This window comes from Oncorhynchus keta, chromosome 35 (genome assembly GCF_023373465.1).
Source record: "Oncorhynchus keta strain PuntledgeMale-10-30-2019 chromosome 35, Oket_V2, whole genome shotgun sequence".
Taxonomy (NCBI): Eukaryota; Metazoa; Chordata; class Actinopteri; order Salmoniformes; family Salmonidae; genus Oncorhynchus; species Oncorhynchus keta.
This window is the reverse complement of record NC_068455.1, coordinates 32,678,982-32,967,339: the sequence shown is the minus strand read 5'-3', so window position 1 is coordinate 32,967,339 and position 288,358 is coordinate 32,678,982. Positions and strand designations below refer to the sequence as shown.

The 288,358-nt window shown below is 42.7% G+C and overlaps 10 protein-coding genes and 4 long non-coding RNA genes across 32 annotated transcripts in view; 5 read left to right on the top strand and 9 right to left on the bottom strand.

Annotated features, from left to right (window-relative positions):
* The window catches only part of LOC118368373 (serine/threonine-protein kinase PAK 6-like), a 21,479-nt gene extending 10,185 nt beyond the window's left edge, over positions 1-11,294 (bottom strand). For both annotated transcript variants that reach the window (XM_052496903.1, XM_052496904.1), the window contains exons 1-2: positions 10,779-11,294; positions 1,760-2,007 (exon numbers count right to left, since the gene is read on the bottom strand). In XM_052496903.1, coding sequence (XP_052352863.1) covers positions 1,760-1,963 — 204 coding nt within the window. In that variant the 5' untranslated portion in view covers positions 1,964-2,007; positions 10,779-11,294. The remainder of the gene's footprint in view (positions 1-1,759; positions 2,008-10,778) is intronic.
* A 6,866-nt stretch (positions 11,295-18,160) lies between these two features.
* Positions 18,161-25,839, bottom strand: LOC118368370 (uncharacterized). 3 transcript variants are annotated; one of them, XR_004822313.2, is made up of 5 exons: positions 25,240-25,839; positions 20,997-21,166; positions 20,528-20,710; positions 20,336-20,426; positions 18,161-20,069 (listed from the first exon to the last, which is right to left on the bottom strand). It is a non-coding gene; the product is annotated as an uncharacterized LOC118368370 (long non-coding RNA). The 3 variants fall into 3 exon arrangements; XR_004822314.2 differs by having other exon boundaries at positions 25,529-25,754; XR_008093084.1 differs by having other exon boundaries at positions 20,997-25,839.
* Positions 25,840-25,969: 130 nt separating this feature from the next.
* Positions 25,970-28,458, top strand: LOC118368372 (uncharacterized). 2 transcript variants are annotated; one of them, XR_004822315.2, is made up of 4 exons: positions 25,970-26,097; positions 26,845-26,946; positions 27,523-27,690; positions 27,892-28,458. It is a non-coding gene; the product is annotated as an uncharacterized LOC118368372 (long non-coding RNA). The 2 variants fall into 2 exon arrangements; XR_004822316.2 differs by having other exon boundaries at positions 25,991-26,097; positions 26,639-26,946.
* Positions 28,459-35,724: 7,266 nt separating this feature from the next.
* On the bottom strand, positions 35,725-52,761 carry LOC127915948 (protein phosphatase 1 regulatory subunit 14B-like). The gene is made up of 4 exons (XM_052496902.1): positions 52,389-52,761; positions 41,442-41,522; positions 36,378-36,410; positions 35,725-36,178 (listed from the first exon to the last, which is right to left on the bottom strand). The coding sequence occupies exons 1-4, from the start codon at positions 52,575-52,577 to the stop codon at positions 36,110-36,112; spliced, it is 372 nt and encodes a 123-aa protein (XP_052352862.1). The 5' UTR covers positions 52,578-52,761; the 3' UTR covers positions 35,725-36,109.
* Positions 52,762-67,072: 14,311 nt separating this feature from the next.
* On the bottom strand, positions 67,073-69,687 carry LOC118368369 (uncharacterized). 2 transcript variants are annotated; one of them, XR_004822311.2, is made up of 4 exons: positions 69,251-69,687; positions 67,869-68,074; positions 67,646-67,754; positions 67,073-67,546 (listed from the first exon to the last, which is right to left on the bottom strand). It is a non-coding gene; the product is annotated as an uncharacterized LOC118368369 (long non-coding RNA). The 2 variants fall into 2 exon arrangements; XR_004822312.2 differs by lacking the exon at positions 69,251-69,687 and adding an exon at positions 68,785-69,240.
* LOC118368368 (kunitz-type protease inhibitor 1-like) lies at positions 68,242-82,028 on the top strand. 4 transcript variants are annotated; one of them, XM_035752418.2, is made up of 12 exons: positions 70,120-70,236; positions 70,350-70,429; positions 70,579-71,038; positions 72,023-72,180; positions 72,357-72,498; positions 74,991-75,161; positions 75,239-75,289; positions 76,432-76,560; positions 77,916-77,966; positions 78,095-78,265; positions 80,043-80,102; positions 80,495-82,028. In XM_035752418.2, exons 3-12 carry the CDS (start codon positions 70,621-70,623, stop codon positions 80,680-80,682), a joined length of 1,539 nt encoding a protein of 512 aa, XP_035608311.1. In that variant the 5' UTR covers positions 70,120-70,236; positions 70,350-70,429; positions 70,579-70,620; the 3' UTR covers positions 80,683-82,028. The 4 variants fall into 4 exon arrangements, with proteins under 4 accessions (XP_035608312.1, XP_035608309.1, XP_035608311.1 ...); XM_035752417.2 differs by having other exon boundaries at positions 70,136-70,236; positions 70,343-70,429; XM_035752419.2 differs by lacking the exons at positions 70,120-70,236; positions 70,350-70,429 and adding an exon at positions 68,242-68,492.
* On the bottom strand, positions 76,570-77,933 carry LOC127915947 (uncharacterized). Of its 2 annotated transcripts, none has more exons than XR_008093082.1 (3): positions 77,797-77,933; positions 77,542-77,728; positions 76,570-76,862 (listed from the first exon to the last, which is right to left on the bottom strand). It is a non-coding gene; the product is annotated as an uncharacterized LOC127915947 (long non-coding RNA). The 2 variants fall into 2 exon arrangements; XR_008093083.1 differs by having other exon boundaries at positions 77,542-77,609; positions 77,695-77,891.
* A 1,730-nt stretch (positions 82,029-83,758) lies between the features above and the next one.
* On the top strand, positions 83,759-130,961 carry LOC118368367 (pleckstrin homology domain-containing family G member 3-like). Of its 5 annotated transcripts, XM_035752411.1 has the most exons (20): positions 83,759-84,375; positions 87,006-87,170; positions 96,465-96,532; positions 113,705-114,207; positions 117,598-117,698; positions 120,025-120,094; positions 120,207-120,253; positions 120,368-120,518; positions 120,780-120,911; positions 121,659-121,841; positions 121,933-122,025; positions 122,117-122,203; positions 122,316-122,349; positions 122,596-122,718; positions 122,974-123,006; positions 124,028-124,038; positions 124,464-124,790; positions 125,685-125,795; positions 127,633-129,094; positions 129,214-130,961. In XM_035752411.1, exons 3-20 carry the CDS (start codon positions 96,484-96,486, stop codon positions 130,023-130,025), a joined length of 4,329 nt encoding a protein of 1,442 aa, XP_035608304.1. In that variant the 5' UTR covers positions 83,759-84,375; positions 87,006-87,170; positions 96,465-96,483; the 3' UTR covers positions 130,026-130,961. The 5 variants fall into 5 exon arrangements, with proteins under 5 accessions (XP_035608304.1, XP_035608307.1, XP_035608302.1 ...); XM_035752414.1 differs by lacking the exon at positions 87,006-87,170; XM_035752409.1 differs by lacking the exons at positions 83,759-84,375; positions 87,006-87,170; positions 96,465-96,532 and adding an exon at positions 101,790-102,015 and having other exon boundaries at positions 122,611-122,718.
* Positions 130,962-146,229: 15,268 nt separating this feature from the next.
* LOC118369248 (neuroglobin-like) lies at positions 146,230-159,817 on the top strand. The gene is made up of 5 exons (XM_035753705.2): positions 146,230-146,515; positions 150,102-150,209; positions 151,038-151,158; positions 151,260-151,340; positions 155,469-159,817. Exons 1-5 carry the CDS (start codon positions 146,355-146,357, stop codon positions 155,586-155,588), a joined length of 591 nt encoding a protein of 196 aa, XP_035609598.1. The 5' UTR covers positions 146,230-146,354; the 3' UTR covers positions 155,589-159,817.
* A 524-nt stretch (positions 159,818-160,341) lies between these two features.
* LOC118368364 (signal recognition particle 14 kDa protein-like) lies at positions 160,342-171,851 on the bottom strand. Its single transcript, XM_035752406.2, has 5 exons — positions 171,702-171,851; positions 171,204-171,276; positions 162,867-162,979; positions 161,263-161,295; positions 160,342-161,103 (listed from the first exon to the last, which is right to left on the bottom strand). Exons 1-5 carry the CDS (start codon positions 171,723-171,725, stop codon positions 161,014-161,016), a joined length of 333 nt encoding a protein of 110 aa, XP_035608299.1. The 5' UTR covers positions 171,726-171,851; the 3' UTR covers positions 160,342-161,013.
* A 54-nt stretch (positions 171,852-171,905) lies between these two features.
* Positions 171,906-178,170, bottom strand: LOC118368363 (5'-3' exonuclease PLD4-like). 2 transcript variants are annotated; one of them, XM_035752404.1, is made up of 11 exons: positions 178,047-178,170; positions 177,881-177,956; positions 177,545-177,717; positions 177,209-177,392; positions 177,008-177,128; positions 173,728-173,855; positions 173,428-173,628; positions 173,066-173,205; positions 172,779-172,944; positions 172,589-172,685; positions 171,906-172,447 (listed from the first exon to the last, which is right to left on the bottom strand). In XM_035752404.1, the coding sequence occupies exons 1-11, from the start codon at positions 178,130-178,132 to the stop codon at positions 172,242-172,244; spliced, it is 1,578 nt and encodes a 525-aa protein (XP_035608297.1). In that variant the 5' UTR covers positions 178,133-178,170; the 3' UTR covers positions 171,906-172,241. The 2 variants fall into 2 exon arrangements, with proteins under 2 accessions (XP_035608297.1, XP_035608298.1); XM_035752405.2 differs by having other exon boundaries at positions 177,881-177,972; positions 178,047-178,139.
* A 144-nt stretch (positions 178,171-178,314) lies between these two features.
* Positions 178,315-223,749, bottom strand: LOC118368362 (centrosomal protein of 170 kDa protein B-like). Of its 2 annotated transcripts, XM_035752402.2 has the most exons (19): positions 223,483-223,749; positions 218,835-218,972; positions 207,486-207,575; positions 206,478-206,556; positions 205,839-205,897; positions 204,467-204,617; positions 191,643-191,756; positions 190,058-190,543; positions 188,978-189,972; positions 188,600-188,749; positions 187,957-188,074; positions 186,068-187,855; positions 184,646-184,874; positions 183,831-183,966; positions 183,156-183,293; positions 182,905-182,993; positions 182,506-182,599; positions 182,351-182,402; positions 178,315-182,204 (listed from the first exon to the last, which is right to left on the bottom strand). In XM_035752402.2, the coding sequence occupies exons 2-19, from the start codon at positions 218,937-218,939 to the stop codon at positions 181,978-181,980; spliced, it is 5,100 nt and encodes a 1,699-aa protein (XP_035608295.1). In that variant the 5' UTR covers positions 218,940-218,972; positions 223,483-223,749; the 3' UTR covers positions 178,315-181,977. The 2 variants fall into 2 exon arrangements, with proteins under 2 accessions (XP_035608295.1, XP_035608296.1); XM_035752403.2 differs by lacking the exon at positions 188,600-188,749.
* A 10,151-nt stretch (positions 223,750-233,900) lies between these two features.
* LOC118368360 (RAC-alpha serine/threonine-protein kinase-like) lies at positions 233,901-277,612 on the bottom strand. 3 transcript variants are annotated; one of them, XM_052496900.1, is made up of 15 exons: positions 264,776-264,922; positions 257,867-258,059; positions 254,509-256,168; positions 245,485-245,613; positions 244,115-244,226; positions 243,876-244,002; positions 242,594-242,725; positions 242,402-242,467; positions 241,900-241,968; positions 241,615-241,740; positions 240,690-240,818; positions 237,387-237,601; positions 237,217-237,304; positions 236,984-237,086; positions 233,901-235,842 (listed from the first exon to the last, which is right to left on the bottom strand). In XM_052496900.1, exons 5-15 carry the CDS (start codon positions 244,213-244,215, stop codon positions 235,763-235,765), a joined length of 1,236 nt encoding a protein of 411 aa, XP_052352860.1. In that variant the 5' UTR covers positions 244,216-244,226; positions 245,485-245,613; positions 254,509-256,168; positions 257,867-258,059; positions 264,776-264,922; the 3' UTR covers positions 233,901-235,762. The 3 variants fall into 3 exon arrangements, with proteins under 3 accessions (XP_052352860.1, XP_035608292.1, XP_052352861.1); XM_035752399.2 differs by lacking the exons at positions 254,509-256,168; positions 257,867-258,059 and adding an exon at positions 277,400-277,612 and having other exon boundaries at positions 264,776-264,943; XM_052496901.1 differs by lacking the exon at positions 257,867-258,059.
* Positions 277,613-280,935: 3,323 nt separating this feature from the next.
* Positions 280,936-287,975, top strand: LOC118368359 (zinc finger and BTB domain-containing protein 18.2-like). Of its 2 annotated transcripts, none has more exons than XM_035752398.2 (2): positions 280,936-281,133; positions 282,484-287,975. In XM_035752398.2, the coding sequence occupies exon 2, from the start codon at positions 282,498-282,500 to the stop codon at positions 284,070-284,072; it is 1,575 nt and encodes a 524-aa protein (XP_035608291.1). In that variant the 5' UTR covers positions 280,936-281,133; positions 282,484-282,497; the 3' UTR covers positions 284,073-287,975. The 2 variants fall into 2 exon arrangements, with proteins under 2 accessions (XP_035608291.1, XP_035608290.1); XM_035752397.2 differs by lacking the exon at positions 280,936-281,133 and adding an exon at positions 281,447-282,065.
* Positions 287,976-288,358: the final 383 nt, after the last annotated feature.

The window sequence follows — 288,358 nt, the reverse complement described above, 5'->3', positions numbered from 1 at the left end:
AGAAGAAGATGACACAGACTTAAAAATGCATTGGCAGAAGGCCCTTTCAGTTTAACATATCAGAGAATAGGCCCATTGGCTGATTACTCAATCTCTGGGTAAAGAAAAGTAATGTTCACTGTTATGAGAGTCTTCCATGTGTCTGTCTTTGGTATGGTGCTCTAGTCTGCTCTCACAGCTGCACAGGTGGCTATTTATACCCTATGAAGACAGACCCCGTGTCACAATGTCGTTTTCTTTTGTCACAAAAGGGGTGGCTCCTTGTAGTGCATTCCGACATTCTACGTACTCCCGTGCCACACCACATGAACATTGTAAAGCGCTGTATAGCCATGGGGGCAGCGTTGAAGCTCGCATGGTTTGTTGGTCTGATCTGTAGGCTATGTATCAAAGTAACCTATTTTGCATTGATAAGTAACATATAATCTCAGCGACTATTCAAACAATAAACCAAACAACATTAAAGCCTTATTAGAATCCCGCACAAAAAGGTATTTTGTTTAGAAGTGATAACTTTATTCTAGGCTATTTGAAAATGTAAAAGCAGTGCTTGTTTCTTCTTCTCTGTGACAAAAAAAGTTTGACGTTATATTTTTTAGATGATATGGGAGTGAATACATTGAAGCAGCATAGCAAATTGGGATATTGTTGTAGGTTACACTGGGAACTATAAGAATATTTCACAGGGCATATTATTTAATTATACATCAGATTATTTCACATGAGATGTGGGAAGCTAAAAGGCTAGCTAGCTCGCAGTGTTTAGCCAACTTGCCAGCAGGGGAAGACAAGACAAGCCAGACTCTTCTTTTGCTTTCACAAGAAATGAGAAGACAACAAGAAAACCTCTGTCACCCCTTGATGAATGTTGCTATTTGGGATGGGTGAGGGATCAGGTTACCCAAAGGTGCACGTGTTGCTCTAAAATGTCTGACTCCACCCAGCGCACTCATGCGTGTAGATCTACACACCTGAAGACTAATTCACATCCCACTGCATACCCTTTACAAAGGACAGAATGCATCATTATTGTTCAAATGTAGCAAATGTGATCATGTTTCATGTAACCTCTCCAACCTTTGCCTCTGCCATGCAGGCTACATAATTTACAGAACACAAGACTCCTCTGTACTACCAATCCAATCCCGATGATCCCATTAAAACCATGACTCTGCTTCATAAGCTGACGAGGAGATTCTGAAATGCAAAGCTCAAACTTATCCACTGGTGGTAATAAAAATGTGTTATGTTTTTCTAAGGGGCATATCGGCACGAGCATTCAGTCTAGCGCAGAAATCCTTCGATTTGAAGGCTTTATCGCTCACTGGCATTTCCATTGCTGTACCTGCACTTTCTATTCCTCAGCGTGACATCTATGGGAAGGCACCATGGATCGTTATTAATTGCCTGCATTGAGTAATAAATCTTGGAGCCCTCCGAGGATTCATGTTGTACAGTCAGTGTACACAGCAGGGTCATTAGCTGAGCCCTGTGATAGATAAGAAAGCAATATGACAGGGAGAACAGCAAAGTGTTGACCACCACAGTGCTCTGCTGCAGTAAAGGACTCTGTACTGTAGTAAGAAAGCCTCTGCTATAAACGCTTTAGATGGAGGGCTTTGAGGCTCACTAATACTGGAATATTCTCAGAAATAAAATCCTATACATTTTCAACTCTTTTTAATCTGTTGGAAAATACATCAAGAGAAAAAGACACCCAGTGCATACAGCCAGTTGGGCTGAGAATAAGGCCCAGTACCTTCTTTGGATTGAGCTCAACTGGGGTGATCCGGGAGGGGTCCACCATAGGCTTGGGCCTGCGGAGGTTCTCTATCAAACTGTGCCATTGGGTTGGCAGGCCCACGAAGCAGCCTCGTTTAGCATCAAAAGAGGTGTGCACCCGGTGCTCAAAGTTCTTTGGTGCTGAGATCTCTGGCCTCTTCTTTTTCTTCTTACGAAACATTGTCAGGTCCAGAAAAGTGACAGCTTGACAAATTCAAGATGGCCCTGCATAGACAAGAAATATATATAACATGTTCCTAAATCTGCAGCACACTTAACATCTACTGTACTGTTCATACCATTGATACAGTCACGTACAGCTCCTTTAATCTATGAACAGCTTATTATCCATCAATGTGTACCCCGAAGTGACTAAGCCATCATCAGATGCAGTACGTTCCCAGAAATCAAAATACAAGTGAATAAACTCAAATCTATCTGTCTAAAAAACATTTTCCATCTTCCAGACTGGCTTTCTGTCTGTCACTGGCCTTTGTGCTTCAGAACTTGTCTTAGGGGAACAGAGTGCATTGGGTTTGTAAGCCTGTGTGTAATGAAGGATATCTGGTCAATTAAGGCTTTTTCATTCTCTGTGCCCTTTTACTTACGAGCACACAGCCGGCCTCGCCAGAGCCCACAGGCTTTCAGAGCATTAGAGGGAAGAAAACACACTAAAAGTCTACCCACTATGCTACAGTTTGCCCACTATAACCCCATCCCCATTCCAATGCTAATGAAGGAGCATGAATTTTTCTGGCTTGTAGGGAAAGTAACCACTCAAGCTTTAGATATAAAGCCCTCTGCACTGACAGTGGAGTGGTATAGTGTAAGCCAAGGACACTGCTGTCATGTCTCTCATGTGTACCTACCACAAAGACAGTTATCAATTACATTACATCTAATGTCCTTAGCGGTACTAGGATAGAATTCACCCACATTTATGCGTGCGTATATTCTTGAAAATATAATAGTGCATTCGAGCTGCTCGTTGATAGAGTGCTGTTGGAGAACATGTTTTGTTGAAAGCTGGTGGATGTTTGCGAGATCATCAAATGGGAACATGGCCGGTGGCCCACTGTAACAAGCTGGCATGACACGCTAATGACGTTGTCATATGTAACACAACAAATGTGCCTTCAGTTGAACATGGCTCATCTCCCATGATGCATTGTGACACAGTGGGAGTTTAGGAAATCACTACTACGGCATTCTATAACTCAGCAGGCCATCACACTGGCAGCCTCCCCTCCCCTCCCACACTCTACAATCCCAATCTCCCCCTCCAAGGATAATTCAAACAGAAGGTTAATATGCTAAGTGTTGCATAAGTGTATCATTCTGTGCTCTCCCTATGTACGTAATGTGGAGCTGGGAAGGAATTTAATTCTGACAGGGACACTATAGCGTGAGGGAGACTGGCAGGAGGTGGGGTGGGTGGGCTTGAGGATAGAGCGGGGACCACAGAGCAGGGTAGACCTGACTGTGGTTGTAGACGGGGACCTTGTTTTTCACTCTAAAACACGAAAAGGCTTTTAAGGAGTGTTTGTCTTTTGAGTTCGATTAAAAAGAAAGGTTTGAAATAACGAGAAAGTACATTACTGTTTTTTCGCTCCATTTGCCTGGTTCTCTAGTTCTGTGTCTGTTCAGAACTGTGCATTTGCAGATGTTGGCACTACTGAGCCAAATATTTACACACGGCTCTTGTGTTTCCTGTACAATCAGATCTATCAATATTTACTCATGAGTGAAATGTAAGCTACTACCGTCATCCGGTGCCAGTGATAATGGGATGATACCATCACAAACAGAATGGCTGCTCTCAGTGCTCTGTGCTGTGTGCTGTGTGCTGCTACTCTATCAGGCATCCTCGCTTTGCAGAACTGCAGATTACAAACACAACATTACACATCCCTATATCCCTTCTATGCGGCCCCTTTCAGAATAAATGGGAGTTACAAAGTAAAGAACCAAGTAATTGGACACAAATAAAAACACAGCATCTTGATTCATTCTCAACAAAATGAATTGAAAAGTAGATGATTTACAAGTTGTGATCACAGGCTTCTGCCCTTACATCGACATATCAGAATCCACTAAGCTAATGACTGTTCAGATAACAATATCTTTCATTTCAGCCCATAGGAAAATACTTTATATACAGTATATGCACGCAGAGTTGAACTTGCAGCTGCTATAATAACGGTTTCTGGTCACATACTTCTGACCTACAGGGACTTGACCCCATGCCTCAGCAGCTTGCCTTGAATCTATCTATCTATCTATCTAAGTGCTGAAGCAAAACTTGGCCACATGCTGTCAAGGATATCAGAAGCCATAGAGGATGAGGTCATTCTAAATTGTGCTACACTTGTTGATTTATTTCCAACTCCATGAACACACGTGCAAACATAGCATAGATCCAAATACCTGCCATGAACACAGAACCAATCATGCGTCCCTTTCACAACTGATTTTTAAAGATGGATGGTTCAGAGCCATCAATTGTTCAAAATCACTTTTCAAAGGGACACATGCTAAAATCTTTACCAGGCATACTGGCCTACTTAACGTTAGAAAACATACTTACTCTTGTAGTACAGTCTGATCAATAATCACTCCTCTAAGTTGTATGAATTACAACCCTGGTTTTTAAAAACAGACAGCCTATAATTCCAGAATGTGTCAGTGTCCCTGTAAACAACATACCTTAGAGCGCAAACATGCCTTCACACCCAATGCCCATCTCTAGATCTAAAAACAGCCATACCACCCTGTGAGCAGCTTTAACAGGCAGACAAGACTCTCAGTTATCCCATCAATCCAAACCCATAGAGGACAGGACTAGTGATGGGGGGCGTATGCTCCCCTTAACATATTCTTAGAAGGGGATATAGAGATAGCGAGATATAGAGAGATACGAGAGGTATTGGATTTGCTGGATGTGAGTCCACCAAGCTTAAGTGAATTTCATCCTGATTGACTTTCCATCCTTTTTGGCAGGCTTGCACTGATGTAGGGAGGATGAAGGTTACTATGCTTGTAAGATCAGTAGCGTGTTCAGCCCTCCTGTGATCCAATTTTAGGACACAGTTTCTCCCACGAGTGCTGACGCACGTTTGTTGTTCACAAAATATGTGTCAAATTGTGAGGTGTGGGTGGGAGATGGGACAGAAGGTTATCCTCTTTTTGTGTTTGTCAATGCATTAATAATCCAGGGCTGAATTACACAGCTAGACCTGTGCCGTGGCATAGATACCATCAAGGTCTTAACTGCTGTTTTGGACTCTGCAGTGCGGTGGTGTGGGCTCAGAGATTTCTATTCTATGAGCTTCATTATGATGCCCGTTTTGCCCTTTGAGTGTAATGAGACTGCATTGCCTCTCAAGGGGGGTGGAGGTGGAGGGGTATGTTTTTTCAGTACACACACACACACACACACACACACACACACACACACACACACACACACACACACACACACACACACACACACACACACACACACACACACTGAGAGAAGGATAAAGGTACACAAGAACTGGACGTGACTGGACGGCACAATTGCAGTGTTTATGATTGTGGTTGATGCTGCCCTTTCCTTCAGTAGCCATGCCTGTCTAAAGAGTCACTTCTAGTGGCAATAACAGAGCTGAGTCAACACGCAATAGGGTGATGATTATTGTTTTAATTTAAACGTTTAAAAGGTGTAATCAGACTGGATTCTTATGACACATAAAGACATACTCCCTCCATGTATATTTCATTAGTAAGTGGTCTGGTATATCATGCAAGTGGTGTGCAAGCAAATGAAAGGGGAGACACACTATAGAACCTGCACTAAGTTACTCGTTGCCGGAGTGTGACTGTAGAGTCACTGGGGGCAGACCTTCCTCATAGAGGGAAATGGGGTTTCTTTGCTGATGGCCTCAATCATCATGTTACCGTTACTCAGTATAACATGAGCTGTTACAGGAGAGGGTACAGCACTCTACACCACAGTGCATCATATAATAGGAGATAAATTATATACATCCAAAAGTGGTTTAGGATCTAGACAGTGGTACAACAACAGCATATAACAAACAAGAAGAAACATATTGTTATATCGCCAAGCTCAAATAAAGACCACACTTGGGAGAAGCTAGCTATGTACCCTGGGGCTAGACCATGAACCACATTCATTAGACACTGTAGTTTATTAAAGTAAAGCTCTAAAACAGAAGAATATTCTGGAAAAGTGAGTATGCAAAACTCACTGAACTAGGTCATCTGCCCTTGCAGGCTCCAAACTTCTGTTAAGTATGCAAGTCAGAACTGCATCAAATCACTGAAATTCTGTTTTTTTAAAGGAAACTGAAAGCTTTTCCATCATGTTCTTAGTTTTCTTTTCCTTGAGTGACTAAGAAATTCGTTTCAGAAATTAAGAAATGTCCTTATCCTACAACTTTGCGCTGTTTTAACTTCTAGGGTAGAAACAGTGCATGACTGCACATAACTTTTGGCTGAATATTGACAGTATGGAGTGGAGGAATAGTCCAAAGAGAGAGAAAGGTGTGTGTGTGTGGGGGGGTCTTTTGATGTCTTAGTTTATCTCTCTTTGAGTTGGAACCTCGCCACGTGTTGTCCTCCTTCCTCATCACCAAGAGACTCAATGTCTTTTATATGTCAACGTTGACTGGCTTCAATGGCTGTAAAAAAAAAAAAGCCATAATAGGAGGGATTTGAGAAGGGGACAGGGAGCTTGACAGAGAATATACATCATTCTGCCTGAATTAGATTGGCACAGATTCTCCAGGCCCAGTAAGTGTGAGAGAAAATGGCTTAGTTCTCCACTAGGCCAGAGTCGATGAAACACTAACAGAGTGATGTAAAGTAAAAGCTAGCTCTTATCTACCCCAAGCACCTTGACATAATGACACTGTAAACAGCACATCTCAAGTCGTAAGCCCTGGTGTGCTATTCTCCCTGTATGCCTCCAGTGCCTCCGCTAATCCTCAACACTGGAGCTCCCCAGGGATGCGTGCTCAGTTCCCTCCTGTACTCCCTGTTCACCCACGACTGCATGGCCAGGCACGACTCCAATACCATCATTAAGTTTGCTGACGACACAACAGTGGTAGGCCTGATCACCGACAATGACGAGACAGCCTATAGGGAGGAGGTCAGAGACCTGGCTGGGTGGTACCAGAATAAGAACCTATCCCTCAACGTAACCAAGACTAAGGAGATGATTGTGGACTACAGGAAAAGGAGCACCGAGCACGTCCCCATTCTCATCGACGGGGCTGCAGTGGAGCAGGTTGAGAGCTTCAAATTCCTTGGTGTCCACATCAACAACAAACTAGATTGGTACAAACACACCAAGACAGTCGTGAAGAGGGCACGACAAAGCCTATTCCCCCTCAGGAAACTAAAGAGATTTGGCATGGGTCCTGAGATCCTCAAAAGGTTTTACAGCTGCAACATCGAGAGCATCCTGACCGGTTGCATCACTGCCTGGTAGGGCAATTGCTCGGCCTCCGACAGCAAGGCACTTCAGAGGGTAGTGTGTACGGCGCAGTACATCACTGGGGCAAAGCTGCCTGCCATCCAGGACATCTACACCAGGCGGTGTCAGAGGAAGGCCCTAAAAATTGTCAAAGACCCCAGCCACCCCAGTCATAGACTGTTCTCTCTACTACCGCATGGCAAGCGGTACCGGAGTGCCAAGTCTAGGACAAAAAGGCTTCTCAACAGTTTTTACCCCCAAGCCATAAGACTCCTGAACAGTTAACCGAATGGTTACCCAGACTTTTTGCATTGTGTGCCGTCCCCCCCAACCCTTCTTTTACGCTGCTGCTACTCTCTACTATCTTATATGCATAGTCACTTTAACTATACATTCATGTACATACTAACTAAATTGGCCCGACCAACCAGTGCTCCCGCACATTGGCTAACCGGGCTATCTGCATTGTGTCCCACCACCCGCCAACCCCTCTTTTTACTCTTCTGCTACTCTCTGTTCATCATATATGCATAGTCAACTTAACGATACCTACATGTAAATACTACCTCAATAAGCCTTACTAACAGGTGTCTGTATATAGCCTTGCTACTCTTTTTTTTCAAATATCTTTTTACTGTTGTTTTATTTCTTTACTTACCTACAGACACACACACATACCTTCTTTTTTCCCGCACCATTGGCTAGAGCCTGTAAGTAAGCATTTCACTGTAAGGTCTACCTACACCTGTTGTATTCGGCGCACATGACAAATAAACTTTGACTTGATTTGATTTGATGCTACTGACACATGCCTGTACCAAATGAGTGCTCTAAAAAGTCCTAGCTCCCAAATCGCCCGGCCATAGGGTGATATCTAGTCAGTTGAACCAGAGAGGTGTGGGGGGCTGCCTTGTCAGCTCGGGGATTCGAAACAGCAACCTTTCGGTTACTGGCCCAACGCTTCTACCAGCCCCGTATAGAGTACTTATAACTGTTCCACTGAGGCCTATAGGCAGTAGGGAAGTGAAGTACAGTACTGACCTGCACTCTGTTTGATTAAAGATGCTACTTACTGGCTTCCACCAGTCCTTTAAACAATCTGACTCTCAGCAGATAAATACATATAATCTGGTTAGTCCAATGAGACAGGCCAAATGGCCTCTCAGGGGTGTAATTTATTGATGCAGAATTCCGCCCTAGCAATCTTTACTGTACACCCTTCTTCCTATGAAAGGGACAAAATTACAAAATATATGTTTTCCCTCCATGTTATCAATTTGCGGCAGCTCAGTTCCTCTTCCGTCACCCAGTATGGGCGCTGTCTCATCACACAGTGTGACTGCAGGGCATCCTGTCCTAATTTTACTCGGTCGCGTTCTAATCCTCAGTGTTTGACATCTCATGGCCAGTGGCCACAGAAAACTCTTAATGCCTCCTCTCCTCTCCTCTCCTCTCCTCTCCTCTCCTCTCCTCCTCTCCTCTCCTCTCCTCTCCTCTCCCTCTCCTCCTCTCCTCTCTTGGCAGACACGACTGTGAGTCGAGCATTCCTCTTGCCTCCAGCAGGCCCACATGTGCACAGTGCTGGGCTGTATGCTAAGGGTCCAGTATGGGAACTCTGTCTCGGCAGCACCTGTGTGCTTCTCAATGGGGTCCGTCTGTCACCATCCCAGCTGTACCTGAGACAGGCCAGCTCGTTTGTCATCGCCTTGACAGCAATGTGAGGCAGCGCTAGACTGTGAACTTTTAGAAAAACGAGGGACAGAAAAAAAAGGGTTCCAAACAAGTAATGACGTGAGAAGAGGAGTCACGAGTGTGTATGACATGTCACTCACCCTCAGCTAGCATATGTCCACCTGGCTCTGTGCGCTCCATAAAACTCTCCTCTCACATACTCTTTCTCTCCCTCCCTACCTGGCCTTCTTGAATATCAATGAGAAACCTGAGAAACAAACACATGGCGTGTCCGTTACCTCTGGCTGTGGTATAAAGAGTGTCCAAAGTGTAGTGTTAACTAGAATCTGTAGAACCCCCCCCCACCACCACCACCAACTAATTAAACACACTTACAAAAAATAGAACAGGGTTAATTAATGACCGATCAGGTTATCTGAGTGCTGATTATTGATTAACCTCAATTAATCCTCCAGCACCTAGGAGTGGAGCCTCTGCCACTCCTAACCATCCCTGGTCTGGGGAAGCTGAGCTCTATAGATATGTTGATCCAGGATGTCCCAGAGCAGCGCTTCTCTGTCTGATGGTTCTAACTGGCCATTAGCCTGCTAGTTAACAGAGGCAACCCTGTGCTGTGCAGCAGGTGCAGAGGGGCCTTTCAGCTGAGTCAAACGGGGTCAACTACTCACAACTAATTTACTGGTGTGAGAGGTAAGTGGTGCATGTCATACTGCTGCAGTCAAACATGTATGATTAAGGCATAATTGGCAGTATAACTTCAGGGCATGTGGTTAGAGTTTCAACCTACGGCAGTTATAAACCAGAGCAGAGATTAGTCAAGTTGTTGATCGTACCAGCAATCCCATGAAAACTATATCCCATTATATTATCTCCTTGGTGTAAGTACTTAAAACAAGACTAGTATGATGTAGACTATTAATGTAATATAATCTACAGTATAAAACCTTGTAAAATGGCATGAGTGGTTAATTGTCAGTCTGCCACTTGGTCTCTGCTATTCGCTGAGCAATTCTTCTCTGTATCCTCACTTCCACAGATTACAAACACGTAGCAGTACATTACAACCATCCTGGCACACTAAAGGAACACATTTTGTGCATGATGTCACAGAGCAGAAGAAGAAAGCTCATGTTTATCTAACAAATCCCACACTCGTCAGTTTGTTACCCTCCCTCGGCATCCACATAAGCATAACTATACATACAGCAGCTGGATCCCTCAGTCAGCTTACAGTCAGCTTACAGTCCCAGATAAGGACAGATGCATAGGGACAACAATGAGTACCTTTATTCTGCATGCATGCAATGAGCATGGAATACTATAGCTTTGTCTGTCTCAACATGATTCATTCTCAGTCAAAACACATAAGTATCTGCTTGCTCACCAGACACTCTGGGAGATCATTTCAACAGAAGCTGAGGAGAGAGAGAGAGAGAGAGAGAGAGAGAGAGAGAGAGAGAGAGAGAGAGAGAGAGAGAGAGAGGACGAGCAGGTGAAAGCAGCCTTTCAGTCAGTCTTTTCTTCTCTCCCTTATTACCACCTGGGCTTACTGCATCCTGTTCTCTCTCTCTCTCTCTCTCTCTCTCTCTCTCTCTCTCTCTCTCTCTCTCTCTCTCTCTCTCTCTGATCTCCTCCACCACCGCTGTTGCCTTCCGACACCGCACACACACACATAGATACACACTACCTTGTTCATTATCAATGGAGCTAAGCCTCTTTTTCTGCCTCATGCCCCCATCCCCACTTCCCAGATGGAATACACAGGGTGTGCGTAGGGATTCATTAGTGGAAAAAAAAAACCCATCAGTCTCCTTACCTTGCCGATCGCTGAAGAGGAGAGCCTCTCCTCCAGGAAGGGAAGAGTGCAAGAGTGAGCACACACATATACACACACTTGTTATACACACTCCCTCACACAAACCCCCACACTCTTGCACACACACACACACACACACACACACACACACACACACACACACACACACACACACACACACACACACACACACACACACACACACACACACACACACACACACACACACACACCGTCGAGGAGGGCTGGCTCTCAAGCAGACGCACACTGCAGGCTGCTGCTTGCTTGAGAAAGCCTGATGCATTCCTCCCTCCAGGCAGAAACACACTCTGCCATCTCGAAAGCTCTTTGTTGGGGATGATTCATCCCCAGCTCCCTCCGTGGCTAACAACTCGTCCGTGCACCGCTATACCGCTGCCTGCTCCTGGGGACACAGGGTGGCCAGTGACAGGGGCAAAACCAAAGGAAAAGCCCCATCCAAGATGCGAGAATATCACAGCCATGCAGAGTTCCTTCCCTCCCTCCCCCTCTCTCTCTCTCTCTCTCTCTCTCTCTCTCTCTCTCTCTCTCTCTCTCTCTCGCTCTCTCACACACACACACATCCCCTCCTACTCTCTCTCTCGCTCTCTTTATCACCTCCCACCCTCTCATTGGGTTGTCTTTGCAGTGGCCCTAAGTTGATAGCAGCGTGCTGTGTGTGTGTCTCTTTAGGCTTGTTTCCAATGACTGAAAGGGAGGTAGAGCTGCTGTACACACAACCTGGGATACCTTTCATCCATCTGGTCCCCCTTTCCTTCTGGGGTGGGGAGGGGGGTGATATTAGAACAGTAACCCAAGGTGCCTTTTCTCCCTGCCTGGTTAACAGATGCAGGGTCGGGGATAACAGAGTGTTTTTTCTCTAACAAAAGATATCTGGAATTAAGGAGAATGATTATAGCAACAACAAAAAACACAACAATAAGAAAATGAAATACATAGCAGAAATAGCCTGCAAGACTAATAAGATTTAGGACACTAATACATGGTCTTTTGATTAAAAAATACTTGTGCATGAGCTCTACAACAACCAAATATAAAGTTATTTTACCCCACATCAAATAAACCCAAGTAAAAGGCTTGACTCAGCAAATTTGCATAACAATTATACAGATTTGAACACTAGGGGGCTTGGCAGATGTGTTCCCCCTCCCTCTGTTGTCTTTGTTATCATCACTGTTATTGCTGATATTGATTGGTCAGCCTACTGGGTCTGTCCTGTTAGTACTGTCTGCAATGCAGTGCTATTGGGTGGGCAGCCTTATCCAGAACACAGGTCTCATAGCTCACAATAACAAATAAAAATGCCTCTGTTTGCTCAGACTATCTGATGGTGTCTGGTCCTTTTGCTGCTTGTTTACAGACAACCATTTGTTTGTTTGCACCTCATATCCTTCTGTGCTACAAGTTTGCATGTGGTTGGAGAGACATATATGGCTTAAGTGGGTTAAAAAAAGTCCTGTTCCTCCAGTTATTTAAATCCTCCCTTTATTTATGACAATATGCATTCTGTCTATGGCCTCTGTTATTTATCTGTCTAGGATCGTAATATCATTCACATTTAACACGAGGCAATACAAACCTCAAAATGTTACTTATGTCCAAGAAACTGACACATTGCGCATAAGAAATAGTGATACTAAACTGCACCCACCTATTGTTGTTTGTCAAGCATTGCCACGCTTGATGAGGCTCCTACTGCTTCTGATGAAAACATTGAGTCACCAGATACACTGGGGGTAATGGCACGCATTGCAAAGTAGGCCTACATTGACAATGCCTTTTTAGCCTTTTGCAGCTATTGTTATTAAATTAAGCCCTTTCTCTTCGCGAGAGACAACCTAAATTGCTTGCATTTCAATTTCAATGCCATTTAGTGGGGCTTCTCAGGATTATGCCTGGGCAACATTCAGGCAGGGGTTGGAGTGCCTCCAGGCTTTAATGTTGACTGTGGTTGTGGGTGGTCAGTGAGTGGTCATCAGTGAGTGGTCAAAGCCCACGTCATTCCATGACCTGAGGATCTCAGAGTGGGCTGCAGCCTCTGAGCCCACATCCTAACATGTCAAGCATGACATGACATTATTTTCAATTGATTAGCTGTTATACACCTGTCCCTTCCCTATGACTAGTTCAGTATAACCCTGCAGTTAACTAAGCCATGTCTTGCAAAGACTTCTGCTAAGTAAGGTATTGGCCTGGGAAGGAATCGTGCTGTTAACTGGTGAATGTACTGTAAATAAAAAAGGACATAGCACAAAAGCACCAGTTGTGAACAAAGCTAATAGTGCCTGGATTTGCTTGTCAATCGAAATATCCTTCTCTCAAGGCCTTGCAAAACTCCAATTAGGCATAGGTACTTGTAGTCTCTCAGAATCGAGCTCCAAGTAGAGAGAGAGGTGTAGATCAGTAGATAGCAGCAAGTCCTGCAGCAAAGATGCTAGTGAGAATACAAAATATTTCAGAATTTCAACAGCACTAATACTCTATAGTGCCTTCATAAAGTATTCACAACCCCTTGACTTTTTCCACATTTTGTTGGGTTACAAAGTGGGATTAAAATGGATCTACACAAAATACTGTGTAATGTCAAAGTGGAAGAATGTTTTTTACTTTTGTAAAATAATTATGAAAAATAAAGCACCAATATATCTTAATTAAATAAGTATTCAACCCTAACACCCCAACACCTTTCCCAGTGATAACAGCTGTGCGTCTTTCTGGGTAAAATCTCTAAGAGCTTTCCAAACCTGGATTGTGCAACAACATTTGCCCACTACTCTTTTCAAAATTCTTCAAGCTCTGTCAAGTTGGTTGTTGATCATTGCTAGACAACAATTTCCAGGTCTTGCCATAGATTTTCAAGCAGATTTCAAGCAGACTGTAAGTCAACCAATCAGGAACATTTACTGTCTTGTTGGAGCAACTCCAGTGTAGATTTGGCCTTGTGTTTTGTTATTAAACTGTTGAAAGGTGAATTAATCTCACAGTGTTTGGTGGAAAGCAGACTGAACCAAAAAACATGTATTGATTTTTTTGTTTTGTTGCCAGTTTTGCATGTTATTTTGGCATTAATACGTGTTACAATTCAGTTTGCAAACAAATTTATACATTTTTTTAAATAATTGAGTTAAATAAAGCCGAATACAATCATGGTTCCAAATACAGGTGTTTCAGCTTAGCTCATAACTTTCTGTGGTGGTGGGGCAGCCAGAAGAGAATACGGAGCGTAGGCGTTGGTAATGTTCTGTAGTTTTACCGTGATTAGCTCAGTGTTCTGTCATTCATGGGGACACTACGTCATCGGAAAATCTACGGGTAGAGCTCAAAAATTCAGGCCCCTTGGGAGCTGCCATAGAGTTACATTAGAAGTGTTGTGTTGTATTGTGTAATGGCTTTGCTGGCATGATTCTAAACGTTTTGGGGGGGAGTTTGCCCACCAACATTTACAAGCAAAAATCGGCACTAGACGTTACAGATAATTGTATGTGTGGGGTAGTCATTCAAAAATCATGACAAACTCTGTTATTGCACAGAGTCGATGCAACTTATGTGACACGTTAAGCACATTTTACTCCTTAACTTATTTATGCTAGCCATAACAAAGGGGTTGTATACTTATTGACATAAGACATTTCAGCTTTTCATTTTATAATCATTTGTAAAATGGGACTCACCATTTGAGAGGCACTCAAATCCAGTCAAAAATGGTGGGTGAGGTCAAAATAGTAGTTTGAGGGTGGGTTTCTACGTGATATCCTCCAGCAGTCAAAGTGAATGTGATTTATGCTGTCCTTCTCTCCAGCTCCTTGGTGCAGCAGCAGCATTTTGGTGGTAGGGGTCTCAGGGGAGTCACTAGGCCAGCTATGCTGCTCACACAACCCATGTAAGGAGGCTGGATTTAACGTGCTAATGAGTCACCTATCTACCCTCAGTGTATCACATCACAGTGGATTACTCATTAACTTGGTAGTTTGGCTCCTGGATGCTGATTGGATGAAAGCAGTCGTAGATCAGACAATACACCACAGGTATAATGCAAAACTAAATGTTTACTGTTCTAATTATGTTGGTAACCTCTATATACAGTGCATTTGGAAAGTATTCAGACGCCTTGACTTTTTCCACATTTTGTTATGTTACAGCCTAATTCTAAAATAGATTTTTTTTAAACAATCTACACACAATACCCCATAATCAAAAAGCAAAAACAGGTTTGTATATTTTAGAACATTTATTACAAATAAAAAACAAAAATCACATTTACATAAGCATTCAGACCCTTTACTCAGTACTTTGTTGAAGCACCTTTGGTTAGCGATTACAGCCTCGAGTATGACGCTATAAGCTTGGCACACCTGTATTTTGGTAGTTTCTCCTATTCTTCTTTGCAGATCCTCTCAAGCTCTGTCAAGTTGGAAGGGGAGCGTTTCTACACAGCTATTTTCAGGTCTCTCCAGAGATGTTCGATCTGGATCAAGTCCAGGCTCTGGCTGGGCCACTCAAGGACATTCAGAGACTTGTCCCAAAAACACTCCTGCGTTGTCTTGGCTGTGTGTTTAGTGTCAGTGTCCTGTTGGAAGGTGAACCTTCTCCACAGTTTGAGTTCCTGAGCAGGTTTTCAACAAGGATCTCTCTGTACTTTGCACCGTTCATAATAACTTCTACCTCATGGCTTGGTTTAGTTCTGAGATGCACTGTCAACTGTGGGGCCTTAGATATACAGGTGTGTGCCTTTCCAAATAATGTCCAATCAATTGAATTTACCACAGGTGGACTCCAATCAAGTTGTAGAAACATCTCAAGGATGATCAATGGAAACAGGATGCACCTGAGCTCAATTTCTAGTCTCATTGCAAAGGGTCTGAATCCATAATTAAATAAGGTATTTCTGTTTTATATTTTTTATACATTTCCCAAAATTTCTGAAAGCCTGTTTTTTCGCTTGTCATTATTGGGTATTGTGTGTAGATTTTTTTTTAAATCCATGGGAAGTTAAGCCCTGGAATTTGGGGATTTTGCTTAAATTCATCAAAAAAGTCAGCATAACAGTGAACCTTTTTTTGTGGGATAATTATATGTCTTGTGGCATATTTTGGTTAAACCCACTGCATGCACAGTGCATTCTTCCATCACATGTACAGCCGATTCTCAAGATCTTGCACACTAATAAGATGCTATTGAGCCAACACTACTACACAGTCTTAGCCAACGACTACATGCTTTCTGGTTTTGATTACAATACTGGGTGGGGTGAATATATTTTACATTACATACATTATTTTTTGTTAACTAGGAAATAGTAGCCAACAGCAAAGTGTGTTTAAATAATTTCTAACATGTTAACCATTTCTGCTAGTTAGTTTTTGCTACCTTGTGGGTTTTAGCTTGCTTGAGCCAGCTAACTGAGGAATGTTAATTCATCTGTAACCATACATGTTTCATTTGAAAACTTTTATCTCACAAAGGAGTTGTTTAATCTAACTGCTTAGCTATTTTTCTGTACATGGAATTGTATTTATTCTAATCTTTACAGGAAAATGCCTCAGGCACTATCTGATGTGTGGAGACATTTCACTGCAGATAATGTAGAAGGAAAAGTTGTGTACATTTGCTAATACTGAGCCAAATCATATGTGAAGAATGCAACAAAGATGAAGAATCATCTGGCCAAGTGCATAAAGTTCCCTCAGTGCTCACAACAAGCAACCTCTGACAAAAGTCCATCTACTTCTATTCAAGGTGAAAAGGATGAATCAGGCACCTTATCGATAGCAACAGCTCATGGTCCTCCTGGAATCAGAAGTTTTTTTGACTCAATGGTGGAACATAATCAGAGAAATGCTGATGAATGTCTTGCTCGAGGTGTGTATGCAACTCGTTCACCTTTGATGTTCACAGGCAATGTGTATTGGAAGAGATTTCTGAATGTTCTTCGCCCAGCATACACCCGTCCAACCAGACATGCTTTATCTACTCATTTGCTGGATGCAGAGTTCAAGTGAAGGTCAAGCAAATAATAGAGAAAGCAGACTGTATTGCAATAATCTCTGATGGATGGTCGAATGTTCGTGGGCAAGGAATAATTAACTACATCATCTCCACCCCTCAACCAGTATTCTACAAGAGCACAGACACAAGGGACAACAGACACACCGGTTTCTACATTGCAGATGAGCTGAAAGCAGTCATCAATGACCTTGGACCACAGAAGGTATTTGCACTGGTGACAGGCAATGCTAAGAAAATGAAGGCTGCTTGGTCTAAAGTGGAGGAGTCCTACCTACACATCACACCCAATGGATGTGCTGCTCATGGATTGAATCTGCTCCTCATGGACATCATGGCACTGAAAACAATTAATACTCTACAAGAGAGCCAAGCAAATGGTTAGGTATGTGAAGGGTCATCAAGTTATAGCAGCAATCTACCTCACCAAGCAAAGCGAGAAGAATAATATCACCACATTGCTGCCCAGCAACACCCATTGGGGTGGTGTTGTCATAATGTTTGACAGTCTCCTGGAGGGGAAGGAGTCTCTCCAAGAAATGGCCATATCACATTTTGCTGATATGGACAGCTCCATCAAGAGGATCCTCCTGGATGATGTATTTCTGGAGAGAGTGGTAAGCAGCCTGAAACTCCTGAAACCTTAAACAGTAGCCATTGCACGGATTAAGAGAGACAATGCCATCCTGTCTGATGTTCAGACTCTGCTTGCAAATCCATACTGCCCTGCCCACTTCACTGTTGCTCCAAGCTGAAGAAACTGCAGTTCTGAAATACATCAAAAAGCGTGAAGACTTCTGCCTGAAGCCCATACACGCCACAGCGTACATTTTGGACTCCAAGTATGCTGGCAAGAGCATCCTGTCTGGTGCAGAGATCAACAAGGCCTATGTTGTCATCACTACCGTGTCTCCGCCACCTTTGCATGGATGAGGGCAAGGTTCTTGGCAGTCTGGTCGAAGTACACTTCCAAGCAAGGGCTTTGGGATGGAGATGCAATATGGCAGTCGTGCCAACATATCTCATCAGCCACCTGGTGTAAGAGACTTGTTTGGGAACACACACACCATAGCTAGCAACAGGCTGACCAATACATGGGATGAAAAATTGGTAGCCATCCTGGCAAATTTGAGGGTTTTTGAGCCTGACAACGAGCCATCCTTAACAAGGTTGGAAAGTTACAGTGAAGATAAGGCCTCAGAGTCTGATATTCAAGAGGTGGACATTGAGGAGATCCAGAGAGAAGAGAGGAAGACAATCAAAGCTTAAGTTTCTAGACTATCATTTCACATGTTATCATATTCCCTTTATTTTGTTGTTCAGTGAAATCATCCCATGTGAAGAGTCAACTCATTTAATTAATTCGTAACTAAATAATTTCTATTGATACAATTTAATCATTTGCAAATATGTCTACTTATGATAAGGCAAAGGGTTTATGTGTCTGTCTCCATATGAAATGGTAAATATATCCAATGCAAAAAAACATCTACATTTAAATTGTATTAATATTAATTTGCATATATTTCCATTTATTCCCACGGAAAGTTACCACCTCTGAATATTCCCCAAAATGTGAAACCCTAGTGGTACATGGCCATAATACCACGACTAAGTGCTGTATCCAGGCACTCCACGTTGCGTCATATATCAACCACACCCCCTCGGGCCTTATTGTTTAACTATACCAGTGGGGACCAACTGAACCTCATTGGACAACAATTAAGAAAATCTAGTCCCGGTTTCCCAGAGGCATGAGCTCCGTTAGAAACATTGTTCGAACCATTTAGCTTAATGGTTCTAACGATGAACTTAAGATGCTTTTGGGAAACCGGGCCCAGCACAGTTAATGATAAAGATTCTGGATGTAATACAATACGTCAAGTAGCTATATCATTGTGGGCAGTTTTCATAACAGAAAAATACAACATAACACTCTCTCATTAGAGAATGGAATAATTACATTTGAATAATTAAGATATCCAAGTGGCTGCATTAAACTATCTCAGTTCACCATATTTATGGTGCAGCTCGTTTCTTGTTGTGACAAGCTGCCAGTGTTTACGACTTTAGCTTTCAGCAAGAACATGTGTAGAGCAGTATACCCTTTGCTCTCATATTCAATGAGGTTCAAATAACATTATCAGATGAAAAACATGCAAAGTAACCCATATTTGAACTTTGTGGTCTGCAGTGCCTCTCCCATCCAGAGCTCCTCTTGCATGCCCTCTACTGATAGTGACTTATACGACAAGCTCCAGTTAATCAGGCAATGATTCTCACAAGAGTCATCACCATTATTTCACATTTATTTAACACTATCACCACATGGCCTTGGGGGGACATTTTTACCAATATATACAGCAGTGACATCTATAATGTGAATTGAGCCTTGTCATAGACTCCTCTGGATTTCTCTCTGTCATTCTCATACACTACCTTCACCACATGGGGTACTGAAAGTTTAATTCCTAAGAGGTAACGTGAAGAAGGCAAAGAAATAATGGAGAGAGGAACCAGACGGAACATGGCATGTTATCTAAAGCCCTTTTCCAAACATAATAGATGAGTGGAATGAATGTAAAATGTAGAATACCGTTTTGTAGTGAATTGCCATGAAAGAAAATATATTACAGAACAGTCTCAACAGCCAATTATTGCAGAATATCCAAGGATATGCAGTAACAACAACCACCAGTATTTCAGTTCTCAAATCATAGCACCATTTTCTCCAATTACATTAGATGATTTTTCCCTCTGGGATACTGTGTGGCCCAGAGCCTAGATAGTGATCTATGGCTATGACTGGTGTGACCTATGCCATTCCAACTGCAGTTTATATATACACATCACAAACAGTAAAATACATGCATGACGAAAGACAACAAAGACATAACAGATGATACTGACAGTCTGCTACCTAAATACAAAACAATCTGAACATGGAAATGTCATGTCAATGTTCAGGTGGAAAGGTGTCAGTTTGGAAGACCAGAGCCCCCTTGCTCTTCCTTGACACTGCCCCTGACTCCAAGGCCTTCTTCTGGTGGTAGCTTTCTGCCCTCAGTTCCTAAAAGCAGAACTCAGAGGCGACACTGAGCAACAGGTCCTTGCAATACATGCTCTGCTTCTGAGCTTTCCCCTCTTCCTGCTGCTGATGTTGCTGCAGTCTCTTCAGAGGAGTCTCATCCCCGCAGGGCTTTCATGCAGACAACACCAAATTCACCGCTGGGTTGATCTTACAGTGTCCTGGAGGAAGGTGCCAGAACAAATAACTAAAACCTTAAGAACACAACTGGAGTAGACACAAACGATGCCACATGAATACACCTTGGGGTTACTGCTGGGTTTTAGTCATCCCGTTTTAAAGTAATTTATTGCTAGATAGACATTTCTTTAAATAGAAAAAGAGATATTTGCTTTGGGAAAAGCCACAGGCATTCATTCATTCAGTTATGAGAGAAAAGTGAAATGAATGAGGGCAGCAAAATAAGATGATCTCAGTGAACACTTACATGGTCGGAGGCTGATCCGACTCTTCCACAAAGGGCTGGAAGTTTGGCTTGCTGGACGGAGCCAAAAAACACTGTGACCAAACCTGGACATCTACAATTGAGCACACACAAATGATGTCAAATAATTTAGCTTACAAATCGTCAAGTCACCGGGTCATCACATAAAAAGTCCCATTACTGCGTGTCTCATACCTTTATGTCGCTCCATTTCTCATTCTCCTTAGATCTCAATGGGGGTGGGGCCATCCAAGATTCCAAATTTGGATCAGACGGTCCAGCACTGGCAGCCTTGTAGATCACAGATCACAAGGCGACTGTTTAGACCACTGTTGGCAGGGGCTGGTGGGCCTTGTAACTGTATCCTTAGTGAATTACCTGTGAACAAACAGGAAATATAAGGTAAAACATCATAACAGATTGAAATCTGTTGAACGTCAAAACCTCCATGACATTACACAACTCAACATGACATCTGGTGTTTTAAGATGGCGCTGAAGAGGATGGCTGACGTTTTACATGCCCATAACCAATTGTGCTATTTTTTGTAAAAATGTTTGCATTGTTTGTAACTTATTATTTTACTTATTTTGTACATAATGTTGCTGCTACCGTCTCTTATGACCGAAAATAATTTCTGGGCATCAGAACTGGGATTACTCACCACGAACTGGAAGAAGCTTTTTCCTTTAACGAGTCCAACGAGAAGGGTATACTGCTCTTCCGGGAACAGGCACAGATCCCCATCATTTGCGTGAAGAGGACGCAGATCGGGCTTCCATTTGAGAATCAGTAGGGGAGCGAGTAAACTCCCACGGCCATCAATTATATTTGCTAATAAGCAATCATTGGAAATTAAAATTGATGACCTACGATTATCCTACCAACATGACATTAAGAACTGTAATATCTTGTGTTTCACCGAGTCGTGGCTGAACGACGACACGGATAACATAGAGCTGGAGGGATTCTCAATGCACCGGCAGAACAGAGAAGCTATGTCTGGTAAGACGAGGGGTGGGGGTGTGTGTCTTTTTGTCAATAACAGCTGGTGCGCAATGTCTAATATTTAAGAAGGGTAGAGTTATTGCTTGTCTGAGGTAGAGTACCTTATGATAAGCTGTAGACCACACTATCTATATTATTTGTAGCTGTCTATTTACCATCACAGATGCTGGCACTAAGACCGCACTCAACCAACTCTATAAGGCCATAAGCAAACAAGAAAATGCTCACCCAGAAGCGGCGCTCCTAGTAGCCGGGGACTTTAATGCAGGCAAACTTAAATCAGTTATTCCTCGTATTTACCAGCATGTCACATGTGTAACCAGACAAAAAAAATCCTAGACAACCTTTACTCCACACACAGAGATGCATACAAAGCTCTCCCCTGCCTATTTGGCAAATCTGACCATAATTCTATCCTCCTGATTCCGGCTTACAAGCTAAAACTAAAGCAGGAAGTACCAGTGACTCGCTCAATATGGAAGTGGTTAGATGTCGCGGATGCTACGCTACAGGACGGTTTTGCTAGCACAGACTGGAATATGTTCCGGGATTCATCCCATGGCATTGAGGAGTATACCACCTCAGTCATCGGCTTCATGAATAAGTGCATCGATGACGTCGTCCTCACATTGACCGTACAAACATATCCCAACCAGAAGCCATGGATTACAGGCAACATCCCCATCGAGCTAAAGCTGCCGCTTTCAAGGAGCGGGACACTAATCTGGACGCCTATATGAAAATCCGCTACTGTAAGGGGTAAAATAGAACAATCAATAAATGGGTACATAACCCGACGCACATCAGACGTGCACAAGCACTTACAATAAAGAATTCTGGACAAGGACATGGGGGGGTTAAATACACCATATGTAATTGATGTAATTGAAACCAGGTGTGAGGGAAGACAAGACAAAACCAATGGAAAATGAAAGGTGGATCGGCGATGGCTAGAAGGCCGGTGACGTCAACCGCCGAACACCGCCCGAACTAGGAGAGGGACCGACTTCCGCAGAAGTCTTGACAGCTACGCCCTCAGACGAACCATCAAACAAGCAAAGCGTCAATACAGGATTAAGATTAAATCCTACTACACCGGCTCTGACGCTCGTCGGATGTGGCAGGGCTTGAAAACTATTACGGACTACAAAGGGAAACCCAGACGCGAGCTGCCCAGTGATGCGAACCTACCAGACGAGCTAAATGCCTTTTATGCTCACTTCGAGGCAAGCAACACTGAAGCATGCACAAGAGCACCAGCTGTACCGGATGACTGTGTGATAACACTCTCGGTAGCCGATGTGAGCAAGACCTTTAAACAGGTCAACATTCACAAAGCCAGATGGATTACCAGGACGTGTACTCAAAGCATACGCAGACCAACTGGCAAGTGTCTTCACTGACATTTTCAACCTCTCCCTGATTGAGTCTGTAATACCTACATGCTTCAAGCAGACCACCATAATTGTTGTGCCCAAGGCAGCGAAGTTAACCTGCGTAAACGATTACCGCCCCGTAGCACTCACGTCGGAAGCCATGAAGTGCTTTGAAAGGCTGGTCATGGCTGACATCAACAGCATCCTCCCAGATACCCTAGACCCACTCCAATTCGCATACCGCCCCAACAGATCCACAGATGACGCTATCTCAATCGACCTCCACACTGCTCTTTCCCACCTGGACAAAAGGAACACCTATGTGAGAATGCTGTTCATTGACTATAGCTCAGTGTTCAACACCATAGTGCCCACGAAGCTCATCACTAAGCTAAGGACCCTGGGACCAAACACCTCCCTCTGCAACTGGATCCTGGTAAGGGTAGGCAACAACTAGTCTGCCACGCTGATCCTCAGCACGGGGGCCCCTCAAGGGTGTGTACTTAATCCCCTCCTGTACTCCCTGTTCACCCACGACTGCGCGGCCAAACACGACTCAAACACCATCATTAAGTTTGCTGACGACACAACAGCTTCTACCCCCAAGCCTGCTGAACAATTAATCAAATGGCCACCGGACTATTACATTGACCCCCCCCTCCATTTGTTTTGTACACTGCTGCTACTCACTGTTGATTATCTATGCATAGTCACTTCACCCCTACCTACATGTATTTTACAATGGGTGGTTTACTTCTGGATGCTGATTGGTTAAAGCTGCATTCAAGTCAGTGTCTATTCCACAAGTTACCACCAGCTAAGGCTATGACACAGACAGAAAAGGTAACCCAGACAAGTCACATGGGCTATAAAGCTGAAGCATCCCTTGGAACATTTTCTCGCCACCAAATATGGTAGTGAGAGGAAGTCCATTTGAGGGTAGTGGGAAAGGATGGAACTAGAGCTGTGTTCGAATACCCATAGTAATACTGTATACTACATACTTAATGAGTATATACACTCCATACTATAAATTCATTTTAGTATACTGTAAATGAACATTATCCTTTCAGTTGAGTGTACTAGCGCTTCACCTGTCTGCCGGAAGTTGATGCTGTTGCTATGCAACCTGTCTTGCTATAAAAAAATGTTTTACTTCGGGTGTGTTCGTAAATTCAATCGGGAGGAGGCTGAACAATAGAACGAGTCAAAATTCACCCAAGGCTGAAAAACAGCAAAAGGACGTTGGCTAAGCTGGAACACTAGCACGAGGCCATAGCAAATGAATGGAATCAAATGTTCGCAGAGCCTGTTTTGACTAGAGTGATGCTTAGACTTCCATTTCGCCTAAATGGCACCAAAAAATGTATCCCTTTTTATTTTACCACTACAATCTGTTCACCAGACGAAACTGGAAAAAAAAAACTTCTGTAGAAGTAAACATCCGCACCTCGATGGTGTCAATCTATAAACAATGTGAGCGGGTCTCATTGCCAACAATAGCGAAGCAGGCAGTGTGACGTATAACAATAAACTGGGAATAGAATGTTCGGAAGGCGAGTTGGTGCCACAATGCTCAATAGAACTAATAGGAGCTGGCAGGGTGAAAATTGCCCTAAAATAAGCAGTTTTTTTCGTGATTACTTCAAAACAACAGCAAGCAGCTGGGAAATATGTTCATATTATGAAACTGGGCTCCACGGCAGATGCAATGAACTATTTATCAGAAAAAAAGTGTTTCATGTTTCCAGCGTATCTGGAGTGCCCTCTGGCGTTCGTAAATTCAGAGCGTTCATGACGCACTGGCCGAGGAGTAGGGTTAATCCGACTCACAATGGCAGTCAAGCACCCTTGCTAACTGGTTAACGTCGTTGGATAGCTTGCTAGCTACTTCCAGACACAAATGACACCTCACTCTGACCATTTTGCTCGCCCTAGCAGAGCTGATTAGGCTGTTTATATGTTGTCCAAAAAGTTGGAGACTGTGCTGCTGGAAACAATTTAATGACACCGGCCATATTCAACGTTGATGTATTTTGGCGAATTTAGTACGACATCCTGGAACTTTTGGCATACTAACTATATCCATACTATGACCAATAAGAACACTACATACTCAATTTAGTCACAAATAGTACAGTTAGTATGAGTATTCGAACACAATTTGGGTGAATCTGGCCAGACATTCTGATAATTTTCTCATTGATGTAACATATGATCAATACATTTATGTTCCAAAATCTAGCATCTGATAGGAAGTGCAATACGTTTTATAGACTTTAAATTGAGTTGTTTAGGAGTGCAAGGTCGAATTGATTTATGCACACCGCACACACGTCACAGTAAATTTATGCAAATACTTGCTACATGCCAATAGGATCTCGCTTGCTAGTGCGTTCACTTTACCCACCTACTTGCTTCATTTGTTCCCATTGTAAACGACACCAATTAACTATATTGGGTTAGTTACATATAGATCTTTATAATACATTCATTCGCCTATGACGTTGAAATGATTATTACCTTCTCATCAAATCAATCGGGCAATTTGTCCACAGTAAAAAAAAAAAAAAGCAAGACATTCTCCCCTTCATTTTAGACTTGCATTTGGTTTTCGACAACCTTGCGGTCTCTCCGACATTGTAACATTTTGTCAAAAGCACTTAACTAGCTAACTTCAGTAGCAAGTCAGCTAGACAAAAAAAAACAGCTAGCTAACGTTAGCATTATTAGCCATAGTAGCTAGTTAACGTTACTACAAAGTTGGGTTTCCAAATTGTATTAGGCTAACGTTATATAAAAGAGATCTTACCCTGTTTAGTAAATAGCTATATATTTAATTTTTGTTTTGTCAATTTCAATAACACTAAGTCTTGTCAATTTTCCTGCTGGTTGCTCATGTCGCGTTCAAATCAACTGGAAACTCTGAATTCTCCGACTTCCTGGGAACTCGGAGGGAAAAAAATTGCTCTGACTGGGGAAAACATCGATTTGAATGGTCATGCATTTCGGGAAGTCAGGTCTCTCCCTAGAGCTCAGACTTTCCGACCTAAAGATCACTGATGCCATGATTTAACATCGTGTTTTTTTTCGACTTCCCAGTTGTTTTAAACGCAGCATCATTTCACTTCCTCTGTATATTTTGAACTTTGAACGGAACCTTGAGAAAATTTGGACGACGTTGATTGGATGGTCAAGCCCAATGACGTGTTCAAACGTGTAGCCCTAAACAAGAAACGAGTTTGAAAAAAAGTTGTTGTATCAACAACTTCCGGTACATTCAGTGTGCGATGTCTTAGAAACATAAACATAATTACTAAATTCGGTAAAATGGACAACCGTTGTTATTGTTGTTCATCAAAGTTCACTCTCTTCAGGAAGGTTTGTTTGTGCCTCCTACCCTACTCCCTTTACGTTTTTGTAGTTGGATATTTTTATTCCATGTGTAACTGTGTTCTCGTATGTGTCGAACTGCTTTGCTTTATCTTGGCCAGGTCCCAGTTGTAAATGAGAACTTGTTCTCAACTAGCCTACCTGGTTAAATAAAGGTGTAATATATATATTTTAAATGCTACATACTTTATGTCCCAACCAGCCTATGGTGAATTTCTTTGTAGGCTGTAGCCTTGAAATAATATATCCTAAATAATTCATTTTCATTATATATCAGGCTCCCTGTCTGGCTCCTGACCTATTTAGAGTGTTTATATGCTGTTTAATATGACATGTAGCCTATTTGAAATTATGTTTGCTTCATACGTTCACCTTTTCATGTTTATTCAACTACTTTTCATTCAAATCCATATGGTTTGGTTTCAATACTTCAAAATCAATTGGTAGGTCCAGGTAGTCACAAAAATAGATGGGTGTTGGTTAAATTGTGATTTCAATGAATGAATGGAGTTTTTTTCCCCCCTGTGAGCCTGGAGTGTTTTTTAGTGGAGCAGTAGGAAAGGACATAGATTGCCGGAGCCGTGAACAAGCACCATTCCATGAGCTATGTATGAGCAGGACTTTCAACCACTCAACTCCGCTCACATACTCTTGGTGGGGATGCATCCCAACCTAATTTTAGATAGTGCTACTTTTCATAACCACAAGAGGCTGCTGTTTTTAACTCATTCCCAGCTCACGGAATAAGCTGCATTGGATGAGGCCAGTGGCTACAACATACCTCCTGAGCACAGTGGTGCAAAAAACACAGAAATGACAGCTGCCCACAAGTAACAGGTAATAAATATGCAGTCCTTTTTGAACACACACTTCAAAGGCTGCGTTTACACAGGAAGCTCAATTCACATCTTTAGACAATTATTTACATGTCTGATACCTATCATATTTTTCCCCTATTATGTAAATGAAAAAAAAACACATGGAATCGGATATTTGAACTTCATACCACCTCCATATGTGGACCTCAATCGTGATACAAACCCGATCCTCCATATGTGACCTTTGTCTGGATGCTCAGATCAGATATTGTTTTGCTCCTATGTGTTTTCTGTGTGTGTTATTTTTCACATAACCAGATGTTACTATAAAAACCACTTCCAATAACAACAGTGCCAGTAAATGTGCATTGCATCTGTGCTACTTCAAAGGCTACATCAGTGTGAATGGGCAAATTGAATATGGGTCACATGTAAAAATCTTACTGAGGACAATCAGAAAAAAACATCAGATATAGAAAGAAAATCAGATTTGAGTTCTTAGGGTGGCGGTGTAAACACAGCCAAAGAATCCAACAAATAAAACAGACAGTAAAAGCACAAAATGAAGTATATATTTGTTTGATCTATGTTTAAGACACCAGTTCTATCGTGTTCATCATCGAGGACCCCAGAAGCTGCCCTGGCCAGTCAGGCTTTAGACAGTGATGAGGATGAGCTTCCCTGGTGCTGCATCTGTAATCAGGAGACCTCCATCCGCTGTCACACCTGTGATGGGGATCTTTTACTGCAACCGCTGCTTCAGGTACTGCACAATACTAATACTACTACTACTAGTATGGCCACATATCTATGCAATGATTTACAAGAAAGTGAAGTTCGTCCCTGTGCTTGTCATTGTTTTTTTGAAACATGACCTAGATAAATCTTGTATAAACTTCTGCCATTCTGCAGAGCAACACATGTATGAAGTATTTAGTATGTCGAATTATCAATCTGCTCTCAGTTTCCCCAGGGAGTGCCATGATATGTATGACAGGAAAGAGCACCACACAACTACAGTAGTTACACCTAAGAAAAACAAGAGGACGACGACGTGAGACTGCAGGGGCTGGCATCAGTGTTTCTTGGAGTCACTCCAAAAGATGTGTACTATACCTTTTAAGAGGCTGGACAGTATTCTTGGAATTCTGCAGGATCACAAAGAGAAGGCTTATCCAAACACTACTACCTGTCTTTAGGGTTGAAAAATTCCAGTAACTTTCCCAATGTGCCCTGGTTTTCCAGAAATCCTGGTTGGGAGATTGCTGGAATTATGAGGGAATAAGCAGGGGTGTAAAGTCCTTAAGTTAAAAAAAAATAGTTGAAAAGTACTACTTAAGTAGTTTTTTGGGGTATCTGTACTGTAATTTACTATTTATATTTTTGACAACTTTTACTTCACTACATTCCTAAAGAAAATAATGTACTTTTTACTCCATACATTTTCCCTGACACCCAAAAGTACTTTTTATTTTACTGGATGACATTCACTTGTACTTGAGACATTTTCTATTAAAGTATCTTTACTAGGGATGCACTGATATGACATCTTTGGCCAATATCAGATATTTCCTTGCCAAAAAAAAACAATACCGATAACCAATGTTTAACATTTTAGTGGCCATTTAAGCATTATAGTGCAGTTAAATAGTTGAAACACTCACACACACTGACCAAAAAGTTATTTTGTTGGCATTTACGTATGTCCCCATTACCTGTAAAACCTCATCAAAACCTATTTATTTCACTTACTTGCTGTGCTGTTTCCTTGTCCATTTGTTCAGTCTGAACCAGGATTTCATCATACATGTCAAGCAGTGAAGTTTCAGCTCTGTCTGTCTGTGGCCTCTCTTCCTCGGTGTGCACTGTCACTGAGTCCGTTTCCATCTTGTCCAGCTGTGTCTTTAACATTTCACGTAAACCCTGTTTCTTGTCTGCATCGAAGTAGCGGTCCTTGTACCTATCATCTAGCATGGTGGCAACACAGTAGAGGCTCAGAGAGAATGTCACCGAATCGCTTGTTCACAGCCTCTAGTAGAGTACTTTTCCAAGTTAACCCAACGGTCTGTGTTGGCATTTTTGTTGAGCAGGTGTTTCAATGCCTTGACAGGGTATCACGTCTGCTGCAGACGCAGTTGAGCTTATTTCTCGATTCAGTTGTTTGAATGGAGTTAAGAGTGTTCATGTTTCCAAGTGTCAAACATGTTCTCAAATGCCATTGAAATGGCAGCAGTGGTATGAGAACCAGCACATTCTTGAGCATGCAATACGGCTTTCCTCAATACGAAATCCTCGTCGACCCACTGTGCTGTCAGACTCCTAATGCTAATGGGGCCGACATCGCTGGTCCAAATGTCAGTCGTGAAGCTAATAGCAGTGACGCCCATAGATGTGAGTTTCAACAATACTGTTTAACTCCGGTAGTGCAACATCTGAAAAATAGCAGCTACTTGGTAGTGTGTATCGGTGCTCGACCAGTCGGCAAAAGCCAACATCATCAACGACAGAACGGTTGATTGTCAAGGGCAATGAATTCCATTATCTTGGCGTTAATGGATTTCGCCTTTGAGGTGTCTCGCTGAAATTTTCTTACTCTTTCAAATGACTGTTCGACTTGATGACTGCTCGATACACACAGCAGACATTGTGGGCTAGGTTAGGAATGCTGTGTGGCGCTATATTTTTTTGTGGCGGCATTACGTCATCTACCTGAGTTACATAGGTATGCATGTGAGCTTTGACATCGGTTTTGCACATCGGCGTTAAACTAGACATCGAGCCGATGTTGTAATTTATAGCTAATATCGGTCGATTCCAATATGCTTACCGATATATCGTGCATCCCTAATCTTTACTTTTACTTAAGTATGACAATTGGGTACGTTTACCGCCACTGGTAATAAGAATTAAATCCGGTAATCCTCGTAAAACCAGGGAACTTTTGGAAAGTTGCAAGAATTTTGCAACCCTGCAGTGCATTCGGAAAGTATTCAGACCCCTTCCATTTTCCCAAGTTTTGTTACAGCCTTATTCTAAAATGGATTAATAAAAAAATGTCCTCATCAATCTACACACAATAGCCCATAATGATAAAACAGGTTTGTAGAAATGTTACCTAATTTATTCACTAAATTCAGTAAATTAGGTAACTAAAAAACAGAAATACCATATTTACATAATTATTCAGGTGCTTTGCCTATGAGACTTGAAATTGAGCTCAGGTGCATCCTGTTTCCATTGATCATCCTTGAGATGTTTCTACAATTTCATTAGAGTTCACTTGTGGTATATTCAATTGATTGGAGATTATTTGGAAAGGCACATATAAGGTCCCACAGTTGACAGTGCATGTTAGAGCAAAAACCACGCATTGAGGTCTAAGGAATTGTCCGTAGAGCTCCGAGACAGAATTGTGTCGAGGCACAGATCTGGGGAAGAGTACCAAAACATTTCTGCAGCATTGAAGGTCCCCATGAACACAGTGGCTTCTATCATTCTTAAATGGAAGAAGTTTGGAACAACCAACTCTTCCTAGAGCTGTCTGCCCAGCCAAACTGTCATTATGGGGTATTGTGTGTAGATTGATGAGGGGCAAAAATACAATTAATTTTAGAATAAGGCTGTAACGTGAAACAAAATTTGGAAAATTCGAGGGGTCTGAATACTTTACAAATGCATTGTACCTGTCTTAGAAAGAGACTAAGAACAAACCCTGATTATGTTGCTAATCTAGTGTAATACATAGTAATCTGTCAAGTGTAGTTATAGATTTCTTCTAAATGGCTATACTATGAGTAACATTATGGGGTTGCATTAGCATAATTTAATGCTTGCGATTAGCTACATAACTGTTGTAGATTCACTTGACATTCACAGATCAGTAATCCAATCAATTTCAGTCAATTACTTGTATTGCCTGTATTGATTTACATTTAATTTGTGAGGTTAGTCTAATTTACTCTCACAAAATGTTTAACATTATTGTATTTTAGCATTACCCATCCTAACCCTTTTGGATTTTGGTCCAATGAAATAAAGTAGTCTGGGCAATTTGATGTGCTACCTCAATTGTATCGCTCTTGAAATGGCTTGCAGATGTATTATTATATTGTCATGCTACTGAGATAGATGTTGAGTTGGTAACAACACAGACTCATGCACGTTGCACAAACACAATTTGCTTATTTGGGAGGATGTACGGTCCCAGACAAGTCAGCTTCTCACTAGAGGCTCACAGAGGAGCCAGTATAAAAGGATTAGTGAAGGCTTTGTTTTAGTTTGTCAGGCTGCATAGTCTGTGTTATGATCCGTCTTTGGCTGGGACTCATGACATGATTGTTGTTTTTCCTGTAGCTGTGTGTAATGTAGATCTAAGGGATGTAAACAATGTGTTTATGATAAGTTTTTTTAAATTATGTCCTGATAGCTTTTTTGCTATGTTCCCTACTTCTCACACCACTAATATCATAACTATATAACACTGTCACTCTTTTGTCATACCCCGCTAGGGGTTCTCCACTCATACATTAGGACAGCCACAGTTTCAGAAAGGTTGGAGAGTGGATTTTTTTGAGGAGAGATTCTGTAGTGAAAACCTTTACCAGATTACTGTCCGTATATGACAGAGAGAGCGGGGCAGAATGCAGTTTCATCAGGGTGCATTACTGTCTGGGTCATCTGGAGAGCCATAATGAATCTCACCTCAAGGGATTTAGTCCATTAAGACCCAGATAGAGGCCCCTCTGTGTTTGCCTAACTTTTCTATCCCACACAATGACCACAGACAGGAAATGGACAGGCATAATGGATGCAGATACAGATAATGGACCACCTTTTTGCAACATTTGTTATCTGTGATTCTGATATGCTGTCATTTGCATCAAGTCCCTTGTTTCAATTAGACAATACCTCACAAAGAATACATTTAGAGTAACAAGTGAGAATGACAATTTTGAGTAAAATGTTATTGGTCGCATACACATAAAGCAGAGGTTTTTGCAGTTGTAGCGAAATGCTTTTAAAGTGAAATGTACAGTGCATATATATATATAAGATCAGTTGAAGTCGGAAGTTTACATACACTTTGGTTGGCTTAATTTAAACTAGTTTTTCAACCACTCCACAAATTTCTTGCTAACAAACTATAGTTTTTTGCAGGTTTGTTAGGACATCTACTTTGTGCATGACACAATTTTTCCAAAAATCGTTTAAAAACAGATTATTTCACATATAATTCACTGTATCACAATTCCAGTGGGTCAGAAGTTTACATACACTAAGTTGACTGTGCCTTTAAACAGCTTGGGAAATTCCAGAAAATGTGTTCATGCCTTTAGAAGCTTCTGATAGGCTAATTGACATCATTTGAGTCAATTGGAGGGGTACCTGTGGACGTATTTCAAGGCCTACCTTCAAACTCAGTGCCTATTTGCTTGACATCATGGGAAAATCAAAAGAAATCAGCCAAGACATCAGGAAACAATTGTTGACCTCCGCAAGTCTGGTTCATCCTTGGGAGCAATTTCCAAACGCCTGAAGGTACCACGTTCATCTGTACAAACAATAATTTGCAAGTATAAATACCATGGGACCACGGAGCCATCATACCGCTCAGGAAGGAGACGCGTTCTGTCTCCTAGAGATGAACGTACTTTGGTGCGAAAAGTGCAAATCAATCCCAGAACAACTGCAAAAGACCTTGTGAATATGCTTGAGGAAACAGGTACAAAAGTACATATCCGGGGTAAAACAAGTCCTATATCGACATAACCTGAAAGGCTGCTCAGCAAGGAAGAAGTCACTGCCAAAAAACACCATAAAAAAGCCAGACTACGGTTTGCAACTGCACACGGGGACAAAGATCGTACTTTTTGGAGAAATGTCCTTTGGTCTGATGAAACAAATACATATAACAGTTTGGCCATAATGACCAGGGTTGCAAAGAAAAATCCATATCTCAGACTGGCCTATGAAAAGAAAAGATTAAGATTGGCAAAAGAACACAGACACTGGACAGAGGAACTCTGCCTAGAAGGCCTCTTCACTGTTGATGTTGAGACTGGTGTTTTGTGGGTACTATTTAATGAAGCTGCCAGTTGAGGACTTGTCAGGCATCTCAAACTAGACAATCTAATGTACCTGTCCTCTTGCTCAATTATGTACCCACTCCTCTTTCTATTCTGTTTAGAGCCCGTTTGCGCTGTTCTGTGAAGGGAGTAGTACACAGCGTTGTACGAGATCTTCAGTTTCTTGGCAATTTCTCACATGGAATAGCCTTCATTTCTCAGAACAACAATAGACTGATGAGTTTCAGAAGAAAGTGCTTTGTTTTTGGTCCTTTTGAGCCTGTAATCGAATCCACATGCTGACACTCCAGAAACTCAACGAGTCTGAAGAAGGCCAGTTCTATTGCTTCTTTAATCAGGACAACCGTTTTCAGCTGTGCTAACATAATTGTAAAAGGGTTTTCTAATGATCAATTAGCCTTTTAAAATTCTTAACATGGATTAGCTAACACAACGTGCCATTGGAACACAGGAGTGATGGTTGCTGATAATGGGCCTCTGTACGCCTATGTAGATATTCCATAAAAAATCTGCCGTTTCTAGCTACAATAGTAATTTACAACATGAACGATGTCTACACTGCATTTCTGATCAACTTGATGTTATTTTAATGGACAACAATTTGCTTTTCTTTCAAAACAAGGACATTTCTAAGTCAAATTATATTTTAGATTCCTCAAAGTAGCCACCCTTTGCCTTGATGACAGCTTTGCACACTCTTGGCATTCTCTCAACCAGCTTCATGAGGAATCCTTTTCCAACTATCTTGAAGCAGTTCCCACATATGCTGAGCACTTGTTGGCTGCTTTTACTTCACTCTGTAGTCCAACTCATCCCAAACTATCTCAATTGGGTTGAGGTCGCGTGATTGTGGAGGCCAGGTCATCTGATGCAGCACTCCGTCACTCTCCTTGGTCAAATAGCCCTTACACAGCCCGGAGGTGTGTTATGGGTTATTGTCCTGTTGAAAAATAAATGATAGTCCCACTAAGCGCAAACCAGATGGGATGGCGTATCACTGCAGAATGCTGTGGTAGCCATGCTGGGTAAGTGTGCCTTGAATTCTAATTAAATGACAGTGTCACCAGCAAAGCACCTCCACACCATTACACCTCCTCCTCCATGCTTCAATGTGGGATCCACACATGCAGAGATCATCCATTCACCTTCTCTGCATCTCACAAAGATACAGCAGTTGGAACTAAAAATCTCAACTTTGGACACATCAGACCGAAGGACAGATTTCCACCGGACTAATGTTCATTGCTCGTGTTTTTTCCCCCTAAGCAAGTCTCTTTTTATTGTTGTCCTTTAGTATAGGTTTATTTGCTTCAATTCAACCATGAAGGTTCACGCAGTCTTCTCCGAACAGTTGATGTTGAGATGTGTCTGTTACTTTAATACTGTGAAGAATTTATTTGGGCTGCAATCTGAGGTGAAGTTAACTCTTATGAACTTATCCTCTGCAGCAGAGGTAACTCTTGAGTCTTCCTTTCCTGTGGCGGCCCTCATGAGAGCCAGTTCCATCATAACGCTTGATGGTTTTTGCGACTGCACTTGAAGAAACTTTCAAAGTTCTTTAACTTTTCCGTATTGACTGACCTTCATGTCTTAAAGTAATGATGGACTGTAATTTCTCTCTGCTTATTTGAACTATTCTTGCCATAATATGGACTTGGTGTTTTACCAAATAGGGCTATCTTCTGTATACCACCCCTACCTTGTCACAACACAACTGATTGGCTAAAATTCATTAAGAAGGAAAGAAATTCCACAAATGTACTTTTAACAAGGCACACCTGTTAATTGAAATGCATTCCAGGTGACTACCTCATGAAGCAGGTTGAGAGAATTCCAAGAGTGTGCAAAGCTGTCATCAAGGCAAAGGGTAGCTACTTTGAAGAATCTCAAATATAAAATATATTTGATTTGTTTAACACTTTTTTTGGTTACTACATGATTCCATGTGTGTTATTTCATAGATTTGATTCTTCATTATTATTGTACAATGTAGAAAATAGTGTTTTAAAAAAAAATGTATCCTTGAATGAGTAGGTGTGTCCAAACTGTTGACTGGTACTGTATATAAAAACACAGGGGAATCTAGTTTTTGACTGTACTGGGTCTTTAACAAAAAACATGACTTTGTGTAATTTGCGTCGGAGCAATGGTGTGTTAAAGTGCAAACATGCAGAAAATTGAGAGCAATATTTAAATAATTAAAGCGTAACATTTCCCCTCAATGATGCTGATTTATCCACTGTTGCTGATTGGAATTACATATTGATGGGTGAAGACAAGCATTGGGAGGGTTGGCAGTGCCACGGTAGCATAGCCTAACAACTGCCTTGGGGCTGCCATTCTCTCTGCCCTACTTCTGCTGGCATCACATTTTCAATCTCTTCCTCTCTTCTTGTACAGTGTCTCCAGTGTGAAGCATGTAGCTTTTAGAATAGTACTGTTTTTTGTGAATATTAAAACATACAATCTACCTTCAGTGAAGCCGGTCAACATTTACATTACATTGTCATCTAACAGACTCCAATCCAGAACGACCCACCGGAACAACCATGGTCAAGCACCCCGACCAAGGACACGTTGACAGATCCGCCACCAAGTAAAAACAGGGACCCGAACCAGCGATCTATCGGCCACTATTTTGATGTTTATATACACTGACTGGCTTTATCCTTCTATGAAATGACATATCATCCATACACAGTGGGTATACATCCAGAGCCTTGTCTCAAAAAATGTTGCTTTTATTGACAAACACTATATCAGAACAAAAATATATGTACATAAGTAGGCAAGCAAAAATGTACAGTCTGACACAAAAACATTCCATGTGAGTAATAGACAATACATTTTACTACTGGTGCATTATTTTAATTGAGGGGAATCTAAATGTTTAAACTGTCCATAAATAATGTTCTATAAAACACCAATCAAAACCCACTGTTCTCTTTACAGACCAACATTGACCCATGTGTGCAGAGAGAAGGTCCCATTAACATGCAACTGCACAGAGAGACATCCAAAATACCAGGTAATGACGGGGTGGGTCGCGGAGTCTGGGGCGCTTCACATTGTCTCGATTCTTGATTTGACCGATTATTATTTCTTCAGGGGCCCTGACATTTTGCGTAGGCCCTTCATCCGATAAAGCAGCCCATTGATAAAGTCCTGAAAGGGAGGAAGAGAATGATTTAACACTACCCGTACCAGCAGTTGACGGTTAAACTTGTTCTGAGACTGTTTGAGCAGTGGACCATTGAATTGCAAGTATTTCTTTGTAGAGAGTAAATGTACAATAAGTGTAATTTGATGATTTGTTTTTTTCGGTACACGACTAAGGTTATAATAGTTCATGGTTGTGTCTCACCTCTTTTGGCTTCTCACATTCCTGCAGTAACTCCTGTAAATGTACAGAAACAAACATAGCCTCAGTAACTGAAGTGGACATTGCTCTTTCACGTCTAACATTGCGAAAGGACACCAACTGGGATCAAGCGCTTGTAAAGCAATTACCCTACTTTGTTAAATATGCCCTGGTGTATGTGTGAAGTATAAACAAGGGCATAGCTGAAGTGTAAGTATTGCCTCGTACTGTGACCCACAAAATGGCTTCTGAAGAGATGTCAATTTTCCATGGCTTACTGTCTGTTAGACAAGGCTTAGCATTTGTGAAGGTATAGCTTACAGTGAAACCTTGGCAGGAAAATATCTATGTTCTCCCTGTTTGTGTCTCTTAATGAGCTTCTTTTAAATGGCTCAAAAGTTACTGTGATAACTCTCGTCTTTTATAACTATACTGTAAAACGTTATTGTTGTTTTCTTTGTTGACCAAATGTGTATTTGTTGGGGGTACATTATACACTTCAAATGATACATTTATGAAACATGTACCTGTAGGCTGCCACTCAAAAGAAAGTCAACAGCAAGAAATACATACAGTTGAAGTGATAATACATTCAGTATAAACAGGAAACCAAAACAAAAAAATAAGTGGGCTTCCAACCTCCCATCCCATTACCCCAAACCCACCAAGCCAACAAGTCTCCAACCAACATCCCCCACCCCCAACTCATGGAAACCATGCCCCCCCCCTAGCAACTAGGGTTGCACATTATATATATATTTATTATCTGTATGTGTTGGGATTTATGGATTGTTTATTTGTATGTTTTGGGCTTTAGCTGCGATTATTCTTACAGAGTCAAGTATATTTGTCCAGGCTTCAATTGTTCCTTGACCAGCATCATTCATTCTCACTGTTGATAATTATGTTATGTAACTTCTAATAGTAACTGTATTCACTGGCACATTGGGAAAGAGTGAGGTGATGCCATCTAAGAGCCAACATGTATTTTTTGCAGCAGTGCTGCCTGCCAGCATTAATTGTCTTTGATTGATTGAGAGATTCAAGGAGCTATCATCGTTAAGTAACATAATATATGTAAAGCATTGAATATTTACATTCATGCACTTCTAAACACATTTTCCATATTTGCCCCAGAAGCATTTAACTGCAGGAAACTCCCATATCATATGGAGAAATATGCCTATTGGGGCCAATTTCATCATAAAATGTTTCCTTGATGTTAAATACAGTCTGTGAGCAAACTTAAAATGTATAAATTGATGGTTCAAATTAAGGGATTCCAAGGTTATATTTTTCCATAATCTGTTCCAGTTAATGGTTTGTTCAGATTCAATTAGATCTGTGGGTCATACTTTTTTAATGGCTAGCTCAGAATATGAGCTTTCCAAAAGTTGTTCATACAGTGCATTCGGAAAGTATTCAGACCACTTGACGGTTTCCACATTTTGTTACGTTATAGACTTATTCTAAAACTGATGAAATAGTTTTTTCCCCCTCATCAATCTACACACAATACCCCATAATGACAAAACAAAAATAGTTTTTGCAAATATCACATTTACATATCACATTTACATAAGTATTCAAACCCTTTACATTGTTGAAGCACCTTTGGCTGCGATTACAGCCTCGGGTCTTCTTGGGTATGACGCTACAGCTTTACACACCTGTATATGAGGAGTTTCTCCCATTCATCTCAGCAGATCCTCTCAGGCTCTGTCAGGTTGGATGGGGAGCGTTGCTGCACAGCTATTTTCATGTCTCTCCAGAGATGTTCGATTGGGTTCAAGTCTGGGCTCTGGCTGGGCCACTCAAGGACATTGAGACTTGTCCCGAAGCTACTCCTGCATTGTCTTGGTTGTGTGCTTAGGGTAGTTATCTTGTTGTAAGGTGAACCTCCGTCCCAGTCTGAGGTCCTGAGTGCTCTGGAGCAGGTTTTCATCAAGGATCTCTCTGTACTTGCTATGTTCAGCTTTCCCTCGATCCTGACTAGTCGCCCAGTCACTGCTGCTGAAAAACATCCCCAACACATGATGCTGCCACCACCATACTTCACTGTAGGAATGGTGCCAGGTTTCCTCCAGATGTGACACTTGGCATTCAGGCCAAAGAGTTCAATCTTCTCTTGGTCTGAGAGTCCTTTAGCTGCCTCTTAGCAAACTCCAAACGGGCTGTCATGTGCCTTTTACTGAGTTTTAATCTGGCCACTCTACCATAAAGGTCCTGATTGGTGGAGTGCTGCAGAGATGGCTGTCCTTCTGGAAGGTTCTCCCATCTCCACAGAGGAACTCTGGAGCTCTGTCAGAGTGACCACTGGGATTTTGGTCACCTCTCAGACCAAGGCCCTTCTCCCCTGATTACTCAGTTTGGCCCAGGCGGCCAGCTCTAGGAAGAGTCTTGGTGGTTCCAAACTTCTTCCATTTAGGATTGATGGAGGTTACTGTGTTCTTGGGGACCTTCAATGCTGCAGAAATGTTTTGGTACCCTTCCCTAGAGCTGTGCCTCGGTCGGAGCTCTACGGACAATTCCTTCAACCTCATGGCTTGGTTTTTGCTCTGACATGCACTGTCAACTGTGGGACCTTAATATAGACAGGTGTGTGCTTTTCCAAATCATGTCCAATCAATTGAACTTACCACAGGTGGACTCCAATCAAGTCCTAGAATAGTTATGTAAATAAGGTATTTGTTTTTTTATTTTTAATACATTTGCAAAAAATTCTAAATACCTGTTTTTCCTTTGTCAGTAAGTATTGTGTGTAGATTAATGAGGATTTTTTTTATTTAATCCATTTCAAATTAAGGCAGTAGTGTAACAAAATGTGGAAAAGTCATGGGGTCGGAATACTTTCCGAAGGCACTGTGTATTATAGAGATCAGTCCTTTTGGGAGCCCAGATCATTTATTTTTCAAATCCCATCATTGGATGTTTCGGTAGTTTGGTTTTCCAAGAGACTCCATAGGCTAGCATAGAATGATTTGTCTGGTAATGTGTATGTATCTTTCAAATCTTGGAATGTTCTCAAACCATTACTGTCCATGATATCGGCAAGGGTACAGATTCCACTTTTGGACTATTTGGGGGGACGCAAAAGGCCGCACTCCAGATCGTTCTTGTGAAATATGGAGTATGCGCATGCTATTTTGTTTGTACATTTTGTGGCAAATACAAATTGAGTGAGCAATAATAGGACCACAGTGTAGTTTCAATTGTTTCAGGGATATATCAGTTTAGACCATCTCTTCCAGGGCAACAACTCCATACTAAGCCAGGGGGCATAATGTCTAAACCAATTTAGGTTTGAGCAAAATACTAGTGCCTGAAAATACAATTGAAAAGTTTGGTATGGATAGTCCTCCTACGTCTTTCCCTCTTTGTATGTTTGTTCATTTGATCCGGGATCGTTTACCTTGCCATATACATTTTGAAAACACACAATTCATTTTATCCCAATAGCCAGAAGGGGGAGCCATGTGAAGTATTGAACTACAGAAATTCAGCCGTGGCAATATGGTATTCATTTTAGAAATAGATATTCTGCCGGTTAAGGCAACTGGGATATTATTCCACCTACTGAGGTCAGATTGAGGTCAGATTGAATTGATTTTAAGCGTTCTGTTAAAGTTTATGGCAAAGGTTTTATCTAAGGAAGGAAAAATATCCACTCCCAAATATTTAAAATGGTAAACGCTTGGGATTCCATAAGTAGAGAAACTCATCCATCGGGGTCTAGAGAGGCAGTAGGGTTGATTTGGTTAGATTCATTTTATATCTTGAGATTAAGCTGAATTTATCTTTGATCTTCAATACATTTGGGAGTGATTGAGATATATTATCTAGGTATAGTAAAAAAAAAATAGATGTAGTGATCAGTAGATTTCAGGGAAATTGGTATTATTTGCTCGATTGAAGAATTGTCTGGCAAATGGGTTCCATGCAAAGGTGAAATTGGATCACTTTGTCTGCTCCTTTTAGTGATTCTGAACGGAGCAGAGCAGGTATTGCCTGTTATAACATTGTTTTGACAGTATTATACAATACAACTAACAGTATAGTACCTTATTAATTATTTACAGTAATGGCAATTCACTCTGGGTGATTTTATGCGTAAACAGTAAATGATACCGTTTATTCCAAAGAAACTTTGATTTAACAGTACATTACTGTAACCGCACATCATTGTGGGATTGGCAAGCTTCCAACCTAACTCACTTCACTGTTAAAAGAAAATATGAGACACCAAACCCATTCCAGACGGATTTACCTAGATTGGTATATACTAGTGGAACCTTGAAAGTTAACCATTTAACTCTTGAGGTTCCATTAGGACATACCGATCTAGGTAGATCCACCTTCAGTTTTAGTGCCTCCCATTTTTGGAATAGCCTACAAAACATCTTGACTCTCTGGTGTCTCTAGGGCAGTTTAGGACTTTAATGTTGAGTATATTAATAATAATAATAATATATTAATAATAATTGTTTTAATAATAATCGTGGTGATTGATTCTATTGTGTTGATTCTGTAAGTTCATTTTAATTTTAATTTTTTTATTTATTGTATTGTTATCCTTGGGCCACCATTGTAAATGAGACCCTGGTCTCAAAGGGTTCCGCTGAATAAAAAAAGAAAACAAAGTAAGATATAAAATACCAAAATGTTGTATTTTTCCACTTGCACTTCTAGAGGTTTTAACAAAAGCTTCTTCTACACTGTAATTCACTGAGATGCTGTAATATGTGAGCAAATTACCTAGCCAACATGCTTGCACCAATCCTTGCAGTAAAATACAAACCTCATCTACACTGAATGAATTTCATTAATGAATTAATCCAATTATTAATTCATTAATTTGTTACAATTCCCATAATATTATTACACTAATGCACTGTACTATTGTTTTTACCGTAACTTACAAACCTGAAAGTTACCGTAATAACACAGGTAAAAAAGATTACAGTAACTGTATTGGATACCGTAAAATATGGTATGGTAACATACTGTACTTAGATTTTTTTACACCTTTAACCTGACCTCCTCTCAGGACATCCTGCCAGTAATCACCTGCAGTCTGGATCTTTGCTCCGTGTCAGATAGCTCCAGCAGCTCATCTATGTCAATCTCTAACTCTGTGATCTCCTCCTCCTGGACAGAGAGAGAGAAGGAGAGAAAGAAAGTGGTCAGAGACACAGGGACGTTGTTCTTTTGCCCACCATGCAAACATAGATGAACTGTGAATGCGGCTCCCTGCCACCTTAAATAGGCCTTTTTAAATATGTTTGAACATAGTTCACTTAACCGTACCAAAGAAAATGAGTCTTAAGAGTATCAAGTCTTAAAGGCATTGCTAATGCATCAAGCATGTTGTACCACTAGAACAATAATGTATGTCTAACCTCAAATATAAACGCACAATGTAAAGTGTTGGTCCCATGTTTCATGAGCTGAAATAAATACACTCAAAAAGCGTATTTCTCTCAAATTTTGTGCACAAATTCATTTACATCCCTGTTAGTGAGCATTTCTCCATGTCCAAGATAATCCATCCACTTGACAGGTGTGGCATATCAAGAAGCTGATTAAACTCCATGATCATTGCACAGGTACAACTTGTGCTGGGAACAATAAAGAGCCACTCTAAAATGTTTTGTCACACAACACAATGCCACAGATGTCTGAAGTGTTGAGGGAGCATGTAATTGGCATGCTGACTGCAGGAATGTCCAACAGAGCTGTTGCCAGATAATTGAATGTTAATTTCTCTAGCATAAGCCGCCTCCAACTTCGTTTTAGAGAATTTGGCAGTACGTCCAAACGGCTTCAGAACTGCAGACCACGTGTAACCACGCAAGCCCAGGGCCTTCACATCCGGCATTTTATCTGCGGGATCATCTGAGACCAAACTGTGGGGTTGCACAACCAAATAATTTCTGCACAAACTGTCAGAAACCATCTGCAGTTCAGCAAATGCTCACCTTTGATGGCCTCTGGCAATCTGGAGAAGTGTGCTCTTCACGGATAAATCTCGGTTTCAACTATACCTGGCTGTAATGAATCTCTTCGTCGTCTGAGGCGTACTAGCAAATATTGGACCAATATGCAATGTGGTAAGTGTTCGTCATATTTATTACACTGAACACAGGAAACAAACGAACAAGCGAAAAAAAAAAAATAACGAAACAGTCCCGAATGGTGAAAAACACTGAAACGGGAAATAACCACCCACCAACAAGAGTGGGAAAACAGGCTACCTAAGTATGGTTCTCAATCAGAGACAACGATTGACAGCTGCCTCTGATTGGGAACCATACCAGGCCAAACACATAGAAATATAAACACAATAAAAAAACATAGAATGCCCACCCCAACTCACGCCCCAACCAACCTAAAATAGAAACATACAAAGGAACTAAGGTCAGGACATGACACTGGCAGATGGCGTTGTGTGAGCGAATGGATTGCTTATGTCAACGTTGTGAACAGAGTGCCCCATGGTGGCAGTGGGGTAATGTTATGGGCAGGCATAAGCTACGGACAACAAACACAATGCATTTTATCGATGGAAATTTGAACGAGATGCTGAGGCCCATTGTCGTGCCATTCATCCACCGCCATCACCTCATGTTTCAGCATGATAATGCACGGCCCCATGTAGCAAGGATCTGTGCACAATTCCTGGAAACTGAAAATGTCCCAGTTCTTTCATGGCCTGCATACTCACCAGACATATCACCCGTTGAACATGTTTGGGATGCTCTGGATCGACGTGTACGACAGCGTGTTCTATTTCCCGACAATAACCCGCATTGATGAGGAGTGGGACAACATTCCACAGGCCACAATCAACAGCCTGATCAACTCTATGCGAAGGAGACGTGTCGCGCTGCATGAGGCAAATGGTGGCCAGACCAGATGCTGACTGGTTTTCTGATCCACGCCCCTACCTTTTTTTAAAGGTATATCTGTATTCCCAGTCAAGTGAAACCCATAGATTATGGACTAATGAATTTACATATCTTGACCAGGGGCAGGAGGAAAGGCAACTTCCATCTGATTTCACGGATGATTTACCCAGCTGGCATTTTGCTCAACCATTAGAGTGAGAATTCCTCTGTTTAATTTTTTAAAATATGAAATTAGCAGTGTTTCTGCTTCTTTATCCTGGGCTAATTTCTTTATATGGCAAATATCCTGTGCAGATTAATCTAGACCTGGGGTAAATATTCTGGGTGTGTTTAAGAATAACCCCTTACTGTGTGATATGTGGTCATTTGTTGTAAACTGACACTTACCTGGAAATGTATCTAATGAATTTAGTAGACGGTGTTAACAGATTTCAAATGAATCCAATTAACTTCTACCAATGTCAGTTACAGCCCCTAGATATAGATGAGTGTCTGCCATCTTTGAGAAACATTGCAAAACCACATTCACACCAAAATGACTCCGCTAATCAAAAACAAATACTAAGGTAATAGTAATCAATCTATATACTGGCTGATATTGCCATTTGAATACCATTTACTGACAGGATACGATGATGGCTCACTTCTGGCCTTGGAAGACTGAGCTGGGAAATATCTGGAGTCAGCAGGTGTAGTTTTAGATTTGAAAAGCCCTTAAAAAGAGAATTTTCCAGTTGGGGGTTTAATGGCAGGTCTGTTGAAGATGGCAGATCTCTGGATGAGGAGAGCGCTAATCAATGAGTCTAGTGCTGAGTGGCGGAACGGAAGAGATCAACAGCCCAGTCCAGAGTCCCCTGTGTGTCCCTCTAATTGATAAATGATGCCAGGTCTGACTGTTTGGGATTCTGCATATTGGCATTATTCCACGGGTGCAGGGCCCTGCTGGGCTGTGCTGGGCCAGCGAACCACTGATCCAGTGATCCTCTCTCTGTCTGACTCTGGCTTAAGACTGCAGGGCAATGCACAGCACCACAGAATATCAATGAAAGTTTCGATAATTCAGTGGGAGAAAAAGTGTATGCATTTGTTATTGTCATGAGAAAGCCTTTGTAACCTTTTGTAGTAGCTCTTCCATGTTTATATTGTGTGGGGTTGAATGCTTTTCATTTGTGTGATTTTATTTCATTTAAAAAAAAATGTATCTGGGACTGAAAATGTCTCGCCAGCACTTTTGAAGTTAGAGAAACTAGTCCGACATTAAAATGAATATTGGCATTCATTTTTTTAACACATGAATATGAAAGTGGTTCTTTAGAGGAGCATCATTTTTTAACTGCAACATGGATTAGAACTGCAATCTTAATTAACCATTTTATGTTGAGGGATTTTGTTCAGATAAGATGCTCCTGTATCCAAGGGACCAGTTGTATCCATGCCAGCAGAGCCTAAAACTACATTGCCTTTAGGTAGAGTTCAATTGAAATTTGATTGGAATTTGGGGTTCATGACCATTTATATTCAACATTGACATGACAGAAATATCATAGCAGCCAACTGCTGAGGTATTGTAGATTGATGCATTTACAATAAGTACATGGTGATTGTGCAGTATGATAGAGAAGCTACATTCTCCACTTTGCTTGGATCCCTAAAACACTCTGACCACATAACAAACCGATGTTCCTAAACCAATCAGTCTTATTATACTGAACAAAAATATAAACGTTAGAAATGTTTCAAGAGATTAAATAAACGTTTCCAGTAATTTACATCCCTGTTAGTGAGCATTTCTCCTTCACCAAGATAATCCATCCACCTGACATGTGTGGCATATCAAGAAGCTGATTAAACAGCATGATCATTGCACTGGTGCACCTTGTGATGTGGACGATTAAAAGGCCACTCTAAAATGTGCAGTTTTGTCACACAACACAATGCCACAGATGTCTGAAGTTTTGAGGGAGCGTGCAATTGGCATGGGGATTGCAGAAATTTCCACCAGAGCTTTTGCCAGAGAATGAAATATTAATTTCTATACCATAACTCCAACGTCGTTTTAGAGAATTTGGCAGTACATCCAACCGGCCAAACGACCACAGACCACATGCAACCACGCCAGCCTAGGACCTCCACAGCTGGCTTCTTCACCTGCGAGATCGTCTGAGACCACCACCCAGGCAGCTGATGAAACTGTGGGTTTGCACAACCGTCTCGGGGAAGCTCATCTCGTTGTCCTCACCAGGGTCTTGACCTGACTGCAGATTCGCATCGTAACCGACTTCAGTGGGTAAATGCTTACCTTCAATGGCCACTGGCACGCTGGTGAAGTGTGCTCCTCACGGATGAATCCTGGTTTCAATTATACCTGGCAGATGGCAGGCAGCATGCATGGCGTCGTGTGGTTTACTGATGTCAATGTTATGAATAAATGGTGGTCACACCAAATACTGACTAGTTTTCTGATCAATTCCCCTACTTTTTTTTATGTATCTGTGACCAACAGATGCATATCTGTATTCCCAGTCTTCAAAATCCATAGATTAGGGCGTATTGAATTTATTTAAATTGACTGATTTCCTTATATGAACTGTAACTCAGTCAAATCTTTGAAATTGTTGCGTGCTGCGTTTATATTCTTGTTCAGTGTAGTTGATACTAATCAGAGACGTAAAGGAAACCTTTCTCACAAAACCATGTTGTTTTGAAAAGAGGCTGACGTGAAAGTCAGACAAGACTGATTGTCATCTAAATTCATTACTCATGACATTTTTTTCCTGTAAGAGGCTCGAGCTGTCGACCAATCAAAACATACCATAACAGAGGGGTCACAGGTCATGCGCATGACATTTATCTGAGATCATCTGCATTGTGAGGAGGCTAATGGCTGTAACAAGTTAGAGGCATCACGCATTTAGTACTAAATCCATTGAAACGAGAGCCATATTGCTTTACATGTGTAAATTAATAATTGCATTTACATTTGAGTAATTTAGCAGATGCTCTTATCCCTTTACAGGAACTATTAGGCTTAAGTGCCTTGCTCAAGGGCACATCAACAGATAATGACATAACTGCAGTCTGAAGTATATTTCTATTGAGTAAGGATATTTTCTGTTAATTTTGAAGTTTTTCCTACTCTTTGGGTTTTTTCACACCTCTACGATTTGAGACTATTTTCCTAAAAGGTGTGAAGTCATCAACGTGGTCCAGTGCCACTGCCACTCAATACCCAACCAATAAGCTACTTGAATAAATTAGAGATGTCACTAAATAATTCAGCTCTTGACACAGGGGGCTGACCACTAAATACTTCCACACGGAAGAGTCAGAGTATCCAACCACAGCCTAACCTGCATTCCCCTGAGTTCATGCAAAATTCATCCCATTAGTCAACGCACATGGACCAACCATGTCTCCTCCTGCCACACCAATGGGTGGTGTCTACCGAACAACTTATCCTTCTCAGATAGACTGGAGTTTGTCTAGTCACCACTGAAATATGACATTAAGACATGAGCACCTCCATTCCTATAAAGAGATAGGCCATACTTAGGGCAGGAGTTTTGTCTTGACTGTGTGACCTGTCCAGGAAACCCTGCTTGCCCAGTCATACTGTTTTATCCATACAGGAGTACAAACCCACAAAGACTGTACCTACCAGACAACAGGCCTGTGTCATATGGCAGGCCCCATAACCACAATGACAAAGGAGTTGCTACTACTGCTACTGTATCTGTTATCATTCCATCAATCATGCAGGGATCCCATTACGTGCAACATCCTTCAGTCATAAAGGGCCTTCTCTCTCAGGGATTCCCGCAGACAAATTAGTACAGTCAAGAACTCAAACACAATAACATTAGTGTACTGTCTACTAGTCTACTATTAGTGTACTGATGACATGTCCTGAGTAGCTTAGTTGCTCTTGCTACGCTGGGGTTGTGGGTTTGATTCCCACGGGAGACTAGAAAGAAAATCTATGCACTCACTACTGTAAGTGAGTGTCTGCTAAATGACTAAAATGTAAAATATCTACATAATTATCATGATAATAGTATGACAATAATATCAAACCCTATGCAAATTATAAATAGTTCTGGAACCATATTCTAACTGGGTTCTGCTCGCCTGAGTTAGAATATCCACCCTACCTCGATGCCTGATAAGCGGAACAAGAGGAGGGTGTTCCTGGAGCAGCTGGGAAAGGCACTTGTAACCCCACACATTCAAAGAAGGGAGCGCCTCCCCCGCATAGCAGCCTCTGCAGCGCGTGTGAAAGCTGTTCAGGGGCCCAAATCTTGTCCTGATCCACCTGAGGCTGCAGCTTGGGCAGGCAAGAGGAGGAGATGCCAATAGTCCTACATGTGCTAATTAGAGTTGATTGATTCATGTTGTTCACGTTTTTGTTTTGTATCTATTATCTTATTATGTTGTTATTTATTGTTGTTGTTTATACACCTTGTGGGTGGGGGCAGTTGAATTCCTCATTCTACAGTGTATAAGAATATATCACTGTTGCCAAAAAAGTAAGACGGTTATTGTTTCCCTTCAATAAAATGCATTCAAAACGACTTTCTGCACATTTCTGCTACTTTCTTAGGCTATACAAGTGCTATCTCTTGCTAAAAAATGTATGTTTACACCTATGCAGTACCTTTAGCAATAATAATAATAATAATAATAATAATAGACCTCTACTTTAGTAAAGAAAACAAGTATGACAGGTGTGTTCAAATAAAAACGAGTGGGGTCCACAGATTTAAATGCAGTCTTTCTGCATTGTGAAGAGGGAAAACCCAGATATTCACAAAGTTTGTGATGAATGACAGGTTGTTTCTTCATGCATAATATTTTTGGGGTTTAAAATTGAATTAAGCTGCTTTATTTCATGGGTTTAGTGAAGGAGGGTCACTTTTTACCCTTAGGACAAGGGGAGTATACAGAATGTTAAGACTACACAAGGCTTCAAGTAATGATGGACGGTCATTTCTCTTTGCTTATTTGAGCTGTTCTTGCCATAACATGGACTTGGTCTTGTACCAAATAGGGCTATCTTCTGTATACCACACCTACCTTGTCACAACACAACTGATTGGCTCAAACGCATTAAGAGGGAAATCATTTCTTCAAATTGACTTTTAAGAAGGCACACTTGTTAATTGAAATGCATTCCAGGTGACTACCTCATGAAGTTGGTTGAGAGAATGCCAAGAGTATGCAAAGCTGTCATCGAGGCAAAGGGTGGCTATTTTAATCATCTCAAATATAAAATATATTTTGATTTGTTAAACACTTTTTTGGTTACTACATGATTCCATATCTGTTATTTTATAGTTTTGATGTCTTCACTATTCTACAATGTGGAAAATAGTAAAAATAAAGAAAAACCTTTGAATGAGTAGGTGTTCTAAAGCTTTTGACTGGTACTGTACATATCCCAAGAAGCCATGGATTACGGGCAACATCCGCACTAAGCTAAAGGTTAGAGCTGCCGCTTTCAAGGAGCGGGACGTTATACAGTGCTGATTTTAGCATGTAAATCTTGGTGGGGAAAACTCCCCCAAATTTCTGCATGTCAGCAAGACCGATACACAACGCAACACAATAAACAATACATTAATTGCACTATAATGGTGCCTACAAACTGTTAGAACCTACATAAAGCCATCCCAGAATTTTCCATTTTCTTTTCAGCACCATGGAGTGAATCCTTACCACTAATATACCTAGCTATCAGAGAAGCCTTGTCTGGCAGCGAAACAGTTCATTCAGCCTCATTTACTGCCTTTAAAAAAATAGCTGATATGGCTGACTTGCTTAAACAAATGTTGTTTCTACTGACAATTGAGATGTACAAACTATGGCATAAGGGAATGATGAGCGGATAAGAGGCAATCCATAATTTCGATTAAGACAATGAGTGAGATAAGACGGATGTAGTCAATATAACTATGTATTCAGCACTTTTGAAATGTACAGCGACAGAATTCAGAACATGGACCATTCTTACAGTATTCTCCCTGTACACCAAGTTAGAACCGTAGGATAAATAAAGGGATTATATACGCAGACAATGAAAGCTCTTACAATATTTGATAGTGACATTTCTCTAAAACAGGCTATAGGCTACATGTGCACCACCAAGTCAGAACAGTATGCTAAATTATGAGGGGGAAAGGGACCAAACTATTAGGTCGAGGCACATGGGCTACTAATAGCTTACTACACAACATACACTTAATATTACTTTCTTAACTACAGTATACATATCTCGCTGGAATAATACATAATTTATGCAGCAGCATATAATACATTTTTGGACTCACCTTGTTGTGCTGTGCTCATTTGAACAAGAAGGTGGTGCTGTGGTCCTTTTTGTGGGCAAATTTTGTTATCAAACTTTGTCATCAAAGTGTGGCATTCTCTGGATTTATGGTGCTTTCAAGACAACTGGAAACTGGAAAATAAAACGGTTGAATCATGCCGTCAGTGATCTTCAGGTCGGAGCTTTAGAAAGAGGCCTGAGTTCTCAACTTGGAATTCTGAGTTGGATGACTGTTCAAAACATATTTTCCCAGTCGAAGCTCGTTTTTTTCTGAGTTCCCAGTTATCTTGAACTCACAAGTCTGAGATTTTCCAGTTGTATTGAATGCGGCAGAAGTCATGCTGGATTGACATTATGGCCAAGGTATTCAACCTTTTCTGGCCCATGGTGTTGCATGCGAGTGTTTATCCTTTTAAGCTTGGAAAAGAGACCCTTAAACCCAGACTTGGACCACACACCCTCTCCACTGAATAGCAGGCTAGTGATTGCTTTGTTAAATTTGCAATTTCCAACTTGTTGTCTAATGTTTATGTCCAATGGTCGAAGAGCACTGAAACGTTTTATGTATAATTTTCTCTTTATGACAAGGATTGGCCAGTAAATTGTCAACTTAATTTATGATGATGTAATGTGATTTGATGTAATTTTATCTGTGGCCAAGGACCTTGGGCCTTCTTGGATGGGATGGGCACTTCTAATGTAAATCTACAATAAGGCAGCACCCAAGGGGCTTCAATTTTTTAGCTCTCCCTGTAGATTTTGCGGTAACGTAGTGTCCCCATGAATGACAGAAAACTGAGCCAATCACAGCGCAACTAGAGAACATTACCAACCTTTACGCCCTGTATTTTCCACTGGTTGCCCCACCACCACAGAAAGCACTGAGCTAAACTGAAACACCTGCATTTTGGAGCTGCCTTACTCAAGAAGGAAAAAAGATCCTATGTTTGTATGCTGCATTATTACAAAAAAAACATTTTTTTTTTTTACATTGTTTGCAAACTAATATATGTATTAGTTTGCTAAAATAACATGCAAAACAGGCAACAGGTGGAGTTCTGCCCTGAAATCCCGCAATGACCTCCGACGAACCATAAAACAGGCAATGTGTAAATACAGGACTAAGATCAAACCCTACCTGTTGTTTAAGAAGCATGTGACGAATAAAATTTGATTTGATTTAAACATATTTATTTGTTTTGATTTTGAAGCAGCAGGCAAGACTGACCTAGCATCATTTGTAAAGCAGCATAGAGATTATTCTTTAACCATAATCCTCTATTCTTATTTCTGAGATTCAGGCATAATTTCAACCCACCGCCTTTCAGGGATCTTTGCATATATTACCAGAGAAATAAGCAGTTAATGGGATCGCTAAAAATGTGCACTGCTGAGTGGAATATATTTAGGAGACAGGTGTAATGCAATCCTTACAAAACGCCAACCATTGTTGTGTGTCCAATCTGACAGTAGAGTGGTTTTATTAAAATCACCCAGGCTTACAGTAGCTCACACGGGCTGTCCACTGGCCTGTTCTGAGGGAAATGTGGAGTCTGAGCCGAGAGGAGAATCCTGCAGCAACAGGAAATGTTGAATTATTATGTTTATTATAATTAATTGACTTTTTTTGTAGGTGTTGATACATTTTTTGGTAGGACAAATCAAATCTAACGTTTTAAAGTGAACATTACAAACTTTATAAGCCTTTTTAAACCTGGAATACACTACAAGTTTGCATTTCCTGCTGTGCAGGAACATTATCAGCAACAAAAGAGTGATCAAATTAAGATCCTACATCTGTAGCTATTTTCAGGAACTTTAATGAGGACACCCCTCACACGTGATGCTCTCTCATGCCCTGCAGCATCAGTATGCCATATGCAGTGTTTCTTGGCAGTAGAGAATAATTTTTTGGTTGGAGGCATTCAAGTCACTCACTGCCCCAACTCAACTCCCTCCTCAGTCAGGAAAGTAAATGAAGAACATCATCCTCATCCACCCCGTCCTTCCCCAATCCAGCTTCAAACATATGATCTCCATTCTCACGCGGATGCCCATGCTCCTGAAGACATCCCTCTGACTCCTCTGTGCCTTTCCTCTTCACGAGGGAGCCAGTCTTCTGTTGCCATGGCATCCCCAGAGACTTCCCAGCAAATCGATGCAGCCTCTGATTATAATTGGATTTACCCCCACCAAATTGCAGTGCAGTGATGACACGGGGGGGGTCCTACGATCTCCACACAGGGGTCCCACTCCCTAATCTTTGGAATCAATTATGCTAATGCCCAGTCCCTCCGTTTGTGGTGTGCAATCCTGGCCATAAGCAGTTCTGCAGACAACCTCCCTGCCGAGATCTAAGCAGTAAACCTCTCAAGTTCTTAGATGTCTCAGACTGCAAACTGACCAGAGACAACAGGGATTTGCTGCCCTGTCTGAACCAGTGTTACAGAGGGGAGTAGATTCTCATCTTTTGAGGACAGATGCTGCATGCCACTATAGTACTGTCTGTGTATAAGTATTTATAATAAGGAAAGGGGTGATTGTATTAGCCAATTAATATGTTTATGTTAGATAGATAGTGTTGTGTTACTCTGGAATGCTGTATGTATGTCCATTCAGTGATAGATGTTCAGAAAGGATATAAATAATGTAATATGATGTATAGTCATCCTGATATGAGGGTCAGATAATGTGTATCAACAAGGCTGATAATGCAGTAATAAATCTACCCACACAGCCCCTGGGACCTAGCTGTGCCAGCAGCAGCCGTGCACGACCTACCTCATAGTCGAAGAGCAGGTGCAGCTGATTGTCGATCCACTCCTCAATATCCAGCCTCCTCTGCAGGTCCTTGCGGTTGTATTTGACGGTCAGCTTGCCCAGTTTGCGATGCGTATGCTCCTCTTTTTTATCTGCGGACTGGAACATCACCCTGGACTGGGTGACTGGCTCCGACGCCATGCCTGCCATGGCCTCGGGTAAAACAGCTGAGGAAACACACAGCCGTCTCTCTCTCTTTCTATCTCTCCCTCTGTCTCTGGTGCTCTCACTCCCGCTCTCTCTCTTGCTGTCTTTCTTGTGTGCTCGATCTTTTTCTTCTTCTCTTGCTCTAGCTCTCCTACATATCTATCTTGCTTGCTCCGTCTGTCTATGTGCACTCGTCTCCCCCCCCCTCCCTCCCTCGCTGCCTGTGGAGGATGGTAATGAAATATGCCTCTGTGTGTGTGTGTGTGTGTGTGTGTGTGTGTGTGTGTGTGTGTGTGTGTGTGTGTGTGTGTGTGTGTGTGTGTGTGTGTGTGTGTGTGTGTGTGTGTGTGTGTGTGTGTGTGTGTGTGTGTGTGTGTGTGTGTCTAGGTGTGCTATCCTTCTCTCTCAGGTAGGAGTGCATAGGTCAATTACAGAGTGATAAAAGCTGAGAAAAGGATGAGAAGGCAACCAAAGATCGGAGTGGTTATAAATACATTTATTTAACCATTTTGTTATCCAGAAAAATATCCATGTCCCAAATTCTAACACATGTGGGTTTCCAATTTTCCAATGTGCCCTAATCAGGAGTTTACTCAGTGCTTGACTGAGTAAAGAGCTTACCGGAGCTGAGTACCGGCACCTAAAATGTTATACTGCTTGAGGTCCTGCACCTCTTATAGAATACTATATAAGCTCAAAAGTATTGTGGAGCTCCTGCACCTAAATATAAAAGGTACCGGCACCCAAAATGAGTACCAGAACCTATTGTATTTCAGTCCAAGTCAAGCACTGAGTTTACTGTATTACTCAGTGGCTTATCATCTCTACATCACAGCATGTGGAAACTCTTGGCCATCTCTGTTCATCCACACTTATCAGAATACCTGCGTTTCCCTGACAGGTGATCCAGACTTCCTCCAGTGTTCATTAGATCCCCCCACGTCATTTATAACAGCTATTATCAGGTGTACGTTTAATAAGCCTTGAAGTCAAATTGGCATCCTCAGTTACACCTCCATCAATAATGGATAAAAGAGAGAGCAGATAAATGCTGTGAACAATCCCTCAGAGGGTAAAACCATTGATAAAGACTCTGAACTAACCCATTTCATTTGAGAAGGTCAAATATCACCGGGAACTAAATTAGTCAAGGTTAAAACTACTTAGTGTTTCTTTCTGTGCCAAACTAGTACAGTTGAGACTAAAGGGATAACAAGGGTACGCTGTAGTTTCCACAGATCCTTTTACAATAATAACAATGAGACCCTGCTTTATGTTTCGGCAGTGTGTATCAGTCAGCCGTGGTGTTGCGTGTTCCCCTGCTGAGGCAACGTCTGTTACAAACACCGAATTATTGAGCACCTCTGGCAGCTCACCTTTCCAGGCAAACAAATTAATTCATACAATTGACTGATACCCGGTTCTGCCCCATCAGGCTGACTGAAAGGGGACTGGGTCTGGAACTGGGCAATTAGGAGCCCTGGACTGGCCATCTCATTCTAGAATGGGAGGAATGAGACACCTCACATAAGTGCTGGATCTCACAACAACTTGACTCTTATCCCTTGATTGGTTATTTTTATACTGCAGAGGCTGTGTTAAATATGATGCTCTTCTGTTTTTACTGGGGGTATAATAGTGTGTTATTCATAACACTGCCAACAACACACATATAGTGTGTGTGTTTTACAAGGTTATTGATTTTCACAAGGGACCCTTATTACTTGTTTCAGGCAGTAGCCATGACTCAGTACAGGAGTCACGATGCAGCATCAGCTTCAGGTAAAGAGGACATGAAGATGAGATAAATATGAAAGGGGCCCATGAGACTGACATTCTGACAACTATTTCAGAATACACGAAAGAAACGGATTGTTCAGATGATCTGGATCATTTTCTGTCTGACACTGCCATCTAGAGGATATAGAAAGGTTCCATTTGGTAAAAGTGAGAAAGAAAACATTGACGCTCAATATAAAAGAAGAGAAGCCAGGTTAGTCCTAGCCCCAGAGAGAAATAGAGATATGCTGGCGACATGCTATAACAGTAACATGCATTTCTTTATTCTTGTCAGATGGGCTACTGCGTTTGCTATACATATATCGGGGGACAGAAGGAGACTAATAAGTTATTTTTCGATCAGAATTTTAAAAAATATATACAAAGATAAGCATTTTATTGGACTCTGGTAGGCCTAAAATGTTCTTCCTCGCCTTAAATTCAACTGTCAGAGTCAGTTGGAGCACTAGTGCGTGCTGCCTTCATATCATAGGCCTGCAGTATAGACAAATATCCACACCACGGCTAACTTTTACAAAAGGCTTCATAACTGCTCTATTTCTGTATTTTTAAAGTTATATATCTTGAAAACTTGATTTTGGGACAAAATCAACAATGGACTAATGAAACAAATACCAAAATATAGTTTTTGGGTGGAGTTTTCCTTTAAACTAAATACTGAGCACACAATTAAAAATACCTAATTTACCCAATGGAAATTACTCAACAGAATGAAATTTAAAGAACTGGTTTAGATTCATAAATAGGCTTACAATAATAACAATGATATAAAATAATAATAATAATAATTATGAAACAAATTATTATAAATATAACAACAAAAAAGTTTTAAAAATGGCTTCCTACCTGAATTGCAAGTTGCACAGTAGCCTGCATTTGGCCATTTGTATGGTTTTAAACATATTCTGCTCATGTCTTCCATCATGTAAAAAAAAATGTCTGCACTGAAGATGTCTATATCAACACCATTATCCCAGAAATCCTAGACCCACACCAATTTGCATACCGCCCCACAGATGATGCAATCTCTATTGCACTCCACCTGCCCTTTCACACCTGAACAAAAGGAGAATGATATTCACTGACTGCAGCTCAGCGATCAACACCATTGTGCTCATCACTAAGCTAAGGACCCTGGGACTAAACACCTCCCTCTGCAACTGCCCCCAGGTGGTAAGGGAAGGTAACAACACATACACCACGCTGATCCTCAACACGGGGGCCCCTCAGGGGTGCGTGCTCAGTCCCCTCCTGTACTCCCTGTTCACTCATGACTGCATAGCCAGGCACGACTCCAACACCATCATTAAGTTTGCCGATGACACAATAGTGATCACCGACAACAATGAGCCTATTGTGAGTAGTTCACCGACAACAATAGTTCACCGACAACAATGGTATCCAATTGTGAGTAGTTACTATCTTGTCTCATCCCTACAACTCCCGTACAGGCTCGGGAGAGACGAAATGCATCCTCCGAAACACAACCCAAGCGCAAGCCCGGAAGCCAGCCGCACTAATGTGACGGAGGAAACACTGTGCACCTAGCGACCTGGTCAGTGTGCACTGCGCCCAGCCAGCCACGGGAGTTGCTAGTGCACGATGAGACAAGGATATCCCTACTGGCCAAACGCTCCCTAACCTGGATGACACTAGGCCAATTGTGCATCGGACCTCCCGTTATCGGCCGGCTGCGACAGAGCCTGGGCTCGAACCCAGAGACTCTGGTGGCACAGCTAGCACTGCGATGCAGTGCCTTAGACCACTGTGCCACCCGGGAGGCCCCACTGTTGTTATTTTTGTAAGTAAGCATTTCACTGTAAGGTTGTATTACGTGTTGTATTCGGCGCATGTGACAAATACAATTTGATTTGATTTATTGGTCTGCTAATACAGGACTAGTAAATGTCAAGTGCTATACTTTTGTGATTTTAATTTTTTAACTAAATGTATTTCAGTGTTTATCAGCACTTGTAACTTCAGTCTGATAATTATCTGTACAAAAAAGTTAACCTGATAATACTTGTGGAATATAAAATTCCTCGCTTGATATAGATTTTCCAGTTCCTTGAAATACAACTAACAACTAATTTCTATGTGAAAACTGAAATAGTCTATTCATTCCTTTTTAGTAGACGCTCTTATCCAGAGGAACTTAAAGTCGTGAGTGGATATATTTTTATACTTTTTCGTACTGGTCCCCCATGGGAATCGAACCCACAACCATTGCAAGCTCCATGTTCTATCAACTGAGTCACATCACATCTGTCACACCCTGATCTGTTTCACCTGTCTTTTGCTTCTCTCCACTTCCCCCCAGGTGTCACCCATCTTCCCATTATTCCCTGTCTATTTATACCTGTGTTCCCTGTTTGGTGGCTGAGAGTGCCTGGAACCCGGAAACCCGGAAGCCCTGGGTTGTCAGAGGTGATTAAAGATGAGCTCGCAGCCCGGGAGCTGCCCCTGGACCTCAACTCCCTCATAGCCTTGACCATCTGGATCGAGTCTATTCACTGTCGCCGACGCTCGTCCTCGATTTCCACCTCGCCTCCAAGGAATCCGGGAAATCACCGAAGCCCACATTTCCGAGTGTAACCAAAGTTTCTGGGAAGTCACCGAGGGCTGTCAAGTCGTCTCCTCCGGAGCCCATGCAACTGTGCAGGGCTAGATTGTCTCCTGCTGAGCGCTTTCTCAGACTTAACACCCAGAGCTGTCTGTATTATGGAACTACGGGACATTTTGTTCTTCCTGCGGGCTTGGGAAAAGTCATGGACCTTTCCTTCGAACGGCGGAGTACCATGACCTCCGGGAGGTTTTCAGCAAGGCCCGTGCCACCACACTTCCTCCGCATTGGCCCTATGACTGTGCCATCGACCTTCTCCCGGGCACTACACCGCCTCGGGGCGACTGTATTCCCTGTCAGGTCCGGAGACATTTACATTACATTTAAGTCATTTAGCAGACACTCTTATCCAGAGCGACTTACAAATTGGTGCATTCACCTTATGACATCCAGTGGAACAGCCACTTTACAATAGTGCATCTAAATCTTTTAAGGGGGGGGGGGGGTGAGAAGGATTACTTTATCCTATCCTAGGTATTCCTTAAAGAGGTGGGGTTTCAGGTGTCTCCGGAAGGTGGTGATTGACTCCGCTGTCCTGGCGTCGTGAGGGAGTGTGTTCCACCATTGGGGAGCCAGAGCAGCGAACAGTTTTGACTGGGCTGAGCGGGAACTGTACTTCCTCAGTGGTAGGGAGGCGAGCAGGCCAGAGGTGGATGAACGCAGTGCCCTTGTTTGGGTGTAGGGACTGATCAGAGCCTGGAGGTACTGAGGTGCCGTTCCCCTCACAGCTCCGTAGGCAAGCACCATGGTCTTGTAGCGGATGCGAGCTTCAACTGGAAGCCAGTGGAGAGAGCGGAGGAGCGGGGTGACGTGAGAGAACTTGGGAAGGTTGAACACCAGACGGGCTGCGGCGTTCTGGATGAGTTGTAGGGGTTTAATGGCACAGGCAGGGAGCCCAGCCAACAGCGAGTTGCAGTAATCCAGACGGGAGATGACAAATGCCTGGATTAGGACCTGCGCCGCTTCCTGTGTGAGGCAGGGTCGTACTCTGCGGATGTTGTAGAGCATGAACCTACAGGAACGGGCTACCGCCTTGATGTTAGTTGAGAACGACAGGGTGTTGTCCAGGATCACGCCAAGGTTCTTAGCGCTCTGGGAGGAGGACACAATGGAGTTGTCAACCGTGATGGCGAGATCATGGAATGGGCAGTCCTTCCCCGGGAGGAAGAGCAGCTCCGTCTTGCCGAGGTTCAGCTTGAGGTGGTGATCCGTCATCCACACTGATATGTCTGCCAGACATGCAGAGATGCAATTCACCACCTGGTCATCAGAAGGAGGAAAGGAGAAGATTAATTGTGTGTCGTCTGCATAGCAATGATAGGAGAGACCATGTGAGGTTATGACAGAGCCAAGTGACTTGGTGTATAGCGAGAATAGGAGAGGGCCTAGAACAGAGCCCTGGGGGACACCAGTGGTGAGAGCGCGTGGTGAGGAGACAGATTCTCGCCACGCCACCTGGTAGGAGCGACCTGTCAGGTAGGACGCAATCCAAGCGTGGGCCGCGCCAGAGATGCCCAACTCGGAGAGGGTGGAGAGGAGGATCTGATGGTTCACAGTATCGAAGGCAGCCGATAGGTCTAGAAGGATAAGAGCAGAGGAGAGAGAGTTAGCTTTAGCGGTGCGGAGCGCCTCCGTGATACAGAGAAGAGCAGTCTCAGTTGAATGACTAGTCTTGAAACCTGACTGATTTGGAGACCAAGGTGATGGAGATGTACTGTATATTGAGGACTCCCTGGCTGCAGGGGCTATCCATCCTTGTGCTCCCCCACCAGAGCAGGGTTCTTCTTTGTGGAGAAGGACAAAACCTTGCGTCCATGTATCAACTACCGGGGCCTGAATGACATCGCGGTTAAAAAACGTTACCTGCTTCCCCTCGTTTCCTCGGCTTTCGAGCCTCTCCAGGGGGCTACCATCTTCTCCGGGATGCTGGCCTTCTAGGCAGAGGTCCTCTGTTCAGTGTCCGTGTTCTTTTGCCCATCTTAATCTTTTATTTTTATTGGCCAGTCTGAGATATGGCTTTTTTTTGCAACTCTGCCTAGAAGGCCAGCATCCCGGAGTTGCCTCTTCACTGTTGACGTTGAGACTGGTGTTTTGTGGGTACTATTTAATGAAGCTGCCAGTTGAGAACTTGTGAGGGCTGTGTTTCTCAAACTAGACACTCTAATGTACTTGTCCTCTTGCTCGGTTATGCACCGGAGCCTCCCACTCCTCTTTCTATTCTGTTTAGAGACAGTTTGCGCTGTTCTGTGAAAGGAGTAGTACACAGCGTTGTACGAGATCTTCAGTTTCTTGGAAATTTCTCGCATGGAATAGCCTTCATTTCTCAGACCAAAAATAGACTGTTTCAGAATAAAGTTATTTGTTTATGGCCATTTTGAGCCAGTAATCGAACTCACAAATGCTGATGCTCCAGATACTCAACTAGTCTAAAGATGGCCAGTTTTATTGCATATTTAATCAGAACAACAGTTTTCAGCTGTGCTAACATAATTGAAAAAGGGTTTTCTAATGATCAATTATAATTTTTAAATTATAAACTTGGATTAGCTAACACAATGTGCCATTGGAACACAGGAGTGATGATTGCTGATAATGGGCCTCTGTAAGCCTCTGTATATATTCCATTAACAATCAGCCGTTTCCAGCTACAATAGTAATTTACAACATTAGCAATGTATTTCTGATCAATTTGATGTTATTTTAATGGACAAAAAAATTGATTTTCTTTCAAAAACAAGGATATTTCTAAGTGACCCCACATTTTGGAACGGAAATGTACATTTACATTAAGTGGTTTGTAAGGATGATAAATTAATACTGCACAAAAAAAATGTTGTTTTCCATGTTATTTGATCAAAAATATGTAATTTGTTGCGTATGTTTTGTGTCTTTGCCCATACATTTGCACCTTTTGATGTCAAATGTTTGAAGACAGGGTTTTGTTCTTTGTGGATTCCATTAGAATGGTGATCACAGAGAAAGGGACAGGGCAACAACTCTTACAATTCCAACTATTGAATCCTGCATGATACTGTTCTTAATTACACAACTAACATATGTTTTGTGTGCCTGCACTTCAGATGTCTATATCAGTCCACTAATACTAGTACAGTCCCAGTGCACTACTTTTGTGAAAAAATATTTTGTTCACCACAAAAAAATATATATATTTACAGTACCAGTCAACATTTTGGACACACCTACTCATTCAAGGGTTTTCTTATTTTTTAAAACTATTTTCTACATTGTAGAATAATAGTGAAGACATCAAAACTATGAAACAACGCATATGTAATCATGTAGTAACCAAAAAAGTGTTAAACAAATCAAAATATATTTTACATTTGAGATTCTTCAAAGTAGCCTTGATGACAGCTTTGCACACTCTTGGCCTTCTCTCAACCAGTTTCATGAGGTAGTCACCTGTAATGCATTTCAATTAACAGGTGTGCTTTGTTAAAAGTTCATTTGTGGAATTTCTTTCCTTCTTAATGAGTTTGAGCAAATCAGTTTGGTTGTGACAAGGTATGAGTGTACAGAAGATAGCCCTATTTGGTAAAAGACCTAAGCAGTGTTCGAATACTCATACTAACCGGACTAACTGTACTATTTGTGATGTAAATTGAGTATGTAGTATTATTATTGTTGTTCATAGTATGGATATAGTTAGTATGCTAAAAGTTCCAGGATGTCATACTAAATTCACCAAAATATGAAGTACACAAGCAGTGGACACTATTTCCGTGATTTTAGGGCTCATAATACAATTCATCAGAAAATGGGCGTGGCTTCACAACTTTTTCAGATTTCAAGAAAATAGCAGAAAATATGGAGCAGCAGCCCGACGAGAGTGGATACAATTTAATTGCTAATTATGACAAATTTTAAGAAAATGTTGAGCAAAGTAATAAAGTCATTACTTTTCAAATAAGTTACACGTAATGTTGGCTGACAATTTGTTGGCTACGCTATCTTTATGAACCACAGCAGTATGTACCGGTATGTTAGCTAGCTAGCTAACGTTAGTTGGCTACTAATACATTGAACTTGCTAGTATATTAACTATATGTCATTCTTAGCTTAGCTAAGTGGTATAGTCGTTGTGTGTTCTCAATGGTCATTGTTAATTCACTCTGGCTATCTACTCAGATGAATTTACAAACACTCAACACCCGGCATTTAATATGGCCGGTATCAGTAAACATCAGCAAAAAAAACGTAATTAAATTGTTGCCAGCAACACAGTTACAGTCACCAACGCTCTGGATAACATGAAAACAAGCAGCTCTGCTAGGGCGAGTAAAATGATCAGAGGGAGGTGTTCTCTCATTTGTGTCTGGAAGTAGCTAGACAGTTAGCTTGGGTGCTTGACTGCCGTTGTGAGGTCAGAACGTTTGGAATAACCCTACTCCTCGGCCAGAGCGTCCAATGTGCCCTCTGAATTTACAAACGCCCAGAGAGCACTCCAGATTGAATTTACGAACACACTCAGTCATAAAATGTCTAGCTAGTAATTTGGTATGCTAACAAGCTAGCAAGAGGTTGCATAGCAACAGAATCAACTTCTGGCAGACAGGCGAAGAGCTAGTGCACTCAACTGAACGGATATAATTTGTTTACAGAATACTCAAATGAATTAATAGTATATACTATATAGTATATACTCATTAAGTATGTTGTATACAGTATTGTAACGACCCTGGGTTTATAAGCGCGGAAATTGACTCTCGACGATAGCACGCCGGACCTCGGGCTCGAAGGTCGAGGGTTCGAGACCTGCTCTCTGCTGTTTCATTACATTGGTGTCGGAAGTGATCGGACCTTGCATCCACCACAGTGTGTGTGCTTGACCGGTGAGCGCGTTCCTGTAAGACGTAGAGCCACAAGCTAGCGCGAGGACGTGCTCTTTGAAAGGAAGGAGTAGTGCAACGATCCTGGGTTTATAAGCGTGGAAATCGACTCTGCCGTTCGAGCATGCTAGCGTGCCGAACCTCGGGCTCGAAGGTCGAGGGTTCGAGACCTGCTCCCTGCCGTTTCATTACAGTATGTTAGTGTGGGTATTCAAACACAGCACACAGCTCAAATAAGCAAAGAGAAACGACATTCCATCATTACTTTAAGACATGAAGATCAGTCAATTCTGAAAATTTCAAGACTTCTAGTGCAGTAGCAAAAACTATCAAGCGCTATGATGAAACTGGCTCTCATGAGGACTGCCCAGAGGAACCTTTCGGTTACTGGCCCAACGCTCCTGCCGCCCCTAAAGGACCTCTACTAAAGGACATCAATAATAAGAAAATACTTGCTTGGGCCAAGAAACACGAGCAATGGACATTAGACCGGTGGAAATTTGTCCTTTGGTCTGATTATTCCAAATTTGATGATCTCTGCATGTGTGGTTCCCACCGTGAAGCATGGAGGAGGATGTGTGATTGTGTGGGGGTGCTTAGCTGGTGACACCATTTAGAATTGAAGGCACACTTAACCAGCATGGCTACCACAGCATTCTGCAGCGATACGCCATCCCATCTGGTTTGCTCTTAGTTAGTTTGCGCTATCATTTTTTTTTTCAACAGAACAATAACGCAACACACCTCCAGGCTGTGTAAGGGAAAAGCAGTCAACAAGTGCTCAGCATATGTAGGAACTTGTTTGTTCGAGACTGTTGGAAAAGCATTCCAGGTGATTCTGGTTGAGAGAATGCCAAGACTGCAAATCTGTCATCAAGGCAAAGCGTGGCTACTTTGAAGAATCTCAAATATAAAACATATTTTGATTTGTTTAACCCTTTTTTGGCTACTACATGATTCCATATGTGTTATTTCATAGTTTATGTTTTCACTATTATTTTACAATGTAGAAAATAGTACAAATTAAGAAAAAACCTTGAATGAGTACGTGCCCAAACTTTTGACTGGTACTGTATTTATTTATTTTCGGATTTTTCAGGGTGTGCTGCAGTATTGTCAACACCCCTACTTCTAGCAGCTCATCCAAAATGGACCTGGGGCTTTTCCCACCCGGACCGATATGCATGAATATTTTTTTAATATAGAGGCCGGTTCCGAACGGACCCAAGAACAACTAGACCCATTCCGTATAGACCAAGTACGAGCCCATCCGAGTGAGAGAAGCAGCAATTTTTTTTTTTAAACGACTTTATTAACCAGAGCTGATAAAGCCTGAGAGGAGGGAGAGGTGTTGCTCTAGAAGGTGGGGGAGGGGCCATACTGTGAGCTAGTGACACGGGAGAGACAAGAGACAATCAAGCCGACTCGCGCTATAGTAGACTAATAAAGTCAGCAAAAAAAAGAAACGTCCTTTCACTGTCAACTGTGTTTATTTTCAGCAAACTTAACATGTGTAAATATGGAACAATGTGTCCCTAAACATAGGGAAGGTCAAAATCAAAAGTACCAGTCAGTATCTGGTGTGGCCACCAGCTGCATTAAGTATGGCAGTGCATCTCCTCCTCATGGACTGCACCAGATTTGCCAGTTCTTGCTGTGAGATATTACCCCACTCTTCCACCAAGGCACCTGCAAGTTCCCGGACATTTCTGGGGGGAATGGCCCTAGCCATGGCCCTCAGATCCAACAGGTCCCAGACGTTCTCAAGGGGATTGAGATCCGGGCTCTTCGCTGGCCATGGCAGAACAGTGACATTCCTGACTTGCAGGAAATCACACACAGAACAATCAGTATGGCTGGTGGCATTGTCATGCTGGAGGGTCATGTCAGGATGAGCCTGCAGGAAGGGTACCACATGAGGGAGGAGGATGTCTTCCCTGTAACGCACAGCGTCGAGATTGCCTGCAATGACAACAAGCTCAGTCCGATGATGCTGTGACACACCGACCCAGACTATGACGGACACTCAACCTCCAAATCGATCCCGCTCCAGAGTAAAGGCCTCGGTGTAGCGCTCATTCCTTCGAAAATAAACGCGACTCTGACCATCACCCCTGTTGAGACGAAACCGCGACTCGTCAGTGATGAGCACTTTTTGCCAGTCCTGTCTGGTCCCGTGACGGTGGGTTTGTGCCCATAGGCGACATTGTTGCTGGTGATGTCTGGTGAGGATCTGCCTAACAACAGGCCTATAAGCCCTCAGTCCAGCCTCTCTCAGCTTATTGCGGACAGTTTGAGCACTGATGGAGGGATTGTGCATTCCTAGTGTAACTCGGGCAGTTGTTGTTGCCATCCTGTACCTGTCCCGCAGGTCCTGTCTCGCTGTAACGCTGTCTTAGACACCTCACAGTACAGACATGGCAATTTATTTCCCTGCCCACATCTGCAGTCCTCATGCCCCCTTGCAGCATGCCCAAGGCACATTCATGGAGATGAGCTGGTACCATGGGCATCTTTCTTTTGGTGTTTTTCAGAGTCAGTAGAAAGGCCTCTTTAGTGCCCTAAATTTTCAAAACTGTGACCTTAATTGCCTACACTGTTAGTGTCTTAACGACTGTTCCACGGGTGCATGTTCATTAATTGTTTATGGTTCATTGAACAAGCATGGGAAACAGTGTTTAAACCCTTTACAATGAAGATCTGTGAGGTTGTTAGGATTTTTATGAATTATCTTTGAAAGACAGGGTCCTAAAAAAGGGACGTTTCTTTTTTTGCTGAGTTTAGCTAGAGTATTATCATGAAATATGATTATGTAGTAGTCTTAGACTGCATCAAACTGGGAGAAGCCAGTAGACTAATAGCTAGAATAATATCATTAAATATGATTATGTATTACTTGTCTTGGACTGCATCAAACTGGGAGAAGCCAGTAGACTAATAGCTAGAATAATATCATTAAATATGATTATGTAGTACTTGTCTTGGACTGCATCAAACTGGGAGAAGCCAGTAGACTAATAGCTAGAGTATTATCATTAAATGATTATCTAGTACTTGTCTTGGACTGCATCAAACCGGGAGAAGCTAGTTAAGCTAGCTAGTTAGGGTAACGCCTCAATCACACAGACAGCATCATTGCGTTTTGGTACACCAGAAGTACATTAATTTCTAACGGAACACTGTGTTTGCCTTGCAGTATTGAGTTGCAGTGCATATGTTGGATTTATCGAACGTATGCATCAAATTGTATGTGGAAACGACTTGACAGAAATGGTAGCAGGTGTATGTTGAACTTTTGTTTGCACACATACCATTTTGCACAATGATGCTGTTGGTGTGACAAAGGTAACTGAGGTTGCAGTGCATGCGCTTTCTCATCCAAAAGTTACAAATAACAACTCCTTTCAGAATATTAAGTAGCAGCCCAGTTAGCTCTTGGTCAGTATAGCCGATCCTTCAACTTTAACTGTAAATTCCATCATTTTAATTCCATTTTCCATTAATAAGATAACTCCTAACTTTTGCCACACATGGAGCGAGGTTCCAGCAGTCAAACAGTCTGGCCGTGTGGAGAAGTGCCACTATATTGAGGGGCAACTTACCGGTTTGGTCAGGGCCAGCATGAGGGTTCAAGTTCATCCTCTGTCGGTGAGTGTAATTAAGTTCAGTTTGAGCATCTTAGCAATGCAATGTGTTCTATACTGCTGTCAGCATTCTATAAGGAAAGAGCCACTTAATCAGTTATATAATCATTAACCATATTAACCCGGATACCAGACTTAGATGAGTGATATCTCAGTTCTAGAATGTTGTCATTGCTGAGAATGAATCAAAACATCTATTGCCATTCAACTGACTTTGTTTAGACATCCAGCCTGTATTGTAGTTTCATAACCGGAGGCAAATCTTCAAAAGCACAGTATTTATTTATTCGGAGTGGTACATGCGTTCATACAGTCTAGATTTATAGGATCCTTCCCACTATATGATTGATGTCAAATGATAAAATCCCAAGTTATCAATTAAAGGTTTATGGAAAACCTGCACTGCAATTACAGTTTATTAAATATTTTACAGCTGTAATGTCATTAATCAAATCAAACTATTTACATATCACATTTCTTACAACGAATGCATTTCAAGGTGTTTAAAGTCATGTATTGAACGGTGTGTGGCACTTAACATCCTTCATCTTGGCAGGTCTCTCTCTATAAGTGACCAGGGCACTCTCTCTACCACATGCAAACGCCTCCGTGGAGCTCGTAAGTGTAGCGATGCAGCCAATTTTGGCGGTTCACAATATCGGCCGTACGGACGTGGAATGTGAGTGGAGGAAGACAGCCGTGCCCAACCAGGTACAGTCAGTGGAGGACCTGTACCCAGTCGAAGACTACAACCTTCTGTCCCGAGAGCCCACCGAGGAGGATCTTCAATGGCTAAGGAACCATCTTCGTGGTAGGTTCAGTGGAATAGCATGTCTCCTTGAACCTGAGCCAGAACAACCGCTACCCTCCCTGTGATCCCTGTCCATACCGGACATTGTTTAAAAAAAAACAAGGGCATGCTGTCTGGCATGGCGCTGTCAGTGTAGCAGCAGGAGGCTATACGGCAGGCAACAGTTGGACAGTGCACCAACCCCAACTGACACACCATGAGGAGGGAAGTTGACAGCCAGCAATTATGGAACAGTGGTTAGGCCAAGCGCGTTACTACATCGCTGCTACAAAGGGTTCTCAGATCAGTCATTGGATGGGGTACTGTCTCTAAAGTGGGGCAGATAATGAAGAGGAGGGCATCAAGGTATTCAAAATGACTACAGGGATGGATGTGCAGGAGTCAGGGCTTTGGTCGGGGGCTCTTGGGCGCCTACTGGTGTACCACAGCAGTGGTGTAGATCAAGTGTCCCTATGGTGCAAGGGACCTTACCATTGAAGAGGCAGTGAAGTCTGAGGATTTTTAAATCAAGGAGGGAAGACCTCCCTCACTGGCACCAGGTCAAAGGTCAGCTCCACATCACAGGAAGGAACACCTGCTTCTTCGTTGTGTGGACCACCAAAGCCTCCATCACCATCCAGCACGACAACCTCACTCACATTGCTCCTCCTGCCAGTACGTGTTTTCAGAGAAGCCAAAAGGTCCAGAAATATTCCATATAGTTCACACACACACACCTCCCAGAATAGGTTATATTACATACAAGTTTTGCTCAAAGCAGACAACTAAAGTAATGTAGTTAACTTTATTATGGGCACAGTGGGAATTTCTATCTGTGATGTTGAAATTATTTCTTATCCCGTGTCTTACTTGCTGAAGGCCCCAGTCATCCCTGCCCGTACTTGATATTGTTGAAAAACAAGTGAACAATGAATAAAGATCATACACAAACAATAGGCTCCTAGAATAGGCTATATTACATTTAAGTTTTGCTCAAAGCAGCCAACTAAAGTAATGAGGTTAACATACGTTCAATCACAAAGGCTGGTCTGAGTGCATCTCCTCACAGTTTCATTCAGAAGTACGACACAATTCACATTGCATTTTATCATGGGCTCAGTGGGAATTTATATTTGTGATGTTAAAATTATGAGTGAGAGTGAGAGAGCACATCACTTCCAGCAGATCTCCTTGCTGAGAGTGGTGTTGATCATGCATTCCTTGTCGTGGGGTGTGCCTGATGTTCCACATGTCACACCTCATGTCTAAAACATGGGGAAAAGGGGACATAAAGTTAAAATGTTGATGCATCTACAAATGCAATGTTTTACACAATATTGTATTATATTTGATGTATTATTGACCTGTCCGTCCACAGGCTCGATGTGCTGTACAAATGGATACTCCTGCTCGGATCAGACTGGTACAGGATGTCCATGCCCCAGATGGTCTGAGAGATGCATTCCTGTTGGACTGGAAAACAGAGACATTTGGTCATTGGTAGGTCTTTTTCAATGCTGTATCACCATCTTTATCTGGACAGAAAATGCATTGTTTATCTTCTTTTTCTTTTCTTTTTTTAAACACCTTGGACAATGTGACAAGCAGTCCCTCAACAACCAATCCTCATGCCTCATTGTTTGTTCTTGTTTCCCAATCAACCATCTGGATCTTCCTCTTCTGCCATGGTGGATGAGCTACCTTTTCTGGTAAATACAGGGCCATTTCTCTTTCCCACCGGAAAATGGCAGCTACAGACCTGAGTGTTGTCACTGGGCTTCCGGTCTGCCCATCTGAAAGATAAAAATTTAAAAAACTTGCTAGCTAAGTTGATTACTAAAATGGTAACATCTATATTAAAATACCATAACCCACAGACTTGACTATAGTAACAGTAAAATAGACTGGGCTTTTCTGCACATCAAAAATCCTACTATGTGGATGATACATTTCTTCTGGGATAGAGGAATTATCTGGAATGTTCAACTACGTGATCAGGACAGTGAAGTTTACTATTTGCCCGAAGAGGTGAAGTATTGCAATGAGCTATTATACTGTACTTTAGATTATAATGCTCAAGAGGAAAATTAAAACCCTCAGCCGTGAGGTCACTGAGGAGGACCAACAGTGAGTGATAAGGGACCGACATGCATGGATGGAATGTAAGGATTTTGGGCACTGGCCAGCAGACCACGATTTGTACTAGCCCAGGTAATATGCAGGTCCTAAATCTGTGGCATGTTTGAAAAGGCTAAATGTCACTGCTGTCAGGCTAGTTTGGCACATTTCCTACTACTGTATCGGGTTAGTTTGGCACATTATTTACTAGCCCAGTCTGAAAAGTACTAGCCTCGGGCTCGCTTAATTTACATCTCTGCTGGTGACTTTACAGGTCATTTGATTAGTTATGTACAACAGATGTACTCGTGGAACAAACCATGTGTTTTCTATGGGCAAACATTGCGACAACAAATCATTTGTGAGCCAGTTAACGTTAGCTCACCGTTCGTGTAAATTAGTCACTTTTCCACGCGGTGACGTACTTGGCAATGTTAGTCCATCAGGGCATGGATATTTATCTAACGTTTAGCTCGCTAGTTAAACGTTAGCTCATCGTTCGTGTAGTCAGACGATAACCGCCGACGTTAAATTATCTTCCCTTGACCCCTACCGAAAAATGAATGGTGGAAAATTGATTGGAACCATTTCCGTGGTTTACGGGTATTATGACTCAAACTGTGGTATTCCTGCTTTGATGACTTATGACCAACAACAAGTTACATGCGCCATGTTCCACTCTCCTGAAAAGCAAGAGCAGCAGCATAAATGATCACATTTCTCAATCTCTCTCAACTGCAGCAGTCACGTTCGGATCTGTACCGCCCTACAGACAAGTCAGTTAAAATTATACTCGTGAAAATCAGATTCGACCCAGACCCGTGACATTATTTATAATTCTGTATTCGGACCTGTCTCGGGTATTTGGGTGTAGGTGGATCCTTGAAGCCATCAACCACCTATTGTGTTCACATCTTGGGTCATATGAATAAGACCGGTCTCCATTATGAAAGCCATCGATTACCATAGGACTATTGTGAATAAAATATTTAAAGAACAATATTTAATCAATCTCTTCATTTCTTTAAAAGGTTCCACTCTTCCCTTGACACAACTCGAAATAGGAGTGGCATCGTGAATGTCTTTGGTCCCCTCGGTGGAAAATCTGTCTCCCTCCAGCAGGTGGCGTTTTTTCGTTGTTTCACCAACCAAGCAATACGTTTTTGTATGGAGGTCATGAGAGTGTCGAATTTGGTCAACAAATAAACTATTCATTTTTTCTACGTGAGGTTTATTTGATCGAACATACGTTTCGTAACGCTAAAGTTGTTAGGAGTGTACTTGTATAAGTCTGACACGTGACATCCTGGCAACTTTGAGAAAAAACATATCTAAATTGTCTCGAGATGGCTATGCATATTCATGAAATGAGGCTAGTAAGCATACAGGCGGGTGACGTCAACAACCCTCATCGAGTATGTACAATAATGAGATATATCCACCAATCCAAATAAAGATTACGCGGGATCTAGACAGCCCGCTGTGCCGCTTTGTGGACAACGATTCCCATTGTTATGGCGGAGAGACATATATCTTGTCATTATATCAATAATATTCGGTGTGGTCAAGATGGGAGTAGAATTTCACTTCCTGTATGTAACAGGGGTGTATTCACAACATAATCAAACGGAACGAAGTGGGCAGCGACCTAATTGAATTTGTCCAATAGAAACTCATTTTCTTTGCTAAATGTTTTCCGTTTTGAGTAAATGGTTTCCGTTGCAAAACGTTTTGGGCTAATGATTACACCCCTGGTACCCGACAGAAACACACCTGTGAAATGGAAATATTTTGATAGTTTGTATAGAATAATCTACGACAGATACAGAATTTACAGGTGACACATTTTTGTTAATTCTAAGTGTTGTTTTTGAAGAAATATGGACCTATAAAGTTACAGAAGAGATAGATATTGGAGTATTAATTTGCTATTCTTGACGTAGTTCTCAGGCTCCCTTTGAAATCAGGAAGAGAGAGAGAGAGAGAGACTGCCGCTGACAAAAGTCCTACATTTGCCTATAAATGATTGTGTATGTGTGGAAATGTTATCTTATTTTATTTAGATCATGTTACGACTACTTAACGAAACTATTTTCATTTTAATAATTTATATTTAATCACATGGCATTCCATGCTATATGTTACGTATTTTAAATTGCTTATATCACTCTGTTTTCAGATCATCCGCTGGATTGTATTTGTGATTAATAGTTTTCCTGGAATGTCTTGTAGAATGACCTCTCTCCAAATTGGATTGTTATTGGGCGCTTCGGTGTGTTGTATTATTTTCCTGGGGCACGCGGAGGCTCAGGCATTCGGGGAACAATGTTTGGACAAGTTCAAGAAGGGCAGAGACGATTTCGTTCTCGACACCAATGAGTCGGTCAAAGACGGTGCGACATTCATCTCTTCAGTGAAAGTTGAGCGCTCCAATGACTGTATACGCTCCTGCTGCAAAGACCCCAGATGTAATGTCGCTTTCATGGAGGTTTCAGATGAGGGCATGATCAAGTCATGCTTTCTCTTTGACTGTCTATACAAGCAGAGCTATGTCTGCCGATTTGTCAGGAAGAAGGGATTCCAGAACTACATCATAGACTCTGTGTATGCAAGTGATCTGGCAACAAATGGGTTCCCAGGTAAGATGGGTATCACTCTCACCCATCACAACATAGACACTCATCAAATTAACTACATTTACATTACATTTAAGTCATTTAGCAGACGCTCTTATCCAGAGCGACTTACAAATTGGTGCATTCACCTTATGACATCCAGTGGAACAGCCACTTTACAATAGTGCATCTAAATATTTTAAGGGGAGGGGGGGGTGAGAAGGATTACTTTATCCTATCCTAGGTATTCCTTAAAGAGGTGGGGTTTCAGGTGTCTCCGGAAGGTGGTGATTGACTCCCCTGTCCTGGCGTCGTGAGGGAGTTTGTTCCACCATTGGGGGGCCAGAGCAGCGAACAGTTTTGACTGTTAATTAATTGAGTCTACTCATATATTTAGGGTTGGGCATGTCCATAATGAACTTCATGTTGACATTGAACTACCTACTAAAGTAACCTGAACACGCAGACCATTTGGCTACTGTATATTATTATGAGCAGAGAAAGCAACCCAATGGGCTTTTGACTCAAACCACAAAGACAGTCCCAACAGCCAAGCCTCTTATCTCCAGAGGAGGTGAAACCACTGGCTTAGAGAAGAGCATTACCCAGCATGTCCACACATGCCATGGCTCATTATATGGCCCGTTGTCATAGGTTTCTGTTTTTTTGCTGCTGAGAAAGCTTTTTACAGGGGAGATTGGTATTGTGCTGTGAGTCAAGTAATGGATTGCACTCAGACTTGACTCCGAGTGAATATTGTATGTCAACAGGATGTAGTTGTTCATTGTGCATGAGCACCACCAAACTGATTGATCTGCTTATGTTGTGTTGACATTCAAAACCATTCAAATGCCATTAAAGTTCAGCCTCGTCAAACTTAAACCAGCCATGATGTGTTTACTCTTTGCACAACAGTTTCTGACATAACAGATTGTCTTAAAGCTGCATGTATTTTCAGTATGACTATGTTGTATTGAATATGTGATGAGGGCTGTATTCAACTTTCAGATGAAGAGGACCACCCTCCAGTGGCCAATGGAGGTCCGGACAGAGTGGCCCAGCCCCAGGAAAGTTTGACTCTGAATGGCATCGAGAGCAAAGATGACCACGAGATTGTCACGTACCAGTGGCACCTAGTGTCAGGCAACTCCTCCGCTGTCATAGAGGTGAGTGATCAGTCATCATTGGGGTGTTTATCTGATCATAGATTTCTCTCTGACTGTAAGAGTACATGAGATGGACAGGTCACTCTCAGAACACCAGAGGATCACAATTTACTCCATTTCCAAAGTTCTGCCATACTAGACAACAAATTTACACATTTTCTTTCCTCGTCTCCTAGAAAACTCAATTCGATGACCAAGTGATCGTGTCCAAACTGACGTCTGGGGTGTACAAGTTCCAGCTGACCGTCACAGACTCCAGCGGGCAGTCCGACCAAACCCAGATCACCATCCTGGTGCTCACCCCTGAGCAGTCTGAGGGTGAGTATGCTATAGTCTATGTGAAACACCTGCAGAAGTCACCTAGCTACACAGTTTCACACAGCTGTGTTGGGGGTGAAGGGAAATTCATGCTGTATATTGAATTTCAATTTACTTCTACACAGTAAGTTGCCTGTGTAGGAAATCAAACTAAAGTGAGAATGATTTCTCATAGCAGAGAAACGGTTGTTTCTTATGTGGTGAGACATTCCTCTTTTAAGTTATATGTGGGATTGCATGTCCGTGTCAGCATGACATGAAAACCACGTAGATCCCTGTTTAAGTTAACTAGAAGTTTCCCTTATGCAAAGTCAGATGTCATCTATTTGACTGCCTGGCTGTGCTCCTCCATTCTGTCATGTCTTCTTTTATTAGTCACAGTTGGTTTAGGACATTATTGTTTTTATCATATCACTTCTAACAGTCAATAATCTGCTTCTGCATTTCACTCTGCTGAAGATACTCAACATTAAGGTTAAGTTTGAATGTGTGTGTGCGAGTTTTAAAGATGAATAGGTATGCAGTTTCTGAGTACTCATGTTTTGTTCCTGACTCACATTGTGTCATACCAGACATGACTCATGTCTCCTCTATTTGTTTGTCTTTAAAGTGGCCTACATCAGTGATCTGTCATGTGTTAAGAGTATGTACACTGTGATAAACTATGTCCTTGAGGTGAGAAGGACTGATGCCCTTCTGACTTTATTTGACACTGAACACACAAAGTGAATGCGATATAAGGAATTACTTTGAAATACTATTTTTTTTCTTCAAATCGAGGAAACTGTCTTTGCAGTTTGCATTTTGCTGTGAAGAAGAAATACCCCATTTCAAGTATAGGTGGCATGTTAAGTTCATAAATCATTTGTATGGCTTTCAAATGCTTGTTGATTACTTTTACCGGTTGTACTGGTTTAAGTTGGGTTTATAACAACAAGACTTTATCATAATGATCACCTTTTCATGCCAACGTGACAGGAAGTATGCATATTAAAATGACAAAAATACATTTCCAGGTAAGCTCCTCTGATTTCCGTAGAACAAAATCTAGATTTACAGATTTAAAAAGGCACCATTTCACAAGTAGATTTGACCCGGCTTAGACATCTATATGTGGGCTCAAGCTCTACTTACAACAGCTTAGCGTTGTTGTTTTCCTAGTACCCGTTTCCTCATTGGTTGTGAGTTTGAGAGAAAAACGGATATGTCTTCCATGAATGGACTGTATGAAGTCATAACAAGATGACAACTCATTATCACACTGGCTTATACTTGGTAGATAAATAGCGTTGCCCTGCTGCTCATTATAGATTAACAGGGAATACTTAGGAATTAGACAATGGAGGGGCTGTCTCTGCACTACCCAGTAACGTGAGTGTGTGTATTTGGAATGGATAGACACTTCCTGGAAGTTCAGGAGAAACAGGAAGTGAGGATAGCTGTGGTTGGAATGTTTTTACATCACCCCCCCCTTTATAGCCCGTCTGTCTGGTTTGAGCTTGGGTTTCACAAACACAAGCAAACTCTTTTATTGTCTTGACAAAGGCAGACTCTTGATACTCAAACACTTTGATGTTATTTCTAATGAGTCAGTCATACATTTTTGGAGCATGGTTGGTCTCGCTCACAGTCTTAGCAGACTAAGCAGAGACTATTAACCATTCATTGATTCAGTTACCCATTAACAAGTCTCTACTCGGAATGGTGGGAGGAATGTTCCTCTGAGGAAAAGACCAAGGTATAGCAGTGATCCCTGACGTGAGCCACCACAATACATTTCTACCGAAATGGCTGCCTTTCTCAATGCTGGACGAATCACAATTAGAAATGCTAGAATAATCATAATTAAGGATACTCTCCCCTCTCAGCAAAACGATATGTATACTGTGAATCATTCTCTACCTATAATGTTATTCTTAATGCATCAATTCACTTTCATATTGTAATGATGGAATGGCAGTGCAATGTGATGGAATGACAAAATAGTTTAAGTAAACAGGTTGGTTCTAAAGCATCAACCAGCTTGTCGTGAGATGTATTGCTTGGCATTGCACAAGAGGAACCACTTCCTCTGTCTGTGTTATATCAGTCATGTCTGCTTTCTTCCAAGATGCATCCAAATGTATCTCCAGTGGTTGAAGTAGGCCTAATTTGAAGGAAAATTACCTACACCCTCCCCCAATCCCCTCTCTCTGATGCTTTAGTTGGGGTGGCAGGTAGCCTATTGATTAGAGTGTTGGGCCAGTAACCGAAAGGTTGCTGGATTGAATCCCTGAGCTGACAAGGTAAAAATATGTTGTTCTGCCCCTGAGCAAGGCAGTTAACCCACTGTTCCCCGGGCGCCGAAGACATGGATGTTGATTAAGGCAGCCCCCCTCCCCCCCGCACCTCTCTGATTCAGAGGGGTTGGGTTAAATGCGGAAAACACATTTCAGTTGAAGGCATTCAGTTGTACAACTGACTAGGTATCTCCCTTTCCCTTTATTCTCCAGATCACTGCCTGGTCCCCAAGAAGGTGGGTCCCTGTCGTGGGTCCTTTCCCCGCTGGCACTACAATGCAGCCTCAGAAAAGTGTGAGGAGTTCCTGTTTGGGGGCTGCAGAGAGAACCTCAACAACTACCTGTCCCTCCAGGAGTGTACCAATGCCTGTGATGGTGTTTCAGGTACTGTGTAGATCCCTCTTGCCTCTCTAAGAACAGTTGGTTGATTGGTTAATTGATTGGCATTTCCTTTCATGTAGTTATGTCCAGCATTGGCAGTGGCAGAAGTGGGCCACTTCCAGCCCCTAGAGGTAAGACTAACCTGCATTTCCTTGAATATCTTCAGCTGTAGACCTTTTGGCTATGCATCCCACACTCATTGATACATGCTGGCAGATATACAGTGCCTAGTTAAAGTCTACACACCCCTAACCTTCAAATTTAGCTGCCTTAAAATAATAATAAATGCTATTTTCATACAGATCGACACAACGTACTCCACATTTTCAAAGTTATAGTAAAACGTTTTTAAAAAAAAGTTAATTAAAAAATGTCTCGATTGCCTATGTCTTCACACCCCAGAGTTAATTCTTGGTGTAAGCACCTTTGGCAGCCATTACAGCTATAAATCATTTGGAATAATATTCTATGAACTTTGCAGAGGTCTTAGGGCAACATATGTCCATTGTTTCAAGCTCAGTAAAGTTGGTTGGGGATCATTGATGGACAGCAATATTCAAACCATGTCTCTACTTTTAAAGTACATTTAAGTCAGGAATGAGACTAGACCACTCATGAACACTCAACACCTTTTGGAAAGCCATTCTGGTGTGTCTTTGGCATAAAAATGTGTGTAATTATCTCGCTGAAAATAAAACTCTGAGGTAGGTTTTCCTTTGACTTTTTACCTGGGCTTTGCTCCTTTCATATCCTGAAAAAACATCTTATATTCTTACTTACAATAGAAGTGACTCCAAAATGGCACAATACATTATTCACCATTCAGTTCCTATTGGGCAAAACATAATTGAAAACACAACCAAACACACTGCAGATGCAATCAACAAGTTTGTAAAGTCACAAGCTTAATGTAGTCATTGCATGCACTTTGATATACTAAAAATGACATCTTCAAATGGGGGTACTAGATACATGAAGTGCATTCATTTCTAAATGGCAAAACAGACATGTATGAAAATACCCTTGAAAAAAAGTTGACATTATGTACTGTCGCCTGATATGAAACATTCTATGTCAAATCTAAAATGCTGGAGTATAGACACACAATTAAAATGTTTAGCTTTACTGTCCAAATACATATGGAGGGGAATGTACCTGTTCATTGAGACTTATAGGATGCATGGGTTAGCTGTGCACTGCATCATGTTTCTCTGTATTGAGTAAAGTTTACTCTCAACCTACCTGTTCTGTTCAACCGTGTTGTTGTGTTTAGAGGTGTGTGGGATCCCCTGTAGGTCTGGCCAGTTCACCTGTGCCAACAGCTGCTGCCTTGACCAAGGCCTGGAATGTGACAAGGAGCAGCAGTGCAGCGACGGCTCAGACGAGGAGAACTGCGAGTACTGTGAGTGCAGGCTATGGCTATGCAAACCAACCCTCATTTACATACAAGACTTCACTGGCCTTACCTTACCACTGGCCTTACCTTACCACTGGCCTTACCTTACCACTGGCCTTACCTTACCACTGGCCTTACCTTACCACTGGCCTTACCTTACCACTGGCCTTACCTTACCACTGGCCTTACCTTACCACTGGCCTTACCTTACCACTGGCCTTACCTTACCACTGGCCTTACATTACCACTGGCCTTACCTTACCACTGGCCTTACCTTACCACTGGCCTTACCTTACCACTGGCCTTACCTTACCACTGGCCTTACATTACCACTGGCCTTACCTTACCACTGGCCTTACCACTGGCCTTACATTACCACTGGCCTTACATTACCACTGGCCTTACATTACCACTGGCCTTACATTACCACTGGCCTTACATTACCACTGGCCTTACCTTACCACTGGCCTTACATTACCACTGGCCTTACATTACCACTGGCCTTACATTACCACTGGCCTTACCTTACCACTGGCCTTACATTACCACTGGCCTTACCTTACCACTGGCCTTACCCTACCACTGGCCTTACCACTTTACCACCACTGGCCTTACCTTACCACTGGCCTTACCTTACCACTGGCCTTACCACCACTGGCCTTACCTTACCACTGGCCTTACATTACCACTGGCCTTACATTACCACTGGCCTTACATTACCACTGGCCTTACATTACCACTGGCCTTACATTACCACTGGCCTTACATTACCACTGGCCTTACATTACCACTGGCCTTACATTACCACTGGCCTTACCTTACCACTGGCCTTACCTTACCACTGGCCTTACATTACCACTGGCCTTACCTTACCACTGGCCTTACATTACCACTGGCCTTACATTACCACTGGCCTTACATTACCACTGGCCTTACATTACCACTGGCCTTACATTACCACTGGCCTTACATTACCACTGGCCTTACCTTACCACTGGCCTTACCTTACCACTGGCCTTACCTTACCACTGGCCTTACCTTACCACTGGCCTTACCTTACCACTGGCCTTACATTACCACTGGCCTTACATTACCACTGGCCTTACATTACCACTGGCCTTACATTACCACTGGCCTTACCTTACCACTGGCCTTACCTTACCACTGGCCTTACCTTACCACTGGCCTTACATTACCACTGGCCTTACATTACCACTGGCCTTACATTACCACTGGCCTTACATTACCACTGGCCTTACATTACCACTGGCCTTACATTACCACTGGCCTTACATTACCACTGACATCATTGTTTGTTGACATGTGAAGTTGCTAAACTCTTGTTTTATTCCTTTCACCAGTGAACGACAAGTTCCGGATTCTACTGCAAATTCCTGTGGATGAACAGAAAGGTTATTTGAGTTTTACTGTTTTGAGACAGTAATAGGATCAATCTAGGATATTGTTTTTGAGTTAACTGGTCACCTATTGTGCTTCTTACAAACACTGATTGGTCTCACACACATTCTTTCAACCATAGTTCGCTGCACAGTTCACCCCAAAACGGGACACTGTCGTGACAGTTTTACCAAGTGGTACTACAACCCTCTCTACGAGAAGTGTTTCCGTTTCAACTATGGCGGCTGCGACGGGAATGACAACAGATTTGACACTGAAGATACTTGTATGACGACCTGCAAACTGGTAACAGGTGGGTTTGTGTTCTGTGGCCATTACAACACATTCAACTGATTTTAAAAATGGTTGTACTGTTATATTACCCTTTGAGACCATAATGATGAAAACTGAAGGGAATGTTTGAGATCCATGCTCCCATGTCAGCACCCCTACATTGTGTACGGTTGAAGTCGGATGTTTAAATGCAACTTAGCCAAATACATTTAAACTAATTATTTCACAATTCCTGACATTTAATCCTAGTGAAGATTCCCTGTCTTAGATCAGTTAGGATCACCACTTTGTTTTAATAATGTGAAATGTCAGAATAATAGTAGGGGAAATTATTTATTTCATCACATTCCCAGTGGGTCAAAAGATTACATACACTCAATTAGTATGTTATCATTGCCTTTAAGTTGTTTAACTTGTGTCAAATGTTTCGGGTAGCCTTTCACAAGCTTCCCACAATAGGTTGGGTGAATTTTGTCCCATTCCTCCTGACAGAGCTGGTGTAACTGAGTCAGGTTTGTAGGCCTCCTTGCTCGCACACCCTTTTTCAGTTCTGCCCACAAATTTTCTATAGGGTTGAACGTCAGGGTTTTCTGATGGACACTCCAATACCTTGACTTTGTTGTCCTTAAGCCATTTTGCCACAACTTTGGAAGTGTGCTTGGGGTCATTGTCCATTTGGAAGACCCATTTGTGACCAAGCTTTAACTCCCTGACTGATGTCTTGAGATGTTGCTTCAATATATCCACATAATCTTCCTCCCTCATGATGCCATCTATTTTGTGTAGTGCACCAGTCCCTCCTGCAGCAAAGCACCCCCACAACATGATGCTGCCACCCTCGTGCTTCACGGTTGGGATGGGGTTCTTTGGCTTGCAAGCCTCCCCCTTTTTCCTTCAAACATAACAATGGTCTTTATGGACATTTTTGCTTCATCAGACCAGAGGACCTTTCTCCAAAAGGTACTATCTTTGTCCCCATGTGCAGTTGCACACCGTGGTCTTCCTTGCTGAGCGGCCTTTCAGGTTATGTTGATATAGGACTCGTTTTACTGTGGATATAGATAGCTTTGTACCTGGTTCCTCCGGCATCTTCACAAGGTCCTTTGCTGTTGTTCTGGGATTGATTTGCACGTTTCGCACCAAAGTATGTTCATCTCTCGGAGACAGAACGCGTCTCCTTCCTGAGCGGTATAAAGACTGCATGGTCCCATGGTTTTTATACTTGCGTACTATTGTTTGTACATATGAACGTGGTACCTTCAGGCGTTTGGAAATGGCTCCCAAGGATGAACCAGACTTGTAGAAAAAAGATTGTAGACCTCTGAGGTCTTGGATTTTTCCCATGATGTCAAGCAAAGAGGCACTGGGTTTGAAGGTAGGCATTGAAATACATCCACAGGTACACCTCCAATTGACTCAAATTATGTCAATTAGCCTATCGGAAGCTTCTAACGCTATGACATAATTTTCTTGAATTTTCCAAGCTGTTTAACAGCACAGTCAACTTAGTGTATGTTAACTTCTGACCCACTGGAATTGTGATACAGTGAATTATAAGTGAAATACTCTCTGTAAACGATTGTTGGGAAAATGACTTGTGTCATGCACAAAGAAGATGTCTTAACAAACTTGAAAAACCTACATTTTGTTAACAAGAAATTTGTGGAGTGGTTGAAAAACGAGTTTTAATGACTCCAACCTAAGTGTATGTAAACTTCCGACTTCAACTGTATATCAAGAATACTGTAGCAGTGTATACTAACTCGTATTGTCTTTTATCCTTACTATGTGTTCAGAAAAGGACATCTTTGAGAGAAAGGAGTCATTTGAATACCAGGACACTCAAGGCCATACAGGTAATTATTTCTTTATTCAGCATTTCTTCTGTAGTTACCTCGTGAAGATGGGGCTTTTGTCCCTGAGAATGAATTGTGCTCCTTTACAATCACTCAAGTCCATGGAAAAGAGACCCTGACAATACTCCTTTTTAAATCCAATTCTTCCACCCCATCAATTTTAAGGGACCTGGGGGTCAAAGCTGGTCACAAATATCTTGAGGTGATGATGAAGCTGCCTGCTTCCCTGCCCATTCTCTTCACTTAATTCAGACACCATGAATGTTCCACATGATTGATCGTGTCTGTTGTCTAGCTTTTGCTGCCCTGCACATGCAGGCTTCTTTTTATATCGTTATTGACTTACTGGTGTGTGTGTGTGTGTGTGTGTCTTCATGCCCATCCTCTCTCAGGCAGCATAGCAATAGCCGCACTGCTTGGCCTGGCCATCATCATACTGCTGGTTGTTCTAAGTTACTGCTTCATGAAGGGCAGGAAGAAGCAGCCTCAGCGCCAGCGGGTACCCATCAACGGCACCCAGGTCCACACCAAGGAGGACACAGAGCGCCTTGTCTACAACAGCACCACCAAGCCAATCTGACCTCTAACCTTTGACCCCACAGGCCAGCCATTAGTGTTACCTTGCAAAGGTATTCAGACCCCTTTGATTTCTTCATTTATTGTTATTTTTTTAATTCTTCAAGCTCTGTCAAGTGTTGCCATTTAGTATTTCAAGCAGATTTAAGTCAAAACTGGAACATTCACTGTCTTCTTGGTAAGCAATTCCAGTGTAGATTTGGCCTTGTTTTGTAGGTTATTGTCCTGCTGAAAGGTGAATTGCTCTCTTAGTCTCTGGTGTAAAGCAGACTGAAGCAGGTTTTGCTCAGGATTTTGCCTGTGCTTAGCTGTATCCTGCTTATTTTTATCCTGAAAAACATGCCGGTATTTGCTGATGTCAAGTATGCCCATGCAGCACCACCATGCTTGAAAATAAGGATGCAGTTAGTTACTCAGTGATATGTTTTGTTGGATTTGCCAAAACATATGGCTTTACATTTAGGCCAAAAAGTGTGTTCCTTTGCCATGTTTTTTTTTGCATTATTACTTTAGTGCCTTTTTGCATACAAGATGCATGTTTTGGAGTATATTTAATTTGCTATATTGATGTTATTTTCACTGTCATTTACGATGTTGTTGAACCATCCTCAGTTCTCTCCCATCACAGCCATTGAACTATTTAGCTGTTTTAAAATCACCTGTCCTGCAGCTCAGTTCAGAAGGATGACTATCTTTGAGGTGTCTGGGTAGTTTAATACATAATGCCCAGCATAATTATTAAGTAGACAATGCTTAAAGATATATTTAATGTCTGATTTGTTATTGTTACCCATCTACTAATCACTGCACTTTATTATGAGGCTTTCGAAAAGCTCCCTGGTCTTTGTAGTTTAATCTGTGCTCACAGGTGTTGTATGTATGGGGGAAAGCCATAAAAAAATCATGTCAACCCCTATTACATGGACAGAGTCCATGTAACTTCTTGTGATTTGTTAAGCCTAATTTTTCTCCTGAACTAGTTTAGGCTTTTTAAACAAAGGGGCTGAATACTTATGCAACGACTATTTTAGTTATATTTTATACTTCCACTTTGATATTAGAGTATTTTGTATATACTGTTGACATTTTTTTTTTTTATTAAATCTTTGAATCCCATTGTAACACAAAATGTGAAGAAATCCAAGGGGTCTGAATACTTTTGCAAGGCACTGTATGTGAACCTTGGAGGGTTTTTGTGTCGGAGTATAGTTTGTTTTATTTTCCACAAATACAGGCCTCTATTTGATTCAAGCTTTTCCTTGTTGATGTTGTAATGTAGACCTATGAGATTTTATTGGCGCTTGACACCACTCCGGAAAGATAAAGTTGCAGAAATTCTTCAAAATGTGACACTTGTGTTTTGTCTTTTTTTTTTTTTTTTTTTTTTTTTTTTTTTTTTTTTTTTTGCATTAGCCTTTCATGATTCAGATGGTTGGTCGCTAATTCTGCACTCAGGGTATAATGGTTCAATGATTAAATCAACCAATCTAACTATTATTAATGTAAATTGTTGACATAATAATACCTGCCGCTATTGTTTACTAAATATGGATTTGTTATTCTTCTTATTCTGGTTTATTGTATTTTAGGCTTTTTTTGTTTGTTGCTGGAAATATTGTACATGGTTAACACCTTTGTCTTAACTGTTAAAGTTAGAGCAAGTTATTTTACTTATTTTCGGATGATGAAAACAGGTATTTCTGAAGGAAACAGGAGAGGGGAAACTAAAGCCAGTTTGTGCCTCATAATGGTAGTAACATGAAAAAATATACTCCTTTCAACATTTAAATTTTTTTTTGTTAACACCTTTTTTTATATATAGTTTTATCAATTTTACCATTAGGTCTCAAATCCTAAATAAAATTATACTAAGGTTACCAGTATGTGTTTATTCTGAAGATGAGGCATGCTAGTCTGAATTTGTTGCTTTTTCAGCACATTGTGATTAGTATCACATAATGTAACTACTTCGTTGAACCCTTTTACTGTCATTTCACATTCCATCATCTGAGGTTAAATGGGAAGTGCCCTTTTGTCTATAATAATCTAATTTTATAGGGCACGCTATACCTGCGAGCTGTTGGCAAGAGTGCACGAGCCAATTGTGAGAGAAACAGTAGAGTTAAATGCGATAGAAACCCATGACATCATCACGCACAGCCTTTTATCCGCAACAAATATATTTGATTGGTATTTAGCTCTGTGCATATAGTTTTTATGCAGATTTGTTTTATTTTCGCATGAAAGTCTTTCACCAATTGGATGGAAACTTCCGAGGTCGAAATAACTGTTCAGGTGGGATGGGACTTGTGTGATGTGATTATAATAGACCAATGACTGTTCATCTGGGTAAGGAGGTAGGTTATAGAGCACCATCCTATCAGCCAATCAGTGTGTATGTAAATATCTTCAAATTTGTTTCATAAAGCCCACACAATCAGACGGAGCATTTCAAGGGCCAAAGGAGGTGCAGGGAATTAAATGATAAAAAATATTTGGATTAAATAATCACAGTGATTTATTAGACATACAGTGATAATTTAAAAAATACAATTAAAGACTGCATGAGGGCTTTAACATGAAATTAATACTTTTTCTCCACACTCGCACATTTGGTAAATGTTTGCAATGACCTTTAATAACCCAGCAAACATTCCTGAATCAGAAACAGTTTAATTAGTTTTGTGTCATAAACAGTAATATATGATGGTCTCTTACCTATTTACCCAACCATTACCAGCATTGACTTTAATGCACAGCCCCCCTGTAGGCCTTTATGTAGTCAGTTGTAATTTCATCAACTACCAGAGTGAGGTGCACCATTTATACAGTCCCTGCTGACGAGATGTCCATTTTAGGACAGGACATCCTTAGTCAATGTTATGTAGATTAGCTCAGAGGTTACATTTCTCAATAGAAGCAAGTCTGACAGGGAATTCTGAGGGGAATACAGAGAAAAGTGCATCCCTTTACTAATAGCCACAAGTGAGGAGTTCCTTCAATTGATTCACTCCAGTTTATCTGTCTGCCATTCTTTGTAGGGATCTTTTACAGTATAGGGAGGGACTGGATACCCTCATCAAAAGATCATAAGACTTAGTGATGGTGTGTGAAAGTGGTTTATTAACTTGTCATGTTGCCTGCCTGGGCCCTCAGGAGTAATCCACACAATTGACTGAGAGGAAGAGGTTGAACATGCTCTAAAGTGTGTCCGATTTTAGGCCTAAATATTAGCTTGTGTTAATTTGAATAAGGGGATTGGTAGAAACTTTAATTTGTGACATTTTCCAGATGCCCATAAACAGTGATGACGTTAAAATAAAACACATTTATTTCAATACAGAAACAATCTGGAATAATATTCACTCACTATTTGAGGCAAATAACACAAAGACTAATCCTAAATTGGACAATTTGAGACGACAAATTCTACCACTCTCCCGTTTAAGCGTGCTCTGGAAGTAGGCGGTCTTTGACCATCGCTCGCTGTACTTCGCTATGTGTTCTGCTCAGCTGTGAATAATCAGTAGAGGACAACTGGGGATGTGCGGAGTATTTCTGTGTTTGACTATGTTAGTTGATCTATGGAAAACAAGGACTTGGAAAAGTAAAACCAAATTCATAATATAGTCTACTGAAAAACTACAGCGAAACTTTCAGAAGTTCACAGGGAGACGACTACACACACAAACAATTGGTAAGTGTTTTTAACGCTAATAACCTTTCTGATCCTGAATGAGAAACAGTTCGAAAGAAAAAAGTCGGACCTCGAATTTCCCTGATGAACTACAGCATAGAAGTGAATGGCCGATACCTCGATTTTAGGGCGCGTGTTTTTCTTTTGTTTTTTTCATGCCCATCAAATTATTCAATCGAAGCCGCAATTATTTTGGTAAATTCCAGCATCTCAAGACCGTCCTTGTATTTCTTAAATTCCATAACTATGCAGACGGGGTCTTCGTGACACACATCTGCCAACGTGTTTTGACAGGATGAAAGGTGGAAGAGTAGAGTTTTAAGCTTTTGGCTATAAAAACCCAACCTTAATAGTCCACTTTACATGAGAAAATTTGAAATTAAGGCTCCTATCCAGTGTCATGCCAGTCGTCACCCCTCCAACAGGGGATTGGTAGTTGTACCCTGTGGAACTTGACAAGATTTAGGCAAATTGAGGAAATTACCTATTCTGAAACATATGTCTTAAACTCAACTGCGAAGGGTAAGAGTTTCAGAACTGATAAGTTATGTTCTAAACACTTTCTTTTTTTTGACTGAATGTTGACCAGCTGCAGAGATCTGTAGGCTTTCTAAAAGGCACCTTTTCTGGCTGGAGACATCTGAGACCAATATAGTGTATCAACGCGATTTATATTTTGCACTTGATGAGTCTTAAACATTTCTACTATTTTCCTAGTTTATTAGTTGTATTGAAATCGCTTCTTCCCAAGTTACTCATTATTGACAATCCTTGACCCAGTGAACCCAATTGCTTCAGCTGATGGGCGTTACAATAGAACAAAGAGGTCCTGACTGCAGGCTGTTTTTATAATCAAAGGAAATTTCCCAGCAGCAGTTGCACTGGAATTAAACAAAATTAAGGTTCATGAAAAGTCCATTTGACTTGTTTGGGCAAAAAAAAAATTCTAGAGGCAAGCTGAAGTCTACACACCTTCCTCAGTGATTGGTTAACAGTAGGGATTCTTCAATCAAGTCTTTGTCATTCAACAAACTCATTTTAATGCACATTTTTCATTGAGAAATACTGCACCAAACATCTTAATTAATGTAAAATTGCATAAATAAGGTATCCTTGGCAAAAACTCATGTCATTAATTGATGTTATCTTAAATTAATTGACTATTTTGAGCAAGTGTTTACTGGCTACGCTGTCTCAAAATGGATAAACAGAACTATTGCTCTTTTTTCCTCGTTTGCAAGCGCACTCGTTCGGTTCGCCTGGTTGAATTTGGCTAGCCGCCAGCTAAACTGAAGCATGCTGACGCCTTTAGTGGGCATTTCTGTTTTGCCAAGATAATCCATCCAGCTGACAGGTGTGGCATATCAAGAAGCTGATTTAACAGTATGATCATTATACAGGTGCACCTTGTGCGGGGTACAAAAGACCACTCTTAACTGTGCAGTTTTGTCACAACACAATGCCACAGATGTCTCAAGTTTTGAGGGAGTGTACAATTGGCATGCTGACTGCAGGAATACCCACCAGAGCTCTTGACAGAGAATTTAATGATAATTTCTCTACCATAAGCTGTCTCCAACATTGTTTTAGAGAATTTGGCAGTACGTCCAACCGGCCTCACAACCGCAAACCACGTGTAATTGTGCCAGGCCTGGATGCACATCCAGCTTCTTCACCTGCGGGATCGTCCAGCCACCTGGACAGCGGATGAAACTGTGGGTTTGGACAACTGAAGAATTTCTGCCAAACTGTCTGAAACAGTCTCAGGGAAGCTCATCTGCGCGCTCATCGTCCTCGGCAGGGTCTTGATCTGTCTGCAGTTCGGCGTCATAACCGACTTCAGTGGACAAATGCTCAACTTCGAAGGCCCCTGACGCACTGGAGAAGTGTGCACTTCACGGATTAATCCTGATTTCAACTGTACCGGGCATATGGTAGGCGGTGTGTATGGCGTTGTGTGGGCGAGTGGTTTGTTGATGTGAACTGAGTGCCCCATGGTGGCGGTGGGGGTATGGACAGGCACAAGGTACGGACAACAAACCCAATTTGCATTTTCTCTATGGCAATTTGAATGCACAGAGATACCGTGACTTGCTCCTAAGGCCCATTGTCGTGCCATTTATCCGCCACCATCACCTCATGTTTCAGGATAATGCACGTCTCCATGTCGCAAGGATCTGTACACAATTCCTTTAATCTGAAAATATCCCAGTTCTTCCATGGCCTGCACGCTCACCAGACATGTCACCCATCGAGCATGGTTGGGATGCTCTGGATCGGCGTGTACGACAGCGTGTTCCAATTCCCGCCAATATCCAGCAACTTCGCACAGCCATTGAAGAGGAGTGGGACAACATTCCACAGGCCACAATCAACAGTCTGATCAACTCAATGTGACAGAGATGTTGCGCTGCATGAAGCAAATGGTGGTCACACCAGATACTGTATAGTTTTCTGCACCATCCCCTTACTTTTTTTTTTTTTTAAAGGTATCTGTATTCCCAGTCATGTGAAATCCATAGATTAGGGCCTAATGAATTCATTTCAATTGACTCATTTCCTTATTTGAACTGTGTGTAACTCAGTCAAATCTTTGAAATTGTTGTTTTTTATATTTTTGTTCAACATAGATAAAAGATCACTCTATGGACCCCCATGAAGAGTGTTGTCCATTCCAAGTAGAAAGCACTTAACCTACTTCCATTGAATATCTTCAGTACTGGGCAACACTGGGTGAAGTGTCTTATGGTTCTTCTGGGATGAGATGCACTGTTCCTTGTCGGTGGCACAGACAGGTACGTCTTGTTCTCTACTAGCCTGTTGTACGGATGCAACTTGTTGTATGTACACATTACACAGAACACTGGGTTGCTCTAGCTCTCTCTCTGCTTCCTGATAGTCGCACTGATAAGGGCTGAGCTGCAGAGAGAGAGGGTGACTTTCACACGTCTCTCAACTCATGCCCCTTATCTCACTCGCAAAATGACTCAAGCATTTACGTCTATAGATATCTTAGTAAACCACCAAGAGCCTTGCATAAGTCTGTTCCTGGACAAACAAACCTTGCATGTTATTTGGTGGTCAACAGTAGCTTAGTTTGGTGTTGCATGAAAAAGTACAAAGATGTGCTTAGCCTTGTCCATGGGTTAGGGTTAATGTTGGATAATAGATTTTGGTCATGTCTGACTCTGAACACCTTATTCAATATATTTCAGGACTACACAAGACTGCGTTGGTTCTGAATACACTTAATTGAAAATGAGAACTATCACATGCAATGTCAAAGTGGAAAACATTGAGGGTTTTCCCCTCCTGGGCTCCAAAGTTTGAGTTAGGATTCCGCACAGAGTTAGAGGTCAACTTAGAAGATAAACATTAGCCTGCTTTGAAAGTGGAGTGTGATTTAGGACTGTAGATCTGAGGTCAGAGGGAGTGTTTGTGCCATCATAACGTTGACAGTGCTATAAAACTTCACTTAAATCAGACTATCTCAGTTTAAGGACTTGCCCTTTAAGTTTGACCGGCAGGCTTCCCCTCTCCTCTCAAAACATGGTAAAGCTCAGACAGAGGTAGGATTGTTAAATGTTTGCCTGCCAACAATACTTAGCACCTCTGACTGCCGACACTGTTAAATCTCTTTTGTGTTCAAACAGCAAAGACCTTGAAAGTTGTCAGCCACTCAGCCTTGTAAAAATACTCCAAACCAGAAGGTGGCAGTGGTGGTGTTGGACAATGCATATCCATGACTATTGCTTATGGTCTAAATTCAAAACTATCTGTGATAATGTTGCTATTTTGTAGAAAGGCCTTGTAGATAATAGCCAGATGGCCACATCCTGTACTGCCAGTGCCAGCACATAGCCAAATGCTTAGGTAGCTAGTGTTAGCATATGCATACACCAGCTAGCACAACATAGCTAGCTAGCCAAGGACACTGCACTAACTTGGCAGCTGTTTCATGAAAATTGAATCATAATGGATTAGCTAGTTATGTCAATACTAGCTTAATCAAATGTATTTATATAGCCCTTTGTACATCAGCTGATATCTCAAAGTGCTGTACAGAAACCCAGCCTAAAACGGCAAGCGATGCAGGTGTAGAAGTACGGTGGCTAGGAAAAACTTGGAGAGGAACCAGGCTATGTGGGGAGGCCAGTCCTCTTCTGGCTGTGCCGGGTGGAGATTATAACAGAACATGGCCAAGATGTTCAAATGTTCATAAATGACCAGCATGGTCAGCTACAGTGGTTAGCTAGCTTGGAGGAAGTATTTCGTGTTGTGTGCGTTGTCTGTGCACTTAGCTACCATCCCATAGCCTACATTGTATATGAAGTGTGACTGGCTCGTCTGTTGTGTACTGAGATTATTATTTTATTTTTTTATGGCTCAATGTCGTGGGGGTTTGTGCTCTCTGATTGGCTCAAAGTCAAGTTGTTGGCCACAAGCATTGCGATTCCACAAGTAGAATCGATAGGTTTGTTGCTACTGGGTCGGTACGTAGCAGGTACCACTTTTGTTCTAGCAAGAGAAGGAATGGCCTTCCACTGTGAGATTTTACTATTGGCAGTCATATTCTTGGTAAGTTTCATGCTGCAGAACATTATGGGGGACCACTTCCCTCTGTGGCATCAGACAGTGAAGCATACAACCATTAAAAATATTGCGTACGTAAGTCCAGTTCTTCACCAGTAACGTCCTAACTTGCCAATGACTAAGACAGCGTTACCCACTCATTAGGTATGTTCATTTACCTATCTAAACCATAAATGATTTGAACCCCTGTTTCTAAGGTGGATGGATTATCTTGGCAAAGGATAAATGCACACTAACAGGGATGTAAACAAATCTGAACAATTTGAGAGTTATAAGCTTTTTGTGTGCAACTGGAACATTTCTGGTCTCTTGTTTCAGCTCATGAAACATGGGACCAACACTTTACATATTGCATTTATATTTTTCTTCAGTGTACAAAGCTGCCCAAAGTAAAGAGTTCGTATGGGTCGTGCCATGTCATTTCAGCAAGCCATGATGCCCACAATCTCAGATTGTTCACTTTTTTCACATAATAGCAGGAACAGAGCTTGGTAGTATCAGAATGTATGAGTAGACATAACCCTAATAACTTCAATCACTAATTTCTCTGAACAGGGGGTAAAAAAAATCATCAACAAATTGACTGGGAAATTACATATTTTTGAATTACATAGTATGAAGAAACAATACTCTGATCCGCAGCCTCATAGTACTTGTCAGAAACAGAGAACTGATACTGATGGTTTTGGTGGGCTTGGCATGGGATGTGGGGGGCATACATTTTTGGGGGGATGCATTCCTCATGTCATTGTTAGGAAGAAGATGCATGGGTGAAAGTTGATTTTGTTTCTAACCAGTACGGGACCAACCCCCCTTAACTTTTTACATGTATTACCATTTTAATCTGGCATTAGCACAACCAGTCATGTTTTCATCACTTTAAAAAAGCAATCCTTTTAGGCCACCCGTGCAAAATAATTCCAGCATCCAAACAGTGCAGTGTGCATCTTCAATTTGATTAATGGAAAGAGACAGGAAAGAGACATCTTTTACAAAACACCTAAATGTAATGTTTGTTCTGCGATTTTGTTATTAGGCCTACACTTGTAGCTTCAATTCACGTGTCCAATGCTGTCCGTATGTGTGTCTCCGTATCGTCTTTTTTTTTTCTCCCCAATTTCATGGTATCCAATTGTTCTATCGCTGCAATTCCTGTATGGACTCAGCAGAGGAGAAGGTCAAGAGCCATGCGTCCTCCCCCGAAACCTAGCCAAGCCACACTGCTTCTTGACACAATGCCCGCTTAACCCGGAAGACAGCCACACCAATGTGTGCACCTATTGTGCCCTGCCCGCCACAGGAATTGCTAGTGCTCGATGGGACAAGAATGCAGCCAGCCAAACACTCCCCTAACCCTGACAGCACTAGGCCAATTGTGCGCCGCCCCATGGGTCTCCCAGTCACGGCCGGCTGCGAAACAGTCACGGCCGGGACTCGAACCAGGATCTCTTGTGGCACAGTTAGCACTGAAATCCAGTGCGCCACTCTGGAGGCCCTACAGCCACTCATCTCTGCCTTGGCAAAATGTATGTGTTCTCATCAAACCACAATGCAATTTGGAGCATATACCACCCGGTTAAGTCAATTCGCAAATGTTTAATGTGGCTGACATGGTCATGTAAAATAATGGTGTAATAGCCTATAGTTTTCTTGGCATTCTGTGTTAATTATTGAGATAGGCTTATGTTTTACCGGGACGCAATACCGGACCTTACCAGTTTACTTTCACCCCTGATTATAAAAATCTGTTAAATGGCCAATTTGTGTGCAATCAATAGGATTAATATTGCGGAAATGCTAATCTTATCTGTTTTTAACTTCAGAAATGATTTCATAACAATCTGAGATGGTGGGTGTTGAGATCATTTTGCAGTTTAAGGTGGAATGGGGGATACTTCACAATTTGTTCACAGACTCGCAGGAATGGCACCATCTAGTAGTCAGGATGTATGACGGGACTTAAACCTAACAACTTCAATGACTAATTCCTCTGAATGGTGGAAAAAAACATGGTATGACGAAACAACACTCTGAGCTGCAGCTCCATACTACTTGTCAGACATAGAGAACTGATACTGTATACTGGTTGTTTAGGTGGGATTGGTGTGGGGGGTCCTTGAGGGGCATTTTAATTTTGGGGGGATTCCTAATGTCTTACTCATTTTTAGGAGGAAGTTTGGTCTAAATCGGATGTTAGGTACTATATTTATTGAAAATTATATTAATCTTATTTCAATAGACCATATTTAAATAAATCTACTTGCTTTATTTCTTAGATCAAAATAATATAAGGATCTGAACCTATTTTCTAGTGCTTTTTGAGGTGGAACGACCCATATGTTAAATGTCTGGGAGAAGTCGAAGGTTACGAAGATGCTATTCTAGAAGGAGCTGGTTTGATTGAAATCGAGTGCGAGTATGTGTCTGGTTTATTGTGTTCTCCTGTGAATGAAAGGCTGTTGGTCTCTTGTGGGCTGTGTCAAGGACATAGTGCAGGAGTAATGTGGGAAAGAGGGTAATTCTCTGACACAGAGAATTGTGTTTTTTTTTTCCCCCTCTGTGGGTGTAGACAGGGGTAAGTGAGAGGTCAAGCAAGATAAACACGGCCCTACCACTGAAATAATAAAGGCTCTGTCTCAGTCAGCTCGGTTAGCTTTTTATTTTTCACTTTCTGAATATAAACATCCTGACAGTGTTCTGTCTGAATGAGGACATCCCCAGGGACTTGTGTAGTATTCCCAGAATCCCTTGAGACTTGTTGGAGAGGGAATGTGATGTAGTCTGACTGTGAGAAAGGTGGAGCAGCCTACATTCTACTGCAGTATTCTCAGCCTGCCCCCTCCTATTATGTTTTATTGATTCATGTCGCATGCAGAAACTGTTAATTTGCCAAGTGAATTGTCCCCCACGATGAGTTCTGGGAGGGGACTGTGGATCTGTCCCCGGCCATTAGTATGTTCGTACATTAGTCACACGTGATATCTCAGGCTGAACTGGCACGATTTTTGACTAAACTTTGGTGAATGATGCGTCTTGCCATAGAGATCTGGCATTTACAGAATTACACTGATTGGCCCAAGGTGGGAGCTACAGTAATTAACTGAAATTTGTTAGTCACACGCGATCGCTCAATTGGCCTGGGGGGCTGCTGCTGCATCATTCATGGGGGAAGACATGTTTACAGTTGCATGTAATAGGGAGCAGGTTCTCTCTACATGATTGAGCAAATGAGTCACTGAGATGTCTTCTAGCCATGGAGGCCAAAATAATGGGGAACTGGGCATTGTTATACATGACCTGAAGCATGATGGGATGTTCATTGCTTAATTAACTCAGGAACCACACCTGTGTGGAATCATCTGCTTTCAATATACTTTATAGCCCTCATTTACTCAAGCATTTTCTTTTCTTTTGTCAGTTACTTGTATATGCAACAAGGAAATTGCTCTCTGACACAGCAGCCAAAAGTGAAGTAATTTCTCCCTCACTCGGCTATTATTCACATAAAGAGGAAAGATTCACACCTTTCGATAAAGATTAACAACATTTCAAATGTTGAGCTATATTGTATGCAAAAAGAAAAGGGGGGAATTATTTTATACTAAGATGTTTTTTTCTCTCAAAGGTAGGGATCACAGTTATTTGCACCCCTGTTTTCAATACCTCACCTTGCGAGGATAATGGCACTGAGCCTTTTTTGAAGGTGGCGGGATTATCTTGGCAAAGGATAAATGCTCACTAACAGGGATGTAAACAAGCTTGTGTGAAACTTGAGCGAAATAAGCTTTTTGTGCATATGGAATTTATTTTATTTTACCCCCTTTTCTCCCCAATTTTGTGGTATCCAATTGTTAGTAACTACTATCTTGTCTCATCGCTACAACTCCCGTACGTGCTCGGGAGAGACGAAGGTCGAAAGCCATGCGTCCCCCGAAACACAACCCAACCAAGCCGCACTGCTTCTTAACACAGCGTGCATCCAACCCGGAAGCCAGCCGCACCAATGTGTTGGAGGAAACACCATGCACCTGGCGACCTTGGTTAGCGTGCACTGCGCCTAGCCCGCCACATGAGTCGCTGGTGCGCGATGAGACAGAGTCTCTGGTGGCACAGCTAGCGCTGCGATGCCACTGCGATACCCGGGGGGGGTGTATTTTTTTTTTTCAGCTCATGAGACATGGCACCAACCCTGCATTTATTTTTAAATATCTTTGTTCAGTATAATATAATTTCCTACTTTTTGAGTACACCATAGCTTATTTGAATTGTTTAATATAGTAATTTACGCTCATCTTTATTAGGGTTGTCAATAATTTCCAACCCCACTGTATTTCATTGCCTCTGACAGATACCTCCCCCAGGCACTATGGAGTCAGGAAGTGATATGAAATTATTCCCTATGGTTCATAAATTAATATTATTGATGTTATCCTTGGTGCTCAATAGGAAATTCCCAGGTTGGTTAAATGTTGCTTCCTTTTTGCTCAGTCTGTGCCCTCTGTCTGTAAACCTCTCTGGAGAGACATCGAGTGGCATGTCTACCCAGAGGAGATGCCTGGGCTTCTCTTCCCCTCCATAATCTGCCCTCTGTTATTAGTTCAAGGTTTTACTTCCCTCCCAACACTGGGAGCGGTCAGTGGTGAATGATATTCCCCAGATAGTAATCACTCCCCAAGAATGCCAGGCGTTGGTTCTCGAGTACAGGGAAGACTGTGTCGGCCGCTAGTTATGGTTATCCGTTTGTGGTGGGGCATTGGACACAGTTAATACAGTGACCTAATTAGAATTTTCATTCTCTCCCTTTCTCCAACTGAGCACAGTCTATCTCAGGGCAACATGTGCCTGTCACAACTGTCGTTTGTTAGGAAAAAGTTTCCAGTTGGAATTCAAGCTCAGAAACCTTAAGATCACAGGAAGAAGGGACATTATCTACTCTGCTGAAAGGGATATTACAGACCAAGTGATCCATTGTAGCGCTCTAACTTAACAACCATTAGATTATTTGTGGTGGCATCTGGGTCCACTTAGAGAACAAGCTCCAGATCTCCAGAAGGGAGGTTCAGGTTGCGGCTAACACACTTATCAGCTGTGGGAACAAATGCTATCCATTTGTGTGTAATGAAGGCTGGCTCCAGCACAAGGGGCCCCCTTCACATGACTGTGTCAGCCTGGCTAGTGTTTTCCTAAGGATTTGAAGGAAGCTGTGCTTCCCACCTTTTATGAAAATAGTGATTTACAGTTTTCATAGCTCAGCAAACCTGAGATGATGGATAATAGAAGTTTAAAACGCAGTACAACTATGTTGGGGTGTGATAAATTGCTCGGCTGACCTTGTTCTTGCTAGAAGACCACTTCATTAATATTACATTTTTCCGTCCAAGTTTGTTTTCTCTGGTTTCTGTACATGGGGAATTTCACGCTAATGAAATGACGCTGTGAATTTATAGTTTAGGTTGTAGTTAGTCTAAGGTTTTCTAATGATCAATTAGCCTTTTAAAATGCTAAACATGGATTAGCTAACACAACATGCTATTGGAACACAGGAGTGATGGTTGCTGATAATGAGCCTCTGTACGCGTGTGTAGATATTCAATTAAAAATCAGCCGTTTCCAGCTACAATAGTAATTATAGTAACAACATTAAAAATGTCTACACTGTATTTCTGATCAATTTGATGTTATTTTAATGGACATGTTCTTTTCTTTCAAAGACGAGGACATTTCTACGTGACCCCAAACTTTTGAACGTGTGTCTTAATAGAGGTCTACCTTCAACATTTTTTTTTCTTGTCTATCCACTCATTTACCAGGTGAGGGTTCAGAGATGAGTGTAGTCATGATTATTCAGCTGAGGTCAGAGTTCCAGACCGGTCGACAGTGAATTTGTTCAGTAACTCAATGCATTAGGCGCTGCAGGCACACTTCTCACTGTTAAACAAGTGAATATAATGTGTTGAGCAGGGGTCTTGTTTTCTCCCAGCGTTCCTGTGCAACATAGTTGACCAACTCCCGTGGCAGTGGGCTTGGCCTCAGCGAGTCAGCTTGATCAGGGCAATGGCCACAGATTGCCCTCGGAACAGTGCACGATACTAATCCCTGACAAATTCCTGCCTCTCCAATCTAGCTGCGGTGAAATATGTGATTGTTTGAAAGATGGAAGCTTACTAGGAATCACAGGAGATGAGTTCTCAGGCCCAGTATTTTGTATTCATTTGATTTAAGGAGGGAAAGAAGCAGTGATGTGGGAAACTGGCAGGGTGGCTGGGCCTGGCGGTGACACTCCTCATCAGTAAGACCAAAGTACTTTGGCACGATGAGGGCAAATTTAACTGCAGGCCACTGTCTTTGAAGTTCCCAACCATAGGCGGTTGGTGGCACCGTAATTGGGGAGAATGGGCTCTTGCTAATGGCTTCAGCGGAATAGGTGGAATGGTATCAAACACATGGTTTCCATTTGCTCCATTCTGGCCATTATTATGAGCCGTTCTCACCTCAACAGCCTCCTGTGTAGCCTGAACAATTATGCCTGAAAAAGAGCTTTAGATGCATTTAAATCCTTGCCCTTACTAATTCAAAGGGCAATTTATGGAAGAGGGTTGCTAGCTATTGGAAATGGTTTTTGTGGTTTGGTTACTGTAAGGCTTTAATTTGACTGAATTTCACCATTCCCGTCAACCTTTTCTTCAGGTGGCTGCAGCATTTGGATGTCTCATCCCAGCTAAGACCCTCCAGCTCTGTCTCATGTCACTCCCCCAGACTTCCAGTCACTGGTCTGGTATGAGCTCATGTTGTAATCTTAGGAATATACAAAGCCCTCTGGAGCCCCATACGTCAGAGCTTGTGCCAGCCACTCAAACACAGTCTAACCATGCAGTAATCAGTGGAATGTGAGGAATTTCTCTATTAAATGCTGATAAGAATCCAGCTAGTTTTCCCCACACCTGTGCAAGCGTAGAAGAGTGGGGAATGAGTTTGTCTAGCATGGTATAGATTGTATAAGCACACAATATGATGGTGTAACAAGCACATAACTGGGGCAGCTGAGCAATGGGAAAGGTATACACCTCTGATTCTGGTGATCATCTTCTGGGAGATGGACATGCTGTGATCAATACTATGGAATGTAGAATCTAGATTGAGGCGACTGACAACAGGGCATCACAACATTGGCCATACATCAGAGGAACAAAATGTGTTCTGTTGCTGCCGGGGAGGCAGGGTAGCCGAGTGGTTAGTGTTGGACTAGTAGCCAGAAGGTTGCAAGTTCAAACCCCCGAGCTGACAAGGTACAAATCTGTCATTCTGCCCCTGAACAGGCAGTTAACCCACTGTTCCTTGGCCGCCATTGAAAATAAGAATTTGTTCTTAACTGCCTTGCCTAGTTAAAAAATAAAACAAAGTTGCATTATTATGTGAAAGCTTAAGTTTCATGTTCATTTTACTACAATGAGTCCACTTGTGCTGACTTGAGACCTGACTCTGTTCTGTCTTGGCAGGTCCTGAGGCCTGAGTGCCATGCCAGAGGAGTCCCACAGTACTCTCCATAAGGGCCCAATGGGGGAAGGTAAGACCAGCCTTTTTAACATCTTATTGACCTTTTTATAGTTAGTCATATAGTATGTGACATCTCAGATGCACTGGCAAACAATGATCACTTGGCAGTCTACAGCTCAAAGTCCATTACTAACCTCCTTTAACTTAATGTAATGTTTGTTTTGCGTCCCGGCATTGGAGAGCTAATGTAACATTGATAGAAGGGCATTCTAATCCAAAATTGCAGATTATTTGCCGTCAGCCAAAGTACTGCATGGGTAGGTGGAAAGGGCTAGAAATCTGCAGAATAAAGGACATCTGAAGGATTGGAGAGCAGAGCTCAGAGACCCATGAATTCCCTGCCCACAGTCTGTCAGGGCTGACTTGGCAGAGCGGTGCTTTGTGTGATTCCGGAGCTGGACTGCCCCTTCTGCATAGCTCAGACCAAAACAAGGATCAGGATGTGTCTGACTCTAAAACAATGATTATTCTTTGGCCAGCATATGTAGCTGACATGCATGGTGGGGGGTGCTTCCTTAAATTCCATGGTATTTCAATTGCTAATTATCTTCAGTAAAAGAACTTGCCTGTGTCCACAATGCCCCCCCCCCTTCTCCACTGAATACATTTTGGCACTGAGCTTTCACTCTGGCTGAAGAATGCCAATGTGTCAATGGCTCTGTTTTTCCTCCCCACCCGCCCCTTGCCACCACCACGGCCAAAAGAGGCCAGTGGCTGGGAGGGGGAGGGGACGTGTGCCGCCCTCATGAAGAGTTGTCCCGTTCCATCAGACTGCCTATAGCTCAGACTGCATTCAGACTACCTTCACAATTGAAGCCTCTAAAACAAATCTCAACTTTTTATTTAGCCCACCCTCATATTGTAGTTTAAAAAAAAAACATCTTGCTGCTCATTTGGACTAGTGTGTGGAGTTGTCGATTTGTCTCCTGCTTTGGATGGATAACTGTTAACAGGCAGCTTGGAATGCTGTCTCTCTCTTTTGAGGTAATGATTGGTCGAAGTGAAGAGGCAAGATGAATGTGTGTTGAAAGGTAAACAATGAAGTCTGTCATTGTCGTGACTATCCCGCTCAAATTCACCTCTAGGGTCAAAAGAGCCCAAAGGTTTATAACATGACCACTCAGCTGAAAGAACATCTGGGGGATTGGTTTTACTGGTTACAGCTTTACAATTACTGTACACCTGACATGGCTAGCATGGGACAAACCCTGGGTTCAATAGTCTGCTTCTGCTCCAAGATGGCTTTATTTCATTTGATATATCAGCTGAAATGTTTTAATATACACAGTCAGGCTGTGGTGGATTAGTACACCTCCCCCCAGAGTCATTTAATACATTTTGAATTGACTGTTGGCTGAATGGAGGACGTAAAACAACATTTTAGCAGCATTGTTTAAGCTTTCTTTGTTTGGTGTTTATCTGTGTTTTTAGATCACTTGTTAGTGCATTATCCTCCCAAGCAAACTCTGACTTCTTCTAAGCAAGCGAACAAACCAAATGGGTATGAGTCAATATCTCCATGCTGTATGAAAGCTAAAGCACCGCTGTGTGAAGCTGCTGATGGAACAACATGTCTGAACCCAGTACCAACAAACCTCAGGACCAGGGTGCCAAAGATGAGAGCTACCCCTGACCTACTTAGTAATGAGGACTGGAATTGGAATGTAGCTGTGTTTACAGAATGTATGGAGCTTTAAAGGGGTAGGAGACTGAGGAATTTGATGGGAACCAGTCCAAGCAGCAGCTTTTCCAGCCCGGTGGGCCTGGGGCTACAGACTGTGGTGACCTGGCCAGGCAGGGATGACTGCTCCTCTCTGAGTGCTGCTTGTTAATGGGGCCTCCAGAGCTTAACTCTTTTACCCCTCATTCTGCTCCTCTATCAGTCAGCCATAGGTTAGCTGGCTGCACCAGATCCGGTGACATGCATACTGGTCCCACGTGGAGACTGCTTAGAAAGGGTTTTAATGCTAGTCTCATTCAATGGCACTGACAGTGACTTTTAGTCTGACCCAGTCCAGATCTGTATGTGCTTCAGCCAACTCTTCTATTACTGTCATGCCATGACCTATAGACTGCACATACAGATCTGGGACCAAGCTATGCAACACAAACTGTAAGATGGACACTGGACTTATCTTTCTACAGAGACAACCTCCTATTCATCAATGTTTTTGGGCAGATGGTGAAAAGGATCAGGTCTGAGCTCTTTTGTTGCCAAGGCATTTATATAGCACTACATTCAATGTCTTCCACTGCATTGTTCAGGACCCTGCCTCCCACTCCCCACAATCAGTCACATTGATTCATTTCAATGTGAATGATTTTACTGCCCCTTACAATTACATTCCACCCAGAACTCTTCCAGTAGATTACGCAAGTTGGTCATAGACTCTGAGTCTCATTCCAAGGTCTGGGGAAGTTCGCCTTGTTATTGTGCTGTCTGTTAAAAAAGCTCTCCAGAATCTTGTTCCGTTTAGAAAACCCCACATTAGTTTCCTCTGTGATATGTTGCTGCTTGTATTTGGAGTTGTTTCCTTTTCCTGTGTGATATCTGTCAGTTAACCTCAGTTGAGAACATATGCTGCATGTCCTGGAATGGCTCAAGGGAACTCCCAGGACATCCCTCCCTGACCACCCTCAACTTCTCCTCTCTGCCCAGCTGTCCCCCAGAGTGTTGCCCTCCCTCAGTGGGGCTCACTCTGCAGGGAAGTGCTAATGGGCCATGGGCCTGTCTGTGGACACACAGCCTGGTGGTAAAGTTTACAATGTGCTCACACCTCGGACCTCCATCAGACCCAGATGGCGTGTGTTGTCCAGAGGAAATGGGACTTTAAATAAACCCCAGCTGAAGTGGCTCTTTGGGGGTCATGTTGAATGGAGTCTTATAAGTGGATCATCACATGCCTGTACACTGAGGTCAATTTGGCACTGCTGGATCCTTCACCCCTCAAACGTTGCTTTGCAAGTAAACTAACAGGATTAAATCAGGGTCTTTTGAACAGAAGTGTCTTTTAAAACTTTGAATCTCTTTCAACCACTTTCTCCTTCACTTATTGGTATTGGAATGAGGGTGCAGTGCAGAGAAATGTTTCCCTTGTCCCCCAATTCAGTCTTATCACTGTAAATTACAAGGTTTGTTTTTGAGTTCTCAGGTATCTACTCCAGAATGAGTTGGTGGGAAATTATAGTGTGAATGTATATAATTGACAGTTGCGATTTACCTGTTTCCTTGTCAGGAACCAGGTAACTGAAATGGAAGAATGCACATTAAACAAGTTTACAGTGAACTTTCAAATATTTAAGAACAGGTCTGAAGGATAAGCGGTGTCTTAGGAAAAAATGTCAACCACAAACAGTTTCACTTGTAAGCACGAGTTCTCCAAACTTACCAACAACTAGCTAGATCTCTGACTTTGACATTTCGTGTGGAATGCAGGTTCAGGTTATGTGTGCTCAGCCTCAGTCACTGCTGCTATTCGGGTTTATTTACTGACCTCCAAGCTAATCATTAACATCCCCTTTAATGTCCTTTTAGAGGTAAAAGTAAAGTGTAAATAAAACCAAGTCTAGAAGCAAGAAAGAGATTGCATACTGGTTAACTCTCCTCAACAATGTAGTATGATATTCAATTCTTAATTACAAAAGCCCAACTACAAAATGTAAAAAATAACAAGTTGTAATACAAATTTAAGAAGGAAATCAGAATCATTGTCTTGTCGCTAGTGATGATTCATGGCTATGGTATTGAGTTTTTCCTGTCCTTTAGTTGCAATGTGCACGATGATGATGATGTAGACTTATGACTAATCCTCAGCTTCAATCTCTGTGCATATGCTGCTTCCTGGGGAGGAGTCTTTCACCACAGCCAAGTGGGGAGGAGTCTTTCCCAAGGGGATAAACCCCAGACACCCCATGTTCCTTTTGTCTGATCTCTGTGGAGGAACTGATAACCCCGGCCAGGGTTGTATGGGTGTGTGTTAAAGGATGGAGGAATATTGGGGCATTGAAGCGGTCATTGAGATGTAGAGAGAAATGCCATTCTTGGCTTTATCCTATAGCAAAACAGGGTGAAACCAAGCCCTTGACTCTGAAAGGATCAGATAACCGATATAAGGGGCACCTTCGGATCCACAGGAGATTTTTCCTGTGAGTGAATGACAACATACAAAAAGTAGTCATCGTTCAATTAGAGGGTTGGATTTTCCAGTTTGGCTTGAGGAGGTCCCCTTTATGCTAGAAGGGATTCTCCGCTAGATATTCAGATTATGAATGCACAGTCAAGAGAAACCGATGTGAAGAAATCAAGACTGCCTTGCAGCAGTTATTCAGGAACGTAAATATCGTGCTCATGGACATGTGAACTGTAAATTCCTCAAGTATTTCTACAACTTGTTTTGACAGGGTTTAACATGATCTTGGATTATAACTATTCTTATGAATCAAAGCATAACAAAGGGAACAAAATGTTCAAGTTCTTGGGATTTTACAACAAAAAGGTTGTATAATAAGCTGTCTGGCATGGCAGTTTGCCATTTTGTGAGCCCTTGCCTCAACGGTGTGAATAAGATCCGATATTTATTCTGTGTCCAGCAGAGTGCTCTGTAGTTTCAGTCAATGCCTGGTACAAAATCACAAGGCCTTGTTGGACATGATTCACCTTCTTCAATAATCACGCAGCTTCATTTGATACATGAGTCAGGATGATTTAGAAGAACAACTATATGAATTAGTACTAACAGAATAGGTGGGGCCACATTGGTGCCTGCTTAGGAGGAAGGACACACACAATGAAGGGACTTTTATATATGGTTAATTTTCATCCTGGCGAACACCATGCCACTTGCATGCAAATATCAGACCGCAACAGGAAATGAGTCCAGGGATCAGGAGAACTGTATAACACTATGGTGTTGGAGACCGAGTGCCTCCTCATGCTCTCAACCTCTTTAGAGCGCGAAGAGGACATATTCCTCTGTTTTCAAAGGTGCCCATGCAACTAGAGGAGGGAGAGGGATTTGCATTCTGGATGTTGGAGACGGACACTCATGTTCCTCTGTCCTAGCTCCTGATTTGGTTAGAAACATTCAAGGATGATTATGGGTCACTTGTAATGGAGAGGGTTTCCTATCAAACAACATAAGGATTATGATGACTACCAAGTATCCATTATGCGTTCCACTTTTGTTCATAAGTAAACATCTGACTGGATGTGAGGGGTGCTAGCTGCAGATGTAGAGTCATAGGGGTGTGTCTGGCACAGAGGGAAGGTGCTCACTCATCAGATGAAAGTTTCCCCGACTCTACTGCGGTTCAGTAGATTGGAGGTGAGCAGAAGGGAGTTTATACTTACATGCCTAATAAGGGTGGGATGTCTCAGACTTAGGACAACATTGGAATTTCTCACCTTCGTCATCGTGAGGACCTGGGTGGTGAGGACCTGGGTGGTGAGGACCTGGGTGGTGAGGACCAAGTCACTGCACTCTTTTGTTAAAGGTATGTCCAGAGATTCTACAAAGTACGTTTCATTTGAATATTTGTTCTGAGGTGTATTTTTCAATTTCTAAGATATTATTAGAAACTCTATCAAAAGTATAATTGTCATGGTTTAATCCCAGTTTTAGTTTAGTTTCAACATCACTATGGCTCGATTTAGGCCCTTCTGTTATCTTGTGGTTTTTTTTATACCCTTTAGTTATTTATTATCTGACATCTTTGCATTGAGTCCTTTTAACCTATGTAATCAGTTCCTCCTATGGAAGGCGGGACATGTTGTGTAATGTGTCTTAGATAGAACTGTCTAAGAGCTCTGAGTCTCTCCATAGCAACTGCTTTGACTGGGCTGTAAATATAGCCCATGAGGAAAAACAACCCGTTGTCCAATGTAGAATTTACATATGAACATGGAAGCCAGAGCAGGTTGGTTTGCAAACGTCCACATGTCAATCTCGCAATGTTTTGAAACCGACAGGTAATGCAGTCTTCTCAGTGATGTGAACAAAAGTTGTTGTTGGAAAAAGAAAAAAGCTTCCTGATGGGAATTAATCCTATTGTATCACAGGGACCATGTGAGAAAATTAGGGATTATTTCTCATATTTGATTTATAGTGCTCTTTGACAAGACAGACAAATGTCATGCTGTCAGTGAAATGTCCCATTGAGGGATGTCTTTACTGAGAGACAATGTGCATGCTCAGTGTGAAGGTGAACAACAAGGTGTTGTCAGAACAACATCCTTGTCAGAACTACAGTACATGTCTACTTTATTTGGTACTGTATGTCGTTGACATCAATCTTGTCATCACAAACAGACAGGGTCATATGAGTTTTATGGTGTCAACCTGACGAATGAAAGCTGAAATGGAAACATCTGTAGATTACACCTGTTCTAGACTGTCTGATTACTCAGTGACCCTTCAGAACGTCTCGCCTTCATCTCAGTCTGTGGAAATACCATACTAGTGTTCAAAGCCAGGGGCTGCTGTACTCGCCATAAATTACCAGGGCCAAAAGTATCTTAAGGATAACTTCATCATTAGAACCATTTTTTCTAACAATGAATTTAGCATTAAGATGCTTTCAGGAAAACGGGCCCAGAGCTCTTCTTCCAACTAGACCTGGTTTGGCTCAAAGAGAAATCTCATGGACCTGTAATTCTCATTTGTTAAGATGCCTGACATTGTTCAGTAGTCAAAAACATGCAGGCCCCATTCCCATAGATGATACTGTTGAACAGTGTTCTAATAAGTTGAACTATAGCTTCCCTGGGGCCGGGCTGTGGACTCCAAGAAGTAACAGAGGTCATGCTTGTGGCATTTACATTCAGTAGTCTGTGAAGTTTAATTTTGGTTTAATAGGCTGAAGCAACCAGGAATTCAAATAATTACAGTTAGGGGTTCAGAATGAATACAGCAGGCATGTCAGCTATTTTACCTCAACAGGGTGAAACAGCCCATAATACTCCGTTCAGACAGAAGCAGTTGATCAGATGTAAATCCCTTGTGTGTTACAATGTGACTTATTTTTTACTCATTCCTCAATAGCCACCATCGAAGCAGTGTTACCCATGCAGAGGAAAGGAAACAACTACTCCAAGGCTCAGAGCGAGTGCCATTTGAAACGCTATTAGCGCGCGCCAACTAGCTAGCCATTTCACTTCGGTTACACCAGCCTCATCTCGGGAGGCTTGAAGTCATAAACAGCGCAATGCTTGACGCACAACGAAGAGGTGCTGGCAAAACGCACGAAAGTGCTGTTTGAATGAATGTTTACTTGTCTGCTTCTGCCTACCACCGCTCAGTCAGATACTTGTATACTCAGTCAGATTATATGCAATGCAGGACACGCTAGATAATATCTAGTAATATCATCAACCATGTGTAGTTAATAAGTAATATTTTACTTTAAGATACGTTTAATGCTAGCTAGCAGCTTACCTTGGCTTACTGCATTCGCGTAACAGGCAGTCTCCTTGTGGAGTGCAACGAGAGAGAGGCAGGTCATTATTGCGTTGGACTAGTTAACTGTGAGGTTGCAAGATTGGATCCCCCGAGCTGACAAGGTGAAAATCTGTCGTTCTGCCCCTGAACGAGGCAGTTAAACCCACCGTTCCTAGGCCGTCATTGAAAATAAAAATGTGTTCTTAACTGACTTGCCGAGTTAAATAAAGGTATATATACATATATACAAAAATTGGCGCACTAAAATACCAGAATGACCTATTTATTTTTACATTATTATTTTTTTAATTTTTAGTTTTCATAACAATCGGAAATCGGCCCTAATTAATCGGCCATTCCAATAAATCGGTCGACCTCTAATCTGCTCCGGATTAAGATTCATCCATGTCTGCAGAAAGAATGGGGTGACTTTGAAAATCTATTTTGGTTATTGAACTACAATAAGTAAAGTGGATTTACACCCAGTAACAGTATTGCGGTAATTTCAGAATTGGGTCTTGGATCTGTACTACACATAAATGCAAAGTCATGAATGTCATTCTCTTCGTGGTGATGTATCCTAAATAGGTACACAAAGATAGAAACATGCAATATCCTCCTCTGCATATCTGGGTACTATTCTACACACTGGCTATTATTTTAATGACCTCCGACAACAAACTACACCAATTTTGGTTGGTCCGGACCAATCAGATGTACAGTACATAAGTGTACTCAACTCTAGTGTGATCTACTGTTTCCTGTACTGAACTACTGTACAGGTCTGTCCTGTGCTTTGCTTTGCTTTGCTGTACTGTGCTGTCCAAACTTGTGAAACATACACGTCTATGATTTGGTCCAGAATGGAAAAAATCTGAACTACTCATGGCCGCCTATGTTTGGGCTAAATTTATGGCCGGTCCAGATGTCTGTAGACGTTGAAATCCAGGCCAGGGTGGGCTGACCACATTTCAATTACTTTTCAACATCCATGGACATACGATGTCGGTCAGTGCTCAGTGGATGAGGATTCTGGCTAGAGTAAATGGAAAGGGAGGGGGCTCATGGGTAGGTGTCAGTAAGAGCCAGGAAAGGTGACCTTAATTGGAACGAGGGAGGGCTTGTCCATACTTTACACACTCTTGCATTGACCACCAGATGAGAAAGAAAATGGTTATCAGCTGAACATAACAGTATACCAGTGGAAGGGAGGACAGTAGCAGGTGACCCAACTGTGGTTTGTGACTATGATTTTCCCATTGTAGCCAATTGAAATACAGAAATTGTTCCATTTTTCATTAATTCTGTTACTGATTTGGTAACAGAATTTCACATTTTAATAACGGATATCAGTAAAAACAAGAACTAATCAATAGTCCTATCTTTGTGTTACTTCTGTGAATTTTCATTGTCCTCCCTCCTAATGAGGGAGAGAAATTAGAAAATATCTTCGATATGTGGGTTTTTGGTAACAGAATTTCAAAGCAATGTTTGTTAAACCAACAGAAGGCAGCAACAAATCTCCTAAACTAAATATGTGTTGATATAAGTTGGTAAGGGTCTTTACTTCAACATTGGGTTTTGATGTATTTCTAATGCCTTTTAAGACTTTTTCTGGTAGATGGTTTCTAAGACTCCTTTTCCATTTATTTGTAGAAATCAAAGCCTTTGTCTGATTTTCTTTGGATGGAACAGGGTTGAGACGTGAACAAAAATATTACTATAATATGTAAGTATGACCGGGAGACCCATGAGGCGGCGCACATTTAGCTCGCCGTTGTCCGGGACGGTTTGGCAGGCCAGGATTTCCTTGTCCCATCGCGCTCTAGCGACTCCTTGTGGCAGGCCGGACATCTGCAAGCTGACCCCGGTCATCAGTTAGACTGTTTCCCCCTACACATTGGTGCGGCTGGCTTCCAGGTTAAGCGAGCAGTGTGTCAAGAAGAAGTGCGTGTTTTGGAGGATGCGTGGCTCTCGACCGTCGCCTCTCCCGAGTCCATAGGGGAGTTTCAGCGATGGGACAAGAACACAACTACCAATTGGGGAGAAGTAGGGGTAAAAGTACAACAAATAGTACAACAAATATATTTAACTCTGCATGAGGCAAATGGTCACACCAGATACTGACTGGTTTTCTGATCCATGCCAATACCTTTTTTTAGAGGTATCTGTGACCAACAAATGCACGTCGTCTGTATTCCCAGTCATGAAAAATCTTTAGATTTGGTCCTAATGAATTTATTTCAATTGACTGATTTCCTTATGAACTGTAAGTCAGTAAAATCATAGAAAACGCAACATGTAACAATTTCAATTTTTGTTCAGTGTGTATATTCCTTCATTTAAAAAAATACACTAACCTTTTATTTGACACCCAATTTAACAGGTTCCTATGAACTTCACATGTTGGTTCTCATGTGTCCTCTTTTTAGATGGAAATTACCCTTACCAAGCCTTTGTGACTGAGCTAAAGCCTGAGGGTGTGGGAGTCTGTGCTGCCATCTCTTGGATTGAATAATATTGTGGATATAAAGTAGTCTACTACAGTGGGGCAAAAAAAGTATTTAGTCAGCCACCAATTGTGCAAGTTCTCCCACTTAAAAAGATAAGAGGCCTGTAATGTTCATCATAGGTACACTTCAACTATGACATACAAAATGAGAACAAAATCCAGAAAATCACATTGTAGGATTTTTTATTAATATATTTGCAAATTATGGTGGAAAATAAGTATTTGGTCACCTACAAGCAAGATTTCTGGCTCTCACAGAAGAGGCTCCTCTGTCCTCCACTTGTTACCTGTGTTAATGGCACCTGTTTGAACTTGTTATCAGTATAAAAGACACCTGTCCACAACCTCAAACAGTCACACTCCAAACTCCACATAATTGTAGACATGCACCAGGCTGGGAAGACTGAATCTGCAATAGGTAAGCAGCTTGGTTTGAAGAAATCAACTGTGGGAGCAATTCTTAGGAAATGGAAGACATACAAGACCACTGATAATCTCCCTCGATCTGGGGCTCCACGCAAGATCTCAGCCCGTGGGGTCAAAATGATCACAAGAACGTTGAGCAAAAATCCCAGAACCACACGTGGGGACCTAGTGAATGACCTGCAGAGAGCTGGGACCAAAGTAACAAAGCCTACCATCAGTTACACACTACGTCGCCAGGGACTCAAATCCTGCAGTGCCAGATGTGTCCCCCTGCTTAAGCCAGTACATGTCCAGGCCCGTCTGAAGTTTGCTAGAGAGCATTTGGATGATCCAGAAGAATATTGGGAGAATGTCATATGGTCAGATGAAACCAAAATATAACTTTTTGGTAAACTCAACTCGTTGTGTTTGGAGGACAAAGAATGCTGAGTTGCATCCAAAGAACACCATACCTACTGTGAAGCATGGGGATGGAAACATCATGCTTTGGGGCTGTTTTTCTGCAAAGGGACCAGGACGACTGATCCGTGTAAAGGAAAGAATGAATGGGGCCATGTATCGTGAGATTTTGAGTGAACCTCCTTCCATCAGCAAGGGCATTGAAGATGAAACGTGGCTGGGTCTTTCAGCATTAAAATGATCCCAAACACAACGAAAGAGTGGCTTTGTAAGAAGCATTTCAAGGTCCTGGAGTGGCCTAGCTCGTCTCCAGATCTCACCCCCATAGAAAATCTTTGGAGGGAGTTGAAAGTCCGTGTTGCCCTGCAACAGCCCCAAAACATCACTGCTCTAGAGGAGATCTGCATGGAGGAATGGGCCAAAATACCAGCAACAGTGTGTGAAAACCTTGTGAAGACTTACAGAAAACGTTTGACCTCTGTCATTGACAACGAAGGGTATATAACAAAGTATTGAGGAACTTTTGTTATTGACCAAATACTTATTTTCCACCATAATTTGCAAATCAATTCATTAAAAATCCTACAATGTGATTTTCTGGATTTTCTTTCTCATTTTGTCTGTCATAGTTGAAGTGTACCTATGATGAAAATTACAGGCCTTAACTTTTTAAGTGGGAGAACTTGCACAATTGGTGGCTGACTAAATACTTTTTTGCCCTACTGTATGTATGCTATGCCTATAGACATCTTTAAAAGCTGTAACCTGCAGACCATCCAACTGAGAACAGGCCGCAGGGAGGTCAACACATGTAAATCTTCTTGCAAATCAGCCTCCAAATATTTACACAAAGCTTTGAATACTCCATGTGAAAGTATCTGTGTGTGTGTGTGTATATGAAGTCTCAATGGTGAAGATGAAAAATCAGCTGTTGCTTTGTCATGGCGTGTTGGTTGTCCTGTGATGGATGTGCATACTGTACACTTAACAGTTCCCCCTCATGAGTGAGGAAATGAGTGGTTCGTTCTGACACTCTCAGAGAAGAATGTACACATCTGTCTGAAGATGTTATGTTTTGAATACCTCAGCTCAGTAACCTACAGTTCTGTGTTCTGTCAGGACCACATGCATCACATTAAACTAGACTCAGGGCATATTCCCACACACTTCTCCCCTTCTGAGTATTAACAGGTCCCAGAGCAGTTATTTACCTGCAGCTATTGGCTCAGCCAGGGCCTGTAAATAGGCTGTTCAAGGATCCCCAGCTGACTCTGTATCTCAAGAGAATTGTTGCTATAATATGCTAAAGTATTACTGGAACTAAATTAGGTTTCTCATTGTAAACACTTTTTTTATGAGGGATGACATCTGGTCACCACCTGTATTCAGATGAAGTCAAATCGGTGTGTGTGTGTTCAGAATTGTGAGGTATCTCATCTGAACATCTGTAGAGCTGTGTTTACTGACATATTCATTTTGTTTCTCTGTTAGTGAAGGGACAGGTGTTGGTGTATGGCAGTGTGGGGGTGGAATCACAGTTGTATCACCCAGTGTGGGAGTTTATTGGTCATGGCAGCGTGGTGTGCAGGCAGGCCTGTGCCAGGGAAGATATGTTGATCCTCTGGGATCAGTATTAAATGTTTGCAGATGATGGAGAGACTGAGGCACCAGGATAGACCAGACACTGCCTTTTTAAGTTCTGAGCGGGAGTCTGATATGTTATACATACTGTATTGACACTATGTGAGGATTTCAACTTAATATAGGTACGTGAGATGAATGCCTATGGCCAAGTCATTAGCAGTCTTTTTTGCTATTTTGTCAGTCATGGTTTATGTCTGTGATGTACTAGAGATGGAGGTCATCACTGTCCTCTCTGGTAATCCTGCATCTGACTTCCTTATCCACAGAGGCCCAATGGAAACACTGCCCTGCGTCACAGTAGGCTTGCTAATTTAGCTCTAACCTTATTTCCAGACCCACATGTTTACCAGGGCTTTTCATTTGCATTCCTTAGCATTGCCTGCTACAATGAAGCCACTCCGCGTGTGGTTGATGGAATTGTACGGAGGAGCTCAAACCAATGGAGTGTGGGATCAGGCAAATATCGACTACCTTATATCTTCAGTGGGTACTCTGAGCAGGGAAAGAGAAGATTGGTGGTACTAGGGCAGTTGGTGACCTATTACCGCCACACCTGCGGAGACATGACCTCAGTCAATTTCCACGTGACTGTTTAGTCAATGTAACTAAGCTTCTCTAAGCTCTGATTCTGCTGATGGTCATTGGTAGCCTACCAAACTTGTTAACTGTCTGGTACTCGGCACTATATTATATTATTTCTCTAATCACTCTGACATCAATGCATATCGATCAAAAATCAAACACTTCATGAGAGCTCATTTTGCGCAACATTTCTATAGGCTACGCCTGCGTCAGAAAACTGAGTGATAGAGGCCATTTAAAAAGAGGATCCCATCAGATTTCTTTAGGATAGGCTAACTATATTTTATTTCTTAACTTTCCTAATATTTAAGCACATTGTTTGGCTTTACAACAGGAGTATAGCCTACCTGGCTGGCATGAAAATAAACCACTGGGAAAGAGTCCTCCATTTGCTGTTTAAGTGCATAGATGACATGTATATTTTTGCCCCCGGTGCATGATAATGCTTCATTCTAAATTAAAACTAATTTCACACACACATATATATTATTTAGTATATGTAAAGACTAGATTAAATCAAGAATAGTCTGATGGGTGACAATATTAGCCTATCGCTTGTGAATTATGTATTATCACTAGTGAATGATGCCCAGGCTGTGTGGAGTAAGGCAGACAGCTCATACTATGATTTGTTAAAGTAATAAAAAAAAATATATAGTCCCACACCTCATGTAGCCTGGCCAATATGTTTTGATAAGGTTTGTATCACAACTAAAGTGGCCAAATAACTTCTTCAAATGAAGCACATTAATCTACTTTACAACCGGTGAAGAGCCTAACTGGCATACATAGGTGGGGCATGATTTTCACTTTTGGGGAAGATCATTTTCACCATAAAAATGCACCTTTTTATAATAAAGCATTACATGCATAATCACATTTGTGGTAACTTTTGAGAATGGTGTTTTCCTGCTAAATGATTGCATTTTTGAACATTCGCCCTTATAGCCTACTGCCGTGTACGCATTGCTGCACTTATAATGTGAAGAAATGGCCTAATAGTTTATCAAAATTTAAGCTAAATGTTCTGATCTGTTGCATCAGTAAAAGTAATAATAATTCAAATGGATGCGAGTGGTGGTATTAATTTGGGATCTCTCGCATCCCACAACTGTCCCAGAGTATGTTTTGGAATATTTATTTCTCGCACGGGTCAATTGACCAATGGAATAAGTAAACTTTTGTACTATGGGGGATAGTAGATTGAAATAGGCTAGTGCTATTTGCTGTTCGTTAGGCCTAGTCATCTTGTTGTGGACAGTTCTAACATATTCAATATGCATCTTGGAATTAAATAAGGACGCGCGCAGTTGCTTCTCTGTCTTCACTTGTAGCCTACTTCGGAGTAGAGATTGATGCCTGTGAGAAGAACCTGATCAGGTGACGGGCATTGGCTAATAAGAATTGAGATATCTGAGCAAGATGTGAGAGGTTCTTCGGGATATGCAGCAGGAAGAAGGGAATTATTATATTCAGCCCAAGGGCACAAAGGCTACTGGCCACAAAAGGTATGTTTTTTTTTTTTTCTGTTTTTTTGGGGCATTACAGCCACACTAGGGGTATGCCGTTGGGAAATTCAAAGCATTGTCAAGTGTGTGCAGCCTATGCAAGAAACAAAGCAGAGCTCATGCCTTTCATGCGTCTTTTTTCAAATCATCATTAGTTGTGTCATGCAGCCTTAGAATGTATTAAAAATCTGAACATTTAGCCCAACATTTGTATCACAACTGAAGTTGCATAAATAGCTCTAAATTAAGCATAGCTTTTTTTAACCACTCAACACAGAATAGCCACATGTGCGCACTTCCTCAAATTGTTTGGAGAAAATATCCTTCATATTTTATTCAGCTATTTCAATTGTGTTCTTCATACTATAAAATAATGCCACTATAAAATGCCATTCTAAGCAAATCTTATCTGCTTAATGAACTGGTGTAGCCCATAGCCAGGTCAGGATCTAACATAAGGACAACTCAGTGAAAGCTATTCTGTTCTTCTGAAGTAGGCTACATTTTCTTCATAATGTTTCTTTAGACCTGTCTAAAATAAATTAATGGATTTATTGTGAAGGTGTAGGCTATATTATATGGCTTTATTAGACTTTTTCAAATGTAGATATTCCAAAGCCCTGCATCAGTGGCTTGTAGGCTGTGTGGAAGCCAGGAGATGCTAAATATGTTTGTTAATTAATGGTCAATTACCGTCAGACCAGCAGTTATTCTACTTGACAATCACCGGTTGACAATTTCATGACTGCCACAGCCCTAGGTGGTACAGTTTACTGTTGCTGGCTTTCTCTCTCTTATCCCTGGCCCCGGTACTAATGCCCTAGACCTTCCACATCTCTTACATCATTTTTATTATTTTATGGCCCATCTTACTGCCATGGCTTGTCATGATGTTGATGAGCCTAATGTTGAGACACCATTATTTACTAATTCTGTAAAGAAACATACTATGTAAAGATTGAATTAGCCTAGGACAGGTCATATAATTTGCGCTCCACTTGTAGAACTGAGTGGCTTGGAAACTCGTTAGGATTTGTTATTAGACCTGGAGATGTTTTGACTGTCATTACTCCTCCAGTCATGACAGTCTGGGCATTGACGTCAGCACAGAGGTGATAGGGAGGGAGGCCTTGGCGGCTGGCTCTTAGAGCAGGCGAGGTAGTAATTTTCCCAGCCCAAAGTAAATGGGGAAAGGAGGAGCTTCTGTCTGAGTAGATACTACAACAGAAACTCCTAGTGGTCTGAGTTCAACATCCTACTGTACTATTACTCCCTGTAAGTAGTACTATTTCATGGTTTTGTAACTACTCTAAACAGCTTCTATGAAGTGGTCAACCCTTGTTTGCATGCTCACCCCTTCACTCTCTGAGACTTGGCATGCTTGAGTCTGGTGTTGTAGACGAGCCCTGTGGTAGATTGTAGAGGCTGGCGTGTAGCACATAATGACTGCACCTGCATTCTAGGCCTGATGAGCTCACCCCTGATTCATGGAAACTTGAGGATGCCAGGAGGAGGAAGGCATGTGGCTTGTGTAGAAACCTGTGTGTTTGCTCTTCACTCACTTCTACAGTGATGGTGTGATTCACCAGAGTTGACTGGCAACATCCAGCAGACTGTCTATATATAACCTATGTAGAGGGGGAGAGACTTGTTTTGTTTCCTGTATATGTTGATTCCACAAATTTGACTTATGACCTCAAAGAGCTCTTCTTTCATCTCCAATACTTTCTAATAATAATTTTTCTACATTTATTATACCTCAAAGGTGAAATGTTCAAGTATATCACTGTTGTGATACCATCCTTACTATATAGACAGGCCCTCCCTCAGTTCTGAAGTCATTTGGGTCATTGGTAACAGATCACATCTCCGGTCAAATGGCCTGCTGCCCGATGTGCCTAATGACAGATCCATGTTATAAGATGTGGGATGTCTGCTAATGAAGCATATTTTATGACTGCCTTATCGATTTCATAAAGAATTTGTTAACACAGTTGACTCCATGAAGTAAGTCTGTATTAACGCCATCTCTCTGTCCTCACTTGGCAATATCCCTGGCCCAATCACTGCTGTGACCAATAAGGGGTTTGTTCTCCAGATGGCTCCGTTTATTGGTTTCAAGTTCAGTGGCAAGAATATAATAGTTTTAAATGGTGCAAAATGCATTTTGACCTTTTACCTTCCAAATACTTTCTGAAATAAACCACTGTGACTTTATGTATTTGGGGAAAGTTTGTGGTGAATATTCCCAATCCGGACCGGAAGGATGTGACACTGAATACGAATTCCATTTTTCTTGATTTGAGAAGTAGCTCCATAAACAAGACTCTGGTTCCCACTCCCCTATTTTCTCCCGATCGGTTTTTCCTCTATTTTTTTTCTAAGCCACTACCAGTCAGGGAGGGTGGAGGAAATGGCTGGGTTTTCCAGAGAATGTGGAGTGCTGTAACTGGGGCAAGTCAGTAATGATTTGAGAAATCCCCTTCACAGTAAAGCACTCCTCCTCAGGCTGGACACTGGGTTCATAATGTCATGGATCATTAATCACTCATCGTTGTACAGTATTTGATTCAATGGATCTAAAATGTATTGTAAGGTCCTGATAACAATCTTGTTGATCTATTTTCTGCCCATGAACCCTGCATATGAACTCACCTTTCTCTCTTCTCTATCAGAATCTCCTCGGTTGTACTCTGCCGTCTCCGTCAGTGATTGTCATGAGCGACCAGACGGCTACAGCCAGCTGTGTGCTGACCCTTCGGAGGGAGAGGCTAAGCGTCCAGTGAGCCTGGTGTCCACTCTGTCCTCTGGCTCCTCCAGGGACAGCCACAGCCTCTACGGCAGTACCACGGCCATCCCCTCCTCCACACCACCTCCCCCCAGTAGAGAGGACATTGACCTGGAGCTCAGCCCTGCAAAGGGAGCCAGGGAGCAGCCACAGGTCCAGCTACAGGGCCTCAGCCAGGGGGGGACCAGAGACCAGTGGCAGAGCCACAGCCAAACCAGGTCCCAGTCCAACACCTCCAACAGGAGAGCGTTTGCACCTCTGACCCCAACCTCACCCTTTGCCACTGAAGCCATGGCGCCCAACCCCAAGCTCAGCTACGTGGACCGTGTGGTCATGGAGATCATTGAGACGGAGCGCATGTATGTCAGGGACCTTCGCAGCATCGTGGAGGTGAGTCGCCTTGACCATCCATTCAGTTCTAGTTAATAGGACTGAGGCTTGACCTGACTCTATGCAATAGTGTTTTCACTATATGATATAGTGTAAGTTAATAGGTATTTCAGAGTGTTTCTCTTGGAATGGTATGTAGCAATGACTTAATGTCTGTACCTCCCTAATATGGAGCTGATTTACTGGAGTTAGCCAGAGACTAAGGAATGGGAGAGTAAATAAGGTTCTCCGTTTTCCAAGTGACTGCTTGCCTTGTAGCCACATGTGTCTGCTACCTATAAAATATTCTAGGGTTGATTGTTTTACCAGGATGTAGTTTGATTTCCTGGTGAAACTGTTCCCTGCGTATTTTGTAACAGGCATTTTCGGCGGTGGAAAAAGTACCCAATTGTCATACTAAAAGTAAAGATACCTTAATAAAATATTACTGAAGTGAAAGTCGCCCAGTAAAATACTACTTGAGTAAAAGTTTTAAAGTATTTGGTTTTAAATATCCTTAACTATCAAAAGTCGATGTAATTGCAAAAATACATTTTAAGGATCAAAAGAAAAAGTGTACATTTTCGAACCGCTTATATTAAGCAAACCAGACGGCACATTTTTTTTTTTTTTTTTTAATTTACGGATAGGCAGGGGCACACAATGACATGCAGAGATTATTTACAAACAAAGCATTTTTGTTTAGTGAGTAGGGGTGATCTCTTGATAAGTGTGTGAATTGGACCATTTTCCTGTCCTGCTAAGCATTCTAAATGTATGAAGTACATTTTCTTTAGGAATATAATGAAGTAAAAGTTGTCAAACATAAAAAGTTAAGTACAGATACCCCCAAAAATTACACTTATGTACTTTAAAGTATTCTTAAGTGCTTTGCACCATTGCATTTTCATAATCTGATAGAAAATACCATGTAGCCTGTAAAACCAGCGGATTAGGATTCCAATGTGACTGATACGTTTTTAAACTGATGTATGTAATGCACTCTGTTTACATTACTGTGAATGCATACAGCTCTGAAACTTGGATCTCGTTATCTTCTCAGGTCTTGAGTTCGAAAGCAAAATCAGGGCTAAGAAACAAAGCACCTCTTTCAAGGCAGAACCTCTCCCCTGATGAGCTTGGTCATAGATATTAACGGATGCTTCTAACGTCATCTCCTGGTTGTGGGAAATGGGACAGAGATGATTTCTTCCTCTCCACATTTAAGTAAACTGACCTCTTATCATGACTGCTGGCTTTGTAGTCTGAAAACAACTGCCAACTGTGCAGATCAGCCTTACCTATTGGCCCCTTCAGGTTGGGGTAATTCTCCTCTTTGGATTAGTACTGACCATAGGGATGGTGGCTTGAGAGCCCTGTAGCGTACAGGTTATAATGTCTTCAACACATGACGCAGACAGGTCAGAGGTCGTGTGTTACTGGCCCTCTTCACCTTGTCTCTGTGTGGCGGACTGTGCTGCTGGCGCCTGGCCTAGGAGGTGTTGGAGGGTGATATGCTCTGACTGAGCCCTTGCTGCTGCAGCAGTAGCCAGAGTAATCACGCAGTCCTGCTCCTGACAAACACTCCCACACTGCCTCAGGACTTCCAACTAGCCCTGCCTAGCTGCCTGCTTCATTGCAACCTAAACTAGGATACGGAGCTTTCCGACCTCTTACAGACAACAGCCAACAAAAACACAGCCATCACAATGCCAACTGAAGAAACATAGCAGAGTAGCAACTGTTTTTTTTTCCCCACATAATGTTGTGGTGGAGGAAACTCTTTGAACAATCCCAAATCTAAATTCAGCATTTCAATGACTTGCTCTGCAGTGGCATCTTGTCGTGCACGTTTCAGTTCCAGAATCTCCTTTTCCAGGATGTGAAGCTTGGCATTTCAGTGACATATTTGATGCATCTGTTTGTCCTGCTACTGTCGCTTATGATGTCGACACTACACCCGGGAAGCTGTTAGTTTATCCGGCAGAGAGCAGACACTGTCTAGGAACATGCCTCTCCACACCACCTACTGTGTGCCGCATCTGGGGAAAGCAGAAACCTCCTTATCTCAGCTCTTAGAACAGCTGTGTGACACAGGTGGAATCGCACCTTCACTTACACCTCAACAGATATGCTATCGCACCTTCACTTCCACCTCAACAGATATGCTATCGCACCTTCACTTCCACCTCAACAGATATGCTATCGCACCTTCACTTCCACCTCAACAGATATGCTATCGCACCTTCACTTCCACCTCAACAGATATGCTATCGCACCTTCACTTCCACCTCAACAGATGTGCTGAGGGTCAAAATCTCTCTGTTTGGAGTACTGCAAGCTTCCATAGTCTTCCTCTCATCAATTTTCACTAGGTCATCTCTATTTCATTACATGTGCCACTTATGACTTCCCAGATGTCACTCTAAATGGCTCTTCCCCTCCCCCTAGGGTGCACTACCCTTTTATAAGCCTAGACCTAACGTTGTTCTGACAGCAGGCTGTACATATGTTTGCAGGCTGTATGTGGTCAGTAGGGGGCCTCGGTGTGGCTGGTGTTAGTGGTGCTCAAGACTGGGACTGTGAGACGCCCTGCTGAAAGACAGTCGGCATTGCTGTCACTGGACGGGAATGCTTCCACTATGAAATGGTTTAGTTCAGTGTGTGGTGAGAAGGGATGACTACTTCACACTGCACTGACGGGGCTCGGGTTCTGTGTGTGCACGTGTGTTTGCGTATACGAACAGTCAAACACTGTTTGATTTTTTTTCTTCTGCGAGTGCGTGTCTGCTTGCAAGACAGTTGAGTTATGTAGTTGTCTGTATTTGGTGCGTTTCTATAAGGAACACCAGTGTGTTACTGGGTGAGAGGGGAAGCATCAGCCATTCCTAGCATCTACTCTGACTAATGTGCCTCTGTTTCAGTTCTATTCAAATCGAGTAGTCCTGCCACCAGATGGGAGAGGGGCCATGGGAGGAGAACACTGTGTGCTGGTCTGATGGACTTTTACAGAACTACTGCCAGAGGGTCAAACTACCCTCCAGTAACAAGGAATAACTCCTTAAAAGGACCATTGAAACGTTACAACAGAACCAATTGGATTTGAACCCATTGATCCTGAGTCATACAGTGTTGTTTTAATGGACAGCAGATGGGCATCATCCTATGTGGTCTTTTTTAGCCTGGTCATAAGTGCAAACAGGATGTGCAGTAAACTGAAACATTGAAGCAGAATCCACCACCAGCCAACAGCATAGGCGCATGTTAGTTTCTCTATACACAAGCTCTCTCTACTGGAAACTATTTGAAATTGCAGTTTAGACTGAAAATACACACACACACACAGGATATTTGGTTTTTCATAGGGAAAATAGCACCTGCAGTATAACCATAGTCTTGTTGTTTATTTAGGATTACCTGGCTCACATCATAGACATGGACAACCTTCCCATTCAACCAGACCAGGTTTCTTCCTTGTTTGGGAATATAGAGGACATCTATTTGTTTAACAGGTAAGCCTCAGACACCTGTCAACGCCCCGTGTTCTTCCAAAATGACAAGGCAAATTAACTGTAACTGCATGTATGCGTTTCTTTTTAAAGACAGTCTACACAAAAACAACTTGGTACACGTTTAACCTTCATTACACTCAACTTGAAGCATACATTGGGGAGACATTGCCATTTCAGTGGAATGCTGTTTTGACAGAGAGGGATTCAAAGGATTCCTGGCAAGAGCTCTGTTTTATGGCTGTGTTGGAGAGTTTGACCTCAAAACAGATTTAGACCGATAGAGGAAAATATGGCTAACCAACACCAAACACACAGATTGGCCCAGAACACAGCAGATTGGGATCAGTTACGCATTAGACAAATGACATTATGGCTGTATGTGTCCACTCTGCTGCAGATGCTATCAGGACCACCACCCACTCTGTGCACCCGATAGACAACATATGTTGTTCGGATGATCCTATGTAAATGTATCGTGTCAGTATATGCTCACTAAGCCTCATGCCAAAAGAGAAGAGCCACAAACATCCCTATGCTCTGTCAGGTTCCTCCCCACATGCTCCCCAATCATAGTCTAATGCCATAGAAACCAAATGGTGAAAAAAAAAGGATCCGATGCCTTTTCTAATGCAATTTCTACCAGCGTAGTCTTCTAAAATAGAGGTTTTGATTGGTGTTTGTTGTTTCATCTACAGCAAGGGGAGTTTCATATATACGTCCCCCTGACTCTCCTACAGAATCAATATACAATGTGTTTACAGTCCTTTAGAAAGTAAATGAAGTGTGTCTGTTAGAATGGATTATTAGGATGTTGTCTGATCGAGACACTGCACACTACGCATCATCTCGGCTAAACGCTGTGACTGAGTCGTGCCAATTAGCAGGAAGTGCCCAGGGGGAGCAAATTACTGATGCGCAAGAGGCAAGCGTACTTCTACAGCACTGGTTTGAAAACATGTGCAACACTGATGCACTCTCCCAAGGTGATTGAGGACAGATTCATTCAAGCAGAAACTGTACGAACCTCTGCATAGACATGGAATGGCATTCTGTTATCTGTATTGTATTGGAGACTGACGGTCTCATGCAGACAGTTCATTGTCATACACAGGGTTTTCAGACGGTCCTAGACTCATCATTCAGTTTAGAGATGCGTGTGACTAACTAGTGACTGTCTCTGGGTCATGTTGTGATTTACACTACACTATTCCCAACACAGTACTGCTCTGACTCACAGTGACACACTGCACCCGTTTCCGGGTCAGGTCACCACACTACTCTGTTTGTACCCCTGAAACCGACCATCTTCCCCTGCCACTAGAAGCCACATAATGGCTTGATGAAAGAATATCTTGGAACATTTTAATGAACATGATCTTTAGGCAAAAATAAACCTCAAACCAAAAAGCACAGACATTTCATTGTACTCTGAGCAGATTGACACATTGGTATGTTTTTCCTTTATTTGGTTCAGCCCATGCAGCTGAATGCTGTTCGATGTTAGATTTTCTTTGATTGGGCATGTGTGTGGCCAGTGACCACGTAGAACACCTTTTTGTGGTGATGTTGTGTTGGTTTTGTACTCCTTTATGTTTTGCAGTGGTGACCCCTCCTTGTGTCCACTCTGGTGTGGGAAACCTGACTCTCTGGAGTCTGAACAGAATGAGGTTAACCAGAACAAACACATTTAGCCATGCATATCTATTTGGTTGGGTATCGCCACAGGCAAAACATAAACATGTTACCTGACATAGTACCTGAATGTACAGGTAACTGCCAAAATAGAGGAAACACCAACATAAAGTGTCTTAATAGGGCGTTGGCCAGAGCAGCTTCAGTGCATATAGGCATAGATTCTACAAGTGTCTGGAACTCTATTGGAGGGATGTGACACCATTCTTCCACAAGAAATTCCATAATTTGGTGTTTTGTTGATGGGGGTGGAAAACGGGGTCTCAGGCGCCGCTCCAGAATCTCCCATAAATGTTCAATTGGGTTGAGATCTGGTGACTGAGACTGCCATGGCATATGGTTTACCTCATTTGCAGGCTCATCAAATCATTCAGTGACCACTCGTGCCCTGTGGATGGAGGCATTATCATCCTAGGGGCTACCATGATGGGTTGTTAATTGTTTAACTCAGAAACTACACCGGTGGGGAGCAGCTGCTTTCAATATACTTTGTTTCCTTCATTTATTGTTTCCAATATTTTGGCCGTTATCTGTAGTTTACACTGAATTATTTTCTTTTGGTTGTCTCTGACAAGACCTCAGATGTCTGTATAGTTGATGCTGTGCATGTCTGTATGTCGGTCTTCCTCCACAGTGAGCTGCTGCAGTCTCTGGACATGTGTGAAAATGACCCTGTGGCTGTGGCCAGATGCTTTGTAGATCAGGTAAGTGGAGGCCATTCACAAACAGACTGACTTGAACCTATCATCAGGAAGCTGGACAAGCTAGTGTTATTGATCTGATTTTGGGGTCTTCCTCCATTTTGTTATTTCATAGAGTGATGATTTTGAGATCTACACACAGTACTGCACAAACTATCCCAAGTAAGTAGAAGGAATAATTGATGGTTTTCTGGAACCTTTGGGTTCCAAAAAATGGACATGTTTAAATGAAAATGATAGTCATTTGTACGATCCATTGGCTTTTTCTTCTTCTAGCTCTGTGGCTGCACTGACAGACTGCATGAGGAGTAAGACCCTGGCAGAGTTCTTCAGTGATCGCCAGGCCTCTCTCAAGCGTTCTCTCCCCCTGGGCTCCTACCTGCTCAAACCTGTCCAGAGGATCCTGAAATACCACCTGCTTCTGCAGGTACACTGGTCCTCACTACCTACTACCTTTACTACAGCTAGAGATGGTCCAAGAAAACTATGTAGAATTGTCCTTGTGCGATTGCAGGTTGATTGTGGGGTCCTTTTGACAGGAGGCCAAAAAAAATTGCATTCAACCTTTAACCTAGCAAGATGATGGCAATGCATTGTATTGCATATTACAACAACACAATCAACCCCACTCCAGAGGTCTTGACTCTTCATGCTGTGGTTGTTTGCTCTCTCTTTCTCTCGCTGAAAGGACATCGCCAAGCACTTTGACCCTGATGAGGAGGGCTATGAGGTGGTGCAGGAGGCCATCGACACCATGACCGGGGTGGCCTGGTACATCAATGACATGAAGAGGAAACACGAACACTCTGTCAGGTTGCAGGTCAGTATGGCTACTCAGGGTGGGGTGAAGGGAATTTGACCCACCCCTTTCCACTATTATGATATACTGTACCTGCATCATTGTGTAGTGCAGCAATGACATCTAATTGAGGTCATTTTCTGGTGGCTATGTTTCTCTAGGTTTTTATATCAGATGATGAAGTGTATGCTGTTTCACTGTGTTGCTGGAGTTCTTGTTGATAAGGCATTATGTTTGTCACCCAGCCTCCTAAACTGTTTCAGGTTGCTGTCCCACAGTAACTCCCTGGCTGAGTTTAATGTACTCTGTGTATGGAGAGAGGCCATTCACATTTTGAGTTCATTGCAAAGTATTTGTTGTTCCAATAAAGCAATAAACCTCTAACTTCCACCATCAACCTTAAAACATAGTCTAAAGACTAAATCTTTAGAAAGAAATTGGTCTTGTAGGGACCCAATAAATCAATGATGTTTTAACTCCTAAACACCAGGCCCCTCGGGATAATAGAACCACCAGGTTCTACAGGGTCACCTTGTCTGCTGCGTTTGGGTTTTGTTTTAATTCCTGCTTTTAATTGGATGGCTAGTTCGCTGCCCATGGTTTCCCTTGCCTAATTGTGTTTTTTAATGTTACAAACAAAACTGTTCTCTACGCTGACTTTGCACCCCTTGTGCATGCTTTCATGTACAGTTTTGCCAGTGTAGTGTACCCAACCAGTGTTTAGGAGACCTAGATACACTCATATATGAGCGGTGATTGTGTGTGCAGGAGATCCAGTCTCTCCTGATCAACTGGAAGGGCCCTGACCTCACTACATTTGGAGAGCTGGTCCTGGAAGGAACTTTCCAGGTACAACGTGCCAAGAATACCAGGATGCTGTTCCTCTTCGACAAGATGCTCCTCATCACCAAGAAGAGAGGAGAGCACTACGTCTACAAGACCCACATCTCGGTACGGAGCAGGCACAGTCGACCAGTCTAACCCGAATGGCATGGGGTTGGTTTAACGTTTGTGTAATGTTTCTGTATGTGTTTGGTTTCAGTGCTCAACTCTGATGCTGCTTGACAGTGCCAAGGACCCCCTGCACTTCAGTGTGATTCACTTCAAGCATCCCAAGCAGCCTCACACTGTGCAGGTGAGTTTGGCTCTACCACTACATCATACGCCTGTCCTCTCTTGTAGTAGTTCTCCAAGAGCTCACTATGATTGACAAGTGTCTGTTTCAGGCCAAGACTGTAGAGGAGAAGCGCCTCTGGGCTCATCATATCAAGAGGCTGATTCTAGAGAACCACCACACCATCGTCCCACAGAAGGTAAACCTAACAGCAGGGATTCAAGTCCACTTCCTTCAAGTATCCTACAGTCTTGCACCATCCACTAACATCAACTTATTACTAATGCTTTCTTTTGATTTCTGTCTTGCAGGCAAAAGAGGCCATCCTGGAAAATGATTCTCTCAGTGAGTATTCCAGATAAATGAATACGGTTGCTATTAATATAAGGTAAAGGCACTAACCATATCTCTGGCTGCGGCTGTTACCAAAGCAACATAATATGCCGTCATTGAGTGCAAGAACATCAATTCATTTACTGGAAATATATTAGCTTCTTTGTAAACCTTTTGGAACAATTATTAACTGTTGTGTGCCCTGTAGATGAGTAGAGAATGATTGCTTTGACTGGCTTGGTAGTGAGTGAGTAGTAGTGATGCTGTGTGCAGACCCAGGATCAGGGAGGTACCGTTACAGCCCAGAGAGGCTGAAGAACGCTGTATCCTGCCAGGCTGAAGACTTCCCTGCAGAAGGACGGCACGGACGCAGGAGATCAGGTAAGATAGTTCCCCTCCCCCTGCACATACTAAAGCAATGTTTTTGTTTTATGAAAACAACACTAAAGCCATCTCATCAGTCTCGATTAGTTACTTACGATTTTGAGATTTAAAAAATATATATGTTTTTAAGAGACTCCTTGGTTAGACGTTTTGTCTTAAAAGCTCATTGCTTGTGTGATATCTGTCTGAGAATACAGTATATTTGCCACAAATATCTTCACTATGCTTCGACCATATCTTTTTTTTCTTTAGAACCAGCGAAACCGATTGAGAGGACAACCAAAGGTATTAAAGGCAACAATTTGTTATTCATAATAATTATCTTAAACAGCCTGTTAGAGGTCTTTGTCGTTCATTATCATGATGAGACTTGAACGTTAAATGAACATGGAGACCACTGCTGCTATGATTCAGGTTCTCTGTCGCTCGTACCAAGTCTCTGTGTTCCCCCCATACTTTCATTCTGCCCTAGGTGACCCCTGGACAGCCAGATCAAAAGGCCAGCCACTCCACTCTACTCTCTCACCCCCACACACCCCTCTGCCCTAGATGACCCCTGGGCAGCCAGATCAAAAGGCCAGCCACTCCACTCCACTCTCTCACCCCCACACACCCCTCTGCCCTAGATGACCCCTGGACAGCCAGATCAAAAGGCCAGCCACTCCACTCCACTCTCTCACCCCCACACACCCCTCTGCCCTAGATGACCCCTGGACAGCCAGATCAAAAGGCCAGCCACTCCACTCCACTCTCTCACCCCCACACACCCCTCTGCCCTAGATGACCCCTGGACAGCCAGATCAAAAGGCCAGCCACTCTACTCCACTCTCTCACCCCCCACACACCCCTCTGCCCTAGCTCACACATAATGATGTCAATTATGGGCCATATTACTGAAAGGCTTTGTCATGCTCAAGCTCTTTTCAATAGTCAAATTCAGTCCTGGCTTTAGATCTGTTGCTCGGGCTGCTCTCATGCATTTTAATTATCCAGTAATGAAAGGACTAAACTAAGTACCTCTGTCTTGTCTCTTTGGAGTCTTTACGCCCTCTCAAATCAATTTAGCTACAAACCTAATGAAGTTATTTTCTTGTTCTTTATCCTCCTCGGTCAGAGAGGACTGTCCTTGTGAATTGCATCATTTCTGAGTCTCTGAAAGGAGGCATTTCTCATTCAGTTTATCCAATTAACTTGCTCAGATATTATTACAGTATGTTATATAAATGGAGTTTGTTGTATTGGCAATATTGTTGACATTCTCCTTTTTAAATTTGTCTCCTCTTCATTATCTACTCCTGCCTTGCAGCCATTCTGAAGGTAAGCTTCCCAATGATGAAAGTACAATTTTCCCTGCCATGTTTATTTTCTCCTCTGTGCAGAAAGAGAAATCAGTTGACTCTGTTCAATGTGTCTAGTGAGATAATGTTGTTTGACCCTGACTCAGCAGGGTCAAACAATTTCCATTCGGAGAGAAATTAGCCAAAAGAGAGGAACTGCTACTCTAAGCCCTATTGGGCTAAACTGTGGTAGTTGAAGGTTTCTGTCTCAGGGTTTTCAGTGATGTAATGTGTTCGCAGCGTGGAATGGACAGCATGCTGACTTGGACACGTTGTGCCTTCATATCTCACACTATACTAGAGCAGTCACAGTGATGCCATCATTTTCAAAACATTGCATTCAAAACACAACACGTCTATGCTGGCCTCGCAGTAACAACTCAACTCTGTGACTTCACGCTACAGCATGCGGACAGTGAAGGTGCTCTGCTGGGGGACAGGCGTTCCCTGCAACCCTCTGCTAGTGTCAGTATGCTGGGCTCCAGTCTAGGCAAGCCCAAGGCTGAGAGGCCTAGTGTACAGGAGGACCAGGAGGAGCTATGTCCCAGTGATGGTGAGGATCCTAGGCCAGGGTCCCCGCCCCTCCAGGGGGGCACTGAGAAGGGGGAGATGACCATGGATGATATTCTGATGGAGGACGACCAGGTAGCCGACTTTGCCAGCTCTATGCTGGCAGCCATCTCCTGCTGGCACTATAGGGCCAGGGCTTTGCTTTCCGCTCGGTTCACAACGGTGAGGCTCACTGCCACCAATGGGTTTCGTATTTCCTCTGTTGATTGGCAAGCCAATGAAATGGCAATCTCAATCTTTCTCTGTTTACCTCGACCTTGATGTAATTCACTAACACCCAGCTACCATTTGCTATACTCATGGAATGCTTCTGGTTTTCAAACTCACACAATAATAACAGCATGGACTTAACCTTCCAGGAATGGTAACAACAATCAGTAGCATGAAGATCTGGTCACATTTAATGTTGGAAAGGTGATGGTATTATGTACTTTATAAATATAGATTTTCTGTGTTCCAGTCATTAAAAGGCTTCGTATGTTCTGAATTTGAGGGGGGTTAAGTGAAGGATTAACACGCATACTACCATGTTTTTCTCTTATGTTGCGGGGAGTTAGACCCAAAATCAACATTGTAGAAATGACTAATTTAGAGGTAAGCAATTAGCCTTGTGCGTAGTTGGCGGTTGCATTTGCATTGAATCAATGGATCCACAGAGCTGATGTATGACTTCAAAGGTGAATTTGCCTGTCAAATCGGGGAGTCAGGATAATGGGTGCTTTGGTCTTTGGCAATCACATTAGTTAAAAGGTTTCTCTTTTGATTTTTTTCCGAAACCACAGAGGAGGTTTTTAAAGGTTAATTGCTCTAATGGTATTAAAATGGCCTGAACTTTGAATATCTCTAATATGAATGTCATCTGTCTATATAATGTATGTACTGTCACACAGGTGCTTTACAACCCAATGCTAATCAGTATTGTGACTGTCTGGAACCAGAGTATATAGCAATGTGATACTCCAATGTATGGTTTTTGGCCATGGTACCCTTGTGTAAGGCACGGTGTTCAACCTAAATGTGCTGCAGTCCCCTTTATATTGTGTTCTGCTGTCCCAGGATGAAGAACACTGTGAGGTTGTAGATGAGAAGAGACCAATGAGGGTGAGGATGGATACATCAGCCCAGGAGATCAGTGAAATGGCTACAGTGGAGTCCTTCACTGACCAGGTATGGAGAGTTTGGACTGGCTGGGTCAAAGTTGAGGTGGTCTCTGCACCAAGAACCAAATCAGTCACGAGAGACTAAGCTTCAAGAGATTCTTCTGAACAGATTCATGTTTTTGGTTCTTCTATATATCTCAGGCAATGCTTTCAGAAAATGATTTAATATTTTGAGGGGGATGGGAATTTTGAAAATATCCAGCAAGGAAGACTGGTAGTTGGCCCAAAAGATGAGCACTGTTCCGTTCAGATAAGTCCTCTTGGCATCTTAATAGCCTACAACCAGTGGGCATAGTTGCGGGAAGTAGGGGTGCTGAGGGTGCTGCAGGACCCACTGAATGTAGTGCACTGGTGAGTCATTCGATCTAACAGATCCAGGGAATGCATGATATTTTGTATGTGCAACCTGTCAAAATAGGATAAAGATTGATCTGAATACTGTTTGGCTCTTTAGAGATTAATGTGCCGACCATCTTTGTGCATAGGCCTACTGGCATATTGTTCACCACTTGGGGAAGTGGATACTCAAAACACTTGGTTATCTAGCAATAAGATCATATCTAGCTATGTAGGCTAATCGATTAACCTATCAGTAAATGTAGGCCATTGCCCTACAAAACCTTTCCAGTGCTAGGTCAAGGCTACTTGATGTAGGCCTATTTAAGCAACTGGCGCGCTCCGCTCCACAGGCACATCAAAACCATACTACATAGACTAGCCTACTCCGATTTTAAAGTGGTGCCATGAACTCATTGAATGAAATTGTATACTCACAGAAAGCTGTGACTCCTCCTCCTCCTCCTCTCTATAACTAGAACAACAGTAATGTAGCACAATTACATTTTGAGCAACAGTCAGATGCTTGTGCTTAGACTGTATCTCTCCCTCTGTGCGCACAGTGGGGAGATGGGGTGGTTTGCTCACACATCAGCTGACAGCTAATGAAACAGGGACAGGCAGATACTGTCATAGCAGGAATCAATTTAATGCATATGCTTTTACTGTTGAGCAAAGTTTGGTTTTAGAACCAACAAATTGCAGGTACATTGTGTCGCAAAATCACTGACTATTAGGACTCTAAATTAAATGCTTCGGTAAGAAGGCAGTGTCAGTCATTTTCGGTTTATCATCCCAGCTCTAGGGGGGTTGTGTATTTATGTCCTGTAAATGAGAACGTCCCCTCCTTCATGCTGTTGCCGCCTGTCATCTCTCACGGTGAGAAATGCAACATTTTGATATTGGGGAATATTTTTGATAGAACCTGCGTCTCCTGGGTGCTCTGTGGGACGGCTGGTTCCAAGCCGAGTGTGACAAGTTATTTTCATCCCTCCCTTATCTCCTTCTCGCAGCTCCCTGCTGCATTCCAACACACACACACACACACACACACACACACACACACACACACACACACACACACACACACACACACACACACACACAGAGAGAGCCAGACGGCGGTTGGAAATTAGTCTGTTATAACTGCACATGAGTGAAATTGGTGTTTTCAACATTTTTGAAATTGCTACATTTTAATGCTGAGTTCAGCAGGGGTGTATGGCATGGCCCGTGGCAATTGTATCTGAGGAATTAGTTGTAAAGCTAAAAATGGAATCAAAATGTCCCACTATCCATTATACTGTCCTTTTACAGAATATTAGACGATATGTGCTACTATCAGAAGTCGTGGCTGCTGTAACAGATTAGCCTGATCATTTAACCCTGTTCATTTGTCAAATGTCAGATAATGACTTGGGATTTTAACATCAGCACCTGATGGCTTATCATATACATATTTCCTTAACCATCCTGATGTTAATGTAGACTCTGTCCTCCTTATCCAGGTGTATGTGAAGGAGGTGCTTCCTCAAAGCAGTGCCCCTAATGTAGTGGTGATGGAAAAGAGTGACGAGAACCCACCCCTATACACAGAGCCTGATGCCTTGCCCACCCTGCTTCCCAGACTGCTTGAGACATCTCAGACACCGGAGCTTGAGAAGAGGAAAGAGGAAAGGTACAAAGAAGGAGAAGAGAAGGAGAGTGACTGCTCTGCCCACCAACAGGATGAGATTAACTCCTCATCAGCGATGCGGACTGAGCCCAGCAGAATTCTAGCTGTCTCTGTGTTGGACCAGGCCAGTGTAATTGCTGCGCATTTTGTCAGCAGCCTGTCCCGGAGAGGCAGCCTGGTGGTCTCAGAGGAGCTGCGTTCCCTGGGCTGCCCCTCACTTCAGCCGGGCAGCAGGAGCAGCAGCAACCCCTGTCTGAGCACCATGCTCCAGGAGAAGGCCCAGACCCTGGTCAACTCCACCCCAGAACCCCCACTGCTCCTGGAGGCCAAGACCTCAACGCCTGACCCTAGACCAGACCACCTCATGGAGGTGGAGTGCCAGTTCACTCTCTCCAAGCAAGACCGGATACTCATCCACAAGATCAGGAGGTACTACGAACATGCTGAGCACCAGGACGCCAGCTTCAGTATCACACGCAGGGAGAGCCTGTCCTATATCCCTGCAGGCCTGGTCAGACACCTGAGCCGGCAGCTTAATGGCAAACCCCAGGACCAGGCGGTTCCAGGGCACCGGAGGAGCTCCCCGAACATCCGGCCCACCTTTTGGTCAGCTTTCGACCTTCCTGGCATAGAAAAGGAGCAGAGGACTAATAATACCCCTGTGCTGGAGCCACAGAGCGCTGCAGACCCAAAGCCCAGGTCCCAGAGTGTCAATGATGCTCCTGTTGGAGATGAGGAAGAGTTCTTCAGACCCTCCTCGGACATGGTCCAAGTGTGGCAAGAGATGGATGTCAATGGGACCCTTGAGGAACCCAAGGGTTCCAATAGTACAGAGGAAATTTTCCATCCCAGATCACATCTATCCCGGAAGGGGGGAACCAGCAGAGATAGCCCTGAAGCTGAGTACATCGAGCCCATGAGGATCCTGGAGGAGTCAGACATGGGCAGTGTCTCAAAGAAATCCCCAGTCCCATTGCCTGTCATAATCACCCCAGACCCCTTCTCAGGGCATGAGTCCTGCCAGAATAATATTCCCAAGTCCTGGGAGAGAGGCGGGGTCAGTAGCGCTCCCATCCCCAGGATAGTCAGTCTGTGTTCAGAGGTAGATGAGGACCTGATCCTGCAGGACATGGAGAAGATGAAGAACAAGGTGTTCCAGCTGGCCCGCCAGTACAGCCAGCGCATCAAGAACAGTAGGCCTGTGGTGAGGCAGAGGAACAGGGAAGTTGAGAAACACCTTGCCCCCAAGAACCTGCCAGCTGTCTACGAGGAGAAGGTCCAAAAGAGAGACTGGGGTAAGCGTTGTTTTTTTGTGTGGTTTTTTTTTTGCTGATCAGTTATGGTTTGATGTGATGCTCTAATCTGTAAAACTGAAATTATAAAACTGCTCTGCCCTGTCTTTCTGTGTATGCAGGTAGAGCTAACCTGATGCTGTCACTCAACTCCTATGAGCAAGTGGTTGTGCATGAGCTGAGGACCCCAAGCCCAGCCCCAAGCCTCAGTTCTGGGGCCAGCTCACGGGTCACGTCCCCTTGCCCCAACGGTCCTCCGAGCCCAGTGCAGACCGAGATTTTCCACTGGCCACATGTCCAAGAGCTGCGCTCTAAATACACTGACCCCAGGCTGGACCCGGGTTCCTCCCATGCCTCACCTGTCAGCCGTAGCTACTCCGTCCCAGAGAGGATGGAGAGTTGCACTGAGGGGTGCAGCACCTCATGGAGCCCCGCTGGCTATTCATCCAGCTGCAACGGCTCCACAGAAATGAACAGTGCCCTAACAGACTCCCTTGAGACTACGTCATCCATGGCCCACCGGGGTGTGGGCTCTGTGGGGAAGGCTAAGCCCCAGCCCCCGCTGAGCAGGTGGAACTCTTTGGATCACATGCTGGGAACACTGCCTCTACATGAACTGCAAAACCTCCAGGTGCCCACGAGGAGCTGTTGCGTGGCTGGTCAGACCACCCTGCCCAATGAGAACAAGGTCATTATAGTGGAGAGGGTTCCTGGCGCAAGGCCTGTGGAGACTGGAGGGAAGGAGAGAGTAGAGGAAGGCTCTAAAGGAAAGGGCCAACTCAAAATCTTGAAAAGCCTTGACTGTGCCAAAGGGTCTCCACTGACTTCAGGCAAAAATACTGAGGGTAGTCTGGTAAAAAACTTACGGGTGAAATTCCAGAACTTGGGTTCAACACATGAACACTTGAAAACTGTAAAGACCATGCCTATTTGATTGCATTCTGTAAATCATGAAACAAGCCTTTTCTTACCTAAAACATGAAATTGACATTGATGCATATGAATATTGTCATTTAGCCAGTAACTAGTGCTACTGTTTTATGATTTCCATTTGGTGAAATAATTTTCTTCCTTTTTGTTGGTCTTTTCTCACATCAGTTACTGGTATGATATGTGGTTATGTAACCTCTGGTGTTATTGGGGATATTGAGCCATCAAGAGCAACCCATGGGAAATTGTGACTTTGTAAAATGTGTAAATACTTGTACATTTCTCTGGTTCTTACACCACCATGTAATGTGTATATGTAAAGATAATGAGTATGTTTATATGGAAAATGGTTTTGTTTCATGTTTGAGGGAAAATAATGTCAGCGTATTAGAGCGTAAATCTGTCCAGATGACCTTTTTTTTTCTTTTTTTTGTTGCTGTATCACTTAATCTTTTCCCCCACAATGCAATGGTCACCCTCCATTTGTGATTCAATTGCGAGGGTCATAAGCAAGGAAATGGTGAAAAGAGGATTTGGGAAATGAACAATTAATATATATAAAGGTAAACCTGGAAGGCTGTGCCACCATCTAAGTGATTACTGCAGATTTACAATCAAGACGGCGCCATTAGGACTTGCTCGTCCCTATTTGACCTTTGACCAAAGTGTTTTTCCCTTAGTTTTGTCATAATGGGAGAGAGATGGTCTGTGCTGTCTACTATTCAGCCCATTGTGCCACATTTAGCACCATCATTGTTTTCATAAATCACTGGAACTGTTTTTCTGATTATTGTATATTTCCTTTCTTGTTATTTATAAAATGATCCTCGTCTTCATACAAATATTGACCAATACAGTCGTAGACTTTTCCATTCCAGAAACTACACAGAATAATTTAATGCTTGAAATGGCATATTCTCAATAAAATCAGATAAATGTACCTAATTATTTGTGGTTTCTTTGTCAGTAGGAAAAATGATCTAATATGAAAAATGAAGGCATTTTTTTTTCAGTTGATTGTCACTTAGAGGAAGTCTGTATTTTGACATGACTGTCGCAGAACTGTAATGGGAGTTTGAATCTTAGCTTCCTGGGCATTAGAGGAGACACGCCATACTCATCGTAGACATCTTTAACAGATACCGTGGCAGATGGAAACCTGGTTTGTCTGCGGTCCCATTAGGCTGTGTCTAAGCGTGATGCTTCTATATACACCTGCATTTACACTGAACAAAAATATAAATGCAACATGTGAAGTGTTGGTCTCATGTTTCATGGGCTGAAATAAAAGATCCCAGAAATGTTCGATAAGCTCAAAAAGCTTATCTCAAATTATGCGCACACATTTGTTTACATCCCTGTTCGTGAGCTTTTCTCCTTTGCCAAGATAATCCATCCGCCTGACAGTTGTGGCATATCAAGAAGCTGATTTAAACAGCATGATCATTACACAGCTGCACCTTGTGCTGGGGACAATAAAACATCTACTCTAAAATGTGCAGTTTTGTGTTACAACACGATGCCACAGATGTCTCAAGTTGAGGGAACTTGCAATTGGCCTGGTGACTGCAGGAATGTCTACCAGAGCTGTTGCCAGATCATTTAATGTTAATTTCTCTACCATAGTCACCTCCAACATCGTTTTGGAGAATTTGGCAGTACGTCCAACCGACCTCACAACCGCAGACCATGTGTAACCACGCCAGCCAAGGACCTCCACATCCGGCTTCTTCATCTCCGCTATCATTTGAGACCAGCCACCCGGACAGCTGATGAAACTGGAGTATTTCTGTCTGTAATAAAGCCCTTTGTGGGGGAAAAACTAATTCTGAGTGGCTGGGCCTGGCTCCCAAGTGGGTGAGTCTATGCCGTCCCAGGCCCACCCATGGCTGCGTCCTGCCCAGCCATGTAAAATTCATAGATTAGGTCCAACTGAATGAATTTCAATTGACTGATTTCCTTATATGAACTAACTCCGTAAAATCTTTGAAGTTGTTGTGTTTTATATTTTTGTTCAGTATAAATGTCTACTGTGTATCCAGATTCCCTTTTCCCGTGCTACATTCAAATGCCAGTATACATTCTACAAGTAGTGGAACAGGCAAAACATGATAACCTATGTCTGATGACAGTAAATCAAATCAAATCAAATTGTATTTGTCACATACACATGGTTAGCAGATGTTAATGCGAGTGTAGTGAAATGCTTGTGCTTCTAGTTTCCGACAATGCAGTGATAACCAACAAGTAATCTAACAATTCCAAAACTACTGTCTTATACACAGTGTAAGGGGATAAAGAATATGTACATAAGGATATATGAATGAGTGATGGTACAGGGCAGCATACAGTAGATGGTATCGAGTACAGTATATACATATGAGATGAGTATGTAGACAAAGTAAACAAAGTGGCATAGTTAAAGTGGCTAGTGATACTTGTATTACATAAGGATGCAGTCGATGATATAGAGTACAGTATACACGTATGCATATGAGATGAAGAATGTAGGGTAAGTAACATATAAGGTAGCATTGTTTAAAGTGGCTAGTGATATATTTACATCATTTCCCATCAATTCCCATTATTAAAGTGGCTGGAGTTGGGTCAGTGTCAATGTCAGTGTGTTGGCAGCAGCCACTCAATGTTAGTGGTGGCTGTTTAACAGTCTGATGGCCTTGAGATAGAAGCTGTTTTTCAGTCTCTCGGTCCCAGCTTTGATGCACCTGTACTGACCTCGCCTTCTGGATGATAGCGGGGTGAACAGGCAGTGGCTCGGGTGGTTGATGTCCTTGATGATCTTTATGGCCTTCCTGTAACATCGGGTGGTGATGCGTTGTGCAGACCTCACTACCCTCTGGAGAGCCTTACGGTTGAGGGCGGAGCAGTTGCCGTACCAGGTGGTGATACAGCCCGCCAGGATGCTCTCGATTGTGCATCTGTAGAAGTTTGTGAGTGCTTTTGGTGACAAGCCAAATTTCTTCAGCCTCCTGAGGTTGAAGAGGCGCTGCTGCGCCTTCTTCACGACACTGTCAGTGTGAGTGGACCAATTCAGTTTGTCTGTGATGTGTATGCCGAGGAACTTAAAACTTGCTACCCTCTCCACTACTGTTCCATCGATGTGGATAGGGGGGTGTTCCCTCTGCTGTTTCCTGAAGTCCACAATCATCTCCTTAGTTTTGTTGACGTTGAGTGTGAGGTTATTTTCCTGACACCACACTCTGAGGGCCCTCACCTCCTCCCTGTAGGCCGTCTCGTCGTTGTTGGTAATCAAGCCTACCACTGTAAGTGTCGTCCGCAAACTTGATGATTGAGTTGGAGGCGTGCGTGGCCACGCAGTCGTGGGTCAACAGGGAGTACAGGAGAGGGCTCAGAACGCACCCTTGTGGGGCCCCCGTGTTGAGGATCAGCGGGGAGGAGATGTTGTTGCCTACCCTCACCACCTGGGGACGGCCCGTCAGGAAGTCCAGTACCCAGTTGCACAGGGCGGGGTCGAGACCCAGGGTCTCGAGCTTGATGACGAGCTTGGAGGGTACTATGGTGTTGAATGCCGAGCTGTAGTCGATGAACAGCATTCTCACATAGGTATTCCTCTTGTCCAGGTGGGTTAGGGCAGTGTGCAGTGTGGTTGAGATTGCATCGTCTGTGGACCTATTTAGGCGGTAAGCAAATTTGAGTGGGTCTAGGGTGTCAGGTAGGGTGGAGGTGATATGGTCCTTGACTAGTCTCTCAAAGCACTTCATGATGACGGAAGTGAGTGCTAAGGGGCGGTAGTCGTTTAGCTCGGTTACCTTAGCTTTCTTGGGAACAGGAACAATGGTGGCTCTCTTGAAGCATGTGGGAACAGCAGACTGGTATAGGCATTGATTGAATATGTCCGTAAACACACCGGCCAGCTGGTCTGCGCATGCTCTGAGGGCGCGGCTGGGGATGCCGTCTGGGCCTGCAGCCTTGCGAGCGTTAACACGTTTAAATGTCTTACTCACCTCGGCTGCAGTGAAGGAGAGAACACATGTTTTCGTTGCAGGCCGTGTCAGTGGCACTGTATTGTCCTCAAAGCGGGCAAAAAAGTTATTTAGTCTGCCTGGGAGCAAGACATCCTGGTCCGTGACTGGGCTGGGTTTCTTCTTGTAGTCCGTGATTGACTGTAGACCCTGCCACATGCCTCTTGTGTCTGAGCCGTTGAATTGAGATTCTACTTTGTCTCTGTACTGACGCTTAGCTTGTTTAATAGCCTTGCGGAGGGAATAGCTGCACTGTTTGTATTCGGTCATGTTACCAGACACCTTGCCCTGATTAAAAGCAGTGCTTTCAGTTTCACGCGAATGCTGCCATCAATCCACGGTTTCTGGTTAGGGAATGTTTTTATCGTTGCTATGGGAACGACATCTTCAACACACGTTCTAATGAACTCGCACACCGAATCAGCGTATTCGTCAATATTTTTATCTGACGCAATACGAAACATGTCCCAGTCCACGTGATGGAAGCAGTCTTGGAGTGTGGAGTCAGCTTGGTCGGACCAGCATTGGACAGACCTCAGCGTGGGAGCCTCTTGTTTAAGTTTCTGTCTGTAGGCAGGGATCAACAAAATGGAGTCGTGGTCAGCTTTTCCGAAAGGGGGGCGGGGCAGGGCCTTATATGCGTCGCGGAAGTTAGAGTAACAATGATCCAAGGTTTTACCACCCCTGGTTGCGCAATCGATATGCTGATAAAATTTAGGGAGTCTTGTTTTCAGATTAGCTTTGTTAAAATCCCCAGCTACAATGAATGCAGCCTCCGGATAAATGGTTTCCAGTTTGCAAAGAGTTAAATAAAGTTAGTTCAGAGCCATCGATGTGTCTGCTTGGGGTGGGATATATACGGCTGTGATTATAATCGAAGAGAATTCTCTTGGTAGATAATGCGGTCTACATTTGATTGTGAGGAATTCTAAATCAGGTGAACGAGCCATCGATGTGTCTGCTTGGGGGGGGATATATATACGGCTGTGATTATAATCGAAGAGAATTCTCTTGGTAGATAATGCGGTCTACATTTGATTGTGAGGAATTCTAAATCAGGTGAACAGAAGGATTTGAGTTCCTGTATGTTTCTTTCATCACACCATGTCTCGTTAGTCATGAGGCATACGCCCCCGCCACTCTTCTTACCAGAAAGATGTTTGTTTCTGTCGGCGCGATGCGTGGAGAAACCCGTTGGATGCACCGCCCCGGATTGCGTCTCTCCGGTGAGCCATGTTTCCGTGAAGCAGAGAACGTTACAGTCTCTGATGTCCCTCTGGAATGCTACCCTTGCTCGGATTTCATCAACCTTGTTGTCAAGAGACTGGACATTGGCAAGAAGAATGCTAGGGAGTGGTGCACGATGTGCCCGTGTCCGGAGTCTGACCAGAAGACCGCTACGTTTCCCTCTTTTACGAAGTCGTTTTTTGGGGTCGCTGCATGGAATCAATTCCGTTGACCTGTTTATAAGGCAGAACACAGGATCCGCGTCGCGGAAAACATATTCTTGGTTGTACTGATGGTGAGTTGACGCTGATCTTATATTCAGTAGTTCTTCTCGACTGTATGTAATGAAACCTAAGATGACCTGGGGTACTAATGTAAGAAATAACACGTAAAAAAACAAAAAACTGCATAGTTTCCTAGGAACGCGAAGCGAGGCGGCCATCTCTGTCGGCGCCGGAAGCTCTATTGTAGCTAACAAGCCAGCTAACCTCTGTAGCTAGCAAGCAATGCTTAAGGCATTGCAAACGGGTTAGCATAACTCGTTTCTAAATACTAGCTAGCATTTTATGAGGCCACCAAACACGTTCCTCACAAGTTAGGAACATATTTCTCCAACATTATAATGGAAAAGGTTCCTCTAGGTCCCAAAACACAAGTTTTCTGGAGACTTGTGGGAGGAGTGCCGACAACGTCGCCCACTGGATGCGCTTTCGGTAGCCTTATTGCATCCAGGAATAAGGCATGACCACCACCTGAGGTGGTCAGCCAGATCTGAACACAATCAGACCACAAAGCGACTTTTGTGCGTCTCGAACAGTCTTTTCAATGCAATCGTCATACTCCGATAGCAGAAGTCAAGTGTAGACACTATGCCATGGGGAAAAACTGAGCATAGATTTGACTCATACCATTACTTTACTAAAAACTGTGTGTCTCTAACCTAAACCATTCAAAACATATTTCACCAGAGCTACTGTATATGTGTGTGTATCTACAGTGCATTCGGAAAGTATTCATACCCCCTGACCTTTTCCACATTTTGTTACGTAACAGCCTTATTCTAAAATGGATTCAATTGTTTTTTCCCTTTATCAATCTACACACACTACCCCATAATGACAAAGCAAAAGTAGGTTTTTAGAAATGTTTGCATATTTGAAGTATGACATTTACATAAGTATTCAGACCCTGCACCTTTGGCAGCGATTACAGCCTTGAGTCTTCTTGGGTATGACGCTACAAGATTGGCACACCTGTATTTGGGGAGTTTCTCCCATTCTTCTCTGCAGATCCTCTCAAGCTCTGTCAGGTTGGATGCGGAGTGTCACTGCTCAGCTATTTTCAGGTTTCTCCAGAGATGTTAAATCGGATTCAAGTCCGGGCTCTGGCCCGGGCCACTCAAGGACATTGAGACTTGTCCCGAAGCCACTCCTGTGTTGTCTTGACAGTGTGCTAAGGGTCATTGTCCTGCTGGAAGGTGAACATTCACCCCAGACTGAGCACTCTGGAGCAAGTTTTCAATCAAGGATCTCTCTGTACTTTGCTCCGTTAATCTTTCCCTGACTAGTCTCCCAGCCGCTGAAAAATATCCCCACAGCATGATGCTGCCACCACCATGCTTCACCATAGGGAGTGTGCCATGTTTCCTCCAGACGCTTGTCTTGCAGGCCAAAGAGTTCAATCTTGGTTTCATCAGACCATATAATCTTGTTTCTCATGGTCTGAGAGTCCTTTAGGTGCCTTTGGCAAACTCCAAACAGGCTGTCATGTGCCTTTTACTGACGAGTGGCTTCCGTCTGGCCACTCTATCATAAAGATTTGATTGGTGGAGTGCTCCGGAGATAGTTGTCCTTCTGGAAGGTTCTCCCATCTCCACAGAGGAACTCTGGAGCTCTGTCAGAGTGACCAATGGGTTCTTCGTCACCTCTCTGACCAAGGCCCTTCTCCGCCGATTGCTCAGTTAGGAAGAGTCTTGGTGGTTCTAAACTTCTTCCATTTAAGAATGATGGAAGCCACTGTGTTTTTAGGGACCTTCAATGCTGCAGACATTTCTTGGTACCCTTTCCCAGATCTGTGCCTGGACACAATCTGGTCTATGAGCTCTACGGACAATTCCTTCGACCTCATGGCTTGGTTTTTGCTCTGACATGCACTGTCAACTGTGGGACCTTTTTATATAGACAGTTGTGTACCTTTCCAAATCATGTCCAATCAATTGATCTTCTCAAGGATGATTTAATGGAAACAGGATGCACCTGAGCTCAAATTCCAGTCTCATAGCAAAGGGTCAGAATACTTATGTAAATAAGGTATTAATGTTTTTTAATTTTGAATACATTTGCAAAAAAAATCTAAAAACCTGTTTACGCTTTGTCATTATGGGGTATTGTGTGTAGATTGCTAAGGCTGTAACAACAAAATGTGGAAAATGTCGAGGTCTGAATACTTCCTGAAGGCGCTGTATATCTTGATTAGATAAGCATGCTTTACGGTGGGAGCCACATGCGGAGTTCATCGGGTGTCATGAGGACCGCCACAGGAAAGGAAGACCCAGAGTTACCTCTGCTGCAGAGGATATATTTATTAGAGTTACCAGCCTCAGAAATGGCAGCCCAAGTAAATGCTTCACAAAGTTAAAGTAACAGACACAGCTCAACAACTGTTCAGAGAAGACTCCATGAATCAGGCCTTCATGGTCAAATTGCTGCAAAGAAACCAATACTAAAGGACACCAAAAGAAGAAGAGACTTGCTTGGGCCAAGAAACACGAGCAATGGACATCAGACCGGTGGAAATTTGTCCTTTGAGGAGGTGTGATGGTGCTTTGCTGGTGAAGCTGTTGGTTATTTATTTAGAATTCAAGGCACACTTAACCAGCATAGCTACCACAGCATTCTGCAGCGATATGCCATCTGATTTATGCTTAGTGGGACTATCATTTGTTTTTCAACAGGACAATGACCCAACACACACCCAGGCTGTGTTAGGGCTATTTTACCAAGAAGGAGAGTGATGGAGTGCTGCATCAGATGACCTGGCCTCCACAATCACCCGACCTCAATACAATTGAGATGGTATGGGATGAGTTGGCCCGCAAAGTGAAGGAAAAGCAGCCAACAAGTGCTCATCATATGTGAGAACTCCAACAAGACTGTTGGAAAAGCATTCCTCATGAATGCTGTCATCAATGCAAAGGGTGGCTACTTTGAATAATATAAATTATATTTGGATTTTAAGCAGCATCATGTTGTTGGGGTGCTTTGCTGCAGGAGGGACTGGTGCACTTCACAAAATAGATGGCATCATGAGAGAGGAAAATTATGTGGCTATATTGAAGCAACATCTCAAGACATCAGTCAGGAAGTTAAAGCTTGGTCGCAAATGGGTCTTCCAAATGGGTAATGACCCCAAGCATACTTCCAAAGTTGTGGCAAAATGGCTTAAGGACAACAAAGTCAAGTTATTGGAGTGGCCATCACAAAGCCCTGACCTCAATCCTATTGAAAATGTGTGGGCAGAACTGAAAAAGCGTGTGAGCAAGGAGGCCTACAAACCTGACTCAGTTTCACCATCTCTGTCAGGAGGAATGGGCCAAAATTCACCCAACTTATTGTGCCAAGCTTGTGGAAGTCTACCCAAAACGTTTCACCCAAGTTCAACAATATAAAGGCAATAATACCAAGTACTTATTGAGTGTATGTAAACTTCTGACCCACTGGGAATGTGATGAAAGAAATCAAATCTGAAATAAATCATTCTCTCCACTATTATTCTGACATTTTACATTAAAATAAAGTGGTGATCCTAAGATAAGGAATTTTTACTTGGATTACATTGGAATTGTGAAAAACTGAGTTTGAATGTATTTTGCTAAGGTGTACGTTAACTTCCGACTTCAACTGTATATATACACACACACACAGATTATTCACGCCCCTTGACTTTTTCCACATTTTGTTGTGTTAAAGCCTGAATATAAAATGGATTGTGGCCTGCATACAATACCCCATAATGTGAAAGTGTAATTGTTTTTCGAAATGTTTACAAATGAATTAAAAGCTGAAATGTCATGAGTCAAGAAGTATTCATCCCCTTTTATGGCAAGCCTAAATAATGTGGTTAATTTGCATGGACTCACTATGTGTGCAATAATAGTGTTTAACATGATTTTGAATGTCTTCCTCATCTCTGTACACACTGTAAGGTCCCTCAATTGAGCAATGAATTTCAAACACAGATTCAACCACATAGACCAGGGAGGTTTTCCAATGCCTCGACAAAGGGCACCTATTAGTAGATGGGTAAACATAAAAAGCAGACATTGATTATCCTTTTGAGCATGGTGAAATTATTCATTACAATTTGGATGGTGTGTCAATACACCCAGTCACTCCAAAGATACAGGCGTCCTTCCTAACTCAGTTGCTGGGGAGGAGGGAAAACGCTCAGGGATTTCACCATGAGGTCAATGGTGACTTTAAAACATGGCTGTGATAGGAGAAAATGAGGATGGATCAACTACATTGCTGTTACTCCACAATACTAACCTAACGGACAGAGGGAAAAGAAGGAAGCCTGTACAGAATAAAAAAATATTTCAAAACATGCATCCTGTTTGCAAAAAAGCACTAAAGTAATACTGCAACAAATTTGGCAAAGCAATTTACTTTTTATCCTGAATACAAAGTGTTGTGTTTGGGCAAATCCAACGCAACATATTTCTGAATACCACTCTCCATATTTTCAAACATAGTGGTGACTGCATCATGTTAGGGGTAGGCTTGTAATCATTAAAGACTGGGACGTTTTTCAGGATAAAAGAGAAACGGGATGGAGCTAAGCAAAGGCAAAATCCTAGAGGAGAATCGGGTTCAGTCTGCTTTCCACCAGACACTGGGAGATGAATTCACCTTTCAGCATGACAATAACTTGAAACAGCTACCCTGGAGTTGCTTACCAAGAAGACAGTGAATTTTCCTGAGTGGTGAAGTTACAGTTTGACTAAAATCTACTTGAAAATACTATGGTAAGACCTGGAAATGGTTGTGTAGCAATGATCAACAACCAATATGACTGAGTTTTATGAAAATAATAATGGCAAATGTTGCACAATACAGGTATCGAAATCATGGGTTTGAATACTTATGTAAATTAGATCATTCTGTATTTCATGTTCAATACATTTGTAAAAATGTCTAAAAACATATTTTCACTTTGTTAGTATGGGGTATTACATTTACATTACATTTAAGTCATTTAGCAGACGCTCTTATCCAGAGCGACTTACAAATTGGTGCATTCACCTTATGACATCCAGTGGAACAGCCACTTTACAATAGTGCATCTAAATCTTTTAGGGGGGGGTGAGAAGGATTACTTATCCTATCCTAGGTATTCCTTAAAGAGGTGGGGTTTCAGGTGTCTCCGGAAGGTGGTGATTGACTCCGCTGTCCTGGCGTCGTGAGGGAGTTTGTTCCACCATTGGGGGGCCAGAGCAGCGAACAGGTTTGACTGGGCTGAGCGGGAACTGTACTTCCTCAGTGGTAGGGAGGCGAGCAGGCCAGAGGTGGATGAACGCAGTGCCCTTGTTTGGGTGTAGGGCCTGATCAGAGCCTGGAGGTACTGAGGTGCCATTCCCCTCACAGCTCCGTAGGCAAGCACCATGGTCTTGTAGCGGATGCGAGCTTCAACTGGAAGCCAGTGGAGAGAGCGGAGGAGCGGGGTGACGTGAGAGAACTTGGGAAGATTGAACACCAGACGGGCTGCGGCGTTCTGGATGAGTTGTAGGGGTTTAATGGCACAGGCAGGGAGCCCAGCCAACAGCGAGTTGCAGTAATCCAGACGGGAGATGACAAGTGCCTGGATTAGGACCTGCGCCGCTTCCTGTGTGAGGCAGGGTCGTACTCTGCGGATGTTGTAGAGCATGAACCTACAGGAACGGGCCACCGCCTTGATGTTAGTTGAGAACGACAGGGTGTTGTCCAGGATCACGCCAAGGTTCTTAGCGCTCTGGGAGGAGGACACAATGGAGTTGTCAACCGTGACGGCGAGATCATGGAACGGGCAGTCCTTCCCCGGGAGGAAGAGCAGCTCCGTCTTGCCGAGGTTCAGCTTGAGGTGGTGATCCGTCATCCACACTGATATGTCTGCCAGACATGCAGAGATGCGATTCGCCACCTGGTCATCAGAAGGGGGAAAGGAGAAGATTAATTGTGTGTCGTCTGCATAGCAATGATAGGAGAGACCATGTGAGGTTATGACAGAGCCAAGTGACTTGGTGTATAGCGAGAATAGGAGAGGGCCTAGAACAGAGCCCTGGGGGACACCAGTGGTGAGAGCGCGTGGTGAGGAGACAGATTCTCGCCACGCCACCTGGTAGGAGCGACCTGTCAGGTAGGACGCAATCCAAGCGTGGGCCGCGCCGGAGATGCCCAACTCGGAGAGGGTGGAGAGGAGGATCTGATGGTTCACAGTATCGAAGGCAGCCGATAGGTCTAGAAGGATGAGAGCAGAGGAGAGAGAGTTAGCTTTAGCAGTGCGGAGCGCCTCCGTGATGCAGAGAAGAGCAGTCTCAGTTGAATGACTAGTCTTGAAACCTGACTGATTTGGATCAAGAAGGTCATTCTGAGAGAGATAGCGGTAGAGCTGGCCAAGGACGGCACGTTCAAGAGTTTTGGAGAGAAAAGAAAGAAGGGATACTGGTCTGTAGTTGTTGACATCGGAGGGATCGAGTGTAGGTTTTTTCAGAAGGGGTGCAACTCTCGCTCTCTTGAGGACGGAAGGGACGTAGCCAGCGGTCAGGGATGAGTTGATGAGCGAGGTGAGGTAAGGGAGAAGGTCTCCGGAAATGGTCTGGAGAAGAGAGGAGGGGATAGGGTCAAGCGGGCAGGTTGTTGGGCGGCCGGCCGTCACAAGACGCGAGATTTCATCTGGAGAGAGAGGGAGAAAGAGGTCAGAGCACAGGGTAGGGCAGTGTGAGCAGAACCAGCGGTGTCGTTTGACTTAGCAAACGAGGATCGGATGTCGTCGACCTTCATTTCAAAATGGTTGACGAAGTCATCTGCAGAGAGGGAGGAGGGGGGGAGGGGAGGAGGATTCAGGAGGGAGGAGAAGGTGGCAAAGAGCTTCCTAGGGTTAGAGGCAGATGCTTGGAATTTAGAGTGGTAGAAAGTGGCTTTAGCAGCAGAGACAGAGGAGGAAAATGTAGAGAGGAGGGAGTGAAAGGATGCCAGGTCCGCAGGGAGGCGAGTTTTCCTCCATTTCCGCTCGGCTGCCCGGAGCCTTGTTCTGTGAGCTCGCAATGAGTCGTCGAGCCACGGAGCGGGAGGGGAGGACCGAGCAGGCCTGGAGGATAGGGGACATAGAGAGTCAAAGGATGCAGAAAGGGAGGAGAGGAGGGTTGAGGAGGCAGAATCAGGAGATAGGTTGGAGAAGGTTTGAGCAGAGGGAAGAGATGATAGGATGGAAGAGGAGAGAGTAGCGGGGGAGAGAGAGCGAAGGTTGGGACGGCGAGATACCATCCGAGTAGGGGCAGTGTGGGAAGTGTTGGATGAGAGCGAGAGGGAAAAGGATACAAGGTAGTGGTCGGAGACTTGGAGGGGAGTTGCAATGGGGTTAGTGGAAGAACAGCATCTAGTAAAGATGAGGTCGAGCGTATTGCCTGCCTTGTGAGTAGGGGGGGAGGTGAGAGGGTGAGGTCAAAAGAGGAGAGGAGTGGAAAGAAGAAGGCAGAGAGGAATGAGTCAAAGGTAGACGTGGGGAGGTTAAAGTCGCCCAGAACTGTGAGAGGTGAGCCGTCCTCAGGAAAGGAGCTTATCAAGGCATCAAGCTCATTGATGAACTCTCCGAGGGAACCTGGAGGGCGATAAATGATAAGGATGTTAAGCTTGAAAGGGCTGGTAACTGTGACAGCATGGAATTCAAAGGAGGCGATAGACAGATGGGTAAGGGGAGAAAGAGAGAATGACCACTTGGGAGAGATGAGGATCCCGGTGCCACCACCCCGCTGACCAGAAGCTCTCGGGGTGTGCGAGAACACGTGGGCGGACGAGGAGAGAGCAGTAGGAGTAGCAGTGTTATCTGTGGTGATCCATGTTTCCGTCAGTGCCAAGAAGTCGAGGGACTGGAGGGAGGCATAGGCTGAGATGAACTCTGCCTTGTTGGCCGCAGATCGGCAGTTCCAGAGGCTACCGGAGACCTGGAACTCCACGTGGGTCGTGCGCGCTGGGACCACCAGATTAGGGTGGCCGGGTATTGTGTGTAGATGGGTGAGAAAATATATTTAATACCTTTTCTATTCAGGCTGTAACACAACAAAATGTGGAATAAATCAAGGGGTACGAATACCTTTAGAAGGCACTGTATATATAATAATTAGTGTGCTTGTCAGCAAGAACAGTAGGCTGGGTTACTGTTATTTCTCATCCTTTTTTATTATTCCACTTCATCCCAATTTTGCTGGTGGAACTACAGTGCCTTGCAAAAGTATTCATCCCCCTTGGTGTTTTTCCTATTTTGTTGCATTACAACCTGTAATTTAAATGGATTTTTAATTGAATTTCCTAAAATGGACATACACAAAATAGTCCAAATCGGTGAAGTGAAATGGTAAAAATACCTTGTTTCAAAGAAAAATGTAAAAAATATAAACTGAAAAGTGGTGCGTGCATATGTGTTCACCTTTTGCTTGGAAACCCCTCAATAAGATCTGGTGCAACCAAGTACCTTCAGAAGTCACATAATCAGTTAGATTGCACACGGCTGGACTTTATTTAAGTGTCACATGATCTGTCACATGATCTCAGTAAATATACACCTGTTCTGAAAGTCCCCAGAGCAACACCACTAAGCAAGAGGCACCACCAAACAAGCGGCACCATGAAAACCAAGGAGCACACCAAACAAGTCAGGGAGTTGTGGAGAAGTACAGATTAGGGTTGGGTTATAAAAAAATAACAAAAACGTTGAACATCCCATGGAGCACCATTAAATCCATGATTAAAAAATGTAAAGAATATGGCACCACAACAAACCTGCCAAGAGAGGGCTGCCCACCAAAATTCACGGACCAGGCAATGAGTGCATTAAATCAGAGAGGCAACAAAGAGACCAAAGACAACCCTGAAGGAGCTGCAAAGCTCCACAGCGGAGATTGGAGTATCTGTCCATAGGACCATTTTAAGCCGTACACTCCACAGAGCTGGGCTTTATGGAAGAGTGTCCAGAACAAAAGCCATTGCTTAAAGAAAAAAATAAGCAAACACATTTGGTGCTCACCAAAAGACATGTGGGAGACTCCCCAAAAATATATGGAAGAAGGTACTCTGATCAGATGAGACTAAAATTGAGCTTTTTGGCCATCAAGGAACATGCTATGTCTGGCGCAAACCCAACACTTCCAATACCCCGAGAACACCAGAGCAGCATCATGCTGTGGGGATGTTTTTCATCGGCAGGGACTGGGAAACTGGTCAGAATTTAAGGAATGATGGATGGCGCTAAACACGGGGAAATTATTGAGGGAAATCTGTTTCAATTTTCCAGAGATTTTAGCCTGGGACAGAGGTTCACCTTCCAGCAGGATAATGACCCTAAGCATACTGCTAAATCAACACTCGAGTAGTTTAAGGGGAAACATTTAAATGTCTTGGAATGGCCTAGTCGAAGCTCAGACGTCAATCAAATTGAGAATCTGTGGTATGGCTTAATAAAGATTGCTGTACACCAGCAGGAACCCATCCAACTTGAAGGAGCTGGAGTAGTTTTGCCTCTTCAAAGTGGTAGGCATGTTGAGTAAAACAAATGATACAAACCACCCAAAAACACATTTTAATTCCAGGTTGTAAGGCAACAAAATAGGAAACATGGCAAGGGGAGTGAATACTTTTACAAGCCACTGTACGTATTTGAAATCAAATATACCTACTGTAACAACGTGTGTCGGTGGCAGGTAAGTCCGGCACAGGAGAATTGGACTTGGTATCAATGGAGTCGTTTAATAAACTTTAATAAACTCCAAAACCAAAAATACAATGGGATGACAAGTGTCAGCAACAAGTGTCAGCCTCAACCACCTTTAGATTTGTATTCAAGGTGGGGCACCTTGGAGAAATTAATGGTTATAGTTAACATTTTCAAACCCCCTGCACTTGGGAAACATACCCCCCTGCAAGTCTTTCTTCAAGTCCTATTTTAAAGGCATTGTTCATCCACATTAATGAATGTTATTTTATAGTTTTCTTTACAGAATTCTTAGTGCTCTAATCTCTCAATGTTCATCTCAAAGTACACCAGATTAATGCATGTAGCTGCTGAAATTAAATTGTTCTTCTCCGGGGGAGGATTCCCCCATACACCTCTACTACCAAATTGGGCTAAGCTTCTAATGTCTTCAAATCTTGGAAACGCCCCTGGAAATATGATAGAAATATTATAAACCATGGTCATATTTACCCATATGAAGCCTATAAAATACATACATAAAATGCATAGACTACTACAGTATTCATCGTTGTGCTTTTGGCAGTAGTTATGGGAATTTTTTTTACCCCTCCCCTCAAGATGACAGAAAATGAACTCTTATTACGAAGCACTCCTGCGCTCTGGATATCACTGAATCCCATTCATGCTGGATGGTGTAGCCCAGTTGTTTCCAATCTGTGTTCCGGGGTATTGTAGGTCGTCTGTGACTATTTTAGATGTTTTATAATAAATACGTGAATTCTAATAACAGTTGGGATTATTAATGTTATTATAAGAAATTGTATTTTACTTTTCACAATCAAAATTGTTTATAATAATAAAAATAGCCTGTGTTACATTCATTTAAAAACAATTAACTGCTAAGATATTTTATGTAAAAAAAAAGGAATACACGAATCCCGGATCTTTTGATAGCGATTTGGTGGTCCCCGGAACGGAACATTTTGGGAACCTCTGGTGTAGCCTAGATTTACAGCCATACGCGCAAGAGGAGTATACGTGAACCATATGCCAGGGGAGCAGACCTTTCTCTCGGCAGTAATTCGGTTATTTTTGCGTCTGTTGTGTTATTACTAAAGTAGGTTACCTACATTTAAGTTAATTGTACTGTAGCAAGAAGAATGGGCTGCGCAATATCAGGACTGGCACCGAAAACACTTGGAGAGACAAAAACGGAAGAAGATGTTGCGCATCTCAACGAGAAGCAAATCCAGATGATCAAGGAGTCCTGGAAAGTTATCCAGGAGGACATTGCGAAAGTTGGAATTATTATGTTCGTCAGGTGAGATGTTTTGAATAGTTTTGTTTTAGTTATTTGTAAGCAAGTTAGATATTCGCTTTATCAGACTGAACATTTTCATAATACACATCTCGCACATAGAAAGGCAAAACTCTTCAACACTATTGCTCTCAACTTCAAATAACAGAGATAAATACATTCCAGAAATGATTGAATAAATTGGCTAGAACAAAGACAGTTTGACCGCAGGGACTGCGTGATACTGTAAGTGACTAATGCTACGTTTTTTAACATTTGACGTATTTGTATTTAATATGGATCCCCATTACAGCTACTCCACATTGTGTCCAGCAAAATTAAGGCAGTTATACGAAATTAAAAACATGACAATAAATACATTCATAACACACTATCTGTGTGCCCTCAGGCCTATACATGACTATAAATGAAAGAATATACCAACTTCACATTACTCAAACTGTTATTACACAGTAGTTATTTGTCTATGTGTATTAATTATAGCTGCAATACATATGACTTTGTGGAAACAGTAGGATCAAAATGTAGGATCAACACATTATAATTGCTATATTGTATGAGAATTAAGCCCCATCATCCTAATAAAATTGTCACTCCTTGTGCTGCCAAAAAGCTCTCAAGGCATTTTAGGGAGATACATTATTTGGTCCACAACAGAGAGGAGGCTCAATGATTGAATGTGACTGTGACATTGTGCCTAACCTCTGCTCACAAGCAAGCAACTGTACATAGTCATATTCTTTAACCTCTGCCACATCCTTCTGCCTTGGGGCTTGGAGACTTTCATGAAGGGGTTGGAGGGTGTTGCCTCCCTCCCTCCCATCATCCAACATTACATCTCAATGTTGCATAACAAATATACAGCACCAGTCCTCTTCCCATCTACTGACAAACAAAGACATTCACAGCAAAGAAAATACATTGCATCGAGCACAATGGCCAGCCTTTGAAATGTAATAGCTCACAGACAGAGAAAAAAAACATGAATATTGAGTGCACAATGCATTCCTAGTTTGGTGCTAATGTAGTCAGACATTATGGCTGTTAGTGGAGAGAGATGGAGAGAGAGACCACCAGGCTCAGCACAGCAGATGGCTTCAAGCCCAATCAGGGCAATGTGTCCCTGGCCTGGAGGAGATCCAGAGAGTTGAAGAGATTGACCTTAGCGTGTTGGCCTGGGACCACTGGGACCTTCCTTGGTTTAAGGTCACTTCAAGGCCCCTAGAAACAAAGGCTGACCTTGGGTTATCAGCAAGGCTGTCCTCAGGTTAACAGCATGCACATTCAATTAGACCAGCAGCACTGTGAAGACTCCACCTTGTTGCCCTCCTCTGCTCTGTGTACTACGAGACCAAGAGTGTCTCACCAGGGAATGTATTTTCTATAAGCTGACAGTGGAAATGTGATTGATGGACTGTACAGACCATGCTGTGTGTATGCTATGTGAGGAAATGTAAACTCTTCTATCAAAGGCGAGCCTTTGAAATACCTACTGCATATGAGAGAGCAGGAATTAGAATTCCACTTCCACTTCAAACCCCTCAAGTACAGGGAATACACTGCAGATCAAAGTGTCGAGCTCTTGAACCGTGGTTTTCTGTGTGTGGGAGAAAACGAGACCAGGGTCATTTCCCCTGTGCTCTCACATCAGCGAGGTGTGGTATGAATTACATTGTGCCTATAAAGTGAGAATGACATTCACAGTAAAGAATATGTCCTCTAACAGCTTTGCCCGGAATAGGACTCATCTCGAAATCCACTTATCTTGACATCCATTTCACAATTTATTCAGGTCTGCATTCAGTGCAGCATATGTCCAGAAAATGTTTTTTTCTTCAGCATGTATTACTTTGCTTCCCTGTTCATACTTTGTCATTCACTGTTGTTCTTTAACGGTTCTAGTAATTGTGGCATAATTCCATATCATTCATGTGTCAACTTAAGTCCCCTGAGACGTATCACTTATAGTACAAGGTTTATTGTCAGCCAAAATGCATTAAAAAAAACATTCATTTTTAATGCAAGAACATAGCCACCATTCAGAGAGACCTATTTTGAAATCACCCCACACACCTCTTCTCTGCTCCTATTCATTTATTTCAAGGGCCTTGTGTTTCTGACAGTAGCAATGGACTGAGATACAACTCTGAGTGTTAAATAAGGTTATCTCCCTCACACACAGAGGCAGCAAAAGGTGCAAATCAAAGTGTATGTGCAAAGCTCTTATACCTCACTTCATAAAATGACTGACTAGAGGGATGAGGGAAAACACAAAAAAGATGAGATGATTGGTTGATTACTATGAACATAATTAGCATTATAAAGCCAAGTAATTCATGCATGGTTCCTTTAGATCCTACAGAACTTTAATGGAACTCACAGCAGGGTTTACTGATTTCGTGACTATATTTAAGGTAGACACCTCTGCTGGAAATGCTCACTGATAGTATTGCAACATGAGTTAAATCTCTGAAGCCATTTTTATCTCAATATAAAATCATTTCTGGGTAACAATTAAGTACCTTACTGTGATTGTTTTCAATTAAAATAGTCAAAAATAAACAAAAATTTATATTTAATTTCTCAAGCAAGACTTTTTATAGGACTTTCTGGGAGTGGTCCGAGTGGGGAAGGGGAAACTGAAAACTATCTGTCATTAGCAGAGAAGTTTGGAACTTTCTTTCTTATTGCTCTATTAAATAAGCTACCACATGGTGATGTCACCAGACAGACCAAAACTCCAGCCCATCAAAACAGGCAACAATTTCCGGTGGTCATTTCAAACAGCTCTAACACTAAACAGACATGATCATAATTCTCACAATTTGATAGTAACCTCAGTGTGGAAATATATATAAAACAGAGGAAAATCACGTTTTTGACTGCAGCGTAAAAAATGAAACGATTTACTAAGTCTGAATCAGGCCCAAAATGCATAAAATAAAATAGAAAATTTGTTTAAAAAACAATATATAGAACCATCTCATGAAAGCGACAAAGTCTATGAGAAAGGCCATACATGAATGGGTCTGAAAGGGCAGGGGAACTCTTACGGCCAGATCACCACATCTGGGGACCGAATTATGACTCCTTAAAGGGCAGGGGAACTCAATACAGGCAGCTCTATGAGGAGACGGACAAGTGGGTTTTACACCCCCTGGCACTGAGTGTGTTGATGTTGTGATTGCAGCCCATAGTAGGCCCAGAGCAAAGCAGGCAAGGACTGAGGGTTAGAGAGCAGCCACGACTGATAGCTGCAAGGGGATCAAACGAACAATCAGATCTCAGAGATTTTCTTAAAATCACTGTGTGGATGAGATGTGATGACTTTAAACGCCACCTTGAAGATATTGACAAGGATAGAGACAGGCATGGCTTAACTAGAGGACCATATTAACACTTACATTATAAAAAAAAACAGTGGATGACTTTTAAGAATGATTTACTTGCTTGAACTCTGTTACGTAGTCAGTGGGAGAATTTGGAGGACGGAGGGATGTTTGTGTGTGGGCATGAATACGTCAGTTTGGTTAAGGCAGGCTTAATGAAGCTGGCTCTTGTAGGCTCATGTCTGTTGTCTTGGTAACAGGTTATTTGAGACCCATCCAGAATGCAAGGATGTATTCTTTCTGTTCCGAGACGTGGAGGACCTTGAGATGTTACGAACCAGCCGTGAGCTCAGGTCACATGGCCTACGGTCAGTCGCCACACCACAACACTACAACTCTTAAGTTCAATACACTACAGTTGGTGTACCACAGAGGGAATGGTATTTTTATATATATTTTTTTTTACATATATCTCACAATGTACCATCACGGATTACATTGAAGCAAACTAATGTATGACATACTGTAGAGATTAAGTTTCCTATTTCAAAGATCTGTCAACACTGTTTGTGTCCCTATATGAGATGATCATGATCTGGCTAGCTATTATCAGGTCTGCTGCCAGTGAAGAACACACTTATCCTCCACATGCAGCTCCCAATGGTGTGTTTTCTCCATTCTGTTGTGTCACTGAGGTATGCTGAGCCTCTGTTTCTCCCCACAAAAGGCCAATAAACCTAATTAAGCCTGAGGACTCCACTTAATCAAAGGTATGAAGGCTACAGTGGCATTACAGGAGACAGACATGGATATGTACACTACATCTCCACACGGCCCTTTCGAGCTTATACTCCCAGGAAAAGGCCAAGTGCCCCTCAAATCACTTGCACAGGCATTAGTGCCAAATGTCCTCACCGGCCCACAGAGGGAGTACACCCATTTATTATTCTTGTGCATATTTATCTTTCTGCATAAACTCTCCCTAACATGCTCTTCGGTGTAAAATACAGGCCTACGGGCAACAACGGAACCATGTTCAGTTTCAGCGTTTAATGTCGGAGAACAATTGTTGAAAGAGAGGATAAACTATGACTAAATGAATTGGATCACATTAAGTGCCCGCTGTATGATCAAATGATGGTGATAATCAAGGTGTGCCTGTGGGTCCTAATATCCAGGCCTGTGTTTCCTCTCAGAGTAATGTCCTTCATTGAGAAAAGTGTGGCCAGACTGGACCAGCTGGAGAGACTAGATGTTCTGGCTGTGGAGCTAGGGATGAGCCATTACCATTACAACGCCCCACCTAAATACTACAGCGTAAGACACACACACTGACGATGCATTTTAAGCAAAGTTAGAGTTTGCATTTTTGGGGGGATACATGTATACATCCCTATTCTGGTGTGATTTCTTTCCAGTATGTAGGAGCAGAATTCATCTGTGCTGTCCAACCCATTCTCAAAGAGAGATGGACCCCTGAGCTTGAGGAGGCATGGAAGGTACAGATTTCAGTCTTTCTTGGCACCCCCTGTGATTTAATATGTGGGTGTCAATCACATGCTCTTCTAGGAATTCACCCAGTATAAATGTTCAGCAGAATGCGTTGAATTGGTATAATCATGGGTGTAACCTATTATTGTCCAAGGGGTCCCTTGGCTTTCTGCTGTGCCAGAGTTATTCACATCCAATGATTCATGTCAAGATGGAAATTATCACCAGTGGATGAGATAGGTTGACTGACATGAACATTTCAATTTCAATTAACCCGAAATGACCATATTGTGAAACCAGTGCATGGCTCTGTCACATAATGTAACCCTGCTTTACATAACTAACAAAGTATTATATCATACACTCTTAAGTACAATATACATTTCAGTACAATGTAAAACTGCGCTGTGCGTGCTACTGTGTACGATGTGAATAATGTTATTTTTTTGTTGATAGTCAGTGTTTTCTAATTAGTTTTATGGGTTACATGACTCCATGAAAACAATGGCTAATTTTACCGAGTGAACTAGCCTGGCTAATTTTACCGAGTGAACTAGCCTGGCTAATTTTAAATTAAATGAAATGAGTGAATGAAGCACTGTATTTTATCATAACTGTTCCATTGAAACTGTCTGTACTTGCCTCTAGTGGATTTATGGAGAACTACCCTTAACTCCAACCTAGTGCTTACCAGTCCTAAAAAAAGAAAATGAGTTACCTCAGGTGCGTTCAGCCATTCCTCTCAGGTTCGTTCAGCCATTCCTATGGGGTAAATGAGTTACCTCAGGTTCCAGCCATTCCTATGGGGTAAACCTCAGGTTTGTTCTTCCTATGGGGTAAATGAGTTACCTCAGGTGCAGCCATTCTAGGGGTAAATGAGTTACCTTTTGTTCAGCCATTCCTATGGGGTAAACGAGTTACCTACAGGTTTGTTCAGCCATTCCTTGGGGTAAACGCCTCAGGTTTGTTCAGCCATTCCTATGGGGTAAACGAGTTACCTCAGGTTTGTTCAGCCATTCCTATGGGGTAAAACCATTCCTATGTTAGTTACCTCAGGTTACCTTCAGGTTTGTTCAGCAGCCAACCTCAGGTTTGTTCAGCCATTCCTATGGGGTAAACGAGTTACCTCAGGTTACCTCAGGTTCGTCAGCCATTCCTATGGGGTAAACGAGTTACCTCAGGTTCGTTCAGCCATTCCTATGGGGTAAATGAGTTACCTCAGGTTCGTTCAGCCATTCCTATGGGGTAAATGAGTTACCTCAGGTTCGTTCAGCCATTCCTATGGGGTAAATGAGTTACCTCAGGTTCGTTCAGCCATTCCTAATGGGGTAAATGAGTTACTTCAGGTTCGTTCAGCCATTCCCATGGGGTAAATGAGTTACTTCAGGTTCGTTCAGCCATTCCTATGGGGTAAATGAGTTACTTCAGGTTCGTTCAGCCATAAATGAATGGGGAAGAATGGGGTTTAGGGATAATTGCCAAAAATAAGGTCTGAGGTTAACACAGGAGATCTTATACGTTTTGATCTAGAAGATAATATCAGTCAGTTAACATGACCTTTATGAATTATGAAGAGTTTATGTGCTTGTTTTGAATACATAAATGCTTTAAAAAAATCACAAAAAGGGACGTTAGCTAATGAAGATGATCTCATAGAACAACATGTACAAGATCTCCATAAGCCTGTGTTTACCACAGACCTTTTTTTTTTGGTCTTTATTGACCCCACGCAGTGGAGGAACGTTACTGGAACTTTCAATGGGACTGGGTTCTACGGTCAGATGAGACCAAAATAGAGCTTTTTGGAAATAAACACCAGGGGTGGGTTTGGAGTAGACAGAAAGATATCCATGCAGAAAAGTACCTCATACCCACTGTGAAGTATGGTGGTGGTTCTTTGATGTTCTTGGCTGTTTTTCTTCCAAAGGCCCTGGACAACTTGTTAGGGGACATGGTATCATGGACTCCATCAAGTATCAGCAGATATTAAATCAAAGCCTCTTCTAGGAAGCTTTAACTGGGCCTTCATTGGATCTTCCAGCAGGACAATGAACCAAAGCACACTTCAAAATCAACACAAAAATGGTTCACTGACCACAGAATCAAGGTTTTGCCATGGCCATCCCAGTCCCCTGACCTAAACCCCATAGAAAACCTGTGGGATGAGCTGAAGAGGAGAGTCCACGAGCTTGGACCTCAAATCTGAAGGATCTGGAGAGATTCTGTATGGAGGAATGGTCTAAGATCCCTTGCCATGTGTTCTCCAACCTCATTACCCATTTTAGGAGAAGACTTAGAGCTGTTATCTTGGCAAAGGGAGGTTGCACAAAATACTGAATGAAGGGGTGCCAATAATTGTGGCATACATATGTTTGAGAAAAATATTTTTTTATGTTAGAAATGATTTTTTTTCTTTAAATTATTTTACTTTAATTGAAAGTTTGATTTCTGTGAATATTTTGAATGAAAGACCAAGAGGATAACCAATAAATATGTTTTTTTTTACAGCCTGTTTTGCTCATATTTACAAAGGGTGCCAATATTAGTGGAGGGCACTGTATTCATACCCTTTGACTTCTTTCACATTTTGTTGTGTTACAGCCTAAATTCTAAATGGATTAAAGAAATAAAACATCTACACACAATACCCCATAATGACAAAGTGAAAACGTGTTTTTAGATAAATACAGAAATATTGAATTTACTTAAGTATTCACACCCGTGTCAATACTTTGTAGAAGCACCTATGGCATTGATTACAGCTGTGAGTCTTTCTGGGTAAGTATTTACGAATTTTCCACACCTGGATTGCACAACATTTGCCATTCAAATTTCTTCAAGCTCCATCAAATTGGTTGTTGATCATTGCTACACAACCATTTTCAGATCTTGCCATAGATTTTCAAATAGATTAGAGTCAAAACTGTAACTCGGCCACTCAGGAACATTCACTGTCTTCTTGGTAAGCAACTCAAGTGTAGATTTGGCCTTGTATTTTAGGTTATTGTCTTGCTGAAAGGTGAATCCATCTCCCAGTGTCTGGTAGAAAGCAGACTGAACCCGGTTTTCCTTTAGGATTTTGCCTGTGCTTAGTTCCATTGTTTATTTTTATCCTGAAAAACTCTGTCCTTAACGATTACAAGCATACACATAGCACGATGCAGCCACCACTATGTTTGAAAATATGTTGAGTAATGTATTGGATTGGATTTGCCCCAAACACAACACTTTGTAGTCAGGCCACAAAGTGAATTGCTTAGCCCCATTTTTTGCAGTATTACTTTAGGGCCTTGTTGAGAACAGGAAGCATGTTTTGGAATCTTTTATTCTGTACAGGTATCGTTCTTTTCATTCTGTCAATTAGGTTAGTATTGTGGAGTAACTACAATGTTGTTGGTCCATCCACAGTTTTCTCCTATCACAGCCATTAAACTCTAACTGTTTTAACGTCACCATTAGCCTCATGGTGAAATCCCTGACCTGTTTCCTTCCTCTCTGGAAACGGAGTTAGGAAGGACGCCTGTATCTTTGTAGTGACTGGCTGTATTGATACACCATCCAAAGTGTAATTAATAACTCCACCATCTTTTTTTATTTTACCCATCTACCAATAGGCATCCCTTCTTTGCAAGGCATTGGAAAACTTCCCTGGTCTTTGTGGTTCAAATCCAGTGCTCGACTGAGGGACCTTACAGATAATTATGTGTGGGGTACAACGATGAGGTAGTCATGAAAAAATATTTGTAAACACTTTTGTTGCACACAGTCAGTCCTTGCAACTTGTGACTTGTTAATTAAGCACATTTTTACTCCTGAACTTGCCATATCAAAGGGATGGAATACTTATTGACTCAAGACATTTCAGCTTTTTAATTATGGGGTATTGTAGGCCATTGACAAAAACATCTCAATTTAATCCATTTTTAAAATCAGGCTGTAACACAACAAAATATGGGAAAAGTCAAAGGGTGGTATGACTACTTTCTGAAGGCACTGTATAAGGGTGGGAATACTTTGGAACAGATTTCCAAAATTAATAAACTCACCAGTTGGGGGAACCCTGCATTCAGACACCTTGAATCGAATTCTACATTATTACAGGTATCCTCATAATTCCTTGTGTGTTTGTGAACCAGACCCTGTTCCTGTACCTGAGCAGGCTTATGAAGCAGGGCTACCAGGAGGAGACAAGCAGACATCACCATGAGGCAGCATCCTGCAAGGAAAGGCCAGAGAAGAGGAACACACCCAGATGAGAGACCTGGCTATGGCTGGCCTCCACCCAGAGACTGTTGAGCATAGCACAAAAATGTGGCACGTGGCTTTTAGCTGTGTATATAGTGTATTTATCGCTTACAGTATTCATTTTCTACATACAGTTGAAGTTGGAAGTTTATATACACTTAGGTTGGAGTAGTTTTTCAACCACTCCACAAATTCCTTGTTAACAAACTAGAGTTTTGGCAAGTCGGTTAGGACATCTACTTTGTGCATGACAAGTAATTTTTCCAACAATAATCTACAGATTATTTCACTGTATCGCAATTCCAGTGGGTCAGAAGTTTACATACACTAAGTTGACTGTGCCTTTAAACAGCTTGGAAAATTGTAGACCTCCACAAGTCTGGTCCAATGCCTAAAGGTACCATGTTCATCTGTACAAACAATAGTACACAAGTATACACACCATGGGACCACTCAGCCGTCATACCGCTCAGGCAGGAGATGCGTTCTGTCTCCTAGAGATGAACGTACTTTGGTGCGAAAAGTGCAAATCAATCCCAGAACACCAGCAAAGGACCTTGTGATGCTGCAGGAAACCGGTACAAAGTATCTATATCCACAGTAAAAACGAGTCCTATATCGACATAACCTGAAAAGCCGGCTCAGCAAGGAAGAAGTCACTGCTCCAAAACCGCCGTAAAAAAAGCCAGACTACGATTTAAAACTGCACATGGAGACAAAGATCGTACTTTTTGGAGAACTGTCCTCTGGTCTGATGAAACAAAACTAGAACTGTTTGGCCATAATGACCATCTTTATGTTTGGAGGGAAAAGGGGGAGGCTTGCAAGCCAAAGAACACCATCCCAACCATGACCCACGATGGTGGCAGCATCATGTTGTGGGGGTGCTTTGCTGCAGGAGGGACTGGTGCACTTCACAAAATAGATGGCATCATGAGGTAGGACAATTATGTGGATATACAGTGCCTTGCGAAAGTATTCGGCCCCCTTGAACTTTGCGACCTTTTGCCACATTTCAAGCTTCAAACAAAGATATAAAACTGTATTTTTTTGTGAAGAATCAACAACAAGTGGGACACAATCATGAAGTGGAACGACATTTATTGGATATTTCAAACTTTAACAAATCAAAAACTGAAAAATTGGGCGTGCAAAATTATTCAGCCCCTTTACTTTCAGTGCAGCAAACTCTCTCCAGAAGTTCAGTGAGGATCTCTGAATGATCCAATGTTGACCTAAATGACTAATGATGATAAATACAATACACCTTTGTGTAATCAAGTCTCCGTATAAATGCACCTGCACTGTGATAGTCTCAGAGGTCCGTTAAAAGCGCAGAGAGCATCATGAAGAACAAGGAACATACCAGGCAGGTCTGAGATACTGTTGTGAAGAATTTTAAAGCCGGATTTGGATACAAAAAGATTTCCCAAGCTTTAAACATCCCAAGGAGCACTGTGCAAGCGATAATATTGAAATGGAAGGAGTATCAGACCACTGCAAATCTACCAAGACCTGGCCGTCCCTCTAAACTTTCAGCTCATACAAGGAGAAGACTGATCAGAGATGCAGCCAAGAGGCCCATGATCACTCTGGATGAACTGCAGAGATCTGCAGCTGATGTGGGAGACTCTGTCCATAGGACAACAATCAGTCGTATATTGCACAAATCTAGCCTTTATGGAAGAGTGGCAAGAAGAAAGCCATTTCTTAAAGATATCCATAAAAAGTGTTGTTTAAAGTTTGCCACAAGCCACCTGGGAGACACACCAAACATGTGGAAGAAGGTGCTCTGGTCAGATGAAACCAAAATTGAACTTTTTGGCAACAATGCAAAACGTTATGTTTGGCGTAAAAGCAACACAGCCCATCACCCTGAACACACCATTCCCACTGTCAAACATGGTGGTGGCAGCATCATGGTTTGGGCCTGCTTTTCTTCAGCAGGGACAGGGAAGATGGTTAAAATTGATGGGAAGATGGACGGAGCCAAATACAGGACCATTCTGGAAGAAAACCTGATAGAGTCTGCAAAAGACCTGAGACTGGGACGGAGATTTGTCTTCCAACAAGACAATGATCCAAAACATAAAGCAAAATCTACAATGGAATGGTTCAAAAATAAACATATCCAGGTGTTAGAATGGCCAAGTCAAAGTCCAGACCTGAATCCAATCGAGAATCTGTGGAAAGAACTGAAAACTGCTGTTCACAAATGCTCTCCATCCATCCTCACTGAGCGAGCGGTTTTGCAAGGAGGAATGGGAAATAATGTCTGTCTCTCGATGTGCAAAACTGATAGAGACATACCCCAAGTGACTTACAGCTGTAATCGCAGCAAAAGTTGGCGCTACAAAGTATTAACTTAAGGGGGCTGAATAATTTTGCACGCCCAATTTTTCAGTTTTTGATTTGTTAAAAAAGTTTGAAATATCCAATAAATGTCTTTCCACTTCATGATTGTGTCCAACTTGTTGTTGATTCTTCACAAAAAAATACAGTTTTATATCTTTATGTTTGAATCCTGAAATGTGTCAAAAGGTCGCAAAGTTCAAGGGGGGCGAATACTTTCGCAAGGCACTGTAGTTAAAGCTTGGTTGCAAATGGGTCTTCCAAATGAACAATGAACCCAATCATACTTCCAAAGTTGTAGCAAAATGGCTTAAGGATAACAAAGTCAAGGTACTGGAGTTGCCATCACAAAGCCCTGATCTCAATTCTATAGAAATGTTGTGGGCAGAACTGAAAAAGTGTGTGCGAGCAAGGAGGCCTACAAACCTAACTCAGTTACACCAGCTGCGCCAGGAGGAATGGGACAAAATTCACCCAACTTATTGTGGGAAGCTTGTGGAAGGCTACCTGAAACGTTTGACCCAAGTTAAACAATGTAACTTTTTATGGCTGCCCTCCCATTAACGGGATAATTGTCATCAACAACCGCTGAATTGCATAGCGCCACATTCAAATAATATTACTAAAAATATTTATATTCATGAAATCACAAGTACAATGTAGCAAAACACAGCTTAGCCTTTTGTTAATCTACCTGTCATGTCAGATTTTGAAAATATGCTTTACAGCGAAAGCAATCCAAGTGTTTGTGTAAGTTTATCGATCGCTCAACAAAACATTATGTACACCTAGCATCAAGTAGCTTGGTCACGAAAATCAGAAAAGCAATCAAATTAATAGTTTACTTATGATGATCTTCGGATGTTTTCACTCACGAGACTGCCAGTTACACAATAAATGTTCCTTTTGCTCCATAAAGATTATTTTTATATCCAAAATACCTCCGTTTGTTTGGTGCGTTATGTTCAGAAATCCACAGGAAAGAGTGGTCACGACAATGCAGACAAATTCCAAAGCAGACAAATTCCAAATAGTAACCGTAATGTCCACAGAAACATGTTTAAACTTTGTTTTTTAAATATATAATCGATAATATATCAACCGCAACAGTCTTTTTCAGTCAGAGTGGGAAAGGCAATGGCTGCACAAACTCTGTTACGCATACAAAACACAGCTGGCACCCGGCCATACAATGACGCAATGTTATCTTTCTCGCTCATTTTTCAAAATAAAAGCCTGAAACTATGTCTAAAGACTGTTGACACCTTGAGGAAGCGATTGGAAAAGGAATCTGGTTGATATCCTTTTAAATGGAGCAAAGGCAGGCTGTGGAGCATGGAGTTTTCAAAATAGAAGCCGATTCCTGGTTAGATTTTCATCAGAGTTTCACCTGCAATATCAGTTCTGTTATACTCACAAACAATATTTTGACAGTTTTGGAAACTTGTTTTCTATCCAATACTAATAAGCATATATTAGCGAGACTGAGGAGCAGGCCGTTTAGTTTGGGCAACTTATTCATCCAAGCTACTCAATACCGCCCCCCAGCCATAAGAAGTTAAAGGCAATGCTACCAAATACTAATTGTAAACTTCTGACCCACTGGGAATGTCGTGAAAGAAATAAAAGCTGAAATAAATAATTCTCTATTATTATTCTGACATTTCACATTCTTAAAATAAAGTCGTCATCCTAACTGACCTAAGACAGGGAATCTTTACTAGGATTAAATGTCAGGAACTGTGAAAAAATGAGTTTAAATGTATTTGGCTAAGGTGTATGTAAACTTCCAACTTCAACTGTAGCTTGTGTTATCAGCCTACAATGTAAAGTTAAACGGCGTATTCCTTATTTCAACAAATCGCTGCCAGATTGATATTTATTCCAACAAAGCACTTTATATCTCATTTTACAGTAACAATTTGTATTCCTCAATGACATTGTGATAAACGATGACATCATTCATCTGACATGTGTTAAAAGCTGCAGCTGTGTGTCATTCACTGGAAAGTCATTATAATCCTTAATGATAATTATCATGGTTAGGTTTACACCCAGTAAGGAAAACCAAGCCTGTTGATTAAAAACTACATTTATCAAGTACAAGGTTCTCTCTGTATCCATAAATCAAATATGCCAATCAGCCACCAGTAAATATACTATATTATAAGTTTCTAAATACTTTTCCCTTCACTCAATCTTCCATCACATGGCAAATTACATCCTAAAAATTAAGAGGCTGCAGCTTTTCTGCATTTGAATTGATAATACAACAGTACAATAGAGGTCTTACAATGTGTCAGCTAACTTTTGGATCCTCGCTTTACAGCTTAGCTTACAACTATGAATTTGCCACCTTCATTAAGTGGACACATGAGTGACGAAGAACTAATTGGACCAATAAGGAACTCACCCATTTAATAATTTCTTCTTAAGTAAAAACAAAAACAATTCTGTATCTCACTTTCCACCATAAAATATAATAATCTAACATTTCCCGAAGGGCAAAAGAAACATTCAGCCCCAACCCTAACAAATGTATTTGGCAGCTTCACTCGTAGTTAGTATATAGTTACACATTTAATCATCTATCCATAAATGGTTAAGACAAGGTCCAGTTGGAAAGTAAATCAGAACTTTAGTGAACATGTAATCAAATTGATGCATGCAAACCGAAATGACTAAATAGGTAGTAGTTAAAATGAAAACGATTTGAAAGGCATTTTATCAACACGCTCCATCCTTTCCGTGACTACATAAACGATGCAGCTCTCTGTGTAACTTGGATCCAAGCCAGAGATGTTGACATGGGGGTGGGGGGGTTGATCTAAAAAGGCAGCTCACTTATAGTATCCTCTGAGTGTTAAACTCCTCAACGCTCCCTTCATCCCGATACCATTCACTGGCCAGGGAGGAGACACTGCTGTGTAAACAATGGCATGCTGTCAAAGCAGTCCCCAGGTGGAAGATTGTGGGCCGCAGCCAGCAGCAGGAAGGATGGGGGTAGAGATGATAGTTACGAGTGTTTGGAGGTGGTACAGGCAAGTCTGGGTTCCGCCAGTATGCTATGAAAGAGTCTGTTGCTCATTGGGTGGCTTTGGTTTTCTTGCTTTTGCTTTTCTTGTCTTTCTTCTTAAGGCCGTCCATATGTGCTCTCAGGAGGTTAGAGTATGCCTGACAAGTTGAAAAGAGGAGTTTGTCAAGAGGAACGTGTTTAAATTATTTGCTAAATCATTTTTAGCATTACATAGATCTAGTCAAACAAGACAATGTGCATTCAGTGCTCCAGTGATGCATTTGTTACAAAAACCATACCACAATGTCAGTACCTACCATCTGGAACTTGATTACTTCTTTGGTGCTAACCTGGCGATAAAAGGAAAACTGATTAGCACTACTGTCTGCAAGGTATAGCAAATAATATGGATTTATTTCAACAGCGAAGTTAGAGTTCAACATCATAGTACCCTCAAAGCTAATCACTAAGCTAAGGATCCTGGGACTAAACAACTCCCTCTGCAACTGGATCCTGGACTTCCTGACGGGCCACACCCAGGTGGTGAGGGTAGGCAGCACCACATCTGCCACGCTGATCCTCAATACTGGAGTTCCCCAGGGGAGCATGCTCAGTCCCCTCCTGTACCCCCTGTTCACTCAAGACTGCATGGCCAACCCCATCCTTAAGTTTGCAGATGACACAACAGTGGCTGCCTGCCATACAGGACCTCTACACCAGGCAGTGTCAGAGGAAGGCCCTAAAACTGTCAAAGACCCCAGCCACCCCAATCATAGACTGTTCCCTCTACTACCGCATGGCAGGCGGTACCGGAGTGCCAAGTCTAGGACAAAAAGGCTTCTCAACAGTTTTTACTCCCAAGCCATAAGACTCCTGAACAGGTAATCAAATGGCTACCTGGACTATTTGCATTGTGTGCCCCCCCCAACCCCTCTTTTTACACTGCTGCTACGCTCTGTTTATCATATATGCATAGTCACTTTAACTATACATTCATGAACAAACTACCTCAAATTGGGCCGACCAACCAGTGCTCCCGCACATTGGCTAACCGGGCTATCTGCATTGTCCCACCCACCAACCCCTATTTTACGCTACTGCTACTCTCTATTCATCATATATGCATAGTCACTTTAACCATATCTACATGTACATACTACCTCAATCAGCCTAACCGTCTGTATGTAGCCTTGCTACTTTTATAGCCTCGCTACTGTATATAGCCTGTCTTTTTACTGTTGTTCTATTTCTTTACCTACCTATTGTTTACCTAATACCTTTTTTTGCACTATTGGTTAGAGCCTGTAAGTCTACAACTGTTGTATTTGGCGCACGTGACAAATAAACTTTGATTTGATGTCAGAACACCCAAGAGCAATGGACAACATAGATTCCGACCCTACGCTTGCTTACAGCTGCACTGGGGTCGGATAGGCTTGCTGTTTACATTAAGCCACCGCAGATCCGGCTCAGAAATCACACCTCAACCCAGGGATGTGAAATTGCGTTGCGCTCAGAAATGGTACGTTTTGAAGTAACTGCTGTTTTCATCCTCATGCTAGCTAGCAGTAGCCACAGCAACCATTATGGAATGGCACGTCGCATTGAACAACAAAGGAGCTGATTGGCTGACACTGTCATTACAAAATGGCTGTGGCTTATGCAACCGAGCATGAGGACGAAAAGGGCAGGTTCCTGAAAAACAAGCACTCTCGCACCGGTTCCACAGTGTCTTAATCGAAACAGGAAGTCTGTCCGACCCCAGTGCAGCTGTACGCAAGCGTGGAGTCTGAATCTAGTCTGGCTAAATACTAAGTAGAGATGTATGGACTAATTGCCTGACTAGGTAAGAAAAAGATTTTATTCTAAAAATCAACCAAACCATCATAAATCACTTCTTTGCCACATGTTGTAGACTGACCACTGTGCTGATTTTCTTCTTGCCGTCTGACGCTCTGAGTAGACACTTGTTGTCTGCTGGTTCATAACTCTCTGGGTGGCCTTTTCTGGGGACTGGTTTGGTTCTCCCGTCATCTGTAAAGTTCATGACAACAAACTACAGGTCAACAGGATTACTCACTGTAGTTGGACTGATCAGACAGCCTTAGATTCAATAACCCTGAAGCAACTACCAGCAGATAGTCACAAGAAATGAAAAAAAAATTACACAATTAAAACATTTGCACTGAGAAAAGCACCGGGGATGGACAGCTTTCCCATAGAATTGTATTTTATATTTTGGGACATGGTAGCGTCTCTATTTACGTAAATAACAACTCATGTCACTCAATTCAGTACTTCCTAGGTTCATGTATCAAACAGTTACTTCAGTTATATTAAAACCAGTCAATTCTGGAGTTCAACAGATTAGACCCATACATTTAAAAAAAAATGCAACAATAAAATGATTAAACTCAAGGGCAACAGAATAGCAAAAGTATTCCCAGATTTGATACATATTAATCAAACAGTGTTTATTAAACATAGACACAAAATACAAGAACATTTCTCAGTATAATACAATACGCAAAAAGATGTAGATTTCTCAATGGCTGTTGATGCAAAAAATGCTTTTGGTCGTCCTTGGAACCATTCAAACTTCCCAGCTGAAATAATACATTCAATTCAAATATATAAATATCCAAAAGCAAAAATACAGTACATACCCCATAATGACAAAGCAAATACAGGTTTAGAATTTTGAGCCAAGGACTACATGCTTTCTGGTAAGTTGAGGGGTGTTAACTCACCTGTTTCCATACATGTTTCATTTTAAAACATTTATCTTACAAAGGAGTTGTTTAACTGCTTAACTATTTATCTCTACTTGGAATTGTATTTGGGATTTTTTAACAATTTTTTTCCTAATCTTTACAGGAAAATTCCACAGGCTCTATCTGATGTGTGGAGCCATTTCAATGCAGATAATGTAGAAGGAAAAGCTGTGTACATTTGCAAATACTGTGCCAAATCATATGTGACAAATGCAACAAAGATGCAGAATCATCTGGCCAAGTACATAAAGTTCCCTCGGCGCTCACAACAAGCAACCTCTGACAAAAGTCCATCTACTTCTATTCGAGGTGAAAAGGATGAATCAGACACCTTACGATAGCAACAGCTCATGGTCCTCCTGGAATCAGAAGTTTTTTGGACTCAATGGTGGAACATAGTCATACTGATGAATGTTTTGCTCAAGCTGTGTATGCAATTGGTTCACCTCTGATGCTCACAGGCAATGTGTATTGGAAGAGATTTCTGAATGTTCTTCGCCCAGCATACACCCCTCCAACCAAACGTGCTTTATCTACTAATTTGCTGGATGCAGAGTTAAAGAGAAAGTCAAGCAAATCATAGAGAAAGCAGACTGTATTGCAATCATCTCTGATGGGTGGTCGAATGTTCGTGGGCAAGGAATAATTAACTACATCTCCACCCCTCAACCAGTAATCTACAAGAGCACAGACAAGGGACAACAGACACACCGGTCACTAAATTGCAGATGTGCTGAAGGCAGTCGACGACCTTTGACCACAGCATGTATTTGCACTGGTGACAGACAATGCTGGAACATGAAGGCTGCTTCGTCTAAAGTGGAGTCCAACCCTCACGTCACACCGATTGGCTGTGCTTCTCATGCACTGAATCTGCTCTTCAAGGACATCATGGCACTGAAAACATTGGATACGCTCTACACGAGAGCCAAGAAAATGGTTAGGTATGTGAAGGGTCATCAAGTTATAGCAGCAATCTACCTCACCAAGCAAAGTGAGAAGAATAAGAGCACCACATTGAAGCTGCCCAGCAACATGTTGTCATCATGTTTGACAGTCTCCTGTAGGGGAAGGAGTCTCGTCAAGAAATGGCCATATCACAGTCTGCCGATATGGACTTCCCCATCAAGAGGATCCTCCTGGATGATGTATTTTGGGAGAGAGTGGTAAAAGCAGCCTGAAATCTATAGCAGTAGCCATTGCACAGATTGAGGGAGACAATACTATCCTGTCTGATGTTCAGACTCTGCTTGCAGATGTAAGAGAATAAATCCTTCCTGCCCTGCCCACATCACGGTTGCTCCAAGCAGAATAAACTGCAGTTCTGAAATACAAAAGAAAACATGAAGACTTCTGCCTGAAGCCCATACACGCCGCAGACTACATATGCTGGCAAGAGCATCCTCTCTGGTGCAGAGATCAACAAGGTCGATGGTGTCAACACTACCGTGTCTCGCCACCTTGGCCTGGATGAGGGCAAGGTTCTTGGCAGTCTGGCGAAGTACACTTCCAAGCAAAGGCTTTGGGATGGAGATGCAATATGGCAGTGGTGCCAACATATCTCATCAGCCACCTGGTGGAAGGGACTTTGTGGATCTGAGGCTCTTTCCCCTGTAGCCTCCATCATCCTTCAAATCCCACCAACATCAGCCACCTCAGAGCACAACTGGCCCTTGTTTGGGAACACACACACACACCAAAGCACACAACAGGCTGACCAATACAAGGGTGGAAAAATTGGTGGCCATCTGGGCAAATAAGAGGCTTTTTGGGCCTGACAACAAGCCATCCATAACAAGGTTGGAAAGTCACAGTGAAGATAAGGCCTCAGTCTGATGTTCCATAGGTGGACATTGAGGAGGTCCAGGATGAAGACATGGAAGCCGGAGAGAAAGACAACCAAAAATGTAGTTTCTAGACTATCATTTTACAGATATTGAAAATGTTCTGGGGAGATGCGATGGATCATTGGGGATCATTCAATATCCATTTCCTTTGTTGTTCAGTGAAATTATCCCATGTGAAGAGTAAACTAATTTAATTAAAGTTCAATTCAAAATGTTTATTTTATTTCAATTGGAAGGATTTCATCATTTGCAATTATGTCTACTTATGATAAGGGAAGAGGTTTTTGTTTCTGTCTCCATATGATATGGTAAATATATAAAATGCAAAAAACATCTACATATAAATGTTATTAATATTAATTTGCATATATTTCCGTAAAGTCTATCGGAAAGTTTCCACCTCTGAATATTCCTCAAAATGTGCAACCTTATACCCAACAAGAACCGAGGCTGTAATCGCTGCCAAAGGTGCTTCAACAAAGTACGGAGTAAAGGGTCTGAATAATTATGTAAATGTAATATTTCAGTGTGTTTAATACATTTGCAAAAATGTCTAAAAACCTGTTTTGCTTTGTCATTATGAGGTATTGTGTGAATATTGAGGAGAAAAAAAAATGTAATTTATTCAATAAGGTTGTAATGTAACAAAATGTGGAAAAAGTTAAGGGGTCTGAATACTTTCCGAATGCACTGTACCTGACTAATATTGAAAACGAATGCCCCCTTAATAACAAATATTTCTAGAAACTCAGGATATGAAATTAATGTGGAAAAACATGTAATGGCAATAGGAAAAATAACTAACGATCTACAGCAGAAGTCTCCAACCGTTTTCTAGCATGAGAGCTATTTAAAAAAAATTTATCCGTCATAAGCTACTCTTTTTTCTCTAGCTTTCAAATAGGCATGTTCTTCGCTTCTCCTCTCTCCTGCAACTCTTCCCCAGGTCCTTAGTGTAAAAGAGAAAGTAGAGCACTATGTTCTGTCAATATACCTGGTACAATAATGGTTACTAAACTATTAAGGGGGCCCTATTAAATGTTATTTCCCCCCCAAAATATGCTTTATATTTTCCCAAATTAACTTAAGCTTTCCTGGTTCTAGATTTTTGGGGTTTTCACTCTTAAAATGAGAATTATTCATAGAGAAACAACAAAATTGGATGTTCTGAGTCCATGTCAATGAATAAATCACATTTAGATTTGAGATAAATTTAGATTGGAGTGTAAACCCCCTTTAAATCGCACATCTAGCGAGTGAGGAATGTGTGGTCTAAATTGCCGGTATAGCGATGTTTCTGTGCTGCTGCTGCTCATTTCATGGCAAAGTGAACAAATAGCAAAGAATAGATACAAATTATATTCCTTCTCATGATATACTTCTGCCAGGTAAGCCTACTTTGCAGTTAACATTTAATTTAAATGTTTTTGGGGAAAGTACTTCTGCCAACCCACAAGATGGTTATCACATCCACTGGCTACACAGAGTGATAAACAAAAGCGCACACCACACAGACAGAGGGGCAATATTGTTGGAAATGAACAGGCAGATAGTGTGTTAGGTTTGGGTTTTTAAGCCAAGTGGCTATCCAGGGATGGTATAATCTAAATGTTGCTTTTCTTAGATAGTAGATGGGAGCTTGCGGTGTCTGATACTTGTGAGATTTGTTTATGACAGTTTGCTGTGGAGCACGTGAAAATTGCATGCACTTTCAGAAATCCCGCTATGCCCTCAGACTAACCATCAAACAAGCAAAGCGTCAATACAGGATTAAGATTTAATCCTTCTACACCTGCTCTGACACTCGTCGGATGTGGCAGGGCTAGAAAACTATTACGGACTACAAAGGGAAACCCAAACGCGAGCTGCCCAGTGGCGCGAGCCTACCACACGAGCTAAATGCCTTTTATGCTCGCTTTGAGGCAAGCAACACTGAAGCATGCACGAGAGCACCAGCTGTTCTGGATGACTATGTGATAACGCTCTCGGTAGCTAATGTGAACAAAACCTTTAAACAGGTCAACAGTCACAAAGCCGCTGGGCCAGACGGATTACCAGGACGTGTACTTAAAGCTTCCGCGGACCAACTGGCAAGAGTCTTCACTGACATTTTCAACCTCTCCCTGACTGAGTCTGTAATACCTACATGTTTCAAATAGACTACCATAGTCCCTGTGCCCAAGGAAGCGAAGGTGACCTGCCTAAATGATTACCACCCCGTGGCACTCATGTCGGTAGCCATGACGTGCATTGAAAGGCTGGTCATGACTCACATCAACAGCATCCTCCCGGACACCCTAGACCCATTCCAATTCGCATACCATCCCAACAGATGACGCAATCTCAATTGCACTCCACAACGCCCTTTCTCACCTGGACAAAAGGAACACGTGAGAATGCTGTTAATCGACTACAGCTCAGCATTCAACACCATATTGCCCACGAAGCTGCTTGTTTGTTACCTATGCATAGTCACTTCACCCCCACCTACATGTACAGATTACCTCAACTAGCCTGTACCCCTGCACACTGACTGGTACCAGAGCCACCTCCTGTATATCGCCTTGTTATTCTTATTGGGTTACTTTTTACCTGGTAAATACCAAGTTGGTAAATACTTTATTCTTCTAGAACGGCACTGTTGGTTAAGGGCTTGTAAGTAAGCATTTCACAGTAAAGTCTACACTTGTTGTATTTGGCACGTGGCAAATAAAGTTTGATTTGATTTAAAGAGGAACACAAAGGATGGAGCTAAGAACATTAACACCTTCTTAGTTAAGAACACTATAACATGGAAGAAAATTAAACAGATTGTACAAAGAACCAATATTACTGCCTAAAAACACACCACTATGGAACAATTCTTGGATAGCTTTTCAGAATCCACTGATAAATTGACTCACATGGACTACTAAAGGCATAGAAACCGTAAATGATGTGGTAAAAGTAAATAAATATTTCCCTGCCAGAATTAAAAAGCAATTTTGGACTGACCAATGTAGACATTATCAAATATACTGTATGCAACATAAAAGTTATATTTCACATAAGCTTTCAGGTCAAAATTGGGACATCAGAGCAAAATTGAGGGAATCCTATTTGAATCAGAAAAACATACTCTAAAAGATACTTTAGAAATAAATGTAAGCTATTGGAACCAACAAATAAAAATAACTGATATTGGCACAAGATGTAGGGAGTGTTTGTTATATTCAAACTACATTACCGTTAACAAAAATGTGGCTAACCCAGTATAAATTAATGTATAGAATGTATTATACAAGAGACAAAATTCAAATTATACAGCACCATGGCAAAGTCATGTCGTAAGTGTAAAACTAACAATGACTCAATAATGAATGCATTCTGGGAGTGTTATAAAGACCAAAAGATATGAGCAGAATTAGAAAGCTGGCTGTAGGAAGTTTTACAATGTAAATGTACGTTTAATCTGTGTTATCGGCAGTTTTCAAGACATGGCATATGGGAGTGTGGTGAGATAAACAATATTGTCCAAACCATTGGGTGTCACTTATATCGAAGAAGCTATTACTTAAATACTGGAAGTTAAATGATACTCCAATGTTGAGAGAATGGAAGAATCAAATGCTTTATTATTTAAATATTGAAAAAAGTCTGTCAACAAACAGAAACAACATAACACAATATAAAAAGTAATATGAGGTAGTCTTAAAAGTATTAGAAACAACATTGGGTGTGGATACGTTGGGGACATTTGGGTCTGAACATATGTGATGTTATACATCTAGGTGGAAAGGTATTACGGCTGTCCCAGACAAAAAAATAGATTGTGTGACCGAAAGCCGACCAATTGATTGGTAGAAATGTTTTACAATGTATTTTTCCATATATAGACACACCCTATGTGTTTTAATTAAATCAAATATACGCTTGTCTGATGAAATACAACACAAATGACTCAAGAGGGAGCCAGAGATCAAGATAACCAGAAGCGAAAAACCTTAACCTAACCCCGACTATTCTCCTTCAGGTCCTACTGGCTTTCACAACAGTTAATATCCTGAAGATGGCGTTAATAGGCTACACGAGGAGTTGGTAACCTTTCTCATGTGGAATGCCTACCGATCTGCGTGCCACTTATGGTTTTCTTATGCACAATTTCGTGGAACAGTTTCATTTAATTTATAATAACGTCTTCATATCTAAAAATCATTGTCATGTGGTTAATCAAAATTCTATCCAAATGTAAATAAAAATGATACAAACCCAAAAAGTAACTTATATTGCCAACTATGTAAAAAATAGCCTACACAAAGCAACAAATAAAAATACTGCAGCCTGCAGGTAGAAAATATCCTAAATATTGGCTACACATGGCCTTTCTGCAACGAACTTGAAACATTGTATCAACTATCAACTTGGCTCCAGCCAGAAGTTCAAGCTAGCAAACTTGCAATTTATAAAATATTCTGGGCCCTCAGAGTTTCCCGCGCCAGTAAGCCCTGGAAAGATTTTTCAACTATTGTCATTCTCAATGTATGTAAAAACAGACTTTGTTTGCTTGCTGTTTGAGGTTAAGAAAACATTACTTTGAGAAACTCCACAGCTCATTAGTGTCATTGTGTGCTCTTCAAACAACATGTCCACTCTGACAATGATCATGGTAAAAGACTGGAATAATAATAATATATTGAATGTATTAACATAAATTACCATAACCAAACAAAAACTGTAGATGACAAATTAACAGTAAATATAAACTATTACTGATGATATATGCAATGGGGGAATTGATACACTAACAATCAAGGCAAACAATTCACACAATTAAGTTATGAAATAATGAACGTGCACAAATTGGCAGTAGAGTAATATCTGGGGTGAGACGTGCATTTTAGCCTTACAGACCTTGGACTGTGCCATCCACCTGGCCTCAGCAATGGATTTGTTCACTGAGATGGGCGCGAATCAGACAGGCGTCTTGTGCCATAAAAATATATATTTGCTACTGCTCGACTAAAAAAATCCCCGTCGACCAACAGCCAAACAATAGACCCGTCGACTAATTGGGGTCAGCCCTAAAAAAAGGTATGCATGTTAAATATGCACTATGCAGAATCGCTACGCAATTTCATGGTTGCTAAAATTATAATAGTTTGCTTTACAAAACAAGCAAGTTATAGAGTATCATTTTACTGTCTAAACCACTCTGAAATATATTTTCCATAACCAAAAACATTGTATTTTCAGCTGTTTAAAGCTGGTGTACAAAACTGAAAGTAAGAGGCAAAAATGTTACTTAACAGGAAGCATAGAAATAGCACACAACATATCTACCGTTTCTCAGAGACTTGCGTTCAATGAGAATGATAGCTCTATAACTCACATTTGTGTGTGAATTTGGTGGAGACGCCCAAAAAGTAACATATTGCTGCTTTAAGTATATTGTTTTTGTCTATGCATGTTTGCTTGTAAAAAAAAAAGCTGCTAAAAGTTAAATAAAATGTATACATAAATATCACTGTAAATGTAAACCTCTGAGGTTGAGCTCAAAAGAGGATATAGGCCTAATATGAACATTTCCTGGAAGAACTGAAGGATAAACTCGGCCACCAAATAACGTTAAGTCACAGTTGACAAGATCTGAGCACTTACATTTCTTTAACGTGATGGCAACACTGCCTGTGGTCCTGCATTTCTGGAACAGCCGTGTCAGCTCCGTCAAAAACTAGAGGAAAATAATCAGATGTAATTTAGGTTCGTTAACAGTGTTATCAACTGTGGTGGTAGCTTGTATGTAACGTTATGTTAATACTAGCCAGCTGTCTAATGAGCTAACGTTAGCTACCTAACTCGCCGACATATATCCATGTGTGTGTGTAACGTCAGATATATCTTTTCGAACTCACTCTCTACGACCTAGCTATCTTGCTAGCTACTTCTAAATAAAAACTTGTCCAGTATTTCTTATTCTATAAAGTTGACCACAGAAGCAATCCAAACGAATAGTTAGCAAATGCAAGCTTGCAGGCAGACGTGGTTTATTTCCCACTTATGCCAATGCAGAATACTTATCAAACTAAACCAGTCTTCTAATAGAGACAGTATCTAACTAAGATGTACTACATTAGTCGATGGAGCTTTCTATCATACCGAGTCGTTTTCAAGTAGTACCATGATTCCCACTGCAATTCTGTAACTTCAGCTAGCTGGCTAGCCTGTCAGAAGCACACGTACTACAACATGAAATTCTGCTCCGTGACCTTTCAACTTACAAAGTACACCCTGAATAATTTACATTACCGCCATCTAGTGTAGAGGAAAAAAACACAAACCCTTGAATAAACTAGACAGAGCTCAGTCTTTTGCTGCCTTTATTTCAAATTAATGAACTTGTATAATACAATTTCGTTGCAAAAATAATGAGCAATAAAGTACATCACGAAACTGCATTTATCAGCTTGTGAAAGGTAACACAGTGAAGTATGAAACATTCCAAAAGTACATTTTCAGTAGGAAAAAAGGTAACAAGTGGCCTAACAAATGATGCAAATCATGTGTTCATTTGCAACGTCCCTTATAGAAACAACCCAAGGCTAGAAAAAGCAGCCAAACAGGCTTACTGTTATTTCCCTAAGCCATGCTTAAAGTAAACATTGTTCTAGCTACGTGTATGGATGGTAGTCAAAGCACCTATCCTTTTGAGAGTGCACAATCAGGGTGATGGCCCAAGTCAGCAAAACATACAGTAAACTGAGAGTGCCAGTCCCTGTCAAACACTGCTCTGAGCTGCCCCTGCAGAGCCTGGGTCCCCCAGGGCCAGTTTGGTGTGTGTTGGGAAACCACCAGCCCCACTCCAGCTGTGGTGTTGAAGTAGTCAGCAGACCAGTTAGACGTCCCTGAAGGGCAGAAGGATTTGTAATTCAGGCTGCTCATTACATGTAATGCCTTCATATATACAACTGTGTCTGTTCACAATAAAGTAGCATCATATTAAACTATTTTCTGATAAATCTACTGTAGGCCTGTCTAACACTTACCAATATATGCCACTCTATCAGTCACCATGTATTTATTATGGTTTACTCTGGAGTAGGGAATCTCTGACTGGTTCCCTACTGGCACAATGGACAGTTTCTGAAAAAGAGGACAATCTGGCATTACAGTACAGAAAGGAAGACAACCACATGGTTGAATAATAATACCAGTAGGCTATATGTGTCTTCCTACCACTTGAATGCTGATGTTATGGGCAGGGTAATTCAGGGAGGCTAGAGACTGAAGGAAAGGTAGCATGGCTGGATCAGAATCACGTCCACAGCTGACCAGCAGACGGACCTTAACATTCCGCTCAAAAGCAGCTCTCTTTAATGCATCATCAATGGCCGGCCAGTACCTAAAGGATGAATTAGAGGTTGATTAAATTAATCTAACAATAAAACTGGAAGGGAGAGTTGTAAGTAAAACTCAAGGGCGTATTGAAAAATGCTATGAGCCTGGTAGGACAGTAGGTTCACCTTTGAGGGTGTATGAAGCGTGTGGTGGGAAAATACTCCATGACTGCCACATCAATGAAGTGCTGCGCCCCTGATATCACTGAGAGGATGGCATTCAGGTCCTGAGTCCGAGATGTTGGGCAGAAAGAGGGAGGAGAACCCTGGGAGAGAGAGGGCAGACATGCCATGGGAAGAAAGAGGTATGTGAGGAGTAGAACTGGGATGTGATGGTCATTAGATGAGAAAGAAATCTCCATTCAACCTGTTATGTGTTGGACAATGGGCACGCTCTTTAATTCTTTCAGGTTTTATTCAGATGCTATTGGTTTTATGATCTGGGCCCTCAAAGCACAGAATGGGGAAGTGAAACAGAAGGGACTCACTGTAATATAGATTTTGCTTGAAACATTATCAGCCTTCAGCAGCAAGGGATGCTCTTTGTTGATGGCAGTGTCATATTTGGAGGGCCAAGGGTCTGGGATGGAGCTGTTGAGATGACCCATCACCCAGTAGGACTCAAATATCTTTTGGAGGTCTTCAGCCAGACTGGAGCAGTTGTAGATCACCACTCCCAGTTCCTTAACCTAAGATGATAGTGCATTGTTACCTGTCATGACACATGTAGGAGCAAAGCGAGTGGAGTATTCAAAGGTAAGTCTACTATATCATCACTAGACCTTTACCTGTGTAAGAGCCCTCCAATCCATGTTGGCACTTCCTAGGAATATGTGTCTCCTATCAACAATCCAGAACTTGCTGTGGAGTACACCCCCAGTCAAACGCCCAAAGTGCACCTTTCTTACTTGGACTCCTACAGAAAACCAATGAAATTACATTTAAAGATTCAAATACAGTAGGATAATATACAAGGTACACTGGCTTCATAAACAAGTGCATCGATGACGTCGTCGCCACAGTGACCGTACGTACAAACCCCAACCAGAAGCCATGGATTACAGGCAACATCCGCACTGAGCTAAAAGGCTAGAGCTGCCGCTTTCAAGGAGTGGGACTATAACCTGGAAGCTTATAAGAATCCCGCTATGCCCTCCATCAAACAGACAAAGCGTCAATACAGGACTAAGATTGAATCATACATACTACACCGGCTCCGACGCTGGTCGGATGTGGCAGGGCTTGCAAACCATTACATACTACAAAGGGAAGCACAGCTGAGAGCTGCCCAATGACACGAGCCTACCAGACAAGCTAAACGACTTCTATGCTCGCTTCGAGGCAAATAACATTGAAACATGCATGAGAGCACCAGCTGTTCCGGATGACTGTGATCACGCTCTCCGCAGCCGATGTGAATTAGACCTTCAAACAGGTCAACATTCACAAGGCCGCAGGGCCAGACGGATTACCAGGATGTGTACTGCGAGCATGAGCTGACCAATTGGCAAGTGCCTTCACTGACATTTTGAACCTCTCCCTGCCCGAAATCTGTAATACCAAAATGTTTTAAGCAGACCACCATAGTCTCTGTGCCTGTTGGAGGAAATTATAGTTGAAATGACTAATTATGTATACATTCCAATCAGAACTGACTAGTCCAAATGCTATTATGTACTGTACATATATGAATTTTCTCTCTTGCTCCCATTCCCAATTGTATATAATATAGTCAGGAGTTTAGTAACAATGAAGGTCTGTTCCTTTGTACAAATGAATGATCTCCAGATGGCAGGGACGGACTCCAGACTGTCTAAAATGCTGATTTACAGTGACTGACCTTGGCTTTAGGAGAGGAGGGAAGGCTCGAGAACTATAGGGCCTCTACCGGTGTCATGAAAAGATAGAACATTTAGGAAACGCTGACGTCATTTTCAGTTTATAACCTGTGGTGAAATGTGTATGTACCCAGTGCTCTCTTGTAATAAACGCTGTTACCTGACTTTTAAGACTGGTCTCGATCTATTTCATACATAATTAATGAATTTACAACTCATTAATGAAATCGAGAGAGTGCGAATTTGGTTTTGGCTACAAAACATATAGGAATTTAGAACTCCTCTAACAGTGCCCAAGAACACTAAGGTAACCTGCCTAAATGACTACCGATCCGTAGCGCTCACGTTTGTAGCCATGAAGTGCTTTGAAAGGCTGGTCATGGCTCACATCAACACCCTTATCCCAGAAACCCTAGACCGACTCCAATTTGCATACCGCCCTAACATATCCACAGATGATGCAATCTCTATTGCACTCCACACTGCCCTTTCCCATCTGGGCAAAAGGAACACCTATGTGAGAATGTTATTCATTAACTACAGCTCAGCGTTCAACACTATAGTTCCCTCAAAGCTCATCAATAAGCTAAGGATCCTGGGACTAAACACCTCCCTCTGAAACTGGATCCTGGACTTACTGACGGGCCGCCCCCAGGTGGTAAGCGTAGGTAACACCACATCCGCCACACTGATCCTCAACGCAAGGGCCCCTCGGGGGTGCGTGCTCAGTCCCTTCCTGTACTCCCTATTCACTCATGACTGCACGGCCAGGCACGACTCCAACACCATTAAGTTTTATGATGACACAACAGTAGTAGGCCTGATCACCGACAATGACGAGACAGCCTATAGAGAGGAGGTCAGAGACCTGGCCGTGTGGTGCCAAGACAACAATCTCTCCCTCAAAGTGATAAAGGTTAAATAAAATGGAAAAAAGACAAAAGGAGATGATTGTGCACTACAGGAAAAGGAAGCCCGAACACGCCCCCATTCTCATCGACTGGGCTGTAGTGGAGTAGGTTGAGAGCTTCAAGTTCCTTGGTGTCCACATCACCAACAAACTAACATGGCCCAAGCACATCAAGAGTGTCGTGAAGAGAACATGACAAAACCTGTTCCCCCTCAGGAGACTGAAAAGATTTGGCATGGGTCCTCAGATCCTCCAAAGGTTCTACAGCTGCACCATCGAAAGCATCTTGACTGGTTGCATCACTGCCTGGTATGACAACTGCTCGGCCTCCGACCACAAGGTACTACAGAGGGTAGTGCGTACGGCCCAGTACATCACCGGGGCCAAGCTTCCTGCCATCCAGGACCTCTATACCAGGCGGTGTCAGAGGAAGGCCCTAAAAATTGTCAAAGACTCCTGCCACCCTAGTCATAGACTGTTCTCTCTCTACCACACAGCAAGCAGTACCCGGAGCGCCAAGAGGCTTCTAAACAGCTTCTACCCCCAAGCCATAAGACTCCTGAACATCTAATCAAATAGCTACCCAGACTATTTGCATTGCCTGCCCCCCCCCCCTCTCTTTTCGCTGCTGCTACTCTCTGTTTATTATCTATGCATAGTCACTTTAACTCTACCTGCATGGACATATTACCTCAATTACCTCGATTAACCGGTGCCCCCGCACATACTCTGTACCGCTACCCCATGTATATAGTCTCGTTATTGTTATTTTACTGCTGCTCTTTAATTACTTGTTACTTTTATCTTATTATTTTTCATATTTTTTAAACTGCATTGTTGGTAAGCATTTCACTGTAAGGCCTACACCCGTTGTATTTGACACAGGACTAATAAAATTGGATTTGATTTGTTTCCCAACCATTGTCCTCCAGTTCCCCAACAGTACACATTTTCATTGTAGCCCTGGACAAATGCATCTCACTCAACTCATTGAGGGCTTGATGATTTGGGGCGGCAGGTAGCCTAGTGGTTAGAGAATTGGGACAGTAACCGAAAGGTAGCAGGATCGAATCACCGAGCTGACAAGGTAAAAATCTGTCATTCTGCCCCTGACCAATGCAGTTAACCCACTGTTCCCCGGTAGGCCGCCATTGTAAATAAGAATTTGTTCCTAACTGACTTGCCTAATTAAACAAGGTAAAAATACATTTTATTTTAGTCTGCATGTTGAATCAGGTGTGTGTGTCCAGGGTTACAATCAAAATGTCTACTGTAGGGGCTACTGGAGGACCAGGGCTGGTTTAAGGGATGTTTTCAGACCTTTCTGTCTCAGAACTTGTAGATCTGTGGAGTTTGTCAGCATAGAGGGAATACTCGTCACAACCCTCACTGATACGTTTCTGGAAGGCAAAGCTCCAAGCTGCTCCAGTATGTCCTTTCCCTGTTGATGACATTAGATAAAGTGCAGGCAAATTTACAGGGATGAATTTGCCTGCACTGGCTTTAAAAAAAATAACTCACAGGTAAGTCAGTGGAAGAGTTCATATTGATGTCATCACCGGTAAGAGTCCAGTAGAAGGAAACCACATCGACTTGGTTAGTTGCCATGGACAGGAGATCTCTCCAGGCCTTGTCCACTGGGGTCCCAAAGGTTGCATTGTCGTCATATTTCATATACAGGGGAATGCTCTCCACAAGGATAATTCTGAGGAATTCACAACAGGACCTCTTAATTACTAGTCTTTGGGGATGATTACAAACGGGAAACAAAGCACCCAATTCCCTTGAAAAAAACAGCAGTTTTACATTGTCAATTGTGTTAAAGCAAAAACGTATACTTGTGTACATGAAGCTCACCGGCTTTGCTCATCAGAAATGTTATTTTGATCTGTTCTTGTTTCTTGGAAGAGCTTGTCATTTTGGAAATGCTCTTCCTCTGTGCACTTGTCCAATATAGAAAAGGAGAGCAGTACACCCAAAGCAGTCAAACATCCCACAACTACAGCTATAGACACAAGCCGTTTTGAGCCCTGAGAGCACGGACACACAACCAAGTGTGATGTTTATGAGAAATGAGGACAGAAAAAATGGATTTCAACATAAATATGAACAATAGTTAGAACAGACTTCAGTTGTATCGACAGATAAGATTCTACTGAAAAGTTTGACAAATGCTTGACAAGCAACTCTTACCCTTCGGTTGGGAACATAGCTATCATGTAAAGTCTTGTAAGGAGAGGACATCTCTGGCACTAATGTTCCTGGCATCCTGTTGAAATTCAGACCTAAAATGTAATTGATCATCAATATAATTTGAAACATACATTTAAACAGCATTTAACATACAAAAACAACTTACAGAATAAAGCAGGTGTTGTCTACTACAAGGGATTTGTTTCTTTCTCTAATCCACAGAAACTGATATGAAACTAAGAAGTATGACATTTACTGTACACAGTAACATACATGGTTCCTGTTTTTTCTTTCATTTCTCTTTCTGACAGATCAGGACATATAAATACAATGACTTGTAAAACATGGAAATGTGTTGAGTTCTACAATATTAGGCCTACATCAAACAAGTGACTTCGGAATAAATATTATGAAGATGACAGTACACCACACAATTGATTACAAATCAGTTTATTACAAAAAATGGAATCCCATTTTCTAAATTATGCACAAAATGATAACTTTTTCAAAAGATGAATTCTGGAAAACATCAATAAAAAATAAAGTGGAAACTTTTTTGTTTAGGGTGCAAGAGTCAAACAACCAAAAAACCAAACCATGGTGATGACATTGAAGGGATACGAACAGGTTTAACAAAATGGGACTCATGACTTACACCAAGGTATTTCTAATTTTGATGAAGAACTGCAATGAATAGCACAGAGCCATAGCAATCAAAAGCTCAAAGAGACAGATTTAACTGAGCTCATACAAGTACTGTACTTTGTGGTATGAAACAATATATCCCAAAAAGGCTTTGTGGCACTGAGGGAAATTGCGGTTACTATTTCATGGACAGCTACACAAACTGGTTAGAAAAGAGGAAAGCACTTGTGGTGGACTGCAGTCCTTTCATTTCATTGAACTTTCAGCCTCCTCTCATTCTGGACAGGAGAGCATTTATACAATCTTTAAAAGAATGAACGCAACCCCATTAGTAAAAAAGGGGGCTTAAAGTGTAGCTTCTCAGCATATTAGGTTGAAGGGTCCCAATGGTATTACAATAGTGCAAAATACTAGATGGAGGTCATCTCCAGATCAAACTTTTAGATATGTACATACATTATAAGACATGTTTATTTAATTTATAATTGCACAGAATTTCTGCTAATTGTCACTCCCAATTATAATTAGATTATAACAAAACAATGAACAGCATGTGCATCTTGCTTTTGACACTTCACTTAATAGGCCTAATAAACTGGCATCAACAACACAGGAGACCAGGTAGTGTGGTGTGCTTAATGGAGGAGTGTACAGAATTAAAACTGGAGGAAATATATCTAGAAAGCAAAATTGTCAGAAAGCATTTGAGTCCGTAAAGTGTTCACTTTTGCTATAAAAAAATAAAAGGAGAGCCGCACACTCTAGGAGCTCCGATGCAATCATTTTAGAACCAATGTTTCGACAGCCAAGCAGTCTTCATTGGGGTATAATGCCAAACACTGCGGGTCACTGGTTTATATAGTTTGAAAGGACACACACAAAAGCTTTTACTAAGACGTTTCAACGGTAAACTTCAGCAAAATTGAAGCTACAGATCACAATTTAAACTGAGAAAGGGGAATCAAGAAGGGAACAGAAAGTAGATATCGCTGACCACACTATGGACAGCTGTGCAATCAACTGACAGGTTGACAATCAAACCTATCGGCAATACTAACAAACACTTTCCAAATGGCGCTTGCTGGTAGAAGTCCTGAATGAGTCCTGTGTTTTATTCGGTGTTAAAGCTTAAAATCTCTGGGCTGAGCTATGAAACTATTCACTCCAGACAGTTGGCTGTTGTCAGGTGGTTAAACCTAGATGTTCTACCGCACCACTAAGCCCCACTGCCCTGCCCACCCAACCATACAGTACATTCCACACAGATGTTCAGTTCTGAGAACAAGGAAACTTCTAATATCAGACATGAGGCAGACCTAATTGCTACTTTTGACTCAAAATAATAAGGCACAAAACACATCTGATCATGACATGTTTCTACTGGCAACGTGAGATACTTTGTGAAACAGTGACTCCTAGACCCATTCTTACATTTCATCTCTAAAATGATTCAGTCTCTTTTAAAAGACCAGAAAAATAACATTCTTCTCTTAGCTCAAAGCAAGTGTCCAAGTGCCAACTTATAAACTCTTTAATACTATATAAATCATTACAATTAAATACTTGATATACATTCTTCAAGTCTGGTCCATAGAGATAAAAAGTGGTCAATAGAAAAAGAAAATACAGTGGGGAAGTCTTTGATAAACCCAGTCACTGGTTTATCAAGGGATCCTGGAGAACGCCTTTCTACTTATTCATACATTTCATCAATCAAAGTCAAAATACTATTTAATTGCATTAGTAAGAGATACTTAATTAAATAAAACATACTCAAGCGGATTTTAAATATACTATGCTCTAAGTTCATTGCAGCAACACTTTCCCAATTAATGGAAATCACCGAAACATGTAAATAAAATGCATATAATCAAGTATGCTTTTGTGAAAGTGAGATCAACTGAGATAAGTATTCAGAACCCTTGACTTTTTCCACATTGTTACGTTACAGCCTTATTCTAAAATGTACTAAATTATATTTTTTCTCCTCATCAATCTACACACAATAACCCATAATGACAAAGCGAAAACTGTTTTTTTAAAGACTTTTGTGCAAATGTATAAAAGAAATAAACAGAAACCTTATATACATAATTATTCAGACCCTTTGCTATGAGACTCGAAATTGAGCTCAGGTGCATCCTGTTTACATCCTTGAGATGTTTCTACAAATTGATTGGAGTCCACCTGTGATAATTTCAATTGATTGGACATGATTTGGAAAGGTACAAACCTGTCTATACAAGGTCCCACAGTTGACAGTGCATTTCTGAGCAAAAAAACAAGCCATGAGGTCGAAGAAATTGTCTGTAGAACTCAGAGACACGATTGTATCGAGGCACAGATCTGGGTACCGAAACATTTCTGCAGCATTGAAGGTTCCCAAGAACACAGTGGCCTCCATAATTCTTAAAATGGAAGACGTTTGGAACTACTAAGCCGCCCGGCCAGACTGAGCAATCGGGGGAGAAGGGCCTTGTTCAGGGAGGTGACAAAGAACCCAATGATCACTGACAGAGCCCCAGAGTTCCTCTGTGGAGATGGGAGAACCTTCCAGAAGGACATCCATCTCTGCAGCACTCCACCAATCAGACCTTTATGGTAGTGGCCAGACAGAAGCCACTTCTCAGTAAAAGGCCCATGAAGCCTGCTTGGAGTTAGCGAAAAGGCACCTAAAGAATCTCAGGCCATGAGAAACAAGATTCTCTGGTCTGATGAAACCAAGATTTAACTCTTTGGCCTGAATGCAAAGCGTCACGTCTGGAGGAAGCCTGGCACCATCCCTACGGTGAATCATGGTGGTGGCAGCATCATGCTGTGTGGATGTTTTTCAGCAGCAGGGACTGGGAGACAAGTCCAGATTGAGGGAATGATGAACAATACAATTGTGCCAAGATTGTAGCGTCATACCCAAGAAAACTCTAGGCTGTAATCTCTAGGTGCTTCAACAAAGTACTGAGTAAAGGGTCTGAATATTTATGTAAATATGATATTTCCGTTCTTCATTTTTAATACATTTGCAAAAATGTCTAAAACCCTGTTTTTGCTTTGTGATTATGAGGTATTGTGTGTAAATTTATGAGGGGGAAAAACTATGTAATACATTGTAGAATAAGGCTGGAAGGTAAGAAAATGTGGAAAAAGTCAAGGGGTCTGAATACTTTACAAATGCACTGTATATGGCACAATAATGGCCTTGCCTTAAAGGGGTTTTCCCTCAGCTGAACTAACCAATGCATGAATTTAGTGTGTCTTCTACAATCTCCTTCTCACACCATGGCAGTTCAATACGCATTTCAGTTCTCTAGTAGTGTACACACAGTGCAGTAGTGTCATCGTGCAGTGGGGCCACAGTTGTCTCTAGCAGTACCCATTTCCCCCTCTCAAATCCACTCTCTCAACACCTGGGATTGTGGCGCAGCAGTGAAGAGGAGGCACTGTGTTCCAGAACCTCAGACCACATAGCTCTCTGCCTCTGAGGCCATAGCTGATCTCCTGACACTCTCACTGGACCTGGAGCTGGAAGAGGAGACCCCACCCTCACCCCGCTGGGAACCTAATGATCTCCAGTCTCTCGAAGGGGCCCTGGATGGCCTTACACTGGCTGAGGAGGGGGAGATAGGAGTGGAGGTTTTGGCTGGCTCAAGGTTCCCACTGGGTTCAATGATGGTGTTGATTACTGGGAAGGGGACAGACAAATTTGGCACAAATCAACATCTGAAATGCTGAGGGAGAAAAGCAAATGACAAAAAAAAAATAAAGCTTTTAAGTGATGCTTGTTTACATGGAGATTTTACTCAAGATTTGTGATGAAGGTGCACTTGCCTTCAAGTTGTCTCTGAACTCTTCTGAGCTCTTTGAGAATAGATGTGATTTCCTGAAATACAGATAGGCATTTTACACTGAAGAGGCAATTAAACAATACAGCAAATCATCGGAAATACCTATAAACCTGGTCCAATAAGTCTGGAAATACCAACCTTGTTTGAGCCTTTCAGGACAGGGATGTCATTTTCAGCATTGATCTTTGCTTCAATCTCCTCCCAAATGTCCTGTTTGTTGTGGAATAGTACCCTGAAAGCACAAAAAAAAAGACAAAGCAACCACGTATAAAATGAGGAATTACTAAACTGAATATCTGATGTCCCATATCTCCCTAAGGATAGACCATCTGCCCAACACAGCATATTCTACTCACTTTCAGTCCATTAACCATGCTGGCAGGCTGTGATCACTCACTTAGTCATGCAGAGCTAACTGCATATCAGAGAGGATTAATACAACTTCTCATCTGGTTCTGGTATGAGCTGTGGGGAGAATGGCCTGACAAAGTATTGTGAACTTTTGCACATGCTTCTTGTCAAGCTAAACATTCTTACTTTATTTTCTCAGCTAGTTGCTCTGTGTTTTCTCGAATAGCCAGAGAGATCTGGGACACTGGATTCAGCATACGGTCATCAACAACAACCTGGAGAGAGAGATGACAGACATTCAGTCAGCTCTCCACTTCACAAAGACAAGGCTGATCACCGCTGGGCTAAACAGCAACTTATCAAGAGACAATCTATTTGCTTTTAAATTTAAATTCTCAAAAGGGATTGAAATCGTATGAACAATGTTATTGTTTAACCTCTTCCTGGTTCCATCCTCTGTGCTTAGAGTTGTGTTCCTGCTCATTCATCATGGTCTGGTCGGGGTCCCCGGCAGCAGGTGAACCAAGGGGAGCTCTCTGGTAGTTCACACCAGCCTCAGGAATAGGATGGACCAACTGCAATACAACAGGAGCCAGACATTAGTTAAGGGTGGTTATGATATGTGCCAATCATAAGGTAACATATAGAAACAGAGCGATCAAGATGAATCCATGGATACGACCCCATTATTGACAGCGGAATGTTTTGCATTGGCCCCAGATGTGAGAGCAACCAATTTAAATGTTGTTGTGAAAGTGAACTGATGAATCTGCGCCTGAGGAGATGGCTGTGCTGTCTGATAGCATGGAGTGAATGGAAACTATTGGTTTAAAGGTTGAGTTGACGGTTGCTGATAATGGGCCTCTGTACGGCTATGTAGATATTCCATAAAAAAAATCTGCTGCAATAGCAGATTGCAGCTACAATAGTAATTTACAACATTAACAATGTCTACATTGTATTTCTGATCAATTTGTCTTCTCCAGCCATTGTAACATGAACCAGTAAAGACAGGTACATATATACTTTAATGGGTGCTATAGAAAATATATAAATTGAAAAGCTCTCCAACAGGCCCATAAGTGTGTGACTTGGCAGTGTGGTTAACATACCTCGTCCTGGGTGGTCATGGTAGAGGCAGGTGTGTTGGCCTCCACTCCAGAAGAGCTCTGAGGATCAGTATCACCAGCCACGTCATGGATCTCCCTGGCCAGAATGGCCAGATCTTTAGCCAGGTCCTGACTCAGTCTAGAAGGGGAGAACAGACCAACATAGAGACACCTCAGGCACTCTTCCAAGAGCGAAAAAGTGTTGCAGTTTTGAAGCAAGCTTTCAGAGGTTTTACACATTTTGCCATGGGGCGGAGAGACATTTTTGCAATTTTATATGAAATTTAATGCTGTTTTTCTAATTTTGCCAAGGGGCAGAGATATTGTTTTGGCCATTTTTACAGTTAAGTTCTGTAATATCCCCACAAAATTGTCATGGGGTGGAGAGAATTCTTTTACAGTTTTAAAGCCAATTTTCTGCAATTCTATACATTTTGCCATGACTAATGCCATGTTAATTATATCTGAGTGAGAGTGACTAACAAAATCCATGGGGGCTCCCTGGATGTCAGGGTCCCTGAGCACATGCCCTGCGTGCCCGGTCAGTATTTGGCCATGATAACTACATGTTTAGATGGCTTGCTAGACTGACTTACCAATCAAATAATTGCTAGCCATCATTGAGTGACTGCTAATGGCTGACATAAAAAGAGAAAGAAATGCTGATGCACAAACAAATTTCTAACTCAATGTTGAGACGCCGATTGAGATCCTAAAAATAAATAAATAAATATATATTTTTTTAAAGAGTCTGGTGCCCCAAGCGGCCGTTTATGCCTGGAGCCAGCCCTGGTTGTCCCCCTCCTATCTCAACTCACTTTGCTATCTCAGCACTGTGGGAGGACCAGTTCTGGTAGGCGTCTCCCTCGTGACTCTCCTGGTCCGAGTCTCTTGAGCGGGCTTTGGGGCGCGGGGGGATGAGGGGCTGGGAGCGGGAGGCTGAGGGGGTCTGGGAGCGTTTGTGTTTAGGGGTGATCTGGTTACCAGAGTCATACTCCTCCTCCGAGGTGGAGGTATAGTCAGAGCCTTTCTGCCGTCGTCTGGAGCCTTGGAGCCATGAATTGGTTTGAACGGTGTTTGTAAGGTTAGGAGGATGAGGAAGGCAGGAAAAGACAGAGACACCATGAAAAGGACACCGCAAAAAAACTACAAACCCCAGATATCGCAAAACACCCAAATATACCCCAGAGACCCACACAGAAGGGTTTTTGTAGAAGTGCTCATTCAGATGGTAAATGTACTGATGCAAGATCACAACCTAAGTCTTTCTGTATATGTTATTCATTAGGATTTCCTTTTATTCAAAACATTCACAACCTGAAATGAGCACTCAACCCAACAATAGTAATGGCTACTGTAAAAACTAGTAATGCTGTTGAAGACCATAGAAGAAGTCACAAAGTAAAGAGAAATGTAATTATTATCGCTCAAAGGATAATGTACGTACGGTATTCGACATCTGACCCACAATACTCTCATAATTTTCTAGATATGATTGAATGTTATATAATGATTATGAGAACATTGAGCAGATGGTATCCACTTTCACCACAGGTATTCTAGGGGAAATTCCACGGTAACAGAGTGATGCTGAGACTGATTTCACCTTAAAAGCTATGTCAAACAAAAAACAATAATTGCAAAGTCAGACAGACCATACAACTCCACAGTAACAGAATGGCGGTTTGTGCTGTCATTCTGTTACCAAACCTTGCATCTGCACTGTTCTTCAACTAAATGTGTTTTTGTAAGATTTTCTGTGGAAATTGTTAAGTCATTGTGCATTGAGTTGTATAGTTTATTTGAACTTTGAAAATAATTGCAGGGGTTACATTTAAATTACAAATAGAAATACAGCATAAGTGTTGTTAGTGAAGGTCCTTATTAAAAGCCAAAGGTCAGGGATCTTTAAACAATGGCTCATGAAACAAATCTCCAGAAGAATACAACCTAGGCTTGCCCCTTTGTAACTTGTTAGTTGAACTAATTGTCTCAAACTCACTTAAACCAATTCATCCAGATCATTAATAGGACTGGTCTCCTTTACGCAAACCTACATTGTGATGCTTCCAATCCAGAAGTTGACATTTTTATGTTTCATTACATTTCTGAAACATTTCAAGATTGTCTGGGACATATTTAAACACTTAAGACAGATTTCTCTACCTGTAATGACCACTTTGTCAAAAGACTAATGTTATATCATATTTTGCAAAGAGTAGATTGTGTGTGTAACTCACTGGCTGTGCTGCTGGTGTATTTGGCGCTGCTGGAGCGGCCGCGGGTGATGGGCTTGCAGGGAGCTCCAGAGGCCCTGCCTAGCACAGGCTTAGAGCTGGGTCTGGCGACGGAGGCCTTACGCCCAGAGCCGCTGTTGGACTCTGTGCTGTGGTTGGAGAAGCCTGTCCTGGGTGCGGAGGACTCTGTGCTGGGTCTGGCGACGGAGGCCTTACGCCCAGAGCCGCTGTTGGACTCTGTGCTGTGGTTGGAGAAGCCTGTCCTGGGTGCGGAGGACTCCGTATCACTGGGAGTGGTGAAGGAGCTGGTCCTCTTCCGGGGCAGAGCCAGCATGTCCAGCCTGGAGAGCTGCTTCTTACTGTCCTGGGAGGCCTTGGTGGTCCCACTGGCCTCCTGGGAGATCCTGTCCGTCTCTGTGCCCTCGTTGTCGGACGCCTCGCCCAGGCGAGCCCGACGAAGCATGGAGGCTCTAGTAGGCCTTGGGGCATACATGCTGTTGGAGCGGCTCAGGGCCTGGGACACTTTGGAAGACTTAGAAGACTCCTCCTTCTGCAGGGGGGTGGTGTACCTCTTGCGTGCAGTGGGCCGGTAGCCCTCCTGGTCTGAGGAAATGGTATCAGGCCAGTAGGGTAAGCTGGAGCCCTGGGGGTCATCGCTAAGGTCCATGGAGCCATGTTTGCTCACACTGCGTCTCATCCCTAGCCTCCTGCCTGATTCAGGCTTACTATCTCTGCTATCATCTCCCTGAGATCGCTGCTTTTCTGACAGGCGATTATGGGCTGACGGCTGGCGACTGGGCTCCTGGGTGAAGGAGCTGGCAGAGGACCTCTCCCTCTGAAGGCCACAGGTGATAGAGGGCTTCTTAGATCTGGTCTTGGGTGTAGTCTGATTGCTGCGCTGGCTGGCAGTGCTGGCTGAGTCCATGTCAGACTCCCCAGACAGTGTGTCATCTATGGGGCAGGGAACTACATCAGTCTGGGCCTGGAGCTTGGCCTCCAGGGCAGCCAGAGCGTCCTCAGTCTCCTTGAGGTAGGAGTGGGTGTCCTGGCTGCAGATACCCTGGAACACCTCAGCAGGGTCTGGGTCATTCTGAACAGGCTGGCTGGAGATGTGGGGGAGTCTGGTGACCTGTGCAGCATCACTTGGCTGGTCCTTAGTGAAGCTCTCCTGCCTGACCAGAGACACTGAGATCTCCTTGGGCTGAGGGCTGACTCTACCCTGGTAGTCCAGCTTGGGAGCTGATGAGTTGGGCTTCACAGTCTTCTGTGAGTCCTGTCCACCCCGTTGTTTGGTCAGGGTGGCTGTGGAGAACTGTGGTGTATTAGGAGGAGGTGGTAGTTTTCTCTCAGTCCTGGGCGTATTGGGTCTGGATCCCCGCTCCTCAGAGTCAATGTAGAATGATGTAGACTTGGGTGTGAGTCTGGGCCTCTCCTCTTCTCTGCTCGGAGATGAACTCTTGTCTGTCATATCTGGTGTGGGCGTCGTCCTCTGTTCTACGATGGAGCCGTCGTCTGACTTACTGGCATCACTCAGGCTGTCTGGGTCTAGGTCATCCTGTACAGACAGGTTGTGGAGTCCCTCCTGTGGACAGAGGGCTCTGGAGCTCTTCTCTCTGACATCATAGGTAGAGTAAGTGTCCTGATGGACAAGAATGCTGGGAGTTGGAGTCTCATTCTTCTCCACCAACGGTGCCTGAGGCAGAATCCGCCGTGTTCTGGAACTCTGGCCTTCTGATTCCACACTTTTGACGTTGCGACTGAGCATCGCCTGATAGCCGGTCCTCCCACCAACTGAATGGAAACAGAAGGATGCATTTTTTATGAAGTTGATAATCAGGACTATATCTCATTATCATTTCAAATTCTGTGCAAATTCCCATCAGGTGTCTTACCTACTCCTGACAGCTCAATCTGTGAGGGGATGTCGAAGAGGCCTGAGGAGGGGCCAGAGTCTGTGTAGCTGTCTGCCAGGCTGGCCCAGCGAGACACCCACTTAGAACCACCAGACACCTGCATGAAGGATCACTCTAGTTATTCATGTCACAACAGCAGTCAGTAAACACTATAACGCTTACAATACAAGGAAAAATAACACAATCCCGTTCGAGAAATTATCATTTACGCTTTAAAAGTCTATTAGGGAATAGACGCATATACAGCTAGGGATGTTAGGATATTTTTTTATATCTGAAAATGACACTATGACAGCAAAAACATGCCAACCGCCACAAAGCCATTCCTATTCCTCAGATAGAAACCAAGGACACCACAAGAGAAAACCAGTTGGTCACATCCAAACCCAGCAGGAAGTAAAGAACTACAACACCAACACCCCCATAAACCAAAAGACACTACACAAAATCTGCGAGGGAGATAAGGAGAAACCATGGAGAATCAAGAGACCAAAACATGCAGATTTGTGCTTCCCAGTTGATTGACCCAGTAGATGAATTAAATGACTGATTGATTGATTGTTTGTTTGATTGCGTTAGCTCTGGGAATCTGTCACCACACGGAGGCCGGCTGGGGGTTTACCTGCAGCTGATTCTGTCCCTGCCCTGGAGCTGGCCTTAGATCCACAGAGTTACTCTCCCTACGCTCCTCCCTGTCCTGAGCCTTAACAGGCTTATATGCTGCAGCTGCAGCGTGGCTGGGCTGCTCTGGCCCCTCAACAACCCCAAACACCTGTCAGAAACAAAGCATGATGTGTGAATGCTGTCGCTCCAGGGCTGTCGGCTGCCAAGTCCTCTACGCTCCTGTGTGACACCCATGATAGCTTTTGTTAGATAGCATGGCTGTCGGATACTTAACAAGGCAGGTTCTCAGGCTGAAGCTCATGGCATGACAAGGTGTGATATTAAAACAAATTTGGAGCGATAAGACTATTACAGAGAGTAAAGCAAAAAGACTTGCCTGGTCTATCTTGCTGCGTGCCTCCACCACCTCTTCATCCTGGACCTCTGTCTCGATGGTGTAGGTGCCTGCTTCACTCAAGGCATCGTCCTCCTCATTCCCCAAGCTTCTGGGCCTTCTAACCTCCAGGATCCGTGCGGCCTCCAGGCTCTGTGCGGCCTCCAGGCTCCGTGCGGCCTCCAGGCTCCGTGCGGCCTCCAGGCTCCGTGCGGCCTCCAGGCTCCGTGCGGCCTCCAGGCTCCGTGCGGACTCCAGGGTGTGGTTGACCAGGGATATTAGAGGGGCTTTCAGGGACACAGGCTGGTTGACGGTGGAGGTCTGAGTCAGATATGGGACAGGAGGCTGAGGGGGGCTTGGTGGGGTATGGTGGGAGTTGGGCACTGCTGCCATTTCTGTTGGTGGTGGGCTGATGGTAGGAGACACAGGTGAAGTCTTCCTCTCCCAGGTTGTGTTCATGCTCGGTCTAGTCTTCTGTCTGGACTCCCTCAGAAACTCAGCAGTGAAGTCCTGGGCCAGTTTAGACCTCCGGCCCACACTTCTAAAGGGCCTGGGCTGTATGGAGGAGGATTGGGAAGAGAAGCTAGTATTGATCCGATCCTCTGTCTTCTCCCGCCTCAGGGAGCCGGCCCTCTGGGGGCCTCCAGAGCCCGGGCCCTTCAGGGGTATGGTATACTGCTGGGTGGGGGAGCTGGGGCTCAACTTCTTCTCCAGCTTGTTCCTAAGGGCCGGGCTGTCGGGCTGGACTGTGTTGTTGGTGAAGGTCTGTGAACGCTTCTTGCGTGGATTGTCATCAAAGAACTCGATGACGAAGGCCTGCTGGGGGTCTTCTTTGCCCTGGCTCTGAGGAGGGGAGTGAGTCTCTGGAGGGGAGCTGGACAGAAGGTCCTCTGAGTCAGGGGGTGTGAAGGGTCTAGGGGGCTTGGACTGGATAATCTGCTTCCCGTTCACAACAGAATCCTCAGAGTTGCCCCGAGTCCCATCCTCATGGTGATGGCCTGACGATAAATACAGAAACATGTTAGCTTGAAAGCTCTGACAGTAACAGTGGATTCAGTGTATATATATCATTGAGTCACTCACCTGTAGAAGCCTTGTTGTAGATGGGCAGGTCACTGTTGGTGCTGAAAATGTCCTCTGTCTGAGACCACCTCTGCATCAAGCGCACATCGCTTTGGTCCAGCCAATCAGCCACCTTGCTCTCTGCTGACATCACCTCCGTGGGTGCGGTGACCGCCTCCTTACTCAGGAGCTTGCGTTGCTGGCGGAAGGAGAACTTGGTCACATGGTCTTTGATCTTGATTTTACCCGGCATGCATTCATCAAACTCGATGGTGAAGGAGGCGTGGCTCTGCACCACAGGGGGTGTGGGGGTGGGGGCTGGGGGGAGAACAGGGACAGCAGGGGGGTCAGTGTCCTTAGTGGGAACCTCCTGGAGCTCCCGCTGCTGGAACTCCTTGGTGGGAATCTCAAAGTAGCTGGGCTCCCTGTGGTGCGAGTAGATGGGCCTGGCCTGGCTGTCTGACAGGGAGCCGTTGACCTCCTGTCTGTAGCTCTCGTTAGTATTCTCTGTAGGGGCAGACACAGGGGACAATATAGATAAATACTATACAGACCAATACTGTAAACTTGTGATTTTGGGGGGGGCGGGGAAATCAATAACGTTGAATATCGCAATATTATTTTGGACGATATTATATCGATATTTGATATATTTCATATCATTAGCATTAGCTAGCGCTCGTGGGCGCCTAAACTCACACGTTCATTTCCCTGACTGATCAAAACTAGTTTTATCATTCTCTCTCATCTCTCTGAAGCAGACATATAGTGAGCAATATTTTTGGAACATCAAATCGTAATATCGAATCACAATGCACAGAATTGTGAGAATCATGAGAAACGCAGGACATATCATAACGGCACCTAATTATCATGATAATAACGTATTGTGAGGTCCCTGGCAATTCCCAGCCCTACTGTAAACTGCAGGCACAAAGGATATGCAGTACGAGTTGGGTAAGGGAAGGAATCACAGACACTACTCGAATGAAATATTAAATATGCAAAGGAAAACAAATCACAGAAAAACTCTGCCAAGTATTCCCTATAAATCTGCAGCCACAAATAATAAGGTGGCTTGACTAAGTAAACAAACAAAAACATCAGCCAATCAATGGGTGCCAGGCCAGTTGGCCGTGAAGAAATGTCACTGTGGGAGCTTGGAGTCCAAAGGAGAGTGGTAATCTGTTCCAGCCAGGCTGGGCAGCATGAGGCTAACAGTCACCCTCCCTCCTCTCTCCTCCACCCTGTCCCCTGGTCTTACAGGGGTAATCCATCACGAGGCACTGCCCGCTGGCCTGGGATGGCCCTGGACCAACCTGGCTCAGTGTGACACTGGCAGCTCCTGGTCACTAGTCGGCACTACAGAGCTAAACACCAGCCATCTCTCAATGGATGTATTGAAAACTTTTGGTGTGATGCATAACAAAGTATTATGCTTGCCACTCTAATGAAATACATTTGTCTGTAACCTTTATGAGTTAGCACAGCTAATAACAATATTGAAGTGCCAGGCCTCTTTCAGAGTGACATGCTCCCTCTCACATATCCGGAGAAACAAATGAACTGATAGTATCCTAATAGTAGAGAAGTGTTTGTTCAAGACCTGCAGGGTCCTCGTCTGGCTGCTGTCCTTCACCGTGTTCAGCATCATCCTCCCCCCACCACGACGGCTGCCCATACAGAGGAGTGGGTCTGGACACTGGAGCCTCGCTGGCCACTAACAGACACACACATGATAAGACACATGGACAGAGAGAGAACAGAGTGAGTACTGCAGCAACTGCCTTCATTTTGCTGGACTATAATAAATACAAAAACTGAGTGATGTAATAGTCACATAGCAGAATGATTGCAAACCCTACAATGTCTGGGTTTTAAGTGAAGCTGTACATTGAAACATTACAAATAAGCGTAGCACAAACAGTCGTAGTGGATAATATTCTGCATTTTGTCCTACTAAAATGTTTCATCAATTTAATAACTTTGATAAGAATCAGCCATTGGCAAAGCAGATAGAGGGGCCTGGAGTTATGAGGTCACGTGATACACAATCCTCGGAGGAAGAGAATGAGACTGGACATGGTAATCCTAATCTTCACTAAAGGGGGGAGATGCAGAAATATAACAAATGAGAAGCTTTTCAAACAACACTGGTTTACGATGACTCATCTCTCCAGAGCAGAACATTGAGACGAACTGATAACCTTCCGTGTACAGTATATGGTCATACAGAACTTGCTGCTGTCCTGATTGAATGCATTATCACGGTTGAGCCATGTAGTGGTGGTCCCTAGATTCTAAAAGGTCACTTCTATAGACGCCAAAATACAGGTTGGTTCCATGCGCGTTTACATATATGAGATGAGAGGTTGCTGACACAGTTAAATTGATTGTCACACAGATTCTAGGTTGGTAAGTGGTTTATAATTCAATAACAAATAAACCAAAATATATTCTTTACATTTTCTTTCTTTTATATAAAATTGCACAAACAAACCATATGAATCTGTTTTTATCCATCCCCTACATCTGACTAATAAGGGCACTAGGGCAGATTTCCTGTCACCCTCAATAATGTGATGACATCCAACAGCTGGTTGGCAAGCCCAGGACACTAGCCTATATGGCATAAATCAGATTATCCACATGCCTGGTGTCTGTGAACTAAACAGACACATTAGGGCTCTCACACTGGAGTTGTAGTGCTTTGGTTTATTTAGGCCAAAGTGCTGTTGCCCAGGACACACAATAAGACATCAACAGAGAGAGGGAGGGAAACAGAAGGGCATGTCACTGATTCCATTTGGCTTACCCAATGCTTCATTTCTAGCTACACAGGATGGATGACACAGCCTAAAATGGTTTGTGGACTTTCTCTAGTGCTGCACTGAGTCATTTTAAGCTTTCCTATGTTGGTGTGTATCAGGAATGATGAAGCCGACTAATGAAAGACATGAAAATAAACTTTAAATTCAGAGCTCTTCTCAGGCAGTGGAAACCATAAGGATACATTTCCACATTACGTTCTACACTGAACAAAAATAAAATGCAACATCCAAATATTTCAAAGATTTTACTGAGTTGCAGTTCATAAAAGGAAATCCGTCAAATTAAATAAATAAATTAGGCCCTAATCTATATATTTCACATGACTGGGAATACAGACTTCCATTGGTTGGTCACAGAACACTTTTTTTTTTAAAGTAGGGTGTGGGTCAGAAAACCAGTCAGTATCTGGTGTTACCACCATTTGCCTCATGCAGTGCAACATCTTCGCAAACATGCTCAATGGGTGACATGTCTGGTCAGTATGCAGGCCATGGAAAACTGGGACATTTTTAGCTTCCAAGAATTGTGTACAGATCCTTGTGACATGGGGCTGTGCATTACCATGCTGAAACATTAGGTGATGGCTGTGGATAAATGGCACGACATTGGTCGCTGTTTGTTGTCCGTAGCTTATGCTTGCCTATACCATAACCCCATGGGGAACTCTGTTCACAACATTGACATCAGCAAACCGCTTGACCCCACACAACGTCTGCCATCTGCCCGATAAAGTTGAAACAGGGATTAATCTGTGAAGAGCACACTTCTCCAGCCTGCCAGTGGCCATCGAAGGTGAGCATTTGCACACTGAATTCAATTACAATGCCAATCTGGAATTAAGACCCTTGTGAGGATGACGGGCACGCAGATGAGCTTCCCTGAGACGGTTTCTGAGACTTTGTTCATAAATTCTTTAGTTGTGCAAACCCACAGTTTCATCAGTTGTCTGGGTGGCTGGTCTCAGATGAGCCCAAAGGTGAAAAAGTCAGATGTGGAGGTCCTGGGCTGGTGTAATTACACATGGTCTGCGGTTGAGGCTGGTTGGACATACTGCCAAATTCTCTAAAACAACATTGAAGGCAGCTTAAGGCAGATAATGACCATTCAATTCTATGGCAACTGCTCTGGTGGATATTCCTGCAGTCAGCATGCCAATTGCACACTCCTTCAAAACTTGAGACCTCTGTGGTATTGTGTTGTATGTCAAAACTGCACATTTTACAGCTACCTTTTACTGTCCCCTGCACAAGGTGTACCTGTGTAATGATCATGCTGTTTAAAATCAGCTTCTTGGATTATTTTAGCGAAGGAGAAATTCTCACTAACAGGGATGTAAACAAAACTGTGCACAAAATGTGAGAGAAATGTGCTTTTTGTATGTATGGAACATTTCTGGGATGTTTTATTTCAGCTCATGAAACACTGGACCAACACTTGACATGTTGCATTTATATTTTTGTTCAGTATATATTAAAAAGTACATGGCCTGTCAGGGTAGACTACAGTAGGCCAGACAAGGTCACCTCAGAGAGCCAGCAGGCTGCTTTACAGACAGCAGGAGGAGAAGACAGACTCCACAGTCCACACCCTGTAAGACTTCAGGAAAAACAGACATTTCTCACAGTGTTGAGTCCCTGGACTGTCAACAGGGTGTGGCCTGTAGGGAACGAGACACTGGTCACCTCACCAGTCCAGCTGCATCAGGAGGAAATAAAGAGTCAGTCAGCAGCTACATTAACCCATCACATACAGGCAGAGTGGGATGAAGGCTGAATGTAAACATTTAAACTAAGTGTAAATGGCTGGAGGTCTGGCATGTCATAATCTTGTGACTGTCAGTAGTTAAAGCCACTAGTGATGGTCCATCCTTGCATTCCACTGCTGGATAATTGGTCTGGATGAACTGGATTACAGAGTGGGATCAGCTGGGTTAAAGGGTTTACTCTACTGTCATACAACATGGTTGATCAACTTACAGTCATGGGAGCTATGACATCCAGTTTTAAAGATTGTGGAGCGAGACAGCAGTACTGCTTATGAAGAGTTACAGTATATGATCAATACAAGTAGGCTTGGCTGGCTTACACAACCAACTGACATACCCAAATTCCAAATCCAAGTCATCAAGGCTATGTACAGTATGATGACAATTCAAGAGAAAACATCAAGTGATCAGTGAATTATGCGTAAAAATGTGCCCCAATCATTGGTAATAAAGAGCTCTTTTGTCAAGTAGAGTTCATGTCTGCATCTTGTAAATTTAAACTATTTGAGAGTAGTGTGTAAATTGCTCAGCCAACAGCAGTCGTGTGTGTTTTGACCCTGTGAATGAGACCCATTCAAAATGTACTGCTTGAACCTTCGATTCCCCTGTGCTATTTAGATGTTTAGCAATTTGCCAGAGGTACTGACTGTGTGTGTGAACAATGAACATCTCCAAAATGGAGGGAAGTAGAGAACCACTACACTGGTAAAGGCCTATTTCCAAGACCTGCAATTGTGTTTCACAACACCCGACTTCACAACAACATGGCAGCGCTTGGAAGTAGGCATAATGGAAGGCTGTACAATTTCTCCTCTGGCCTTCACTATGGCCATGGAAGTCATCATCAGGGCATCGAGATGGGTGGTCGGCGGTGAGAGAACTAAGGAAGGGCTCCGTCTCCCACCTATCCGAGCATACATGGATGACATGACTACACTGACCACCACTGCAGCATGCACCAGGCGGCTACTTGCAAAACTGCAGGATAACATCAAGTGGGCCGGATGAAAATCAAGCCAAGCAAATCTCGAAGCATCTCAATAGTCAAGGGACACCTTAAAGATGTGAGGTTCTGCATTGGAGATGACCTGATACCAACGGTGTCTGAGCAACCCATCAAGAGCCTGGGTAGATGGTACAACGAAAGCCTCCGGGATAAAGATCAAGTGCAGCAAGTAAGGCAGGACATCGCCGACGGTCTTGAGAACATCAACAAGACCCTACTGCCTGGGAGGCTCAAGCTTTGGTGCCTACAGTTTGCACTTCTCCCCCGGGTAATGTGGCCACTCACCGTCTATGAGGTCCCAATAACAACAGTGGAGAAGATGGAGCGAACCATTACCTCATACGTGAAGAAATGGCTGGGTGTCCCACGATGCCTGAGTAACATCGGCCTCTATGGCAAAGGGGTCCTTGAACTACCTCTTACAAGTCTAACGGAGGAGTACAAGTGCTCTAAAGTAAGACTTCAGATGACATTGAAGGACTCCAAAGACCAGAACATTAGCAAGGCTGCACCTCCCCTACAAACTGGACGGAAATGGACATCATCCAAGGCTGTGCAGCAAGCAACATCAGCCCTGAGACACCAAGACACTGTGGGGAATATCCAGCATGGAAGAGGAGGCTTTGGCCTGGCAGGAAGCAAACCAACGTTCCATAAGGCAACAACATCTGAACACAGGAAGCTGGTGGTCGAGGAGGTGCGCAGACAGGAGGAGACTGCAAGAAGTGCAAAGGCTGTCTCTCTTGCTAAACAAGGGCAATGGACGCGGTGGGAAGGCCTGGAGAGGAGAAAGATCAACTGGAGTGAGCTTTGGCAAATGGAGGCAAGCAACATCAGCTTCATCATAAGAGCTGTTTATGATGTGCTTCCATCAACAAAAAATCTACATCAATGGTATGGCGAGGACTCGACCTGCCCCCTCTGCCCAGCTCCAGCGACTCTCAGGCATATAATGACAGGTTGCAAGACCAGCCTCTCACAAGGCCGCTACACCTGGAGGCACAATCAGGTCCTCAAGAGCCTGGCTGCAGCACTTGAGACCGAGAGGAGTGTAACCAATTCATTACCTCCAAAAACAAGCAATCCCGTCAAAACAACAACATTCATCCGGGAGGGACAGAAAAGGCCCAAGTATCCTCTTACAAAGCCAGAAACTGGACACCTAGCCATGGCCCGCGACTGGAAGATGCTTGTCGATATTGGCCAGCAACTCATTTCTCCACCTGAGATTGCTTCTACCAACCTTAGGCCAGACATGGTACTCTGGTCCCCTTCACGAAAGGCTGTGTACATCATAGAGCTCGCAGTCCCGTGGGAAAACTCTGTTGAAGAGGCCTACGAGCGTAAGAAACTGCGTTACACAGAGTTGGCAGCAGACGCAACTCAGCATGGCTGGAATGCTAAGGTCTGGCCAGTTGAAGTGGGATGCAGAGGATTCGTGGCTTCTTCCATCATCAGGTTGCTGAAAGAACTTGGAATCCATGGACAGGCCCTGCGGCAGACCGTCAGAGCAGTTTCTCAAGCAGCTGAAAGAGGCAGCCAGTGGATCTGGATCAAACGGAAGGACCCTTGCTGGGCTATAAATTCATGACACCCCACCCCCACCTGAGAACCCAATTCAGATCCCTCCAACTTGAGGAGGGCATATGAGGTATGCGGTCAGCTGTATGGCTGGCTCAGGGAAGAGGACGCCCCTGCCTTGCATAGTCCCGTGGGACATCTTAATTGGGCATGGGACACAAGCTAAGGCTTGATCACCCTTTAGCTGGCCACCTTTGATGAGGGTGTTTAGTGATTAAAGGCCGAAACACACTGATTCGAAGGCACACTACTGAGGATGTGTCCCAAAAATGTACATCTTACCCCAGTCTAAGAAATAAACCTCCCATGCCACTCTGTCAACATCACGGCAAATCTCATGCGAGTGCATTCCATCTATTGGCACAATGGACAGTTTTTAACATCTCGTCTCGTGTTTTATGATTCTACAATATTTGAAAATGAAGATAAAAAATAAGATATCACTCATTGGAATCAGACAGTACATCCGTCAGCGATTTAGGAACATAACTGCCCTGAAAATCATAATAGAGTGTAGAGCCCGACCAATGTGTTTTATCGGGTCCGATTCTTGGGAGACAACAATTACTGATACCGACATAGCTGACTATGACAGCAGGGGGGGGACATAATTTTCCTACATTGAATTCTCATGATTTGTCATCCAGAAGAGCATTTGACCTATAACTATGCTTCAAATGCTGATTTCATACATTGTGGCAATAATAACGACATGAGAATGGTCACAAGTGTTCAGATAAGCAAGTGTTCAAATAAGCATGAAATACCATTTTATCATCTTATTTATTGAATATTAGTCTAATTATCGTCCGATACTAGGGCTATTACGGTGAACGCATTACCACCACATTGGTGGTCAGGAGTCATGACCACAGTCAAATTACACGTGACCGTTTAGTCAAGGTAACTAGGCTTCTTCAAGCTCTGATGCTGCCGATGGTCATTCGTAGCCTACCAAACTTGCTAACTGCCTGGTACTAATCACTGTGACATCAATGCATTTTTCCCCCCAAAATTCAAATCAAAACACTTCATGAGAGCCAATGAGCACGTTGCGCAACATTTCTATAGACTCTGCAATTGCGAGAGAAAAGAGAGTTTTGATAGCATCTATTAAAGAAGTGGAGGACCTATCATCTTTCTATAGGCTTGGCCTACTATTTATTTCTCAAGTTCTTAATATTAAGCACATTGCTTTGCAACAGGAGTATATCCTACCTGGCTGGCATGAAAATGAACCACGGGAAAAGTGCTCTCCATTTGCTATTTAAGTGCATAGATGACATGTATTTATTTTCCCCATTCCCTTGAGTGCATGATAATGGTCCATTCTAAATCAAAACATATTTCACACATTATTTAGAATAAAGCTGTAACGTAATAAAATGTGGAAAAGGGAAAGGGATCTGAAAACTTTCCGAATGCACTGTATATGCTTAAAGTTATTTATGAAACTTTAGATGAGACATACGTTGGGCTATATGTTTTGATTTTTAATACATTCTAAGGCTGCATGATGCGACTCGAATGATGATGATTTGAAAAAACTTTCATGAAAGGCACGAGTTCTGCTTTGTTTCTTGTGCAGGCTGCACACAATTCATCAGTCTCTCATTCCCTATTTAGCAAGCCCTTGATAATATTCCCACCAGGCCTTGAATTTCCTGGCAGCATCCCCCTTGTGTGTCAATAATGACCTCTAAACAAATCAATACCTTTAGTGACCAAAGTGGCCGTTGTGGGCTTAAAAAAATAATTATAATTCCCTACTCCCGGCTGCCATGCTCCGAAGCACCTCTCACTCACATGGCTCTCTCAGATATCTCAATTCTTATTAGCCAATGCCCGTCACATGATCGGGTCCTTCTCAAAGCATCTCGGCTAAGAAGTAGGCTACAAGTGAAGACGCACACATCGGGGATGCAACTGCGCACGTCCTTCTTATCGAATTTCGAGGTGCATATTGAAGATGCTAGAACTGTCCACGTTTAGTCTACTTGTCGTCAGCCAACAAGATGAGCAGGCCTAACAAACAGCAAAAGCACTGGCCTATGTCAATATGCTATCGCCCATAGTACAAAAGTTGACCTATTCTATTGGAAGAAGAAATACATATTCCAAACATACTCTGGGACAGTTGTGGGATGTAATAGACCCAAAATTATACAACCACTCGCATCAAAAAAACATTTAAAAGCAATGAGGCTGATGCAACAGATCAGAACGCTAGCCTAATAGTTTATCAACATTTTAAGCTATTTATTCGCATTATAAGCGCAGCAATGCACTTAAGGCAGTAGGCTATAGGCATGAATGTTCCAAAATGCAGTCAATTAGCGGGAAAACACTGTTCTCATAAGTAAATGCAAAATGTGATTATGCATGTAATGCTTTATTATAAAAAGGTGCATTTTTATGGTGAAAATTATCTTCCCCAAACGTGAAACTCATGCACCGCCTATGTTTGCCAATAAGGCTCTTCACCGGTTGTAAAGCGGATTAATATGCTTAATTTTGAGTTATTTGGCCACTTTAGTCTAAACATATAGGCCTATGGGCTAGGCTACATGAGGTGCGACTATGAAAAGTTGCGCACAAAAAAAGGCATGCGCTTTTTCTTGCCTTGCTGCACGTACTGAGCATCAGTCACAAGTGATAGACTATTATCACCCATCAGACTATTCTTCATTTAATGTGGTCTTTACCTATTCTAAAATAGGTAAAATAAATGTTCCACAGAAATCTACACAAACACTTACAAATGCACAATAGAGAGCATCATGTATCACCGACTGGTACGGTAACTGCACCTGATGCGGTCTGCCCGACGCTTCACCCAGGGCACACTGCCTGTCCTCCAGAACACCAACAGCACCCGATGTCACAGGAAGGCTAAAAAGGCGCATCAACGATATCAACCACTTGATCCAACGCCTGTTCACCCCGCTATCATCAAGAAGGCGAGGTCAATAGAGGTGCATCAAAGCTGGGACAGAAGCTGTTTTTCAGTCTCTCGATCTCAAGGCCATCAGACTTTGTTAAACAACCATCACTAACATTGAGTGGCTGCTGCCAACAACTTACTCATCTCTAGCCACTATAATAATGAAAAATGTATGTAATAAATGTATCACTAGCCACTTTAAACAATGCCACTTTATAATGTTTACATACCCTACATTACTCATCTCATATGTATATACTGTCCTCTATACCATCTACTGCATCTTGCCTATGCTTTTCGGCCATCGCTCATTCATATATTTTTATGTACATATTCTTATTCATTCCTTTACACTTGTGTGTGTATAAGGTAATTGTTGTGAAATTGTTAGGGTAGATTACTTGTTAGATATTACTGCATGGTCGGAACTAGAAGGACAAGCATTTCACTACACTCGCATTAACATCTGCTAACCATGTGTATGTGACAAATAAAATTTGATTTGAAGTCCATGGAGAATAAGAGCACCTCCTCCCAGCTGCCCACTGCACTGAGGCAGTGAATTTCAATAAGCTTTTCTCTACGGCTAGCCATGCTTTCCACCTGGCTACCCCAACAGCTCTGCACCCCAACAGCAACTTGTCCAAGCCTCCCCCATTTCTCCTTCACCCAAATCCAGATAGCTGATGTTCTGAAAGAGCTGCAAAATCTAGACCTAAACAAATCAGCTGGGCTAGACAAAATGGACCCTCTCTTTCAAAAGTTTTCCGCCTCAATTGTTGCAACCCCTTTTGCTAGCCTGTTCAACCTCTTTCGTATCATCTGAGATCCCTAAAGATTGGAGAGCTGCCGCGGTCATCCCCCTCTTCAAAAGGGGGATGAACCAAACTGTTACAGACCTATATCTATCCTACCCTGCCTTTCTAACGTCTTCGAAAGGCAAGTCAACAAACAGATCACAGACCATTTAAAATCCCACTGTACCTTCTCCGCTATGCAATCTGGTTTCCGAGCTGGTCATGGGTGCACCTCAGCCACGCTCAAGGTCCTAAACGATATCATAACCGCCATCAATATTGTGCAGCCATATTCGTCGACCCGGCCAAAGCTTTCGACTCTGTCAATCACCGCATTCTTATCGGCAGACTCAGCCTTGGTTTCTCAAATGACTGCCTCGCCTGGTTCACCAACTACTTCTCAGACAGACAGAGTTCAGTGTGTCAAATCGGAGGGCCTGTTGTCCGGACCTCTGGCAGTCTCTATGGGGGTGCCACAGGGTTCAATTATCGGGCCGACTCTCTTCTCTGTATACATCAATGATGTCGCTCCTGCTGCTGGTGATTCCCTGATCCACCTCTACGCAGACGACACCATTCTGTATACTTCTGGCCCTTCTTTGGAAACTGTGTTAACTAACCTCCAGACGAGCTTCAATGCCATTACAACCCTCTTTCCGTGGCCTACAAATGCTCTTGAATGCAAGTAAAACTAAATGCATGCTCATCAACGGATCTCTGCCCGCACCACTACTCTGCACGGTTCTGACTTAGAATATGTGGATAACTAAAAATACCTAGGTGTCTGGTTAGACTGTAAACTCTCCTTCCAGACTCACATTAAGCATCTCCAATCAAAAATTAAATCTAGAATCAGCTTCCTACTTCGCAACAAAGCATCCTTCACTCATGCTGCCAAACATACCCTCGTAAAACTGACTATCCTACCGATCCTCGACTTCGGCAATGTCATTTACAAAATAGCCTCCAACACTCTACTCAGCAAATTGGATGCAGTCAGGCCTACCACTGCTATGTCGTCGGTAAACTTAATGATGGTGTTGGAGTCGTGCAGTCATGGGTGAACAGGGAGTACAGCAGCGCATGCTCGGAGTACATGTCCTGGTAAACCACTGGCCCTTCGGCCTTGTGAATGTTAACCTGTGCAAAGGTCTTACTCACGTTGGCTACGGCAAGGGTAATCACACAGCTGGTATAGAGCTTCAGTGTTGCTTGCCTCGAAGCACGCATAGAGGTCATTTAGCACATCTGATAGGCTTGTGTCACTGGGCATTTCACGGCTGGGCTTCCCTTTTTAGTCCGCAATAGTTTGCAAGTCCTGCCAAATTCAACAAGTGTTGGAGCCGGTGTAGTAGGATTCAATCTTAGTCCTGGAGGATTTCTTATATGCATCTGGGTTAGAGTCCCGCTCCTTGAAAGCGGCAGCTCCACCCTTTAGCTCAGTGAGGATGTTGCCAGAAATCCATGGCTTCTGCTTGGGGTATGTACGGTCAGTCACTGTGAGGACAACGTCATCAATGCACTAATTGATGAAGCCAGTGACTGATGCGATGTACTCCTCAATGCCATCGGATGAGTCCCGGAACATATTCCAGTCTGTGCTACCAAAAAAGACCTGCAGCTTTGCTTCTGCGTCATCTGACCACTTCCGTATTGTGCGAGTCACTGGTACTTCCTGCTTTAGTTTTTGCTTGAAAGCAGGAATCAGGAGGATAGAATTATGGTCAGATATGCCAAATGGAGGGTGAGGGAGAGCTTCGTACGCATCTGTGTGTGTGGAGTAAAGTTGGTCTAGAGTTGTTTTCTTCTTGTTGCACATGTAACATGCTGGTAGAAATTAGGTGAAACGTAGTTAAGTTTCCCTGCATTAAAGTCCCGGCCACTAGGCGCACCACCTCTGGATGAAAATGTTCTTGTTTGCTTATACAGTTTTATACAGCTTGTTGAGAGTGGTCTTAGTGCCAGAATCGGTTTGTGATGGTAAATAGACAGCTATGAAAAATATGAAAACTCTTGGTAAATAGTGTGGTCTACAGCTTATCATGAGAGACTAAGTGAGGCGAGCAAAACCTTGATACTTCCTTAACATTTGATTTCGCACACCAGCTGTTATTGACAAATAGACACAGACCGCGACCCCTTGCCTTACTGGAGGAAGCGGTTCTGTCTTGCACGGAAAAACCAGCCAACTGTATATTATCCATGTCGCCGTTCAGCCACGACTCAGTGAAACATAAGATATTCAAGTTTTTAATGTCCCGTTGGTAGGAAAGTCTTGAACCCGAGCACATTCAATTTATTCTCCAATGATTGCACGTTGGCCAATAGAATGGATGGTAGAGGCGGGTTACCCACTCGCCGACAAATTCTCACAAGGCCCCCAGACCTGCGTCCCCTGCATCGACCCCTTCTTTCATTCAAATTATGGGGATTTGGGCCTGGTCGGGTAACTGGAGTAAATTCTTCACGTCCGACTTGTTAGACCTCTAATGACTCCCCATCCCGCATGAGGGAGCGTAATCATTGCCTGACACTAATTAGCATAACACAACGGACATAAATATTCCTAGAAAATATTCCTATTCATGAAAATCACAAATGAAATATATTGAGACACAGCTTAGCCTTTTGTTAATCACCCTGTTATCTCAGATTTTCAAAATATGAAAACAGCCAAAGCTAGACAAGCATTTGTGTAAGTTTATCGATAGCCTAGCATAGCATTTTGTCCAGCTAGCAGCAGGTAACTTGGTCACGGAAATCAGAAAAGCAATCAAGTTAAATTGTTTACCTTTGATGAGCTTCGGATGTTTTCACTCACGAGACTCCCAGTTAGATAGCAAATGTTCCTTTTTTCCAAAAATATTATTTTTGTAGGCGAAATAGCTCCGTTTGTTTTTCATGTTTGGCTGAGAAATCGCCCGGAAATTGCAGTCACGAAAACGGCGAAAAATATTCAAAATTAGCTCCATAATATCGACAGAAACATGGCAAACGTTGTTTATAATCAATCCTCAAGGTGTTTTTCAAATATCTATTCGATAATATATCCATCGGGACAATTAGTGTTTCAGTAGGACCGATTGGAATAATGGCTACCTCCTGTATTTTACGCGAGAATCTCTCTGGGGGCATCAGGTGACCACTTGCGCAATGTAGCCGCTTACGGGTATTCTTCAACATAAATGCGTAAAACTACGTCACAATGCTGTAGACACATTCGGGAATACGGAGAAAGAGTAATCTGGTTGATAGCCCATTCACTGGTCAATAGGGACGCATTGGAACGCAGCGCTTTCAAAACATGAGGCACTTCCAGATTGGATTTTTCTCAGGCTTTCGCCTGCAACATCAGTTCTGTTATACTCACAGACAAGTCAGCCATCTTCTCCGGCGCCATTCTTCTACATTTGCAGAGAAAATTCATAGGTCTGGTCTATAATGTAGGATAGCACCTAAACTGTGGTCTCTAGAAGAAAAGGACAACAGGACTGGGCAAGGTTACCTGCTGCGAGGGCAGCTTTACCCTCGGCTTTCTCCTGTTTGGAGCGAAATGAGTCTCTGGTTCTCTCTTCAGCATGCTGCCTCTCTTTCTCCCTCTTCCTGGCTTCCAGGGCCTTCATACTCATCTGCAGCTGGCTGGTGTACTTCTCATGCTAATAAACACAAAAGGGAAAACAGGAAATTAAAAAGCCCCTACCGGACTATCACTCACATTCATTGATGACATGTACAGTGCATTCGGAAAGTATTCAGACCCCTTGACTTTTTCCATATTTTGTTACACTATTCTAAAATGGATTAGGTTTCTACACACAATACCCAATAACGACAAAGCAAAAACAGGATTTTAGACATTTTAACCTTTTTTTATATATCACATTTACATAAGTATTCAGACCCTTCACTTCACCCTTCACTTTGTTGAAGCACCTTTGGTAGCGATTACAGCCTAAAGTCTTCTTTGGTATGAAGCTACAAGCTTGGCACACCTGTATTTGGGGAGTTTCTCCCATTCTTCTCTGCAGATCCTCTCAAGTGCTGTCAGGTTGGATGGGGAGAATCACTGCACATTTTATTTTCAGGTCTCGCCAGAGATCGGGTTCAAGTCCGGGCTCTGGTGGGGCCACTCAAGGACATTCAGAGACTTGTCCCGAAGCCATTCCTGCTTTGTCTTGGCTGTGTTCTTAGGGTCGTTGTCCTGTTGGAAGGTGAACCTTCATCCCAGTCTAAGATCCTGAGGGGTCTGGAGCAGGTTTTCATCATAGATCTCTGGACTGGGATGTGCCTTTTACTGAGGAGTGGCTTCCGTCTGGCCACTCTACCATAATGGCCTGAACCATCTCTGCGGTCTGAGTGCTGCAGACATGGTTCCAAACTTTTTCCATTTAAGAATGGGGGAGAAGGCCACTGTGTTCTTGGGGATCTTCAACGCTGCAGACATGTTTTGCTCCTCTTCACGAGATCTGTGCCTTGACAAAATCCTGTCTCGGAGCACTACGGACAATTCCTTCAACCTCATGGCTTTGTTTTTGCTCTAACATGCACTGTCAACTGTGGGACCATATATAGACAGGTGTGTGCCTTTCCAAATCATGTCCAATCAATTGAATTTACCACAAGCGGACTCCAATCAAGTTGTAGAAACATCAAGGATGATCAATGGAAACAAAAGGCACTTGAGCTCAATTTGGAGTTTTATAGCAAAGGGTCTGAGGGTTTTCTCTTTGTCATTAGGGGGTAGTGTGTGTAGATTGATAAGAGGAAGAAATATTGTATCCATTTCAGAATAAGGCTGTAACGTAACAAAATGTGGGAAAAGTCAATGGGTCTGAATACTTTCCGGATGCACTGTACATGTGGATGTTCTCACTTACTTTGAGAGCCTCCTCTGGCACCTTGTGTTGACTCCTCTCCAGGATGTACACATGAGAATGTGAAAGCAGAGTTAAGGAAAGCATATTCAAACTGGAGCCATTGGGTTAGAATAATACATGTCACTGACACTTGCCATTTTGGGTAATTATTAGTCTGTGCAGTTCTTGAAGCTCTAACTTTCTGAGAACTCAAGACATGTGACATGTAGCATGCATGGTAAGTTCTGGTAAAGCATACTAAACGTCTACTTTTAAGCAGCTTTTGTCCCAGTTATCGAAACTCATTTTCACTATTTGTGTTTTTCAGCTCAGAGGTTCAAGGGTCCAAAAGATTTTCGGTCCAGAGTTGGACATAATCCAAATCCCCTGACTCAAACCACAGGGAATTAACATATTTGGAGTGTTTAGTGCACAAACCAGAGAGGGGAAAAGAAAATGAATGTTTTAAATTCCTTTCAACCAGCAAGTATAGACCAAAGCCTTATGGAATTCAATTGTTTGTAAGAAACTAGCACAAGAGAGCAATTAGAGGTTGAAAAGTACACATCCTTCTGATCCAATCAAGAAAATCCCCAAACAATGAAGAATCAATAAAACAATAAAAGAATTACAATTATTATCAGAAAATCAAAAGGATATCATATCCAAAGCGGATGACATCAGCGAGCTTCAGGGTGATATAAGTCTGGTCTGGGATTCTCAGATCATTCACAAAAGTCTGGGGAGAAAAATAGATAAAAGTTTGTTTTGGTGTGTTTACATTGAAAGCTTCAGAAAAATCTAGAGGGTAATTATTTGTTTTCACAACAATCATGATGAGTTCAATACCATTGGAATAAAAACAGACACAGGCAACAGTGTCTGTCACACTGGCAACAGGTCATGAAATTGCTAGGTGCTGCTTGGCAGTTGCCTGTGAGTGAAATTGAAGCTATCCTACCTGTAAATTAAGTCATTAACGAGATTATGCAGTTCTGTAATGGCCATCTGCCCTGAGTAGGCTGAGAAAGGCAGTCAGGGGACAAGTGGGTCGAGAGCAGGCTGACACAAAGCACTCACACACCAGCAAAAGCTACACGACTTAATTACATTACACAATCTAAGTTACACACAATCCAGGGGTATAGATACTGTATCGCTTAGTGGAAGGTTAAAGCCTAACCGTGCTTAAAACAATGTACTGTAAGTAAGAGGGCTCACCACTATAAGTAGACTAAATAAAGAGAATTGTCAATATAAAAGGAAACGGCCATGGTACATTTCAGTAACAAGCCTCTGATGTTCTGCTCTGTTTAAAGTTGGCTGCTACAACTGCTGGTGCCAAGAGAAACACTACAGTGAAACAAAGGGCCGTCTTTCCCTCTCCTCAGTCCTGTGCTTGGCTGGAACAGTGCAATGAAGAAGTGGCAATAGTACAGGGGAAGGTGACAGGGGGAAGGAGGGAGAAAGGAACACCAGAGAAAAGGCCCAGGCCAGCAGAAAACACAGTACTCATTACTGCTCTAGCAACTGTCTCTGGCACGGAGAGAAGGCTCTTTTGTGCTAAGGCCTGAGGGACTGGTAGTGGTGCGCTGGACCCTCCAGAGAGGGCTGTGGCTGGCTGGATCCTTTATTCAACTTGTATGCAGGGGACATGATGAGACTCACCCCGTTCAGGCTGCCCAGGTCCTTCACCATGTGTTCGTCTGTGGCTGGGTCGTAGTTGATGACAGCATGCTGCTTGTCCACACTGCGCGACTGTAAAGCAACAGAGAACATACCTGAGCATCTCATACTGATGGGCAATGGCTAAGAAACTTCAGACTGGATACTGTCATGAGTATAAGCAGTAAAACAAAATATCCACACTGAAGGCAACATGCATGTACAGTAGATTACCGTGCTCATAGTCAAACAGATAGGCCTTTGAGTTTGCTTACATTCTTGCAAATTATCCCTATTACTCCTAACCAATACAAGCCGGGTCATTATGGTACCCGCTGGTCGAAGACAACCCCAGTCCGACACTGAACAGGCAGAAAGAGCACTTTACACAACTCAACCAGTCCTCAACAAGCCACCAGCCAGCAGGGCAGGAGGACAAGAAAGACAGCTCTACTGTAGTTCTGCTCATTAATTAATGGGCAGAACAAAAAGCAGTAATTAAGGCAGGCTGAGCCACTCACTCTCTCTTCCACTCATTATTCACTCCAGGCCTCCTCTTCACCACAAAGACAGACCATTCACCCACCTAACTCATTTGCAGAGTTATTACTGTTACTATCGTTCCTTCTTATTGTTGTCACATGCTGCATGTTAACCACAGTGGCAGTTGGTGCCATTTAATATTAGGGAGGACACCTTTTTTATGAGCATGGCCTTATTTCTATTACAGGATATTGGATGACGGTCATTCATTTTCCATTCACCCAGCTCAATGTAACAGATGGGTTAAGGCTAATACAATTTTCCCGATACCAATCATCAGGTTGTTACAACCTAGCCTACAAATTAACGTTTAACATTGGTGCACACTTGAGAGAAAAATTGGAGTCATCAAGGTGACAGACAGTAACGCATTCAATTTGCACACTCTTGCCTGCATCTAGCTCCTCTAGGTGTAATCATTAGTCCAAAACAGTTGCAAAACTTTGTGTTTAGTAACCAAAACGAGTGTTTCTATTAGACAAATTCAGGAAGATGTCCTTCAGGGAGACAGACCATTGCAAAACAGTGTATTTTAAAACAGTTATTTGACGTTAATATATTTAGTATAGTTTTATCTAAAAATGATAACTTAATGTTTCACTATTTTTCTGAAGTTCAGAGTTGGATGGTCCTCCCCTTCCTCCTCTGAGGAGCATCCACTGGTTAATCACTAATTTGGAGATTTGAGAGGCCCTCTCCTTTATGGAGTAGCTATTTTCCTGTCTCAATTAGCACTGGGCAAGGCAATGGCTAGTATAATTATCCTGTTTTGTTTGGTATTATCATCAACACTTTGAAAGCTCTACAGTATTGAGTAATTTCCATGTAAAAGGATCCATGAGCATCAATGTGAAGTTCATTGTAGCATATCAAAATTGGGTGTTAAATGAAAGCAAATCTCTCTATCTATCTATCTATATATATATATATATATATATATATATATATATATATATATATATATCTATCTATCTATCTATCTATCTATCTATCTATCTATCTATCTATCTATCTATCTCTCTATACACACACACACATTACATACAGTGGGGCAAAAAAGTATTTAGTCAGCCACCAATTGTGCAAGTTCTCCCACTTAAAAAGATGAGAGGCCTGCAATTTTCATCATAGGTACACTTCAACTATGACAGACAAAATGAGTAAAACAAATCCAGAAAATCACATTGTAGGATTTTTAATTAATTAATTTGCAAATTATGGTGGAAAATAAGTATTTGGTCAATAACAAAAAGGTTATCTCAATACTTTGTTATGTACCCTTTGTTGGCAATGACAGAGGTCAAACGTTTTCTGTAAGTCTTCATGAGGTTTTCACACACTGTTGCTGGTATTTTGGCCCATCCCTCCATGCAGATCTCCTCTAGAGCAGTGATGTTTTGGGGCTGTTGCTGGGCAACACAGACTTAACTCCCTCCAAAGATTTTCTATGGGGTTGAGATCTGGAGACTGGCTAGGCCACTCCAGGACCTTGAAATGCTTCTTACGAAGCCACTCCGCTGCCCAGGCAGTGTGTTTGGGATCATTGTCATGCTGAAAGACCCAGCCACGTTTCATCTTCAATGCCCTTGCTGATGGAAGGAGGTTTTCACTCAAAATCTCACGATACATGGCCCCATTCATTCTTTCCTTTACACGGATCAGTCGTCCTGGTCCCTTTGCAGAAAAACAGCCCCAAAGCATGATGTTTCCACCCCCATGCTTCACAGTAGGTATGGTGTTCTTTGGATGCAACTCAGCATTCTTTGTCCTCCAAACACGACGAGTTGAGTTTACCAAAAAGTTATATTTTGGTTTCATCTGACCATATGACATTCTCCCAAATGCTCTCTAGCAAACTTCAGACGGGCCTGGACATGTACTGGCTTAAGCAGGGGGACACGTCTGGCACTGCAGGATTTGAGTCCCTGGTGGCGTAGTGTGTTACTGATGGTAGGCTTTGTTACTTTGGTCCCAGCTCTCTGCAGGTCCCCCATGTGGTTCTGTGATTTTTGCTCACCATTCTTGTGATCATTTTGACCCCACGGGGTGAGATCTTGCGTGGAGCCCCAGATCTAGGGAGATTATCAGTGGTCTTGTATGTCTTCCATTTCCTAATAATTGCTCCCACAGTTGATTTCTTCAAACCAAGCTGCTTACCTATTGCAGATTCAGTCTTCCCAGCCTGGTGCAGGTCTACAATTTTGTTTCTGACAGCTCTTTGGTCTTGGCCATAGTGGAGTTTGGAGTGTGACTGTTTTAGGTTGTGGACAGGTGTCTTTTATACTGATAACAAGTTAAAACGGGTGCCATTAATATAGGTAACGAGTGGAGTACAGAGGAGCCTCTTAAAGAAGGTCTGTGAGAGCCAGAAATCGTGCTTGTTTGTAGGTGACCAAATACTTATTTTCCACCATAATTTGCAAATAAATTCATTAAAAAAGTCCAGAAAATCACATTGTAGGATTTATTTTCTCATTTTGTCTGTCATAGTTGAGGTGTACCTATGATGAAAATGACAGGCCTCTCATCTTTTTAAGTGGGAGAACTTGCACAATTGGTGGCTGACTAAATACTTTTTTGCCCCACTGTACATGCATACACACACACAGTTGAAGTCGAAAGTTTACATACACCTTAGCCAAATACATTTAAACTCAGATTTTCACAATTCCAGACATTTAATCCTAGTAAAAAATGCCCTGTTTTAGGTCAGTTAGGATCACCACTTTATTTTAAGAATGTGAAATGTCAGAATAATAGTAGAGAGAATGATTTATTTCAGCTTTTCTTTCTTTCATCATATTCCCAGTGTGTCAGAAGTTTACACACAATTAGTATCTGGGAGCATTGCCTATAAATTGTTTAACTTGGGTCAAACGGTTTGGGGTAGCCTTCCACAAGCTTCTCACAATAAGTTGGGTAAATCTTGGCCCATTCCTCCTGACAGAGCTGGTGTAGGCCTCCTTACTTGCACACGCTTTTTCAGTTCTTCCCACAAATGTTCTATAGGATTGAGGTCAGGGCTTTGTGATGGCCACTCCAATACCTTGACTTTGTCCTTAAGCCATTTATGCCGGTTTTGGAGCAGTGGCTTCTTCCTTGCTGAGCGGCCTTTCAGGTTATGTCGATATAGGACTCATTTTACTGTGGATATAGCTACTTTTGTACCTGGTTCCTCCAGCATCTTCACAAGTGTCTTTTGCTGTTGTTCTGGGATTTATTTGCACCAAAGTACGTTCATCTCTAGGAGACAGAACGCGTCTCCTTCCTGAGCAGTATGACGGCTACGTGGTCCCATGGTGTTTATACTTGCGTACTATTGTTTGTACAGATGAACGTGGTACCTTCAGGAATTTGGAAATTGCTCCCAAGGATGAACCAGTCTTGTGGAGGGCTACAATTTTTTTCTGAGGTCTTGGCTGATTTCTTAAGATTTTCCCATGATGTCAAGCAAAGAGGCACTGAGTTTGAAGGTAGGCCCTGAAATACATCCACAGGCACGCCTCCGATAGACTAATTGACATCTTTTGAGCCAATCAGAAGCTTCTAAAGGCATGACATAATTTTCCTGAATTTTCCAAGTTGTTCAAAGGCACAGTCAACTTAGTGTATGTAAACTTCTGACCCACTAGAATTGTGATACAGTGAATTATAAGTGAAATAATCTGTCTGTAAACAATTGTTGGACAAATGACTTGTGTCATGCACAAAGTAGATGTCCTATCCGACTTTCCAAAACTATAGTTTGTTAACAAGAAATTTGTGGAGTGGTTGAAAAATTTGTTTTAATGACTCCAACCTAAGTGTAGGTAACCTTCTGACTTCAACTGTATATATAGAGAGATATTATTAGAAAATATTTCAACCATTTTCCATCCTAGAAATTAGGACTAAGCAAAAGCTTTGATTTCTGGTCAAATAGATGGAAAAGGGGTCTTAGAAAACATCTAGCAGAAAAAGTCTTTAAAGATATTAGAAATACATCAAAACATATATTTTAGAGGGTGATGTCCATAGACTTCAAAACAAATACTACAAACTGGCAGCTGCTTCCTGCTTCATATCTAAAAGGGTGCTTATCCTACATAAATGCAATTTACCCTTTACAATTGAAAAAAGCGGAAATGATACAGGGCAGATTTACTTACTTATGCTCCACTCTGTATGGAAGTAAAAAAGCATTTGTATCAATTTATGCTCCTAACCCATATGACAAAGATGTTCTCCCTTCTGTAACCAGAAGCCTGATCAATTTAATCGGATTATACGCTTATTATTGGAACTGACATGAATGCCATTATTGATGCTATGCTAGATAGATCTGATCCTTCTCATAGCTCATCACAAGTGAATGCTTCCATTGCACTTAACCAATTTATTAAAAGATCTTAATGACCACTGGAGACTTCAAAATCCCACAACTAAGGACTATACTTGCTTTTCTGTTAGATTTAAGACTTTACTATGTTTCAACATCTACTGATATTACAGGTAACCTGGAACTTATAAAAACATTACAGGCCATTCCATCTGATCATTCTTCTGTAAATTTAAAATCTTCCCAATGAAAAAATGTGCACAGAGATAGTTTAATAATACTTCACTACACGACTGACTTCCTTTTTCAGTTTAAAATCCTTTAAATTATTATTCAATTTAAAATATGTTTTGGAAATAAATTATTACTCAGTGGAGGACTCAACTATGGTATGGTTAGCTGTAAAAGGTTTTATAAGAGGAAACACTACACATTTTCCTCCCATTTCCAGAATGTAAGACTTCAGAAGATCAGTGAATTGGAAAAGCATTGGAAAATGCAGGAAGACAACTACTCAGAGAGAGAAATTGGGATAAAAACAAGTAGACTGAAACTTAATGACCTGTTGCAACAGAGCAGAGGGTGTGACAAAAATACTGTTTAAGGGAGTAGGCCTAGCCACTTACTGGCACTGCAACTTAAACATGCTGAAACACGATCATCAATACAGCTATTCAGATCCCATACTAAGGGACTGATATCAGATCCTACAGAAATAAATAACTTTTAGAGCATATTAGTCAGTCATAAAGTTCTTCAAATAGCTTGATACTTCTGCTTGTCGGCGGTTGCTGGAGAACCTTACATTGCCCACACTTTCTCAGGAAGGAACAGTTTAATTAGAGGAACCTGTCACTTATTCTGAACTGAAAGCTGCTCTTTTAAATATGAAGACAGATAAAGCACCTGGTATTGATGGAATACTTCCTGAACCCCTTCAACTTTTGGGATGAGCTAGGATCAGTTATTATTGAACCGCAGAGATATCAACACAGCTACTATATCCCTAAGAAAGGAAAATAACTCACAAATCGGGCAAATGTTCATCCACTCTGTTTAATTGGAACAGAAATGAAAATGTACAGTGCATTCGGAAAGGATTTAGACCGCTTGACTTCTTCCAAAATGTATTACGTTACAGCATTATTCTAACATTGATTAAAAATAAATTCCCTCATAAATCTACACACAATATCACATTAGGACAAAGCAAATACAGGTTTAGAAATGTATTAAAAAACAAATAAATAAAATCACATTTACATCTGTATTCAGACCCTTTACTCAGTACTTTGTTGAAGCACCTTTGGCAGCGATTACAGCCTCGAGTCTTCTTGGGTATGACGCTACAAGCTTGGCACACGTGTATTTGGGGAGTTTCTCCCATTCTTCTCCGCAGATCCTCTCAAGCTCTCTCAGGTTGGAAGGGGAGCGTTGTTGCACAGCTATTTGCAGGTCTCTCCAGAGATGTTAGATTGGGTTCAAGTCCAGGCTTTGGCTGGGCCACTCAAGGAAATTCAGAGACTTGTCCCAAAGCCACTCCTGCGTTGTCTTGGCTGTGTACTTAGGGTCGTTCTCCTGTTGGAAGGTGAACCTTTACCCAAGTCTGAGGTCCTGAGTGCTCTGGAGCAGGTTTTCATCAAGGATCTCTCCGTACTTTGCTCCGTTCATCTTTCCCGTTGATCCTGACTAGTCTCCCAGTCCTTGCCGCTGAAAAAGATCCCCACAGCATGATGCTGCCACCACCATACTTCAACGTAGGGATGGTGCCATGTTTCCTCCAGACGTGACACTTGGCATTCAGGCCAAAGAGTTCAATCTTGGTTTCATCAGACCAGAGAATCTTGTTTCTCATGGTCTGAGATTCTTTAGATACCTTTTGGCAAACTCCAAGCAGGCTGTCATGTGCCTTTTACTGAGCAGTGGCTTCCGTCTGGCGGTGGTGGTGCTACAGAGATGCTTGTCCTTCTGGAAGGTTATCCCATCTCCACAGAGGTACTCTGGAGCTCTGTCAGAGTGACCATCGGATTCTTGGTCACCTCTCTGATCAAGGCCCTTCTCCCCCAATTGCTCAGTTTGCCATGGCGGCCAGCTCTAGGAAGAGTCTTATTTAAGAATCATGAAGGCCACTGTGTTCTTGGGGACCTTCAATGCTGCAGACATTTTGGGGTACATTTCTCCAGATCTGTTCCTCGACGCAAATCCTGTCTTGGAGCTCTACGGACAATTCCTTCGACCTCATGGCTTGGTTTTTGCTCTAACATGCATTGTCAACTGTGGGACCTTATATAGACAGGCGTGTGCCTCTCCAAATAATGTCCAATCGATTTAATTTACCACAGATGGACTCCAATCAAGTTGTAGAAACAAGGATGATCAATGGAAACAGGATGCACCTGAGCTCAATTTCAAGTCTCATAGCAAAAGGTCTGAATACTGTAAAGGTAAATAAGGTACGTGTTTTTTATACATTTGCAAAAATTCATTTTAGAATATGGCTGTAACATAACAAAACGTGGAGAAAGGGTCTGAGTACTCTCCATGTGCCTAGAGAAAGTTATTAATAAGCTCATAAATCCTGACCAAACAGGGTTTATTAAGGGTCGTCAGGCAGCCGATAACAATCGCCGCCTGTTTCAAGTGGTTTCTGAGGCTTCCAATCTGGATAGCCTGTGTACTGTGTTATCATTAGATGCAGAGAAAGCCATTGACCGCTTAGAGTGGGAATATTTATGGCTTGTTCTTGAACCTTTTGGTTTTGGGGCTAGATTTATACATATGATCCACACCATGTATGTGAATCATTTTATTATATCTACTGGCACTACCCATTCTAATGTATTTACCATACAATGAGGATGTAAACAAGGTTGTACCATCTCTACTATACTATTTGCTCGCTCTCTTCAACCGCTGGCACAAAGCATACATCAAAACTCGGCTTCCTCACATATAAAAATCAAACAAACTGATCAAGCAATTGCACTCTATGCAGATGACATACTGCTCTAAGTCGAAAATGCTCAGAAATCCCTCCAATCAATAATGTCTATTTTTACAGCATTCAACTCATGGTCTGGTTACAAGAGCAACTGGTCCAAATCGGCTCTACTACCTCTTAACTCAGCTATGGGAAGCGTGCAACTACCAATCATGAACCCAGTGAATAAGCAAATACCTACTTATCCATTACCATATCCCCCTCTATTCACACTACTTGCAGGAAACTCTACTTACTGCCTTTCCTTCCAGTTCTCTGCTGCCAGTGACTGGAACGAATTGCAAAAATCGCTGAAGCTGGAGACTTACATTTCCCTCACTAACTTTAAACATCAGCTATCTGAGCAGCTAACCGATCGCTGCAGCTGAACATAGTCCATCTGTAAATAGCCCACCCAATCTACCTAGCTCATCCCCATATAGTTTTTATTTACTTCTGCTCATTTATCACTCCAGTGGTAATCTGCTAAATTGTAATAATTGAGATAATATTGCCTATTTATTACCTACCTCCTTACGCCATTTGCACACACTGTATATAGACTTTCTTTTTTCTATTGTGTTATTGACTGTATGTTTGTTTATTCCATGTGTAATTCTGTTTTGTCGTTTGTGTCGCACTGCTTTGCTTTATCTTGGCCAGGTCACAGTTGTAAATGAGAACTTGGTCTCAACTGGCCTAACTGGTTAAATAAAGGTGAAATAAAAAATGATACAGATAAGCATATAAGATATAATCTTAAATTGCATACACACACTCCAATATGGCGTAATAAAGACTTCTTAGCATGTAGGAAACCATTTACAGTGCATTCGGAAAATTATTCAGAGCCCTTGACTTTTGCATAAAAAATTTAAAATCCTATGTGCTACAGCCTCATATCCAAACCGATGCGGACATGAGGCATGCGCCAGAAAATGTAGCCAAACTTTAAATGATACTTTTAATGACATAAATACAGGCTAAAACGCCAGTCATGTTTGACAAATATAATGAAGGATAATTAACATTATGTTGACTGAATCAAGCCTTTGGACGTTACTCAAGGCATGGTTTGTTCATTTCAGATGGTCACAAGACCAGAGAGTGAAGGACAGTGCATGTTGCGCACCGCACATCACCAACCTTGATTCTGAGTGGAGGCAGTCAGCATTTTGAAACTATTTAACCATAAACTTAATTGTTTAAAACATGGAAGTTTTATGTAATTTTATGAAGCATGTCTTATCTTGTTTCAAAGAAGCCTAGACAAAATGTCTTTAGAAATGTTGAGGGAATTATTTTAGAAACACTTAATATGGCATTGAAATCAGCATTTTTCTCATGATCTATTGGTTTTAACGTTATTTTAATTGTCCAGCAGGCAAAGGGATAATCCTCGTCATATTAGTAACCCATGCTAGCTGAAGCACCTTCAGAGCTCCCCTTTCTTAATTTCTAACAGACATTTTCATATCTGTCACATGAAACGATTTGCACTTGGGGTGTGCGTTTGAGAATTGTTTTCCCGCTAATTGCATTTTGGAACATTCGCGCATTGCCTATAGCCATGTACGCATTGTTGAGCTTTTAATATGAAGAAATAAAACATTACGATTTTAAGCGAAACAGTCTGATTGGTTGCATCAGCGTCCTTGCTTTAAAAAAAACATGTTTTATATGCAGTGGTTGTATGAATTTTGGATCAGTTGTCCAAGAGTCCGTTTTGAACCATATATTTCTTTGATGATGGGACGCCATTACTGTCGAGCCCTGGAGAGCATTATTTTATAAAAACAAAAAGTATTTGGTTGTAATTGTAGCCTAATGGTGCAATATGTTACAGGCTACCAAGGGTGGCCAACCATAACCCAGGAGAGCCTTAAAAGGAGAGTGTTGTATTTTGAGACAGGCTTGAATATGAAAATAAGCCAATAGAAAGACTGTAGCCTACATTTGTCTGATTCTCTGTGGTAAAAAAAATAGTAATGCATTTTATTTTGTAGTGGCATGCTTGCATCATCCAATGATGTAAAACAAGTTTGGGGGAAATGTGGGGACACAAAAAACACGAGGGAGATTTTACTGAAATTCTTTTACCAAACTTGGCATCTGCACAGTTCTTCCAGTAAATGTGTTTTTATACAATTTACAGTGTAAATTGTTAAAAGTTGTACTTGTGCATAGAGTTGTATGTATTATTACATGTTGAAATCAATATTTTATGTTTAGCATACATCTTAAGTGAAAATTCCTTTACCGTGGAATTGCCCTTGACATAAAAAAAAAGTCTGGTCTCAAATAATAAATAAAACACCACTCAGTTACAACATTACCCCACTTTCCCAGAGGAATGTCCATTTATCTTATCTGAGACGAATGTGACCTCTGGCACCCCACAGCCGTTGCAGAGTGACGAATACAGTTTCTCTAAGGACTTCATGGCCTACTTGTTGGGCTTGTAGAGGCACATACTGTTCAGACAGACTTCTACAAAAAGAGACAACATCAAGGCCCTAAACAACTTTCATTTGAAATGGCTCCAGTTCCACATCTGTCAAAAAGCCAAACGGAATGCTCACATGACAGACAGTCACCAAACTTTGGTTTTTGTGGGTATTGTCATTTTACATTGTGCTGCAAATACAAAAACATAAGACTGTACAATGCCAAAAAGGGACAAGACTGAAATATGCTTGGGCTGTAGCACATACCAGACCAGAAAGCATGCACACTTAAAGAGAGATTATAAGCATAATTTCCAATAGGAGAGGCTGAGGTTTTCCTGGAGCCAGTGATGCCTGAATGTGGACAAGAGCAACTTTTCAATTCTACAAGCAGATGTGGTGGGCTGGGCATGTTGAGCAAACCACAGACTGAGGAAAGTGTATAAACTATTTTGAAGGCAGTGTTCTTTTTTCCAGTGGCAAGAGCTAGAAGGCAAGAGCGAGAAGTACACAGAAAGAAACTCCCAAATGATTCCAAACAGCTATTAGAACCAGAAAACATGGAGAAAAATAGCAGGGTGGAATGTGTCAGTTGCATTTTGCGTTGACATTTGAGGGAGGCAATTCTCCCAGCAGGCACTGCTCTTTAAACACACACGTGCACAAATAAACACCTCTCACGTACACACAGGTCAACTCCCACAGATCTTTCGTACATTAATAAAACTTGCTTTCCTTGAGTCAGGACCCTAATATAGACGTCATCCTTTCACAAGAGGGTGGATGGCCAGTTGATTGGCTAAGGGTCACATGACAGGTTGATGGCATTTGGTGTCTAAACAGAAGGTGCTGCGGATGTCATTCGGTACTCCCTAAAAACACACCACCTCCATACAGCTACGACTGACAGTGACTTTTCATAGCAGGTTAGGAGAGCATTTTAGCTAATCCTAACCCTTTTCCTAACATTAATCTAATTCTCCTAACTTGCTACTTTAAAGCCAGTTCTGGTAGTAGCTGTATGGAAGTGCCGTGTTTTTAGGGAATCTTGACGTCGTACACACCTGCAGCATGAGTTCGCACTCCTCCCGGCCCACAAAGATCATCTCCGGTGGCAACCGGTGTCTTGTGCCTGAGCTGCTGACCAGGAACCATGACGTCACACTCATCTTGGAGCCCCGACTCAGAGCCTTCTTAGCATCCTGGGAGGGGCGAGAAGACTTGATATATTAGTCAACATGTAGAACAGTAGATTCTTGTTGTCACCACATTCCCTGCAATTCTGGTACCAAATTTGGACAACTAACAACTCAATTAAGATATAAAACTACTTTTTGTTTAGGAAATATTATCCCAAATATTCCCATTAAAAAAAACAAAAAAAAAGTGATTGAGTCTTACTAGCTAGGTTTCTATCCAATTGGTGACAGACTTTCATGTGAATATTCTAAATTCCTCCTAAAGATAAAACACAACAGTGGTAGGCGTGATCACCGACAACAACGAGACAGCCTATAGGGAGGTCAGAGACCTGGCCGGGTGATGCCAGAATAACAACCTATCCCGCAACGTAACCAAGACGAATGAGATGATTGTGGACTGCAGGAAAAGGAGGACCGAGCACACCCCCATTCTCATCGACGGGGCTGTAGTGGAGCAGGTTGAGAGATTCAAGTTCCTCGATGTCCACATCAACAACAAACTAGAAGGGTCAGGAAACTAAAAATATTTGGCATGGGTCCTGAGATCCTCAAAAGGCTCTACAGCTGCAATATTGAGAGCATTGCCTGGTACGGCAATTGCTCAGCCTCTGACCGCAAGGCACTACAGAGGGTAGTGCGTACGGCCCAGTACATCACTGGGGGTAAGCTGCCTGCCATCCAGGACCTCTACACCAGGCGGTGTCAGAGGAAGGCCCTAAAAATTGTCAAAGACCCCAGCCACAGACTGTTCTCTCTACTACCGCAAGGCAAGCAGTGCCGGAGTGCCAAGTCTAGGGCAAAAAGGCTTCTCAACAGTTTTTACCCCCAAGCCATAAAACTCCTGAACAGGTAATCAAATGGCTACCCGGACTATTTGCATTGTTTTTTTAAATTATTTTTTTATTGTACCTTTATTTTACTAGGCAAGTCAGTTAAGAACAAATTCTTATTTTCAATGATGGCCTAGGAACAGTGGGTTAACTGCCTGTTCATGGGCAGAACGACAGATTTTGTACCTTGTCAGCTCAGGGATTTTGAACTTGCAACCTTTCGGTTACTAGTCCAATGCTCTAACCACTAGGCTAGAGGGGTTGTGCCCCCCCAACCCCTCTTTTACGCTGCTACTACTCTCTTTTTATCATATATGCATAGTCACGTTAACTATACATTCATGTACATACTACCTCAATGGGGCCGACCAACCAGTGCTCCCGCACATCGGCTAACCGGGCTATCTGTAGTGTCCTACCACCCCCTCTTTTACGCTACTGCTATTCCCTGTTCATCATATATGCATAGTCACTTAAACCATATCTACATGTACATACTACCTCAATCAGCCTGACTAACCGGTGTCTGTATATAGCCTCGCTACTGTATATAGATTGTCTTTTTACTGTTGTTTTATTTCTTTACTTACCTATTGTTCACCTAATACCTTTTTTGCACTATTGGTTAGAGCCTGTAAGTAAGTATTTAAGTAAGCATGTTGTAGTGCACACAGCATTTAGTATCCACTTACGTTTTCAAGCAACAAATACAAATCTAATGTTCAATGTGTTTCCAGCGCATTTTCAACTCTACCAAGAGTTTTGTCACAAACTGTTGCACTAAATAACAAATGTACCTACTCTGGTCTTAGCACTTTCACTACAGCCAACAGCTTGCAGATACAGTGTGGGTAGGCTCTGCAGGTAGGTTAGTCTACTTGATGAGATTATTATGGTTAAGAGAATATTTTTATTTGTCAAACAGCAGTCTAGCATCGACCACCATGTCACCAGAACAAGACCCTCGACGGTTATTGGAAAGGAGCATCAAGCTCATTCTGCACACTTTCATCACCCTATGAAGTTCATCATAACTTATTTCATCTGTAGCCTAATAAACTGCATGATTTCCCAAGTCGTAGTGCGAGGACCACACACCATGTCATCAAGTGACTCCAAGTTGACCTCGATATTTGCGCAAAAAGGTGTTTCCACCACCATTTTAGAGACATAAAATGATCCCACCACGTTGAACGAACAAATGATCTATCAGCATTTATAAAATCAGACCGAAACCTCCCGTTTCCATCACTGTTTTTTAAACGGTATGACTTTACTTGCATAAAAACTGTGGATGGAAACGTGGTTCATGTAATCAAGGTATGTTTGTATTGGAAAATACCAATCTCTTTTGGGCTTAGTTGTAGTCAATTAGCAGTGTACAAGTTATTATAATTATGTTCTGGTCCCCCAACCTTCCGCTCCGACAAAAATAGACCCGCGGCAGAATCTAGTTGTGTACCCCTCTTCTCAGGCACGTCTGGTTGTGTCATCAAGTGATGCTCATGCACACACCACACCCAACAAAGGCAGACAACACAAACAGGGATTCCTTCTTCAATACAGGCCTGGTGAAAAGGAGGACATTCCTACATGTTTATGCCCCAATTTATTCTCCACAAAGCCGAGCATGACACTTATCTCCAACTGTTGCAAACACAGCAACCTACAGTCTACAATATACATGATTGAGTATCCATTGGATTTTCAGCGGTTAGCGTCGCCCACGGTTGACCGCGTGTGAACTACAATTTCGAAACTATGTTCTCACGTTTAGAAACGTCAATCATCGCTTCACTTTTTGAAAATGATTTCTTGCTGATATGAAGGATACGTTCCTTAGGTTTCCAAAAGCGCACCGCAACAATGCATTTTAATGTACTTAAGCCAATGAGTCCAACTAACGCTGCCGTGTTTTGGACTTCGAACCTCTAAAACATTTTGAATTTGAGTTACAGACTTCTGAGTTGTACCATTGGATTAGTCTATTTCTTCTGCTTCTGTCTATGTGAATAACTGGGGCTGAGTTAGAGCGGTGTTTGTGAGACAAGAGTGGATCCCGAAGGGGCCCAGGGCCTGAGGCCCTGTATTTTTTTTTACAAAAACGTCTGTAGAGTCTGAATGGTTTGAGCTACAAACTATTAAAGATATCTATGAAAAACAGAGACTCTTAGGAACACGTAACATGTTTTGCTTTATGGAGCTACACAAGAGTCGTTAGAAGGTAAGTGGTTCTTCTACATAGATCATAGGAAATTCCAGGACAGTCTAATACTGTATGTAATAAGCTCACACTGGAGTCTGACAGAAACTCCAAACAGTTGTCACTGACTATTTGGATATATATATATATATATATATATATTTTTTTTTTTTACATTTGTCAATAAAACTCACAAATGCAACTGTTTGTGTCAACTTGTTGTGTATTGTACTTGTGGCCCTGGTTGTCCTGAAAAGAAAATGGTTAAACACTTCATTGTGAGGCTAAATATAAGGTCTGGACATGCAGATAAATGAAAACCCCATTTTTGCTGGGGTCTCTTTCATATCCGTGAGAAATAATAATTTTTAAAAAGTTAAATTACTACACACCTTTTATAGGGTTAGTGTTCCTTGAGGGGCATATATCCATGTTACAGCGCTTGTTAATGGAAGACAGACAGAAGACCACCCGTGCTCATTAGCATGACCAGAACACCTGTGTGTAAGTGTAACTGGGGAGGAAGTGTAGTTTGTCAACTGGAGGTAAACACATTATGGATCTGTGCAAAACTGCTACAGTAAGTCTCTTTTATTTGAAATATTATTTCTCGCTGTAATGAAAGATAACGGGCATATCAGCATATGTTTGGAAAACCATTTCGTAAGCGATGATTGACGTTCATAAACGTTACGTTTACACGGAGCCAAATATGGGGGAATGTAATGGCTGAAAACCCTACATACTGAGTAGAAGGGTTTTAGAGCTAGCTAGGTCTTATCAAGTTAGCATAGTTAAGGTACCCGAACAAACAGCCTAACTCCTCAGTTCTGATCACCTTTGCTGATATTAGTCCTACAATTCTGCTCAATCATGCAGCCAACCTAAATGGCTGTTTTGCTTAAAATGACCTGCCATTCAACATTGGTTTGGAACGAGGTGCAACTAATTAAACATATGGCTATGCTATGATACCAGAATGATCTGTGGTCAATGGATTGTACTGTAGTAACGTTAGTAGGCTAGTTGCTATCAGTCTCAGACACTTTACTAACCAATAATTCCCATATTAATATCTGGAAAATGATGCATATGCAGTTCATCATGTCTAGCCATCTCACTTGTCAAACAAGCTAGGCCAGGTAGAAAGCTACAAAAGCATCAACAACAAAAAACGATTCTGAAGGTTACAATAGTTGTAACAACACTTGTTGCAACGTTAGCCAGCAGTTGACACTGACTTTATAGTGAGTTTGCAAGCAGACTGACCCTCCACTTTTAGCAAGCTAGCTATAGTAGCTGAATTATTTTATTTCGAAAGAATGTTGGGATTACTGGTCCGTTAGCTCCTGTCTCTGGTTAGTTAGTTACCTGTTTCAATTGAAGGCCAAACATCATCATACAGGAAATAGGAAAGGTTTTCCCGAACGAGAAAAAAAAACAGTACTAGTTCACGACTCCCCCTTCACAAGCATACCTTTAATCCGGACTCTGCTTTCTCCAGAATAGTAGCCAGCGTTAATACAGCTGTAAATTATTCTTTATTGTATCTATGTCCTCTTCTTTAGTAAAGTAGTTTCAAGAAACAATAATGTTAGCCCAGGTAAATGACGAACACACCCTCCCTTCAATATTTGACAAGCCGACGACAATGTACATTACACTTCCACCGCCACGCGTAAGGATCAACGTTCTCCAGACGAGTGACGCAACTAGTCAGTCCCACATGTCAACTCAAATGCTTAGCACCTGAACGAAAGAGAAGAGTAATGAAATATCTGAAGTTGCTAAATAAAAGCGCCATACAATTATGGGGTATTGTCCAACTTCGCTCAAAAATGTAGGGGATGAAAAATGTTTTTACAATGAATTAAATCATGTCACATCAAAGTAATAAATAGCAAAGTAAATGTAATTTTGTAATAACAGTTTTCGTGCAATTATGTTTCAGAAACGGTCAGTAATCTCAACTCGCCCACATGGAGACAGTGTTCCTATTAATATTAAATTACTAGATGCAGTTGATTTCAGCAGTGTTCTTTCTGGTGGATGCAATGTAGTATGTAGACAGGTGTGGAGTTCTTTTTACTGTCAAACCCGAGAAGACTGGAAAGAAGGTTATTATATTCGCTATATAAACTTTAGTAGCGTCATCAATCACTTTGATTAGCGTAACGGCAGCGACACTACTGGATTCTATCCACAATAAGACTTCCGGTTTGGGGATTTCCCTTCAAAATAAAAGTCCACCGTAAAATGTATTTGTATGATACGAAATCATTTTTTTGTTGTTGTAGTTTTTCTTAGTGCATAATGTTAAAATTATGAAAAACAAAACAAAGGTAACTAACTACATGTGGGAAAAATCTAAAGAGAATCACTATTTTATATAAGCTTAAGGGGCGGCAGGTAGCCTCGTGGTTAGAGCGTTGGGCCAGTAACTGAAAGGTTGATCGAATCCCCGAGCTGACCGAGTAAAACTCTGTCGTTCTGCCCCTGAACGAGGCAGTTAACCCAGTGTTTCTCGGCCGTCATCGTAAATAAGAATTTGTTCTTAACTTACCTGGTAAGAATATAGAATATTATGGAGTGGAGCACATTGAGAAACGGTTGGAGTTAAGTATATTAATGTCAAGAATATAATAATAGCCTACTGGTAAAAAAAAATATATACAGTAAAAATCTTGGACACATTGCAGGGTTTTTCTTTATTTTTTACTATTTTCTACATTGTAGAATAATAGTTAAGACATCAAAACGATTAAATAACACATATGTAGAAGAAGTGTTAAACAGATCAAAATATATTTTAGATTCTTCAAAGTAGGCACCCTATGTCTTGATGACAGCGTCATCTGGAATGCTTTTCCAACAGTCTTGAAGGACAGCACTTCACATCCCAAGCCATCTCAATTGGGTTGAGGTCGGGTAATTGTCGGTTGATTATGGAGGCCAGCTCATCTGATGCAGCACTCCATCACTTTCCTTCTTGGTCCAATACCCCTTACACAGCCTGGAGGTGTGTTGAGTCATTGTCTTGTTGAAAACAAATTATAGTCTCACTAAGCACAAACAAGATGGGATGGCGTATAGCTGCAGAATGCTGTGGTACCGATGCCAGTTAAGTGTGCCTTGAATTCTAAATAAATCACTGACAGTGTCACCAGCAAAGCACCCCTAAACCACCACACCTCAACCCTCCATGCTTCACGGTGGGAACCACACATGCGGAGATCATCCGTTCACCTACTCTGTGTCTCACAAAGACATTTGGACTCATCAGACCAAAGGACAGATTTCCACCGGTCTAATGTCCATTGCTCGTGTTTCTTGGCCCAAGCAAGTCTCTTCTTATTATTGGTGTCATTTAGTAGTGGTAGTAGAAATTCGACCATGAAGGCCTGATTCGCGCAGTCTCCTCTGAACAGTGTATGTTGAGATGTGTCTGTTACTTGAACTCTGTGATGCATTTATTTGGGCTGCAATCTGAGGCTGTTACCTCTAATGAACTTATCCTCTGCAGCAGAGGTAACTCTGGGTATTCCATTCCTGTGGCGGTCCTCATGAGAGCCAGTTTCATCATAGCACTTGATTGTTGTAGCGACTGCACTTGAAGAAATTTAAAGAATTCTTGAAATGTTCCTGATTGACTGACCTTCATGTCTTAAACTAATGATGGACTGTCATTTCTCTTTGTTTATTCAAGCTGTTCTTGCCATAATATCTTATTTACCAAATACGTCCATCTTCTGTATACCACCCCTACCTTGTCACAATACAAATGATTGGCTCAAACGCATTACGAAGTTAAAAGTTCATTTGTGGAATTTCTTTCCAAGGCACACCTGTTAATTGAAATGCATTCCAGGTGACTACCTCATGAAGCTGATTGAAAAAATGCCAGGAGTGTGCAAAGCTGTCATCAAGGCAAAGAGTGGCTATTTTGAAGAAGCTCAAATATAAGATATATTTTGATTTGTTTTAACACTTTTTTGGTTACTACATGATTCCATATGTGTTATTTCATAGTTTTGATGTCTTCACTATTATTCTACAATGTAGAGAATAGTAAAAAAAAAAAATCAAGTTAACCCTGGAATGAGTAGGTGTGTCCAAACTGTTGACTGGTACTGTATTAGAGGTCGACCGATTATGTTTTTTTTCAACGCCGATACCGATTATTGGAGGACAAAAAAAAATCTGATACCGATTTAATCGGACAATTTTTTAAAATGGATCTATTTGTAATAATGACAAATACAACAATACTGAATGAACACTTGTTTTAACTTAATATAATACATCAATAAAATCAATTTAGCCTCAAATAAATAATGAAACATGTTCAATTTGGTTTAAATAATGCAAAAACAAAGTGTTGGAGAAGAAAGTAAAAGTGCAATATGTGCCATGTAAGAAAGCTAACGTTTAAGTTCCTTGCTTAGAACATGAGAGCATATGAAAGCTGGTGGTTCCTTTTAACATGAGTCTTTACATTTACATCAAAGTCATTTAGCAGACGCTCTTATCCAGAGCGACTTACAAATTGTCACGCCCTGGCCATAGAGAGGCTTTTTATTCTCTATTTTGGTTAGGCCAGGGTGTGACTAGGGGAAGGCTGGTTCCACCATTGGGGTGCCAGGACATAGAAGATCTTGGACTGGGCTGAGCTAGAGCTGTCCTCCTGTATGGGTGGGAGGGCCAAGAGACCAGAGGTGGCAGAACTGAGTACTCCGGTTGGGTTGTAGGGTTTGAGCAGAGGCTGAAGGTAGGGAGGGGCAGTTCCTCTTGCTGCTCCGTAGGCAAGTACCATGGTCTTGTAGTGATGCGAGCTTTGACTGGAAGCCAGTGGAGTGTGTGGAGAAGGGGGTGACATGGGAGAATTTGGGAAGGTTGAACAACCAGCAGGCTGCAGCATTCTGGAAGAATTGCAGGGGTTTGATGGCACAAGCCAGCCAACAGTGAGTTGCAGTTTTCCAGACGGGAGATGATAAGTGCCTGGATTAGGATTTACTCCGCTTCCTGTGTGGGGTAGGGTCGTACTCTATGGATGTTGTAGAGCATGAACCTTCAGGAGCGAGTCACTGCTTTGATGTTAGCAAAGAACAACAAGGTGTTGCCCAGGGTCACGCCAAGGTTCTTTGCACTCTGGAAGGGGGACACCGTGGAGTTGTCAACCATGATGGAGAGGTCTTGGAGCAGGCAGGCCTTTCCCGGGAGGAAGAGCAGCTCCGTCTTGTTGAGCTTAAGGTTGTGTAGCCGACATCCTCGCTGAGATACGTGTCTCCACCTGGGTGTCAGAAGGGGGGGAAGAAGAAAAGTAGCTGAGTGTCATCTGCATAGCAATGATCGGAAAGACCATGTGAGGATATGACGGAGCCAAGTGACTTGGTGTAAAGATAGAAGAAGAGATGGCCTTGAACTGAGCCCTGAGGCACCTGGTAGGAGCGGCCTGCCAGGTAGGATGCAATCCAACAGCGTGCAGAGCCTGAGATGCCCAGCCCTGAGAGGGTGGAGTGGAGGATCTGATTGTTCAAGGTGTCAAAGGTAGCAGATAGATCTAGGAGGATTAGAACATTGGAGAGAGAGTCCTCTTTCGCAGTGCAGAGAGCCTCCGTGACAGAGAAGAGCAGTCTCGGTTGAGTAACCCATCTTGAAGGTTAGTGTCAAGAAGATCGTTCTGATAGTGATAATGAGAGAGTTGGTCAGTGACCGCACGCTCAATGGTCTCGAGAAGGGAGGACAGGATGGGGTCAGGCGAGCAGATTGTCAGGCGGCTGGACCTCACTAGTCACAGGATTTCATCTGGAGAGAGAGAGAGGAGAGAAAGAGTCCAAGGCTTAGTTCTGTGAGTGGGACCAGTGGATTCAATAGGCTGAGTGAATAAGAATAGAAACACAGCAAAAGTCTCATCGTCAGAAGATCCCATCCCAGGACATGATCTCAGAAACTGATGAATACCGATACCTCTACAACATCCCATGGCAGCACATGCCCAACCTCTCCAACCAGCCCCCACAGTTTTACCTGACTTCCCCAGCAGGAGGCGTACAGGTGCAGAGTGCCAGCACCATTAAGCTGCAGCCCATCGGAGGGCAGGCCAACCCCCCAATTGCAAGGAGAGTTCACTACCCTCGACTACATTAAATCAAAGGTAGTCAACCTGAGTGCCCAGATCACCGCCAGGGCCTCCCAGCTCGGTCAGGCCGTACTAATCCATTCCCCTGTATCAAGCCTGCTCAGTGAGGGTCCAGGTCCCTACAGTCTTCCAACCACCAGCTGTTCCAACCACCAGCTTTTTCCAACCAGCAGCTCCGGCTCAGTCTGCATCATCCTCTGCTCTGGTCTTTTCTGGGTATCGGCCATCAGCTGCTCAAACTCAGTCCACCTAGCAACCTCAGTCATCTGCTCGATCCTATTCATATGACCAACCGTGGACTGCACCTACCCAGCTAGCTTATCCTCCATGGACCAGTCCTCTCCAGATGGCCTATCAGCTACTACCTGCTGCACCTCTCCAGCCAGCTCACCTGCCTGGACCCGCTTGCCTTCTTCAGCCAGCCCACCTGCCTGAACTTGCTGCACCCTTTCACCCAGTTGATCCTGCTCCCCATGCACTGGTACCTCAGCCAGCTCACCAGCCTGCACTTGCTGCACCCTTTCAGCCAGTTGATTCTGCTCCACATGCACTGGTACCTCAGCAACCTCCAGCCCAGCCTGTATGTACAACTAGTGAACCCACCTGTACCTAAGCCAGCTTATCCGCTCCGACTATACCTGCAACCAGTCTAGTCCACAACAGTGAAAGGGGGTTCAAACCTCAAAATGGCACTGAACTACCTCTTGAACCCTCATACAGAACTATCAGTACACTACAAATACAGGGTCCTCATGTAGCACCTGACACTGGATGAGGCAAGGCTGATAGCACAAGTATGTAGACACTACCAGCAGCCCTACACTGTAGCCATGCAGGTCTTGCAGATGCAGTACAGGCAACCACACCAGCTGGCACAGAGTGAGATCGCTGCAATCCTCAATGCCCATGACATCAGAGGTGGGGATTCCAAGGTCTTCCAGAGCTTCGCACTCAAAGTAGACCTCCTGGTCAGCATGCTGAAATCCCTTGAAGGTCCCCAAGGCATAGAGCTGTCATACACAAGCCATGTGGGAGTTTGGCTTGTGGGAGTTTGGCTTACAGGCACGGTGCAGGCTGCAGACAACCCGTACAACCTGACAGACCTCTCCAAATGGCTCAAGACCAAGGCCGAAGCACAGCGGCTCTCCTCCAAGATGAAACAGCGCCACCAAGTAAACGACCATCTCCAAGGCCAAAAAGTCAACCTGTCACCACCATTTACCATTGCTCTGTCCAGTTCAGGTTGAGAGACGCCCAGGTAGGCAACACTCCGAGTCCAGACATCCACTGTCTTAAGGAACCACATCAAACATCTGTGCCTCTTCTGCCATTGTGTCAAGCATTATATACAGTATCAGTCAAAAGTTTGGACACAACTACTCATTTCAGGGTGTCTTATTTTTTAAAACTATTTTCTACATTGTAGAATAATAGTGAAGACATCAACTATGAAATAACACATGGAATCATGTAGTAACCAAAAACGTGTTAAACAAATCAAAATATACCTTATATTTGAGATTCTTCAAAATAGCAGCCCTTTGCCTTGATGACAGCTTTGCACACTCTTGGCATTCTCTCAACCAGCTTAATGGGGTAGTCACCTGGAATGCATGTCAATTAACAGGTGTGCCTTGTTAAAAGTTAATTTGTGGAATTTCTTTCCTTAATGCTTGAGCCAATCAGTTGTTGTGAAAAGGTAGGGGTGGTATACAGAAGATAGCCCTATTTGGTAAAAGCCCAAATCCATATTATGGCAAGAACAGCTCAACTAAGCAAAGCAAAAGGACAGTCCATTATTTTAAGACATGAAGGTCAGTCAAGCGGAAAATGTCAAGAACTTTGAAAGTTTCTTCAAGTGCAATCTGAAAAACCGTCAAGCACTACGATGAAACTGGCTCTCATGAGAACCGCCACAGGAAAGGAAGACCCAGAGTTACCTCTGCTGCAGAGGATAAGTTCATTAGAGTTACCAGCCTCAGAAATTGCAGCCCAAATAAATGCTTCACAGAGTTCAAATAACAGACAAATCTCAACATACATTGTTCAGAGGAGACTGCATGGTTGAATTGCTGCAAAGAAACACTACTAAAGGACACCGTTAAGAAGAAGAGACTTGCTTGGGCCAGGAAACATGAGCAATGGACATTAGACTGGTGGACATCTGTCCTTTGGTTTGATGAGTCCATATTTCAGATTTTTGGTTCTAACCGCTGTGTCTTTGTGAGACACCGAGTAGGTGAACGGACGATCTCCGCATGTGTGGTTCCCACCATGAAGCATGGAGGAGGAGGTGTGGGGATGCTTTGCTGGTGACCCTGGGAGTGACTTATTTAGAATTCAAGGCACATTTAACCAGCATGGCTACCACAGCATTCTGCAGCGATACACCATCCCATCTGGTTTGCACTTGATGAATCTGGTTGAGGGAACACAGTGTGCAAAGCTGTCATCAAGGCAAATGGTGGCTACTTTGAAGAATATAAAATCTATTTTGATTTGTTTAACACGTTTTTGGTTACTACATGTTCCCATATGTGTTATTTCATAGTTTTGAAGTTTTCACAACGTAGAAAATAGTCAAAAAGAAAGAAAAATCATTGAATGAGTGTCTAAACTTTTGACTGGTACTGTATATCTTAGTGCACAGAGATTGGGAATCAGTTGCCAGAACAGATCAAAAAGTTTATCAAAGACGGCAAGCGTTGGCTAAATTGTGGTCTTACTTGCCATGGGCAACGGTATACAGTGATTCCCTTACAAAAAAAAAGATTGCTGTTTTGAAACTGCAGTCGATTGTGGTATATTGGAAGTGGTAGTTGCAGAATAACTGCAGTTACACTGCAAAATTACTGCAGTAAACAAAACTATTTTTAGGCAGTATTTTCAGAATACTTGACTATACCTGCAGTTGTACTACACTCTGACTGCAATCTTTTTTGTAAGGGTTTGCATTGGGGCCAATGTACTGGGTGGAGTAAAAGGCCAGCAACACTCTGTATTATTCATGGCCACATGAAATTACGCCATATATAGATTCTACAGAGCCTACTAAGTACTCCCCACACCACTTTTACATTGGCACAAATTAAAGTTTCCTGTGCAGTGCTATATTTGTACCGTATTGTGTCCAAGCACCCCATTTGAAGCTGTTTTGACCACTGTAAAAGGCCAGCAACACTCCGTATTATTTATAGCCACGTGAAATTATGCCATATAGATTCTACAGACCCTACTGATACTCCCCACGTCCCATCAGCACAAAGAATAATTTATTCTCTGTAAGCCAATATACACTGCTCAAAAAAATAAAGGGAACACTTAAACAACACAATGTAACTCCAAGTCAATCACATTTCTGTGAAATCAAACTGTCCACTTAGGAAGCAACACTGACAATAATTTTCTAATGCTGTTGTGCAAATGGAATAGACAACAGGTGGAAATTATAGGCAATTAGCGAGACACCCCCAATAAAGGAGTGGTTCTGCAGGTGGGGACCACAGACCACTTCTCAGTTCCTATGCTTCCTGGCTGATATTTTGGTCACTTTTGAATGCTGGCGGTGCTTTCACTCTAGTGGTAGCATGAGACGAAGTCAACAACCCACACAAGTGGCTCAGCTAGTGCAGCTCATCCAGGATGGCACATCAATGCGAGCTGTGGCAAGAAGGCGCTACCAGGAGATAGGCCAGGACATCAGGAGACGTGGAGGAGGCCGTAGGAGGGCAACAACCCAGCAGCAGGACCACTACCTCCGCCTTTGTGATAGGAGGAGCTGGAGGAGTACTGCCAGAGCCCTGCAAAATTACCTCCAGCAGGCCACAAATGTGCATGTGTCTGCTCAAACGGTCAGAAACAGACTCCATGAGGGTGGTATGAGGGCCCGACGTCCACAGGTGGGGTTTGTGTTTACAGCCCAACACCGTGCAGGACGTTTGGCATTTGCCAGAGAACACCAAGATTGGCAAATTCGCCACTGGCGCCCTGTGCTCTTCACAGATGAAAGCAGGTTCACACTGAGCACGTGACAGACGTGACAGAGTCTGGAGACGCCGTGGAGAGCGTTCTACTGCCTGCAACATCCTCCAGCATGACCGGTTTGGCGGTGGGTCAGTCATTTCTTTGGGGGGCCGCACAGCCCTCTGTGTGCTCGCCAGAGGTAGCCTGACTGACTTTTAAAACCCCAAATTAAAGCAAATGTCACTTAAATATGAAAACATATGAATTGTTAATGTTTAGACAATGTTTAATTCATTAATAAACAGGTTACACTTTTCTACTACTGCGTGGGGGACTTTTATTTAGAAAATTCCGTGACCCGGAAGTACTGACGATCACTGTCTGAGTTACCTATCAAAGATGTTCTGCTACTCTCCACTAGGTGGTGCTCTACCACTAAGTATAAAATGTCAGTCTCAAAATTGCAGTTGCTACTGTAGTAAACACCTGCAACTACTTTAACATCGTAACCAGATCACTATATTTACTTTTCCATAGCTTACGCAGGTGCAACATAACTACCAAGGGCTGAGTACATGGTAAAGTCCTAGAAGTTGGTTTAATCACAGCTGGGTCCAGACTAGCTCACATTGACACCAAACCCAAAGACTCTTCTCCATTGTCAGACTTGATCCCTGTCCTTCCTTATCTGGCTTTTCTGAGGTTGTGACCTCTCTCTCAGGGCAACCCCCTTTTGTTTCTCTGCTCACATCGAAAGCAAAGAAATCTGTTCTCCTAGTCATTTACAACCACCAGTTTATTTTAATCTTCCTCTCAACATCTTAACACACCCTACTTTATTCTAGCCATTGAGGGCAGCCGTGTGAGGAGGGAAAGCACATCCTATTTATTATAAGGCCTTTTCTTGGAGCCCTCTTCCCATCCTTCCTGGATGTAAATGGCCGCAGGGGTTTGTTCTCCTTCAGTAAACCTTACATGAAGACTTCAACTTTAGCAGGAGACCTAGTCAGTTGCACAGCTGAATGCATACAACCAATCTCTTCCACATTTAACCCCGGGGAGCAGTTGTTGTGAGGTGGGTTAACTGCCTTACTCAAGGGCAGAATGGCAGATTTTTTCCCACCTTGCTACTAACCTTTGGGTTACTGTCCCAACACTCTAACCACTAGGCTACCTGCCGCCCAGGGATATATCAAAGCATAGATGCGTTTTCAACCCACAGAGATGATAATTGGAAAGATCGGTACACTGAGGTAAGGAGAAAGAGGTGGAGTCAGTATTTGACAAGCTCCCTACAACACATCCCAAGAGCGGGCAGAACCTCATTGCTAACACAGAGGTGCATTGTGGGTTGTGCAGCTGGAGCCAGGTGAGGAGCAGTTGTCAGGTGAGCCCCACACTGGGCACAACCATGGTCCTGCGGTGAGGAGCAGTGCTGCTGGCCAGACAAACAGACTGAGCCCTGGCTGTCAACATCTGCTCCAGAGACTGTACCATCTGGGTCTGGCCCAAAGGAGCTTCTCCTCCAGCTCTAACCAGCTGCAGATCGAGCCAGACAGACATGGACCTAAGCAACCCTGTGGAGGTACAGTAACAGGGCCAAGTCCAACCACTCAGTCATTAGGTTTATTCATCATTTGTTTCAGACGCTCGTCTCATGAGTTATTTTTTTCTTAAGTACTTCACTCAGCACAAGCTTGACTTGCTAATGCTTTGGATCTATGACTGTGGGTTAAAGCATATTAGAGAAGATAAATGTTCTGTAACGACTGAAAAAAAGACAAGTTGGCACAAATTGTTAAGACATTTTATATAAATTTGAAAGAAACTGTAAAAAGTGTACAACGGTTATACTATTTGTTTACTAAAGCTGGTGTCCTCAGTTTCCGTAATGGGAAAGGGCAGGTACAAAAAAATAAAGGTATTAAAGGCATTTCCCCATTTTTAGGGGGTGACAGCAAAGGGTGCACAGGAGGGGGCACAGCGCACAAGAATAAGTAACAATCCAATCAAGGAATTGAGGTGAAAATAAAAATGCTTTTACATTCAATAACATTAACTTCATAGTTATCAGTCCTCTGGAAACACTGCAGTTTCCCCAAAAAGCATTTCCAAGATTCTCAGTTTATCTACAGCAATCTGTATAGAGGGTTTAATTACGCAAACAAGCCTTTAATAGTTCACACCTTTCAGAATTGACTAAAGTGTAACAAGTACAAATAAGTGTACAAATACAAGTTTTGGGGCAGGAAATTGCATATCATTGGCACAGTCACTCGTTTTCTATAAATAACTCAGAACCATGTACCCTGATCCCTACCTATAGAGATCAAAGCAGACTCAACTTGTTTTCCCCTGAACCACAGCCCAGCTTGTTTATGGAGTAAGTCCTGAAGGACTGTATGTTGTTACAGTGACCTCATTGAGGCTGTAGTGAATACACTGGGAGGAAAACACCCAATACTGTGGAAGAGGAAAAAACCCAGAGACAGAAGATTCCCTGATTGGGCAGAAAGGATCAGTACCTGACTGGCCAGTTCAGAAAGAAACAGCCAAGAGTGTTTGAAACACAGCATTCAGACAGGAAGGCATCATGATCCAAGCACATAGTCCAGAGAGATTAGAGTAACTGTCTTTTCAAATGGGACAACAGCAAAAGGATATCCAATTGACCGTGTAGACACAGTTCTGAGATTCAGTGACGGCAAGCTTGAACACATTTACATTGTATGCCTGATCCCACAATCAGTTCTTTAAGTGTCTGCCATTGTATTGCACAATTTGTCATTAGCCTGATAATGGAGCGGAGCGCTCTGACAGAGGTCAATAGACCATGTCATTCTCCCTTTGTTCTAGAATGTTTTGGGGCTCTAACATATATATATATAAGAATGATCTTTTGAGGAATGGAAGTCCTATGAGAATCAACCATGTTCTACAGTTAGGTATGCAGAATTATACATTTTATTGATTAGGTACATTCAAATGGCAGAACAACAGGTTTCAAAGTGTTGGTCAAATAGTGATTAGTGTAATGTGAAAGTCCTGATAACAATATCTAAATATGATTAAACCTCCCACTACATGGAAAATTAAGTCATTGGTCATATTTTGTTGTTGCTGTTGGTCCACAATATGTCTTTGCCTTAAACAAAGAACATCAAAAAGACATTTACATTTTACATGGCTAATTCCGATACAATCCTTACGGTCCCGTAAAATGTTCACTTGGTGAATAATGTGTGACAAATATAACAGGTGCTGACAGAAGCAAGGCAAATAGAAGTTTAGGAAAGTGTAGCCTGACCATTCTAAATTGATATACCACATTGCTGCATTGCCACCCTTTTCCTATAAAGTGTAGTTTTATGAACATCAAGCTTGTCTGACTCAACTCATCAAGACAAGCAACACTGTAGTGTTATCTCTCACCATTAGAAAAGTCTTTAGGAGCCACAGAAACAACCAGTTTTTCATTTGTGTAGTATGAAGTATTTCCCCCTATAATTACCAAACTTGCAGAGAGCAAATGCCTGTTCAACAATACTATATGCGACACTGGAAGTTTAAAAAAAAGGATGGGGCGAATGTAGTTGGATGTGCAGTCTGGTAGGGTGAGGGGAAATGTTGGGACCAGAGGAATGAGAGGGGGTGTTTAGGCTGTCCCACTCGCAGAGTAGGAGAACTGTGGGAAGTGGGGCCTCCGTTCGCTGTCAAACGACTCCATGCTGTCTTCTGGAATACATAAAAAGTGGGAAGGAAAGAGTGGGATGGCACAGAGAGAACTCAATTAGTGTATAACTTTAATCTGATCATCACATTTGTTGAATTCAATTTGTTCTTTTTCATCTCAGTGACGACAAAAAGCATTATGATTTAGTCCTAATACATAATGTACCTAGAACTAGCACAGGGTGCAGTTCGGCACACATTGCTAGTGCTCTAGCACCACCATTTTGAGTGACACAGTGAACTATGGAATAACAGACGTTACACGCACTTTCCAGAAGAGGGCACAAATCCCCCAGAGGAATTGAATAAGCTCTATGTAATATGACCTCGCATTAATTGCACTGGGATAGGGAACATGAACCTTCCCCATTCTCAGTTCAATACTCACCTTTGAGAGTGCAATCTATACCTCTAAATGATGTTCAAACTTTTATTTATTTCTCTCGTGGGATTTAATTCCTTGACTACTACAGTACAGATAGATATACAGTATCATCTACATCAAGGGCTATTTGCACGTGGAACTCTTACGGAGTGCACCTTTTAAAATGGTTGTTCAATTAATAGGTTTAAATCTACTGGGAGTACCCAAAACTTACATGTCCTAGGCAGTCTGATAGTAAGCAAAGATAGGACTGCATTTAAAGTAGAAACAAGGGGCATTCTCTCATAAGTCTGACAACAAGAGAAAGAATATTACAGTCCTCGATCAACATTCTATCTAAAACTAAACCATGTAGATCAGCTTGGGGTTTTCGTTTGGGACACTGAAATTCTGTAAACCCACCTCAAAATAAACAATTACTTTTGGAGCCATGATAAAAACAATTTCAAGTTCAGTTTAAAATCAACATTTTCAGAAGATCTCTGAAGAGGGGGATAGAAATGTCTGAGATTCTGAAACTCGGTAAGTGGTTGTCGTATTCTCAACAGTAATGACATTCTGAACCACGTGTGTCCCCAGTTTATTCTTACTGAGTCAGACTATGATCATCACAATTTAAACAAAAGCATTCCGGTCCAGTGAGTCAGTGAAAAACATTAGTATGATGATCGTCTATTTGGGCTTGTAATTCTGTTCTCTGTGATGAGAGTCTGGTGTGTGTCTCCTGTAACGATACAGTGGCAGTGGGTGAGGTAGTACCTTGTCCGGGCGGTGTAATAGTGATGGTCTGTGCTGTGAACTCCTCGTCAAAATACCGCGTGTCTGTTTCGGAGGTAACCTGCGGCTTAAAAGGCGGGACCAGCTGTGAGAGAAGAGAGGACATCATGGAGCACATTGGCACATCTGTCCTGTCAGATAGTTTCGACATTTGCAGGCCTGGTCAAATCTATTGGTTGTTCTCTGAAGTAATGGAAAATGTTACACCGATTTACCTTCTTCTCATAAACATCTTGCCATTCAATCCCAGCAAAGAATTTGTGCTGCATGATCTCTTTAGCATCATTCTGTCCACCACCTAACCTGAAAGACACAGGGACCAAATGGACAGGAGTAACTAGAGGCCTTTTTGGTTGGAATGAGAAGGGAGGAGAGGCCTACTTACCGCTGCTTGGGGTCCTTTTTGAGCAGGCCTGAGAGCAGGGACCTGCCCTCATGGCCCAGGGTGCGTGGGAAACGGATGTCCTCCATGAGGATGAGCTCAAACAGCTTCTCGTGGTCCTGGTTGTAGAAGGGCAGCCTACCACACATCATCTCGTACATGACCACGCCCAGACCCCACCAGTCCACCGCCCGGCCATAGTCATTGTCCTCCAGAACCTAGACAACACAGGACAACCACAACTCAATAGAATACAGCTTTACTAATACCACTATGGACAATTACACAATCATACCTGGAAGCATACAGGACAGTACAAGGACAATACTAGGGCTCGCAGGAGTTCAAATGTACGGTCAGCCCTATGACGGCATCAAAAGAGACACATATACATTCTTGGTTTAGATCTCTGAAACCTATCTATTAGCTAAGTGGATGGACATTAGGTGAGTAGTGAGGTCAGCAGCTCTCCAGGCTGTTTAAAGAACCCTAAGGCCAGTGCCCCCCCCCCCCCAGTCTGGGCTTTCTGACCAGCCACAGCAAGCACTGACTCACATCTCACAATAGGAGCAGGGATAGAATTTCCCCGGGAGTCCTGCATATTTAATCACCAGAGGTCTGCAGTACACACCAACATCCCGAATGCACTCTATATCCAACCACACCACACCACAGCCCGTAGTCATTTAGATGGAGGCTCACACACCATGGAAGATGACATGTTCACACGTTCTAATCAAGCTTCAGCTTTGTGCTGACCAACTGGGGTAACCTGTTGAACGTCAGTACACTCTTCCATTTGTTACTATAAAAGGCCTTCTGGGATGTGTCGTTGGGTCAACAGTACCGGAAGGATGTTGTAAGTGAAATCAAGTCACTGAGAACAGCTGTTCTTTAAAACATCAAAAGGTTATACGAGGTGAGATAGACCGGTCCAGGAATAGATTCATAGGTAAGGGGGCAGCCTAATATAATTAAATATGGACATGAAGGTACACAGACCCAGAAAGAGGAGGCAGGCAGAACAGATGGACGGACGTGGCCGTAAATAGAACAAAACCGGAGTGTGTTTTGTGCGCGTGGGTGGGCGGCGTGTGTGTGTGTCTGAGGGGCACGCTGCTTGGCGCTGCGGTTAGGGGCGAGGAGGCCTCGGCGGGCAGGGGTAACCTGAAGCCGGCACGGTGCTAGGATTACTGGACCGTCTCTATTTCCAGCGCTGCTGTCGTGCGATTCACACCGTGAGACAGCTGGGTCTGCAGCTGCCCCATATACAGTATGTAGGAGAGCGCCACAGCTGTGGAGCTGCCAGGACCACAGGAGCCAAGCTCATCCCTCACAAGTAACCAGGGCTGCCTGAACCGACTCTGTTACACTGGCCCCAAGGACAGCACAGTGCAGAGTGGAGTGAGGAGGGGAAGAGAAATATCCTCCACTTGATACTACTCTCCATCTTACTCTGGCCCTTTTTCTCCCTCTAAACACAGCTACCGTCCCTCTCTCAAACACATCACTAGCTCACATTATGTGATTCCCTTCCCTCTCCTTAACTTCCTTGTTCATAACTTCCCCAATTCAACTTCAGTCATTACTGTTCCAATGTTTCTATAAAACGACCCTATTTCACAGTGGCTTAAGTGAAACTGGTTCCATGGGTGTTCTCTAGAGGAAGGTTTACAGTGCTGGGCTCCTGGCCTGTGGAATATTCCCAGACGTTACAAGATTCCTATGCAGCACACACAACAAGGTCATTGTTTACTGCAGAACAACCTGTAACACTGCCTGGCCCTGGCTCCATAGAGACGCTCTGCGGCGACCCTGTCTCCACGGAAACGCCCCCTGATGTCTCCGCTGCTGGAGTCTAGCAGAGCTGGGGCTGTTATAGGGTAGAATGTTACTGTGTACAGAATGGCAGATGAAGAGCTGGGGCTGTTATAGGGTAGAATGTTACTGTGTATAGAATGACAGAGGAAGAGCTGGGGGTGAATATGGGGGGGTCCAGTTAATGGAGGTTGTCTTTAATTTCTAACATACCCCACATAAAACATGAAGTTATATGAACACATTATGTTCATCCCTTTTACTTATCATGTGCCTTTTGCTGGCCCTAGTGTGAGTGGGGGACATTATGATGAAATAGTCATTCATGCGCTGGTTGGTTTTTGTGATGATAGCTACTGTAGACTATGCCCTAGATCAGGACGGTCCTCGAAGAGAGATGAAGATGTCAGGTGAAAGCGCCATGGGAGAATGTTACTGAGGAGAAGTGAAGTAAGGACAACGTGCGTGGCCCTGGCTTTTCCCAGGTCAGGATAGGCATCCTGAACAGTGGTGTTCAGACGGTTGGGGCTTTTAAAGCAAGCCTTAAGACTTATCTTTATTGGCTGGCCTACCCTTCATCCTATATTTTGATTGTTGCTTTTATGATATATATATATATATATAAATTTGTGTTCTTTAACATTTTTAAAAAAATATATATTTTAACTTTAATTGTATGCACTTTGAGATTCTAGAAGCAGCTGCAGCCAATGGGGACTTTTCTCCAGGGGTGGAAGCTCACGTTCCCTGAGGCACTGCAACATTCCCTGAGGCACTGCAACGTTCCCTGAGGCACTGCAACCCCCCCCCAAGCAAATTCCAAATGGCGGCTAAAAACAACGAGCCGGCAACTGTGTCAACATGGGCACCCTTCTCCCGGAGAAAGAAATCCTACGGCAAGAGGGCTATCACACACACAATGCCCTATCGCGTTACATACACACCACTCAAACACACGTCACACCTGCACGCAATGGGGAGCAGCCACACCCCTGTCCTCTCAACCAACAAATATGGGCACACCCTGCCCTGCCCTTGTCACACTGCAGACTCATTAGCTCCATGTCTTATACTGAAGATTAGACAGGCATTTAGGAACAGCTGTCCCAAAGCCACTCTTCCACATAGCTTGTATGCCTTAACAATATGCCCGACAACATACATTTATGATGTTGTGTGTAGTGGGATATATTCTCTGCACCACAGTTCCTCTCTTCAAACAGTATTTAGTCTGTTAATCCTTTCAGGTACTTAGCAATTATGTGACTTTATTCTGTTCAGTTGATTTCAACTCAAAGTTGATACAGTGTACTAACAAGAACATGTCAAAAGTGTGTGAAACATCAGGTCTTTTCACAACGTCAAATTCTAAACATCTGAAGAGGAAGAAGGCCACATGGTTTGTGCTCCAAAGGCTACATCTTTATTGACTCAAAATGATAAGATTTAATGACCCCCATATTGGTGATTACAGTGAGAATACACTACCTCTGGGGCCAGGTACTCTGGTGTCCCACAGAAGGTCTTCATGGTGGCCCCGTCTGTGATCCCCTCCTTACACAGTCCAAAGTCAGTGATTTGTATGTGTCCGTCTTTGTCCAGCATCAGATTTTCCAGCTGAGGGGAGGAGACAGAATGAGACAGGAAGTATCTGCATCAGCAGGGAGAGTGACTATGTGAGGTGTGTGATTGAGGCCCAGCTGATTTGGCTTCAGCTCAGAGGAATGAGTTAGCGATGCATTGCCTTTTAATATCAGTGTCCTCTCAGTAAACGTCACCTGGCATCTGTAGCTCACACGTGACCAGCAGCACCAGGCCAGAGTCAGCACATCCTCCAATACTGCTACCATGGCATTTTCAGGAGAACCTTAGCAGGTTGGAAGCCTGCCTCATAAACCCATGGGAAGATCACAGGGAGGGGGGAACGAGGAGGGAGGGGGGCTATGCTGACCTGGCTGGTATAGTTTCATCAGCTGGAAGAAACAGGGCTACAGATGCCTGCCTCCCCTCCCTCCTAAAAAACAGTCATATACTACCTCTGTGCTTACGCTATGAATACAGTTCACTGAGTTTTTGTACTGGCCTCTTGCTTCTGGTAGGAAAAAATTGCAGCTTTACAGAATAAGTTTGATGCCGGGGTAAAAGATGACTCAATACTCTTACACACTTTCCAAAATACAAAATGTCTAATTGTTGCCCATTTACATTAATGGTGAAAATAAAATTAAAATAAACGAGTGGAACAGCTGTCCAGTCGGATATGTGGGTTATTCTACTCCTTCTGTCATAAGAGGAGGTATGGGCCTAAGTTTCCAGCTGCAGTGAGGCCTGAATCAGGGGGAGGTAGATCGATGCGCCCCTGGCGGACACTATTTATATCCCGGTCGGGGACTGACTGTGTTCCAACACCTACCTTCAGGTCTCTGTAGACCACGTTCCTCTCAGCATGCAGGTAGTCCAGTGCTGACACTATCTCCGCCCCATAGAACCGAGCCCGCTCCTCAGAAAACACCCGGTCCCGGGACAGGTGGAAGAACAGCTAGATGAGGGAGGAAGCGAGGGAAGGAGGGAGAGAGGGAAAGCAGACAGAGGGAACAGGGTGAGCGTACACAGAAGGAGGGGTGGGAGGCGTTATTGGCTACTACTAGCTAAATTGGATCTTGTGTGTCAGGTGTTATTGACAGTTTAAAAAGCTCACCTCTCCGCCGTTCGCATACTCCATGACGAAACACAACCGGTCATGAGTCTGGAAGGAGTATTTCAGGCCCTGGAGATATACACTAATAACTTTAACTGCAATCAATGAATAAATAAGCTTGCAAGTTCTCCAAAAGAAACCCGAGTCTTTGTTGATGTGATATCTGCCTTTGGGATATTACTGTTGTGTGCCAACTGCCCATTCATCACAGTGGGATGAACACAAGCTGCATGTATTACCACTTAACGTGGAAGAGTTTGACATTGTGAGCCATCACAGACTTTGAGAAAGGTGGTTAACTGACAATGAAAGGTCTGGTGTCCTCAATAGAGGCCAAGTCTATTGCTGTGTTTGTAAACAAATGCTCAAACTCTCCCAGCACAGATTCAGCATCTCCCCCTGCATGGAAGCTCCCAGGCTGAAGTAGAGTGGCTCCTCAGAGTCTTTGTGGCCAGAGGAGAGTTTGGGTTAAGTGTATGGAATGGATGGAGGGGTCTCTCACCGTCAAGAACGGATGCTTGGAATTCTGGAGCACTCGGTTTTCTGTGAGTGTGTGTGCCACTTCATCCTGAAAGAGATCACAAAGAGTGTTTGTGCAACTCCCACAATGGATGCCGTTTAGTTATCCATGATCGCCCCCATGCTCTCTCTCTCGCACTCATGCTTCCTGTAACGGTCAGTGGCCTGTACTCACTTTCGCTACGATTACTTCCTTCTTCAGGATTTTCATGGCATAGTAGCGTCCTGTGGCCTTCTCCTTCACCAGGATCACTTTGCCAAAAGTGCCTTTTCCTAGGAGTTTGAGGTATTCAAAGTCGTGCATAGTCTATGAGCGAGGGGAGAAAAAGAGTCACCGGATTACAAAACAGCAGCTATAACAAACTAGTCAAAACATATAATCCCACTGACAACACGGAAGCATTACAGGTGCTAGATCATCCACTCCGCAATTTCCACTCTTCTAAAGGTGGGACTATATGCTGCAGTGGCTAATTTAACCTCTAACCCCCAGGGCTGGTGAGAATGTTGAAAACGGTTGTGTGGGGGGGACATCCAATCCGGTGCCTTTAGACCTTGGTTTCATGAGTTAACAGCACATGTGTGGTGATGTGTGGACACGCTATGTGGTGCTAAGCCTCCCAAGGCTGATGTCAGGAAAGTGTCAGGGAGCCGTGTGGAGCGGGGTGAGGCAGGAAGGGCCATGAGGAGCGGGGTGAGGCAGGAAGGGCCGTGAGGAGCGGGGTGAGGCAGGAAGGGCCGTGAGGAGCGGGGTGAGGCAGGAAGGGCCGTGAGGAGCGGGGTGAGGCAGGAAGGGCCGTGAGGAGCGGGGTGAGGCAGGAGGGGCCGTGAGGAGCGGGGTGAGGCAGGAAGGGCCGTGAGGAGCGGGGTGAGGCAGGAAGGGCCGTGAGGAGCGGGGTGAGGCAGGAAGGGCCGTGAGGAGCGGGGTGAGGCAGGAAGGGCCGTGAGGAGCGGGGTGAGGCAGGAAGGGCCGTGAGGAGCGGGGTGAGGCAGGAAGGGCCGTGAGGAGCGGGGTGAGGCAGGAAGGGCCGTGAGGAGCGGGGTGAGGCAGGAAGGGCCGTGAGGAGCGGGGTGAGGCAGGAAGGGCCGTGAGGAGCGGGGTGAGGCAGGAAGGGCCGTGAGGAGCGGGGTGAGGCAGGAAGGGCCGTGAGGAGCGGGGTGAGGCAGGAAGGGCCGTGAGGAGCGGGGTGAGGCAGGAAGGGCCGTGAGGAGCGGGGTGAGGCAGGAAGGGCCGTGAGGAGCGGGGTGAGGCAGGAAGGGCCGTGAGGAGCGGGGTGAGGCAGGAAGGGCCGTGAGGAGCGGGGTGAGGCAGGAAGGGCCGTGAGGAGCTGGGTGAGGCAGGAAGGGCCGTGAGGAGCTGGGTGAGGCAGGAAGGGCCGTGAGGAGCTGGGTGAGGCAGGAAGGGCCGTGAGGAGCTGGGTGAGGCAGGAAGGGCCGTGAGTAGGGCAGGGACGCACCACTTTGAGTCTGGGTTTGGTCAGGTACATTTCCATGTCCATTGGGTCTGGGGAGGAGTCCATCATCTCCTCCTCCTCTTTCTGTAGACTGTCTGCTACGGCCTCAATGGCCTTCGTCCATTCTTCCCTGAGAGAATGAGAAAGGCGACGAGTTAGAGAGGAAAAGAGGGAGAGAGAGTAAGGGAAATTATAACACCTCATTTAACATGAGGTAATGCAGCCCAATCATGTAAGCTTGCCTCTCCTCGGGGGTCTCCACGTGGAAGGTGCGCTCGATAACAGTGGTCCACTGCAGGCAGCGGATGATGAATGTGTTGGGCTTGGGCCTCTCAGTCTTCATCAGCTGGCACTCTGGCCACATCCAGGGTGAGACGGCGCAGGAGGAGAGAGAGACCCGCAGTTACAGCCATTTATCTTTATCACCACCCTAACAGACACTGCAGGGATTGCCACCATACACAGGGAACTGAACAGGTGCACTATGGGTGAAGGGGGAAGCCCTGATCACAGATCTCTTCATACTGAATATTTTAACCTCAAGATTTGGTCATTACATGGGACTGTGACATGGATAATGTGAAATAAGCAGACATTTCAATCTATTCCAGAAAATGTCAAAGTTATAATATGGGTCACAGACGACATTCACTTCAAAATAATTTGCTTGAATCAAAGTTAGAATTCTAAGAGAGCAGCCAGTTTCCCAGTGCAGCTCTTTCACATAGTCAACATACTGCATGTGCCAAAAGGAGACATGGAGGAGTTTGTCAGGATGTCTGTTAGATGGAGGATATGGGGCTGGGCCACCACTGAGCTCCAGCAGGGCCCTGTCAGTGTGGCTGTGTAGCCCAGACCCACCACCCCCCATCAGCAGCACCACACGGCCCCTCTGTGGGTCTACTGCAGGTCTGCTCAGTGACTCTCCCTCCCCGTATTGCTGATTGAGACAGTGCTACAGAGCAGCGCACAGATAAATAATTGATATCAGCCGGTTAATAACTACTATAACTCAAGAGTGTCAGGAGGAAACGTTTTGTTTAACAAACAGTATGATGTCTAATTACTCTGTTCAATCATCTGCAGAGCTTGTCCCACTAACTTTCTGCCATCTAGGGTTGCTCTGCTCTACAGAGTCACAGCAGAGCAGTCTCTTAGACAAGACTGGAATTCACACATAGGCAGGGAGAATACACCAGGCTGTTTCTTTCAATTGTGCCAATTAAAAAGGTAAGACATTGGCATAGGAGCTACTGAACAGAATATAACATTTTTCTATGGGTGATGAAGCCATATACACTGAGTACACCAAACATTAGGAACATGAATGAAATGGCACACATACACAATCCATGTCTCAATTGTCTCAAGGCTTAAAAATCCTTCCTTAACCTGTCTCCTCAACTACAATGATTGAAGTGGATTTAACAAGTGACATCAATAAGAAATCATATCTTTCACCTGGTCAGTAGTCTACCGTACATCATGGAAAGAACAGGTGTTCTTAATGTTTTGCATTCTCAGTGTAAAGCGCTATATGAACTTAAAATGGGTGAGGTAATGTAGATAGTGAGGTAATGTAGATAGTAGTCTTGAAAGTGTAGATACTCACGTGCTACTGAGAAGTTATTTAAAGGGGTCTCGAGTGCCTCAACATGTTGTGGTCGTTCCTTGTAGCCTATGAATGTACCATCAGTCTTGAGTAGAAAATACCTGGGCCTCCAGGTCTTAATGTACTCTCCTGCAAAGAGAGATGGACAAAATGGATGCGCATAATTGGTGTCTATAATACAATGTGCTGGTTTCACAAGATTCCATTTTTTTTAGGATCCCATTAGCTGACGCCATGACGACAGCTATATTCTTCATGTTGATTGGTCTATGACAATTTAGCTGTGTGGTTTGATTTATGATGCACAAAGTTATTCTTTTCAAGGCGCCACCCTTATTTCAGTGGTGTGACCCATTTCCTGTGATCTAATTACCATGCCGTTCACTAAAATTACCATCTTTTCACCCATTTTCCGCTATAGTAGGACAAAGCCAGGACAAATGGCTGTTTTAGCCAGAGTCAGGACCCTTGCCTCTGCCTCTTGTGTCCCATACAGAGCTCCCAAAGGGATCCATCCCTTCCCCATCCACTTCAATACAACACACCCACAGACTAATCTCTCAAAGGCAACAAAACTCAATTTATTCTGTGGATGGTTCAGGAAACGTTGTGCCAGATGTTCCCAAAACCGGAGAAAAAAACCTGCTTACGCACCATAAAAAAGGCAGTGGCTCACATCGGAGAGGGGCTTGAATATTTATATAGGAAAAGTGTAATTTATTTTTAATTATGGGAGCCGGGTATTAACCCCATGCAGTGCCTGAGCAAGCTGTCCTTAATTGCCCCATTTCCTCTGATACAGAAGTCTGGGGGAAGTGAAGATCAGTCAATGCCGGCGTCATGCTCCTCTTCTTCGCGAGCCTTGCCTGGCACAGTTAGGCCACAGGCTCCAGTCTGAGGAAACTGATCCCAGACCTGTCTGTGTCGAGGCACAGACCGGGAATCCCTCTAACACAGTACCTAAATGACCTCTAGTCCACTCATCACAACTCATATAAACTCCTCTTAGTGAGAAGAGGCCATGTCTATCCACATCACTAAGTGGATAGTACGCCATATTCTAAAAGTCTCACCTCAAAGTGATGGTTAAACTGTCCGACGAGCAGAATGCCACCTGAGGGGATGGCTCCGATTCACTCAAACACCAACCATTACAGCAGTAACACACACACAGAGTGTAAAACACCTGCTTTACTGCAACCTGCGAGGTGGCGGCACAATTCACAGCACTAGAGAAAACATCTGCCTCAGAGCACTGTATACTTTAAATTTCAATCTGCAGCAGATGTCCAATATGTTATTACGTCTGTTGCCATTTTTCATCATGGCAGGGGGAGGAGATTTTTCCATCTCCAACCTGCTGGCTAAGTGTTTTTACACCAAACGCAGCTCATTTAGAAATTAGTTAGACTTTGTCTGCCTTCAGATTGCAATGCTTACTGCTTGCATACAGAGCTGAGCTCACTACATCCTCGTTGAAAAACACACGGTGTGATATAGAGTAAAAGCTCTGTGGATTTCCCCATGCCTCTCCAATATGCTGCAATTACAGTGATGAGTCATTTGTCTATTTTACACGACATGGCTCATGAATCAACATTCACAACACTAATCCACACACACCGGTCCCCAGAGAATCCACATCGTCAATGTGATTTACAACTATGGGTCAATGGCAGCTTCATACGACTGACTGAATTCCTCGTTACATCAGCACAGTGGTGGGCATTGGTGAGGAGAAACAGAGATACTCCTATAAGGAGCAGGATCATGGGTGAGAAGCCAACAGTTTCCAACACCTGGACCCACACATCCAAGACCCCTTCCAGACTCATGACAAACCTGAGGGACATCGTGTCCAGAAAAACACCCTCTCAGACCTGGTCTCAGCCCAGCCTTAAACTAAGGCCTCACTTCTGCCCCAGCTGGTTTGTCAGTCTGTGGTGAGGTCTTGGTTGACCCATATCCCCAAGCCCACCCCAGGCCAGGCTCAGAGCCCCTGGCAAGGCAGGCCGGGGACAGTATGTGCACAATGCAGAGGCAGCATAATGAGCCCCTACCTCCAAGCCTGCATCACCCCAGCACAGTGACACAGGAAGGGTTCGCCTAACACACTGGCAGGGCTCCGCTCAACTCTTTCGGGAAGAATACAGAGAGAGATTCAGGAAGTAGGCTAAGTCTACTGTTTGGGGTTTTCAACAATGACGCTAACTGGCTAAGTGATTACCTTAATTGTGTAGAGGCCACAAACTGGCATCTAGACCATGGTCCCAACACAGAGAAGGAAGAAGAGACAGATGTTTGTTTATGTGCACGAAAGTACACTCTACAATGTATATATCTATGTTTGAATGTACAGTATATCTGACAACAGCTACTATTTTTGCCCTCGCCACACACAGAGGGCCTGCATGGGGCCTGGATTTGGCCTGCCAGCTCCTCTGACGCACGATGCCCACCCAGGCTGGCACGAGTTAGTGTCCACCATGCCTTGTGTCTGGAAAGCACCACAGAGACATTCCTCCACGCAAAGCTTGGCTCTGTCACATGGCTCTCAACGAGGTGACGATGAATACACACTGTACCCTGTCACAGTGTCACTACATAACAACAAAGACAAGGTGATGATGAATACACACTGTACCCTGTCACAGTGTCACTACATAAACAACAAAGCCAAGGTGACAGACACTTCATGGTCATCCTTCACTGTAATACAAATGGCATCTCAGGAGACACTAGCATGAAAAGACCAGAGAGTAGGGAGTTCAAGTGAACTGAACGAGGTCATCATGGTGGAATGTGACACCTCTCCACCTAACCCCACCCTGAGACTCCACAGCAGGCTCGGACCACAGCAGGCTCGGACCACAGCAGGACTGACATTGGTGCAATTGGCAGAACAAAATTGTTTGTGTGCTTCTTATGCTCTTCCAAATAAAACAGTAGTGAAAACAATGGCTGTGAATGTTTAAAAGCCCTTCGATAACATGCATACTGCCAGTGTCTCCTATGAGACAGGTTATAAAATGAGAAGATGGCCTCTGGTCTGGCTGGAGCGAGGACATCCTGACCAGCCATTAGTGTCCACATCCTGACTGGGGCCTGTGGAGTCATGTGACGGTAGAAATGCCCACATCCGTCGGTCTGTGTGCCCATTTCTGTTACCTGCAGTCTGCCCCCCACCATGGAAAACAACCATGACTCTGCTGTGTTTTCTATTTACATGCACTTCCCCTTTCCATTGTCACTTCTACTTTTTACAATGACCTTTTTCTAAGACTAAAAACCCAGCCCACTACTATACTGTACTTCACTGTGCTAGTGTTATGTTGATGACATCCTACAGTGCTATCCCCACAACCTGGGACTGCAGGCTTATGGGATATGAGGCTATGGATGTGCAGACAACAGCAGCAGGTTGGCAATGAAATTACATTGAACCAATGTGGACTAGATGTTGATTTGATGTCTTTGCACAGTGAGAGGGGATGCCAAGACTCATTCATAGACAAATTAAATTACTCACTAAGTATGTGTGCTTGACACACTATATTTTGACAGATTGGACATGTTGCAGGATAGAGAGTAAGAGAGGAGACAAAATGCTGACTAAGAAAAGGGAATCTGGGATAAAAGGAGTCCCCTGCTATCAACTCTATCTTCAAAGTCTTTCAGCTGCAGTAAACTAGCCCATTTCATCTCACTAGAACGTTTTGATTGTAGAAAACAGGAAACAACTGGACAGACAGCCTGACACCATAGCAGATAAGATCAAGAACTGAACAATCTTTGAGATGGGTAACTTTGACTACAGACTCATCCCGGAAACATATGCACAACAACAACCACAAACAGGATCCATTTCCACTGTTGGAGCCTGCTCTACATTTGTTCCAGAGACCTCAGATAAATTATAGGAGCAAAGGATGTAGACGAGAGTACAAACTGTAAATGATTGAGATAAGGGAGGAGAGAACCAAAATGTATCGAGAGAGATTACTACATATGTTCACTACACACGTGTCTGAGAGCGTGAGTGAAGTCTATACGCGCATGTTTGTGTGTGTGTGGGGGGCATGCGAGGAGCTGTCGGGGGCTGATAGAGTGTCTTTACATGACAAACAGCTGCTGAGGTCTGGGATGCACGCTTGGCAAAGTGGAAAATAATGAACAGTGAGAATCTGCCAAACACAAGAGAATTCATCTTTATTTGCCAACTGCTACATGGCTTTTGTGTGGACAGCCACAATGTTTCAGTGCCACGCCCTCCACACACACACACTCAATGACTTACAGCTGCATAGACGGCCAATTGTCCAAATACTGTATATGGGCAGTTCCATGTAAAGCCCCATGAGCACCAACATGTGAAGCGCATAGGAGCACATCACATTTGGTGTCATATGAAAGCTAAGAGTATGAGAAATTAATGCGTTTATACATTTTTCCACCACCAAAAGTTGTAATAAGCAAAAAGCTTTTGATTTCTGGTTAAACAGATGGAAAAAGGGGTCTTTGTGAGGTCATGATGTGGGCCAAAAGTTCCATCCCACCTGAACACGAAAAGGGGAATATCATCATTTTCAAAATGTCAGTCGTATTTCAACCACATAGCATGGAAATATCATTCAAATATTTTTTGATTTTATACATTTTTAACTGCACTTCTGGTATTTTATTAGGATCCCCATTAGCTGTTGTGAAAGCAGCAGCTACTCTTCCTGGGGTCCACACAAAACATGATATAATACAGAACATTAATAAATAAGAACAGCTCAAGGACAGAACTACATCAACATACACACTAGAGGTCGACCGATTAAATCGGAATGGCCGATTAATTAGGGCCGATTTCAATTTTTTTGTGCGCCGATTTCCGATTATTAAAAAAAAATGTATTTATACCTTTTATTTAACTAGGCAAGTCGGTTAAGAACACATTCTTATTTTCAATGACGGCCTAGGAACTGTGGGTTAACTGCCTTGTTCAGGGGCAGAACGACAGATTTTCACCTTGTCAGCTCAGGGGTTTCCAATCTTGCAACCACACAGTTAACTAGTCCAACGCTCTAACCATTGTACTCCACGAGTAGGCTGCCTGTTACGCGAATGCAGTAGAAGCCAAGGTAAATTGCTAGCTAGCATTAAACTTATCTTATAAAAAACAATCAATCATAATCGCTAGTTATAACTACTAATCCTGTTTAGCAGGCAATATTAACCAGGTGAAATTGTGTCATTTCTCTTGCGTTCACCCCACGCAGAGTCAGGGTATATGCAACAGTTTGGGCTGCCTGGCTCATCGCGAAATAATTTGCCAGAATTTTACGTATTTTTTTTATTTTATCTTTATTTAACTAGGCATGTCAGTTAAGAACAAATTCCTATTTTCAATGACGGCCTAGGAACAGTTCAGGGGCAGAACGACAGATTTGTACCTTGTCAGCTCGGGGGTTTGAACTTGCAACCTTCTGGTTACTAGTCCAACGCTCTAACTAGGCTACCCTGTCGCCCCGCAATTATGACATACATGGAAGGTTGTGCAATGTAACAAGAATATTTAGACTTAGGGATGCCACCCATTAGATAAAATACCGAACGGTTCCGTATTTCACTGAAATAAACGTTTTGTTTTCTAAATTATAGTTTCCGGATTCGATCACATTAATGACCAAAGGCTCGTAGTTCTGTGTGTTATTATGTTATAATTAAGTCTGATTTGATAGAGCAGTCTGACATTCGTGCGTTTTGCCAGCAGCTCTTCGCAAGCACAGCGCTGTTTATGACTTCAAGCCTATCAGCCTAATGGCTGGTGTAACCAATGTGAAATGGCTAGCTAGTTAGCTCAATGTACTTGAGTGGTCCAGCCCGGAGTCCGGACTTGAACCCGATCTAACATCTTTGGAGAGACCTGAAAATAGCTGTGCAGCGATGCTCCCCATCCAACCTGACAGCGCTTGCGAGGAACTGTAGAGAAGAATTGGAGGTGTGCCAAGCTTGGAGCGTCATACCCAAGGCTGTAATTTCTAGGTGCTTCAACAAAGTACTGATTAAAGGGTCTGAATACTAATATAAAATGTGACATTTCCGGGGGGGGTTTGTTGCTTTGGTCGTTATATGGTATCGTGTGTAGATTGATAAAACATTTTTTTAAATCCATTTTAGAATAAGGCAGTAACTTGACAAAATGTGTAAGTCAGGGGGTCTGAATACTTTCCAAATGCACCATGCAGTACTTTTTTTGTACTGAATTATACTCTACTGAACACTACTGTATTGTACTTTACTATGACACCCAAACCTGTGAAACAGCTATCTATGATTGGTACAGATGTGGTCCGGTCCAGACCAACCAAAATTGGTCTTGTTTGTAGATAGAACTCATTAAAATGTGAAGGAGGATATTGCATATTTCTACCTTTGTGTACCTATTCAGGATACATGACATTCATAATTATGCACTTCTCTATAGTACAGATCAGAGGCCAAAGATGTCATTCTGTTACCATCATTCTGTTACTGGGTGTAAATACACTGGGTGTAAATACGCTTTACTTATTGTAGTTCAATAACCAAAATACATTTTTCAAAGTCGCTCTGGATAAGAGCGTCTGCTAAATGACTTAAATGTAAATGTAAGGTGTGAATCTTAATTCGGTCACATAAAAAAGGAGATTTTACCATAATTCGGTTACCAAACTTTATATCTGAACTGAGTAAATGTGTTTTTGCATTTTTTTCTGTGGAAATTGTTAAAAAGTAGTCCTTGCGCATATAGTTGTATGGTTTGTTTAACTTTGTAATCAACGGTTTTGTTTGGCATACTTTTTAAAAAATTGGAATTTCAGCATAATTCTGTTCCCATGGAACCGTGTTGTGTAGTTTTCTTCAGAACTGGTGCCATTACTGAATGTGTCTGATTAGTTGTGAGATGACACTGTATTTTAAAAGAGCTTTAAAAACAGACACATTCATCAAAAACCTTCTACTTAACTTACCAAGGTGAACAGTCTATTCTGACAAAAATAATTCACTCAAACTAATGAAAAGTTATCTAAAAAAAAAAATCCAGATTGTACCTAGATACGGTTTTCAATGTCAGTACATTGTAAAAGAAAGAGCGGGTGACCGATTTGGATCTACAATGAACAAAAATATAAATGCAACCTGTAAAGTGTTGGTATCATGTTCCATTGCATTTTATCGATGGCAATTTGAATGCACAGAGATACCGTGACAAGATCCTAAGGCCCATTGTCGTGCCATTCATCCACCACCATTACCTCATGTTTCAACATGATAATGCACAGGCCCATGTCGCAAGGATCTGTACACAATTCCTGGAAGCTGAAAATGTCCCAGTTCTTCCATGGCCTGCATAATAACCAGACATGTCATCCATTGAGCATGTTTGGGATGCTCTGGATCGACGTGTAAGACAACGTGCTCCAGTTCCTGACCATATTCAGCAACTTCGCACAGGAGTGAGACAACATTCCACAGGCTACATTCAACAGCCTGATCAACTCTATGCGAAAGAGATGCGTCGCACAGCATGAGGCAAATGGTGATCACACTAGATACTAACTGGTTTTCTGATCCACGCCCCTACCTTTTTTATCAAGGTATATCTGTATTCCCAGTCATGTGAAATAAATAGAATAAGGTCTAATGATTTTTATTTCAATTAACTGATTTCTTTATATGAACCGTAACTCAGTCAAATCTTTGAACTTGTTGCATATTGCGTTTATATTTTTGCTCAGTGTACATTAATACTACCATTTGACACAGGACATTCGCAAGTCAGCTTAGCTTAAGAGGCCCAGGCAGTCAGTGTGTCATTGAAAAGAAGATTAAGGGAAAAATGTAAAAGGGAGAGCATGCTGTATAGAGTGTCAGAGGTTAGCTTGCGAGTCTGAGAAGCGTCATGTTCGCTCTGTCTCTACGTGACAACGGCAGGAATGTGAGGTCCCGGCTACCACAGCTAGCTCTTTAATAAACACATCATGCAACATTCATCACACTGCAAAGGAGAGGCCAACCCCTGTGATCTGTCTGGCATCACAGGCACATAGAGTACAGACACAGACAGAGAGACACAGACAGAGAGAGAGAAAGAGAGAGGGAGGAATGAGAGTGGAAAATAAATGTTAAGAAAGGGGAGAAGAGGTCAGACAAAACAAGCCCCTCTCAGCACAGTGCCCACACCCAGTGGTTGGACTTCCTGAGGGGGCTGCTGTGGTGGTTTTGTCCCTGCCTGGCCGTCCATTCATAGTTTGGGGATGAGAGAGAAGAAGGGAGTCAGTGGTAACTGTGTGAGTGTATGTGTAGAGCTGTGGTTTTCAACCTGTGGTCTGCAGGTGGTCCACACACTATATCTATAGACATAATTAAAAAATATATATCATTTATAGAAGAAAAAAAGAGTTGGGAGTATTAATGGTATTTAATACATTTTACATTACTTTCCACAATGCCAATTGTTAATAATGATAAACCTTTCATTTGTTAGTCACTGCTAAAATGGACAATTTGACAGCCAAGATAAAGGTAAAAAACAAAAATCTGCATCTCCGCGAATGGTGGTCCTGAAAAGCTTTTGACAGTGATTTGGTTGTCCCCGGAATGGAAAAGGTTGGGAACCGCAGTTGTAAAGCACATCGGGAGGAGAAGGGTTGCGGATTAAGGAATTCAAACGCCAAAGCAGGGGGAGAGGGGTGTGTGTGTCTCTTTTGTTGGTTATTCCTCAGTCACCCCCTCCATCCCTTCAGCCCTTTTCTGCTGGGCCCTGCCTGTAGACTGCAGCTGCAGCCTACAGCCCTGCGCCCTGCATCTCAATGAGCCTCTGTGCCGCTCCAGAGGAGAAGGGGCTCCCTGATGGAAGGGTCACCACTCTGTACCACCACCCCAATACTGCTCCCATCCTCATCCCAGCCAGCCCCGGGACTCAGGGCCTCTGAGCAGCCCCTCTCCCCATGACCATATAAGGCAGACAAGGCTCACAACAGGCCCACTCACATGCCAGGCTAAACCGCCCAGGAGTTTGGGCTCCTTCATTCTTTCTTTTCTTCCTGCTGTCCCCCTCTTCTTTTGTTGGCCCATCTCTTTCTCCCATGCAGCTGGATGGGACTGCACTGCCGGGGCTTTGGCAGCAGCCTCAACAGGTCGCAGGGAAGGGCCGCCTCAGCCTCCACTGCAGCCCTCTCTTCATCTCCCCCTCCCGCTCTGCTGCTGCGGCTGCTGCTGCTACAGGAAAAAAGGGGGGACACGGGGAGGGGGTGCGGAGTCTGCCCCTCTTTCTCACGCTCGTAAGAAAGCCCTCACTTCTTCTCCACAGCAAATGACACCTGCTTATTACCATAGACACACTGTGGGAAGTACACCCTGCTTTTCTGTGTGTGAAATTTGGCCCCTCCTTTTGGTAAACAAGCCGACCATGGATTAGTTAACTGGGTTACTGCATGACAAACAAATAAACACACATTATTCAGTTCAAATGAGTGCCAATTAACTTTAAATGACCAGGGAACAGTCCATCACTCTTAAATGATACAATCATGTATAATAAAAGGGGGACATTACATTTCTACCTTAAGGAGAGGTAAGGCCAATTCAAATACACTTGTTAGGGTATATCTGTCTGTGATCCATAATGACAAGTTGTCCCTGAGCCAGATGAGGCACTACGTGTAATCTGGGTGTGTATCATGATGATGGTCTGATGAACGTGACAGCAGCCTGAACATACAGTCAAAGTCAGGCTCTATGGACAGCTGAGCAGCCCTGCCTGTCCACACTCCACCTCTCTCGCTGTCCCAGCTGCCGGGGAGAGCCAGTGATGTGATTGATGTCAGACTGGGAGCGCCACACCAGTCAGAAGCAGCTTCCGCCTCGGCTCTGTGTTGTCAGCAGGGTCATTATCCTGGCAAAGGGGAGGGGGGCGACTGGCAGAGGCAGAGAAGAAATGAGAGGATTAAGAAAGAGGGAGAGGAGGAAGAGAGTGGGAGTAGGAAGCAGGATATGGGGTAAAGAGAGAAAAGGGGGACAGAGAGAATTGAATAAAGAAAGTAAGTGACAAATACAGCGAGAGAGAGGGGTAGGGGGAGCACAGCCAGGAGCCACAGTTGTGGAGCAGGAGGATGTTGCACAGAAAAGTAAGCACACAGCGGGCTCACTGCGAGCGGAGACAAGTGACGGAGGTGGCTCTCCCTGGCCTCCTGTTCTCCTACCATCCAGCCTGCCTGTCGACAGCTGTACCCAGACAATGTACTTATCTCCACCACATTTAGCAGGAGGCTGCTTCCCATTACCAGAGCAGGGGGCCCTGCTGACACCCAGACACCAGGCAGAGCACTCCCCTCCTGGGGAGCGACCCTCTGCTGCTGCCCCTGACTCTGCTTCTGGCGTTTAAAGTTTGGTTACTGGTACAGTTTTAGCTAGCTGGGTGGCGTGAGTGTGGACAGGGCATAATGGCCCTGGGGCAGCCCCTGCTGCTATAGTGAGGTGGTGTGTGTGTATGAGCAGGACCAGTGTGTGGCCTATGGCAGGCTGTAACCTAATGAAGGGTGTGTGGGAAGGAGGCGAGGCGAGCCTGTCGGTAAAGCTGGCAGCCAGACAAAGTCCTGGGGTGATCAGCATTGCAGTGTCATGAGACAGAGTTAATCAGTTGGGTCGGTTCCTTTGAAAAGCAAAAACAGAACACACCCAGTTCCCTTTTACTGCTTTGATACTGAGAAAATAGATCTTGAAAGATGTGTAAAAACAAGTTTCTAAATGGTGTGTGGTTGTATGAGAAGCAACCATATTAGGTACTCAAAAACGTGCATGCATGCTTACATAAAGTCGTGGCCAAAAGTTGAGAATGACACAAATATTACTTTTCACAAAGTTTGCTGCTTCATTGTCTTTAGATATTGGTCAGATATTAATATGGAATACTGAAGTATAATTACAAGCATTTCATAAGTGTCAAAGGCTTTTATTAATTACATGAGGTTGATGCAGTGTTGACCCTTCTTTTTCAAGACATCTGCAATCTGCCCTGGCATGCTGTCAATTAACTTCTGGGCCACATATTGACTGATGGCAGCCCATTCTTGCATAATCAATGCTTGGAGTTTGTCAGAATTTGTGGGGTTGTGTTTGTCCATCCACCTTTTGAGGATTGACCACAAGTTCTCAATGGGATTAAGGTCTGGGGAGTTTACTGGCCATGGACCCAAAATATTGACGTTTTGTTCCCCGAGCCACTTAGTTATCACCTTTTCCTTATGGCAAGGTGCTTCATCATGTTGGAAAAGACATTGTTCGTCACCAAACTGTTCCTGGATGGTTGGGAGAAGTTTCTTTCAGAGGATGTTTTGGTACCATTCTTTATTCATGGCTGTGTTCTTAGGCAAAATTGTGAGTGAGCCCACTCCCTTGGCTGAGAAGCAACCCCACATGAATGGTCACAGGATGCTTTACTGTTGGCATGACACAGGACTGATGGTAGTGCTCACCTTGTCTTCTCAGAACAAGCTTTTCTCCAGATGCCCAAAACAAATCGGAAAGAGGATTCAGAGAAAATGACTTTACCCCAGTCCTCAGCAGTCTAATCCCTGTACCTTTACAGAATATCAGTCTGTCTCTGATGTTTTTCCTGGAGAGAAGTGGCTTCTTTGCTGCCCTTCTCGACACCAGGCCATCTTCCAAAAGTTTTCGCCTCACTGTGCGTGCAGATGCACTCACACCTGCCTGCTGCCATTCCTAAGCAAGCTTTGTACTGATGGTGCCCCGAACCCGCAGGTGAATCAACTTTAGGAGGATGGTCCTGGCGCCCTTTCTTGGGCGCCCTGAAGCCCTTCACAACAATTGAACCGCTCTCCTTGAAGTTCTTGATGATCCGATAAATGGTTGATTTAGGTGCATTCTTACTGGCAGCAATATCCTTGCCTGTGAAGCCCTTTGTGTCCAAAGCAATGAAGACGGCAAGTGTTTCCTTGTAGGTAACCATGGCTGACAGAGGAAGAACAATGATTCCAAGCACCACCCTCCTTTTGAAGCTTCCAGTCTGTTAATTGAACTCAATCTGCATGACAGAGTGATCTCCAGCCTTGTCCTCGTCAACACTCACACCTGTGTTAACAAGAGAATCCCTGACATGTCAGCTGGTCCTTTTATGGCAAGGCTGAAATGCAGTGGAAAATGTTTTTGGGGGATTCAGTTTATTTGCATGGCAAAGAGGGACTTTGCAATTAATTGCAATTAATCTGGTTACTCTTCATAACATTCTGGAGTATATGCAAATTGCCTTCATACAAACTGAAGCAGCAGACTTTGTGGAAATTAATGTTTGCGTCATTCAAAACATTTGACCACGACTGTACATACATACCCACATAACAAAACGACTGATAATATGCCTGAACCGATGTATCGGGCCGATATCGGCCTCTTCTAGTCTATCGGCTATCAGCCCTTCTCCATCGGCTTAGCCGGTAGTCCCTTTACATAGCAAAGCTGCTGCTATGCCAGCTACCTCTCACCGCCCGAGCCACAAACACTGCTCAATGCTGAGGAATGTCTAGCTGGGGAGAAGAAAAAAAAAAATCAGGAGTAGCAGCAGGCAGCAAGCTAGCTCACTTCAACATGAATGTACAGTATGGAGAAATGGATGAACTGACAGTGACCAAAATCAAACTTCTGTTTCAAATATTAGATTAGTTAAGTCATTAATAATAAGGCTTGTGTTGACATGCCCGGACATGCATGCAATATGCAAGCTAGATAAGCAGATACCTGTTAGCAAAGATTACGTAAATTAACAATTAGCTACTATGCTAGAAAGCTGGCTCGATCATATCAAATTTTATTTGTCACATGCTTCGAATACAACTTGTCCCAGCTAGCGATGAGGAATCAGCCCAGAAGCGGCCGTTTCCGTCTACCGAAATTCTGCAGAATTTGTCGGCATCTTACCAGAATCCCCCCAGAAGTGGCCCGATGCAAATGTAAATACATTTAGTCATTTTAAATGTTACACATACAAATTATACCCATCCACAAAAAAAAACATTTTCTGTCAGAGAAAACACCATGGTGACCGTGTCAGTGTGCATGCGCCTAGCCCACTACAGGAATCGCTACAGCGCGATTGGACAAGGACATCCCGGTCGGCCAAACCCTCCACTAACTCGGATGACGCTGGGACAATTGCGCGTTGCCTCATTGGTCTCCCGGGCACAGACAGCACAGGTCTCAAACCAGCATCTGTAGAAATGCAGTTTGCACTGCGATGCATTGTCTTAGACCGCTGCGCCACTCGGCAGGCTCCATCCATAAAGTTTTTCATTCATATCAAAATACTACACAGGACTATTAAAGAATTTCTTTAAAATGTTAATTGTATTTTCTGATCACAGAAACAATGAGGATTTTTTTTTAATGAAATTATGAAAAGTTAATTACATAAAGCAGCCAGTGTAATCATCTGCCAGAGAGTAGCCCCAATCGGCCCGAGACCAAAATAATACATTTGGGCCAGATCTCAGTCCCAGAATCATAGCCATAAGTAATAGTGCCGAAGGCGGCCCAGACTCTGGCTACACGACGTCGGCCGAGTCTGACCTACAGCCGAGTGCCCCTACCCTCAGCCGGAATCGGCCTAGATCCACTGTGCTAGCTGGGGTGTAGACCTTACAGTGAACTGCTTACTTACAGGCCCTTAACCAACAATGCAGTTAAGAAAATATCTAAAAACATTTTTTTTTTTAAAGAAAGAGATATGAATAACAACTAATTGAAGAGCAGCAGTAAATAACAATAATGGGGCTTTATACAGGGGGTTCCGGTACAGAGTCAATGTGGAGGCTATATACAGTGGGTACCGATACAGAGTCAATGTGCGGGGCCACCGGTGTTGAGGTAATATGTACATGAAGGTAGAGCTATTAAAGCAACTATGCATAGATAATAAACAGAGAGTAGCAGCAGGGTAGTAGGGGGGCAATGCAAATAGTCTGGGTAGCCCTTTGATTAGCTATTCGGGAGTCTTATGGCTTGGGGGTAGAAGCTGTTTAGAAGCTTCTTGGACCTAGACTTGGTACTACAGTACCGCTTGCCGTGCGGTAGCAGAGGGAACAGTCTATGACTAGGGTGGCTGGAGTCTTTGACCATTTTTAGGGCCTTCCTCTTCCACCGCCTGGTATAGAGGTCCTGGATGGCAGGAAACTTGGCCCCGGTGATGTACTGGGCCATACAAACTACTCTCTGTAATGCCTTGTGGTCGGAGGCAGAGCAGTTGCCATACCAGGCAGTGATGCAACCAGTCAGGATGTTCTCAATATTGCAGCTGGAAATATGTTTTGTCGTGCCCTCTTCACGACTGTCTTGGTGTGTTTAGACCATGATAGTTTGTTGGCGATGTGGACACCAAGGAACTTGAAGCTTTCAACCTGCTCCAATACAGCCCCATCTATTAGAATGGGGGCATGCGCGGTCCTCCTTTTCCTGTAGTCCACAATCATCTCCTTTGTCTTGATCACATTGAGGGAGATGTTATTGTCCTGCACTACACGGTCAGGTCTCTGACCTCCTCATAGGCTGTCTCATCATTGTCAGTTATCAGGCTTACCACTCGTGTCATCAGCAAACTTAAGGATGGTGTTGGAGTCGTGCTTGGCCGTGCAGTCATGAGTGAACAGTGAGTACAGGAAGGGACTGAGCATGCACCCCTGCGGGGCCCCCGTGTTGAGGATCAGCGTGGCAGATGTGCTGTTACCTATCCCTTACCACCTTGGAGTGGTCCGTCAGGAAGTCCAGGCTCCAGATGCAGAAGGAGGTGTTTAGTCCCAGGGTCCATTGTTTAGTGATGACCTTTGAGGGCACTATGGTGTTGAAAGCTGAACTGTCGTCAAAGAATAGCATTCTCACATAGGTGGTCCTTTTGTCCAGGTGCGAAAGGGCAGTGTGGAGTGCAATAGAAAATTGCGTCATCTGTGGATCTGTTGATGCGGTATGCAAATTGGAGCGGGTCTAGGGTTTCTGGGATAATGGTGTTGTGACTCGCAGGTGTCCAGTCATGATTTACCCCATGGGATCACATCCAATAAGCATCAACCCAGTCAGTGTGACACAGAGAATAAACCGAACACCCCGCTTCTGAGACAGGCTGGGTAAGTGAGTAACGGACTGCACACAGTGATGATGTTCTGGGAACATCATAAAAACCTGTGTGCTGGAGCCCTCTTTCTTCTCCTCTCTGCTTCCTCCCTCTGCTCTCGCCTCTAAGCCAGCTGAGCGTGCTACCCAAATTCAACAGTTGTTGTGGCCTTCGTTAGCCTAACGAGGGGGTCAGCTCTTTATACTTGTCAGAGAGCAAATGAGTCCAATGAACAAGGGCTGCCTGGAAGAGAGAGGGATAACGAGCACAGTACTGTTACACTTCACTGAGTTATTGGCCACGGCGCTCACATGGAATCTAGAGAACCTACAATCTGCCTCTGATGTTGGATGGTGCACTCCACCTTTGATGGAAACTTTAGACAAACAGGCTTTAGAAGAGCCCTTGAATGTAGCCACCACTAGAGGTATAATGTAAACTGTGTGGTTGGTGTCAAGGAGATCCAAAACATTTACAGCAGGGATCATCAACTAGATTCAGCTGTGGGCCATTTTTGTTCTTGGGCGGATGGTCGGGGGTCTGGAACGTAAAACAAATATTTTTACAAAATAATTTCAAACCTTAATTACATTTGGGGACATTGCCCTGAGTACGGTGCAGTCTTCCGGATGGGACGTTAAAACTGTTGTCCTGACCTTCTGTGGTCATTCAAAATCTCATTGCAATTATTGTAGGAGTAGCTAAATTCCCCCAACATGGCTAGATAATCATCCCCCTTCATTCCTACTTGGCATATATCACTCCTCACCTCTCCACCTGATGTGTGGTGAGCGTTCTGGCACAAAAATGGTCACCGTGCATCACTGAGGTGGGTGCTACACATTGCTGGTGGATGAGGGGAGTTTCCCACCACTTTGTAAAGCGTGTTGAGTACCTCAGTTGGTAGAACAGCACTATAAAAATCAAATTAACCATTTGTACAAGATCACATACATCTCTATTATGTGTGTAAATATTTGGGAATAGATTTCCAAAATTAAAAATCACTTGGAGCTGGTTTCCTGGTATTTTTACAGTCTTATGTCCAACAATGAAAATTCACCAACAAAAATATATATATATTTTTGGCTAAATAAAACCACTCGCGGGCCAAATTTGACTCGCGGGCCGCTAGTTGGGGACCCCTGATTAACAGATTAGGTTATGGCCACATTGAGATTGTGTTCCAAAATCCTGGATGGAGCCAGTGGTTTTTCAATGGGAGTCATCAATTGTCAGATGAATGACAACTGAAATGATTGTCCGACTAAAAATGCAAAATAATGACATATGTCAATGATGTAGTGGGAAGGCTGATGGAGTGGGAAGGTGTGGTCTGATGTTGGGCATCACCCGACTGAGCTGGGCCTTACTGGAACAAAGATACAGAACAGAACACACTGGCCGTTCTGTGGCTTAGACTGGCTGGAGTTTACTTTCTTTACTCTGCCATTGTCTGGCAGCAAAAGGGAACTACAAAACTGGCTTACAGTCACATGCCCAAATGATGAATCAAACAGGAATCAGGGTTAGGAGGGTTAAGGGTGGTATGGATGTTCTCAGTTCCCAGCCAGGCTAGACCTGAGCTGCTCCACTCCGTGGCGTGTCTGGAGCATAGAACGCAGTTGCGATAGCACGTCATTAAAGGGGCATTTCTGGGACACTGGGCAAGCCACAGTCAACAGCACTGCCACCTACCTGGAAGTCCCTTCAGAATGCTGCAGAAGCCTGCCTCAATCACGTGCCATCAAACATATACTGTAATGAGTTGTAGACATCAGTCCTGCATTGTCCTGTGACTGCAGTCCACAATATTAAACAGTGCTATCATAAGACATGGTAGTGGTAGGGTTAGAGAGTCAGATCAAACTAAAAGGTTCACAGAATAAGGGCGGCTGGCTAATGGTGATGGCCAGCAGAAGCTCGTTACTGCATACTCAACTTCTGTGCTGTGGCAGAGACGGGGTGACAGTGACGTGACATTAAAATCCGTTCTGTCAAGTAACGGGCAGCAAGCAGGCAGACGCCCTCCAATCAAAACAGAGTTGCTCTGGGTGACATTTTACCGGGCACAGCTGCTAGGGTATGACAGCATGCCAACTCCCTATTCCTGAAGGTTTGTTTATTTGTATATTTTCTTTGTTCTTCAATAATTCAAGGTTAAGATGTGACTTTAGCTCAAGGAGTTTGTTTTTCCCCTCACCTGTCACTATTTGACATTTTACGCTGGCAATCTTTCAGAAACCTCCCCGCTTCCTTATCACTCTGGCAAGGAATAGCGGAAATAGACATACTGTATGCCAACTTACCAAGTGTGTCAGTGAGGTAAAGATGTTAAAATCACATGCACGATGTAAAAAGAAATTGACCCCGTCAGAAGAACTAGACACCCTTAGAAAGATCCTCTTTAGCTAACATTTGTTATTAAATCAGAACTCTTCTAAATGATGAACTTTGGTCCATATACTTCCAACAAGGCAAATGCTGTTTAATCTTTCCTTGTTATTTGTCTCGTTTGGTTTTTCATATATTGCCTCTGGTCATCCAGACAACATCTCTTACATCTGAAGGCATCAGACTGATCGGTGTTCCTCAACCTCTGGCCATGTCCCAAGAATGTCAGATATTGATTACCTTGGTGTTTTATGTAAACGAGAAGGCAGTAGTACTGAAACGACAAGTCAGTAGTGCCTAGTGTTGCTCTCTCCACCCCAGGGAAGCATCGTCAGTGGTTGCATCAGTGTGCATGGGCCTGGGTCAGCCTGCGAAGCTTGCCTCGGGTGACTATGTTACGACACAGGGCCCTGCTGTGTTCCTGCTGAGGCCTTAGGGAGAGCATACTGCGTAGCATGCTGTTCTCTGGCTTACAGCCTCTGGGACTCTCCTCTCCTAGGGGGGAATTCCGACCCGAGTTAAGCGTATGTAAATGGACATGAATTCCCTTTTGATGTACTTTTATCTCTATGCCTATTCTGACTTTGAATTTAAGCTTCCGAATAGCACGCTATTCACCCCCTACTCGTTTGGGGTGGAGATCAAAGAAATGAAGATGTGGCAGAGGTGTGTCTACAGATACGGCGTATTCTGACCTTGACTTAATTCCCTCGTAACTCTACCACCTTCACGTGCAATGACATCATGAATAAGGTGAAACAACCTGTCGGTTCCAAGTGGAACCACATCTACTTTATTTCCCCCGCTAGAAATAACACTATTCTCCATGCACTATGAAAGCGAGACCATACATGGCAGAGTTTAAACCTGGAGCACAGTTCACGACAACTGGACCGTTGTCCCAGTTCCATGATAAGTGAGAATTATGGGGGTAGATTAAAAGACACTATAACTCCTATTGTTCACTTTTCTCAACTTCCAATATTACATGGATTGAACAATTGAATATGGCAACTTTCAGGATGAATAAAACTGTATTTTTGATTCTAATATATTTTGTGCATAAAGGCTCTCCAAATAAATAAATAAATACTTTCCTAACCCTAAATAATATACAAGATTAGAGTATTTTTAGATCTAACAAGCAGTGCTAAAAAGAAGAACATGTGTATCTACATGGCTTTATTTAATTGACCCCTAATATTCTGAACTGTTCTCTCAATATAGTCTGTCGAGAAAATTCTAATTAAAATAGGAGGTACACTAAATATAATGGGATGACATTAGATAAATGTACTGAGAACCCTATTGAATGAAAACTCCACAAAAATAAATCTGTTGGCCAGCAAGTGGGAGGGTTTTCAGCAGTTGAATTAAATGTATTCAGCAAGCGCAAGGGAACCACACCGGCAAAGCCCGTTACACACCTGCATAAGGTAAGTCTGAATACCGACTCCAGAGAAGTGCATAAGAAAGGCGTGCGTAGGAAAGGCATACATTTGCTGAGTCTGAATCTGGCCCCTAGTGATATGTTCCCCTGTCTGTCTCCTGAGCCTGTGTCCCTGATCCCACTCTGTGCAGGAAGATTCCCTTTTACCCTGTGTGGGGGGAGCTATAGCTCCAGCTTTGAGGAGTGTGTGTGTACACACACACACACACACACACACCCGCTGACTTTGAGCGGCTGTGTGTATCTAAATAAAGAGTAAAGTATCTGTTGATGCAGGGAAATGGTCCAAACCCACTCACCTCTTTTGTGCAGCCATCCCTCCTTCACTATCGCCACATCGGTCATGTTGGTGTACAGGTTGGTGTGTCCAGGGTTGTGATAGGGAGAGACACAGCTCTGTCCCCAAATGTTCTGCGCTCAGGCCAGGGCAGGAGCCTGGAGTCTAGGGCCGTCTTTTCACCAGTTACCTATTAGTGTCAAAGGAAGATTAAAGCTTAGCCTCATCTGGACAATAACGTTAACCCCCCAGTGAACATCCGTGCAACTCAGTGAAAACAAGTTGGTCTGTTCAGACAGTGGAAAATAGTTGTGGTGGGTACTACTCCAGTTCAGCATCACTCCAACACGAGGATCTAGTCAGAACCTCCGACTCCACCACAGGGGAAACCACTTCTAAACGAATGACAAAGTCCTGTGACCAGTGGAAGGGCCTGCAGAAATCCCCTTCCGTGGGCCATCAGTTTCGCTGCCATTTCAGGGGGGAAACCTGTTCCACTGTCAAGACAACCTTTCCATCCCGTGAAATGGAATAGAAAGACATCCTTGAGCTTTATGTGGATTCAGAGCACAATCAATTCCCATGCCTTTTACAAGATAGCCAGCGCCGTTGAGGGAGCCACAGATGACTCTCATACCATCCACTGAAATCTACTTATCCTCCAGAGCGCCATCACCCCATCATCAAAAAAAGAGGACAGCTAACGTGACCTCATCACTTGGTGACAACAACAGGAAGCAGAGTGGATATTGACAGGCTGGGAGTTAGTCCCATCTGAAGGAGCCCTGGGCCTAATACTGCACATCCCACAATAAGCCAACCTGATAGGTCCCTTTCACATCCATTGAATTGTTTACAAATCTTTATGAGAGAAGCAATATTCATTGGAAACACAGTGTTGGAATTAGAGGTCGACCGATTAATCGGAATGGCCGATTAATTAGGGCCGATTTCAAGTTTTCATAACAATTGGAAATCGGTATTTTTGGGCGCCAACTTTTTTTTCTACCTTTATTTAACTAGGCAAGTCAGTTAAGAACACGTTCTTATTTTCAATGACGGCCTAGGAACGGTGGGTTAACTGCCTTGTTCAGGGGCAGAACGACAGTTTCACATTGTCAGCTCAGGGGATCCAATCTTGCAATCTCAGTTAACTAGTCCAGCCCAATAACGACCTGCCTCTCTCTCGTTGTACTCCACAAGGAGACTGCCTGTTACGCGAATGCAGTAAGCCAAGGTAAGTTTAATGCTAGCTAGCAACTTATCTTGTAAAAAACGATCAATCATAAATCACTAGTTAACTACACATGATTGATGATATTACTAGATATTATCTAGCGTGTCCTGTGTTGCATATAAGTATCTGACTGAGCGGTGGTAGGCAGAAGCAGGCACGTAAACATTAATTCAAACAGCATTTTCGTGCGTTTTGCCAGCAGCTCTTTGTTGTGGGTCAAGCATTGCGCTGTTTATGACTTCAAACCCATCAACTCCCGAGATGAGGCTGGTGTAACCGAAGTGAAATGGCTAGCTATTTAGCGCGCGCTAATGGTGTTTCAAACGTCACTCGCTCTGAGCCTTCTAGTAGTTGTTCCCCTTGCTCTGCATGGGTAACGCTGCTTCGATAGTGGCTGTTGTCGTTGTGTTGCTGGTTCGAGCCCAGGGAGGAGCGAGGAGAGGGACGGAAGCTATACTGTTACACTGGCAATACTAAAGTGCCTATAAGAACATCCAGAAGTCAAAGGTTAATGAAATACAAATCGTATAGAGGGAAATAGTCCTATAATTCCTATAATAACTACAACCTAAAAACCTCTTACCTGGGAATATTGAAGACTCATGTTAAAAGGAACCACCAGCTTTCATATGTTCTAATGTTCTGAGCAAGGAACTGAAACGTTAGCTTTCTTACATAGCACATATTGCACTTTTACTTTCTTCTCCAACACTTTGTTTTTGCATTATTTAAACCAAATTGAACATGTTTGATTATTTGTTTGAGGTCAAATTGATTTTATTTATGTATTTTATTAAGTAAAAAATAAGTGTTCATTCAGTATTGTCATTATTACAATTTCTGTAAAAAGTATTTTTTTTTTGTTTTTATTTTAGTTTTTTTATTTTTCAATTTATTTTTTTAATCGGCCGATTAAATCGGTATCGGCTTTTTTTGGGGTCCTCTAATAATCGGTATTGGCGTTGAAAAATCATAATCGGTCGACCTCTAGTTGGAATCAAATGTATTCAATTATTGCAGTAGCACATTTTCTCCAGTCCTCTCTGGTGGTGGCTGGGACTGTCATATTTGGTAGAGACAAATCTCTGAGGGAAACTGACTGAGAGCAGGCCTGTCCACTGGAGCAGAGTAGACCACATTGAGATAATTTCAAACTGTGATCACAAACCTAGACCAAGCCTCTGCACTCTCAGGCGTCGCTACTGTGGGCTGTGGAAAAGCTGGGACACCGCCTGGACTCAGCCACCACTGCAGCCACTGAATGAACCCAGTACCCTGACAGCAGGTCACATGGTCCAGTGGGCCCCGCCTGCCTGCCTTGCTCGCTCACTCTCCCTCCCTGCCTGCTTGCCTTTCAATCATTCATCATTCTGGCTATTGCTCCAGGGGCCACCCCATTCAATGCAAATCAGTGTCATGCAGCAGGGAAGCCACACACAGAGCCAGAGAGAGCCAAAAAGAGAGAGAGACCTAACACACTTAAATTAAATCAAAAACAGGAGCATTTTACATCTGGCTAGAAATAAATAAGGAAATGATCTCAACAGAGAAAAATGTCCTCCTGTTTGCTACCTATAGAATCCCCATACTTCAATGAATCCATTTCTCCATTCTAGGGGGGGAGCGTAACAATTTCTGGGCCCAGGGACCTTGTACTAGTCCGTGGTGAACTAAAAGCCAGAACTGGACAAGAAAAACTGACACCCTCAGCACACAGGGGGGACAAACACCTACCTGAAAGGGACAGCATTCCATTCCCCATACTCCCCCCTAGACACAACTACAACAACCTAACCCCCCAGAATTGGTCACAACTCCTGCAGCTCTGTTGCACACTGGCTATGTACATAGTGAAAGCTATTCTTTGAGGGGACTCTTATGGTAGTACTAGGTACACCTACAGCTCATCCCTTGGCAGCAGTATTACAGTCTACTTTATCAGACCTCAACCCAGAATCTCTCAGGGGGTTCACAGTCAGTCCACTGACACCCCTATCAGATCACAGCAAAATCACAGCCTACTTGAACAGAGCAATACTCAACCATGAGGCATCAAAGCCCAATCAACTGGATGCTATAGATGGAAGGATGATATCCAATCCAAGAAAATGTCCCCAAAAATTTCCTGGACAAAATGTTTCCCTGCAATAGTGAAGGTATACACTTAACAGTAAGAAAGCCTGAACAGTATATTTGACATAACAGCTTAACATATCAAATTGAAAAATATTCAAGGAGAAAACATAAGAACATTTACAATGAGAAAGGGTTTGCTGTAGCGTGCAAAAACCTAGGAAAGAAATTGAGAAACCTATCCAACCAAAAACACAGCTACCCAGAAAACCATAACATACGCCTTTAATATGGGGAAACACTAGAACAGTAGGGCCTTTCCATTGAAAAGGACACAATGAGCAACAACATCTGAGGTTCACAGAAGCATATCAAATTGGGTGTAAAATGAAAGCTAAGAGTTTTGGGAAATTAAGGTATACAGTGCATTTGGAAAGTATTCAGACCCCTTGACTTCTTCCACATTTTGTTACATTACAGCCTTATTCTAAAAATAATTATATATTTTTTCCACCCTAAATCTACACACAATAATTACAAAGCGCAAAAACAGGTTTTTAGTAATGTGTGCAAATGTGTAAAAAAAATTATAATAATCAGAAATTACATTTACATAAGTATGCAGACACTTTACTCTTTGTTGAAGCACGTTTGGCAGCGATTACAGCCTCGAGTCTTCTTGGGTATGACACTACAAGCTTGGCACACCTGTATTTAGGGAGATTCTCCCATTCTTCTCTGCAGATTCTCTCAAGCTCTGTCAGGTTGGATGGGGAGCATCGCTGCATAGCTATTTCAGGTCTCTCCAGAGATGTTCGATCGGGTTCAAGTCCGTGCTGTGGTTGGGCCACTCAAGTACATTCAGAGACTTGTCCCGAAGCCACTACTGCATTGTCTTGTGTGCTTGGGTTGTTGTCTTGTTGGAAGGTGAACCTTTGCCAAAGTCCTGAGCGCTCTGGGGCAGTTTGTACTTTACTCCGTTTATCTTTCTCTCGATCCTGACGAGTCTCCCAGTCCCTGCCGCTGAAAAACATCCCTAATGCATGACGCTGCCACCACCATGCTTCACCGTCATGATGGTGCTATGATTCCTCCAGACGTGACGCTTTGCATTCAGGCCAAAGAGTTCAATCTTGATTTTATCAGACCAGGGAATCTTGTCTCTCATGGACTGAGAGTACTTTAGGTGCATTTTGGCCAACTCCAAGCAGGCTGTCAAGTTCCTTTTACAGAGGGGGGGGGGGGCTTCCATCTGGCCACTACCATAATGGCTTGATTGGTGGAGTGCTGCAGAGATGGTTGTCCTCCTGGAAGGTTCTCCCAACTCCACAGAAAAACTCTGGAACTATGTCAGAGTGACCATCAGGTTCTTGGTCACCTCCCTGACCAAAGCCCTTCTCCCCCGATTGCTCAGTTTGCCCTGGCGGGTAGCTCTAGGAAGAGTCTTGGTGGTTCCAAACTTTTTCCATTTAAGAATGATGGAAGCAACTGTGTTCTTGGGGACCTTCAATGCTGCAGAATGTTTTTTCTACCATTCCCCAGATCTATGCCTCAACACAATCCTGTCTCAGAGCTCTACGGACAATTCCTTCGACCTCATGGCTTGGTGTTTGCTCTCACATCCAATGTCAACTGTGGGACCATATATAGACAGGTGTGTGCCTTTCCGAATCATGTCCAATCAATTGAATTTACCACAAGTGGACTCCAACCGAGTTGTAGAAACATCAAGGATGATAATGGAAACAGAATGCACTTGAGCTCAATTTCAAGTCTCATAGCAAAGGGTATAAATAAGAAATCTGTTATAAGTTTTTAATAAAATGTGGAAACATTTCTAAAACCCTGTTTTCGCTTTGTCATTATGAGGTATTGTATGTAGATTGATGAGAATCATTTTTTCCATTTTAGAATAAGGCAGTAACCAAACAACATGTATAAAAAGCGAAAGGGCCTGAACACTTTCAGAATGCACTGTAGATATACATTTCTAACATTTACCCATCTTAAATATTAGGCAAAGGTAAAGGCTTTGATTTCTGTATTAACTTCTCTAGGGTAAGGGGCAGCATTTTGATTTTTGGATGAAAAGCGCGCCCAAATTAAACTGCCTTTTCCAGTCAGGCCCAGAAGATAGGATATGCATGTAATTAATAGATTTGGATAGAAAACACTATAGTTTCCAAAACTTAAAATAATGTCTGTGAGTATAACAGAACTGATTTGGCAGGCAAAAACCTGAGAAGAATTCATTCAGGAAGTAGGATTTTTGTTGTAGTTTTCTAACCAATGCCATTACAGTATCCATTGACTTAGGACTCAAATTGCAGTTCCTATGCATTCCACTAGATGTCAGTCTTTCGAAATGGTTTCAGGCTTGTATTCTGAAAAATTAGAGTGAGTAAGTAAGAGCAGTCAATGAGTGGACCCTGCTGTGTCACAGAGCTTTTTCATGCGCGCGACCGAGAGAGTGCCTTTCTTGTTAACGACATTATTGTCCGGTTGAAATATTATCGAATATTTAGGCTAAAAACAACCTGAGGATTGAATATAAACACCATTTGACATGTTTCTATGAACTTTACAGATGAAATGCAAATTGTTTGTCTGCCTGTTGTGACTGCGTTTGAGCCTGTGGATTACTGAAGAAAGCGCGCGAACAAAACTGAGGTTTTTGGATATAAAGAGAGACTTTAGCGAACAAAAGGAACATTTATTGAATAAATTAATGTCTTCTGTAAACATATGAAGATCATCAAAGGTAAGTGACTCATTTTAGCTCTATTTTTTTGACTTGTGTAACTCTTCTACTTGGCTGGTTACTGTTTGTAATGATTTGTCTGCTGGGCTATGTTCTCAAATAATCGTACGGTATACTTTCGCCGTAAAGCATTTTTAAAATCTTACACGTGGTTGGATTCACAAGAAGTTCATCTTTAAACCTATGTAACATAGTTGTATCTTTTCTGAATTTATATAATGAGTATTTCTGTATTTGGCGCTCTGTAATCTCACTGGATGTTGGCCTGGTGGGACGCCAGCATCCCGCATACCCTAGAGGTTAAACGATGGAAAAGGTGTCTTAGAAAATATCTACCAGGAAAAGTCTTAAGACATCAAAACACAATGCTGACGTTAAGACCCCTGACAACTATCAACACTTATATTTACTGTTGGAGAAATTGTGACTTGTTATTCCATTACCAAAAAAAACTAATTTCTTTCCCTCATGAGGAGGGAGAATAATGAATGTTTGCTGAAGTAACAAGTAATGGTAGACCTACCAGTTAGTTCTTTTGATTTTACTGATATAAATTTAGTTAGTGAGCAAATCTCATAATTCTGTTACCAAATTGATAACAGAATGACCAAAAAATCCTGTGCAACCACTACTAGCTCCAGGGAGCCACTAGTCCTTGCCGTTTGCCCTTATTTTCCCAAATAAAAATTGTAAACTTAAGTTTACAAAAATAAAATTGCTTCTGCAATTTTGACACTCCAACAACAAGATGAGAACAAAACTTATTTTAGATTTTTTTTTTCAGAATTATTAAAGAAAAGTTCAAGTGTGCCAATATATTTGTCCGCAACTGTGTCGCTTTGCCATTTTACACTACTCCAGCAGAATCACTATGAGGAATTCTTTAATGTCCTTCAAGCAGAAAACAGCCATTTCCAGGTGCAGGGAAATGTGCTGCTGTGTGGAGGATGGAACACGAGGCCTGGGTCCGAGCCCGACTGTATAGACTAGAGGTCGACCGATTAATTGGGGCCGATTTCAAGTTTTCATAACAATCGGAAATCTGTATTTTTGGGTGCCGATTTATTTTTATACCTTTATTTAACTAGGCAAGTCAGTTAAGAACACATTCTTATTTTCAATTACAGCCTAGGAAAGGTGGGTTAACTGCCTTGTTCAGGGGCAGAACGACAGATTTTCACATTGTCAGCTCAGGGGAGCCAATCTTGCAACCTTACAGTTAACTAGTCCAACGCAATAACGACCTGCCTCTCTCTCGTTGCACTCCACAGGGAGACTGCCTGTTACGCGAATGCAGTAAGCCAAGGTAAATTGCTAGCTAGTATTAAACGTATCTTATAAAAAACAATCAATCATAATCACTAGTTATAACTACTAATCCAGTTTAGCAGGCAATATATACACCAGGTGAAATTGTGTCATTTCTCTTGTGTTCATTGCACGCAGAGTCGGGGTATATGCAACAGTTTGGGCTGCCTGGCTCATTGCGAACTAATTTGCAAGAATTTTACGTAATTATGACATACATTGAAGGTTGTGCAATGTAACAAGAATATTTAGACTTAGGGATGCCACCCGTTAGAGAAAATACCAAACGGTTCCGTATTTCACTGAAATAAACGTTTTGTTTTCTAAATGAGTTTCCGGATTCAATCATATTTATGACCAAAGGCTCGTAGTTCTGTGTGTTATTATGTTATAATTAAGTCTGATTTGATAGAGCAGTCTGACTGAGCAGCAGCAGGCCCGTAATCATTCATTCAAACAGCACTTTCGTGCGTTTTGCCAGCAGCTCTTCGCAAGCACAGCGCTGTTTATGACTTCAAGCCTATCAGCCTAATGGCTGGTGTAACCAATGTGAAATGGCTCGCTAGTTAGCTGGGTGTGCGCTAATACTGTTTCAAACGTCACTCGCTTTTAGATTTGGAGTAGTTATTCCCCTTGCGCTGCAAGGGCCGCGGTATTTGTGGAGTGATGGGTAACGATGCTTAGAGTGTGGCTGTTGTCGATGTGTTCCTGGTTCGAGCCCAGGTAGGGGCAAGGAGGGGGACGGAAGCTATACTGTTACACTGGCAATTCTATAGTGCCTCTAAAAACATCCAATAGTCAAAGGTATATGAAATAAATGGTATAGAGAGAAATAGTCATATAAATACTATATTAACTACAACCTAAAAACCTCTTACCTTGGAATATTGAAGTCTCATGTTAAAAGGAACCACCAACTTTCATATGTTCTCATGTTCTGAGCAAGGAACTTAAACGTTAGCTTTTTGACATGACACATATTTTACATGGCCCATATTACTTTCTTCTCCAACACTTTGTTTTTGCATTATTTAAACCAAATTTAACATGTTTCATTATTTGTTTGAGGCTAAATTGATTTTATTGCCGTTTTATATTAAGATAAATAAGTGTTAATTCAGTATTGTTGTAATTGTCATTATTAGAAATTTTTAAAAATTTTAAAAAATAGTCTGATTAATCTGTATCGGCTTTTTTGGTCCTCCAATAATCGGTATTGAAAAATCATAACCGGTCGACTGAATCAAAAATACAGATGGGCTCCAGAAAGCGGGGAAATTTCATTCAAGCGCTCAAATCGGCAGAATTAAATGACAAATCACTCAAAAGTATTTATCAATTTCCAAGTAACACAAATTATGTTAAGATGGCTGTTAACATCATCTTCCAAAAAGGGCAGTAAGAAAAAGCACGACTAAAATAAATACAATTGTTTGACAACGAACATTAAAACATCAGAAAATAACTACGACATTTGTCAAACCTAAAACATCAGCAGCCAGAGAACCCAGATTTACATTTCAGATATGCTTCAACTCTCAAACAATACAAACTCCCCATAATAAAATGTATAAAACACCAGTCAAAAGTTGACACACCTACTCATTTCAGGGTTTTTCTTTATTTAAAAAAACTATTTTCTACATTTGAGAATACTAGCAAAGACATCAAAGCTATGAAATAACACATACGTAATCACGTAGTAACCAAAAAAAAGTGTTAAACAAATCAAAATATATGTTATATTCTTCAAAGTAGCCACCCTTTGCATTGATGACAGCTTTGCACACTCTTGGCATTCTCTCAACCATCTTCCTGAGGAATGCTTTTCCAACAGTCTTGAATGAGTTCCCACATATGCTGAGCACTTGTTGGCAGCTTTTCCTTCAACACTGCAGTCCAACTCATCCCATACCATCTCAATTGGGTTGAGGTCAGGTGATTGTGCAGGCCAGGTCATCTGATGCAGCACTCCATCACTCTCCTTCTTGGTAAAATTGCCCTTACACAGCCTGAAGGTGTGTTGGGTTATTGTCCTGTTGGACTTGGACTTGAAATCCCCCCACAAATGAAATGAACCCCCCTCACCCCTAAAATGGTTTCATCAGTGTTCAGCTTTCGCGCTACAGTTAGGCTAGGCAGTAGGCTTGTATTTGTATGATGATCTGTGAGGTGATAACATTTTATTTGCGATTTGTCAAAAACAGTAAATGACTTGTCAAGTCAGGTTCTCTGGGTATTGTATACACTGTAACAAGTTAATCAAATATATGTAATATGCTGAAAAGTGGCCAAACTACAGTGGGGCAAAAAAGTATTTAGTCAGCCACCAATTGTGCAAGTTCTCCCACTTAAAAAGATGAGAGGCCTGTAATTTTCATCATAGGTACACTTCAACTATGACAGACAAAATGAGAAAAACAAATCCAGAAAATCACATTGTAGGATTTTTAATGAATTTATTTGCAAATTATGGTGGAAAATAAGTATTTGGTCACCTACAAACAAGCAAGATTTCTGGCTCTCACAGACCTGTAACTTCTTTAAGAGGCTCCTCTGTACTCCACTCGTTACCTGTATTAATGGCACCTGTTTGAACTTGTTATCAGTATAAAAGACACCTGTCCACAACCTCAAACAGTCACACTCCAAACTCCACTATGGCCAAGACCAAAGAGCTGTCAAAGGACACCAGAAACAAAATTGTAGACCTGCACCAGGCTGGGAAGACTGCATCTGCAACAGGTAAGCAGCTTGGATTGAAGAAATCAACTGTGGGAGCAATTATTAGGAAATGGAAGACATACAAGACCATTGATAATCTCCCTAGATCTGGGGCTCCACGCAAGATCTCAGCCCGTGGGGTCAAAATGATCACAAGAACGGTGAGCAAAAATCACAGAACCACATGGGGGGACCTAGTGAATGACCTGCAGAGAGCTGGGACCAAAGTAACAAAGCCTACCATCAGCAAGGGCATTGAAGATGAAACGTGGCTGGGTCTTTCAGCATGACAATGATCCCAAACACACCGCCTGGGCAACGAAGGAGCGGCTTCGTAAGAAGCATTTCAAGGTCCTGGAGTGGCCTAGCCAGTCTCCAGATCTCAACCCCATAGAAAATCTTTGGAGGGAGTTAAGTCTGTGTTGCCCAGCAACAGCCCCAAAACATCACTGCTCTAGAGGAGATCTGCATGGAGGAATGGGCCAAAATACCAGCAACAGTGTGTGAAAACCTCATGAAGACTTACAGAAAACATTTGACCTCTGTCATTGCCAACAAAGGGTATATAAAAGTATTGAGATACAACTTTTGTTATTGACCAAATACTTATTTTCCACCATAATTTGCAAATAAATTCATTAAAAATCCTACAATGTGATTTTCTGGATTTTTTTTCTCTCATTTTGTCTGTCATAGTTGAAGTGTACCTATGATGAAAATTACAGGCCTCTCTCATCTTTTTAAATGGGAGAACTTGCACAATTGGTGGCTGACTAAATAGTTTTTTGCCCCACTGTAAGTTCAGATTTTTCTGGCAATGTGCGCAGCCATCTTTGGCTTTGTTTATTTGCATCTTATAGTGAATGGGCATTGAAAAGTAGTAGAAATTTGGTCAGTCCACCCAGGCCTTGATGTTAACGTCCAGAAAGAGACAGGTCTGGACCAAATTTGATCCTATCAGATGTATGTTTCACAAGTTTGGGTAGCACAGCACAATACTGTAGTGAGTAGAGCACAGTAAAGTATACAGGACAATACAGTACCGTGGGAAGAGCACAATAGAATAGAGTACAATAAAGTAGAGAAAAATAGTACAGTAGTGTAGAGTACAATATACCATACTTTACTGAACTCTACTACACTATACTCTACTGTGCTCTGTTTCACTGTAATGTCAAATTGTGAAACATTAGGAGAATGACATTCATATCCATAATTATGCATTTCTTTGTAGTACATATCAGGGACCAATGATGTAATTTCGTTACTGTAATTCCATTAACAGGTGTAAATCCAATTCACTTAGTGTAGTTCAATAAACAAAATGTTCTGAATCGGAAAGGCAGCAACTCTAACATTCACCTGTCTCCTCTGCAAAAATCTGACAATTGGTTACACTTCATCAGCATCTTGTATCTGCACATGGAATTCCAATCTCATTATATGCTGTTGGTGCTGACTTGAGGGCTTGAAGTTCAGAATGTAAACAACTTGCTTGCAGCCACATGGACAGAAGCAGTGTTGTGACTGTGACAAAGAGAGACTGGGGAGAAAAGGACAGTCATATGATGTGCATTGAGGGCCAGGCAATGTGCAGATACTTCACACTGCTGTTCTCTTAACTCCTGTGGCATACAGGCCTCAGACTGGGCACAATAAGCCTGACTATGTAAGGGCTGATTTCAAACAGCATTCCACAGATTCTGCATTCAACTGGTGGCACGTTTGCGTCAACGGGGGGCGGGTGTCAGCATCTCCCAGGAAGGACAGGGTCAAACAGTAACAACATCACTTCACCAGCCTCAGACCAATGTCACAAGCTGCTGCTGTGCTTTGTATCAAGGTGTACCGTTTCAGGCATCGCGACATTGTAACAATGCAACACCGTGGCTGACTACCTTCAGATAATCCAAATTTAAAATATCGTGGAACTTGGAATGAAGCTAGTAAAATCTGTCATCTCGTGTGACATACAGAAGAGCAGATTAGAAAACAAAATAAATTGTCTTGACGAACGTTCAGAGAAATGAATGACTGAGTTGCAGTGTTGCACTGGCCACCCGCACAAACACAACATCAAAGTTGGATAGTAATTTAAAATGTCCATAAAGTTCATTTACAAAAACAGAGTTCCTGTAGTAGGTGACTTGTATGAAATTAAAGTGCAGTGAAAACGTCACAAACATGTCCGGCCTGCCTTGTAGGCCGTCGCAAAGGCTGACATAAGCGTCCAGTTCAAAAAGCTCCCAATAAATTGCAATGTTAAAATAACCCATTTTAGTATTGTTTGAGGCACAACCTCTACTAAAGGTTAAAGTTTTAACACTTCACTTCACCAGTAAAAAAATAACTACACCCGGGAATAAACTGTATTCACGAATGGACTTCAATTTAGGCGCACATTTAACGATTTTAGACTGGATATGGGGCCTAGCAGGGCAGCGTGAGTGAGAGTAACCGCATCCTATGTAATACAATGGGACCTACCCTCTAGTAGCAGTCGACCTCACAGTCAACACGAGAAACAAAATATAGGCATTTACCTGGACAGGATTTCAATAGTGTGTCCGTTGCATTATAATGAGCTGTTTCGTCGATTTACTTAGTTGATAAATCCTTCAATAATCTGGACAAAACGTGCTCTCGTTTACTCCGTTTTCCTCGCCTTTCTTCCACTACACCTCCCAAACGTTCTGCCTACAATGCTTCTGTGGCATCCCCCAGGTCCTAGCTCCGTGTTTCCCGTCAGCGATCCAAAGAAGTGGCTACACAGAGCCTCGCATAGGCCAACATTAACATAGGGTACTCTAAAATATTCTGAATATATGCTTTTTTCCTCTATATTTGGAGATAATAAATACTTGTATATAGGTTGAGACATCAGAGGCATCCCATTCTAAAACGTATATTGTTTTGCTTCATTTTCACATAATTTCACCTGTTGTCACTTTGACAGTGTTGTCATCAATTTGATCAGCTGGTATTGTATAGCCTAGTCCACAGAATGCTTGTACAGAATACTTGTCCACATCATTTATTTATTTTTATTTAACCTTTATTTAACTAATCATAACTAATTCGAAAATTATAACCAACAGTTAGCCTATCTGGTCAAATATCATAACGTTCTGATGAGAATGTATATTGTATTTGCACCATGTGTTTCTTAATATATGAACAAAGGTTCATATTAATGTATTGCCGCATATGATACTACCAGTCCTATGTTTATCATTAGACATATTAATGTGCTGCCTCCAATAACACACTTGTTTTGACAGAGACTTGTTGAAAGGTTGCGTAATAATTGAGTAATATCACAACTGCAGGCGGGTGGAGGAGGATGGGGCTACTGGCAACCCTCTCCCTTTGATGAAGCATTTATTGACCCCTGCCTCCCCCTCCAGTTCTGTGCCATTTCCCCTCATTGTCACTTGTACTGTAAATTAAATCTTCACAATTTGAAACAGGGCTGACCATCTGTAGGCAATAACCTCATAGAAGCAGGGCTGACCGACTGTAACCAATAACCTCCTGTTGTTGTTTATCAGTGATGACTTCGTCCTCCCTGGATTGAAACTTTGCCCTAGTGGAGAGTAGTGTAGTGGTGTATCCTACCATGAGATGTTACTGATCTCTCTTTCATAAGGTCAAAGGACAATGTTTAGTTTGCTCTACCAGACAAGCATAAATCCTGCTTCCTCACTGCCTGTCTCTCTTTTCCTCTTTCTATCTGTTCAAAAACAAAGAGAAAAAGCTAAGCAGACAGTGTACCTGCTATCTGACATAAGCTATTTATGTTTCTGTATAGCTATTGACTCACATACTTTGCTTAGCATTAAATCTGTTTGGCGCCAAGTGATATGGTTTGGAAAAACTTGAATACTGCATTCAATATTTGAGATAATGTAAAAGGATATATAGGAGCATCGAAGTGTACAGCTTCTCTCTCTCTCTCTCTCTCTCTCTCTGTCTCTCTCTTTCTCTCTCTCTCTGTGGGCCACTCTCTCTCTCTCTCTCTCTCTCTCTCTCTCTCTCTCTCTCTCTCTCTCTCTCTCGCTCTCTCTGTGGGCCGCTCTCTCTCTCTCTCTCTCTCTCTCTCTCTCTCTCTCTCTCTCTCTCTCTCTCTCTCTCTCTCTCTCTCTCTCTCTCTCTCTCTCTCTCTCTCTCTCTCTCTCTCTCTCTCTCTCTCTCTCTCTCTCTCTCTCTCTCTCTCTCTCTCAATGGTAGACTAAAATGGAATAAAGCAGAACTGGATAAGAATCTTTAACCATGGCCTCTTCTGAAATGACATTTCTCGTCACATTACTCATTCCCCTCTGTGTCAAGGGGCAAAGAGTAGCCGCAAATGGCCCTTCAAAACACACAACAGCTGGAACATAGGGCAAAGATGACTGAAGCAGTTGCAGGGTGGGTAGGGAGGGGGACACAAGATGAGCAGCTGCACCTTAAAGCCCCTATCTGTACTGTGCATTATAAACTCCAGCAATTTAAATGTTAAACAAATGAGAAACTTCTTTACCTCAACATATGTATTTAGAAAATATGGAATTAGAAATCCATTAAAGGGATACTATGGGAGACCATTTTTTTTGTCTCAGATCAGAATATTTAGCTTAAAATTATGATCAACTATTATTTCTTCACCTTTTAAGCACAGAAACGTGAACACAGCCATAGACCTATGCTCAAATGTTCCAAAATGCAATTAGTCAGAAAACACTATTCTAAAATGTTCACTGCACATGCGAGCGGTTTCATGGACAGAGATAGAAATATCAATTTGAAATGTTGAAAGAGGGGAGATCTACAGAGAACAGGGGAGTGCATAGGAGAGTGTCTTTATAAAATATTTGCCTCCACGTAACTGTGGTGGGATTTGGCCTATAGGCTACTTTGAAGTAAGGTAAGACATGGCTCATAATATAAAGTAAACTTCCAGGTTTCAAACAATGAAGGAACAGAAAAAATATAGCAAATCTAATCATAGACCTAACTGGTAGATGGAAAGGCTTTCCCCCCAAACAACTTCTCAATTAAATGTTAACTAGCTACCTAACAGCCAGGCAGAATGATATGATTATTTGCATCAATCCAGAGGCCATTTGTTTGCAAACACCATTTCATGTGTGCCATAGAAACATCACTAACCAAACAACAGTGCTAGGTGCCTGCACAGTTGAATTAAAGGTTAACTACACAAATTGTTTGACATTTCTTTGATTTTTCTCAGACCTAAAAAAAAGTGGTCTCCTGATGTGGTTTAAGCATTGTTATGGATTTAGGACACCCAAGTTTGTTGTTTTTCTATTAAAAAGCAGAAAATGTTTGGAAAAATCTGAAACCTGTGGATTTCTGATGCAGTTGACAGTCTCATTAATCTATTTCAATAGTGGGCCTACTTACACAATACAGCTTGGGTTGTCCTGACTGAGAGAGACCAATATGATATTGATCATTTTAGGTCATTCAGAGTGTGTGTCACTGTTTGTCATATAATTTTTCTGTGACCGGGAGGGTCGTTTCCTTCACTCGGTGGGTCGTTGGGAAATGTTTTGCCAAAGTAGAGTATACCCACTTCTATCCACTACAGCACGGCTTGTGATCAACTCCTCATTGAGAAATAAACATGTTCATTGAACAGGTTCCATCAGTCAAAAAGAAAAGATCAAAGTGTATATGTTCTTATAGATGTGACAGAGAGTTGGGGTTATGGCAAGTTGCAATATCTTCATGGTTAGATGTATTCTGGGGCCAAGGAATTCCACCCCATCCAATATAAATTGTACCAACAAGATAAAATACATATCTGTTGGAATAGCCTATCAAATGTATTGTTCTGACTCCTTCTCAGATTCAAATATATAGAACCGGAGCATAACTGTCTCTTCCATATAGACCTACATTAAAGACAAGAAAGACATTTCTCAAAAACGTTGGCACATATTAAGCACATAAGTCTTTCAAAGCGTCAATCAATTCCCAGGTGGACATATTCCAGAAAAGGGAGATGGATTTAGGTCAAATTGTGTTATCAAGGAACATTGCTACTTGCTGCCTCTGTGCGAGTTCATGCAGTAGTACAGAACGTATTGTGGTCGGCGTTATCGCGAGACTGGTCCATTAACAACCTGCTTGACACACAGCACTGAGTGCAGCTTGCCTGCCTGGGTCGAACTGAGCTAAAGAAACGACAGGAGAAGCTGCGAACATCTGGCCTAACATCATGAAAGGACCTCGGAACATTTAGAAAAACACGGTGACTTGGCAAATATCTGTAAGTATTGCGTTTTGACAATGAAAATGTTGAAACCGAAAGTTATAATACACTGCGCTACCTCCGTGCAGCTCAGTTGGCTTGGTCAGCGACAGTTGCTGAGTTCCTTTGCTGTTAAAGGCTTCATGCCATGCATTACGGCCATGTAGGCTTATCTTCCTGCGTTCTTGCCTGCTTGTAGTTTTCCTTACATTAAAACAGGCCAAACTAGTGCGCGTAAAGCAAATGATTGTATGGTCGGGTTTATTATAGGTGAGACCTAATTAAAAGTATGATATGGACATTGATGTTTATGCTTTTCGCCTGGTCTATTGCTATTTTATTTACTTTAAATGTTGTTACACCAATATAAAGTTTTTTTTGTATATAAAGTATGGTTGACCAGTGCGTAAATTGAACAACGGCTGTTATAAAGTTAACCACATTGACTGTTGTCAAGTGTTTTTTTTTGTTACTTGAATAATAGGCGAATTGTCGGAAAAAGTTTTATATTTTAGTGCTGGGACTGATGCAACCTCTGAAACAAGTTTCTCTTTTGTACGTAGCTCGATTCGGAGTAGGCTAACATATGGTAAGGGGAGCACAGCTGGAGGTAGCGTTTCCATTGCGGTGATGTCAGAGTAGCTGACTCCACAGCTTGCAGTGTATTTAGCGAACAGAGCACCAGTTTACTCACTCCCCCGAGCTTTTTTCTTAACCTTGCCCGATGGGCGAGTGCTGGTATTCACAAGCCTGAGTGTTTGTTCGTCTATTTTGCGTTCTAGGTCAATTGAACGGTTCCTCATGATTGTGCAGTGATTACGAACAGCCGAATAGACAGAGTTTAGGTCTGTGTGTGCGACTGTGCCCGGTCCGTCCTGTCCGCATTTTCATGGGAAGCGCAAAAACTAATGATCAACTAATCGGACTGCTGTTGGTCACTGGAGAGAAAGGTAGGAGACGTTTAGTGACTGGATAACACTGATAAACAGACACCGCAAGTTGTAATCAAGAAATCTGAATAATTTACAAATGTTACATTGATTTAGTAGGCATATTGATGCGTAAAGAAGTCGATATGAAAAGGATATTTACCATATTGTAATGGCTAAATTAAGTCAGATTTGAACTTTTTTTTGTTGACAACTGTGTGTGGTCTTCCGTTTTGATTGCCAATGTTTGCTTTGCAGTGATTGACTACTTTGTCGTTTTCTGCAAGTTTTATTATTTTTCCTGTACATTTCCTTTGGGGTTGGGATACTTTTGTTTGTAGTTGTCTCAAACACCAGATGAGTTGTTAACTCTCTGTGGCACCCTCTAAATGGCTGCATTTCGTTTATTCAATATCCAGTTTTTCCTGTTTTTCATCAGGTTATGAAGGAAGAATGGAGTTCCCAGACCATAGCCGTCAGTTGCTGCAGTGCCTGAGTCAGCAGCGTCACCAAGGTTTCCTCTGTGACTGCACTGTTCTCGTTGGGGAGGCGCGATTCAAAGCACACAGAGCTGTGCTGGCCTCATGCAGCATGTACTTCCATCTCTTCTACAGGGACCAGCCAGACAAAAGGGACGTTGTGCATCTGAACAGTGACATTGTGACAGCCCCGGCTTTCAGTCTGCTCCTTGAATTTATGTATGAGGGGAAGCTGGAATTCAACACTCTGCCAGTGGAGGATGTCCTGGCTGCGGCCAGTTACCTTCACATGTATGATATAGTGAAAGTGTGCAAAGGTAAGCTGAAAGATAAGGAACTATCCACCCTGGATGAGAAGGTTAGCGAGGGGATAACACTGGAGAACTCCTCAGACAGCGAGCTGCACAGCAAGCAGCCAGGGCCAGGCCGGCGAGAGACACAGACACAGCAGCAGCACCAGAGAGCCCCCCCGGGAGAGGAGTTTCACATGGACAACAGCAAAGTCAGGCTGGCTGTCACAGATTGTGATAGGTCTGCACAGAGCAGGCAGAAGGCAAATGGTCACCCTGGCAGGTCCCCGGACCTTGTAGGTGTCAATTATGTGTCAGCAGAGGCCGAGCCCTGCGTCCAAACAGCTGGAAAAACAAAAGCTGATGTCAGTAGTTCCACAATATTGTTGTCCCAGAGGTCCCGGGCTTCAGATGACATGGACTGCGCTCTGGATTTGTCTTTCAAGCCACTGTCTAGCAGAGATCCCTTACACCCCTCCTACGTCTCAGGACAGCTGGCCCTCGACAGCCAGCAGCAGGGCACTGAGCCACTTGTTAAAGACGAACACGACTTGCTGTCAGAGCAGGAGGACAGTGAGCCGATGAGCCCGGAGAGCCAGCGCTTTGGGAATAGCGCCAGGAGCTCAGTGGTGACAGGGTTCACTGCCCTCTTCCCAGGCAACAACGGCTCCACGGCGGCCCTACTCTCCCAGGAGGAAGACCTGATGGAGGAGGGGGAGAGCTGTGGGGGAAGGGAGGGCACGAGAGGCAGAGAGGGCGAGGAGAGGAGGGGGAGGCTGCTGGGGGACAGTGAAGAGGAGGATGACCTGGCTTCCTCGGACATCTCCACTTCCAGTGGGATGCTCCTGCCCCCGGGGCAACAGGTGTGTGTGTGCCCACTCTGCAGCAAAGTGTTCCCCAGTTCCCATGTGCTCCAACTGCACCTCAGCTCGCACTTCCGCGAGAAGGACGGGGCACGCTCCAAGCTCTCCCCTGACGGCTCTGTTCCCACCTGCTCACAGTGTGGCAAGACCTTCTCCTGCATGTACACCCTGAAGCGGCATGAGCGCACACACTCTGGCGAGAAGCCGTACACCTGTGGCCAGTGCGGCAAGAGCTTCCAGTACTCTCATAACTTGAGCCGGCATGCCGTGGTTCACACACGTGAGAAGCCTCATGCCTGCAAGTGGTGTGAGCGGCGCTTCACCCAATCTGGGGACCTGTACCGCCACATCCGGAAGTTCCACTGTGGCCTTGTCAAGACCCTCGCCATTGGATAAACCCCTCTCACCAGTGCCATGAAATAAGACAAACGTTTTATCACTCCCTGAGTACTACTGCGTATACTTTTCTAGTTATACATATTTACAAATGAATAACGACATAACCTTTTGGAATTCTACTCTGTGGCATTTCTTAAGTTAAATTGTAGCAACTTTAGAATGCACAAAACTGGATTTCACTGGAAAGATGTTGGGCTTTGTCATTGGACTATATGATTTAGTTGCACAAAACTAACATGCTTTTCAACTCAAGCTGGATATACTGTATGTTAAAGGTGGACAAATCAGTTGCACTTGTCTATTTCTGTATTGGTACTGCAAAACTGCTGAGCTGGATGAAGAGTATTCTGCTAAAAGAAACATTTCTATGTACATACCTTATGTGCAAGGAAATTATAGCACAATATCCTGAATGGATGAACAACGTCTGAGTAGTGCACATGGGGAAGGAGAAACAAAAACCGTCCAAGAGTAGCAGTATATTTTCTTTTTTAAATCCAACCTTATTTATTAGTCTACCTGCTTAACAGGAACAAATATCGAAAGGCACTGAAAAAAATATTTGAAGTTGGAATACTGGATTTTTTTGGGGGGGGATAGCTAGTATTTACATTTTCTTTATGGTAGGAATGAAGCAGACCACATAAAAAATGTTACCTAGAATAGAGGACTAAAGGAAAGATGAGTGGCAAGGGTTTTTAATATCATAGTGAAATGGAGCTTGTCCTGAAGGAATTAATTTTGCTGCACTGGCCTTTCAATGTTCATCACAGCTTGCTTAGAATCAGGCTGCTGAATGAACATTAGAAGTGAATTGTATTATCACCTTTACACTCTAGCATGATGCATACAGTTTCACTATGAAGTGAAAGAATGCCTGTATCACTGGTGCCTACTGAAATTCTTGACACTCCTGTTCTCAGGCAAGCATGGGACCTCTTGCCATCAATACAACTAATCTGTTGGCCTTCAAAAACGTGGTTAGCACTTTCCGTTTACAGTGCATTAATACCAGGAAATAACTCGGTCACTCTGTGATAGTATGCCAGTTGACTAACCAGTGTACTTAGAAAAATGTAATAAATGTGCCATAAATCAAGCTTTTATTGATTAACATTTGACTTCTATTTAGTAAGTTCAATTTCTGGGTTAATTTTCTGTATTTCAGCACTGTAAAAGAAAGGGTAACCACATGTGAATATTCTATTGCTGTCCATGTAATAATGCTGGAGACATGCCCCGATAGACAGGGCAGAGAGTGGGTGAGGTGGTAAATATATACTCTGTGTGCCTCCGTGCTTCTCTGAGGAGATGGTGTACTGTGGAAATCTTGTCGCAACGCTGTTCGTTCATCAGAACTTCATCAGTTTATTTTGCCCCTTGCATTTACTCTTATACTGTCATGTCTATTTTTCTTTTAATGTTGAAGTACTACTGATAATGTTTGAGTGAAACCTTTGGTGAAACTTAGCTTGACAGAGTCCTTGGACAGAATATGTACTTTATGAGCCTGTTATGTGTTGGAAGGATTTCATTATAGTTGGGTTCATTTTGATGATATACATATGGATTCCTACAAGGTGAGTAGCACTAAAAGTCCAAGAAATTTGTTTAATCTGTCCTGAGAAGACTTGATCAGAATTATTTATTAGTTTAACTTGGTTCAGGGTTTACTTTAGGTGTGATCTGTTAAGATGAGCTCATTTCTCTAAGCTTGAAAGACTTTTGATGTCTTTCCTTGGTATTGGGGCTGTTTTTATTACTTTCTGCAAATCCTGTTACTGTAATGAATTGGTCTGTTAATGTATCTTACACAGAATTCTTTAAGTATTCAAGATTTGTCTCACCAACCGTAGCGAAGCACTTGTTTTGAGCATGCATATAGTTTCAACACTGATATTGTCTAGGCTGCTATTTCTTACTATTTGTATATTTAATGTAAATATATATTCTATTTATCAGTGTCGTTTCTCTTTATTACAAGAACACATGTAGAGTTGAGAAAGCAAGGTGTCTTACGAAGGCTTCAATCTCTTAGGGAAGAGTTCATGTCTTCCCTCCCCCCATTGATTTGGGCTTCCTTTTTCCTGTCTCACTCCAGTGAATTTGGTTTCCTTTTCATATTTAAGGTCTCATAGGCCATCTCTTCACTACATATCAGAAAAGGGAATAATATTGCTATGACTGCTGTTCCAGCAGAGGAAGCAGTTATTCACAAGCCCAAACACACTGATTATGGTATAGAATATCTATAGAATTCCTACAATACGAGCATTGTTCTCCTGTCCCAGGTAGTTCTCAAGGGATAATTTTTCATCTCTGCTTTCGCTGTGGGGAAAAAGGCTGCATGAGTCTCTCTTTGCACTTTTCGTATTGAATGGAGCCATTGGAATGTGAGAAATGCATTTAGCAATGGGAGATCTGGGAGACAGTAAACAGGTGCATTGTCTGGGGGCATCAAAGAACAGCCCTCAATTCCCAGCATGCATTAGATAAGTGCTTAATTGTTCTTTTATGTGGAGAGGATACCACAGCGACTCCATAGCATCTTTATCAACACAATCTCTCTTTAATTGTTGGTGTTTCAAGAACCTGTTTGATTTGAGGTATTGCAACACTGATTAATCTGATGTTTATAATAGGAAAAGTAGGTAGGTAGTATTTATTAACATCCAGTTATACCTATTTCATCATCCACCCACTGGAATGAGTTTCCCAATATTTCGTGAAGCTGTGTGTTTTCAGAAATGTCATGTAGTGTTAACAATGAGTGGTATTTCAATCAAAACACAGGAATGTAGATTCATTCGTGTATTTTTTTCTCACTCTTTTGAAAGGATTTTTTTTAACGTGATGCCGTTGAAACAATGATTTATTGTTTTTCTCATGTACACATGCAGCTGTGCAGGGTTAGAAAACTATGTAAAATCATCTTGCTGGTTTCTCAGTCATTATTTATATCTCCAGGATCATCACAGAATGTGCCTTGCAGACACAAGTGTTGCACCTGGAGTTGCCCTTTTTTGTACACTAAGTTTGCCACAGACTGCTGTGATGACCATACAAACTTCTGTTAATTATTATTTAAAAATAATTCATGGTATCAAAATGTGAACAAAGCCCGTTGTTTCTTCCTCCTTTTAGAGATGAGTTTCAGAATTGGAGTTCACTACTGTTAAATTCATTGAAATCTTTGTAAAAGTTTTTAATCTGGAATTCAATGTAATGTTACGCAAACTGAACGCAGTTATTTGTTTTGTTTGGCTCTAAGCCAAGTCCATGTTTAGGAATGAACCTAATTGTGTTCCATATGATGTCATGTTTAATGTGAAACACTGAGATATAGATTTAATTTATGTTTGAAAACTCATGCCGGTGCTCCTGATCGTGGGGTTACATTTTCCTAATTCATGCTATAGGATTTTACGGTCTAAAACTGAGTATTAGGGTACATTTAATACTGCAATTTTGTCTTTGGCAGGTTAAGACTGTGAAATTGTGTATATTCATGAGAAATATTTATTGAAATTGTTTCTTGTGCAACATTTGACTGTCTCAATTTTGATTTGTAAAATGAACGATGCTACTAAATGTCAATGGAAATCTTTTTAATAGAATTTTTAGAAGTGCCATTAGAATGTAATATAATTTTTTAATAAGAAAGGTATATTTTATAGTAATAAATTGCTTCTGTGTTAGTGGTTTATAGATTAGGGGACAATCTTATGCAGAATTGACATTGTAGAACTCGAGGCAATTTATTTGTATGTTTTTGTTTTTGTGTGCGTTTTGTTTGCGCTTTCCGAGTGTTCTTGTGTGTGCGTGCTGTGGAGATGTGACAATCTTGAGTTAGGTCTTTTATTAAAATTATGCATAGATTAAACAGAACCCTTTTCTGTGGCTCTTGTGGATTTCTTTCTTGTGTTTCCTCAACATTGTACATGTGCACAGCTCTGGCCACATCTATTTAGTTCTTCAATCCTGTGTTTTGTTCTTTACTGACAGTCAAACTAAACAGACAGGATTTTCCTCCATAAATCCGTGTAATTATTGTCAGGGGAAATTGAAGTAGTAATACCTACTTGATTTTTCCAGTCCCGACCTTTTAGATATTGTCAAGGAGAGTCTTCATTGTTGCCTGCTCACAAGCAACACCCGATCAGTGTGAGAGGACTGTGTACTGACAACACAATGTGATAATACTGTGGGTCTTAGCCTCTATCCCATTGAACCCATAAGCTGCATCCAAGGACAGGATCTTTAGCGGTGGCATGTCATTATTC

Bases quoted from the DNA above. Each gene is read 5' to 3' on its own strand.
- LOC118369248 (XM_035753705.2), top strand. From the start codon at position 146,355: ATGGGCTGCGCAATATCAGGACTGGCACCGAAAACACTTGGAGAGACA. The intron at 150,210-151,037 runs GTCAGTCGCCAC...GTTTCCTCTCAG, and splicing joins CTCAGGTCACATGGCCTACG to AGTAATGTCCTTCATTGAGA. The intron at 151,341-155,468 runs GTACAGATTTCA...TTTGTGAACCAG, and splicing joins AGCTTGAGGAGGCATGGAAG to ACCCTGTTCCTGTACCTGAG.
- LOC127915948 (XM_052496902.1), bottom strand. From the start codon at position 52,577: ATGGCAGGCATGGCGTCGGAGCCAGTCACCCAGTCCAGGGTGATGTTC. The intron at 41,523-52,388 runs GTAGGTCGTGCA...CTCTCTGTCCAG, and splicing joins ACCTGCTCTTCGACTATGAG to GAGGAGGAGATCACAGAGTT. The intron at 36,411-41,441 runs GTGATTACTGGC...GTACATTTACAG, and splicing joins AGCAAAGATCCAGACTGCAG to GAGTTACTGCAGGAATGTGA.
- LOC118368367 (XM_035752408.1), top strand. From the start codon at position 101,805: ATGAAAGTTTCCCCGACTCTACTGCGGTTCAGTAGATTGGAGGTGAGC. The intron at 120,519-120,779 runs GTACACTGGTCC...TCTCGCTGAAAG, and splicing joins AATACCACCTGCTTCTGCAG to GACATCGCCAAGCACTTTGA. The intron at 120,912-121,658 runs GTCAGTATGGCT...TTGTGTGTGCAG, and splicing joins AACACTCTGTCAGGTTGCAG to GAGATCCAGTCTCTCCTGAT.
- LOC118368359 (XM_035752397.2), top strand. From the start codon at position 282,005: ATGGGAAGCGCAAAAACTAATGATCAACTAATCGGACTGCTGTTGGTC. The intron at 282,066-282,483 runs GTAGGAGACGTT...GTTTTTCATCAG, and splicing joins GTTGGTCACTGGAGAGAAAG to GTTATGAAGGAAGAATGGAG.
- LOC118368368 (XM_035752419.2), top strand. From the start codon at position 70,621: ATGTCTTGTAGAATGACCTCTCTCCAAATTGGATTGTTATTGGGCGCT. The intron at 72,181-72,356 runs GTGAGTGATCAG...CTCGTCTCCTAG, and splicing joins ACTCCTCCGCTGTCATAGAG to AAAACTCAATTCGATGACCA. The intron at 80,103-80,494 runs GTAATTATTTCT...ATCCTCTCTCAG, and splicing joins GGACACTCAAGGCCATACAG to GCAGCATAGCAATAGCCGCA.
- LOC118368362 (XM_035752402.2), bottom strand. From the start codon at position 218,939: ATGAGTGTGACGTCATGGTTCCTGGTCAGCAGCTCAGGCACAAGACAC. The intron at 188,750-188,977 runs GCAAGTCTTTTT...TGTTTCTGACAG, and splicing joins CACGCAGCAAGATAGACCAG to GTGTTTGGGGTTGTTGAGGG. The intron at 188,075-188,599 runs GTAAACCCCCAG...TCCTTCATGCAG, and splicing joins AGGGACAGAATCAGCTGCAG to GTGTCTGGTGGTTCTAAGTG.
- LOC118368360 (XM_035752399.2), bottom strand. From the start codon at position 264,821: ATGACCGATGTGGCGATAGTGAAGGAGGGATGGCTGCACAAAAGAG. The intron at 245,614-264,775 runs GTGAGTGGGTTT...CTCTCTTTGCAG, and splicing joins GGGATGGCTGCACAAAAGAG to GAGAGTACATTAAGACCTGG. The intron at 242,726-243,875 runs GTGCGTCCCTGC...CCTCGCTCATAG, and splicing joins CCAAACCCAGACTCAAAGTG to ACTATGCACGACTTTGAATA.
- LOC118368364 (XM_035752406.2), bottom strand. From the start codon at position 171,725: ATGGTACTACTTGAAAACGACTCG. The intron at 162,980-171,203 runs GTAAGTGCTCAG...TGAACTTTACAG, and splicing joins TGCCATCACGTTAAAGAAAT to ATGACGGGAGAACCAAACCA. The intron at 161,104-161,262 runs GTAGGTACTGAC...TCAACTTGTCAG, and splicing joins AAGTAATCAAGTTCCAGATG to GCATACTCTAACCTCCTGAG.
- LOC118368363 (XM_035752404.1), bottom strand. From the start codon at position 178,132: ATGTCATACTTCTTAGTTTCATATCAGTTTCTGTGGATTAGAGAAAGA. The intron at 177,129-177,208 runs GTGAGTTATTTT...TGTCATCAACAG, and splicing joins ACTCTTCCACTGACTTACCT to GGAAAGGACATACTGGAGCA. The intron at 172,686-172,778 runs GTAGGAAGACAC...CCTCTTTTTCAG, and splicing joins ATAACATCAGCATTCAAGTG to AAACTGTCCATTGTGCCAGT.